The 268800-nt window shown below is 41.9% G+C and overlaps 6 protein-coding genes and 1 long non-coding RNA gene across 13 annotated transcripts; 2 read left to right on the top strand and 5 right to left on the bottom strand.

Annotated features, from left to right (window-relative positions):
• Positions 1–6814: 6814 nt before the first annotated feature.
• On the bottom strand, positions 6815–23934 carry ulk1a (unc-51 like autophagy activating kinase 1a). Its single transcript, XM_010895060.3, has 26 exons — positions 23370–23934; positions 23147–23239; positions 22990–23031; positions 21433–21465; positions 20573–20609; positions 19232–19405; positions 18821–18894; positions 18618–18719; positions 15456–15514; positions 14612–14694; positions 14452–14502; positions 14073–14158; positions 13796–13928; positions 13606–13666; positions 12341–12466; positions 12006–12157; positions 11825–11895; positions 11539–11705; positions 11316–11431; positions 10714–10839; positions 10474–10613; positions 10117–10301; positions 9770–9888; positions 9519–9676; positions 7786–7921; positions 6815–7680 (listed from the first exon to the last, which is right to left on the bottom strand). Exons 1-26 carry the CDS (start codon positions 23457–23459, stop codon positions 7622–7624), a joined length of 2673 nt encoding a protein of 890 aa, XP_010893362.2. The 5' UTR covers positions 23460–23934; the 3' UTR covers positions 6815–7621.
• A 480-nt stretch (positions 23935–24414) lies between these two features.
• adgrd1 (adhesion G protein-coupled receptor D1) lies at positions 24415–54457 on the bottom strand. 2 transcript variants are annotated; one of them, XM_010895059.4, is made up of 26 exons: positions 53988–54457; positions 53863–53905; positions 53373–53489; positions 52589–52687; positions 51528–51650; positions 51105–51281; positions 48796–49050; positions 47311–47378; positions 46660–46827; positions 46381–46437; positions 45749–45878; positions 44815–44922; positions 42672–42747; positions 41369–41510; positions 31267–31340; positions 30548–30671; positions 28912–29015; positions 28648–28759; positions 28187–28340; positions 27200–27266; positions 26927–26993; positions 26724–26815; positions 26458–26584; positions 26317–26358; positions 26106–26198; positions 24415–26022 (listed from the first exon to the last, which is right to left on the bottom strand). In XM_010895059.4, exons 1-26 carry the CDS (start codon positions 54036–54038, stop codon positions 25927–25929), a joined length of 2766 nt encoding a protein of 921 aa, XP_010893361.2. In that variant the 5' UTR covers positions 54039–54457; the 3' UTR covers positions 24415–25926. The 2 variants fall into 2 exon arrangements, with proteins under 2 accessions (XP_010893361.2, XP_019907718.2); XM_020052159.3 differs by lacking the exon at positions 52589–52687.
• A 1228-nt stretch (positions 54458–55685) lies between these two features.
• Positions 55686–66607, top strand: stx2b (syntaxin 2b). Of its 6 annotated transcripts, none has more exons than XM_010895056.3 (11): positions 55686–56022; positions 56156–56221; positions 56308–56407; positions 56913–56987; positions 57506–57579; positions 57721–57829; positions 60305–60378; positions 60542–60679; positions 60791–60901; positions 63023–63119; positions 64892–64977. In XM_010895056.3, exons 1-10 carry the CDS (start codon positions 55993–55995, stop codon positions 63116–63118), a joined length of 873 nt encoding a protein of 290 aa, XP_010893358.1. In that variant the 5' UTR covers positions 55686–55992; the 3' UTR covers position 63119; positions 64892–64977. The 6 variants fall into 6 exon arrangements, with proteins under 6 accessions (XP_010893358.1, XP_010893357.1, XP_019907775.1 ...); XM_010895055.4 differs by lacking the exon at positions 64892–64977 and adding an exon at positions 64805–64886; XM_020052216.3 differs by lacking the exon at positions 64892–64977 and adding an exon at positions 61675–61726 and having other exon boundaries at positions 63023–63073.
• An 8422-nt stretch (positions 66608–75029) lies between these two features.
• On the top strand, positions 75030–186988 carry rimbp2 (RIMS binding protein 2). The gene is made up of 24 exons (XM_034296399.1): positions 75030–75059; positions 75174–75326; positions 91726–91869; positions 141100–141189; positions 144640–144762; positions 146124–146228; positions 147408–147458; positions 150922–151126; positions 154497–154648; positions 155136–155215; positions 155851–155960; positions 156333–157376; positions 162467–162618; positions 162900–163058; positions 163225–163545; positions 163878–164018; positions 164253–164411; positions 168858–168978; positions 170883–171070; positions 171412–171580; positions 178738–178841; positions 179690–179761; positions 179911–180054; positions 184010–186988. Exons 1-24 carry the CDS (start codon positions 75057–75059, stop codon positions 184199–184201), a joined length of 4182 nt encoding a protein of 1393 aa, XP_034152290.1. The 5' UTR covers positions 75030–75056; the 3' UTR covers positions 184202–186988.
• Positions 186989–187682: 694 nt separating this feature from the next.
• Positions 187683–218785, bottom strand: piwil1 (piwi-like RNA-mediated gene silencing 1). Its single transcript, XM_010895053.4, has 21 exons — positions 218683–218785; positions 217527–217611; positions 207568–207667; positions 206966–207094; positions 204236–204450; positions 203821–203942; positions 198194–198274; positions 197895–198092; positions 197429–197537; positions 197178–197304; positions 196969–197086; positions 196775–196889; positions 196458–196645; positions 196268–196340; positions 195411–195611; positions 195195–195298; positions 193274–193344; positions 192196–192349; positions 191980–192105; positions 191744–191891; positions 187683–188496 (listed from the first exon to the last, which is right to left on the bottom strand). The coding sequence occupies exons 2-21, from the start codon at positions 217593–217595 to the stop codon at positions 188380–188382; spliced, it is 2565 nt and encodes an 854-aa protein (XP_010893355.2). The 5' UTR covers positions 217596–217611; positions 218683–218785; the 3' UTR covers positions 187683–188379.
• Positions 218786–243566: 24781 nt separating this feature from the next.
• Positions 243567–247812, bottom strand: fzd10 (frizzled class receptor 10). The gene has a single exon (XM_010895720.4). It carries the CDS (start codon positions 246776–246778, stop codon positions 245021–245023), a length of 1758 nt encoding a protein of 585 aa, XP_010894022.1. The 5' UTR covers positions 246779–247812; the 3' UTR covers positions 243567–245020.
• Positions 247813–249165: 1353 nt separating this feature from the next.
• Positions 249166–256661, bottom strand: LOC109616462. The gene is made up of 3 exons (XR_002197601.2): positions 256368–256661; positions 253596–255031; positions 249166–250136 (listed from the first exon to the last, which is right to left on the bottom strand). It is a non-coding gene; the product is annotated as an uncharacterized LOC109616462 (long non-coding RNA).
• Positions 256662–268800: the final 12139 nt, after the last annotated feature.

Raw genomic sequence — 268800 nt, forward strand, 5'->3', positions numbered from 1 at the left:
ACTGTACAATTGAGAATAAAAACATAATGCAATGATGTGGAAGTTTCAAATTTCTATATTTTATTCAGAATACAACATAGATGACATATCAAAGGTTTAAACTGAGAAAATGTATCACTTTAAGGGAAAAATAAGTTAATTAAAAATGTCATGGCATCAACACATCTCAAAAAGGTTGGGACAAGGCCATGTTTACCACTGTGTGGCATCCCCTCTTCTTTTTATAACAGACTGCAAATATCTGGGGACTGAGGAGACAAGTTGCTCAAGTTTTTGAATAGGAATGTTGTCCCATTCTTATCTAATACAGGCTTCTAGTTGCTCAACTGTCTTAGGTCTTCTTTGTCGCACCTTCCTCTTTATGATGCGCCAAATGTTTTCTATGGGTGAAAGATCTAAACTGAAGGCATTGTAATTGATGCAGTATGTGGTCTGGCATTGTCATGTTGGAAAATGCAAGGTCTTCCCTGAAAGAGACGACGTCTGGATGGGAGCATATGTTGTTCTAGAACTTAGATATAACTGTCAGCATTGATGGTGCCTTTCCAGATGTGTAGGCTGCCCATGCCAAACGCACTCATGTAACCCCATACCATCAGAGATGCAGGCTTCTGAACTGAGCGCTGATAACAACTTGGGTTGTCCTTGTCCTCTTTAGTCCGGATGACATTGCGTCTCAGTTTTCCAAAATGAACTTCACATTTTTATTTGTCTGACCATAGAACACTTAGCCACAGTCCATTTTAAAATATCCTTTGCCCAGAGAAAACACCTGCACTTCTGGATCCTGTTTAGATACAGCTTCTTTTTTGACCTATAGAGTTTTAGCTGGCAACGGCGAATGGCACGGTGGATTGTGTTCACCGACAATGTTTTCTGGAAGTATTCCTGAAAACATTGTGATTTCCATTACAGTATCATTCCTGTAAGTGATGCAGTGCCGTCTGAGGGCCCAAAGATCACGGGCATCCAGTATGGTTTTCCGGCTTTGACCCTTACGCACAGAGATTGTTCTAGATTCTCTGAATCTTTGGATGATATTATGCACTGTAGATGATGATACATTTTTCTCTGGGAAACTCCTTTCTGATATTGCTCCACTATTTTTTGCCGCAGCATTGGGGGAATTGGTGATCCTCTGCCCATCTTGACTTCTGAGAGACACTGCCAATGTTCCCAATTGACATAATAGGTTGCAAATTGGTCCTCCAGCTGTTCCTTATCTGTACATTTAACTTTTCCGACCTCTTATTGCTACCTGTCCCAACTTTTCTGGAATGTGTAGCTCTCATGAAATCCAAAATGAGCCAATATTTGGCATGACATTACAAAATGTCTCACTTTCAACATTCGATATGTTATCTATATTCTATTGTGAATTAAATATAAGTTCATGAGATTTGTAAATTATTCCACTCCTTTTTTACTCACAATTTGTACAATGTCCCAACTTTATTGGAATCAGGTTTGTATTCTATATGAGTATTCAATACGATTTGTGGACTGTTGAGAAAATAATAACACTTTGAAATCTTCCTGCTTGGGTACAGACATTGTCTCAGAGCCCCGGTGGTCCAGTACCTCCTACCTGACGGTAACAGAGCAGATGTTTTGGAAGTCCTTATGTAAGATTAGGGTCAGGATATCAGGACCTGAAACAAAACATTTTGAGAGCCATAGTGCAAGTGCACATATTGCATGATCACATTATTGCAGACTAATCTTTTAACAATGTACATGGAGGAATTTGTTCATGCTGTTCCCCATCTGCTAAATATGTTTTTTAAGGAGTCCATTCATTTAACATTCAGTATTATACAGTTCTGTGCATGTACTTTCTTTTGAATATCTATAGCTATGGCCATCCAATGGTCATTTAAATTGACAGGTATTATTACATTCTAAAAACACCACCAATTGTGTGCTACTCTAGGTACCTTGAACATCCATCCTTTTAGAAAATAGATTTTGTAGCTGTTGGCTAACGAAAGTTGCAGGGCACATCAACACAAAGTGATCCTCCACATGGGATTTAATGAGATCAAGATACTCGTCAATTATCTTATCACTGAACCAATTTCCATTGCTTATTGTATCAAAATCCTCAGCAGCCAGTGAAGATGGTTTTCTGTTAGTTGGCTTAGGAATGTCTTTATTTTGAGAGGAATCACATTCCTTGCATTTGTCAGTGCACATGTGAATTACTTCTTTCTGACCAAAGTGGAGAACTTCTACACTACTTGTAAGATCATATGCAAGAAGACAGAATGTGTCCTTAAGGAACAATTTCTTGAGTAATACAAAAGTATAGCCCACTGGCATCTTTGATGTCTTAGTGCAGTTTGCATGCCAAAGCTGGTCATGATATTTATACAGTTTCATAAATGGGTATTCATCTGAAAATGTGACTATACCGGAAAGAGTTCATGTGTGTTTGCTAAATATGGAAGGTGAAGTAAAGCTGCTAGGTAGGTGCATGCTCCCTGTGTCCATTTATATAAGCAACGTCTTTGGGGTATAAGTAACATAACAGTTGGGAGCCTTTGGATTTCTTAGATACATTACGTGCTCTGTTCTGTTGGACTGAAACAAGATATTCACCAATGCTTTCAGCAGAAATCTCCCTTGGTTCTACTATGAGTTGTTTTGTGTTTAGACTGTGAATGTAGAGCAGGTCATTAACCAAGAAGCTAGCAGCTAGAATTTCCTGAAGATCTTCAACTATATCTGTTACATAACTATAATGAAGTTGTTTTTGAACCATGGATTGTGAAAACATGGTTGAATCTACTGCTTCTAACTGGGAAATGGCCTTTTTGAAGTGACAAGATGGTTTCACTTGGTCAGCTCTAAGTAATCTCTTATGGCATTCTTGAAATGCTAATGTAGTTTTTAGAAAAATCTAAATGGGCAACGCTTTATCCACTGTATTGTTGGAGAACTATTCATACTGTGGAATCACATAAATATCTGATTCTGCATCTTGTTGGTGTACATCACTACAATTGGTTTGTGTCTGAGGGTCATTAGCTACTTCATAGAAATATATAACCCCTTCTGTACCTATGCTAACCCCTTCCCTATTCCTGCCAACAGAAATGTGTACGTCATCAGCCCCAATATTAAAAGTGTCAAAATCCAGCACTGACCAGAAATGCCCCCCTGTAGATTTTTTACCTGAATGACATATCACAGAGCTCAATCTGTACTTCTCCGTCTTGTTGCCAACTACTGGGATTTCAATTGTACGGGAGGGGAAAATTGAGTTTTCTATTAACTGTAACGTTGTCTGAAACACGGGGCACAAAAAACACTAGAATATCTGGTGTGGTGTTCCAAACGGTTTGTCTAAACAATACACCATAACACTGACTGCATTTCTTGGGTTAGTTGTCTGAAGAGAATATCAAGCGATGATGATTTAGTCAAAGTTGAAAATGCGATTTGAAGTAATGCTCATTGTGTGAGATGCTGTTTTTTCACATTTCACATCTATCAGTGTGCAAAGCACTGACTGTTGTTTTGATACCCGGCTGTTGTAACGAGGGGAGAAATTGATATACAAAATCTAGCGGGTCATTATGCTGACCTAATTTCAATGATGGAATGGTGTGGCTTATCTATATAAAAACTTGCTTTAATACACAATGCTTAAATTTGTGTACAGGCCTCTAAACTGCAGACAACAAGAGAGCAGCAAAGTTCTCTTTAATATCTGAACATTCTGTAATGGATTGTGAGTCTAGATTTTTAAAAGTAGTTTTTACTATGCTGAGATGTAACAAAGACTGCAAGGTTGAGTTGAACCAACAGTTTGAAGCTCTGTTTTCAAATCTATATATAGTTATTTTAGGAGAATTTAACAATTTGGCCAAATTTTACTCCTTACACAATGCATTCTGATCATTGGTCATCCATATCGTCAATTCTATGTTTTTTATCATCAAGGAATAGAACTTTTGTGTTTTTGAACTTTACCTCACTAATTGCTATACCTTTCTTATTCTGTCTTGGTTTTGACTTGTATGATTCGGAAAACCTCTGTAAATCTCCTGTCATAAGGTTAGACCAAATTGGTATTACAGGGAGAAAGTTTTTGAACAGTGTGTCCAACAGCCCTTTCTTAAAATAAAAAGGTTCTGATCTGTGCATGGGACACTACTACTAATGTCTTTGATGCTTTTTTCTCACATTTGAATAAAACAATCAATAAAAGGTGATTTTAGGTCTTTTAGAACTTCCTGATCACCCAGTTGCTCTGATAATCTGCACTTTAATTCATCCATTGAGTTGCATGGTTCACTTTTACAATGGCTGTTAAATTTTTCCTGCTTGTCTATGCACCCTTACAAGGCTCTGCATTACCAATGTACTATTAGTTCTGCTCCCCAGGACAATGCAAACATCAGATACCAAAGCACAGATTTCCTTAAGATGTGGGGAATTCAACAACAAGCTGAACATGTACATCCCAACTCTATACCTATCATCTTCATCAGAAAACTGTTTTTTTACATAGTTCACTAGCCTGTCGCATACTTACTCTATCCACTGTCCTGAACATTTCCTACAATACATTCACTGTGGTGTATGGAATCGTTTTTTTTTGTAGGGCAATATATGTTTCATATCCATTGAATTACATTGTGGAAAAAGAGGGTGTGGAAATATTGTGTTGCAAGATGTAGCACACCATTCCCCATGATTAGACAGGTTTGTCTTACTCTACAGATTCTCCTGAACAATTTCTACATTGCTTTCTCTGTGGAATATTCAATAGTTTATGAGCTATGAGGAAATATGTATTCCATATTCAGTCATTGGCATTGTCTGGATTTTGCCCTTGGAACATGTTTTAATACCCACTTTTTATCGAAATTACTCTTAAATATGATAATATTTTAATTGTTGTCAATGTTTTGAGAGGTACATTTTCTTAAACAATTAATAAACTCAATTTATCTCAGTTTTGAAGTAATACGTTAGTCTCTTTTATTTTGAAAGATTCCAGATTTTCGTGACCCGGAAGTGTTTCTTTAATGTTGCTCACAAGACGCTGATCCCTGGGACCCAGGTTGATTGACAAGAATGGAAACCAATAAACCGATGTAAATTATATTCTTTATCAAAAGATTTTAGATCTTCCAGCAGTCATGCCCATTCTAATGAGACCCTGGTAGTCTGAAAAATGTATACATTGGATTAATTTGAGAGTAGAATATTTAAAAAAAACTTATAAAAAAATTACATTAAGCCACAATAGCCAATAGTGGGTGCTGTTATTCTTTATTTTCATTATATGAGCACACCAATTGACCAATCACATCAATTAGAATGGTAATTAAAGCTGCAAGTAGAATTGAGCGGGTTTCAGGATGGAGCTACTACAAGCCAGATTGCACATTTTTGTCAATAGGGCACATATCCAACTCAAATTTGCAAACAATATGGCGTGCATGGTTTTAGTATGTCCATCTGGACAAATGACAAAATTATAAACGCAACACTTTTGTTTTTGCCCCCATTATCATGAGCTGAACTAGACGGCATGATTATTGCACAGGTGTGCCTTAGACTGGCCACAATAAAAGGCCACTCTAAAATGTTCTGATGTCATGCCTAAGTAAAAAAGACTCGTGAACGAATGACCCGTTCAGTTTTATCGTTCTATTGAACGAAAAATGTAGACACTACTGGCTCAAATTAAGGAAATGACTCGAAAGATTCAAACTTTTTCTGAACGACTCAACAAGTTCCCGAGTCAGTAGAAAGAGTCGAACTTCCCATCACTAGTGCTATTTAGCTACTTTTTGCATGCTCTCAGTCTTGCTACTAAAGCTACGTAATGCAGTCGTTTTCATTCAGTATACTGGTTAAATGGAATATTATTGTTTATGACAAAACATATAAAATACTTTTTTCGTTGTGTTACATTTATTTATTTAAAATTGTACTAAAACTATATGAACACTTTGTATTGTTTATGAATATGTGTGTATATGCAAACAAAATATATTTCAATGCTGGCGATCCTGTTGAACGTTGCAGTGACCCTCTACATATATGAAGTCGTTCTTATATTGTGTCTGTCATAACAGATAAAAAAAAAACGTTCAAAATCATCTCCCCATTCAACTGAGAACCATTCCATGAAACGGTTGCACAACAGGCTATGACGCTTTTTTACATTCTTTATTCTGTATTCCTTAAACCAACCGTGAAATATTTTTGTTTTATATATAATTATTTTTTTACTGATCAGTATGTTAACTATCTACTCCTACTAATGCCTCATCAAAATATACCCCGCCTATAATGTAGAACTGCATTTGGTTAACATGTCTGTGGAGCAGCCAGAATGTGTTAAGCTAAAGGACAACAGAAACATTGCACAAAAGGTATAGATTTTATTTTTATCACTCTTCTCACACAATGTTCTCATTAGAAACAGATTTTGGCAGCTTGGTTTTGGTGAACAACATAAAAATAATTACTCAGTATATTTACAAAAACATAAAATATGAAAAAGGTGTTTGGTTTTACTTTCACAAAGCTAATACCATTGTCTATTAATTTAAAAACAAAGCATAGCCAAAGGCAGTCATAAAAAAACAACATAAAAACCAATCACACAACACACAGCAAAACCCCCAGGATTATACAAAATCTTAAACTTTCAATACTGAACTAAAGTTCAGCCTATTTCAGTCATTTCTCAGACTCATCCACATGCCTATAGCATATTGACAATTCACGATAGCGTGCTGATCATTCACCAATATTAGTGCAAAAGGGGACCAATACATGCAGATCAATAATGGTGGTTGATGAATAAAACTGGTGGGAAAATAGTACCTTTTTGAAGAGCTGACACTTACATCCCAGTTACAATCAAGATCATTGAAATGCAGCTATGACATTCCAAAAAGATCATGAATTATTCCATCACAAATGTATTTGTGCTATACTGTTTGTTTTTTTAAACTGTACATTGCCAAATGCAGATAAAAAAAAAAACACACACAATTATAAAAAAGGAAATCTGCTACAAACAGGCAATACTTGGTCTTTACTTTTTCTTTCTCAACTTTCCAACTCTTAAATGATGCATATTACGCCTCTAGCTTCAATATTACACCAGCTAGCACTAAATATAGTTTAGAATTCTCTCCTTACTGAGCATCCCCTGTTTTACATTAAATGTTTTTCTCAAACATATATTTCTCTCACACAACTACTTCAAGTAAAATCAATCACCCAATCCAAAGAGGCCTGATAAATCCAGTAGATTAACAGTAACATACTACTGGCCTGGCAGAAACCTGGCATGAAACAACCACAACACAAGCTGCTCTCAGAGTAGAATCAGACAGAACTGTTCTACCTCCCCCTACTGATTGTACTAAACATGTTGGGTGCAAGGCTGTACTTTAGGTTGAAAGCAGCTATGTCAGTGATGTTGTCACTGAGCCTGTTCAGTTCAAAGTGCTTTTGTGTATCAACAGTCAGAGGAGCTCCTTTTTCATCAGAGGAACATCAGCAGGATATCAGAGGTCTGGAGGTGCTCTAAGCAAACTCAGAGGCTCAGACAATATGTCGCTATTGTCAAAAAGCCATACGATTAGTCACACTGTGTAGTTTGCAAAGAAGATAGGAGGCGTCTCTCAATGTACGTTTTGCCTGGGACCAAAACAAAGGGAGAAACAGAGAGAGAGAGAAATACGTTAATAATGTGAAGTACGATATAACTTCCAAGACTTGTTTGTCTAGTTATAAGCAACTTACATTTACTGATGTTGTCAAGGTCTGCCTGGTCTGTGATGGTAAGGGAAAGGCCCTCCATGAGCAGCAGAGCTTTATGGTATCTCTGGATGGGTGGGGGGCCATTGTGGAACATTTCATCTAGGGCTGCTGATTGTACCTGGATACCAGCAACACACACACACTCACATATTAACACTGTTCCTGGCCTTGAAAAGTAGTAAATTGTCTTACTTGGTCTTTTTAAAGTTCTTATTAAGTTCTGTTAACATAGTGAAGAGGTGATGCAAAACGTATGTGTGGTTTGTTAATGCACTTTAGCCCTGGTCGCACGTAGAGAGGAACCACGATTTCAGTCAGAATGTTCCATGTGTTGGGACTGCTCTTCTCCCGGTCCCAACACAGTTGTTCATGTGGTAGACAGCTAGCTAGTACCAAGCAAGGTAATTTAGCTACCTACATAGTAGAGATTGTTTGATAAACGTCCCCCCAGGTACCATGGCAAAGTGCAAATTCAATCAGACGTTTTTGGACACCAGCAACTTTGCTATATAGTAGTTGATATCTGTTGAAGGGTAAGAAATGGAAGCCCACTGTGTTTTTTGCCCATCAAACATGGCACTATGGGAATTCATTCTGTGGAATCCCATAGGAAATGAGGGAACAGAAACGCTGCGAAAAGCCTCCAACAAACGCCCGGCATGTCTCAGTTCTGTTTGGTTGTGTACAGCCAGTAACATTACTGTTAGCAGCAGGCTTACTGATCCAACAACGGTGGGAACTTCAGTCAAACTGGTGTCCTTATGTATTTATTGCATGGGGTGTTGTTGTGAATTGTTCTTAAATAGAATTCAAAGTGGCGTTAAAAAAAGTCTTAAAAAGACTTCTGTTTAACTTGCTGAAACCAGTAGATGCCCTGTATAACCAGGTCATAAGTACTGCACAAAATGTAAAAAGGTAAGATTTAATTTACTGTTTTTATACTGCGTAATCCTTTAGACCACTAGAGAAAAGCTATAAAGGACAAACAGGGAGTTTAAGTGTTGTTCCATCTAGTGACTGTAGAAGAGAACACATTTTGGGAAACGTGCCTTCATATACTCAGCTTGGAACACCTTTCAAAATCGTTTTAAAAATCAATATCTTGTCTCGCATTTTAAAATCATTAATGATGGACTTGGAATCTGATTCCCTTACTTGTCAATGTTTTTAATTATGTTCTGTCAACATATGCAGAATAATGGTGTAATTGACTTATGGTTGTATTGATTTTACTTGTATTTGTTGTATTGTATTCTGAAACGTTACGACTTATGGCTGCCTATTCTTGGCCAGGACGCTCTTGGAAAATTGATTTTTAATCTCAATGAGCCTATCCTGGTTTAATAAAGGTTGAATAAAAATAATAAAAAATTAACATGGTTATAGCGTGTCTGTAGATGAGGTCTTACCAAGGTCATACTGTGTCTGTAGATGAGGTCTTACCAAGGTCATACTGTGTCTGTAGTTGAGGTCGTACCAAGGTCATACTGTGACTGCAGATGGGGTATTACCATGTTCATAGTATGACTGTAGATGAGGTCTTACCATGTTCATAGTATGACTGTAGATGAGGTCTTACCATGTTCATAGTATGACTGTAGATGAGGTCTTACCATGTTCATAGTATGACTGTAGATGAGGTCTTACCATGTTCATAGTATGACTGTAGATGTGGTTTTACCATGTTCATAGTATGACTGTAGATGAGGTCTTACCATGTTCATAGTATGACTGTAGATTAGTTTCTCTGCAGTGATGTTGTTAATCTGGTCCATCAGCCTCTGCTTGTTGAGGAGGAAGCTCTGCAGGCGGGCATTGAAGGAGCGGCAGGAAGTCACACTGCTTTTATACAGCTCATTTAGCTTCCTCACCACTAAATACAGGAGAGATCAATTAAATCAAACACAAATTAAAGACAATATAACATGAGTATTGACATGACTTTTTGCAATCAGAAGTGACTCACCTTGCTTGACTGTAGTGGAGGGAAAGAGTCTACCTTCTCTGATGTCGTCCATAGCGGTGTGTAATGCAGATGAAATAAATTCAGCAGCTTTCATGTACAGCACCAACTGCTCTGCATAGCTGTGATAGATTGAAAAGACCAAACTTCTCACTTAAAAATAAAAATCTCAATTAAGTTGAGCACTGATTATGTGAGGGCCCCGGGTGAATTTGCTAACACAAAAGGGGTCCCTGGACTTCAACCGTTTGAGAAGGTCCTAAGCGCTGTATACGTTAAAGGCCTAAGCGGCAACAAAGCTGAAGGAATGGATACCAGGCTGAGGATCATCTCCTCATGCATCTCCTCACCTCCACTCCCGGCTTAGAAGGCTGATCTGATCAGCCACCAGGCTCTGCTGCAGAAAGGACACATCAGGAGAGTCCCCTGTGGTCTCACTCTCAAGTCCTGTGTCTTTTGAACTGGCGATCTCCATTACACAGTGGACAAAGGCCAGAGTGAAGCGCAGGTTACTCAGCCCATCAGTATGCCACTGCTGCGACAGGAAAACGGAAAGCCTCGCAGTTAAAGCATTGTTGGCTCATCATCAGCCTGCTTTCTGTCAATGTGCAAACTGTAGTGTATCTGACATCTACTAACAATATCTCAGTGAGGAATCCATTCATGTACAGAGACCTAGTAACAGGAACGGGTGTCTATGTATTTACCCCCATTAGTGTCTCCTCTGGAAGTTCCGGAGGGTGAAACGCTATGGCTCTGTCTGGGCTGGCTGCCTTGGGGTAGTTGGGGTCATCTTTATAGGTTCCTCTTCCGAATGACCATAGGTGGCTAGCATAGGTTGGGGAACCTAATGCCATAATATCATTATATCACACCACTGATTTACTATGAGAACCAAATGAGAAAGCATTCTAATAGTCCTAAGGTAGTCTAAGAACCCATTGTACCTGAGAAGGTCCTAGTGGTGTTTGGTGGGGACCCAGTGTTTCCTCTGAATGGAGATCCCACAGTGAAGACTACCGATGTGGGACTGCCCGAGGCCCCTGCAACTCTCATGACACCAGTAGGGGGGGCTGTAGGAACACATATGGGGAAATGGCTTAACTAACTGAACAACAGAACAAGAAGCTTCAGGTCTAACATCTTTTATAAGATCTTTGGCTGAAGTGGCCATGGACGTTGACCATGAACCTCCCACAGTCTCTAGCCTTTGGGGACACTAAGCAACATTTTATTTGCTTTGCGGCCGGGGGTCCTTATGCCTAGAACCGGCCCTGACCTCCCATGCAAATCTATGGTCAGGTCATACATCTGCTGACAAGCAGTCAGGAACATTTTCTTTATTTGTCAAGCCTCACAGAGTTTTTTTAGATAAGGCTTTTCCTGGAAAGTTTAAGACCTTATCTAATTTATAAAAAGAGTTGACAGTATTACAATTACCAAGTCTAGCCCCTTGGCAAATATCAGCCATACACAAATCAAAACAAAGAATGTATTTTTTCTAAACTCTGAATCCAATTCCCTAGGCTTGCCCACAGTGCCCTGGTACCTGTAACGTCCATTGGCCTTTCAGAGCACAGGCTCTCGTTACTTCCTCCATCGAGCAACTGAGCTCCAAAAGCAGACTTCAGCAGCATGTCTGACAGACGGCCTGTGCTCAGAGACCTGGAGGAAGAAAGAACGCGGATACCTTTAGAGGAGCCTCAAGATAGAGCCTGATTCACCATTTCCGAGCATGGTCATCAGACAGCCAGTACAGAGCAGGTCCCCACCTTTTGAACAGTCCCTTCCTCTTCCCCGTAGCCCTGCTGATGTGGTTGGGCTGAGGCCCTGGCAGGAGGCCCAGGCTCTTCAGGTCTGGCACTGTCCTTCGGCGTGTGGGCATGGTAGGCAAGTCCTCAAAGCTGTCGGGCTGGGGGAATTCATATGGAGGCGTGGCCTAAGCAGGAACCAGGAATGTAACAGAATGAGAATAAAGATAATATTAACTCGTCATCACATTACTCACAAACAGCCTGCAGGAGAGACTGCTCCATGTAAAATGCTCCCGGGGCTAACCTGAGGGCTCTGTTGTCCTGTCCAGGTGCTGAATGGACTAGTCTGCCTTGGAGTCTCTGGGAAAGTGCCCACTAGGAAAGGGCATGTGTTACAGTTAGAGTTCAAAGCACGCTGGACTTGAATTCAGAAGGTCTAAAGTGTGTTGCTTCAGTAATGGAGCCCTAAGGGGATTCATCTGTACCTTGAGGAGACGGCTGGTAGGGTCTGGCTCCCCCAGCTGACAGCCTGCGGTGACTGAGGGCTGCTCCACCCAGGCCTGATGGGAGAAGGGGACTGCCTCCAGTCTTACTCCCCAGGGAATCTCCACCACTATCAACACAGCACAGAGTGGCCCTGAAACAGACACGCAGCATGTCAACGATGCCTAGAATACACCCCCACCCCGGGCGTGCCCAGGAGACAGGGGCGTGCCCAGGAGACAGGGGCGTGCCCAGGAGACAGGGGCGTGCCCAGGAGACAGGGGGATCGAGGGAACCTGACATGTACGGACACAGAGACTGACGGTGAGAGATGTACCTGGTGGAACCATGCAGGCCAGCAGGTTGGAGGTTCTGCTCTATGCGCTGGTAGTTGTGGATCTGTGTTGGGACAGGAATGGGCACAGACTGGCTGTAATTACTCCCACTAATATCTGCAGGCCTGCTGCACAGACGACAAGAGAGAGGAAAGGGATGAGGACACCTTAGTGACTCGGTTAGGGTTTCAACACAATGGTAGATATAGGGGAAACCAACAATGATCACAAAGGATTGTCATTTGACACCTATGGGACGAACAGCAGGGTGGCTTAGAGCCTCTGAAGAGTTAACATATGCGTGGGGGGACATGCTTTCTTTTTAAAAGTACCCCTTTTAGTAACACCCTGCAATACCCTTGCTGGCGATAGCAGAGTTTGGTTGTTTTTATCTCATCATTTGTTCTGAAAAACATTTGTTGTTTTTCCTAAAAGAACATAGCAAGCTCTCTAGTCTATTCAGCAAAAAACAATCTCAGTGTGAAACTATAAATGTATTTATACAGTTTGCTGGAGTTTAACAAGTCCTGTTTAAAATACTAAGTGAATATATTCAGGACTATCAGCTAAAATAGAACATCATGTTGTGCTCAGAGAGAAAGCAAATGGCTAGTTGGCAAGTGGTTCTTAAAACAGCGACCTGTTACATTATTATGTGTGATTAACTACAAAACTAAGTAACCTTTTGGCTGGACTCTAGTGAGGCTACAACGTTGTTTGGTTTACTGTTTGAACTTTCATTGAAGATATATTGGGTTATCAAGCCTATAGATCAGGAGCTTTAGCCACAACAGCACCACGATTCACAACAAATAACGTGTTGCTTCCCACAGTTTCAGGACATGCAAACCTGCACACCGTGTTCGCGATTTGAACCAGATGCCAGACATTTTGTGACGTAAAAAGGACGGCCCCTTTAAGTATACCGTGTAGATTGGTCTTTACACTAAATGCTCTGAACCTTCTAAATGGCCCATTTTAATCCCCATCTGCCTTCTTCACACAGCCCTGTTCTTACCTAACTGGATTAAGGGGACAGAGGGGTGTAGAGGGGGGCGGTGTCTTGCTTGGACTGAGACCCTCAGCGCCCAGCAGACAGTTCCTGTATCATCAAGACAAGTTGGTACCACTGACATGACAGTCAGTGGTACCAACCATCTACCTGCTGTCATAAGGGCCTCTGTCACAGCCTTCTCCGTTGTGCAGGTTTCCCCTGTGGGACTATACATTTCCTTGTATTGAACATTAACAAGTCACATCAACTCACCTACTATAGACCAGGCTGCCCTGGCCAGGTGACCCGTCTCTCATCTCGCATGTATTCTCACCTGGAGGAAACACAGCAGGCGCCACGGACATAGCAGTTACATTTCCATTACTAGCCCAGAGCAAGAAGACACACCAATGGCAATGCAAGGTTTAGAATGAGAGGAAGATGCTGAGATGGCGTGTCTTACTGGGGAACTGGGCAGGCACTATGACAAAGTCGTCCATCTCAGAGGAGGTGTTCCTGCTGTGGTGGAGGTCTGGGTCCTTGGATGGGGAGGGCGGGGCCTTGGGATGGGGTCTCTGTAGGTCTGCATCGGAATGCTAAAGGAGAAAAGAGTGGAACATATATAATATGATATCAGACTATCTGTGACTGGTATCAGTAGCACATTATTTCAGAAGGCACTGGGCTCAGTACTTGGATAGGTGCTGTACAGGAATCATGTTGGCACGGTCTTCACTCACTTGAGGGGAGGAGGCCAGGTGGAAGGTGGAGGAGTTGCTAGAGGAGCTGGCAGAGCAGGGGTTCGAGGGAACGGGTACAGGAGGGGCTGTGAAGACGGACACGGTCAGTGTGGTGTTAATTATACAAGTTGGGGGTCATGACATGGCTTGGGTATGCTCTATTTAGGTACCAGATAACTTGAGATGTTAGAACTCATTCATAATTCACAAACTCCAGCTCTTATCCACTGATTAATTTGTGCGTAAGGCCTAGGGGACATGAAATGCTTTCATAAGTTTGGGTTGTGGGGGGGGGGGGGGGGGGGGGGGGTGATGTGTCAAATAATTTGTGTCCCAGGTTGAATCATTTGAAGAACCCTTGGTCTATAGAGATACTCACATTTCTTTATGGAAGAACTTGTCTCCAGAAAAGGGTGATGAAAAAACTCATCTGTGAGGGTGAACAATTAAAAATTAATAAAGATAAGTATGACATTGCAAGTACAGTAAGAATGAAGCCAAGTCAGACCTCCAACAGCGAGAAAGTGAGTGAGACTAACCAAAGTCCATGCGCTTCTTATGGTTCCTCTGCAGCAGGCCCAAGAGCAGGTGTTTTAGGTGGGCAGATGTCTCCCGTGGGATGCTGGGAAAGACACAGGATACATATTTAGCATTGAAATGTATTTATTTTCCTAAAAATATGAAAACACAAGCTGTGTGCTGAACAACAGTACAGAGTATTCTCACATGTTGGGCTGTTTTGCGTTTGTGTCTACTGACTGTGGAACGTGACCGAAAATGAGTTGATAACTAAGTTGTGTTGTAATGTGGCGTGTGGTTGTTTTGCTAGCGCTTACTGCAGTAAACCTCTGTCAGCTATAATACTCAGCGTGGCCATGTGCCTGTTTTTATGTGTGACTCACTTAAGGCCTTGTGGCATACTGAGCCATGGTGTGTGTATGGGTATGTGTGTGAGAGTTACATGGGTTATGTGGAAAGTGATAGCGGTGTAGGGCAATAGCAGTTAGCTAACAGCAGTTATAAATAGTGAAAAGCAAATAACAAACCTTGTAACCCACACTTGCCAATGCTTAACACAGGCTTTATCAGAGAGAGGTCTGCTAATCTGTCTTTTCTCTAAGCTCACAAATCAGAAAATGTCTGGCTCAGATGTTTGGGTACAACTAAGGGTTTCTCAATGGGGTTAGTTTTACAACTGGGGTTCCTTTTAAGTTTAGGCAATAGGGGGTTAGGTATAGGGTTAGGTAAAGATCATACATGAAGGTTAGTTTATTCTGGTTAAAGTTAGGTTTAGGTTGAAATTAGGGTTAGGATTAGCATTAGTATGAGCAGGAGAGAGTATGACTGTTCTCAGGGCAAATGCCTGCACGGCTCACTACTAACCTGGGCTTAAGGTCCTTATTCCTTTCATAGAAAAGACGCAGCTCTTGGGGGCTACTGGCCTGCATGACAAACACACACACAAGACACACATCCTGTCTGTTAATACAGCTAAAACACACCGCTATTCACTTGTCAAAACAGGATGTCACCCGATCCACATTTATTAAGTGTGTGTTATTTTTTTTTTTTTTTTTTTTTCTAAATATTCATGCATTACAGAAATATGGATTGCATTTTCTTAACATTTAAAACTGTACTGATCTTCATTGGAGATTTGGTTACCCAACAAATCAAAGTGTGGCTTTTCTTTATCCTAAATTCCTTTAATAATACTCAAATCACTAGTCTTAATGCAATCTGATCAGTATGCATGCTTTTATTTTCATCATTAGAAGTTAAAAGTGGATGTCAACAAACAAAATTATTCACAATTATTCAATTTCCTTATAGGTAAAATATGTATATTAGACAATAAATTGTCTAAGATATTTCAGATGTATTTCTCCAAACACTGGGACAATGATATAACACAATATGCCTCTAAAGTAACCTCTTTCCTCAGGCTTCAGTTGTTGGCATACAGAGTAATGTAACAGTGTTGGCCAATATGAAACTTGTGGTGGCATGGCTCAAATCTGAAGCAGGAAACGGGGAGTCAACATTAGCTTCTACAGGTACAGTGACTTACAGTATCTATAAGTCTACGATAGCTACGATAACATCAACCATATTTTTTAATGTTATGTCTAATCCTAAACTTAAGACCAAGAAGCAATTTAACTTCAGTAATTTTAACTGCACAGCCAATTTTGACTTTGTCTGCAACACTGAATGAGTTGGTTTGTCCAAACTTTTGAAGCGTACTGTATGTGCACTGCTAAAGAAAAATTACGCAACACCTAAATCACACATCGGATCTCGATGAACAAAATACAGTAGTACTGGCAAAACACCAGCCTCAGCAGTGAAGAGGTACCTCCGGGATGCTGGCCTTGGCAGAGTTGCAAAGAAAAAGCCATATCTCAGACTGGCCAATGAAAAGAAAAGATTAAGATGGGCAAAAGTTTGCTAAATAACTTTGCCACCTGGATAAGAACCGGTGCCATGGTCAGAGGAACCCAACAAGATTCACATCTGCAGTGGGTTCTCTGTAGAATGAAGGAAGAACATGCGGAAAGGACCTTCTCGATCAGCTCTGATCTTTGCTGTTACAGGGCGTTAAGGTAAATGGCATCATTAACTTTACCAAGTTCAATAAGAAAATGAGCCCAAAACGTTGATGCCTTGGCCAGAAGTTTGAAACTTTTTGATCTCTTTCAGAAAGATAAAGACCCCAAGGAATGGCCATCAGTCTCCACTGAAAACAGCTGGTTTACATTGAAGTGGGCGATCCCCAAGAAAAGACCAAATGATCTCTTGGATCTGGAAACACTTTCTGAGGAGGAGTGGCATGAGATCTGTTCCAAAATGTACTCTAATCTCATTCGGAGATGAAGGGAAAATGCCAATGCTGTTATTCTTACTATAGGCACAGGGAAGGGTGCACATACTACAGACAACCAGTGGGACAAAGATTCTGACACAATGTCTTTGGTACATTTATAATTCATAATTTGAGAAGTATAATTTCTGCTGTTCCTCTTAAATAATGTTGAAAACATTATGCAATAAACAATATTGCGTAATGGATCAGAGAGCATACAGTACTTTTTATGTTTTTTTTCTGTAGAAACATGCTTTTATTTTATGGCTGCACATATCTTTAGGACCTGCCAACTGAAACCAAGTGACATGAATAGGCAAAGTAAACACAGCTATCTCATGTCATGGTCACCCCACCATGGACTCTGATTCTGAATTCACTGGCATGGTTCCCTCTGGATAATTGCTATTCGAAGAATCTGATGCAGGAATAGTCCTATACTCAGTACAAAGGATGGTCGAGGTTCACACCTTAGAACTGTAATGCACCCCAACCTACAACAGGACTGACTTCCCAATAAACATGCAGATCATTTAGCTGTTCGTGGAACCATAAACCTGAGACAAACTATTTGCAATCCTCCAGCTGGCTTGACAAACTCTCTGAAAGCACGATTCAACACAGCATTCATCAATCCAACATTCGGGCACCCTAGTGGCTTCCAGGAGAATCACAAAGTCCCCTGCCAGCCCTGGCTGTTGTGAAACCATGTTTACCCTGGTCTCTGAGACATGGTTGACTGCCCACAAGTTATTGCCTGGTAGCCTGGCTGTTGGTAAACAACACTCTTTTCTAACAGGTGGACACACAGTTCCTGTAATCTGTGAACTCGGGGCAACAACCTTGACCCCCAGATGGAACAAACCAAACGGGGAGCAGATGTGAAGGCACTGCTGTGTGGACACATGCTGGTCATCTCAAGCTGGAGATATGTCACATGCTAATAGCTGTTTTTCATGCGATATGTTGTCAGTTCTTTCATAATAACAATGAGGGAAATCAGCCTGTCAGGATCAGATTTGCAGAGCTTTGAAGGCCTTTTATGTGTTATGCAAGAGAAATGAGGATGTTTGATAGAACATAGATAGAATGATAAAATGTATTTTCTATAATCCTATAATAAAACCATAAAAAAAGGTTTCCTAACCTAATACATTGGGAGAGTGTGTTCATGAAACCCTATTTGGATGGGATTAGTTTTACTGGCAGAAGTCATAGACTATCCCATCCATTTAGTCCATTCCAAATCTTCTACTTTTTACTTAGCAGGAAGCTTATTATGGCCCTATGGCAAAACATGGGACCCAATTGATGCTCAAAACAAAGAGCTTTGCACTTAGCCTTCAGATGAATTAGCTATTTTGTCATATATCAACCTTCCCAGTTGGCTAAATGATTCAAATGTGTTGTGCCTATACATTGCTAAATGTCTGTTAAATGGTACCCATTGATAGTATTTTTACTCAAATAAAGACCATTAATAGGCTCTCTCAAGACAAGCTGCCTAGAAACAGCCTTCAGGCATTTCATGATGGCCTGTTTTTAATGAGAGGAAAATGTAATACCGAGGGCCAGTTTGGTCAAACTAACACTGTCTGAATCGACCTCTGGGGAGAGGCATTGCTGGTGTAATACCCTCCGTTCTAAATGAACACGTCCCGTGTGAAGGATTCACTCACCTGAAATGGAGCGTTCCCAGTTAGACACTGGTACACTATGGTTCCTATGCTCCACAGGTCAGCCTTGGCATCATAGTTCTGGGACATGATCACCTCCGGGGCCTGAGAGCAGCGGGACAGCACGGTGGGTTAGAATCTTGTGTCCCATCTAACTACAGATTAGGCACGGGGGTATATGGATGTCGCTAATGGACGTTTCTCACCATATACATTGGGGAGCCACACAGAGTGGCCGCCATAGTGTTACAATGGAGGTGCCGTGCAAAGCCAAAATCCGCTGGAGAAAGATGGCAAAAATTGTCGATCAAAAACACAAATTCAAAACACTTATTTTCATACTCTAAAATCCACGGTGTTCTTTACTTCAGAAGAGATACTGTAACTAAACAGTGGACCCTTTGAAAGAGGATCAGTAAATAGTAGCGTGTCTTTATCCTGCATGTGCCGACATGATGGTCATCAATAAACAAACAATCTCCGACACCCGACACAGACATCTGTCCTGCTTCTCTTTCTCATGGCGAACTTGCATCAAAAGCACAACTACGTAAACATCAACAACACACCTATCTAAACATCAAAAACACACCTATGCAAACATCGAAAACACACACCTATCTTGATGCAGGTGTTGTTGGGGCTTGACTTGCGCCCCTCAGGATTACATAGCAGGATGTTCTGAGGTTTAAGGTCTCTGTGAAGGATGCCCTTTTCTCTGAGCACCTTCATGGCCCCGGCTAACTGCAGAAGGAACACCCGGATGGTGTCCTCCCTCAGAGTACCTTTAGCTGAAGTCAAAGGAGAAGTTATTCATGTGAAATGAAGCTGGTAGGAGCGGAGTCATGACCTCTGAAAGTAGTCATTTATAATGTGGCGAATGTCAGGTCTGTTTACGAATGTGTAAACCAAAGGTAGAACAACCGGACACCACTCGCACCACAACTCCCGGCGTCACTTCATGCTGTATTTTTAGCATCTGTGTTTTTCCACCAGTGGAGGAGAGGAGATAAGTCAGCGAAGGATAGATGAGGTCATGTTGGCGAGACATGAGGCTTGCCAGGCGTGTCTGGGATTTGGATGTGCCAATCTAACTGCATTGGTAAGCAGTCGCAGGACAGGCAGGCACATGCCTACTAAAAGCAAGACATGCCGGCACGACAGCAAAATCCAGCATTTTAAGAGTCAATGGCTAAAGTACACATGATAAATTTAGCCGTGTGTAATCTGTACGCCCTCGGCCCAGTCACCCTATTTCAGGTGAGAGAGTTCAATGGGAGGAGGGCAGTTTTTTCAGTTAACATTTCTCTGTGAGTGTATGAGAAGATTTGGTTGATTTTGTGGATTTGTGAGTGTGTCAGTAGGGAGGATACTAGTTTGGGCTACGAGGGAGCAAGAAAAACTGGGAGTTATTTTCAGTGCTCGATGTTTGTCTGTCACTTAATTATTAGTGGCCATATGTTTCTTTAGTGGCTGCAGGGACTGGAACATTCCTTCTGGTGTTAATCACCCAAAAACATGTTGTGTATTTTGGCCTTTATTTGGGCCAAGCTCTTTAAGAATTTGATGTAAGACGTAACCCACATTTTTTTTATTTTAGATTGTGCGGCCCAAAGATCATTAGATTCTTTCCAACTACATGTTCTTTCAAAATAAAAGGATTACAAGACTTCAATAAAACCTCTCACAGATGTAATTTACTAATATCCATTGCAATAACTAATCATAAATAACCTGACACCAAATGTTGCCAAAAGTAAGCAGCTCTTTGTGTGACCCTTTTTCACACTATCCTATTGTATTTGGTTCTCCATATGAAGGCAGACACCAGAAACACAATCACAAACAATGTGTTAGAATGCTTTAGATGTTAAAATGCTTTAATTCACTTTGAGGTTTAAACATGAGTTAATATAAGATACACATTTCTCAAACCTCTGAGCTGACGGTTTACTTACAGTGGAGATATTCTGCCAAGTCCCCTCCATTGCAGTACTGAGAGCAGACAGGAAAAACAAAACTAATTGTATAGTAACTGATATTGCCATGATCTAAGATAAAAGTGTTTGACCAAAGTCATCATAAAAGTTATACACTGATTGTTACATTTCGCTGTGGCAAGAAAGAAACAATTAGTGTAATAACCTAAAAAACAACAATGTTATAACAACATAAAACCAGTCTTTCTGTAATTACATGCCCCACAAACAGTACATACTAAATAGTCCATGAAACAGACCTGCGTATTTGGAACAATGAACACTAGCTATTGCTAATTTTTCATGGACTCGGATGTTTTGGGATAAAGGCACACAATTGAACATCATGAAATGTACTTTTTATCCCCACGATATTATTTTCCATCATGGCCACCAAACAACTCAATGTGGTCTTTTTTCCATCACCAACTTTTCTTGACCATATCTTTATGTAATACAATTGCAATATGGCCCAAAATATATTTTTTATGTAGAATACAAAACCATTTTAGCCAGGTGTGCCACGCATACAGTTTAAACGTTACATTGTTCACCGAATTGTTAGTAAAATGTATACAATAAGCAGTCTGAATTTTGAATTTCAATACATTATGATCAGTAATTGCCATATTTCATTTTCAAACGTAAATGTTACATAAATAAATAGTCATGGATGGGCAGTGATATACAACTTTAAGTTAGTAACACACACGTGCATGTCAATGGCACAATATTGGTGATGGGTGAAAAAATATAGATGGCACTCGCAAAACAGGATTTATGACAAGAAAGTTTAAAAGAATTACCACAACCAAATAAAAAAAAGTCAACAGTCTTACCTCCATGACCAGATACACACACCCAGCCATTTCCTGTCAGACAGAACATACACATAATTCATTAACACATTTGGATTTATACAATTACTAATGTTGACTGACATACATTATGCTCTTGTGTACGTTGAATATGCAACTATAGCCTATATGCAACAAACCTGTGGGATTGGCAATATATTCTTATCACTGATTTGTAGTTCTGTAAGTATCCACCAAAGGCAAATAGATGTCTGCCATTGCTATTTTAAATTAGATGTAAAGTGTAGCCCCAAGATGGATGTGCATGTGTAAAAGCTGTTTATAATGCAGGACATGTGTCCCATGCTACACAACAAAGACACAAACTCATCATTTAGCGTGGTTGGTTCCTGTCAGCCTTTTTTAAGTAATGCTAGGAGAATGACAGGGTGTCAGTACAAGCTCATTTCTGAGAAATGTATCATATGGGGAGGACAGGAAGGGGACTGAAGAACTGCATTCGGAATTCATTTGCATTTCTATGGTCTTAATAAAAACCAGTACGCTTTTATAATAACTGTAGATTTCTCAGTTACTTAAAACCAAATTGGTACCTTTAGATATACATTTCCACTTTAACGTAGACACTGAGCAGACATTCTTATCCAGAGTGTTGTTGTTTGCAAATTCCACACTAACAGTGGAAAAAAGATCATATGGGCATTAGTAGATTTTAGATATATTACATGACAACTAGACACAGTACAAAACCACTTCCTCTCAAGCCTCTTCTGTATCCTAGAGGACATCAGATCTTTACACATTAAGCTAATTTAGGTGCTGAGAACGGTCTGTTTGCAGGGAGATGTCTGCTGACTGAGCATCTTGACTGTTGTCTTAAGCCATTGTTGAGCTTGTAGGGCTACATAAACCCAGCCATCTGTTTAAGGCCAGCGAAACCAAACTGATCAGCACACCAGCTAGTGACTGTCTGGTGACAGGGTCATTTTACAGCCACAAAGGTCCCTGAAGGGATGACTGAACAAGAACAGCCAGAACACTACACAATCCCTGAGATGGGAACATTGAGAAACTCACACCTATACGCACATTTGATCTGTTTATAGATGACAGATGCCAAACTGAGAGTGAATAAAAGGTTATGGCAATGTATCAGATTAGATGTCTCATAAATAGTGGGACAGGACTGATCAATTCCACTGCCATAGTCCCACATTATGTTGGGTAATATAATGTATCGTGACTACCACTCGCTATAACCACATTCTAGCTCTAAAAGTCATATTTTGAATATGATATGTGATTAATTTGCCTTTGTCCCTAGGCCAACAGACCTGTCTATGCCTACTTGCCTAAACCCTCAAAAAACTACAAGATCCAGAGACTCGCGTCAACAAATGATGAGCCAATAAGATTCTATGTTTTGCACATGGAACGTCAACAGTTGTGCACGTGAAAACAGGCTCAAGCAGGCAAACTCTGACAGCTTATTGTGTAGGCACAGAACCGTGTGTGATGATACCAACAGATGCAATGATGCATCTGTTATGTTCAATTATGTTTAAAATCAACACATACCTGAAAGTCAAGTAATCCAACAATATTTTCATGCTTCAGTTCCTTTGGAGATGGAAAATATTGTTCATTTGCATATTGCCCAGATAGATTATGTAACACAACTTATGTTCAATGAGTTCAGTTTAATTGGCCAATCTTTCAATAGCCTTATTCTTACCTTTAGAATTTTGATCTCTTTCCCTAACAGTGACTGGGATTTTGCCAGGTTCTTCTTGTTTATACACTTCACAGCTACTTCCAAGTCATGCATCTTAAAATGGCAAAGGGAACAGGGGGAACATGAAATAACATTCACACATTCCACACGATCTTATCCATCTTAATAATACATATACGGCCAGTCATTCCCTTCTTAAATCAACATGTGGTTTACAAATTACCTCCTTATGTCTTCCTTTGAACACCACGGCAAAGGCCCCGTGTCCAATCAGGTCTTTCCTGCTGAACTCGAAGTTCCCAATTGTCTCCATAATGTTTAACAGTAATAATGCTACTACTAATACTTATAGATGTTGTAGGCCTATATCCAGGTGGAATCAGGATGTTGAGGTGACCATTGGCAAAATCTGGAAGTCGCCACAGTTCAACTCAAGAGAGCATGAAAGGTATTCAGATCCTTTAAGTTCCATGGGCTGTCTCTTCGCGATGAAACCCCAAAACAGTTCTTCAATCATGACTGCTTCATTTAATATTTAATATTCTATATTTTGAGTTGTAGTCACCATTATGACTATAAAAAGGTACGCTATAAAATGAAGCAAATATCTTTAAATAGAACAGGATGAAAACTGTTTAAAAAGAGAAGAGGGAATTACCCCTCGTTCGTTGGTTGTTTTTAGTACCAAAGTAGCCTATATGAATGCCCAAAACGTGTTTTCTTCACGCAGACATACTTCGGCTTTAACTAGACGCGGCTGGCTACTAGCTACAAATGTTGCGAGTGTTTTTCACCTATTACAAACAAAGATACCACTTTAGTTATTCATATCCCTGGGTGGGTGTGAGCATGCGCATTAGGAGTTGTAGTTGTGTCCAAATTGGCGTCACCGGCACACTATAACTTGTCAAATCATCATGGCCACCGGTTGCTCTAAGCAATATTCTACTACGTTGAAGTAATTGTCTCACTTGAAACAACGAACTAATTTTTTTTGTTCACTACCACCTAATTATTTTTAGACATACGAGTGGCCTCCAGATGGCTTTCCACTGTAACCTTCTAGACTAGGACACTAATTATAAATAGAGCTCCTTCTACAATCACTAGATACCACAGGTGTAAATAATATATATATATATATATATATATATATATATATATATATATATATATATATATATATATATATATATAAACTTACTGTAGCTACTGGGAACAGTTGATAGAGGAATTACGTGAAGTATATTTTTATGTTTGTCTTTTTATTCAAACGAAATAACACAGAAAACTAAAACAAAGAAGGTGCCATAAAAAAGACAGGCAGAAAATACTGTGCTCAAATACTGGAGAGAGAAAAGACTAAAGGAGTGTTTTTCAATGATTTCATACAGTAAATCCTATTGTTGGAGATTACGGGTTTGTACAGTGTAACAACAATCAAGACTTTAAACAGACATTTCTCTCCAATCTCACAGTGAAACTCAAGACAAATTGACGGACTGATTAAAAGTCCCACTTGTGTGAAATACATCTATATGATATTACAATCCTCAAAGATAAATCATGACAAAAATGCTCAGCATAATTTAAAAAGGTAAATTTAACACTGATAATAAAATTCACAGAACTGTGTCAAACACAATTAATAATTCTCTATTTAAAAAAAGCATGAATTACTGCAGCTTACATGAAGACACAAAGAGCACAAAAAAAATGTAATTGTACTCATCATTGTAAGAATCAACCAACAAAAGAACTAACCAAGAGAGGCAGAGTATTAAACATTGTGAGCATTTCTAGTCACTCAAAGTCTGGTGCGGTGTAAAGAAAATAATAATAAAATGACCAAATCCATAAATTAATACATTAAACTGTGGAGGGGTTTTCAGCTGATTACACTATTTACATGAATAAAATATTTGTCCCAAGTTAACAATCCCTTTTTTTCCGGTACATGTTTATTTAGTGCTAGATTCAACATCATGCACTTAAAAGAACACTGTTTTTATTCATTCAGTGGGCTAACACAATGTGTACAGTAATGTGCTATTCAGCCAGGATCCTCTGAGATAATCATGCATTAGAAACCTCACAAAGCCATCAGCAAGCTCCTATAGCCTCCATTATAACTGCCATAACCATAATTCACACTGAAAGTACCAAACCCTCAAGAGGTACAACTACATTTACCTAGCACGAAATACACCAAATGCAACTCATTGGATAGTCTCTGGAAGAATTGATAATTATTCACGATAAAGACTTTGGCAGAAAAATGTCAAGACATTATACCCAATAAGGTGAAAAATCAAAAGAAAAAATGTTGATGTTTTAAATTGTCATGGTCCAGGAACCTTTACGATGTCACCCAGTTCACTAATCCTGGATCCAACCCCTAGGTGGGTCTGTGTAGCTGTCTTTTATTAGGGAAGTCCTGAGGCACAGTCCCTTGAGTCTGTTTGTCTTCAGAGGGTGAGGGAGCCCCGTTGAGGTCGCAGTTATGCATCAAATCATGGTATAGTGGAGGAGTACGGCGGCAGGGTGGCCTACGCTCAGAGATGGCTGTCTGAATGGTCATTTCCTGTCAGTGTGTATAGCGCTCCATCAAGACGTACCCCATCCTGCAGCTAAACCCTTATCTGAGTCCGTGAGAGTGGATCCTACATCACATATACTAACAGTGGGCCACAACACAGTGCTAATGCCAGTGTCTGTCAATACGTTTACATTTTGTTAACCCCCTGGTTGGAATGGCGTCCTGCTACTGTCCTACAGTTTTAGACGGCTGAGAGGTCGATTCGATTGGCTGAGTTGGTGCTCTTGTCCCAAGTGTTCATCTTGGTGGGGCTCACACCTCCCCTGTTTCCATTCATCTGGAGCAGAGGGAGCAGAGGCAACAGGGTCAACGTCACATTCAGAGGTTCATTAAGCCTGCCTACTGTCCAGAAGTACTCACAATGTCAGAGTTGAAGGGTTTCACATTGATGTTGCGAATCGAGCTGCTTGTAAGAGACCACACCTTTGTTTTGTGCTTGAAGGCAGCTCTGACCTACAAGGTATCAGCACAGCCACGAGTAAGACTAACAACAAATGGAGTGATTAACATCACCTCCCCAGACATGTTAGAAAATAAACAGATTATATCATCACAGTGGGGTGTGGCTTACCTCAGAGTTGAGAAGGCAATGAAACAGGAAGATAAATAATCCCTTTATGAATGAAAGATACACATGATTGCAGTTATGTACTGTTGACAAGGACTAATAATAACAAAAAAGAGTATTGCATGATTACACAGTTACACTGACCTGTAATGAATTGAACACAGCAAACAGGTACTGGAACATGAGCGACTGATCGTTGATAGCCAAGACTCCAAAGATCCAGGAGATGCCCAGAATCGGAAGGAGTACAGCCACTGCCTTTGCCGTCAGCCTGTATACACAGCGAGACAGGGACATAGTCAATGTCAACTCTCTACTGCGTGTGTTATACATAATTGTGTTAATGTCAGACTGACTGATTCAGAGTTTAGATGATGGTTTCAGCCCTATGGCCAGACACGATGACTCACTTGACTGAGTTGGCATCTCCATGAACCTTGTAATTCTCTGAACTAATACGAGAGATGATCCTCGTCACGGATATAAGAATCACAATATTCACCTGACAGAGGGAAAACAATACTGTGTACATAAACATATCCCTTTCGTCAGAAAGCTCACGTTAAATAAGAAAGGAAGTGAACCCTACTGGTGATTGCTTCAGATCTCTTACCACAATGACAAACAACGCTGGGGCCACAAAGGCCCAGATAGCCCCGTTCTTCAAAGACAGCCAGCAACTGAGGGAGGGAGGAGAGAAAGAGAGGAACACGCTTGGTCGTCATCTCTCACATTATACTTCCCATCTCTCTCTGTTGGTGTAAATTACTTCAATACAAATGTCTGTTTCATGGCCCTCTATTTAGAGTTCAACCCTACCCAGTGGCACAGAGCTGCCAATAGGTTTCGGATGGCCAGTTTGGAGGGTGTCGCAAGTCTGACTTACTTCCCAACCTCTCCGTAGCTGTCCAAGGCTGACGTCATAGAAACCACACAGATCAGCAGAGGAGACCCTGGGTGAATGGATAACATGTCACCAGATATAAAGACTTTACACACAGCAACACATCCCCTACATTTCATTGTAAGCAACTGCTTTCTGATATTGACTTCAGTCTAATGTTGTCCAAACCAGGTTTGGCAAGAAGTATGAAGCATGTTAGAGAGAGCAGTAGCAGAGGACACAAGTGTGATTTTTGTGGTATTTTCTCATTCCCTATTTAAAACAACTTGGTTCTATTATTGGTCATGCTTCTCTGTTTGTTGTTTTAATGGCTTCCCAAGTCCACAGAGATTTCCAGACTTCCCCAGAACAGAACTGTTACACTAAATAAGGAAATTATGAATAACATTTCAGAAGCTTTTTCTAACTGATAATAACAGGAGCTGTACATTTTTTTAATTTTTCCTTTTTAATACTCAGATGACTGAAAGGCTTTAATTCCAGCTGCTGGATATTTCTACAGATCTTAATTTGCAGCTGGCCACAAACGGCAGCATTGCTTTGGCCAACAACATAGGAAATGATAGAAATTGGATCTTATTTCCCATAATCACTCCAGCATGTGGAAGGGTTCAAGTGTTGCCAGACAGCAAAAAAAAATCTCACTCACACACACACACACACACACACACACCCATGTACATGCACTTACACACACACACATTACTCTGGCCCACGGAGAAGTCCGCCCACTCTGGTCCTCAGAAACCATGGCGGTCTCGGGCCAAACTACATAATCAACATGTTCAATGTGGGAAATGTTGTCCATGATCAGTCTATTGATGTATAGCAGATTGCTGCATGTAGCCGCAGGTGTCAGTGGAAAAACAAATCCAATTTGATTCAAATGGGAACTAAATGTTGATTCACATGACATGTGATAGCCATGTGTGTGCCACAGAGCTCATTTAAAGCAACTGTGAGACATACCCCAGCCAATCCCATAGTAGTAGAAGTGTTTGCTGCCCTCTGAGCCGAACACCTTGATGACCATGCTATAAAGGTGCAGGCCCTCCACCAGCATCCAGGCAAAGACACTGAGGAAGAAGAAGTGCAGCAGTACAGCCATCACCCTACAGGGCAGCTGGGAAAGGAGAAGGTCAAAGGTGATTATGACGTCAGGCAAAGGGTGCCTCGCCCTCATGGGCTGCGGCTGTCATCCGCATTATCATCATAATCATAACACTCACCTGCCTCTGAAGCATTATTATTACACATTATTATCACACATTATTATTACACATTATTATAACACTTTATTATTACACATTTCTGTCACAAATTATTATTAGACATTATTATTACACATTATTATCACACATAACCAAGTGGCAAATCTCTTTGCGGTTCAGGCCAGTGTGTTACTCCGACAGTGATTATGGGGTACTCACTGTGCCGGGGTGAAAGTGGAAACTGATGAGCAACAGGATCTGTGCCACCAGGATGGCAAAGGACAGGTTGGCATGGATGTGGTAACGTTGGTTACGGATAGTGCTCACTGAACTACAAGGATAAAAAAAATATTTTACCAAATGTATGATGAATTATGAATATAGCTTTTCATCATAACGGGATAAATGCCACTCATAAAGGCACGTGTAGAACACGTGAGGTGCTTTAATGTGTTAATTTTTACAGGACTGAAAGATACTCACGACAGGATAGCGAATGTCACAAGTGTGATGGTGAGACAGAAGATGGAGATGGAGCAACCAATGTAACTAATGGTTGATAGCGCCACCTGGTGGGCCTTGGTAAGCTGTGCAAAAATAAGAATCTCATCACAATCTGGGAAGACATTCCAGATGGAAGTCAGATATTCAAAATCATGTTAAGGCTGATTTATTTCAGTGTTATACAGACTAAAAGCTATTGCACTGGATATGTTGCTAGGGAAATAATATAAAGTTGAAGTGAGTTAAAGAGCATTAAACGATAGTTTTCGTTATCTGTTTTGACAGATTAGACAGAAAGCAGGAAAAGACAGAGGAAGGGGTTTCTCCTGGAAGAGCAGTGGGCCAGATGCAGTAGCTCCGCCCACTGGACCATGGTGAACAAGATATGGGTTTTTCACAGGATATGTCAATCCGGCTACCTTGAGATAGACAGGCCAGAAATACTTCAACAATATATACATATCTATATTTTAAAAGCTTGAGTTCAATTGCCGCTCCCTGTAGTACAAAAGCTTCCATTCCCCCGTCACAAGAGGATTCATGGCTAATTTAAGGTTCATTCTTCAGCCGTATGTTACTTTCTTAGGCACTTACTACTGTAGCATCATCGTTCAATTGAGACGGCAAAACAAACAAAAAACGGAGGTGCAATAAAAAACAGAGTAAAAATGACAGCGACACGGTGTACGGACCTGTGTGTGAGTGTGTAAATGAATGTGCGTGTGCGGGGCACGGTGTGTTGATGTTTTATTTAGCAGGAGTTATTTCCAGACGTTGTGGTTTGATTCCCCATTAACTTCAGCATGTGCCTTGTCATTAGGGCAGAGGAGCAGTCACAGCCTTCCAGAATAGGAATGTGTGGGATGTTCCCATCCAGCTAAGGGAAGAGGCTGCTGAACCACTAATTAGAGTGACTGGAGAAAAGTATAGCATCACGGTGACCACTGCTGCAATACATTACCGAGTTACTGAGCTGAAAGAGGGCTTTCCTTTTCTATTTTAGGAATTTGGGATGGACCACGCTCAAAGGGAGAATATATATTCTTGTCTCTTGTTTAATTTCAATGTTGATTTTGTTTTAGGGGAACCCATGCACTAATAGTGATGTGTTCTAGACTGTGTTGGAATATATATTTGAAGTACAGAGCTGCAAAAGAAGGAGACTGTTGCCTTCATGGTGTGATATGTGGCCTACATGTAATGTATTACAAAGAGGGCAATGTCAGAGAATCCCTGATCCAAAACAGACTGTGGGAATAGATGGTTTTTGAGGCATGGACCAATCCCTCATGTTGAGACCCAAAGAAACGTGGTAGTCCACTGCAATGTCCTTCGTAACCACCAGTGAAACCAACATTGTTTCCCCAAAACCTTAAATGACCTACAGAGGAAGAACGCTGAAAACTCTAGCAGAGCTAGGACCCCCGGACGGGTAAAGTTGCAGTGTGGTGAGCCTCAGACCAACGGCCAAATACACTCACATAAATCACATAATGTGGTGCACTGCTGGTTGAACAAGAAAACAGAGGACCCGAACAGAGAGAGAGAGAGAGAGAGAGAGAGAGAGAGAGAGAGAACTTCCAGATGGCGTGAAGGAGAGGAGAGGGTGTTTTACCTCGGTGGGGACCACCTGCATTAGGATGGCAAAGTTGGTGAGATGGTTACACAGACACACAGAGTAGGACATGTTCCCTCCGGCCCTCACACAGCCCTCATTGGACCAAACGCCCTCCTTTGAACTGATGGAGGACGGACAGTTAGACAGGTAACACAGCCAGTCAGACCGGGAACAATATACAGGCAGAAAGGAAACATGCCTGTCAAAATAACATTCGCAAATCCAATGGCACACCATGCCTACATTCGATAACCGGGTTATTCTCTAGGTAACCTGGTGACGTGGGAGGCCCAAAGAGTTTGTTTTGCTGAATTAGGAGTCCAAATAAAACAGTCGTAATTTACAGTCTTGTAGAGGTTTTTTTTATAGAACGTTGGTGCACTCACTCAAAATAGACAGGGCCAAATATTGACACAGCATCGTTGATGTATTATTTGTGTATTTGCGTATATGCGTATTATTACGATTCATACAAGACTGTAAAATACAGCAACATTTTTCAGATTTGATAAAAGAATGAGGTCATACAGAGCACTTTGCATGTTTTTCTCATTTATAGCACGCATTATACTAAAGATCCCAATACACAGTACATGGACACAAAATATTCTACTTGGGATTTGAAATGTGCTCCTATCACATATGGCATTGTTACGTCACAATCTCCTTAACACATTTCTATGCCTGACTCAGTATGAATAGTATGTGGCACCAACCTGTAGTCGAGGAAGGCACAGTAGAGAAACACACTGTTGCTCTGGTTTAAGGCCTGACCCTGCTGATCCCTGTTCTGAAGAGAAAAACAAAGCATGCTGGTCATTTCACAGCTACAGGTCGGCTCCCCAAACGCGTATTGTGCGATGGGCATGTGGAACTTGTTGATATGCTTTGGCATCTTGTCCTCAACCTAAAGAAATCAAACAGAAACCCAATTCCAGGTCTTCCGTTTAAAATAGGTTGTTTTCAGGTATACAAATGGGACCAAGAATAAAAGTGAACCTAAATGAAAGAAAAGGTGAATAAAACAAAAAAGCGTACAATCTCAGTGAAAGACCCCCCACAAAACTTAACGCTTACTTATTCCCCAACCTCTCACCCTTGCCAAGATCTTGTCGAATTTGGTTATTTGGTCTTTTAGGATAAACAAACGTGTAAAATAAAGGTTACATGGAAAACAATTGACTCAATTGTATTAGTGAGTCTTAGTTTATTAGTGTTTGTTTACCACCATAACCCAGAGCAACCTTTTTGGAAAATACATGTTACTGTAATCATCTTGAGAGGGGCATGGAATCCTTTGGAAGCCTTGGAAACAACTTTCCATGACTCCAGTTGGCTTCCCCTTCATCCATAAGCTTAACAAGACCATTAGAGTTGGCTCGATACGCTAAAACAAATAGCCATCTCTTTTGAATTTGGAAGAATGAACAAACTATTTGCGTTCTGTTTGCTGAAATCAAACAACAGTGATCCTTCCACTGGGACAAAGAGACCAATAAACATCTAAACAAGACATAAGCTTAACAAGCTCATTCAAAATAAAAGCTCAGCTGTGAAGCAAAGGTGATTATTACATTGTGTGAGACTCCCTAGTGTCTTAAAGCCTTTTATTTCACTGTAACTCACTATTTCCATGTTATTCCTTAAATCAGTTTGGGAGTCCCCAGAGACAGTGAGCTAATGGTTGAAGTAGGAATGTGGTAATTAGGGCCTGGACATAATTTCAGGTTCAACCTAACACTCTGTCCAATCTTTCCTCAACACAAAACATAGGCTGGCGTGGTAAACGTGTAGCGCGGACACACCTCTCCTCGTTCCCTGGGCCTTAACGCAGGAACTGGATCAGAGTATGTTGAGATGGGCCATCTCCATTTCCTTCTGGAAAAAGTGAGTGAGAGGCAGTGTGAAGCTGCCGGCGAGTTGGTTTCCCGAGCCCTGCCATGGCTGCTTCACATGAACTCCCGCTCAGTGGTACGCTCACCTGTACGCTGTGTGTGCTAGGGGTATGTGCTAAGAGGACTGCTGTATAGGCTTTGAGGGCAGCACTGACGTGCCCGGCCAGCACGGGAAATGGCTGTCTTTGACGAGGTGTTTGGGACCCTCCGGGGTTAGTTTTTAGGGCCCTGTGAGGGTTCTGGTTGTGGTTCTGGTTGACTGTAAATAGAAGCAGATGGTAGGGCGATGTCCAGCTAAGATCCCTTCACAGCCCAGTAAGACAAAGAACATTGACACAATTTCATCAGTGGCATCCCTTTACTTTCTAACATTTGTTCTCTACTATTGCTGAAATTTTGATACCGCTAATATTTTACCAAGGTGACTGGGGAACACATTTTCCACGTTGAGTGAATACAGAAAGGGAAAATGTTACTAACTCTGACATGGAGCAGACACGAGTTGAGAAGCACACTGACAAAAACTGACAGTCACAGATGTGAGAAGTAGTATTATTCAGCCGCAAGTCTCTGTGGCAGAACACATTGGCTGTCGTCCAGTGGGCGTTTCTGAGCACATATCTGGGGAGAGACAATGATGCGCAGCAGAGTCTCTTCGCTGTGTTAGAATGCAGAGAGGGAGAGACAGGCATCAAGACAGCGAGAGAGAGAGATGCAATCTGGTGTGTGTGTGTGTGTGTGTGTTTGTGTATGTGTGTGTGCCGCTGCGCCCTCCTTATGTCTCCCTGGTGCCCCTTCGGCATCACCGTCTGCCAGGGACGAGGGCTCCGCTCCAGATATTTATTAACAACAGAAGGCAAAATGAGCCTCGGAAATCACTCCGAAAGCGTTCAGAGAGCAGATGAGAGAGAAGAAGACAGACAAAGAGACAGTCAGAGGGGACCTGGGTTTGGGTCTGGATGAAGACTCTGGGCTGCAGGTCCTATGTCCCAGGAGGAAGAGTACTCTCCGAAGGTAGCAGGGGATTTTTGGTATGCCATGACTACAGGCCAATCATGTGGTAGCTTGTTGCATAACAACATTTGGGGAGAAGAAGAGGGAGGTGTTGTGGGGTGGGGATGAATGGCATATGCTGGTGATTACGCCTCCACACACCCATCCCCACCCAACCCATCCCCACCCACCCATCAGATTAAAAACCTGTGCTACAGCAGTATATGGACAGTAGAGCAGATTAAAACCTGTGCTACAGCAGTATATGGGCAGTAGAGCACATTAAAAACCTGTGCTACAGCAATATATGAGCAGTAGAGCAGATTAGAACCTGTGCTACAGCAGTATATGGGCAGTAGAGCAGATTAAAACCTGTGCTACAGCAGTATATGGACAGTAGAGCAGATTAAAACCTGTGCTACAGCAGTATATGGGCAGTAGAGCAGATAAGAACCTGTGCTACAGCAGTATATGGACAGTAGAGCAGATTAAAACCTGTGCTACAGCAGTATATGGACAGTAGAGCAGATTAAAACCTGTGCTACAGCAGTATATGGGCAGTAGAGCAGATTAAAAACCTGTGCTACAGCAATATATGAGCAGTAGAGCAGATTAGAACCTGTGCTACAGCAGTATATGGGCAGTAGAGCAGATTAAAACCTGTGCTACAGCAGTATATGGACAGTAGAGCAGATTAAAACCTGTGCTACAGCAGTATATGGGCAGTAGAGCACATTAAAAACCTGTGCTACAGCAGTATATGGGCAGTAGAGCAGATTAAAACCTGTGCTACAGCAGTATATGGGCAGTAGAGCAGATTAAAACTTGTGCTACAGCAGTATATGGGCAGTAGAGCAGATTAAAACCTGTGCTACAGCAGTATATGGGCAGTAGAGCAGATAAGAACCTGTGCTACAGCAGTATATGGGCAGTAGAGCAGATTAAAACCTGTGCTACAGCAGTATATGGGCAGTAGAGCAGATAAGAACCTGTGCTACAGCAGTATATGGGCAGTAGAGCAGATTAAAACCTGTGCTACAGCAGTATATGGGCAGTAGAGCAGATTAAAACCTGTGCTACAGCAGTATATGGGCAGTAGAGCAGATAAGAACCTGTGCTACAGCAGTATATGGACAGTAGAGCAGATAAGAACCTGTGCTACAGCAGTATATGGACAGTAGAGCAGATAAGAACCTGTGCTACAGCAGTATATGGACAGTAGAGCAGATAAGAACCTGTGCTACAGCAGTATATGGGCAGTAGAGCAGATTAAAACCTGTGCTACAGCAGTATATGGGCAGTAGAGCAGATAAGAACCTGTGCTACAGCAGTATATGGGCAGTAGAGCAGATTAAAACCTGTGCTACAGCAGTATATGGGCAGTAGAGCAGATTAAAACCTGTGCTACAGCAGTATATGGGCAGTAGAGCAGATAAGAACCTGTGCTACAGCAGTATATGGACAGTAGAGCAGATAAGAACCTGTGCTACAGCAGTATATGGGCAGTAGAGCAGATTAAAACCTGTGCTACAGCAGTATATGGGCAGTAGAGCAGATAAGAACCTGTGCTACAGCAGTATATGGGCAGTAGAGACGGTGGTTAAGAGCACTTGACAGCCCTGGGCCAAAGCACATGCAGCTCTAGATTGGAAAATGATGTTATTGAAGAAAAACTGATTTCACAGCACTATGTAAAAGTATATATTAATGATTGTTCAACAATAATAATTGTGCTCAGATACCCAAGACCAATTCAAAACGTACAGTTGCGATCCACCAATTGAGAACCACTGTCTGACAACATCTTCCAGGATTTAAATAAAGACTGTGCTCACTCAAAATAGTAAATGGACTATAGATTGTTTTAAGTGTAAAACACAATAAAACGAACAAGTTGGCCATATCTTTATAATTTCCATATATTTTCCTGCAAAGCATTCTTATTGATGACATGGAAATAATTTAGAATTACTCTGAGGTGTGGAATCTTTACAAATGAAAACAAGTCTAGCACAAATGTGTGCCCCAGACAATAAAATAAAATTACCCCAGTAACACCATTCCAATGAAAACCGTTGCTGCCTTAGCGTTTGAGCGAACAGGACACTTCTGATACAACCTAAAGCCTGGGTCTGTACAACATGGACAAAGTGCAAACATATGCATCTCCACACGGCAACATTCACTGTAGTTAAAATAACCCACAGAAGGAAACACTTTACAGCTCAGTGCCTGGAACAGAGGTGTAGTGAAACACAATCCAGCCCAGCAGGCCAAACACAGCAAGTTGTTATCACAGAGGAACCTGAGTGATGCATCGCTGACCTAAGATTGGTTATGAATATGATACGTAGTACCTTCAAATGGTGAGTCTGAGCTAACCTCAGGACAGTTTGGTTTTAATTACAGGTAACGTTGCTATGAAGCTCCATAGAGTCAGGCACCAACTCATTTGGAGAGCACACGGAGCGACCATCTAGTGGCCCTGGACAGAATGAGGTCATGCTGTCAGGGGAAATGTTCTGCTTGCAGCTGTGGTCCGAGACAGACACAAAAACAACCACTGAAGTGTTAATGCACGTGTGAAGGGTATGTAGAAGAGGGACGCCCATTAAACACGGACGGTTACTACTTGGCTTTGGTAGAGGGGGATGCCGTGATCTGAAAGTCCAAAGAGATCACTGCAGTTAAATTGCAAGACGCTTATTTTCAAAAGGTATGGCACAGTGTTGCCTAACACAGCTTTTTTTTTTTTACAGATATATTCGTATATTTAACTAGTTACAGTACGCGAATAGGGACATAACCATACATTTTTCTTTTGCACCGGGTTGGAAAGTAAGTTCCATTTGAGTAACTTTGACAAAGGGGAACAAAGCAAGGGAGAGAAAATTTGGGGTGGGGGAGAGAGAGAATTCAGGGTCGGAGGAGAGAGAGACCCTTATAGCAAAGCTCCTGGCAAGAGGAGGACTGCGATCGCCAGGCCACCATCTGCGATTGATCAGCAAGCCACACCAAATGTGTAAGAGAGTCTGTATATGAGGGAGGGAAAGAGAGGGGAAGAGCGGTAGAGGAAGATGGAGAGTGAGAGTCTCACCCTCAGGATTTGAGTTGGGCGTGTACTGTGAGTTATAAAAAGACTGGCAATAAAGACAGCTTATTATTGTGGCAGAGACGACTGATACCAACTTTTGGCTTAAAAACACTGGGTATTAGAGTTCTTGTTCAGCATCCACTCTTATTTTAAAGCTCCTGACTGTGCTACATTTCCCCCAACTTCACTTTTCAAAAGCCAAGAATACCAGTGTGATTGATTGCAGGATAAAAAAAAAAACGGATCTATCAAATGAAGCACCTGAAAAGGGGCTTGATGCAGTGCAGCGTCAATGTGTCGCTCAGTTCTGGGAAAGCGAGACCCTGTACATTCTCCCTTTCATGGAGCAGCTGCCGGGCCACTCCAACTCACAACTTTATACGCCTGGAAATTAAAGTCCTGGTGTCAAAAAGCTTTTTTTATCCCTTCTGTTTTGACACTGAGCAACGCCGGCATTCCTCCCGAAATCCCTCCCTCCATATCTTAACCACATACCATCACTGTGACGCTTTGAGAGAGGGGATGGGCGGCATTTTTATTTTTTACGCATGTATTAATGTTTAACTGCGTACTCCCAGTGCCCGCCCCTCATCTCAGCCCACGTCCGACAGGGCTAATAAATCACAGCTGGAGCCAGGGCCAAATCAGCGCTAGCACAAAATGGCGCGAGGAAACGTACGGGGCCTACAGGATAACCGATAACAGCTTCACTCCATAGCGGAGCCGCTCCCCGGATCCCTGTGGGCTGGGGTGGCGTCACTTGGAACCGGACTGATACGGCGCGGCCGGTTAGCTTTGAAATGACACAGTGTCGCTGGATGTCTGGTGGAGGTCTGAGCTCACAGGTTATCAATCAAACATTCGAGGCCAGATATTAACGGAACATCCTTTCAGACCTCCCCTTTGAACGATGCTAATAGCCATAGGACAAGGTCATTACAGATCCTGTAGTTAATAAATCACACATAGTTTTAGTCACTCTCACCGACAGGGTTCGTGGGATTTTATTTTTCCTCCCATTAGACAGGTGTCCTCCACATGAGATAAAGGAGGCGAAGGCATCTATGGTTTGTGTTGGAGGTCTGACAGGAGGTGACTGCTGTGTTACAGTGATCCTAATACACATGACCTGTGGTTACCATGGCACCGTGACCAGAACAGTGAAATATGGAGGCGCTGACAGGACTATGCTGCTCCTGACTCTATTCCCTTTCTCAGACTTTAATGAAGTGGCTTGATGTCTGTATCTCCTCTCGCTGCCTAAAAGCCTTGGGAAAACAGAAGGGTCAATAACAAATCATTTAGATGCCCCTGTGCAGTGGAGCCCGCCACGGGAGACCATGTTGGGAGTGGAGTTGGACAGACAGTAAAGTGAGGAGTGAACAATTACGGGAAAGGTCTTCCACATAGTTTGGGATAAGTTTCCTTCTCTAAGTTTGGAGGGTACAATGTATTCAGTACATCTGTGCTGACCAACCAAGCAAAAAGCAGTAACTGCTCATTTGGTCAAAAATGAGTTAATGTCATTTTTTGGAATATTAAATACATGCTTTATCAAGTGGACAAGTGTCCTGCATTTATTGGATTGTTTTTTGGTGAAAATGGGGGTTGATATTAGCAGTAAGTCCCAAAGGTTACTGTGAAACCAAGGAAAAAGATTTCAGCGCGGCTTCTTCCTAACTTTGCGCCAGTTTGCTGTTCTTTTATCGTCGGATCATGTAATATGACAGACGCAATTACCTTACGTGTAACTAAAACTGGTTTCTAAAGTACACAAAACACAAACCCGATTCCAAAAAAGTTGGGACACTGTACAAATTGTGAGTAAAAAAGGAATGGAATAATTTGCAAATCTCATAAACTTATATTTAATTCACAATAGAATATAGATAACATATCGAATGTGAAACATTGAAAGTGAGACATTTTGTAATGTCATGCCAAATATTGGCTCATTTTGGATTTCATGAGAGCTAGACATTCCAAAAAAGTTGGGACAGGTAGCAATAAGAGGCTGGAAAAGTTAAATGTACGGATAAGGAACAGCTGGAGGACCAATTTGCAACTTATTATGTCAATTGGCAACATGATTGGGTATAAAAAGAGCCTCTCAGAGTAGCTGTGTCTCTCAGAAGTCAAGATGGGCAGAGGATCACTAATTCCCCCAATGCTGCGGCGAAAAATAGTGGAGCAATATCAGAAAGGAGTTTCTCAGAGAAAAATTGCAAAGAGTTTGAAGTTATCATCATCTACAGTGCATAATATCATCCAAAGATTCAGAGAATCTAGAACAATCTCTGTGCGTAAGGGTCAAGGCCGGAAAACCATACTGGATGCCCTTGATCTTCGGGCCCTCAGACGGCACTGCATCACATACAGGAATGATACTGTAATGGAAATCACAACATGGGCTCAGGAATACTTCCAGAAAACATTGTCGGTGAACACAATCCACTGTGCCATTCGCCGTTGCCGGCTAAAACTCTGTCGGTCAAAAAAGAAGCCGTATTTAAACAGGATCCAGAAGCGCAGGCGTTTTCTCAGGGCCAAGGATCATTTAAAATGGACTGTGGCAAAGTGGAAAAGTGTTCTGTGGTCAGATTAATCAAAATTTTAAGTTCATTTTGGAAAACTGGGATGCCATGTCACCCGGACCAAAGAGGACAAAGACAACCCAAGTTGTTATCAGCGCTCAATTCAGAAGCCTGCATCTCTGATGGTATGGGGTTGCATGAGTGCGTGTGGCATGGGCAGTCTACACATCTGGAAAGGCACCATCAATGCTGACAGTTATATCTAAGTTCTAGAATAACATATGCTCCCATCCAGACATCGTCTCTTTCAGGGAAGACCTTGCATTTTCCAACATGACAATGCCAGACTACATACTGCATCAATCACAATGTCATGGCTGCATAGAAGAAGAATCCGGGTACTGAAATGGCCAGCCTGCAGTCCAGATCTTTCACACATAGAAAACATTTGGCGCATCATAAAGAGGAAGGTGCGACATAGAAGACCTAAGACAGTTGAACAACTAGAAGCCTGTATTAGACAAGAATGGGACAACATTCCTATTCATAAACTTGAGCAACTTGTCTCCTCAGTCCCCAGACGTTTGCAGTCTGTTATAAAAAGAAGAGGGGATGCCACACAGTGGTAAACATGGCCTTGTCCCAACCTTTTTGAGATGTGTTGATGCAATGAAATTTAAAATTAAATAATTTTTCCCTTAAAGTGATACATTTTCTCAGTTTAAACATTGGATATGTCATCTATGTTGTATTCTGAATAAAATATAGAAATTTGAAACTTCCACATCATTGCATTCTGTTTTTATTCACAATTGTACAGTGTCCCAACTTTTTTTGAATCGGGTTTGTAGATGCAGTTACAATGCTAGTAAATACACTGTCATTTTAATAGTAGTTAATAATTAATTGCAGAAAAAATAATGATACTAAACTTACAAATACAAATGACAGTTGCTACAATTTATTTTGGTTTTGCCCCATCATTTGTAACATTTCACTACATTGAAGAAGACAATTACTGCCATTTAAGTGTCATTGCTTGATGTCACAAGAAATCCAAACGTCTCCAATAATGTACCTGAAATTCATTTGACTGGACCAGTGGATCCCAACTTTTATAATTTTCTGGACCACCACATTAATTTTTCTCTGCCCAAACAAACAGTAAAGAACTCCCTAGTGCTCATTTTAACATTAAGTCTATAGTCTCATGAGTATCAAGTATCAAGTACAACTTGTTGATAGGCCAAGTACCCCCAGTACCACCACATTGCCCCAGGTTGGGAATAAATGGTCTATAGATTAAAGCTACTACTGCCTTTTTATTTTGGTAGGGCATTGTTCTGTACTGTATTGTATTTGGTGTTGGTACTTTGTTATCAAAACCTATATCACATATAATTTGCTAATTAAAACTCATGAAAGTTAGCTGAAGTTGCCAGGTGAATGTGCATCCCCTGAAATGTGTGACTTCATAGTTGGAAGTGTATGAGCATTGTGAACAAATCTTGACGCAGATTCCTGGGCTTATCGCAATCTTCGACTCTCCCAAATATGTTGGGACTTGTTGTGATGACATAGGGCCATAGAAACAACTTGGGGATTTTTTTAAACTTCAAATCAAAATAAGTAAAAATACCTTCTTTCATCTCTACTTTATTTTGGGACCGTAAAAATGAACAGTAAAGAAGTCAGGAGTAATTGTAAATAGAAACACCTTGAAACAAGATGAAAGAACACTGGAACACATCTCCAGACACATCATAACAGTGGAGACACTCTCCCCTCTCCTGTGGTGTCTGCTAAAACAAACACAGTCATCATGTTATAGGAACCCAGCCAGATCATTGCAGCATAAACATTTATTTCCATGGGGAAAATTGAGGCAAACAAAGCCCATTGCCATGGTTTCACAAAGCTGCATGGTTTTCATTTGTGCTCTTATGGGAGATGGAAGAGGAAAAAAAACACCTTTGATGGCGATTCACTAGCAAGTTAATATTTTTAACTGAGAAGCTCACATGGCAGTGGAAGCACATTCTCTGCAAGTGAAGCGAACTGGGCTGCTTACATGCCTGTAACTCGGCTGCCGATGGAAAACGACTGCATCTTTTATTTTTGGATAGAGAATATTCCATAAAGTTCTTATTGGATGAAATCTGGAGTACAATTTTTTCTCATGTATGAATTTAGTGTATATGGAAAAGTGTTTTTTGAGTAAGGTGGATGAGATGACTCCATCAATCTTTTGCATTTGTGTTTGAGTGAATAAGGTACATTTGTCTGGGTGACAAACTCTTACCAGGATGTGTGTGAGAGCGATCTTGATGAGCGGAGCCCCAGACAGGTTGACAGACAGCGCAGGCAACGGCTCCACCTTTAGAGAGATAAGGAAACTGGCCATCTGGATGTTGTGGTCTTTGAAATCCGCGGCCTCGTGAATCCTAAGAGAGCGACATGAGGTAACTTTCACACCAAGTAGATCTCTTCAGGGGTGTAGTTGCGTCAATGAGATCTCAGAACAGTAGCATGAGTGTGGGACTTTGTCATGTCATCAATTACAGTGAAAAACAAAGCACCTTAACAGGAGATTTTCTAGGTCAACGGTGGTAGAAGCAATCCCCATCCTACTGACAGTACACTCTCCTACTCCGGAGACTGAAAAACAACCACTATAAACTAACCCCACCATTAAATAGGAAAACTAAGTTAGGCCTTCTGATATGGTGGCATACAGTACTGACACACATTGGCATTGATTAACAGAGAGCTGTCTGACTTGGTAAACATCATTGTGTATCACCATGCATTACAGAGAAACACATACGGAAGAGAGTGTATTGAAACACAATAGATTGCTGCAGAAGCTAAACCAATCAAAGCTCCGTATAAGTCTACATATTACATTTTTAACAGCTGCATTTTTGCAGAGCTACCGAACATGTTGATTTGAAGAACATATTTGACAGTCCAACTCCTTGAGCATAAAAGTTTTTTTTCGACAAGAAATTATGCAACTGAAGAAAGTCTGACGAACAGCATGTTTTATAGCAAGAACAAATGTTTAGGGTCAAATTCCTTTCATCAGTTTCAAAGTCATGCAAAAGATCCATTTTGCACTATCATAACATGATCCCCTGAGGGGAAAAGAAGTGTGGGATCATCTTCCTGTTTGAGGTTAATTGCAGGGTGTATCAGTCAGTGGAGGTTAAGTGGTGAGATGAAAGCCATCCTATTGGGAGACCGATAAGAACTGGATACAGGCATCATCCACTCCAGACGTCAGGAAACAGGACACGCAGGAAACGATCCTGGCCGAGGCTGAGAGCGCTAATTCTTAATTGCACAACGTGCCAATTAAAGTATTTTGTTTATTGTGTACTTTTTGGACTTTCAACAGATGATTGGACAACATCAAGCCTTTATAAATAAACACCCCGCGAATACATAGGGCAGGGCTTGAACTTACTTGAAACGGTGCCGTCTGCAGTACTGTGTTTGTTCAGGATAACTTTAGACCGCACATTCAACTGGCTGATAATTCTCAGAAAGCATTCCAGTTTGGTCCGACCAGTGCTGCCCACGAGTCCTCCCATCACTCTTACCTGGTTCTTAATGGGCTGATCCCTCTGTAGTAGTTGTGCATGTTGTGGTAGAAAAGGCCCACAATGGTGGTTTGGGCTGAGGTAAAGAGAAGGGGTGGGGGGGGGGGGGGCAGAGAAAGGGGAGAGACGGGTCAAAGGTGAAACACACTGTAGACTCATAGCAGGGCTGAGAATGTGATGAGGTGCTGCTAAAATGCCCCCGGGGGAGGTGGGGGGGAGTTAATTAACGTGGCCACGCTGCCTCAGGTTGGCACTCCCTGACTAATGGAAGTTCTGTATGCTCGCACGCGGGTGAGAGGCGGAGGGGGACCACGTACAACGTGTGTGTCGGGAAATGATGCAAGTCACTGAGGCAGTGCAGCAGGGGGCCTGTGGCGTGGAGCTGCACACTCCCCTCCAAGACCACCAGAACCTGTCCTGCCGACAACACGGCGAACAATTCCGATCTGAAACAACTCAGGAGGGTACCGTCCTGAGTTCTTCAAAATGAATTTTTTATTCTTTGAGAATAAAACTAATGAGTGGTCTAGACCCTTTGCCGTGTCACTGCAAATTAATTTCAGATGTATGCTGTGTTCTTTGAGCATCATTCAGATGACTCTAGAAAAACACACCAATTTATGGTCCTGCACTTTATGTCAAAGCAAAATCCAAGCCTGAAGTCTAAGTACAAATGAAAGAAGTTTGGAACCACCAAGACACCTCCTAGAGCAGGCCACCCTCCCAAACGAAGTAAACAGACAAGGTCCTTGGCCAGTGAGGTAATTGAGAACCCAATAGCCACTCGAACAGAGCTTCTCTGCATAGATGGTAGAACCTGCCAGAAGGACAACCAATCTCTGCAGCACTCCATCAATCATGTCATTATGGTAAAGTGGCAAGACGGTAACCACTGCTGAGTAAAAGGGATATGACATGCCACCTGAAGGACTAAGACCACGAGAACAAAGATTATCTGTTCTGATGAGACAAAAATCTAACTATTAGGCCTGAAAATAGTTTAAAAAAAGGTATCGCTCATCATCTGGAAAATACCATCCCTACAGTAAACCACGGTGGTGGCAGCATCATGCTTCAGAGATACTAGTCAGAAAGAGGAACTTGGAGTGGGAGAGAAGGATGAGAAAAATACAGAGAGCCTGGAAGACTGGTGCAAAGACTTGTCTTTCGGTATGACAACAGTTATGCTTTTTGAATGAAGTTTAGGTTGTTGGGGTCAGCTGACGGCCACATTCCATATAAAACAATCCCAGGGTAAAAAAACTTAATTAATCTGCATCTTTTTAAGAGTACCTAAAGTATGCGAAGTATATCAATCCATAAAGAAAGCCTAATGTGTAACACTTTCTCTGCACTTAATAGGCCTATTAAATCTCCACTTGATGTGTCAAGACGCACAACATTACATAAACTCAATGTAGGAGATTAAGTTACCAACTGTAACATTTATATTCTATTTCTTATTATGGTGTTTTAATAGACTATTAAAATGGTTTATTTAAAAGTAAGTGTAGCAACGTAACGTGTTTGGGGGCCAGGTGTCTCTGACCTGAACACAAAGTCAAACAAACAGTTTGAAAACTGCCATAATTACTGCCTAACCAACAGTTACAGTGCTCAGAGCGCCACAGCGACTGAGCAAACAAAAGAGTTCACAGTGAGTACAGGGTTTCTTCTGGATAGTCTCCCTCAAAAGTCTCTGAAGTAGTAAAAGAAATAAAGATGCATAAGAAGACATACAAGAGCTCTAGCTGTAGGTCTGATCCTGTACTTGAAAACATTGAAATGACAACCACATTTGCTCTGACATCCACTACATTGTGAAATACAATTACATAATAACAATAGCCAACCAGCTGGACTATTTTCTCTGGGCAGAAATGGTGTTCAGAACTAAGGAGCAGTATTCATTCCCTCAAACAAGGAAAGCTATGGGCTGAAGAGAGGTAAGAGCCGGACACAATGAAAAAGTCACACAATATGCAGTGTAAAAGTCCCACAATATGCAGTGTAAAAGTCACACAATATGCAGTGTAAAAGTCACACAATATGCAGTGTAAAAGTCACAAAATATGAACTTCTTCGACAAAGTAGTTCGGTATGTCATTCGATGGTATGTTGGGATGGGATGCGTGAAACTCACACTCCATGGTGAATGCCTCGCCAGGCACTGAGATGTAGTTCTTTCCTTGTGTTGGAAAGCGGTAGTGTGGAAGATTGTAGTTCTGCGGTATCTTCATTAGAGTGTAATCTGTTGAGAGGTTAAAAACAGAGGGTGAAAACTGTGAGTTGCTTAACCTACTCTAAAACAAGTCCTGTGGGGTTCTGACAGGGAGCCAAAGGCTCTGTAATCTGGTGCTGGTGAGGATTCATGGGCAGATGAGAGATTTGGCTGAAACCCTGGGAGAGAGACGATGCAAGCTTGTCTACTGGCACAGAAAATATTATACAAAGACAACCTTTTCCAGGAGGGAAACAGGGTCTGTAGAAAGGGCCATGGTTATCTAAGTCAGTTCCCCTGTCTTCTGAGGAGGGAAACAGGGTCTGTAGAAGGGGCCACGGCTATCTAAGTCAGTTCCCCTGTCTTCTGAGGAGGGAAACAGGGTCTGTAGAAAGGGCCACGGCTATCTAAGTCAGTTCCCCTGTCTTCTGAGGAGGGAAACAGGGTCTGTAGAAAGGGCCATGGCTATCTAAGTCAGTTCCCCTGTCTTCTGAGGAGGGAAACAGGGTCTGTAGAAAGGGACATGGCTATCTAAGTCAGTTCCCCTGTCTTCTGAGGAGGGAAACAGGGTCTGTAGAAAGGGCCATGGCTATCTAAGTCAGTTCCTGTGATGGCAATTCCATCGATCGACATTCTTAAAGGAATAAGAAACAGAGAGAAAATCTTTCCACAACAGTTCCCCTGTCTTCTGAGGAGGGAAACAGGGTCTGTAGAAAGGGCCATGGCTATCTAAGTCAGTTCCCCTGTCTTCTGAGGAGGGAAACGTGTAGCTAGTTAGCACACCATTGTATAGTGCTTGAGTTTCCTTAATAGTACATTTCAACCCTAACTGGGAGAGTTACACCATGGCACTGACCTGCAACATATGACTGTCCTCCCAGTGAGATGAGAGAGTGGGGGCTGGGGCTGGATTCCAAGTTGGACACCATCTGGTCCATGACTTTGTCCACTGTCTCAATCAGCCCACTGACCACAGGGGTAGACTCCTGCCCCAAAGGAGTCCAGCAACAACATTTATATACAAAGATTTACAAAATGACTGTCTTAGCTATACTTTCAGGGTTGGTGAGCTATCAGTGACACACATGTCGACCATAACTCTATATAGTTACATGTTTCAGGAATGTGATAAGCTGGCACTGTGTACATTGCATTGCATGAAATGTCATCTGATTTAATTTGGCTGGTGTTCTTCACATCCAGTTCTAATGTCTTCAAGAACAAAGAACATCTGGTTACGTTTGCTCATATGAAAACAAGTGCGCTTGTTTGGTGAATTCACTAAAACACTGAAACCACAAACTCATTCAAAAGGTCCCTATTTAAGCATTGCGGTTGTACATATAAAGAGTGTTGAATTACTAGAGCTGGAATAAATCTGATCATATTCCAAACTGAGTATCTAGCTACCGTTATTAGTTTACTGTGAACTCACATTGGCCATAATGACTTTCGCAGTGATTTCAGACATATTAGGATCTCATTTACCTGATCTTCCTGAGTCACCTCAGAAGACAGCACTTCCTCCACGCTTTTCAGAAAGGCCTGGGTGGAACACACAAGAAAAGTATTCATCAATGATCAAACCCCACGGAGCAAAATCAATTGAAAGAGGCCTTTTCGACGTATTCGCAATGTCTATTCAACCAGGCAAACGTCGCTTTAACTTCTTTGCAACATCTTTTGCTCGCAGTGTAATGTGTATGTACAGTATGAGTGTCTGTGTGTGTGTGTATTTACGACACATGTATCCTTGCGTTTCAGTACCTGAGTTAGGTTGTTGGCAGTGTCTTTGGGGATGGTCTTGTTCGGCATGCTGAATGGCAGATACTCCAGAAAGCCCAGCATAGGCATGGGCTTGGGCATGGGGTCCTGGGAACCGGGGATCACCTCTCTTGGCTTGCTGATGACAGAATAGGAGACAGCTGGGTCTCCCTGGAGGAACAAAGCACAAGGCATTAAAAAAAATGTTTTACTCTCTACTGAAATTCTCCCAGGACCAGAAAGCTTATTATCCTGATTGAGAACTCTTTCTGGATAGAAATCATCTGTAAAAGAGTACCGCTCATTTTCCAGCTTCATGCCCTACAGGGAACCATTTTGTGCTGTGTTGAACAGCTGTCTCTGCTTTCTCCACTCTACGTCCTAAACTGACATTTAATAAACAGAAAAGCTCCATTCACATGTGCTCTCAATATCCCTTATTCCGATTTCCCATTCCTACAGGAAAGCAATGTGCTGTTTGGTTGTGTTTATGGCAGTTTAACAATATAGCTTCTACCTCTTGTTCTGTGAGGCTGCCCTGTCTGTTTTAGTAGTAAAACCCTGAAAGCCATTTAAAATAAAAGATAATCCCATGGTTAGAGATCAAGATTAGCAAAATAAAATCTGTATAAATCTCAAAAGATGAAAACTCACTGGTGTTTGCGTCGTAGTGGAAACGTCTTCAGGAACATTTGCCGTGGTAGAGTAAGTCATAGCCTGACCTAGAGAAATATATGAAATCCATCAGAGGAGCAATTCTGTGTCATCTATAGAATCAAAATCTAGATGGCTTCTTTAGAGAAGAGATGGATTAGATCAAACTTCATACGTATGATTCCTTACTACAGGGGTGTCAAAAATAACAAGTTCATCCAAGCTGTCCCATGTGGGAACTGGGAATTTAAAACGGCGACAATGAAGTTTAACATTGACTGAACTAAACTATTATAGTTGCTTCGCTATGTCCAGTTAAATAACTGTGATTGAAATAAAAGCTAAATGGTCAGAAAGCGTCAGAAAGTATCAGAACGCACCAGAAAGCGTCAGAAAGAGTAATTTCAAAAGTGATTAGACAGGGGACTCTTTCTTGCAGGAAGGAACTGTAATCAATTCTGAAATGCGGCCCTCAGGGTAAAAAATGCTTTGAGACCCCTGTGCATGCCTGATAATGGTCAGACCTCCCCCAGCCAATGAATGATGAATCGGTGCTGTTTGATTGTACCGTTCTTTAGATAATCAACCATGTTACACATCATAGAGCCAGAGTATAAGCCAAAGACATGTTAGAAGGTAGTCATGGAATCATGCTGTCAGTAAATAACATATCAGCTAGGTGCACTCAGCAATACTAAATGACCATATATGGTTTTACATTGGAACAATCCATCCTAACAGTCAACTTTTTATTAGTGCCGTTCTCTACAGGTATAACATGTTCAAATGCTTTTAACCATAACAACCTCGATGTTATTGCCTGTTGTGTCCACACTCTAGAATGATGAGAGTTACAGTAGACATAAAAGAAACACCCAGTGAATATGGGCCTACACTTATGCATAGTGCACATTAGCACAATTAATAAATCACCAATTTTAGTGCTTTGGCACTTTTGGCCACAACCTCAAAATAAAAAGACTGTAGCACAGAGGACATTGTTCAATTTCTTTAGAGTTTGTAGACATGCAAAACCCCATCAGCTTATAAAAAACAGCAATATATCATGTATTGTTTTACTTCAGTCACTCTGTATATTATGAGTATAGTCCCTTAAACTAAAACCAAACTGCTATGCTAATATCCTCACTGAATAAGAAAGAGCCCAGGGGCCTTATGAAATACGTATACCGTAGAAATATGTGAGTGCTTTCCTTATAAGGTGAAAGATTGTGAAACCTCTCCATAGCAGACATGTATGCTGATTAAGATGGGGAAGGATTTGTACAATTTAATATCCAGTTGTCATCCGTGCTTTAGTGTGGTGGATTGAATGACTACGGTGGTGACCAAGACGGAAATTGCTTTATAAACCCTCTCTCTCCTAACAACATTCAAGGGGAAATTGTGAACATAGCAAACATTTCACATCTCAGGAAAAAAAAGGACAGGAAGAATTAAGGCGGCAGTCATCTCTACTGTTACCTATGGTATGCCTGTAGTACATGAGAATCTCCTCTGGTGACAGAGCCCTCTCCCAGATGACAAACTCATCAAAGGCTCCGGTCAGATAGTGTCCATAACGTCCGTTTCCTGTTCCAATGACCAGGTCATGATGAGAGTCGCCGTAGTCCTCGGACACACTCCCCGTGGGGTCGCTGGTGTTGAATGTCCCATTGATGTAGATGTTAAGACCATCCTTCCAGGTCCAGGTGAACAGAATATGGGTCCAAAATGGCCCTGAAGGGAAAGAAGGCGTACAAGAAGCTGTAATCATTGCTTCCCTCTCCGTCTTGGGAAAGTAAAGGCCTTCTTCATTGGGCTAAGCAAAGTGATGTTTACCTTCATCTGCCTAGAAATAAACATCTCTCGTGAAAATGTGTAATATCCTCTTCTTGCCATAAAGGACATGTGATTTGTGGGAAATTACGCGGATTAATAAATAGACCCATCTGGACCTTTTGCCATCTATAAAATGTGGAATTTGATACCTTCTCAAAAAAATTACTCTGACCAAAATTATGAATTCTTCTTTTCCACATTGGTATTATAGCCTTTGGTATACCATAGATATTTAAACTGTACATTTGTATTATAGCCTAAAGTATGCCATAGATATTTAACTGTACATTTGTATTATAGCCTAAAGTATGCCATAGATATTTAACTGTACATTTGTATTATAGCCTACAGTATGCCATTGATATTTAACTGTACATTGGTATTATAGCCTATAGTATGCCATAGATATTTAACTGTACATTGGTATTATAGCCTACAGTATGCCATAGATATTTAACTGTACATTGGTATTATAGCCTACAGTATGCCATAGATATTTAACTGTACATTGGTATTATAGCCTACAGTATGCCATAGATATTTAACTGTACATTGGTATTATAGCCTACAGTATGCCATAGATATTTAACTGTACATTGGTATTATAGCCTACAGTATGCCATAGATATTTAACTGTACATTGGTATTATAGCCTACAGTATGCCATAGATATTTAACTGTACATTGGTATTATAGCCTACAGTATGCCATAGATATTTAACTGTACATTGGTATTATAGCCTACAGTATGCCATTGATATTTAACTGTACATTGGTATTATAGCCTACAGTATGCCATAGATATTTAACTGTACTTTTCCACGTCCTCCCAATCGGCCCCTGTGTTCCAGCCATTCAATCACCACTATTATCTTGCCCTCCAAACTTTTCCTATACTGACTCCTCCAAAGACAAAATTACCTTTCCAGTATTTCCTGAGGTAAACGGACAATAAAAACAATTGCAAATCAAAATATATTCAAAGTGAACACATCTACCATGGGAGGCTGACTCAGAATGCCAAAACACAGTAATCTCAGAAGGACTGGCTTTAACTCAAACCATATGTAAGAACTTCCCCATTCACACTTTCAAACTCTCTTTCCTTTTGGCCTCTCCTCAGATAGAGATGTTTCTGTTTAACATAAGTCAGGAGGTGAACAGGTCTATTCGTTGTGTCTCCTGGTATTAGTTGAAATCTCATAAGAGTCATAGATCTAAATCTTTGCTATGAATCATGGGCTTTAAACACTGCACGTGGATGTGAATACAGTATCATCACGTCACATTATAACAACCAGGTTTTATCTTCTGTAACTAATAATCAAATAAATCAAATGAGTAAGTGTATGGAAAAAAAACTGTTAATTGTTTCTTATTCAAAGAACCTGCAGTGCGAGGGGAAACATGAAATAATGGACTAACATTTTAGGGATGGAGAAATAGTTTTGCCATAGTAGAATGTTATTTCAATTACTTAATTTAGGGCCTTTAAGTTTAAAATATTTGACTTATAAACTATGACTTTAACAAATACTATTTAGTATGCTGTTCACTAGTAACACAACAATATGGAATCAGGCTTCCAAGTAAAACATGACACATATATAGTTTGAGACAAATAAAACGTCAAATCCACCACTGAAACCATAAAAATATATTTCTTGGCTCTACATAACCTGTTCATGTGTACAGATCCATCTGCTTACAATCAGCATGAACATGTACATCATCATGTATTTTACTCACTTCACTCACTATTATCATAATTATTTTCAATACATTCCTGATGTAACCCAATAAGAACATGAATAGAAACACACAGGATACTCTAGAACCATAACAGCAATACAACAGCCACAATGCTTGATGGCTTTTATAACCACCATCGCCCATCATTACTCAGAAAGAAATTCATGAATGCATTTTTTATCTTCTGTATTTTGAAATACCTGGTACACTGATGTTAGCCCTCCACCTTTTGGAGTTTCCACGTGTGTAGAACTCTACATATCCAGCGTATGCATTGGTATAGACGGAAAAGCCATTGGAGATGACCTTCCCCCCAGACGCTATTGCAAAACGGGAATGGGACTCCTGATTCTTCCAAAAGAAGGAAAATGTAATCCCTGAAAAACATGTACAATGTACATTTATTACAGATAAAAAAAATCGGGGGAACACATTTTGAAAACAGAGAATGCTTCGTTGAAGACATAGATCTACATTTAACATAGAATTGATCCCCCCCCCCCCCCCCACACACACGTTTTTGTCACACCCTTATAGTCATGTGGGGATGATTGGTTAAATGATTACACAGACAGAAAGGGGTGCAGGATGTGGGCAAGGGGCAGGGAGGGAGGTGGACTCACCCTCTGGACCACACAGGGTCGGGTCACTAATGCAAGAGTTCTGGTAGTTCCCAAAGTGGAGGAACGTGCCTCCATTATCTCCATTCAGATAGATGCCCTGGTTGACCATCCCTTCAACTATGTCTGTGGGAGGATGAAAAGCCAACTGTGTTAGTCTGCCTGAGATGAGAAGGAGCTTGCTTGTCCTCTGAAGTTGGATTTTCACAGGCAAATGAATGAGCAAACATGTATCTTAGATTTCTAAACAGATCTACTGAACTGCCTCAAATACGGGGGACTTTCCACGGGATAATGATCTCCCATTCTGTCAATGGTAGTCGGCAATTACTGGAGTCTCTTTGTTGTTCTCCTGCTATGAATCATGTAAGACGACAAAAAGAAATCTGATCTTAGAAAGTAATGCTCCACTGCAGTGGTTATCAAACTGGGAGTCCCTTAATTGAAATTTTTTATCTTTTTTTTTTTTACAGATAAACTGATTTTACCCAAGGGATCAGTTGATCGAGTTGAGTGTATAAAGAATACAAATGTAATGAAAACTTATTAATATGGTATTGGTATCCATGGTACTCCAACAACCAAGTTTTCCACATTAAACTTCAGCCATGCACAGTTGAAGTAAAACTCTTAGTTTCTATTTTTCATTGCCCGATAGTTGGGGTCTGATTATAAGGAGGTCCTTAGTTCATTTGTTATTACCAAAGGGCTCCAGAAATGTGAGAACCACTGCTCTGTAACACTTCAGATTACAGATCCATAAACCTCCAGTCTCAAAGGTTAGTGTGATCAAGATTTACACATTGAAGTTTTGGCTCATACTCCAGTGAAGAAAACAGTGGCTCCCCGAAAACCCAGATTGTCTGACATACACAGGCATATTCAACATCTCCAGGTAGCATTTCGTGACGCACTCATGCGGACTGCTATTTTAACAGGTACATCATGTACGAAAACACTGAAAAAAGAAAATGCACTGATAGATAGCACTACAGTAACACTGACAGAGCAAGGTGACTGACTATAAACACAAATCAACTTTAGTGAGCCGTGATGTTCCTCACCTACTGTTGCAGAAATGTTAGTGTAGGCAGAGTCATTGGTATACACAGAGGAAGAATTATGGGAGGGAGGGAGCACAGTGTGCTTGTGGATTTGGAGAGCTATATGAAACACAGAAAACAAACAGACAAAGGAGAAACAGGTGATTCACATATATAACACAAGTAAAACCAAAACGACCGGAGGACACAGAACGGTGACGGACAGAGACACTAGGCATCGTGGGGGGTCGTGGTGCACAAGCAGGGATGAAATTGGGTGTGATGCGGGGCTCAGAACGTAGCGCTCAAGGTACAGTTTGTGTGGAAATATTTCAGATACTTTTCTACTGTTACACTAATCAATTATCCATACCTACATCACATTCAAAACTTGCTTTAGCTTATTTGGAGAATGGTTTGACAAACACCGGACAGTTCTTGGTTTTCATCTGGAAAGTCTCCATTAAAAGTAGGTTACCAGGAGGTTGGATTCCTTTATATACCATTTGGTTTATTAACAGTCAACTGTGCATGGGTGAGGCTACATTAGCACAGGTCTACGAGATGTAATCTCAAGATTCTTCATCTTGACTCCACACTGAATGTATTTTTGTGCAAATTTGACTATAATCAAATCTGAGCACTGCACCGCATTAAAGGACACAAGAAAGACAAAAGGTGAAGGGGGGTGCATTACAGCTGTAGACCATGCAGACAGACAATAGCTAGAAAAGGGTGGTGTTCTATCCCCCAGAAAACTGGGTGGTATTCTATCCCCAGTATTTATTTGAAGGTTTGCACATACTTATAGTACTTCCATTAACATGACCTGGTCTGTTTCCAATCTGGTCCCACAGTCCGTAGATCCCATCCACCACATCCAGTGGCCAATAGTGTGAGGCTGTGGCCAAAACCTGCCTGCCTGCACAAGAATAAGGAAACAAAGCTCCAGGTCGGACCTTTCTTTAATCATTCTCAATTATGCTATTTCAATGGCTTCTTTGCTTGGCAATATTCGGTGTGTCTTTAAAGATGAAAAACATTTCAGTTCTAAATAATACTGTTATATTCATTGATATTTGGATATTTAATTCAAGACACACAGTTTGCATTGCTTAATAAACTACTATTATTGTGGATTACACGTGTATTGAGGAACAAACAATAACTTAACATCCAAGTTGAGTTATAGGCTATATGGAATTAATTAGCAAAGCAAATTTCAGAAACAATATAAGAAATGATATAATTATATATAACTAAGCATTTAAGTAAAGGGAGATTATTTGATTTACCTGGATGCTCAGAAGGCATTGGCTTTACTCCTTCACCATGAACCTGCAATAAAATAAACAAGCTCAACGTCGCAACATTGCAGAAGCCTACATATAATCCATGAACAAATAATTGTTGAAATTACCTGAATAAAAGACACAAAGGTAGTCACGAAAATAATTTCGAATAGCTCCATGGCTTTGCGCTTGATTACAATTACAAGTAGAAAAGAGTAATACTAAAAATACTGGTTATTTTGTTTAGATCCCAAATGAACGCTCTATCCAGAAAGGGAAAATCATTATTCCAAGACTCCGAAAAGAAAACTGTCTTCTTCTCTGCGTATTACGTCCATGTCTCCAATAAAGAAAACTCTCCCAAAACTTCATTCCTTCACATTGTGTAAAACCGCAATAAAACTGAGCAGTTCCACCTGCAAATCATAATTTACTTAGTATCCTTTCAGAACTTTTCCAGATATTGATAATCCATGTCTGTCAATACAGGATATAGAATATACTGGAAGATTCCAGCAGGTTTGACTGTTTTGTTGCTTGATGTGGGATGTGATGTGCTCTTTCTAGTTGGTTGTACTGAGTGGAGGAATTCTACGGGTTGCGCGGTTGGACGTGGGAATACGAAACGTGATGTCATTCATGGAGCATCGGAACTCAAGCTGGGCCTCAATGTGTATAATATCACTGAACACAAAAATATACTCAATCTGTAAAATGAAACAAGTTGGTTGGTTCTTTTCACTTGTTAGAACAAAATGGAGCATTGATGATGATGGAGGGCAGAATGGATGATGCAATTGAGTGTTCTGCCAATAACAGATTTGTATTTTAGGCTTTTCATTTTGTCGGTCCATTTTAAGGGGATATAAAAGGCACATATTAAGGTGGACTGATGTAAGTAAATAATACGCCAGATAGATTTCCTTATAAAGATATACTCGGTATTTTAGGAAAATCCGTCAACTCAAGTACTTAAATGAGCGTCAGAATCTGGTCACAGATGAGAGAAGTTTTATTGCAAGTTGTCCTCTTACCCAGGAAATTTAAATTCCAATTAACGGGCTCTGCTTCACCACACTTTTTTTATTAACAAATAACAAATACAAAATCTGGTGGTTTAAATCCTGAATGCTGATATTCTGCCTGCAGTATAAGACCATGGGACCACATATGTATTTTTTATTGTTCTAATTGCGTTGATAGCGGGGGTTTGTGGCGTAATTGGCGTATCCAGGCACGCCATGGTGAATTGCGCTAAACCATTGATACCACACCACCTTGTGCCTTGCTTAAATAAACAGGCATATACACAACTGTAGTCTATTTAAAAAACACAATGTTCCCATAGGCATACATAGTTTGCCAAATTTCCACCAACATTTTCAAGTACTTCGGGTTCGATTTATTTTATCATTATTTGAATGCAACATTTTAAAATAATATATCAGTTCTATTTTAAAAGTACAAATGTAGGGGTTTTGGCCAACACCTGATTTAAAAGCAAGCCCGTTCGGTGCATCACAGATTACTCTTCCTTCACATTCTTCATTTGTAGGCCCACATGTTGGGATCCTTGATTTACCTGCTTCGAGGTAAATCATCAAGGACACTGGGAGAGAAGAGGTAGAAATCACTCACGCAGAGCCATCTATAAAGATGAATAATGCTTGTAACCACACGGAACACTGTATGTAAGTTAATAGCGCCGTTGTGTGGCCAATATCCTGAACAACAACTGAATAACTAATGAACTGTTTGGTGCGAGTCTCGCCTCCTACACCGCCTCTCGGCGAAGACAGGCGTATCCCATTACCCAACAAGCTCGCTAAGAGGTTGTGGAGTATGATGCCTTAACAAACGGGAAATGTTGGTAATTGGTTAACATTGACTTTTATAGATAATAATTATAAGGAGACAACGCGTTCTAAGGTAATGGTTGAAATAAAATAAAACTTACTAGCTATATATATTGAGGTTGATTGTCTGCAAACTTAGTTATGCGTAGCAAGCTAACAAGAAAAGCCAACTTATTCCTCTAGTACTCGAACAAGCTGAGATGGAGTTGAGAGGGGGTTGATTTGTATAGCTACAGTACAGTACAGAACATTAGTTGTAAAAAACGCATCGTACGTGATGAAGGACCGGTTGGGAGAATTAACCGCAGTAAGTATCCTGCGAAAATGTCGCATGTTAGACATACATTTAGATTTCTATGCTGTTTTATCTATTAATGGCTTAAAGAAACATAGCTGCGTCTCACAAGCATAAGTACTTTACTTTCTGTTTGACTTGACAGAGCAAGACACAAGATGAGGATGTCACAGTTGAAAAGGATGGATATATGGAAGTCTTTTTCCGAAGGGTAAGTATAGTGGTTCAGTTAGTACGGTTACGGTAAAATACTTCGTATAGTGAAATAATATTAAAAATACCGTGTGCCTGACACAGGTGGAAGATATTAGGGGACTCATTGATAAGATATCTTCTGGAGTGGAGGAGGTGAGGAAGAAGCATGGCATGATGTTGTCTGCACCCAATCCAGATGAGAGTAAGTTTGATTACCATAGTAAAAAACGAGTGTCATATCGGTTACATCTGGTGGCGATTGGAGATTTATGCTGTTGCTCCTCACATATTTTTTAATGAGCATTCATTTTATCAGTACTACAAAATATGAATTTTGATGTCTTTCATTAAAACCTTGCCATTATTAAATTACTTTTGAAGTAATTATAATGAGAATATAACAACAACTTACATTCTCTATTATCATAGTCCAGCCTAAGGAAACAACACTCATGACTCAATAGAGCTGCTTTCCTTGTCAATCGCTGTGCTTGTTCAGAGTTGATCCACTATGGAGGCTATAGGCATGAGAAGCTAATTAAGACATGACAAAGGCCATCAGTTGACTGTATAATGTATCACTGTAGCATCAATATTACCCGCAGACTGACATAGCATCAACCTTTTTCTAATACTACTGGGAATGGCGGAGGGTGTTTGGTGCCACAAATTCAATGATATTTTATTTGTCGGTTTTTCTCCTGAAGAGGCAAAGGACGAACTTGTCCAGTTGACCAGCGACATCAAAACCAATGCCAATTCAGTGCGAGTTAAGCTAAAATGTAAGTTTAAAACCCCATACAGTACTTTATTGCTTCATATTTTGTTGATGTCAGTATGTCATTGGTGTGACTGAATCTAATACCTCATCACAAATGCTCTTTGGTGTCAGTGGTAGCAGGGCTGGAAACTGCTGTGACCGAACATCTAGGTGCCCATATCATATGTATCGTGGTTTTTGATTCTACATACCAAATATATTGCTTTGCTCAACATATTCCTGCTGAAGTGTGACAAGAGAAAGCCATGTTTAAACAAGTTTAGTTTAGACATGTAAGTAATAGTGCTGAAAATGATTTGGCTTCATATATGAAAACAAGAATAAGAACAAACCAAGAAGGAAAAAATCCTGTAGTTTTGGTTCAATGTTGTCATAAAGATATTATAAAATATATGGTCATAAATAATATCCTGATATGTAAGTGTTTCAATCCCCCAACCCTCATTAGTATGTGGCAGATGTGGAAGGTCTATCATATGTATTATCATGGCCATTTCAATCACTTTTCTTCATTTTCAGCTATGGAGCAATCCCTACCCAAGGAAGATGTCTCTAACAGGGCCTCAGTTGATTTCCGCATTCAGAAAACCCAGGTCAGGACCCCTCCCAGGGACCGTGTGTTCACAGGGTCGTTTTCCATCTCACACTTTGAACAATTACAGCTTTTCAATTTTTATCCTGTGGTTGGAATTCTCAATCTTCCTTCTTGCCTTTTGCCTGCTCCACCTTTACAGTACACAGTGCTCTCCAGGAAGTTTGTGGAGGTCATGACTCAGTACAACGAGACTCAAGTGTCGTTTAGGGAGAGAAGCAAAGGAAGGATCCAGAGACAGCTGGAGATAAGTAAGTGACAAACTGTCCTGGGCCAGCAGCAGGGCAGACAGGAAGATGGAAAAAGTCAAGGACCACACCTAGGCACCATAATAACACATAGGCTACACTGTTTATCGTGATTAAAACAAATCCTACATTATCCTCATTATTGCATAACAGGATTTATACGCTAACCTGGCCCAGTATAAACACTGACTGTAATCAAGAAGCTTGATTTTTGCAAGTTAGCCATCTAAAGCCAGCAAGTTGGCAAACCAAATTCATAGCTAGAGACTGGAGCAGGAGACAATTTATTTAGCTGTCAAGCCTTAGTATTGAACTTGGTAACCGCTCTTTTACCGCCCATCAGGCGAAAGTTACAAATACTCTTTGAAAACAAACATACCAAGTGACGTGCTCAATTTAAATGTATAGAAAATTGCAGGTTCTTATAACTAGCTGTTCAGACTCCAGTCTTACCTGGAAAATATTGCTCCACTGGGTTTTCTCAAGAAACAAGACCCTACTTCTATATCAAAGATAATAAAACAAAAATACAATAGTGAATACTACATCATAAACTTGATGGTTTATTATTCAAACTAAGTTGGTAACCAGTTTATAATAGATATAATACCTCAGGTATTAGATTATATTACACTCCAGAATTATAGGCACCCTAGGTAAATATTAACAGAAAGGCTGTGAAAAAAGAACTTGAACTCAAAAAATTTATATGAATCTAATTTTTAATTTAGTGAAAGTTGTTAAAAGAAAAAAACTAAAAACATGAATGCCACAAGAAAAAAAATCTAATTGATGTATGTATTCTGATTAAGATTTGACATATTAAAGTTCATCTGAGTCTTTGGGAACTCATTCACAACATCCTGTTTCATTGGGGTATAAATATGAGGTGACACACAGACTAAAGTCCCTTAGTCATCAATCGACTTGGAAACGGCCAGAGAACAAACAAAATGAGAGAAAAGTTTGATGACCTTCACAAATTAAGCTTTTTGGCAACAAACACCAGAGGTGGGTTTGACGTAAAAAGCTCCATGGTCGTGCAGAAAACACTGTAATCCTAACATAGTAACAGGAGATGTTATGCCAAAACCTGTTTGTTTCTGCAAAAAGGCTAAAACTGGGTTGTTGTTGGGTCATCCAGTAGGGCAGCAATCCAAAGCATACCTCCAAATCCACATGAAAATGGTTCATTGACCATAGAATCAAGCCATTGCAATAGCATCACAGTCCCCTGACCTAAATCCCATTGAAAATATGTGGATGATCTTAAGAGAAGTGTCCACAAGTGAGGAACAAGGATTTTGAAGGATCTGGAGAGTTTCTGTATGGAGGAATGGTCTCAACCACAGTGACAACTGCTTTTCTTCTCTGAACAATTTTCACTCCATTAACGGTTGGATTCATCATATATTGGTCAAGGTGAAAAATAACAATTACATTTTATCCCAGATGTACCTAGGGTGGCAATAATTATGTAGGACACTATATATATACACATGTTTGTGTGTGTGTACATACATAAATAATGTCTTGGATTAGTACAGCTCTTGCCAAGGTATATTGGCAATAGCAACACCCCTTTGTGTCTTACTGCTGAAGTGTACTACAGTAATGTCCGCAAAAAAGAAAACAGTAAAGAATGCAGTACACCTAAAAATGTAGCCAATAAAAATGAATACTACTGTATAATACAGTCACATCTACAAATAACTGATGATAACATGAGCTGTAGCCCCTGCCTTCCCTTAGGATAGTCCTAATGAGGCCCTTTACCTCTGCACACTCTAAGAGGATTCTGACACAGGAGACATACACCTGGCCTACCTGTGTTAGTGTTGCCAAGGAAACTGGGGGCTCAGAAGCCTGCGTGACTCCTCTATATGTGCCTTTGGATTGGAGGAGCTGCTCACATGACCAGGGGTGGAAGGGGTACATTTATGTTGTTTTGCTGAAATGCCTTTTTTTATGGTTAGTCCAGTCCGGGTTTGTTAGTATTTCTGTCTGGATTTGTAATATGTTTATAAGTGTGTGCTTTAATGCCAAATGGGCACACATCGGCACATACATGAAGTAGTACAGCATTTCACGGGGACCCGTTTTGCCACGACAGCGGCACTTTTACAACCAATGGTCAACAATAATTATTGTACTTACCTATAGTCTAGTTTCAAAGATGTTTAAAACCAGCGTTAGAACAATTACTATGGAAATTGCTGCTTTACCGCCGCTGGTGGGAAACATCCTAGTTGAAACACTGATCACTGGTTGTTTGTAAGCCACCTTAGGTTTGATAATGTCAGGAAGTCTTGAGCTAAAGGTCTCTCTGAGGAATAGCCCTAGATCATAACACAGCCTGTGACTAAAGAGACTATACTCCCCATGGAATGGAGGCAAGAGAATATTTATTTTTCTTTCTGCTGATGTTTATTCAGCTTTCACCAGAACTTGTAAAAGTATTTTATTTCCTGGTTATAGCTGGGAGAGTGACAAGCGATGAGGAACTGGAGGACATGCTGGAGAGTGGCAACCCATCCATTTTCACGTCTGATGTAAGTACCTCCACAATCTCCAGCCTTTCTCTAATTCTGATTTCCCCCATCTATTCTGTTCTTTTCTCAGGACAATTGAGACTACCAGCACTATCAAGGACACTGATATAATGCTGTTTGTGGTTCTAACTAGATCATCATCATTCTGTGTAAATGCCCTCAGATCATCTCTGACTCTCAGATCACACGCCAGGCCTTGAATGAAATTGAGTCTCGGCACCAAGATATCATCCGCCTGGAGTCCAGTATCATGGAGCTCCATGCCGTGTTTATGGACATGGCCATGCTGGTAGAAAATCAGGTATTGTAGGGGCGTGAATAGCTATCCTGAATATGACTGGTTCTGTTTTTGTTTTTTTGTCATACTATATGGAATTCACTTGGACTTTTAATTCACTTGGACGTTTAAAAGGGGGATATGGTCAACAACATAGAGAAGAATGTCTCCAACGCTGTTGAATACATAGGTCGTGCCAAAGAGGAGACCAAAAAAGCTGTGAGATACCAGAGAAAATCACGAAGGGTAAGTGTCTCAAAATGAATGTCACAAGGCGTTTCTGCTAAGAACACTGGATAATGCTACTCAAGTTAGGCTCTTTTAACCAGTGCAACGATTCAGATAATGAAAAGCAATTAATCTCATCAGGTTCTCTAATTATTCACCATGAATCAACATTTTATAATTCGTTCACATTTGGCCCAAAATAAATTTCCATTTAAAAAGCAGTGCATTAAGTTAAAGACATACTATGTTTTGGTTGTAATGGTCAAAAACAAGTAGAAAGAATAATATTATTTTTGTATTATATATTCATACAATTTTAAATCCAGAGCAAATTACATTTACATTGATATTTTTGGCATTTAGGGGTCACTCTTATCCAGAGCAACATTTTACATTTAAGCTAGGTGGGAAAGCCAAGCATCAGTCTCAATGGCATGACATATCTAATCTGGTGTCTGAAGCATATTTACAATAATATACAGAGGATGTGTATAAACACTACATTATTTGACTCATATCTCCCTTATTGGTAGACTTAGAGTTTTAAGGAGCTGATGTTTAAGAAGGTATTGGGCTCAGAAGTGCCAAAATGCCATTTGGAGTAATTGTTGTAAAAATAAAGAAATGTGCAACATATGACACAATTTGTTACTGAATGATTTTCAACAAAATCCCCAAATAGTAACAATCTCTTTGAAGCATAGATATTTTTAGAACAAGAGCACAATTTCCTCCTTTTTCCTTCCACAACTTTGTGGGGTCCAATTCGTGACTGTGGCTTTGCCTTGCAGGCTTGGTAGAGTTGAAGAAGGTCCTCCAAAAGACATTCTGACAGGCCAATTTGTGGGGACTTCAGTGCACAGTCGGCATGCCGTGACTAGGGCAAGATCTCGAGTTGCAGTGAAGCAATGCATTGTCTTAAAAGGCTGCCTTCCTTAACGCACACTCCCTACACAACTACGACTATGGACTTTTTATTTTATTTTTGCATTTTGATTTTAGTTGCTGACAGTTCATCCAAATTATATTTTGGTACTCCTGAGTACATAGTTTCTTGCATTTTCTCGAGTTGAGTCATATTATGCTGCGATTATAATTTTCGTTTTAATAATACTTTTTAAATTGCTAGAAAGTATTTAGATCACTTCAATTTTTTCACATTTTGTTTTACGTCACAGCCTTAATCTAAAATGGATTTAATATAATTCCCTCGTCATTCTACACACAACATTCCATAATCGCAAAGTAAAAACTGTTTTTTAGAAAATTTAAAAACCAGAAATATCCCTATTACATAAGTATTCAGACCCTTTTCTGTGACACTCGAAATGGAGTTCAGGGACATCCTGTTTCCATTGATCATCATTGAGATATTTCTCCAGCTTGATAGGAGTCCATGTATTATACATTCAATTTATTTGACTTTATTTGGACAGTCCCACACCTGTCAATATAAGGTCCCACAGTTGATAGTGCTTGTCAGAGCAAAAACCAAGGCTATTTTCCGTAGTGCACCGAGACAGGATTGTGTCAAGGCACAGATCTGGGGAAGGGTACCATGTAATCTCTGCAGAATTGAGGGTCCACGAGGGGAGGAGTGCCTTGGTCAGTGAGGTGACCAAGTGCCCAACGGTCACTGACAGAGCTCTGCGTGGAGATGGGAGAACCTTCCAGAACGACAACCTCTGTAGCACTCCATGATTATTAGGCCTTGATGGTAGAGTGGTCCAATTGAAGCTACTCTTCGGTAAAAGGCACATGAACACCTACAGTTTGCAAAAATGCATCAAACGGACTCTCAGACCATGAGAAAGATTCTCTGGTCTGATGAAACCAAGAAAGCACTATTTGGCCTGATGACAAGCATCACATCTGGGGGAAACCAGGCATTGCTTATTCCTTTTCCATTACATTTACAAAACATTCTAAAACCTGTTTTTGCTTTGTGGAAAAAGTGAAAGGGTCTGAATACTTCCGAATGCACTGTATATTGTGAATATGCCTATGACACATCACATTTACTTTAAAGTTGAACTCAGATCAGTATAGTATGTTTTGGGTGACTCACTGTTAACTTGAGCTAATAACCTGTCTATTACTATTAACCTAATCTAACCTCTTTGTTTCTGTCTTCTGCAGAAACTCCTCCTCCTTACCTTTGCTGTGTTGATTGTGCTTGCTGTCATTGCACTTATTGTTGGCCTGTCTGTTGGACTAACCCAATCCCCTGTATGAGGTAAATACTGCTTTTCACTCGTAGAATTACTGGTGGTGGCTCAATGAATCTTTGAAGATCTTTAAGGAATCATTGCTAGTTATTGGTTCATATTTACATAACGTTTAGTTGAGGAGTTCCTGGAGAAACCCTGGACTGAAGACATTGCTTGGTAGAAATGTGGCTTTCACCAAACGATAAAGTAAATGTAATTTCTATGAATACATTCCATTGTAATGACATTACATTTTAAGGAGACTTTTTTCACAGAGATCCCGTTTATCTTGGTGATGTAAGGGTCCCTGTTGCTCCACCTGAATCCCTTTGTCAAACAGATCAACATACATTTTACAGATTTTCAATGTTTTTGCTTTCCCTTTAAGGTTGAAAACACTGTTTTGTAGCCTGAATGTAGCCTCAGTGAGGCTTAAAGAGGTGTTCACCAAGAGCCATTGCAAATCCAAAAGGTTGACTAATTACCACTTTCTTACTATACATCATCATTTAATATAGTAATGCTTTTTTTTTTTTACAACAATTAGATTTCAGAGCTAGATCATTTATTAGTCCCTTTCAAAATAGACACTTGCACTATGGATATGTTTATCTATTCTCTGTTCACCTTTTCTCATGGAACAAGTGTTAAACTTGGGAAATTGCACATGGGACAAAATATTATTGATCTAGCTATCTACTAACAGTTGGTTTTCATCTTTTTTTGTTTTGTAGATTAGAATATATTTTTTAAATTTAATGTAATGATAATGTAAACTTACTGGCCAGTCACAAAATAAACTGTCGTGGAAATCCATGTCTTGCTCCATAGTTAAGTTTAGAAATACATTTTGCAATTACGACCTGGCACAAAGGGATAAAGATTGCAGAGCAACACTATACCTTAGACGGCACTAAAGCAAAAAACTATACCCAAGAAAATAGTTTCTACAAATTAGATGCATACTGTGCTAACCGTATGACGTTATACATACTGTTCATTCAAATTAATAAGGTGCTTAACATATGAGGTGATACATCCTGTATATACAGTGGACATGGTGCTTAACAAATGAGATGATCCATACCATATACAGTGGATATAAAAAGTCTGCACACCCCTGTTAAAATACCAGGTTTTTAAAATATCAGTTTGTTTTTAAATTTAATTGTTCCCGTTATAGGTCACATTCAAGGTGGGAAAAGTTCTGACATGATTTATCTTTGTCTCATTCTTTACATCACAAAAACCTGGCATTTTAACAGGGGTGAGTAGACTTTTTATATCCACTGTATATAGATGAATAAAGTGTGAATATGTTAGTCATTTTCAAACATTATTATTCAATCAATATGATAACTAACCAAACATAAAAAACTAAAATTAATTATCTGAAAACCAAGTCTCCAGTAAGCCACTGCTCTAATCTTCTGATAATCTGCCTACAGTATATTACACACAAGGTTCAAAATGTAACCATTTTCCACCTTAAAAAGGTTATTGTTTGAACTTTTGCACAGAGGTTATTCTGAGACCCTTTCAGAGTGGTTTCTGGAGGAAATCTTTTGACTTGGAAAAGTTAGCTGGGGATTTTAGGCACCTATAATTCTAAGGCTAATGCTACAATAATATTGTACACCCCATGAAAATGGATGAAAAGGGATTGAGCTTTTCTGATATGATATTATTTTTCTTTTCTTTTCATGCACAGAAATTGTTCTGGATTGCCATTTGTATGGCACTGGTTCTCCTCATAGTAGTCATCACCTTAGTAATAAGTTTTGTCTGAACTTTGAAGGGGGCCCAGGTCAGAACAACAGAAAACTCAACAGCAGTTTCTCATGGAGCCAAGTACCAGTCATCCAACCCTGCACAACATTAAACTACTCCTACAATACCAAGATGGACACTTATCTTCTTAGAGCGCAGTAGAGCCATTGATCTCTATCATACAATTACACTATTAAACCACTTGACATCATCTAATGACCATGTAATAGGCCTACACAATCTGACAGAGCCCTGGGTACTTCCTCCCACCAGTTTCTTTTTATGTTCCTGCTACTAACCCGAATAAAGTGTCTAAGAGAACATGACTGACAGAAGGTACACGTCGACAATGACTGCCATGTGATAACTACACACACACACACACACACACACAGATTAATAGATGTGTCTTTACTACTCTTTAAGTCTGTGTAACTTTTTGCTTTGTGACTATATCTATAGTTCTTAAGTACTATTTTATACTCTCATTTAAATATTATATTGGAAACCATTTCACTTTTAGGAAGCAATGATTGTGACTTGTTTTTGCTGCACTCATCACTTTGAATGAACAGATTTTGTAATACACACTCTGACATCTTTTTAGTGTGTAATTTCAGAAACGTATGTCATTTTTGTATTAAGATCATCACTGCACAACAAAGTCGGAAATATTGTATATACCATATAAACAATGAATATGATGACTTATCAACATGATTTTTACCTTATCATTTCAGTTTAAGATAATATATATATATACATATATATATGTAGGTACTACTTGAGTAGATTGTATATATTAAAATATTATATCCTAAATATTAGAAATAAGTAATTCATTATTTGATTAAAACTCAACATTCTGATTCAAAATGTATATTGAATTTACTTGAAGTATAGTCGTCACAAACCACAGTCACCTGCTATAGCCCTCCCTTCCACGAACATACTGTTACGTTAAACTCGTTCTGTTATCTGGTGGTCAATGCATGTGTGAAAACAGCCTAGGCTACTCCTCTCTCTCCGTGTCCACCCTTGGATCTAACTAGAATCTAACCACATGACTCCTTTCTTTCCTGTATTTTATTTACTGTGACCAGGCAGCATCCTTAAGTACAATATAGCACTATGTAGAAATATATTATACTGCACTGTACTTTACTGTACTATATTGCACTTTTTCTACTGTTTTGTATTGCACTATACTCAACTCTGTTATACTGACTGAACTGTACAGTGATTACCAATTAACTGCAATACTGACCACCCTACTCTATTGTACTCTACAGTACTGTACTTTACTGAACTCAGTTTTTCTGGTCAATATTTCAGTCAGTTCTACTGTACTACGTACTGTACTGTTCAGTACTTTATCGGACCACACTACTGAAATCTACTGTTTGTTGTGGTAGTGTACAGAAGCTGTACTTTGCAACAAACAATACTGAGCTGTACTTTGATGTATTAACGTGTGACATGTACAGTATATGCCTTTGAATTGTTCAGATTTGGCCCAACCAAATTCTGTCTTTTTTGTGGGCGGCGTTCATTACAATAATATCCAGTGTCTGGAAGCTTGCATATTCATACCTTTGTCCTATTTAGGATACTTTACCATGAAGAGAATGACATTGATGCCAATAATTATTCATTTCTCTGTACTGTGGGTTAGTGTAAAGTGGATTTCTGTGATAAAATAGCCCAACTATATTTTCAATGTGTCATGTGATTCTTTCTGCAAGCATCTTTTAAATCTAATCTGAAGGAGGTTTTACCATCATTTTGCTATGTAACTTTACATCTGCAGTGTACTAAATCTGTTCGTGTGTCTTCTGTGGAGATTATAAAATGTAGTTGTAGTAGTATGTAGTGTAAATATGGTATGTTTAACTCCGCAATCATTGGTTTGTTTGGCATGCATTTTAAGTGAAAAAAAGATTTGGGTGTACACTTTATCCTTTATCAAATGTCTCAAAATATAAAGAAACCTTTAAAAAGAAATTACTCAGATATCAAGATTTGCATCTATACATTACTACCACATTACCTCATCATTACTGTGGAATGGTCCAGATACATGTTTTAGAGTTAGATTGCACTCTTGTCAACTAGATTTAAAGACATACATCAGCACACATATAGAATATACTGTACACTGTTATTTTTATACCATATGACAAAACCAATATTCATTTATCACCTGCCCTTGATTATGAAAGATGTAATATTATGGATCTTTTCCATTTGCTGACAGTAATTGTTTGTTGCTGATGAAAATGCAAATGGCTGAGAAAACAGAGAAAATAATGCAATGTTTACTTCTAGCCTAATGATCAGTCTCCACAAAGAGCTGACTTCTGTGTAATCAGGAAGTGGAGGCAGATCCCCAGACAGAATGTACTTCTCTGCCTTGAAATGGGTCATGGCAAACTTCAAAGAGGTTCATCTAAAGACAAGTCTCGGTAAAATTCTACAAAAGCCATGGTAAATAAATGGCATTTACATCAGATGTGCCTGCCCGCTCATTAAATTAAGAAGTTGCCAAAATAACTCTGGATGTTTGGAGACATTGGGCATAGGCGAATCCTGCTGTTCATTGTCCAGCTCTGTTTTTTTTTTATCATCTCAGTCAATCATTAATCGGTTTTATTCTCTAGATTCCTTTTGGTTTGAGAACATTCATTTAACTGTGTTCAGAAAACGAAACACTTAACAACACAACCTAGTTGCTACATGATTCAAGGCAAAAGATTGCAAGGCAATCCAATTGTGTCTGTTCATGTGAATTTGGAATAAACAGACGTTAAACTAATATAAATGTTACTAGCTATGAAAAGTTGGGACAGGTACGGAGACTTGAATTGAGGGACTTGGCTGCTGTTTGAAGTGTCACACCCTGATTGGTTTCACCTGTCTCACTCCCCCAGGTGTCTCTTATGTTCCTGTTACATCTAGTCTATTTATGCCTGTGTTTTCTGTTCGCCCGCTGCCAGATTATATTGTCTTTTCATGCGTTTCTGGCGTTTACTCCCGAGTTACCTGTTACCTGTTACCTGTTCTCTGCTCAGCCTCCCAGTTACCGAACCCCTACTGTTCCTGACCCCGAGCCTGCCTGCCCCCTGTGCTTCTGCCTTGTGGACCACCTCGTTACGACCTTTGCTAGCCAATTCCTCTGTACCTCTAGGATTCTGATTCATTGTCTGACCTCTGCCTGCCTGCCAACCACGAGACTGCCTATTCCTACACCAAACATCTGTACGTGTCATCTCCTCTCTGCCTCTGTGTCCACGCTTGGTTCCACACCCTGGCCCTGTCATAAAGAGAAGGAGAATATGTGTCCATGCCACTGAGATGGTGTTTCACGTATTTCTGTTGTGTGCCTTCATTGTTAATACAGTGTACAGGCCTAGTCTTCAATCCCTCTATGTTACAACAAAATATATTGTAACATGGTGTAGTAATGTGCATGGAGTTGAAGAGCTGCAACCTGACCCGTGAAAAAGTAAGAAGCTGAAAACACTGGGCGATTCACTGCATCAGTTCATTTGGTAAGAATTTGGAGAGCATTCTGGATGTGGATGAAGTCTCGTTATTGTTTGAAGAGGAGCCCCAATGGAGCAAGTAAAAGAACAAACTTCTATTGTGTTGATGTGAATTTTTTTGTCTCATCTGCATTAGGATGCTGCATCATTGATAGCTATGATACAGTAACACTCATTTTGAATCATGTTCATTTTATGGAAATAATACACGTTTTATGGATGCAACTAGAGCTACAAATGCAATAGTCACAGTGTTATACCCTGCTGAGAAGAATCAATGCCAATAAAAGGATTTCTGTCTGCAATTATCTTTTTTTGTGCATATCTTTGTATTCATACAAATTTTTAATCAACCCTTTCACCTGGAATTATAAAACACACAGGATAGGTAATAGACAATTCTGTAAATATAAGAAGTGAGGATTGGTTGTCCCAAATGTTATCCTGTATCACACAATTGGGCTGCTATCTACCCGCTGGCTTAGAATTGAGCGTGGAGATTGCCACCCCTTCTGGATTGGTGCTGTGATCATGTTCTCTGTCAGTCTGAAGTAATCACTTTATAGTCAAACTCCCATTTGTGCAGCACTGTCCATATCTGGAAGCAAAGGAAAGGTAATTTCAACTTTAGACCAATGACGTTCCTGCTCCAGATAGCAGATAGATGCTCAGTCATATTAATGTCTACAGCAATGGAGTTAACCTGGAGATTCATAACATACCTGATCTATATATAGAAGGAGCCTTTGACTCCTTTTGAGTTGCTGCTGGAAACCTGTAACCTTCACTGAAATAACCACTTAAAAAATCTTCTTGAATTTGAAAATATAAGTGTTTTAAAATATGCCTCACATCAACCAAACAATATTTGTATAACACTTCATAACACTTGGTAACAAATGTTTTTGTTTTTTATGGGTAGTAAGTGTTTTTTCCTAATTGCTTATGCCTCCAAAGTATTGAAATGTACCTATTTTCCAGATAGATTCAGTGCTGAGTCAACTTGGAGTAACTTCTAGATTTTTCTAGTAATATACATAGTAGTATAAATACAGGATTACAACAGCATCAAGACCTTGCTGGATGCCTTGAACTATAATGAGTACGGCTGGGAGGTCATAGGAAACTTCCAAATGGTGCCATTCCTGATGGGTCTCCAAGGCATTCCTGATGGGTCTCCAAGGCATTCCTGATGGGTCTCCAAGACGCATGTACCAAGTTTCCTGGTTATCTTTGCCTTTGGGACAGCATGTTTACAGTAAATCTTCAAAAAACTACTCACATCTAATATTTTATCGTCATTTATGTATTACTTTAGTATAAATACATGTTAATTTGGATTCATATGTTGTTTTTTGTGACTTTATGTGAAAAAAGAGACAAAATGTGCCTGTTTTCCGATTGGAAATAGGTACATTTCAAAATATCACTGTCCTGGTCACAAAAGCAAAGTTAGTGGGGAATAATAGCAATTTTCTATACGGTTTAGGCATAAGCAATTACCAAATAACCCTACCCAGGAACAAAAATGGTGTTACATTGTATAAACAATCAAACCCTTCTAAACAGATAGCATCAAGACTTCAAGTTGGCCAGAGTATCTCCCCTCTTGACACCTCTGATGTCAGAAACTACAGGCTGGGGTCCCTCCTGTTTTTCCTTTCCAAGACATTTGAGCATGCTGTCTCCACCCAACTCTCTTCTTACCTCTCTCAGAACAATCTCTAAAACTCTAACCAGTCAGGATTCGAAACGCACCACTCCACCAAGACTGCTCTCCTCGGGGTAACAGGAGCTCTCCACTAAGCTAACTCTGTTCTAATCCTCCTTGATCTATCCGCTGCCTTTGACCTTGTGAACCATATCATCCTACTCTCCACCCTGTCTGATTTGGGTATCTCCGTCTCTGCCCTCTGCCCTCTGCCCTCTGCCCTCTGCCCTCTGCTTGGATTGCTTCCTACCTGGCGGACTGCTCCTACCTGGGCATGTGGAATGGATCTGGGCCATGTAGCCTCTTACTACTAGTGTTCCGCAAGGCTCCCTACACCAAGTCTCTTGGCTTTTTCATATCCTCACATGGTCTTTCCTATCACTGCAATGCAGATGACTCTTGGATTTTGTTTCTCTTTCCCCCCTTCTGACACCCAGGGAAGAACATGCATCTCCGTGTGGCTGGCTGACATCTCTGCTTTGATGTCGCCCCACCATCTCAAATATAAAAAAAACTGAAAAAGAACGGAGCTGCCCCTCTATTGCCGGAAGGCCTGTCCACTCCAGGTCATATCCATCATGGTTGACAACTGCACAGTGTCCTCCTCCCGGAGAGTAAAGAACCGTGGCTTGACCCTTGACGACACACTGTCGTTCTCCGCTAGCATCAAGGCAGTGATTTGCATCTGCAGTTTCATGCTCTACAACATTCATAGAGTACGAATGTACCTCACTCAGGAATCAGCACAGGCATTTTTCCAGGCACCTGTCATCTCACATCTGAATTACTGCAACTCAATCTTGGTGGGGCTCCTGGCATTTACAACCAAACCCTTGCAACCAAACTCACTCAGAATGCAGTGGCCCGTCTGGTGTTCAACCCAAATTCTCCCATGTCAACTTCTTGACACTGTACACTGGCTTCCAGTTGGAGCACAAATCCTCTTCATCAAGGTTAAAGTTCTTGCCTACAGAGGAACAAGAGGAGCTTCTCCTCCGTACCAGGCAGTGCTCAAACCCTACATCCCTACCCGATCTGTTCATTTAGCCACCTCTTGCCTTGATCCACACAGTCAAAACTCTTCTCTGTCTGACAAAAAAACATCTGAAAACACACCTGTTCATAGAGTACTTAAAACAGTACCTCTTGTTTTTTATAATTTTTTTATGTTTGATGTTTATTATTTTTATGGTATTCTTTCCAACACTGACATTTGCCAGTAACTAATGAATTGATTAAAAAGCACTTACTAGTAAACTGTGTGATTGTTTAAAAATGAAAAATTAAGATACAGTATATACGCATGTATAGCCGATCCGGGCATAGATTAGCAACACAGCCGACATCTGACTGTGATTAAAACAACACAACATAAAATAGAAATACCCAAAATTATTATAGGGGTCAAGCATGGCCCCCCACCCACCACTGCCCCTTGTGCAGCCACAACCCCTGGTTACCTCTTTGTGACAGTTGTCAGATTCTAGAGCAGGGGTGTCAAACCGGTTCCACAGAGGGCCGAGTGTCTGCAGGTTTTTGGTTTTTCCTATAAATTGGTTCCTAGTTCATACCTACACAACCAGGTGAGGGTAGAAACTAACCAATCAGTGACCTAATTAACCAATCAAGTACAAGGAGAGAGCAAAAACCTGCAGACACTCGGCCCTCCGTGGAACCGGTTTGACACCTGTGTTCTAGAGGAAGCACTGCACCACTGCTTTGCCGTGTTCTCTACCCTGCAACTACTGGTGTGGAGCCTTGAGATCCTCTCAGTTGGAGGATGGAGAAGGGGGAGGAGAATGGCACACTTTTTCTGCTCAGTCTTGTTTTTTTTTCACACAAAAATTTGCACTACATTTCGCACTAAAATTCCAGTGCCTGTGTGTTTGTTTGTTATAATATGTATAGATTTATACATGTGCTATTTGCTAACAGAATACACATAGTCTACTTAACATTCTGACATTCATTTATATACAATGCACTAAATGGTGACCATATGACATTCAGGGATATTATGGGTAAGAGGACATCATTTATTTTTACAGACAGCCAAGGGCACATTCCCATTACTAAATGATATTAATGAATCCACCATCAGACTCACTGGCATTATGACAATGATTTATATTAGTAGTTGTTGGGTGAATTGGATTCCTGTCCTACCTGAGCATTGAAAATTTAACTAGACCACATCAAGTTGTCAGGGAATAAAGTATTAAAAAGTAGGAATTCGCTGAAGTAAAACATTTGAGTGTAACAGTCATGTTTTTGTGAGCCCCATTACTTTTTCCACCAGGGAGGTCAGTTCTATTGAATGAATAGTGTGTTTCACACAAGATTTTCTAAACTAGTGTCAGAAGTAGGAGGTCGGGCACAGGAACACACAGCTTCCTGCTTTTTCTGTTTGCTAAAGTATTTTAACTTAAGCCACTGCTTTCCTGCTGATGATGTCTTGGGCCCCCAAACAGATACAATGTTTAAGTTCTCCAACTGTGTTCAAGACTTTTGCCCTAAATGAACAAGAATGTTTTTTGGAAGGATATTCAGTGCATTAGTACCGAAAGAATGTGTACACATTTTTTATTTTTTGCAAAGAGATTTCATTATTGGGTGGGGACCAATTCACCTGCTTCTATGCCCTTGCTGAAAACTTGACTTCATTAATGTGAATGCCCATGGGATTCATTTTGATTTGAATGACTGGGAGCACTGTTGTGTTCCATCCATCCATCTTCTTCCGCTTATCCGGGGCCGGGTCGCGGGGGCAGCAGTCTAAGTAGGGATGCCCAGACCTCCCTCTCCCCAGACACTTTCTCTAGCTCTTCCGGGGGGACACCGAGGCGTTCCCAGGCCAGCCGGGAGAAATAGTCCCTCCAGCGTGTCCTAGGTCTTCCCCGGGGTCTCCTCCTGGTGGGACGGGACCGGAACACCTTCCCAGGAAGGCGTTCCGGAGGCATCCGAAACAGATGCCCAAGCCACCTCAGCTGACCCCTCTCGATGTGGAGGAGCAAAAAGCAAAATTGTTTACACTGTTGTGTTGTGTTTACCAATTATGACTACTTTTTAATTCAAGACTTACAGGAAATATTACTTGGTAGTACAAATGTACTGGCATTTACCACTTGGATGTCAGTGATAAAATATATTAAATCGGGAAATGTCGGTGTACTTCACTCTTGTTTGCTGGAACATTGCTCTCCGCAGTATGTAACAAAGGTAACTATTGTTAGCGTAAGTAAAATAAGCATGACTGCTAGAGCACATAAAATGAATTATTTTCCATTTCATAACTACGTAGAACAACAGCAAGCCAACCCCCAAAAAGGGAATGGTTTTGCAGGTGGTGACCACAGAGAGTCGCTCTCTCCATATCCTTCCTGACTCCATATCCTTCCTGATATCCTTCCTGACTTCTATAGTTTTGCATTTTGCTAGTGTCCATGTCACTACTGGTAACATGAGGTGGTACCTGCTGCCCATTCAGATTGCACAGGTAGTCCAGCTCCTCCAGGATGGCACATCCATATGTGCTGTTGCAAGAAGGTTTGCTGTGTCTCCCAATACAGTCTGAAGAGCATGGAGGAGATACCAGGTGACGGGCCGTAACACAAGGAGAGCTGGACAGGGCCGTAGAAGGGTGTTACGAACGCCTACCGCTGTGCTCACAGCCCGGCACCATGCAGCTCAATTGGCATTCACCAGAGAACACCATAATTGGCAGGTCCACCATTAGCGCCCTGTTCTCTTCACAGATGAGAGCCGGTTCACAGTGAGCACATGACTGATGTGAAAGAGTCTGGAGATTCCGTGGTGAACTTTATGCTGCCTGCAATATCAACATCCAGCTTAACCTATTGGGCGGTGGGTCAGTGATTCTCTGGGAAGGCATATCCTTGGAGGGTCGCACAGACCTCCACGTGCTAGCCAACAGCATCCTGACTGCTGTTGAAATCTTCAGACCCATCGTCAGACCTTACGCTGGTGCCGTGGGCCCTGGGTTCCTCCTGGTACAGGACAATGCCCAGCCTCATGTGACCAGATTGTGTGGGCAGTTCCTGGATGACGAAGGCATTGATGCCATTGACTGGCCGTCACATTCCTCAGACCTGAATCCAATTGAGAACCTCTGAGACATTATGTATCGGTGCATCCGACGCCACCAAGTAGCGCCACAGACTGTCCAGGTGCTCACTGATGCCCTGATCCAGGTCTGGGAAAAGATCCCCCAGGACACCATCTGCCGTCTCATCAGGAGCATGCCCAGATGTGGTTGGGAGTGCATACAGGCACATGTGGACCATACATACTACTGAGTCACATTATGAGTTGCCGTGATGAAATTCACGCAAGTTGGAACAGCCTGTGATTTCAATTGTTTACTCTGATTTTCAGTGAGTTTGAATCCAGCCCTCAGTCTGTTGGTGATTTTGGTTTCCATTCACCTTGGTTATGTGATTTTGTTCTCAAGGAATTACACAATGTACAGTAACAATTTTGATCTTAGATAGATTTCCTTCACCGAGAACCGATGTGTGATTTTTTTTTAACAGTGTATAATCAAATTCCCATCCCCCAAACAAGCGGATGGGCTGGTGAAACAATGTGTCAAACTGACATTCATTAGCCTGTAATAAACACAGTGGAGACAAGGTTATTATACGATAAGTCTTAATCGATAAAACAAGCAAAAAGCAAAAATGTTATGGAAAACACATTTCAGCAGTTATTATTAGTTTTATTTTTGAAGGCTTACTGTATGTGTGTGAGCTAGTGTTCTGTTTGCAGTCTTTTCTGTGCGCTAACAAATAATCCAACATCCAGCATTATGTAACGCCCCAGAAAACATATTAATAATCTCAGCATGCTGTTGTGACATCATCAGTGGCTTCTGACCACGGTCAGAGCTTTTAGGAAAACATGAGGACAGCACTGCTATGGTAGGTCTTTTTCGAAATTCAGTGAGAGATCCAAAATGAATATGCAATGTTAAATGTATAATATGGAGTGTAGTCTCTATGGTTGTAGTTGATGGTAGTGTGTGTGTCACACAGGAGACAATGGGTGGTCAAAAAGGGCAGAAAGGTGGTTGCTGTAAGGTGGAGAAACTGAAACCCTCCCAGTCCCCGAAGGGAGAGCTTTGGAGCCAGAGACAGTGGTCAGACACAACTAAGACCAAGTTCACTCTCATGAGGGACAAGGACAAGGTGAGTGGATCCTTTTCTAGCAACCAAGCACTGATTGAAGTGGTATAGTTCTCCAGGGAATGAGGCTTAACAGGGCCCATTACCGTGTTGGGAATATTACCCAGCCTACCAGTCAAAATAATGGGTTTTAAAATGGCTAAAAGAATATATTAACTGCGGCAGCATAATGGAGTAAAATACAAAAAAGTTTTTTCAATTATAAACCTCATCAAATAGTTTGTATTATATTGCTATTGCAATATTGGATTCCAGATTATATGTCATATACAAACTTTTTTGCTTCTTTAAAATTATGCCAATTTATTAAAACTAAATGCTGCCCTTTTCTGGTATACTGATGGAATTATATTTTTTGAATATTATATGCCGTTTCAATATAAAAATTGTTCTCTTTCACTGATAATCTTTCACTGGCAAAATCACTGCAAAACTTTTAAACCTATTAAACCGTGTTCCCCAAAACGAAGTCATCATGATTTATGAAGCTAAATATGTTAACTTGGTACAACAGTGGTTGTGAGGAATGAATAGCCTACACAAGATGTTTGAGTGATGGAAGTTGGAATATGCATAAACAGAAAGAATGTGTCATCCATAAGATCAAACATGTTATCCAGACAATGACATTGGTGGGAGTATAAATGGTAGAAAATCACAAAGACAGATAACAACCGAGCAAAATAATAGTTGTCCCTTTTACATGATTTTGTAGCCTTGTCTCTGCCAACTTGTGAAACAAATAAACATAGCCATACATGATCTAACCATCATTATAAATGTTCAGTGTGCTCTGTAAACCAACGAACGAGACATAATGTTATCTTGCATTAACAGCATAGTATTTTTTACGAAAGCATATCTAGTTATTAACAACATAGCTATCTTGGTATAACTACATAGTTCCTGAGCCCATGCCTTGATGTCCCCTTCTTGTTATAATAAGATAACTATTTCAGTGAGCTGTGGTTTCATCAAGAGTACAGTTGTTTGTCTTTAAAGGATATGTAGTTTATATTAGTAATAGACCTCACTCTGCACCGTAAGTCCTTCATTTATTATTATTGGTTATTTGTTTTTACAATTTCTTGCTGTTCAAAAAAACGTCTGCAATCACCATTAACGTTATTTTGATATATTTACATTTTAAAACAAGTTTGAAATCAAAATGTCTCGCCTTGGCCTTTCTAATGTTACTGCAGAGATATGACACCATCATTCTTACATATGTATCTGAAATGTATGAAACGGAACAAAAATTATAATTAATTTGCCAAAATATATAAACCTGTAATGTGCATTATGATAAGGTATGTGTTTGCCTTAATAGTCAGTGCTCCGCTCCTCCTTTTTGATTGGGCAGAAATTGACATCAATGGTGTGTGATGTCATAGTGCCAGAGGGTTAAACAGCAATGGAGACTCTCAGTTGGGTTTGCAGAAAGGATCCTGCTGGAGGGCGAGGGAGGGCACTAACCACTAAGGGAAAAGAGCTGCTGTGGTTGCTAGACAACCGAGCAGAGGAGAGCGTGTCTTTTTGGGGCTCTGTTCTTTCTCCTCCTCCCTTACAGAGTGCACTACCACAGACAACCAGATGGGGCAGCCCCAGCCCCACCATCTCCCAACAGGGAAAAACCTAGGACTGAACGAATAATCCCCTTTAAGACCCTTCTGCGCTTGATTTCCCGAACTGGGATTGGATGGGAAATTTTCTTGCCTGTGTTTGACGTAGCCGATTGGTCGTGCCTACTGTACAATGAGAGTGGGCCTCTAGGGATTCTCTTAAGCGTAATGACCCATGAGGAGGATGGGCAGAGTCCCGGAGTCAGCTTGCAAAAGAATTGTAATATGAAAAACAGAGCAGGTGGAAAAGAGCGGTGGGAGACGACAGTCGAACAGACCCTTATTTGACCTTGTCAGCTTCAATCATGGTTTCTAATCAGCTGTGGGGGGGTGGGCTGGCTGTCCGCTGTAAGAAGGTGGTAAAAAGGCAAATGGACGTACTCATTCTCTCTAGTTGGAGAGAGTGAATACGAAGAGAGAGAAAGAACAACTGTTATTTAAAGCAGAGACTGAAAGACATCCCGGAGAGAGAGCTACTTCAGTTCTGCCGTGCGCTGCACTGCTTCTGCACCTCTGCTGCCTGCATCTGTGTGGGTAAGTGGGTTTGTGTGGACGTGTGTGCGCGCGCGTGTTTGAGCGAGAGAGACAGAGAGAGACGGGGGGGCGCGTATAGATGCGTGCATTTTTATGTGTCTGCTCTGCTGCCCAGCCATGGTAGTGTGAGCTAAAAAATGCTCTCACGCTGTCTCTCTCTGCGCTGCATGGCTGTGCCGCTCTCTGCCGCCGCGGTGCGCGCTGATGTACCATTTTAAGCTGCAGTGGACACACAGCCCCAACCAACCAACTGCTTCCCTGTCACGGCCATCATCCTGGTTCCACCGCCAGCGAATGGTCTGATACAGTAGGATACTACTGGCTCTACCTTTACAGCAATAGGGACACAGAGACACAGGAATATTGTCTCCTCCTCCAAAACAGGGACATATGACACAGGACTACTTCCTCCACCTTTACAACAACAGGGGCATGGAGTGACAGGACTGCTGCCTCCACCTTTACAACAAGAGAGACAGGACTGCAGCTTGTGAGGTACTGGCAAACCCCCTTCTGTTCTTCTCTACAGGCTCCACTGTACTGGCTTTATGCTGCTGAAGCACAGTGCTGCTGGAGGAAAGAGGATCATAACGTGTCTCTGGTCTTAGCTCAGCTGCTCTGCAGTGCTCTGGATGGATCGCTCTGTGGAGTACGTGGTGCCGAGACCAGGAGAGAAATAGCAGAATGTTCCAGCAGGACCACACAATCTTATCAGTCAGAGGAGAATGTACAGTGCCATAGCTTTAGCGTGTCAGGAGAGGATCTGGAAGGAGGTCCTATACAAACCCTGTGCGCTGGACTTTAGGATGTTAGTATTTGAAAGGTGCGGTAGTGAAGACTTCAGGGATGGTAGTGTGTAAGGAGAGTGGTCAATTAGAAGCTCATCAATGTTGTTTGTCCTGGTAAATTTTGCTGCTAATATGCTAGGTAAGACGTATTGTGTTAGTGTACTGGGGAAGTTGAAGATTTAGTTACCTGTGTGTATTAGTAGGGGAAAGTAATCATTAGGGAACACAGTGTTAATGACTGGAGGATTTAAAGAGATGCATAGTGTTTGTGTTTGGATGATGTTAATGGAGAACATAGTGTGGGGAACATATTGTTACTGTATGATGTTCATTGGGAAGTGTTACTGTGTGGATGATGTTAATGGAGAACATAGTCGTAGTCCATGGATGAGGTAAATGGGAAATATGGTGTTAGTGTGTGGATGATGTTAATGGGGAACATAATATTAGTGTGTGGATGAGGTAAATAGGTAATGTAGTGTTAGTGTCCGGATGATGTAAATGGGGAACATAGTGTGTGGATGATGTAAATGGGGAACATAGTGTGTGGATGATGTAAATGGGGAACATTGTGTTAGTATGTGGATGATGTAAATCGTAAACATTGTGTTAGTGTGTGGATGATATATTGGGAACATAGTGTTATTTGACACATTCTATTAGTATGGAACATGGTGTTAGTGTCCAGATGATGTAAATCGGGAACATAGTGTTATTTGACACATTCTATTAGTATGGAACATGGTGTTAGTGTGTGGATGACATTCATGGGGATAATGTTAATGGAGGACATGGTTGCCTGTGGTTTTTGAAAATGGGAAACATAGTGCTAGTGTATGGATGATGTAAATCGGGAACCTACTGTATTGTTTGTGGATGACATTAATGGGGAACATGCTACAGTGTGTTGTTAATGGAGGATGTAGTGTCAGTGAGTAGATTTATTTTATATGGTAATTAGAGAACCTTTTATGGGTCTGATGTAATGGAATATTTATTGACTGAATGTTTTATTTGGAGTCATGTTGAATGATTAAGGGATAAGATCTCAAGCATTTCATTTGTACTGACTCATTAAATTACGTCAAAACAGGCTGCAAGTTGATCGTTAGAGGACAAAACTTTATTGGGATGGCATTGATCTTTCTTCTCAGCGAATCATTTAGTGCTGAGCATGCTTTCAGCATTGATCTTGGTGAAAGAAAATTGACGAAGAATTGTATGTTAGTGTGTCTGCATGTGAGAGTGTCTCTTTGCTTCTCTGTTGTGAGTGAATTATGTCGGCCTCCCAAGGTCGCTTCTCTGAAGAGGTCCCATAATTAGGGCTGTCACTCTCCAACAATCACCTGGGGCGTGAGAGAGTCCCCCCGCCCAGCCAGCCACACCTTGGCAAGGAGACGTGGTCATCTATTTTCCCAGTTACCATCTCTGAACTGATATTGAGCTGCTTTAATCCAAACTATGTAGAGTACTAACAGAAACAAAACAGGCAAAAATAACAACAATATTCTCCCACTGAGATAATGGGGGGGAATGGTTAGTCTGGGTACAATCCTATTGCAATATGCCATGTGTCCCTGTCTCCGTGATAAAACCACAGCGTTGCCAGAGGCACTGTGGTGCTTCCAATCGGAGCGAAATAAAATGGTTGACCGTGCCAGAGATATATCATGCAGCCTATTGCAGCCGAAGAAGCCGACAGCACCGGAGCACAGAGCAGCTCTCTAAGTGTACCGGCTCTGTCCTGCTTACTCCGCCACCATAGAGTCATTACTTTGGTGCGCAGGGGTTTTGTGCTCCTCCCGTGCTGTTGAAGGTGCTGTGGTGGGTGGTGTAAAGTACGGCGCCTTCGTAACAGCTGGGGCTGTGCTGAATGAGGTTGATGCCGAAGCATGGGACGGACTGGCCCCTCATTGGGAGAGCGTGGGTGAGGAGCGTGGGAGAGAAGCGTGGGAGAGGAGCGTGGGAGAGGAGCGTGGGTGAGGAGCGTGGCGCTAACTGCTCTCTTACTGATGACTGAGCAGAGGCTGTAGTAACAGCTGGAGCCTCATAATGCCACCGCTGTGCAGGGCTGGCCCGGCCCGGCCGCGGCATGTGACCGGGCCTTCCTGCCACTGTGGGAGGTATTAGTGATATGAACAGCAGGGTACATGTCCAGGATTACACAACTGCATCTTCTCTGTCTGGGAAAGCGGCTCTGTGAAGATGACTATTGCGGACAGAAGAGTGAAAGTGCATAATCATCATCATCATCATCATCTTCACCCCCATCATTGTTGCTGTTTGCCTGTCTGATGTGTAACCCTAGCATGCGATTTTTCTGTTCTCTTCCCCTGCTGCTGCAAAAAAGCAAATACAGGGCTTTTCCTACATATGGGAGCGTATTTATTTACAGTACCTACACACAAAGTCGGTTTATCTATGACTTGTAATTCCTCTCCACACTATACTAAGCTACCAGATACACGTTCGTGTGTGCGTGTCCATTTATCACAGTATACACACACATGCAATCACATGTGTACATATACAGTTTGCAGACATTTTTGTGTAACACTCTGCCCCAGAGCACATAGCATGTAGATGAGATTTTAGTGCACATGTTGTGCCAGCTGTCATTAGCTTAGCAGTTTAGCTGTGCGTCTTGTGGTAGCCACTAGCCGGCCGGCGCCAGACCTTAGGGAGGGACAGTGGTTGTGTGTTTGCGTGTGTGTGCATGTGTGAGCGTGCAGAGTGGACGAGATCCACATCACCACAGGGATCTGGCCCGAACCCGTTCATTATTGATTCATTTGGAGTTGATCTGGGGATGTCCAGTCAGAGGGCTACACAGAATGTGTTTTGGGACTGGTTGGGACAAATCTCGGACGGATTTCCTCAAAGGGGAATTACATCATCTTTCAACTACTTTAATGTACTTATTACTAATGTTAACAATAATACATGTGTGTCAAAAACAATACAATTATACAACATCTTCTAAACACAATCCAGAATGAGGAAATTAGAATTTCGCAGTGGAAGCTGAAATTATTGAGATACTGTATAGACTGTCAAAAGATCAATTGTAGAATATGCTCAACATACTGTTTAGAAAAACAAAATAGAAACTTTTCAAGACAATGGTTTGTGGAGTAACATGGTGTTCTTTGCAGAGCTGTACAAATGAAAAGCAGCTATAAAAAAGTGTGTTGCTACAACCGATTTAATGGAAAAAACATTCAAATTTCTGTCTGTTGCAGGCACTTTTATTGCACTTATACCATGCCAACAAACAATAATATTACTTCACAATAGAAATAACTTTTCCCAATTATTATTTACCTTGGACATGCAAATTCATGTTGTTTAACTGTTTCCTCATTGGATTACAGCAGTCGAACTACACTGTAAACACTCAGGTTTTGTACATGCTGAGTAGGCTACTTTCACAGTTTTACCAAAAGATTTACCAAAACACCAACATCAACAAACATCTACCAGTAGAAATAAAAAACATTCAGTGAAAATTTCATTTTGACATGCAAATTCATGCTTTCTCAACTTTCCATTAAATCTGGTGGACTCCACTGTTTAGTAATAACAGTACAGTATCTGAATTTGCATTTAAAGACTGATCAAAAAACACTTCTCATGTACCATATACAATAGACAGGCAAGCATGGTTAGCCAGGCAAATAATGCTTGCTCCAATGTTGTAGTAAACTTGCCATTTTAACCACAGTAGCCATATCTAAAAATTCTGTTTTACAGTAAACATTTCTAGCCACAGATCTAGTCACAGATCTCAACAGTGAATGCAGGTCAGTGTGCAGGTTCAAAAGGTTAATTCCCACAGCCACATGTTTGTTCAGCTCACTTGGTCCTGATGAACCTGTAGTGGTCCAAATGCAATTAGTGAATACATTATTGAATCCGTCGTGGAGACAGACACAGGAAATGTGGTAAGGGTTTTTATTTCCCAACTCAAAGCACGTCAAAAAACTGACTGGGCAAGGCCAAAGTAAAGTGAGGTGAAAAGCCTCCAAAACAGAATAGGCGGACAAAGCCGGAACGATACGATACACACACATAATATGGAAAATGTGCATGGCACACCAGTCAGCCCAAAACTTTTTTTATCCAAAGCTTGATATCTCAAATCCACGAAGGTCCATCGAGATTAGGCTATACTTTGTGTATTTTTCCACATGTTGCTATATTTGATGTTTTCATTGTGTGTTTGTATAACTCAAGGAAGATCTAAATGCATTTCCACATTAATCTGATTGCGATGAAATGGTTACTAAGCTACTATGGAGGGATGTAATTTACGATCACATGCATTGATGTTTTTTATTATTCAATAATGCTACGGCATTGATGGTTGTTGTTAGACTATGATTTTAAGCCATTCAGTTCAGTTCTATGATAGAACTTGGGTAAATGATTGCTGTTGATAGCTGTTATTAGCAAAATTATGTTGATTGGCACAAGCATAGACTTAATAAATCCATTAACACATGTGCTTGAATGTTTGTATATACAAAATGCGCTTGCTGTCTCAAACTGCAGTGTAGTCCAGTGGTTAGCTCATCTCTTACTGGGATTACAGCAATAAATCATTAAATCGTAGTCTCTACCAACCTAGCGCACCTGGATTTTGCAGTATTATTCCACTCTTCATTCCAGAAGAGTTAAAGCTCCCCTGCACAGCCTTCTTTAGGTCTGTCCAAATATTTTCTGTAGGATTGAGGTCTAGGCTCTGGCTGTGCCATTAAAGACATTGATTGTTCTTATTGCAAGTAATTCCTTGGTTGATTGTAGTGTCAGAAGGTTAAATTCTTTAAGTTAATTTTTCTGACTGAAGGCAACAGGGTTTGCACAGTTTTTCATTGGTCACTCTATCCTAGCCCCTAATCCCACTGAAAATAAGATGCCTCATAGCATGATGCTGCCACCACCATGATTCACAGTAGGTACTCTACTTTGGGTGATGAGCCATGTTTGATGCAGTGGTCTGGTCTAGTGGTGTGGTCTATTGATTTATTGGTTTAGTCTGATGGCATGGTGTGGGTTCTTTTGGCGTATTCTAGTTGTGTTGTCTGGTGGTGTGGGATGGTAATATGGTGGTCTGGTGATGTGGTCTGTTGGTGTTATATTGTGGTTTGGTCTGGTGGTCTTGTGGTTTTGTCTGGTGGGATGGTAATATGGTGGTCTGGTGATGTGGTCTGGTGGTGTGGTCTAGAGGTGTGGTCTGGTGATGTGGTCTGGTGGTGTGGTCTAGAGGTGTGGTCTGGTGATGTGGTCTGGTGGTGTTGTATTGTGGTTTGGTCTTGGGTTTTATGATTTTGTCTGGTGGGGTCATCTTGTGGTGTTGTATTGTGGTTTGGTCTGGTGGTCATGTGGTTTCATCTGGTGGTGTGGTATGGTCTTGTGGTGTTGTATTGTGGTTTGGTCTGGTGGTTTGTGGTATGGTCTTATGGTGTTCTGTTATGGTTTGGTCGGGTGGTCTTGTGGTGTTGTATCGTGGTTTGGTCTGGTTGTCTTGTGGTTTTGTCTGGTGGTGTGGTATTGTCTTGTGGTGTTGTATTGTGGTCTTGTGGTGTGGTCTCGTGGTTTGGTCTGGTGGTCTTTTGGTGTTGTATTGTGGTATGGTCTTGTGGTGTTGTATTGTGGTTTGGTCTGGTGGTTTTGTCTGGTGGTGTGGTATGGTCTTGTGGTGTTATATTGTGGTTTGGTCTAGTGGTCTTGTGGTATTGTCTTGTGGTGTTGTACTGTGGTTTGGTCTAGTGGTCTTGTGGTATTGTCTTGTGGTGTGGTCTGGTGGTCTTTTGGTGTGGTCTTGTGGTGTGGTCTGGTGGTCTTATGGTGTTGTATGGTGGTCTTGTGGTGTGGTCTGGTGTGGTCTACTGGCTGCTATTGGTGCTGCTGCTCAGTCAGTGTCATTTTGTTGTAGTCAGGTCATTGATTGTCTTAAAGAGAACATAGTGCCTGAATGCAATGGAAAAGAGAGGAGATTAGTCTAAGGAGCAGTGGGAACATCTAAGGTGTATGCTTTATAGCTGGCAGGGATCACTATGGTGAACATGAGTTCAGTTGAAGAGTGAAAGTGCAGGGAGCCCTAAAATGTGTAACTGCAACAGGAAGGGATCAAGAAGAGAAAATAATCTTTAACCTGAATCTTAATGTGCCACCCAACATTTGACTGAACTTGTTGGTAATAACACCATCTTCTGTGGTTTGTCAACATGCATGTGATCTTGTTTTGAAAATGTCTGGGCTCAGTTACATAGTCTGTTTTCCAGCAGACAGACAGACATTTGAATTTGGTTGGATTCATGAAGATTATCACTAGGTTGTAGAAGTCAGGTTATTCTGTCTGTCTGGCTCTCTGTCTGCTGGAACACAGACACTGTATGTCTGTCTGACCAGGGCTGAAGTCACAGTATAGAGGATGATGGGGACAGCTATAGTTTGGACAGCCTGTAGTGTCCCCTAGAGGTGGCACATCACATCACGCCAGGCCAGAGGAGGTGAATGATTATGTTGGTCTCTGGCGTCTGGCCAGAATCCAGCGGAGGCAGCAGCGATTAGAGCCAGGATTTGCATTGTAATGAAAAAGCTTATCTTTGCGTGCTCAATCTCTATTTCTCTCTGTCTCTTCTTGGCTCAACTTGCTTGATCTGACCACTCTGCTAGGGTGTAATGTTTTAGAGCAATGAAAGAAGTACAGTACATTCACATTACTTTTTATGTAAGGTTTACCCTGGCATGTTTTTATAAGCTTTTTCGATGCATACTTTATAATGTATCCTATAACTAGGGATGTGCATGACAAATGCTTCTTTCATCGAATAGTTGAATAGTCGCCCCCACCCACTCGTGCCAAATAAGAGGTACTAAATGGAGAAAAAAAAGGTAAATTGTAATGTTATGCACTAAATTCAAAGTGTTAGGCTATTTAAAAATGTAGTTAACAACCGCAATAACCTTTTAATATAAACAATATTATAGACATGATTCAGAAATGCTATAACAGCAGAACTTAGAAGAAAAAACGCGCATTGTCTCTCATGAATTAGCGCAGAGATATATATGAATTGCCTTACATAGCTAACGTCTTTGTATCAATGTTTTCTGGCTATAGCAACAAAGTACAAAATGTATAAGATCTAGACAGCAAATGTTTATATCCAGTCCCGTAAAAGTATATTAGGCTAATATATACTAACAGTTACGTTACAATCTGTATTAAATCCAACAATCCCGATACGTTCAAGTTACAGCGAATAAACAATATGCTTGGAAGGAAGCTTAACAGGAATATATATAGTTATATATATATATATATATATATATATATATATATATATATATATATATATATATATATATATATATATATATAATGAATGAACAAAAAACTAACTAAATTTGGCTAGCGCTTCCATAGATGCAAGATCTTAACAAAAATGTAAAGAATCATTAGGCAATGTCCATATTTCATATGACTATTTATTCTTGTTTCGAAAAATTAACATGCATACCTGTGCATCCTGGCAACATCTGTACCGACTGAAAGGGTTTTTCGGCTGCGGCCCTGATAGTCTACAGACCACGTAAGCCTTCTCGTTTACTCCTGGAGCACGTGGACTGTAGACTATCAGTGCCGCAGCCGAGAAAACCCATTCAGCCGGTACAGATGTTGCCAGGATACACATGTATGGTTTCGCTAACCGCCATCATTTCCTGTACCTGGCCGTTAGCCAGATTTGCTTAGTCTATAAAAATAACCCGTCATTACTGCCACCAAGTGTCAATGGGTAATACATTTTTTTATAACTTTCGAAAATTAGATTAATTAGGCGATAAATGCCATCCTTGTCGAAATGTCGACAATTCGACTATTTCTCACCCCTACCTATAACGTCATTGTTAGATGTTACTCAGCACCTGATGGAATTTCACAGTCCTTTTTTGGTTTTAATTAAATCTGAAGTAAGAAAGAATCTGTGAGATATTTTATGGAGGTTTGAGCTAGATATAGTCAGCTACTCTACTTACATTTGCAATTTTAGTAGTTCAGTAGATGCTCTTATCTCGTTTTAAGATTCATATTTTTGGCTTGTGGGTCATTCCAAGTCAAAAAGTACTTGTGTTTTTAGAAATAGATGAGAATAACATTCCTGAATTTTTTGTTGTTGAAAAATAATTTTATTTCTGAGATATTAAGCTAATCCACATTCCAATTTAATGGATTCATATTATTGACAATAAATGCAGTACTAATCATTTAGACTGTAATTCTTCTTAAAATTGAGTAAAATTAATCCAACAAATCTCCACAAAGCTGTCTACCTAATCCTCCATAACCCTTGCCAATTTCACCACAACAACTTAGTATACAGCATCAATTCTCTGACACTGTTATGATAATTCATAGTTAGGTGCCTGCTTATATTTGGCCTATGTCACATGTGTACAAGGTCGATTATGTACATTTTTGGAAATGTGTATTTTTGCAGATCACACGCTTCCTGAGGCACCCTTTGAGAATGGGGACACTGCCAGGCAAACAGGCTCAGGGATTTGATCTAGAAAACTTTCAGTTATTTTATTTACTACTTATATTATTATTTTGGTATATACTGTGTATGGTCAGAGGCATTGGGAAAAGAGGATATTCTGAAAGACCACTGGGCCGGATTTTAACCCATACTGAAGCGGTACATGTGCTTGGACCTTTGGCCAATAGGATATGAGCTCTGCGTATGTAATGAGTATGTGATAAACATGGATAACAGTTTTACATATTTACAGTTCCAATAAATGGAGTCGAGATGCAGGAAGATGAGTTGTGTACGCAGTATAGTTAGCACTGCGGAGGGGGTTTGAAGTGGTGAGCAGTCTTATTAGTCTCTGTGGGACAGATGGCTGAGGCACACATCACAGGGAAAGAAACTCTTCAGGTAGCGGCACCAGACGGTGATGGAGGAAGTAAGGATGGACTCAGTGATTGATACGTAAAGCCCCATTTCTTTTTTTATTCAGCAGTTGCAGAAAGTAATTCCACTGGGGTACCTTCGTAGCGATCACTGTGATGTTATCCTCCCTCCTGAAATTGCAGGAAAACCCTAGAAATATGAATGATTCAGTCAAGCTCAAATCTTTGCCCTCGATCTCAAGAAGGTGCTGATGGGGGGCATTTCCTCAAGTCCACCACCACATCCACTGTGTATCTAAGTTCCCGGGTCCTCATTTATGATGTGTGCATTTGTACAAATCTCTGGGTAAACCATGTGTGCACTATAGTTCCTTTTGCCTTCCCATCCCTTTGATAAAGGTTCACCTTCATCCCATCTGCCCCTAAAACTCTGTTCCAAAACTGTACTTGCTGATCTCTTTACCTTTTGGCAAATTCAGTTTTTGATGCTGATCAGGAGTTTGCATCTGTGTCAGAAAGTTTTCACAACTGGACCGCTTCACACATCCTTCACACATACAGACTTTCAGCTCCCTCCAAATATTTTCTATTGGGTTCAGGTCTGGAGACTGGATAGGCCACTCCAGGACCTTGATTTGCTTCTTACGGAGCCACTTCTTAGTTACCCTGGCTGTGTGTTTCGGGTCGTTGTCATGCTGGAAGACCCAGCCTCGACCCATCTTCAATGCTCTTACTGAGGGAAGGAGGTTGTTGGCCAAGATCTCGCGATACATGGTCAACTTGGCCTTGTGCTTAGGGTCATTGTCATGCTGGAAAGTCCAAGAGTGTCCCATCCGTGTCTTTAGACCTAACACACCCTCAAAACATCAGTGAGCCACCACCATGCTTCACAGTGGGGATGGTATTCTGTTCACTATAGGCCTTGTTGACCCCTCTCTAAACATATCGCTTATGGGTGTGACCACTCCAAATTACAGTGTGCCAGAAGCTGTGAGGCGTGTCAAGGTGTTGTCGGGCATATTGTAACTGGGTTTTTTTGTGGCATTGGCACAGTAAAGGCTTCTTTCTGGCAACTCGACCATGCAGCTAATTTTTTTTAAATGATCGTCGTATTGTCCTCCTTGAAACAACCACACTGTCTTTCTCCAGTGCAGTCTATATTTATCCTGAGGTTATCTGTAGGTTTTTCTTTGTATCCTGAATAATTCTCCTGGCAGTTTTGGCTGAAATCTTTCTTGGTCTACCTGACCTTGGCTTGCTATCAAGAGATCCCTGAATTTTCCACTTCATAATAAATGATTGAACAGTGCTGAACAGTCTTGCATTTGCAAGGCTTTGGATATATTTTTATATACTTTTCCATCTTAAGTTCTATTAGCTTGTTATGCAGGTCTTTTGACAGTTCTTTTCTGCTCCCCATGGCTCAGTATCTAGCCTGCTCAATGCATCCACGTGAGAGCTAACAAACTCTGACTATTTATACACAGACACTAATTGCAATTTCAAAAGCCACAGGTGTGGGAAACCATTTGGGTGATTTCTGTTATAATTATAATTTATAAAGTAGCCAAACAACTAAGTGATAATAAACTGCTTCATATGATCAATATCCTTACATAAAAGATAGTTTCCTTGCATGATCAGTCATATTTTCAAAATCAGTGCCAGAATTTAACCATTTCCATCAGGGTATGCAAACCTATGAGTAAAACTGTATGTGTTGAAACAGCCAGGAATAAGGTGGCAGTCTGTACCTTTGCCTCATATTCATCTTTTCATTGTATTTTCATATTTTTTGCGACAACAATAGCAATTTTGACGGTACTGTCCCAATACTTATGGAGGGCACTGTATGAACATGTCACCAACCAGATTTAATTTCCCATGAGTGTATCCACTGCATGCATATTTCATTAACAATGAAAAGACACAGACCTTTTGTAAAAGGGACACATTTTATCTTAAGGCTATGCAGAGATAAAAAACGGGGAATGAGCCACCCTGGGTTGAAACTGTACAGTACTGATACACTGTCCACAGACAGACAGCTGAGTGAGAGGGAGGACCAGTCCAGTCCCTGTGGGGTTTCAGTCAGACCTGTGCGGCTGTCTGACTGGGGTATGGGGCATGGGGCATGCGGTATGGGGCATTGGGCCGGGTATGAACAGCCTGGGTCCAGATGTCCGTTTGTATTATGGAGGTTAGCGAGCTGCCTCCTGCCAGGAGAAACAAACACTAATTGCCCATTGGCCTCGGGACGGCGATGTGCAGCTGAGGACGAGAAGATAAAAATATCCCTGCCTGTTCCCATGAGCAGCAGTCAGGCGGGCAGACAGGCAGACAGACAGACAGAAAGGTGGTCAGACAGTCAGATAGCACCAAGGCATTAGTGTGGACTGCCAGAGGACGGCTTTGTCATGGACAACTTCTGGCCATTTCCACAAATATCAGGGCAGGGGATGGAGTGACACTGACACTGGGCTGGCTGAACTGCCAGCAGCACTTTAGGGTGAGCTGCTCAATACAGACTGACCTACTGAACCATCCTTCTCTGAACACTGGGAGGAAATGTGCCATGCAAACAGCCAAACTGCTGGCGTCCCAACACCATGGTGTTTCTGTTCCCAGCTCTTTACTATGAAGCCACACAGTGTTCCAGCGGTGTAGGCAAGTCCCCCACTCTCATTAGAGATGGCCTTTCCCGAGCGGCCCGTCCTGGAGTCCAGTTACAATGCTTCAAGCCTATGACACGGTAGCCGCATCTGATTCCACCTCACTGAAGTCGTGAATAATTAACAGGGGCATTATTATTTTGAGCTAGCTCCACTGGCTTGGCAGTAACAATACGTTTAGCTACCGCTATCAACATCGCCTGCTAAGTGGTCCGACATGGAGAGAGGATGTTATTTTACTACTTTGGCAACTTATGCTTGTGTGGGTTTGTAAGTATTAGGTTGAATGCGTTTGTGGTGCTGTTTTACCTTGATATGACTTGCCTGGTGTTAGACTGAACGGATCTGTTTGTATCTGAACGTAACCAAGGGAAGCGCAGGGTGATAAGTCGCTCACAGTAGAGCTGCGTCATTGTGGCCAGGAGTTCAATTCTTGAACACAGACATCCCAACATCCTCACCTGATACACATCTAATTGCTGCAAACACTGGATTTGACAGTGTACTCTGTTATCACCCTTCATTCACTTTACTGTCTTTATTACTGTTTTGACCTTGTTTTTATGATCATATATTTCCTTTAGTTAATTTTATTGTTATTGTGGTGTTGTGAGGGAACCGGCAAATTAGCATTTTATTGAATGGTCCCTATTTGGCGTATCTCGTTCAAATTATAAATAAAACTTGAAATTGTGGTTGCGGCATACTAACAGTACCCAGGGGTTCTGCAGAGGTCGCCGAAAATCGTCTCAACACCATCTGGGTTGGATGCCTAGGATGTTGGAAAGGGTCGTCTTGTCTAGTTACGCTCTATTGACTCCTCGTGGTTCAATCGTGAGTCAATCGGTGTTGTTGCCCGGAGAAGGCACTTTGGCTCCAAGCCTGCAGGTACCAGAAGATAATTCCACATTAAGTGAGCATTGTTATGACATTCAGAAAGGTTTGACCAGCGATCAGAGCCGACATCTCAATGTTTGACAGTCTCAGTGTTTGACTACGTCACTGGGAGTTGCTGCAATGAGGAATTAAGATCTTAATCCCTAATTGAACAGCTAAAAATTTGTATAGAAAACCAGAAAATAATAGTTCACTTAGTGTTGCTTGCACTATTGATGTGTATTTGTGTTTTGATTTCCCCCATTTCATCTCTGCCACTGAGGCCTTGAGGTTTAGTGGACAATATCTGCATGATGTTTCAAGCATGTTACCGGCATGACTGAGTATTATTCATGGTCAGTAGGATATTGATTTCACCTCTGGTTGTTTTAGTACTTCTCTTCAGATAATGCCTTCACTGGCAACTTGTTTCTCATGTATCAACTATTTCTCCTTCGGTTAACCTTTGCTTTTTGTGTGTGCGTGCGTGCATGTGTGTGTGTGTGTGTGTGTGTGTGTTTGCCCGTTAGGCTCTCTAGCCATGTGTGTACTGTATTTGCATAATAGTCAGATGTCTTTAGAGCTGTGTGTTTGCTCAAGGCAGCAGATGTGCAGGTGGTCCAGTCTATACTCCATCCTGTGTGTGCTGTAACTGGAGACGTACTGGAGCTCATAATTAGCCTAGCATCAGCAGCAGGACAGGTTGTTTTTCCACTCAGACCACCTGCTAGTCCTGGCCTGGGTTTCTCTATAACCCACTGAACTGACATGGGGGACACTACCATGTGGGCTAGTAGGGCTGTCCTGTATGTCAGCAACAACATATTTGATAGGATCCTTAGCATGAGCAGTAGACGCCCGTTTTATGGACCGGACATGAACAATACCGGCGTTTTAAGAGATGTGCATGATGACTGACTAGGTGGAACCGTTTAGATGACCCTGACACACATTTTCAACAAATTATTATCTTTTCCTTGGCAGCTGAGAAATGAAGTGGTGCCCCTCCATTTTCCAGACGTCCAGCCCAACGGTCAGCGTGGGGATAGACTACATCTTCTAGAGGACAACAGCCTGAAACTCAAGCCTGGGTCTCTCAGCCAACACAGGCTACAGCACAAACTACTGGTGAGTCATTGACACCCTGTCTCCACCTGGAACAGTGGTGGGAGAGCTTTATTTTGAGTAGCAAGAGGCTAAATATTTTAATACTGTAATTTGACTGCTCATTTAGCTGTTTGGTGTGGGTAGAGGGTTTGGGATTTAGAGACGGTCTTCGAATGGTCTAACAAGTCTCTGAGATGTTGGGGCTGAAATATTCCTCACTGCCAAAGCTATAGTCAAAACGTCAAGGCTGTAGATCTGTTTGAAAGCCACAGTATACATATCTGGTCATTTAGATCACAGTACAATCTCCCATTGCCAACTACACCGTGCATGGCAGAGGGAGTACACAGAGCGTTTGGGAGGGGGGAAGGGTGGGCTGGGGAGGGAGGGAGGGGAGGGGGTGTTTCGTCTTCTTCAGTCCTCAGGCTGATCAGAGGCTGTCAGTTCACAGTGGAGACTGCTTGTAATTCCCCAGGCTTCCCCTGATATCCTCCTGTGGTTCAGTTTAAAAGTGCTGCATCGATTAGCTCTCAGGGTGCTGCTTGTTTTTATGAGAGCCGGTTAAGCCGTGTGTGTTAGACCTGGATTTCAATTACTTTATATGATTTTTCAAGTAATTAGGTCTTATTTGGATATGTATTTACAGTACATTTACTTAAATTACTTATTGTAAATATTTGAAAAACACTATTTTACAACACATTTTAGGTTATTTGGTTATGTACAGTAAATTCAAATAGTATGAATATGTACATACTGTAATATACACTCACCTAAAGGATTATTAGGAACACCATACTAATACTGTGTTTGACCCCCTTTCGCCTTCAGAACTGCCCTAATTCTATGTGGCATTGATTCAACAAGGTGCTGAAAGCATTCTTTAGATTGATAGGATAGCATCTTGCAGTTGATGTAGATTTGTGGGATGAACATCCAGGGCACGAAGCTCCCGTTCCACCACATCCCAAAGATGCTCTATTGGGTTGAGATCTGGTGACTGTGGGGGCCATTTCAGTACAGTGCACTCATTGTCATGTTCAAGAAACCAATTTGAAATTATTTGTGACATGGTGCATTATCCTGCTGGAAGTAGCCATCAGAGGATGGGTACATGGTGGTCATAAAAGGATGGACATGGTCAGAAACAATGCTCAGGTAGGCCGTGGCATTTAAACGATGCCCAATTGGCACTAAGGGGCCTAAAGTGTGCCAAGAAAACATCTCCCACACCATTACACCACCACCACCAGCCTGCACAGTGGTAACAAGGCATGATGGATCCATGTTCTCATTCTGTTTGCACCAAATTCTGACTCTACCATCTGAATGTCTCAACAGAAATTGAGACTCATTAGAAAAGGCAACATTCTTCCAGTCTTCAACTGTCCAATTTTGGTGAGCTCGTGCAAATTGTAGCCTCTTTTCCCTATTTGTAGTGGAGATGAGTGGTAGCCGGTGGGGTCTTCTGCTGTTGTAGCCTATCCGCCTCAAGGTTGTGCGTGTTGTGGCTTCACAAATGCTTTGCTGCATACCTCGGTTGTAACGAGTGGTTATTTCAGTCAAAGTTGCTCTTCTATCAACTTGAATCAGTCGGCTCATTCTCTTCTGACCTCTAGCATCAACAAGGCATTTTCGCCCACAGGACTGCTGCATACTGGATGTTTTTCCCTTTTCACACCATTCTTTGTAAACCCTAGAAATGGTTGTGTGTGAAAATCGCAGTAACTGAGCAGATTGTGAAATACTCAGACCGGCCCGTCTGGCACCAACAACCATGCCACGCTCAAAATTGCTTAAATCACCTTTCTTTCCCATTCTGACATTCAGTTTGGAGTTCAGGAGATTGTCTTGACCAGGACCACACCCCTAAATGCATTGAAGCAACTGCCATGTGATTGGTTGATTAGATAAATGCAATAATGAGAAATTGAACAGGTGTTCCTAATAATCCTTTAGGTGAGTGTACATTAATGTGTCATGAAAGAGGATTCATAAAATATATACATGATGAAAAGCTGCTTCCCTGCTGTGAAGAATTCTGGGACATGTAGGTATACATCATCAACTCTGCTGTGGAGGATGCTGGGAAATGTAGCTACACATCAGCTACTCTGCTCTGTGGTGTGTATGTGAAACTGTATACCTGAAGTTCATAGTAGTTGGTGTAAGATGGGGTGATGTTCCATATTCCCTGTATTTCTTGATAATTACATTTTGCTGTGCTCCAGGGGACAGTCAATGTCCTATATATTCCTATATGAATTCCTATATGCTCTGATCAGTGCTTGACTCGGGCTGGAACGGCCCGGAACGGCGTTCCGGTAATTCTAATTTTAGGCAAACAGTGCTCCGGTTCCTTTTTTGGCAAAATAGTCGTCTGATACTTCTGGGATAGTCTACTTTAGTGGAACAAGCCTTATTATTCAAATTTGATGAACATATACTAATATGCGATTTGTCTGTTCCTGCACTTATTTTATCCCAAGTCAAGCGCTGCTTCTGATTGGTGCTTTTGACTAACCTTCTGTTTTCCAGATTTGCTTTAAACGTTCCTTCGTCTTAATGCTAAGTTTTTGTTAGGAATTGTACAAAACAATTTAGGGATTTAATCTGAAATCATGTGAAACTCTTTAATTGCACACATGTGGCTTTATTCAACTAATTATGTGACTATAGAAAATTGTTGCATCACAACTCATTCTCATGTCATAGCAAAGGGGGGGGAATCCTTTTGCAATTAATGATTTTGTGTTTTGTATTTGTAAGTTATTTAACTTAATTTTTAGATTTTCACTTGGTCATACATTTTGTGTTGATTGGTGGCAAAAATGACTAAATGCATTTTGATTCCAATTATATCTTGAAATAGTCCAAAGGAGAATGGATTTTGGAACTGATCAAATTATTTGTATATAATTGACTTTACGGACATCATGCAGTAGTGTTTGTTAAAAGTATATATATATTATTAATAAAAAATAACTTATGTTTGAAATACACAAAAAACAAATGCGGATATAGTAGTTGCCTTCTAAATGCACAATAATTTTTACAGTGTGATTCCAGTGATTACAATGATACAGTGTGACCTTTGCCCTCTCTACTTGGAAGTTACTATGAAACTAATATGCCTGAAGTCTACTTAGATCTATCATGTCATTAATCTTTTGTTTTCACATCAGTCAGTCAACAGAGAAATTAGTCGATAGGAACAGGAAAGAGACAGGTGGGATGCCTTCCCCCTGAAGTGGAAATCAGCAGATTATATACTCGAAGATGATTATTGTGGCATCAGAAATACTGGATACTGGATGCTCCCGTGGTAGACAAGTAAAGTGTTAATGAAAAACGGACCGAGCGTGAGCTACCTCCAATGTAAGCTCCATTAGCCCCAAACACTTTTGATGGAGATACATTCAGCCAAACCACAGACATCATGTTAGCAAAGATTCGCTCTTCGTGTACATGGCTGTCTGTTCTGCTGACAGTTAAACATGTGACTGCCATAAAACATCCCTGTCAAGATCTCTAAGAAAAAACAACGCTTTCTCTTGGACGGCTGAGGTTTATAAACTCTCCATGCTATTAGTGGCTACCCTGCTGTAGTGAAACTGTCATTGCGAATCCCTTTCCTGCTGTGTGGCCCTGTTCAGCTGTATATTATGACTGCTATTCTCTGTATCTATGTCCCTGTGGTTACCTCATCCTCTCTGATTGGTCATCAGTCCCAGAGCATTCTAACCTATTGCCCAATACTGTTTTTTTTTTCTGAAGGCTATCTTACAGTCATAGCATCAATACTGCTTACAGTCATGTTAATCATCAGCCTCTGAATAACCGCCCATGATGTAGAAGCATTTGGGAAGGCGAATGAATGCAGCACTCCTGTGTGAAAGGCATTCTGTTGTGTGCGGTAGCAGCAAATCTGAAATTTCTTATTCAGAATAGGACAGAGAAGGCTGTGCTCAGACACAGGCTGAATGTGTGTCCCCGCTCTTCCTGTACCATAATGCTTTGCATAAATTCCCTCTGATCGCTGTTCATTGCTGCATCAGAACCCCCAGACCCAGACAGGGCTGCAGTTTCCTCCTCACTGCCGCTGACTGTGGTGAGGAGCAGGGCAGGCTTCAGGACTGGGGGGCCGCCCTCCCCGTGACCATGTTTACATGAGTAGTAATGACATTAGAGTGGTGTGCTGTCCACTCTACAGGCCGCCACTGCTGCCATCATTTAATTAGACTCGTTATTAATGCTCTGGAGCAGCCAGCCCAGGACTTGGGACTGTGCTACTGTTCGGTCTCTGAAGATGGACTTATCTTTCATTCCATAGCTCTCTCCGACTCTAGAATCTTTTTTACGCCTATCCCGAAACCTGACTGCTTTGTATTTAGAACTGCATATTTGTATTCGGATCTGCATTTCTTTTAGGTTAACGTCATTGCAGGAGGGGACGTCTGCCTTAAGTAAGGTTGGTGTCGTGCCGGATAAAGAACACAGCAGAGAGAGAGACAGAGTGAGTCCTCTCCAATCTCATTCAAGAGGCAGTTACATGTAGCCTGCTGTTGCTACGTCACTTTGCCAGAGGACAGCCAGTCGTGACCACGCACCTTCATCACCTGATACCGCACGTTACAGTATCACATCTACGAATGTGTTTTTTGAGTTCATGTAGACATCTTATGTAGTGGGTTGTGTTTGTTTTCTTTTGCGTATATAAAGTCACCAAATGTACGCGTGTAGCTAACGTTGGTGCTGGTGGTGAAGCAATGCCTGGTTTCTCAATCACAGTTTTGAGGTTATTCAAATTCATATCCTCTGGGGGCTCACTTTTCCATCTTTCAGAATGAATGTGCCCTTTTAATAATGGAGCTGGTTTTAACAAGATAGTTCAGTTTTCATTTCACTTTCATAAGCCTGTTAGCCAAGTGACAAATTCATACCATGGCAGGCGGGCTGTTCCAGGGCCACGCGTTAATAGAGACAAGCAGTGATGGTGTATGGAGCCCCCATGGTGGCTGGCTCGTTGTAGCCTACAGTTCCTACATTTAGGAGCAGAGAGAGCAACAGGGAGAAGCAGGGAGGGCAGCAGAAATGAGCCGAGAGAGAGATATATGGGCAGAGGTGAGCAGAGAGATAGAGGGGCAGAGGGGAGCAGAGAGAGATAGAGGGACAGAGGTGAGCAGAGAGAGATAGAGGGACAGAGGTGAGCAGAGAGAGATAGAGGGACAGAGGGGAGCAGAGAGAGATAGAGGGGCAGAGGGGAGCAGAGAGAGATAGAGGGGCAGAGGGGAGCAGAGAGAGATAGAGGGGCAGAGGGGAGCAGAGAGAGATAGAGGGGCAGAGGGGAGCAGAGAGAGATAGAGGGGCAGAGGGGAGCAGAGAGAGATAGAGGGGCAGAGGGGAGCAGAGAGAGATAGAGGGGCAGAGGGGAGCAGAGAGAGATAGAGGGGCAGAGGGGAGCCGAGAGAGATAGAGGGGCAGAGGGGAGCAGAGAGAGATAGAGGGGCAGAGGGGAGCCGAGAGAGATAGAGGGGCAGAGGGGAGCCGAGAGATAGAGGGGCAGAGGGGAGCCGAGAGTTAGAGGGGCAGAGGGGAGCCGAGAGTTAGAGGGGCAGAGGTGAGCAGAGAGTTAGAGGGGCAGAGGTGAGCAGAGAGTTAGAGGGGCAGAGGTGAGCAGAGAGAGATAGAGGGGCAGAGGTGAGCAGAGAGTTAGAGGGGCAGAGGTGAGCAGAGAGAGGCAGGGAGAGACAGAAAGAGCCTAGCGGTAACTGATATCATCCTGCTGAAACCCCCCCCTCTCCTCGGCCTCATCTATAATGCACATGTGCTCAATGCTGATAATGTGTGCTTTCGCAGCCATGTCAAGACAACCTGTCATGTCATTTGTGGCTGTCTTCTCCACATTTTCAGAGTGGTGGTAGATCATTGGTGTGGTTTGAACCAGCTGGGCCGGGGGAGGGGCCATGCTCCTGCTGGGACAGGACGGATGAAAAAGCTCCTGGATAATTTAACCCACATCTTTCAGCCTCTGTTCTGGCCTCTGCAGGGGTTATGTGTCCCTCATAAGGAGATTAAAATATGTAGCAGACCAGAATAGTTTTTTTGACCAGTCTCTAAGATTCATGGACTCAGCCTTTGCATAAATATTGATAATGGCGTTCCCAAGAAGATCTGACACTGTGTGTGTTTGTGCTTTTGTGTGTCTATGCATTTGCAGGGTGTTCTTCAGACAGAAATGAATAGAAGCCACAATATGCAATTCATAAAAAAATTACTGAGCAATGACTGTGCTACTAACCCATGTGCTTCTATAGCAACACAAGGAGGTTTCACTGTGGCCCCCAGGCTGGATGGGTGGCATTAAAAGTAGAGTGATGACGCTCACACACAGTCAGACAACACATACACACACAGTCAGGTCAACACATACACACAGGGTCACACCACACGTACACACACAGTCAGACAACACACACACACACACAGTCAGACAAGACATACACACAGGGTCAGACAACACATACACACACTGTCAGACAACACATACACACACTGTCAGACAACACATACACACTAAGTCAGACAATACATAAACATACAGTCAGACAACACATACACACATGATCACACAATACATACACACTAAGTCACACAACACATACAGACTAAGCCACACAACACAAACACACACAGCCAGACAACACATACACACAGTCAGACTATACATACACACACATTCACACAACACATTTTTTAGATTAGATTCAAATGTATTGTCATTGAACAGTACGAGTACAGTACAACAAAGTGCAGTTAGCATCTAACCAGAAATGCAAACAGAAGAAGAGGTCAGGAAATGTACAAGTATTAAGTATAATGTATGTTACAAGTGGAATGTATAGATGTGCAATGAGGGCAAATACAGTGCAAATGGTAATTCTAAATGTGCAGTGAAGGCAAATTGAAGGTGCCGGTGGTATGTGCAACTGAAATGCAGGTATAGAAGCAATGTGGTTCCCGAGGTAGACACGTACATGTAACTACTGAGAACATACTTTGCAAGGCAGTGTCAGAGTCCAATAGTACAAGGGAGTAGTGCATCAAGGTCCCTGAGAGGCAGTACTATGCGCTGGGCGGTTGGGTATGGTTAGTGATGGGTCACAGAGTTCAGCAGGGTTACAGTAGATGGAGAAAAGCTGTTCCTCAGCCTGCTGGTGCGGGAACAAAGAGACCTCTACCACCTGCCTGATGGTAGGAGGGCGAACAGTTTGTGGCATGGATGTGAGGGTCCCTGGAGATGCCATGCACCCTACACATATACACACTAAGTCACACAAAATATACACACAAAGTCACCCAACATATACACATGAAGTCGCACAACACATACACATGAAGTCGCACAACACATACACCTGAAGTCACACAACACATACACATGAAGTCACACAACACACACACAAAGTCACACAACATATACACACTAAGTCACACAAAATATACACACAAAGTCACACAACATATACACATGGAGTCACACAAGACATACACATGAAGTCACACAACACATACACATGAAGTCACACAACACATACACATGAAGTCACACAACACATACACGTGAGGTCCAACAACACGTAGAGTACACACCTCCCCATCTGCAGACACCTGCAATCAGGAATCAATATGTTTTTTGTATATAAAAAACAGAGCAAGTTCAGCAGAAATAAAATAAAAGTACTCCCACAAAATGGATAATCTATTTCTGGGCTTTGCTGTGGTCAATTGGCTGTTTATAGATACTTTTTTAGGACAATTATAATTGTGTTCCCCCCTCCAACTATCTGCTCTGCCAAAAATCATCCTGCTGTAGAAACTAGTTGTCTGCCCCTGTCACAGCGGACAGAACACCACGTCAAAGATTGCATTTCCAAATCTGTAACATCTAATTTAACGCCATCAGAAGGTGGGATGGCTTCAATCTAGCGTTCCTTAATTAGATTGCTGTCTGGGTGGAAAGAAAGGGCGAAGAGGGCTGCTAGTGTGTCTGCAAGGGAGAGCGAGGAGCTGACTCGTGAACCGCTCCCTCGTGAACCGCTTGTTCATTAGACTGTGATTCACACCGCTCTGGCTGGTGTTCATTTGGACTGTGATTCACACCGCTCTGGCTGGTTGTTCATTGGCCCTGTGATTCACACCCGCTCTGGCTGGTGCTCATGGACTGGTTGTTCATTGGACTGTGATTCACACCGCTCTGGCTGGTTGTTCATTAGACTGTGATTCACACAGCTCTGGCTGGTTGTTCATTGGACTGTGATTCACACCGCTCTGGCTGGTTGTTCATTGGACTGTGATTCACACCGTTTTGGCTGGTTGTTCATTGGACTGTGATTCACACCGCTCTGGCTGGTTGTTCATTGGACTGTGATTCACACCGCTCTGGCTGGTTGTTCATTGGACTGTGATTCACACCGCTCTGGCTGGTTGTTCATTGGACTGTGATTCACACCGCTCTGGCTGGTTGTTCATTAGACTGTGATTCACACCGCTCTGGCTGGTTGTTCATTGGACTGTGATTCACACCGCTCTGGCTGGTTGTTCATTGGACTGTGATTCACACCGCTCTGGCTGGTTGTTCATTGGACTGTGATTCACACCGCTCTGGCTCGTTGTTCATTAGACTGTGATTCACACCGCTCTGGCTGGTTGTTCATTGGACTGTGATTCACACCGCTCTGGCTGGTTGTTCATTGGACTGTGATTCACACCGCTCTGGCTGGTTGTTCATTGGACTGTGATTCACACCGCTCTGGCTGGTTGTTCATTGGACTGTGATTCACACCGCTCTGGCTGGTTGTTCATTGGACTGTGATTCACACCGCTCTGGCTCGTTGTTCATTAGACTGTGATTCACACCGCTCTGGCTGGTTGTTCATTGGACTGTGATTCACACTGCTCTGGCTGGTTGTTCATTGGACTGTGATTCACACCGCTCTGGCTGGTTGTTCATTGGACTGTGATTCACACCGCTCTGGCTGGTTGTTCATTGGACTGTGATTCACACCGCTCTGGCTGGTTGTTCATTAGACTGTGATTCACACCGCTCTGGCTGGTTGTTCATTGGACTGTGATTCACACTGCTCTGGCTGGTTGTTCATTGGACTGTGATTCACACCGCTCTGGCTGGTTGTTCATTGGACTGTGATTCACACTGCTCTGTTGTGTTTTTTATTTTAAAGAGAGCTTCCCTGGCCCTTGGACGCTTTAACTTTGAATATGTTTCAATCACCTGAGCCACTCAAAATACAAAATAAAGGGGGTGTCCTTGTGTGTATGTGTGTGCCTGTGTCTGTGGTTTTGAGCAGATCAGAGAGTCTAAATGTAAAATAAACATCTGAGTACCAATGGTGTATTTCCCAGGACAGTGTCTCTGTGGGCACTGAACAGACCTGACTACTAAGTCCGATAAATGGCATGCGTAGCTAGGACTTCCGTTTGTACTTTGGTTTTTTATTTTGGTCTCTGACGTCTGACAAAGGGATGTGGGATGAGTCACTGCATTGAATTGCTAGTTTTAGAGGCCTGACACTAGCTTTGAGCAACGACAGGGTTTAGAGGGAATGCAGCCGGCTTTAAATAGAGATGAGAAAAGGGCAGATATACAGGACCAGGAGGTCGAAACACCTTTTTTACCCATTGCTTTAAATGGAGAAGACCGGAATTTTGAATCCCCCTTTAAATCCAGCGTTTTCACTACAAAAGCAGCTTACAGTAAATAACATGACTAGCTTCCTGTTGTAGTGAACCGCTAAGACATCATAATATTAAATATATGGAGCTGTTTGTGGCTAGATACCCTTCACAGTAATGTTCCGCTCTAAAAGCTACTCTAAAGACTCTAGGACCAGTCTTGGTCTAGTTGTTCTAAAAATAACCTCCCCTTGGAAAGGGTTCAATCTTGCACTGCGGTCGTAGTTCTATTGTGAAACCATATTCATCTGCTGTGTCAAACACAGTCTCAGTGATAACACACATGTCTGCTGGTGGGGCGTCTGGCATTTTAGGATGTCTGGACAACCGGCATCGTGCAGTAATTGAATCAATGAGGTTGGCATGTCAGCCCAGCAGACTACATCTGACCTGGAGGATTAGGTTACTTACCTCCGTGTTGGTTCCAAGCTGACGTTAACGGGGATTCGCAGGGAAAAGGAGATGAGGGCAGAGATGAGGGATCTTGTGTGTGTGGTTGAAGGTAAGGAGATAAGGAAACCTAGGCGAGCGTTGAGCGTGTCGTGGATATGGAGAGGTAGCAGGGATTAGAAGGAGTTAGAAGGAGAATGGGGATTACCAGCTGTCAAATTTACATTTAGTTTTAATTAAATTAAACTTCAAAATCCCTCGGAGAGAAATCGTTGTCAATTTTACACTGGGAATATTTTTCATTCAAAATGGCGATCCAATCTGCACAATGTTCTGACCCATTATTTGATTCCTATGATCGTGTTATAAAATGATTGTGTCCACAGGGAAATATTTATTGGACACTCATGTAAGGGCAGTATGTTACAGGACCAAAGGGAACTCTTAATGTGGAGACGGGGACTGATTACCCTCTCTCTTACCAAGCTGTCTTCATTACAGTCATCTGAGCACATATATCAGTGGAAGGTCACATCCCTCATTCTCATTCAGTCGTGCATTGCTCAGTGCTGTCTAAGGATGCTTTGATCATTACGTTACGTAGAAATGCAGTACCTGTTCTGAGCTGTTACGTAGAAATGCAGTACCTGTTCTGAGCTGTTACGTAGAAATGCAGTACCTGTTCTGAGCTGTTACGTAGAAATGCAGTACCTGTTCTGAGCTGTTACGTAGAAATGCAGTACCTGTTCTGAGCTGTTACGTAGAAATGCAGTACCTGTTCTGAGCTGTTACGTAGAAATGCAGTACCTGTTCTGAGCTGTTACGTAGAAATGCAGTACCTTTTCTGAGCTGTTACGTAGAAATGCAGTACCTGTTCTGAGCTGTTACGTAGAAATGCAGTACCTGTTCTGAGCTGTTACGTAGAAATGCAGTACCTGTTCTGTGCTGTTACGTAGAAATGCAATACCTGTTTTGAGCTGTTACGTAGAAATGCAGTACCTGTTCTGTGCTGTTACGTAGAAATGCAGTACCTGTTCTGAGTTGTTACGTAGAAATGCAGTACCTGTTCTGAGCTGTTACGTAGAAATGCAGTACCTGTTTTGAGCTGTTACGTAGAAATGCAGTACCTGTTCTGAGCTGTTACGTAGAAATGCAGTACCTGTTCTGAGCTGTTACGTAGAAATGCAGTACCTGTTCTGAGCTGTTACGTAGAAATGCAGTACCTGTTCTGTGCTGTTACGTAGAAATGCAATACCTGTTTTGAGCTGTTACGTAGAAATGCAGTACCTGTTCTGTGCTGTTACGTAGAAATGCAGTACCTGTTCTGAGTTGTTACGTAGAAATGCAGTACCTGTTCTGAGCTGTTACGTAGAAATGCAGTACCTGTTTTGAGCTGTTACGTAGAAATGCAGTACCTGTTCTGTGCTGTTACGTAGAAATGCAGTACCTGTTCTGAGCTGTTACGTAGAAATGCGGTACCTGTTCTGAGCTGTTACGTAGATCTTGTATCCATTCAGGCTTGTTCTACTTCTAAAAGGTAATGTATCCATTCAGCTTGGTACCAGTTCTGAGCGGTTATGTATCCGTTCGGCCTGGTACTGTTTTGAGCGGTTATGTATCTGTTCAGCCTGTGAGCTGTTGATTATCTGTGAGCTGACATATTATTTGAACAGTGTTTGATAAGGCTTTCTTTTCTTCGTTTTGTTCTATAACATTGGGATGTTGGATGTTTCTTTGCCCCTATTTCTTATTTCACATTAGGATGTTGGGTGTTTCTACATTCGTTTTTTGGTCTTTTACTCTGGAGTGTTTTGTGTTTCTTTGCGCCGGTTGGTTGTTTTGCGTTGGGAGGTTGGTTGCATCCTTGCCCCTCTTTGGTCTTTTACGCCGGAACGTTCTGCATTTCTTAGCCCCTTTTTCATTTTTTCCAGTCGGGATATGGGGTGTTTCTTTGCTGCATTGCTGCTCTGAGCTCCCTCTCTTTCTTTATCTCTTCATCTCTCTCTCCCTCTGCACTGTTGATGACTCACGCCCCCCACACCCCTGCAGAACGCTCTCCTCCACTGCCCCAGAGAGGGGGGGTGGGGGTGAAGACATAGTGTTTTCAGCTGCTCTTCCAACATACGGTATGAACACTCACACACACACACACACACACACACGCCCCCCACACCCCTGCAGAACGCTCTCCTCCACTGCCCCAGAGAGGGGGGTGGGGGGGGTGAAGACATAGTGTTTTCTCCTGCTCTTCCAACATACGGTATGAACACTCACACACACACACGCACACCCACACACACACACATACACACACACACACACACTGTGGCTTCCTCCAGGGATAAAGGCAGCTGATGTCTTCTACAAACCCCAGAGGGCAGTTCTATTCATTCAGTTAGCAGATGCTGTTATCTGTATTGTAGCACCTTACAAATGCATTAACATTTATCAGGCATATTTATTGCTTATTATTAGGAAGCGTTAAGTATGTGAATGCAAATGAATGCGAATGGCTAATTCCCTGGGTTCAACAAGCATGGATCAGTTCAAATGACAGGCCTCCAGGACAGTAGGAGATTGACATGTGGGTACTGGTACTGAGGTTGTGTTGTTAACCAGTGTCCTCTGTGTTTTTATTAGTCCAGTCCCACCACCAGTAGGACATTGTGACATTCACCAGGACTTCTGTCCACTGCTGCCTGCCACACAGTTCTCACGTGCTCCAGTGTAGAGTTGATCGTCTGCCTTCAGGTCACTGCACTCCCTCCCTCTCTCTCTCTCTCTCTCTCTCTCTCTCTCTCTCTCTCTCTCTCTCTCTCTCTCTCTCTCTCTCTCTCTCTCTCTCTCTCTCTCTCTCTCTCTCTAGCAAAGTGGCTGAGCGTGCTTAATGGTCATGTATGTGCAACAGAAACCCCCACCAGGCCAGGCAGCCATTTCCCCCACTCTACCACGCTGCACAGTCCAATGCCACGGGCTTCAAGTTGCATTACGTAACACTGTATCTGCTTTAGCGCAGCCTGATTTCTAATGGCTTCAATTACTTCATTACCTCCCTTTTATCATGGTCCTAATAAAGCAGACACGTCTGGTGAAATCTGCCTAGTGTTCAGTGTCGCCCGTTCGGTTCTGGTGCCGGGCCGGGGCTTTTACGTCTTCCTGGTTGTTTGCGTTGCCCTCGGCTTCGCCCCCTCACCACCGTTCGTCTTTATGGTCCCGCCCCCTCATGCCAGTCAGGGTTTGACTGGCACTTCATTTTTATTTTTTTCTTCGAAGATAGGGCAATTTCTTTACTCGTTGTGTCACAACAAGGCCCTCTCATCCTGTGCATGTGCTCTCTGAAATAGCTCCCGTTCTGCGTCGGCCCCTGGAGGCTGGAGTGGTCTCTTCAGCTGCATGTGGATGAGCTCCGGCTGGCTGCTGGCTTTCACACAGGGATGTGAGCAGGACTGTTATGCAACTCTGTGTGTGCATCCAGCCTCCGGCCTGCAGGACCCCTTTCCTTCTCATATTCTCATTCTTTCTCCCCCCCTCTCTTTCGTCATGTCCTTGCACTCTTTCTCTGTCAGTATCTTTATCTCTCTGCAACACCCATGTTCGCTTTCTGTCCTCATCCCTCCCTCCCTCCCTCGCCTCAGTTCAGTTCTTTAGAGCTAGTGGATATATGTTGTTTGACAAGAGACAATAGTGACTGAACATAGGGAAGTGCATGGTGTTACTGCTGACATTCAGTGAACCTTTTGGATCATAAATCTGATAGAGCTCCTATTAGGAAAACGCATTTCACTGCCCATACTTATGGCACTAATTCTGGTGATTCAACCATAGAGCTGAATAAACAGCCTTCATTTGTCATGTGATGTTTCTCTTTTTTTTTTGCAGCCAATCCCAACCCAGCCCCATGCAGTAATGCCTGAACTCAAAAGGGGTCCCAGCACTCAACTGGAGTCCCTTTTAACTCCATTCATCCACATTCCAGAAATTAGCCCATCTTTCCCAGTACACTACCAAGATATACTTTCCACCTGCAATATATTTCTCTGTCTTGATGTGATGCTTTACTAAATATTTGAACTTTCCCAGTCGTTACATCTCTTCTGATTTTTACCTAAGAGAATAACCATATTTTCCACTGATTCACCACGATTTTTTAGATCAGCAGTCAGTATTATCTGTATGTTCATCTCAGTTGAGATACCATGACTAGAGCTCGACCGATATATTGGTTGACCGATTTCATCTGCCGTTATTAGCAGTTTACCGATAAATTTGTATTGCCGATTTATTCACAGATAAGAGACTGATATTTGTTTGCAATACTTTATTTGTTCTGAAGAGGCCACTGTTTCCCTGGATATAAGTTTGCGCTCTACAAAATGACATCACTCACAACCTGAATAGTGGGAGGGCTCTAACCATGACCCAAAAACCAATTCTGAACTTGATTTGTTTGCCGCAACTGGACAGTACCAGAAGAGATGGTTCACTGATTCTTCTTTTATTGATAAAATGTACCGGTCATTTTCATTGTGACAAAGTCTGTACAGTGCCGACACTTCAGATCCCTAGATATTGAGATTTTTTTTGATGCAAGACATTTTTATATTCGTTTTAATTAGAAGGAACAGATCAAAAGTTGTTTTCTATATAATTCCATAAACCCGATGCCATGGAAGTGGGACATCCAGAATTTGTGATCTAGGTCTTCTGGAGGACAGGACTGGAATTGATTAATGAAATAACCAACTGTATTGATTAATTTTAAAAGGTAGATGTTTTAAACAGTGTCAGGTCTACAATGCATAAACAGGGGTTGTTGTTTATGCATTGCTTAACGGTGGTGGAAAACGTCGCTAAATTCAAATGTTTCGTTGGCTTTTATCAAACCATGAACGTTGTTTGTTTGCAATTTTTTGTGTCTTAATTTTTTAAAATATTGTTTAGATTGTAATTACTTACCTGGGGGGTTGCTCTCACACTTGATTTACGTGACTTCCTGATCACGTCACGTGATGCTATTTCAGCTGTTGGATCCAACAGGATGTCTTCTGTGGTGGACTATATCCGGTACTAAACCTGCACAGTGGGACCAGAAAATGTTGATGATTGGAGGAATGCATGTCTCTGTCCTCTGAATCTTATAGTCTTTCTCCTCCCAGGGAGGAGTGGCCAGGTCCTACAGCAGCATCAGGAATGTCCAATGGGTTGGAGCCATCTCAGACATAATGGGCTTTACATCCACAGCTAATCCCATCATCATGACATTACCAGCCATTATGCGGTTAGCACATTAGAATATTTGTTGTTTATTGGGTATTGTAATCAGGAGTTAAAGTGGGATTTGGGAATTGGGGAGCCCTACTTTCTTCTTTCCAGTCATGACTAAAATGTGAAAGCTCAGCTCCCTCCCAAGGTCTCAGCTCCTTCTGACTCCTGCCCAATTTAACCCTGATTATAATGATATATCTTGAGATAAGGTTTAGAAGTACATGGTTTGGGTATCAGTGTATGTATACATATGGGTCGTTTTAACTAGCCTAACACTACACTGCAATCAGTTCCGGACGGTAGTGAGAGATATGACTGACTGTGAGTGAGTGGAAGAACACAGAGAGACCTTTTTCAGGACGTCTCTCAGTTCATTCTACTGACAGTCCATTATTGTGCAGACAATTCCTCTTTTGACATCTCACACTAGCTCAAAGCGCAGCACACGATCATTTAGGCTTTCTACTGGAGTAGGATTTAATAGCTTATCCACTATCATTACTTCCAGAGATGGGACGATTTGAAGTGAAAGGATTGGCTTCAGAGCGGAAGCATTGGGAAGACATTTCCATGCACACTCAGCCTCTCTGGTACAGATTGTCTGTTCTAGGGAAAGTCAGACAGCTCAGAGGATGGGGGTTGTGTTCTGGCCAAAGTCACGTCACATTGGGACCCAACTTCAGGAACTCTCCTAAAGGAGATCTTCTGTCTGTGCCTCTTAGTTAACCCGCAGCGAGTCACCTTGACATTCCAAGGATCAGATAATTACTCCCTAAAAAATTACACCTCTCGGGTAATCTGATGTAATCGCTGCCAACAAAACAATAAGATGGTAAAACAATCCATATGCTTCTCTCAAACCTCATGTTTTGTTTCCTGAAACCCTCAATTGACTACAACCTGCTTTCTTCCTGTCCTACCTCTTCCTTACCTTCATCCTCTCTCTTTCCCACAGTTTTTATAACTTAAAATTTTCTCTTTCAATTCTACATTTCTATTATTTTTAAGTGGATGTGACAATTGGGCTGTGAATGGAATCAGTAACTAAATGATTGGCAGGTAAGACTCTGGGCACTTTTTCTCTTGTTTATCTCCTCCCTGGAGTGCAGGAATCAAAGCTCCGTCTGCCTCTCAGATTTTTGGATAAGGACCAGTGAACATATTGACAATTGAGTCCTCCAGTCATCCACTGAGGCCTTTAGTTTATATGCTAATGCTGGACTATGACGCCTGTGTGACTGACTCTGGTTTTACTCAGCTATTGGACTTGCATGCAAAGTATTGCATCTTTTTGTAAATGTTTACTCAAGATCCTGTCTGTGCTAGATCATTTTATTTAGATCATGAAGCTTGTTAAAATAATAGTAAAGTTTACAGTAGTAAGGGTTAAATGTTTGAGGGTATGTCAGAAATATTGCCACTTTTACTGGTCTTGGTTCTCCATCGCTGCCTCCTGAAATTAGGATTTAGGACTACAGGCACTACTCAAATATTTAGACATATTTTGAGGTGTGGAAATAGCGTTGGTGTCCTGGTGTTGACAGGCTGAAGTTGTAAGACACTAGCACCGCCTTAATAGCAGCCCAAAATAGAACCCAAGGTGAGGTCTTCTGATCGCCTATGTTGCTTCCACGAAGGGAGGAAGCTAACGGACAAAACACACAGAGAGATAATTAGCTTCTGAATTTGCCTTCCTCAACCTCCCTGCAGTCACAAGGCTCTGTCATGTGTTTTCATTTCAGCGTCAGCATGGTGATCCACTGTGTGTGGTTTAGTGTGTTGGTTTTTTATATGTATGTTTCACCCCATTAGCTTAATTGGCCAAGATTCTTCACCCCTTCTCCCCTCAATTTTGCTCAGTTCATGATGATGTCCTTTTCTCATGGCAGCAACTCCCAGCGGGCTCGGGAGAGTCAGACATTAGAACATGCGTCCCCAAAAGCGCATCCTGTCAAGCTGCTCTGCTTCTTATCTCACTGCTCACCCAACCAGGTGGCCAGGCATAACCAAAGCACTTTGGGGTGAGTTCACCCCTGACTAATGACCACCAAAAATGTGACAAGGCAAGACAGCCCGGACTTTTCCTTCCACCAATCCAGACGGTACTTAGCAAATTGGCGCTACCATTTGTGGGAGTTAAACCCTGATTTAAGTCTGTGTCAGCTGACAGAGTTGCCCTGTCTGCAGTTTGGCTCAGGGGAAGCAGCGGGAACTCTCTGTCCTCTTATCAGGTAACGTCTGTCCGGTAATGGAGTGTCCTGTAGTCATTTGGCTGTGAGTAAGTGGAGGGAGAGTTCGGGAGCATCTCAGTCTAGCAAGGCCCAGATGGGCGGAGGGGGTGGTGGCGTCTGTTTCTTCTGCTCGTGTCCCAGCCCGTGCCAGGCTACAGAGGGTTGACCGCGTGGCATTTCATCCCCTCCTGTGCGCCACCTGGTTCCCATTACAGCCCTGGTCTCTCTGGCCAGACCCAGACCTCTCATCCAGTACCCATTAAATAATGATTCAGTCACATATTGGTTTACTAACCCTGTAAATTGTACAAGACAGCAATTCATGCTTTCATGTCGAGGACCGATGTTAACCTTTATTTATCATGTTAATAAATATAAATCATGCAAATAATATATAATTGACTTTGGTGAGCTATTTGTGGTTGTACACAATCGGATGATGTTGATACAATAATATTGGTCCCATGCCTTGATTGTTATTTGTTCCGCAAATGCTAAACAATTGGCATTTGGAAACCGTGTCAGGGAAACTTAAGCAAAGCATGGATTACTGTCGTACCTGCTTACAGGGCAGGGAAACCAATACATCATTTCGTAATTTAACAGGTTCCTGCCTGCTTCTAGCCATGACCATCTGGAACTATACTGTAGGTAGGGCCCAGTGTATTTCAGGTCAGGTCTTACTTCACATTTTCCCCTCTCCCTCCCTCTCACTCTCTGGTGTGTCAATTCTTGAAGGTTCAGTAATGGAACACACATTGTGAGGGACAAGGCAGGCTGCTGGTTGGGTTGAGGGTTGAGGCAGCAATGTGAATGTCTGGCCTGGCAGGGCCTTGCTGCCACTGAGACTCAGACTGGATGGAAGCAGCCAGGGGCCGCCGCCAACCCTCTGGCTATTCACTCAAGTCTGTAGTGGATTAGACACAATGGATGAGACAGTTTGCCCAAAGCTTGCAAAATGATAATCTGCAAAAATATACACTAGCTAGAATGGCGCTGTGTTTTTTTTTATTGATTCATGACAATATCTTTGTGAACACCAAAGATACTGACCCTGCTCCATTAACAGATAAGCATTTAAAGATTGAAGGCTTACCACACTGTAATTGTAAGTCCATTTCTAAGAAGCTGTAAACTAGTGGTGATAATTTGGTATATTCAAATAAGATTTTCTTCTGCACATCTCTGTTTCCAACCCTAGTTGAAGTGCAGACAGTCTGTAGATCCAACTGGCTCAGGATTAAAGCGAGACACGGCTTGCCTGTCTTCTCCACCTCCGCCACGCAGTCACATGACCTTCGATGTGTCTGGAAGAGCCCCAAGTCCCTCTCACTGTCTGTGTCTGTATGCATGTCATGGGCATGACAACATAGTGAGTGAATGAACGGGGAGACAGCAGTGAATGAGCTTTTTGCTATCAGTTAAGCATTTTCTCCTGAGCAGCAGGCTTTCCTATGAGGCTACAGCCAGTGCTTACTCTCCTGATGGGAATTTTAATACTACAGAATAATCTATCGGAGGTGGATCTGCTGCTACTGGAGCCGTAGCTAAAATCAAATGCCAGCGTATGAAAAAGTCTAATTTCGTTTAACATAGTTCTAGAGATTGGGGATTTTTTCCCCGCAAACTTAATGAAGTTGACGTTAATTAAAGATGCCTTATCTTCCTCTGTTTTAGCTATCAGTGCATTTACATTGCCAGAAACAGTGTGATAACGCTGGTTTAGAACAAATAGGACAGCATCTAATATTTTGTGTCATAATCAGCTTATCTGGCCAGGGCCGTCTGGATGGGAGTTATTGTGTTCATGACAGGGCTTGTAATGTTTTCTCTCCCTCTGAATCCCTCCACAAGCCTGTGATGAGAGCGACTCTGATGCAGAGACAGAGTGAGGGAGAGCAGGGTTCAAATCCTGCTTGATGATTTGCCCAAGGGTTCGGGGGATTATTCATCAAATGGGGTTGCCTGGAGCAAGGCTTTCTGGTGGCTTGGGTTTGTGTTCCCTCCGACGCATAAGGATTACATTAGATTTCCTGGTCCGCTGGGAGTTGCGGCAATAAGGGAGGTCCTTAATCACAAGTTGAATATCTTGAAATTCTCAAGTAAAGCATTTGGGAAAAGTTATACAACAAAAAACTTGACAAGCCGCAGTTTGGAACAGTCGGTTGACTGTGTCTGACAACTAAACAGCATACAAATTGTCAGTAAGTCTAACTGCAAGGACGAGAAACTGTGCTGCTCCTCCCTCTTTCAGGGTAAAGCAGTTGCAGGAGTGGAGAAATATTATTTCTTGTTAAAAAGTGTTTTATGCTATGCCTACTGTGCCATGAAATATGCATTCAAGCACATTGTTAGTCTTCCATGGTCTCTGCAACAATTGGTGGTGTTATACCATGGCAGGAAATGACTTTGAAGTAGACTAAGCTAGTTGTGTCTCGAAATGGGTCACCTTAGATTTTTGTAATTTTAATAGAAACATAACATTTAGTTACTAATCCTTGTGTGCAGGGGGCTTTTTTTATTTGTTCAAATTAGTTATACAATTATTGCTAAACTATTTGTGGTTTATTTTTTATTTTTAGTTAATATTCAATTTGTAAAGCATCTCCCAAAAACAACAATTTTAGCATCCCTCACAGAGATGGACATAGTGATTAGGAGACCATTGGCAGCAGGGTTATTATAGGTTTGTGTTTTTGTAGTACACCGCTCAAAAAAATAAGAGAACTCTTAAATCACACATCGGGTCTCGATTAACTAAATATATTAAAGATCCAATCTTTACTGTATATTGTGTAATTCGTTGGGAACAAAATGACGTAACAACGGTCAATGGAAGCCAAAATCACCAACCGATTGAGGGCTGGATTCAAACTTCACAGGCTGTTCCAACTTATCATGTGACTCAGTAGTGTGTATGGCCCCCACGTGCCTGTATGCACTCCCAACAATGCCTGGGCATGCCCCTGATTGGATGGCGGATGGTGTCCTGGGGGGTCCAGACCTGGATCAGGGCATCAGTGAGCTCCTGGACAGTATGTGGTGCCACTTGGCAGCATCGGTTGCACCGATACATTACGTCCCTGAGGTTCTCAATTGGATTCAGGTCTGGGGAACGTGAGGACCAGTCAATGGCATTAATGCCTTGGTCATCCAAGAACGGCCTACACACTCTGGCCACATGAGGCCAGGCATTGTCCTGCACCAGGAGGAACCCAGGGTCCACTCCACCAGTGTGAGGTCTGACTAAAAGGTCTGAGGATTTCACCTAACAGCAGTCAGGGTACCGTTGCCTAGCACGTGGAGGTCTGTGGGGCCCTCCAAGGATATGCCTCCCCAGACCATCACTGACCCACCGTCAAACCGGTCATGCTGGATGATGTTGCAGGCAGCATAACGTTCACCACGGCGTCTCCAGACTCTTTCATGTCTGTCACATGTGCTCAGTGTGAACCGGCTCTCTCCTGTAAAGAGAACGGGCGCGAATGCTGGTGCTGCCAATTCTGGTGTTCTCTGGTGAATGTCAATCCAGCTGCATGGTGCTGGGCTGTGAGGGCATGTCCAACTAGAAGACGCCAGGCCCTCATGCCACCCTCATGGAGTCTGTTTCTGACAGTTTGGTCTGAAACATGCACACCAGTAGCCTGCTGGATGTCATTTTGTAGGGCTCTGGCAGGGCTCCTCCTGTTTCTCCTTGCACCAAGGAGCCGATACCGGTCCTGCTGCTGGGTTGATGCCTTTCTACGGCCTTGTCCAGCTCTCCTTGTGTAATGGCCCATCTCCTGGTATCTCCACCATGGTCTTGAGATTGTACTGGGAGGCACAGCAAACGTACATGCAAAGGCACGTGTGGATGTACCATCCTGGAGGAGCTGGACTATCTGTGCAACCTGAATGGGCTGCAGGTAGTGACAAGGACACTAGAAAATACAAAACTAGTCAGGAAGGAAAAGGAGAGAGCAATTGTCTGTGGCCACCACCTTCAAAACCATTCCCTTTTTGGGGGTTGTCTTGCTGTTTCCTCTCCAGTACACCTGTTGTCACTTTCATTTGCACCAAAACAGGTGACATTGATTCACGATTGCTTATGCTTCCTCACTGGTCAGAATGATATCCCTGAAGTTTAATTGACTTGGTGTTATACTGTGATGATTACAGTCTTCTGATCATTCCTTGCTTGGTCTTGTTTTTTTATTCTCTGTCTTTAGCCATTCAGTCCCTACCAAAGGTGGTAATGCCCTGTTGCAGTCTTAGTTCTCTCTCAAACCACCCTCTCCTCTCTTGTCCTATCATCTCTACCATCTACTAAAATCCTTCTCATCTTTAACTCTCTTCCCTCTCCACAAACCATGTCCCCTTTCGGCTCAGCTGTCTCTCCCTACTATGTAGCTAAGTGACTGACTGCAAGTCACATCCCACTCTCATCCTATCACTCACTCATCCCACCACTTCCTCATCATATCACACCCTCATCCCATAACTCCCTCATCCCATTACTCCCTCATCCTTTCACTCCCTTTTCCGTTCCATATTGTCCTTTCTATCAGCTACATTTGATAACTTCAGCCTTTCAAACCTCTTCATTTAACCCCAGGAAAGTATTTGCCACCGTCTCCTCTAACCTCCTTGCCCTCTGATTACTTTGTCAACAACTTTGAACAGAAGGTTGATGACAGCCGCACCTCACTGACTCATCCTATTAAGTCCACTTGTCCCTCGCACACCAGTTGACCCCTCTGATGTCAAAAACGTCAGATTTCTATCTCTTCTGTCTTTCCTGTTCCACACTCCTAAGTGGGCAGAACTTGGCAAACTCTCCCGTTATCTCCTCAAAACAATCTCCTTTGTCACAGGAGCTCTTCACGCTGCCCAACCTAACTTTCTCTCCTCTGTTCTTATCTTCCTAGATATATCAGCTGTCTTTTACACTATAAACCACTGGATCTACGTCTCAGGTTCTACACACTCGTGGGTTATATTTTGCCTGGCAAGCCTCTCCTGAGAGATGACCTGGAGAAGATCTGAGTCTGCCCCACAAACTCTCCTCTTCTCTCTATACACCTAGTCAATTGGCTCTGTCATAAACCCACATGCTCTCTCATATCAGTGCTATGTGGTTGACACTCAACTGCTTTTCTCCTTTCCTCCTTCTGACACCCAGGTGGAAACATACATTTGTGCCTGCCTGGCAGATATCTCTGCTTGGATGTCAGCGCACCACCTCAAGCTGAACTTTGACAGAGCTGTTCTTCCTCTGCTGGAAGGCCTGTCTGCTCCACAATCTCTTCAGACAACCCCACAGAGTCCCCCTTTCCAGAGTCTAAAGAACCTTGGCTTGACTGTGAATAACACCCTGTCGTACTCTGTAAACATAAAGGCCGTAATTCGCTCTTACATGTTCACGCTCTACATGACTTTACCTTACACAGGAAGCCGTGCAGGTACTAACCCAGGCACTTGTCATCTCACGTCTACACTATTGCAACTCATTGATAGGGCTCCCTGCTTGTGCCTTCAAATCCCTGCCCATTTTCAGAAAATTTCAGACGCCCTGAGTTCAAATTAACCCATTATCAGTCACACGTTATTCATGTTGTTATTCCTTTCCATTGGATAAAGCGAAGTACAGAGAAATCCTAAAAATGTCGTGGGACACAGTTTATCTTCCACCAGGGCAATGACCACAAACATACAGCCAAAGCCACACTGGAGGAGGGGCTTAAAACCAAAAAGGTCCACTTCCTGTAGTGACCCAGTCAAAGCCCGGAACTGAATCTAATTGAGAACATTAAACCAAGATCCTATTTTGTGTCAGAACCCTACCAGGGGGTCACAGTTTTTGGTATATTAAAGTACTGTGATGGCAGAGAGAGATTCTGCTGCTCAAATTCGTAATTCTCTTGGCACACTGTATTCATGTAAATGTATCAATGCAAAGAAACAAAGAAAATATCCTTATTAACATTGCTTTTTAGCTAACTGGGTCATATTTGTAACTGGTGTGTGTTTTGGTTGTTTCCCAAATTAGGCTACTCTTACAGTGTTGCAATATTTTGCCGGCCGATGACAACGTTGATTCTGAAGTAAAATAAACATTACACAATAATGTTCACCTGAGCTGTTTGGTGCCATACGAGTTGAGCATGACAAGTAGCATATAAACTGTTTAAAACCCAAATGTTATAACGTTTGTGTGTGTGGTTGAAAACAGGTATGGGTTATTATTACAATAGTTCATTCATTGTGTGTTACACTGTAGTGTAGTTAGATTAATATGAGATTTGATGTTGAGTTTATGTTAAAATTGTAACTGTGAACACTGTGTCCTTCCTGCTCAGAGAGGGAGAACAGTGAGTCGATGCCTACCTACTTTCCCTTTAGCAGCTCATCTACCTGGCAGGCCGGACGCTGTCCGCTCGAATGCACTGCCCCGCTGGCACAACCACTGAGTCAGCCGTATCCTGGGCCTCGGCTGGGACGCCGTGGTGGAGAATGGATAGATTACTGCAGCGTAGTGTTGGCTAGCTTATTGGTTATGTGATTAAAGGTGTTTACTGAGCACGGAGGATTGATGAGCTTCTGTGGTAGGTGTATGGTTCCATGTTAACAGACTGGCCATTTGCGGAGGTTTGGTCTGAGAGTGAGTAAACCTCTGAGTGGGAAGAAGGCTGTAATCATGCCGGTCATCACATGCTGTCGGTGTCAGCCTTACTTGACAAAACAGGTTCATTTTCCAAAACACTCCAGTATTCTCTGTTGCCCATGCTACCCACCTCCACATAGTCACTAATTTCTCTCTTAAAGAGCTGTTTTGTCTTTTTTGCAGCATAAGGTGTGACAAATGGCTCTTTGGTGTATCTGCACTAGTTCCTGTCTGATGTATTCTGTGATGGCCTTGTCATTCATTGTTTTGTTTGTTTAATATACGGTAAAATTTGCATCTAAAAGCTCAGTGGTCATGTCCTGGGATTATCCTGGTTACAGTTCTCTCCCCAGAGGTAGCCACAGATGAATAGCATTCATTCCTCTCCCAACCTACTTGGCCTCCAATTCCACCCAGCCAGCCAGTCAGTGAGACAGCCAGTCAGTGAGCCAGTCAGTCAGTGAGACAAGCAGTCAGTGAGCCAGTCAGTCGATGAGACAGCCAGTCAGTGAGCCAGCCAGTCAGTGAGCCAGCCAGTCAGTGAGCCAGTCAGTCAGTGAGACATGCAGTCGGTGAGCCAGTCAGTTGATGAGACAGCCAGTCAGTGAGCCAGCCAGTCAGTGAGCCAGTCAGTCAGTGAGACAAGCAGTCGGTGAGCCAGTCAGTCGATGAGACAGCCAGTCAGTGAGCCAGCCAGTTAGTGAGACAGCCTGCCGGTGATACTGCCATTCAGGGAGCCAGCCAGTTAGTGAGCTAGCCAGCCTGTGATAGTGCCATTCAGTGAGCCAGCCAGTCAGTGATCCAGTCGGTCAGTGATCCAGCCAATCAGTGATCCAGCCACTGAGCCTCTTAACCAGTCAGCCAGCCACCATGTAGTTACAAGTCCTATACTGTCTCACTCCAGGACTTATATTCCAACATATTTTCACATACTTAACAGAAGACACATACTTCCATTGAACCCTTCTGAACCTCTAAATGTAGCACTTCCAGAGCAGGAAACCTCTAACTGCAACTGCAGAGCTGATGAGCTTAAAGTATAAAGCTTGGATTTTTCCTAAAGAGTCACTCACTCTCAGAGGAAGACAGGTGAAGTGGAGACAGTGGTGAGGGGTGGTGAAGGGTGGAGACAGTGGTGAAGGGGAGACAGTGGTGAGGGGTGGAGACAGTGGTGAAGGGTGGAGACAGTGGTGAAGGGGAGACAGGGGTGAGGGGTGGAGACTGGTGAGGGGTGGAGACAGTGGTGAAGGGGAGACAGTGGTGAGGGGTGGAGACAGTGGTGGAGGGTGGAGACAGTGGTGGAGGGTGGAGACAGTGGTGAAGGGGAGACAGTGGTGAAGGGGAGACAGTGGTGAAGGGTGGAGACAGTGGTGAAGGGGAGACAGTGGTGAAGGGGAGACAGTGGTGAGGGGTGGAGACGGAGAAGTGAAGGGGAGACAGTGGTGGGGGGTGGAGACAGTGGTGAAGGGTGGAGACGGAGAAGTGAAGGGGAGACAGTGGTGGAGGGTGGAGACAGTGGTGAAGGGGAGACAGTGGTGAGGGTTGGAGACAGTGGTGGAGGGTGGAGATAGTGTTGAAGGGGAGACAGTGGTGAGGGGTGGAGACAGTGGTGGAGGGTGGAGACGGAGAAGTGAAGGGGAGACAGTGGTGAGGGGTGGAGACAGAGGTGGAGAGGAGACAGAGAAGTGAAGGGTGGAGACAGAGGTGGAGAGGAGACAGAGAAGTGAAGGGGAGACAGTGGTGAGGGGTGGAGACAGAGGTGGAGAGGAGACAGAGAAGTGAAGGGGAGACAGTGGTGAAGGGTGGAGACAGGTGAAGGGGAGACAGGGGTGAAGGGTGGAGGCAGAAGTGAAGGGTGGAGACTGCTATTGACTGGTTTGGATTGGTAAAACTCAAATGCGCATGGTGTTGGCAGTGGACCTCAGCTCCAAACAATTACAAAGACTTCTATTTCGCTATTTTCTATTTTTTTGGGGTGTGAAATGGTGCTGTTCGGGGTGTCTTTAAAAAAATAATTCTATGCAAACCTCAGTGATCCTCAGTGCGCTGAATTGAAAGTTTGGTTTGGAATTGAATGTATTAGACTGCCCAGTGGGCCACATAGGATCAGATATGAATAATGTGTCACTCAGATTATGTCCAGTCCATTAGGGTGTTTGCTAGAGTCATGGTCATAGGTAGGCAGGACATGAGGCACAGAGCGAGTAAAAGGAGTAAATAAATTAACAAAAGGAGCGGCAAACCGCAAACTGAGTGTGAACACAACACAAACAATGATCTACCAGACTAAAGCAAACAAGGGAAACTTAAATAGGGTCCCCAATAAGAGGCAACATTGGGGACCATCAATTACAGCAGCGGGGAGATGTCTTGAGGCATCTCCCCGGGCAGGCCCTGGCTGTGACCCCCAGACGCATATAAATGCCTAGAGGCCCTCAGCCAGGACCTGACAGCCAGTTCACTGAGCCAAAATATAATTTAAGGGAAATTAGTTGTTTTTGGGCCTGCTCCGAGGTTTTGGGACTCACAAGATGATCAAAAACAGTTTTGGATCAGAATGTCTACGACCAAGAGAGGATCACAGCAATTCCAGACAAGTAACAGAGAAAAACAATGAAGTAGGCCCTCTGCAGTTTGAGACATTGGGGATTGGGGAGATTTTAAATATTATTTAGACTTTTAAAACCAAAAATAAAACAAAACTTAAAGAATATAAAATATTTACCCAAATGTTCAGGAGCCCGTTACCTAGGCTGCCTCATAATGCCATGGTAATTATAGAACTAACAGAGAAGGAATCAAATGCTCAGGGCATTTCTTGGGCACTTTCTGAGTTTCCGTAAGGGAATGGCGAGGTGCTGAGGGAATAAGCTTAGGGGTAAAATGTCTGAATGGTGGTGGTTGTTGCCAGGGATGTTTTTTAGGGTGAGAGTTCTGTCCTGGTTCAGCCACAGATTCTCATCAAGGAACGACCAAAGTTACTGGTGGATTTATTTGGGCTGGCCAGCACTGTACTGGTACAGAACCGTGTACTCCTCGCTTTGCATGAGGAGGACTCGGGGTTGCTGGACACTTCATCCAGTGTTACTGTTTTCTGGCTAGAAGCTGTGAAGAGACTTCTGTTCTGGCAGTGGTGGGCTAAGTATAAACTGCTTGGGCCAGGCATGGGCAAAATGCGTCCCCCACCCCCATTGTGCGGCCCTCAGATGAATTTAGAAAACAGTAAAAGGATATATACACACAAAAAAAGTTTAATAAAAAAATAAAGTTAGTATTGGATCCAAAATCTATGCTGGAAATGTGATGTTTGAGCCATAAAACACTTGATTATACCTATTACAGGTGCCAAAATATCAAAGTAGTGAAAATAGACAAAAAACCCATACCGTTCAAAGGGTTAACCCGTTAAATAACACGGAGCGATCGCACTGAATTCTGGAGAGATGAGCAGAGTGGGAAAACGGCACGTTGATCAATATTTCAAAATTGCCCAAATATACGTTAACTAGCATCAGACCTAGTGTACTTTCAATGCATATGTTAATAATTACATACAATACATGGACATGTGTGTCTGTTCCAAGTTAATCTGAGACCCCCTGATGACCAATATATAAATTATGTGGCCCCCATCACCATCCAAATTGCCCATCCCTGGCTTAGGCTGACCTGAGGAACGCATGGGTTCTTGGACATATTTGCACTTGTTCTTGCTGGATGTGGATGAGGTTGGTCTCTTACCCTATTCTACCATGCCGAGAAAAAGAGACGTGGAAAAAACCTCTATGGGCTGGTTACACGGTAGAGATTAGACCTAGTCCTGGACAAAAAAAACAAGCTCAGGCTCTGATCCAGTATTCTTTCTGCGTAGTCTCTCTCTACTCGATCTTTCAGAACTCTCCTGGCGAAGAAAGGATAAAATGGTACACCTTTCTAGTGTTTAGTAGGACCCGCTTTCACCTTCAGAACAACCTGAATTCTTTGCTGTATGGATGCAACATGATTCGGTTGACGTTATCAGATCACGCTGTCACTGCTGAATCTTCTGTCACACCTCAGTTCTCTAAACTTCCCGTTCCGCCTCATCCCAAAGGTGCCCTATTGGATTGTGATCTGGGGGTCGTGCAGACCTTTGGCGCTAACTTCCTCTGTCATGTTTTTGGAACCAGCTGATGATGTGTGTTTTCTGAAATGGCTCTTTGTCCTGCTGGAAGTATCTATTAGAAAACAGGTAGACTGGCCATTATGGGATGCATGTGGTCGGCAACAATGATCATGTACGCTGTGTCTTTCAGATGATGCTCAGTTCGTATTTAAGGGGCCTAAAGTGGCCCACCACCAGCCTGTACCATGGACACAAGGCAGGTTGGTTTCATGTGGTTTATGCCAAATTCTGACCCTACCTTCTGCATGTTGCAGCAGAAATCAGATCAGGCGATGTTTTTCCTGGCTTGATTTTGGTCCAACAACTACTGAACCTCTTGCCCATGTCTCTATATCCAGTTGCAGCCACATGATCCACTTTTTGGCTATATGCGCTTACCAGTAGGTATAATGACCTTTAACCCTTCAGCATCACAGCTACCGTAGGTGAACCTCTGTAGGGAGAGGGATTGATCTTGTCTTTACACGTTGTTGTTTTCAGTCAGCAAAATGCAGCTTTGTCATTTAAAGAGGCAACACGCCGGCTGTAAAGCTGTAGTCTACAGCTGTAGATGTCTGATTGTGTGTGTTGCTCCTTCAGGAAAGGTCAAATGTGAGCTGCGCGTGACTGTTTGCCTCACTACATTTTCACCACTACTGCTGAATGCTCGCATACGTATTTGATTTCAGTGACATAATTAGATGCTAGGTCAACCTGGTTAATTCTCGCTTCAAACCTAAACCTAAGCATATTTCATCCCCAACTGTGACACTGCACTTCCAGTGACAAGGTCAAGGAAACCGAATGGAACTGACCCCTAGTTTCCCTCCTGGCCTCCTGTCCATACAGGCTGGGGAAACTGTGCTCCCTACCTTAGGGTGTCCATGAGGTTTGGGACCAGGCTTTTCTCTGAGAGGATCTTGGCACAATCTGTACATAAGCCACCTGAAACCAAAACAAACCGCTGATCTACAGTGGAAGATTATTCAAGGAGCTGTTGCTAAAAAGTGACATGTTGAACCTTGATCCATCAGTGGTTCAGGGGAGTGGGTGTCTGGTTGGTTGCCGGCCCATGGCAGTGTGGTGGACCAGGAAGCATCAGATGAAAGGGATGGGGTGTGTGGACCCTACTACTGTGAGTAAACCGGGGCAGTTGACACTGGAGAACACCTGCTTCTATCTGGTGAACCGCCATTTGCAGAGGGGGTTTGGAACTTTGTAGGTCTGTTTAAGTAATGTAACATTTGTGCCGTCAAAGTAAGACATGAGCCAATAGAGGTACTCGAAATGTCTGTCCTTCTAACATACACAGGTGCTCTTTCAGTCCTTTTTTCTTTCTCTCTTGCTTTCTTTCATACACACACTCTACTCCAGGCTGCATAAGTAGCTTGTGTGTGAGTGTGTATGAGTGTGTGTGCGTGCGTGTGTTTGCATCTGAGAGGAGTGTTGTCAGTGTGCTCTATGGAGCAGAGGGCACGATGAGGGGAAATTGCTACAGGACTCCCAGGGGAGCAGAGAGGGGCTGAGGATGTCTGAGAGTTGCCCTGTGAGTCCAGTGATTCAGTAGGTACACACACGCACACACAACATATTTCACACATAACACACAGCACAAAACCCCCGCAAAAAAATCACACTCAACACACAACACGTTACACACATAACACACCACACCACATAGACAACACGCGTTAAATAACTGATTTCTAAAGTTTAGCACTGGCGGTACTGGGTTGTATGTACTGTATATCTGGGCAGGGACCGATGAGACATGGAGTCAGTGCTGCTGTGTGGGTCCTGAGTGCAGCTACCTGGGCTGTGATGTCAGGTAACATGGGACGTTCTCTGTGAGGCGGTTTAGAGCCCAGCGCTGCGCAGTCACACCCGTTCACTATGCGTGGCTTGGCTAGTGCTCCTCTTCACAGCCAACTGTGTTTCGTTCTCACTGTGGAGCTAGCATGCAGAGCTTGCCGAACCCTCCTCTACCAGCTGGAGTGGGTAGGCGTAGCTACAGAGTACAACAGGGAGAGTGTGTCTCCTAGGCATTTCTCTTTTGTGTGTTTGTGTGTGTGTGTACTTTGGCTGTGGCATTTGTCATTTAGAGAGGCTGTAAAGCTGGTTGTAAAGCTGTACTCTCCAGCTGTAGATGATGTCTGATTGTGAGCGTTGCTCCTTTAGTAAAGGTCAAATGTGAGCTGTGTATGACTGCCTCAGTACATTTACACCTCTACCGCTGAATGGTAGCATATGTATTTGATGATGGGATTAAAATTCAGTGGCATAATTAGATACAAGGTTAACCTGGTTAATTCTGGCTTCAAAGTTGAATGTAATTTCATATTTATGATGTAGCTTACTTTGATGCTACATCCCAGTGTGTATTCTATTTCATTCAATTCAATTTAGGCCAAATGAGTGATGTTTAATGAATCAGATTCTCTAAGCATCTTTCATCTCCAAATGTAGAACTGCACTTCCAGTGACAAGGCTGAGAAAACAGAATGGAACTGCTACCATCCCCATACATTCAGCTACAGCTGGTTCATTGTGAGCTGAGATAGTAGGGGAAACATGCCACTCCACCTTTACCACTTCCACAGACCCCTGGCCTGTACATTCAACAGATAACATGTAGTCTCTCTGTCTCTTCTCTCTCCACATGACTGCCCTCCAAGTGGCTGGTCACTGTTGTTATTCTGTATATTAAACCAGTTGTCTCAACTATATTTTGTTTATATGGAGATCCCAGTGCCTCCCCTCCCTACCCAGTAGGTCTGTGAATGACAATATGGCCCTTCACTTCATCCTCCAAACCCATGAAAACCCCAATATCTGTGATGATGTTGTTTGTAGACCTCAGCTCTTTATTTGAAACCATCATTCCCGGCTGAGGGTGTCCAGCTCCGTCTGTCCGTGGATCGCTGCCTTCTCGAACAACAGGATGCAACACGTGATGCTGGGAAAACATCTTTGGAAGTCTTTATCCCTCAGTACCAAACAGACCCCTACCCTATTTAGGACTATGTCAAATGGATGTTGTGAAGAACGTGGACAGAATCACAGAAGTCTGTTTTTGTGGACTGTGGGCCAACCTCGTCAATGACATGAATGAATCCATGTATAGTTGCTGGTGGCCTGGTGCAGTTGAAGAACCCAGAAAGTGATGGTTGATTTCAAGACATGCCCCCACCTCCCCCTGAAGATTAAAAACTAAGCTGTTTGTTCAGTTGAATCATTCCACTACCTGTCAGATGGGAGGGCATCATGACGGCGTCAGATGGGAGGGCAACATGACGGCGTCAGATGGGAGGGCAACATGGCGGCGTCAGATGGGAGGGCAACATGACGGCGTCAGATGGGAGGGCAACATGACGGCGTCAGATGGGAGGGCAACATGACGGCGTCAGATGGGAGGGCAACATGACGGCGTCAGATGGGAGGGCAACATGACGGCGTCAGATGGGAGGGCAAGATGACGGCGTCAGATGGGAGGGCAACATGACGGCGTCAGATGGGAGGGCAACATGACGGCGTCAGATGGGAGGGCAACATGACGGCGTCAGATGGGAGGGCAACATGACGCCGTCAGATGGGAGGGCAACATGACGGCGTCAGATGGGAGGGCAACATGACGGCGTCAGATGGGAGGGCAACATGACGGCGTCAGATGGGAGGGCAACATGACGGCGTCAGATGGGAGGGCAACATGACGGCGTCAGATGGGAGGGCAACATGACGGCGTCAGATGGGAGGGCAACATGACGGCGTCAGATGGGAGGGCAACATGACGGCGTCAGATGGGAGGGCAACATGACGGCGTCAGATGGGAGGGCAACATGACGGCATCAGATGGGAGGGCAACATGACGGCATCAGATGGGAGGGCAACATGACGGCATCAGATGGGAAGGCAACATGACGGCATCAGATGGGAAGGCAACATGACGGCATCAGATGGGAGGGCAACATGACGGCGTCAGATGGGAGGGCAACATGGCGGCGTCAGATGGGAGGGCAACATGGCAGCATCAGATGGGAAGGCAACATGATGCCGTCAGATGGGAAGGCAACATGATGCCGTCAGATGGGAGGGCAACATGACGGCGTCAGATGGGAGGGCAACATGACAGCATCAGATGGGAGGGCAACATGACGGCATCAGATGGGAGGGCAACATGACAGCATCAGATGGGAGGGCAACATGACGGCAACAGATGGGAGGGCAACATGACGTCATTACACCAAGAAGGCAGACCAGCAGGTGTACTACAGACATCTGAAAATAACCTCAACATTTCCGTCTGTACGAATCAATCACAGGTTCCATCCTCTCCTCCTCCAATCACTGTGTCCATTCTAACCTCCTCCAGTCATAGGGTCCATCCTCACCCCCTCCATCGCTGTCTGGTTTGGGTCTACTCCCGACCTTTGCAAGGGCAAACCGTCCACTCTGCAGTGAGGGTCATTAGCTGCCCTCTACCCTCCATCTAGGTCCTGCACACCTTCAGGGGAAGGAAGCGTTCCGGAAAATTCTCACTACACCGCCCACATGGGTCACCCTCTTTTCCACCCTTTTAAATTCTAGCTTTCTTTGATGTGTGTGATTACCTCACTCGAATCAGTTTAGTCTATCATCACGCGGGCAGGATTGTATTTGGTCATGTCATTATGAGTTATCAATTTGTGTTTGTGCTCGCTGCGCCATTTTTCTCTTACTGTGTTCAGCTGAATGTTGCAGACCAGGCGATATAAGCCATTCCGGTAAATGCATCAATCGAAAGGGGAGCGTCAGGGGAACACACTAGTTTCTCCATTTTGTGTCAGACACACAGAGCCTCTGAGATAGCCGAATCAATCCGGAGACGTCAGTGGCAGTTGTGTTGTCACATAGACAATTGCCATGACAAGGCAATGGAAAAGCTACCTCATCAGGTGCACTTTAATATTCCTTACAAATGACCAGTTGGAGCAAAAAAATAATAGACCTTGTTCATATTCAGTCGTCTCTGGATAAAGTTGGTTGTTTTTGTTTTGCTGCTGGTCACAGGCTGATCTACAATGGTAAGGGAAAGCACTGTATGCTGCGGGAAAATGGATAATGATGGTTGAACAATTTAAAATTCCCATACAATAAAATAAAAATGCTTATTTTTTCACATCTTATGAATAGGAAATAGGCATTTATTTCAGGAAAGGTGCGTGGGTCCTTCCACTCCATATCATAAAACAAAATGATTCATGCAAAATCAAATGGATATGTTAACTTTTCACTCACAGAATTTTGTTCCTTGGTCCCCTATGTATTTAACCTCCTGTATGCAGAGGGCAGGTGGACAGTTCCTGTCAACCATGACCTAAACACTCTCAAAGATTTCAGTTTGTTTTTCAATTGAATTTTTCACATTATAGGTCACATTAAAAGTGGAAAAAGTTCTGACATAATTTATCTTTGTCTCATTCTTTTACATCACAAAAACCTGGCATTTTAACAGGGTTGTGTAGACATTTTATATCCACTGTACACTAGCAGACAGTTTGGAGATCACAACCTAACCTACACACACTAGCAGACTGTTTGGAGATCACAACCTAACCTACACACCCTAGCAGACTGTTTGGAGATCACAACCTAACCTACACACCCTAGCAGACTGTTTGGAGATCACAACCTAACCTACACACCCTAGCAGACTGTTTAGAGATCACAACCTAACCTACACACCCTAGCAGACTGTTTAGAGATCATAACCTAACCTACACACCCTAGCAGACTGTTTAGAGATCACAACCTAACCTACACACCCTAGAAGACAGTTTGGAGATCACATGATTACGACATACAGTTTATAAATGTGGGTGAACACAGAGGGAATACATTCACCATGCTATTTATCCTCTTTTGTTATGCATGTATTTATATTAATTCCATTGTGGGCCAAACGATAGATCCAGCTTAGTGTGGTTGGTCTCCTTCATCTGTCTTCATTTAATGTGCAGTTAACGCCCATGCACTTTATCCTATAGAGCCCATTACTCACACTGGCAGCCATTTGAATATTTTATTGAAGGGAATTTTAATTGAACATTGGCTTGTGTGTTCAAAGCAAATGGGGCCAAATAGCCTGGGAGCAGTGCTTGTGTCTGTGTGTATGTTTGTGTGTGTGTGTGTATGTGTGAGTACTGTGTCTGTGTTGGTGTGTCTATGTTTTTTCTTTTCTGTTTGTGGCTGTGTCTGTTTGAGGGTGTCTGGTGTGTGTTTGTTGTGTGTGCATTTGGGTGTCTATGTTTGTCTGTGCTGTTTGTGTCTATCTATGGTTGTTGTGTTTTTGTGTATCTGTGTGCTAGCGTGTGTGTTGAATATTCATAGGAGTGCTCAGCCCATCGTCAATCAATCAATCAATCAATCAAATTTATTTATAAAGCCCTTTTTACAACAGCAGTTGTCACAAAATGCTTTTACAGAAACACCCGGCCTTAAACCCCAAGGAGCAAACAAAAGTAGTGTTGAATTTCAATGGCTATGAAAAACTACCTAAGAAGGCCGAATTTTTGGAAGATAGGACCCAGGCTCAGAGGGGTGACCAGTCCTCTTCTGGCTGTGCCGGGTGAGATATTAAGAGTCCAGGCATCCACCCACATTGCCAGGCATCAACCAAAGGTACACCCACCAACCGCAACCACCCTGAATTAGGGCAGAGAATTGCCTGCAGAGTACAGCCCAATTGCGCAAGTGCGCAACAGAGAGACAACAACAAGCCAGTGACTGTGATGGCAATTTCTAAAGTTCAAACAGTTCTATGAAAATAGTAGGTAAGACAGGAGAAATCAACTGACAATAAACGGTTTAATATACTTGCAAGGAGGGAGTACACAGGTTACAAAGTAACAGTGAATAGTCTCTAAATCATTGGGAAGTACATTCAATACTCTGCATGGTCGTACCATAAAACAACATATGTTCCTTATCCATCCTGCCCCCTGTTGTGTATCTTCCTCTATCCTGTCCTAAAACCCATTGATCTGCATCTACCCCCGTCCTGCTAAAGCTTTATGTTTACCTCAACACCTCATACTTCCTTTCCCACAGCACAACAAACATTCCTTTTCTCATCTAAACAGTGGGGGCTCAGTCGTTTAATCAGTAAAAATACATTGTTAAAGAAATTTCCCTGACATGACTCTTCCCCCGAAAGGCATTGGAGGGAGGGCGTACCAGTGGCGACGAGAGCCCACCTGGCAAGACAGCAAGGGTGGACACTATCAAGCCTACTGGTCACCTTCACGCACCCGGGCCAGGCTACACCTAATTATAAACCGTCCTGTAGAGATGGGTTTTTAGTAGACACATTTCTAACCTTAATTGGCAGATAGTTCCACAGTAGTGGAGCTCTACAGTAGCCCTGCCTCCAGCTGTTTGTTTAGAAATTCTAGGTACCATTAAAAGGCCTGCATCTTGCCATCGTAGGTTACGTGTAGGTATGTATGGCTGGATCATTTCAGCAAGGTAAGTAGCAAGTCCATGTAATGATTTTAACTGTAAAACCTCAAAATCTGCCCTAACCCTAACAGGCAGCCAGTGTAGGGACGCTAGGACAGGAGTAATGTGTTCAATTTTTTTTGTTCTTGTTAAGATTCGACCAAGCAGCCATCGAGGTTCACAGTGAGATCTGATAACAACGCTCTCTGTTTCTTGGGTCCTAAAACGAGCATTTCTGTTTTTCTTGAGTTTAAGAGCAGGAAGTTCTCTGTCATCCACTTCCTAATATCTGAAACGCATGTTTCCAAAGTAGCTAATTTGGGGGCTTCTCCATGCTTCATTGTAATATATGTGTGTCATCAGCATAACAGTGAAAATGTACATTGTGATTTCGGATTACTTCGCCCACAGGCAGCATATATAGTGAGAACAATAATGGGCCCAGAACCAAGCCTTGAGGAACACCAAAGCACACCTTTGACTTGTCAGAGGATATGCCATCCACACTAACAAACTGATATCTTTCAGATAAATAAGATTCCAGTCTCTCTAAGAGAAGGGAGTGATCAATAGTGTCAAAAGCAGCACTAAGCTCATTGTCCAGTGCTCAGCCCGTTGTCCAGTGCTCAGCCCGTTGTCCAGTGGTCTGGCCATTGTACAGGGTTCATCCCATTGTCCAGTGCTCAGCAGCCCATTGTCCTGTGCTCAGCCCAATTTTGGTTGATTAAACAACTAACATTTAGGTACAAATACAGTAAAAGTATGTATTTTTATAATATAGGGAAGTGTTACTTCTAATTCATATGCATATGCAAAATGTGGCTGTACTCACGCTTGTTTCAGATCCAGGGAGTGTACTGTAGTGGAACGTAGGGACACAGTTAAAGGCTCTTTCTAAACACTAATCTTAGAATATCCAACTGCAATTCCTCTGCACTCTTACCCTCAAACCCCAGCATTCTTGGCAAGCCTATTCCTCATTAACACTACAAAATAATCAGTTTATAGGAGATAATCTACTGAAGACCAGAAGGGAAGGATATTGACATAGGCTAATGCTGTTCAGAATACAGTTAGTCTTTTGAATACAGTTAGTCTCATCACGCCTTCCCTGAAAACTTTTTATTTAAAATACGGTCTGATTAGAGCAAAGGCATCCGTTGTTAAGATTTCTGTTGGGTGTTAGATTTCCAAAAACATTCCCCCACCTGCCCGTTGAAGGCTTGGTAGTTGCTGTGTCCCCCTATTCATTATGTAATTTATAAATTGTTCATGTTTAAGTAGAACTGGAGCTACACACTGGTTTAGAAAACCCATTACTCAGCATTACAGGTCATGTTATATATCCTCTAAAGCTAGTGTGAAGTCTGGTTATATCAATGACAATTTCCCTTGCCAAATTTTACGTCTGTTCTAATTAACAGAAGTGTGGGGTTTACCTAAACACTGCCATAAATCAATGTATTTTGATGGGAATATTAATAATTGATTTCCTTGCTATCCTCACTTAATGTCACATCTAAAACTATATCTAAAATGGTCCACAGGACGTTATGTCATGGTCCCCTTTACGTTTTGTCCAGTTCCTCATTGGTCCCTGGACTTCCATGGGGGAACTTGGCCTCTTCACAAGGGTGTACTTGAGAAGACTAATGAGACCATAAGCTGACTGATAAAATGTGGAGCTACTTCAGGGGTACCTCAATGCAGGCAAAATTCTGGTCAAATTTTTTAGCTTTTTATTTAATTCTGTGATATACACTCACCTAAAGGATTATTAGGAACACCATACTAATACTCTGTTTGACCCCCTTTCACCTTCAGAATTGCTTTAATTCTACGTGGCATTGATTTAACAAGGTGCTGAAAGCATTCTTTAGAAATGTTGGCCCATATTGATAGGATAGAATCTTGCAGTTGATGGAGATTTGTGGGATGCACATCCAGGGCACGAAGCTCCCGTTCCACCACATCCCAAAGATGCTCTATTGGGTTGAGATCTGGTGACTGTGAACATTGTCATGTTCAAGAAACCAATTTGAAATTATTTGAGCTTTGTGACATGGTGCATTATCCTGCTGGAAGTAGCCATCAGAGGATGGGTACATGGTGGTCATAAAGGGATGGACATGGTCAGAAACAATGCTCAGGTAGGCCGTGGCATTTAAACGATGCCCAATTGGCACTAAGGGCCTAAAGTGTGCCAAGAAAACATCCCCCACACCATTACACCACCACCACCAGCCTACACAGTGGTAACAAGGCATGATGGATCCATGTTCTCATTCTGTTTACACCAAATTCTGACTCTACCATCTGAATGTCTCAACAGAAATCGAGACTCATCAGACCAGGCAACGTTCTTCCAGTCTTCAACTGTCCAATTTTGGTGAGCTTGTGCAAATTGTAGCCTCTTTTTCCTATTTATAGTGGAGATGAGTGATACCCGGTGGGGTCTTCTGCTGTTGTAGCCCATCTGCCTCAAGGATGCGCGTGTTGTGGCTTCACAAATGCTTTGCTGCATACCTCGGTTGTAACGAGTGGTTATTTCAGTCAAAGTTGCTCTTCTATCAGCTTGAATTAGTCGGCCCATTCTCCTCTGACCTCTAGCATCAACAAGGCATTTTTGCCCACAGGACTGCCGCATACTGGATGTTTTTCCCTTTTCACACCATTCTTTGTAAACCCTAGAAATGGTTGTGTGTGAAAATCCCAGTAACTGAGCAGATTGTGAAATACTCAGACCGGCCTGTCTGGCACCAACTACCATGCCACGCTCAAAATTGCCTAAATCACCTTTCTTTCCCATTCTGACATTCAGTTTGGAGTTCAGGAGATTGTCTTGACCAGGACCACACCCCTAAATGCATTGAAGCAACTGCCATGTGATTGGTTGATTAGATAATTGCACTCATGAGAAATTGAACAGGTGTTCCTAATAATCCTTTAGGTGAGTGTACTTTGTACGTTCTGGGAAATACATTTTACATATATCATTCGGAAATGTTTTTATATTGTATATTATCATTTGTTTGAGATTTTTCACATAAATTTTAGTAGGGAGTGTAGAGAATTTACTTGAATCAGAATCTCTGAAGAAGGAGAGACTATGGTCAGAATGAAGATTTAACACAAAGATTAACCGTCCTTCAGCATGCACTGGGACGGTTTGCAGCTGAGTGTGAAGCGGTGGGGATGAAAATCAGTACCTCCAAATCCGAGGCCATGGTCCTCAGTCGGAAAAGGGTGGCTTGCCCACTTCAGGTTGGTGGAGAGTGCCTGCCTCAAGTGGAGGAGTTTAAGTATCTAGGGGTCTTGTTCACAAGTGAGGGAAGGATGGAACGGGAGATTGACAGACGGATCGGTGCAGCTTCTGCAGTAATGCGGTTGATGTATCAGTCTGTCGTTGTGAAGAAAGAGCTGAGCCGCAAGGCGAAGCTCTCGATTTACCGGTCAATCTACATTCCTACTCTCACCTATGGTCATGAGCTTTGGGTCATGACTGAAAGGACAAGATCCCGGATACAGGCAGCCGAAATGAGCTTTCTCCGCAGGGTGGCTGGGCGATCCCTTAGAGATAGGGTGAGAAGCTCGGTCACCCGGGAGGAGCTCAGAGTAGAGCCGCTGCTCCTCCACATCGAGAGGGGTCAGCTGAGGTGGCTTGGGCATCTGTTTCTGATGCCTCCGGAACGCCTTCCTGGGAAGGTGTTCCGGTCCCGTCCCACCAGGAGGAGACCCCGGGGAAGACCTAGGACACGCTGGAGGGACTATGTCTCCCGGCTGGCCTGGAAACGCCTCGGTGTCAAAATCAATCAATCAATCAAAATCAATCAATCAATCAATCAATCAAAATTTATTTATAAAGCGCTTTTTACAACAGCAGTTGTCACAAAGTGCTTTACAGAGACACCTGGCGTGTCCCCCCGGAAGAGCTGGAGGAAGTGAAGTCTGGGCATCCCTGCTTAGACTGCTGCCCCCGCGACCCGGCCCCGGATAAGCGGAAGATGATGGCTGGATGGATGGATTTATTAATATAAAATGATAAGTCAAAATACATGAATTACACTGCAGCAGGCCTGTAAATAGTTGTTTTTACCTTTAAGTCTCCACATCTATTCGCCCAGATCTACGCTTCTCTACCGGTTTTATTTCTCAAGCCCCAGGGGAGGTTACTTTACACTCTCATGAGTAAAACCCATCCTTATTGGCTCTTCGTTGGCATGTTGACATGTTGGACGAATCTAGTTGGTTTCTTCACTGTCCAATGACGAAGGACATGCTCTAAACTCTGCCCCCTTGGGGTCCTTTTCGGTCACAGATCAACAGATTCTTGCATACAGATGTGAAATCTTTTCAAAGTTACATGAATTAACATTATATTGTCCTAACCTAGTCTAGGACATCAGGGGGTTGGAGACAGAAGGTTTCTTCCTGCTGTATAGGAGGTGGTTTCTTTTGTATGTTAATTGTTGGGTTTTAATCCTATCTCTCTTGAAAAGACAGGTGAAGAGTCAGAGTGAGTGTGAGTGAGTGTGAGACAAAAGTCTGTCTTGACCTATTCTTCCCAGAGACAAGGTGTGAGAATTACAACAGCATGATGGAGTTTTAAACCTTGATAGTTAATGTATTCAATCATATTTTCCTAACCTGACTGCAGCATAAATAAAACAGAAACATCGAAAAAACATGGTTATTAAATCAGCATTATTTAAACTTTATTTATCTCAATAGGAGATAAATAATTCCTATGGAATTGTTTTAGCTGTGTTGGAAAAGGCCGAGGTGGTGGTGGGTTGGCTTGTTTCAGTGGAGAAGCACTGTTTTTAAACGGAAATTGAACTTGTGTGTCACGTCCTGGCTATGCCCATAGCCATCTCTGCACTGGGCTGGAGCCATAGTCAGGACAGGACAGAAGGTGGTGCCTCTAGCCACCTCTAATCCTTTTGGTCTCCCCAATTGGAGTCAGGTGTAGATCGTTGCCTCCAATTGGGGACCCTATTTATGTTCTCTGTGTGGCCACACCCGGTGAGGTTCATTTTGGTTTGGATGCCCTACATCATTTTGGTTTGTTTCTGTTTCATTAAAACCATGGATTACTTCCACCCTTTTGTCTCTGCGCCTGTGTCCTACCACAACCGTGACATTGTGAAATGATGCTGACAGCATATCAAAGTGTCATTTCCACCTCTAAAAATGAGTGCAATAATAACATCATTATTTATTAAAATGATGTTTCTTTACACTATTCAGTGCTTTTATTCTCAATTGGACAGGAATTGAGAATTAAAATCTGCTTTTAGTTGTCACTTTTCAAAATAATAATGTTACTATTTTCGATGTCATCACTATTACTGTACAATGTGGGAAATAGTAATAATAAAGAAATACCCTTGAGTGCCTAGGTGTGTCCAAACAAGTCACAAACAAAATGATATTGCAGATTGCTTTTTACCACAAGTTACCATACAACTGACCTATGTTACATTTAGCCCCACTCTACAGTATGCAGTCAGGGTGAATTGCAAAGTGAATTGCTAACAACGCTGGGTTTAAAATAGTGCAGTTCACCTTGACAGTTATTTTTGTATATAGGATATTTATAAAGTAGGAACAGAAATCAAGGGCCCCACTCCACTCTACACAAACACATTCCATTAAAACTTCAGTTGTCCCAAGATTGCATTATGAATTGTTCATACCTCAATTCTAACCTCGTTCAATACCACAGTAAGCTCTATTCAGCTTGAGACTCCTGTTTATCACACAAATATAGATTCATAATACTTGGCATACTGGTGACGTCAGACACAGTTGGGTAGGAGACAAACAATTTGATGCTGAGATTAGGATTTCAGGGCCTGCTCTAACAAAATAACTGTTAGAATATAGTAAATCTCAGAGGCCTCTTTAATATCATGCACTTTTCCATATAGCTCAGGAGCCAGCTTACTGCTATTTATGTTGGTGCTGAGCAGGCATTCGATTAGGTTGAATTTACATTCTCATTTACTGTCCCACAGACGTTTGACAAGTTCATTACATGTCTAGCATATATAAAACTACTATATATTCCTGTTCAGGAATTGTCCACAGGGGTTAATGAGGAACCATTCTGTTGTGTTTTTGTTTGTTTTGTCTTTTGGTGGCAGTCATGATCAGTATGCTTTTTTCTTTTTCATCTTTAACCAGCTTTTTTTGTCAGAGAGTAGCAGGGCTTGCGCCCTAAATATATTGACATTTGGAGCTATTTATTGTCCCTTCTATCCTGACCAGGACAGGGTCCTGCTAAGTAGAACAGCCCCATGATGTTGCCACCACTATCCTTGACAGTAAGTACTTAGGGCGATGAGCCATGTTGGCTTTGCGCAAATATGTATGTATTTCACTTAAAATCTGTTTTTAAGTTACAAAATGTTATTAAAGGTGAGAGGAGCTCAGTCATGATTTATTGCTATGAGATTGGAGATGCGTGTCCTGGCCTCCTGTCTTCCTGCACCAGTACTGATGACCTGTCAACCATGTTTTCGCTTGAAACACAGACTAGATGTCTTTTAATCCAGTAGGCCTGCATTACAAATACAATCAAATGGGCGAAGGCACTGTATATCAAGTACAAATGGTCCATTATTAAAAACTGAAAAATCCCCCCAAAAAACATCTTCCCCTTTGTAAACCACTGCTACTAGTTATGTTGGACAGTCTTCATGCATTAGAGCACCCATTCATGCTGCCCTCCATCTCACGTGTCCAGACAGAGATGACCTGTGTTGTGGACATGAAACAAATGCAGCATCCTCTGAATTTGTTATGCCTGTCAGAATAGACCGATTCTGTTGTCAAGCCCACAAAAATATTCAAAAGTTATTGTAAAAAAATGATCTATTGAGTAATTGGATAACAGCTTTTCTGCACCCCTCATAATAATCGCTGGTCGACCTGTAGTATAGTATATATGCATTTGTGTTTATGTTCCTCTGCAGATGGCAATCTCCGCGTTTGATGTATTCTACACGCTGAAAGACGTGGTAGACATACACTGTACTTGCTGTGGCAAGTAATATGTGTCCTGTGGCCCTGGTTATGTTGGCACTGATGTAGACCCTACAGATGCCATGGTTGTTCACAGAAGGAGGTCAACGGTGTGTCACACAAGCCCTCTGCTCCCATGTGCTGCTACTGCACCCCAGGAATGTTTCTCAGAAAGTAGCAGAACTGTCAGTGTGCCTTCTGGCTGGCCTCTAAACAAAGGGTCTGGGTGGGGGCGGGGGGGTTGGTGGTGGAGGGGGGGGGGGGGGGGTAGAAAGCAGCCAGTGCTGAGAGAGTAAACCACTCTGACTGCTCTGGAAGGCCTTTTAAAGAAGGGCTTTTTCTCCCTTTGTGCTTACCTTACCTTGACATTTTCAAACTGTATTTCATCAGGATGGATAACAGGAGCTTTTGCGGGTCGTATTCAAAACGGTGTCTCTCTAAATATCTATTTCTCACTCACACCCTCTCTTTCTGTCACACACACGCACACCGTCTCCCTCCTGTCCTCTGTCTTTCACACCGTCTCCCTCCTGTCCCCTGTCTTTCACACCGTCTCCCTCCTGTCCCGTCTTTCACACTGTCTCCCTCCTGTCCCCTGTCTTTCACACTGTCCCCCTCCTGTCCCCTGTCTTTCACACCGTCTCTCTCCTGTCCCGTCTTTCACACTGTCCCCCTCCTGTCCCCTGTCTTTCACACTGTCCCCCTCCTGTCCCCTGTCTTTCACACTGTCTCCCTCCTGTCCCCTGTCTTTCACACGGTCTCCCTCCTGTCCCCTCTCTTTCACACTGTCCCCCTCCTGTCCCCTGTCTTTCACACTGTCTCCCTCCTGCCCCCTGTCTTTCACACTGTCCCCCTCCTGTCCCCTCTCTTTCACACCATCCCCCTCATGTCCCCTCTCTTTCACACCATCCCCCTCCTGTCCCTTGTCTTTCACACCATCCCCCTCCTGTCCCCTGTCTTTCACACTATCTCCCTCCTGCTGTCACACTCTCTGCCTATTTCTCTCCTTCCCTCTATATCTTTCCATCTATTCCTCGTCCTCTGTCATCATCCATCATTCATTATTCATTATTTCATAATGTACCATTGCACTAGAGGGAATAACATCAGCAGCTGTATGCTGAAACCTGCTTAGCGTTGCTTGCAGCTAGTGTAAGACACTATTACCTCTTATCTACTGAATTACTCTTTTGTTTACATTTCTTCTTACATATTATTTTGTAATCTTATTTTCTTGTATTGTATTACTTACTGTTGAGGAAGTTTTTGGAAACCTAGCATTTCATTAACCCGATAACGCTGTTTTTAATGTGTAATGATGAATAAACTTTAACATTAATTTGGATCAATTCCTCCTGCGTGTGTAACATCTATTAGGTAATAGTAGTAATTTTTTAGGGGGTGGGGGGTGGAATAAGCTGTCAATTGTAGATATGTTTTCTTTTTTTGCTTTAACATAAATGACGTGATGTCCCCATCCATCCTGGCTATTACTGGAGGAGAAGAGCTGAGCAGCACAGCTAATAGCATCTGTGTGGTGGTGGTGGGGGTTTCCCTATCAGAACCGCAGGAGGGCCTTGATGGATCTACAGTAGCTAATTACTCCTCTAGTTGACCCTTTCAGCCCCAGCGTCCAGCACTGTCATATTATATGGGCCCTCTGCCGGCTCTAAAGAGACTATTATCAAGAGGTCAGTATGTGTTAGGACTATGGAATATTCTCTTCTCATTATGCTACATGTTTGTAGTTGAGTCAGTCGCAGAGGATGTGCGCTGTCTTTGTTATCAAGATAATTCTCATAGTAAGAATTATTCCGTATGTTGTCACGTACAACTGACCACACGTCTGATTTCAACTGACGACAGCAGTCACGTGAGCGAACATTTGGAACTCAGAACTGTAGAGGAGCTTTCTGTGGGAGAACTTTTGTTGACCTGTTTTCATAGTCCTCCTTGTTCCTTGTTTTTCTGTAGAAAACTTTTTTAATGGTTCTATTGTAGTTAATCTGTCCTGTAAAGGTAATGAACAGGTATTGGTCCTCAACAGGAAACACTCCCCAATCCCATTCTATTTAACCATGGGTATGATTTCAGCAAGCAACCTGAAGCATTTGGTTGTGAAGGTTGCTTCTTCATGTATGCATATATGAGTAATGGTTCGCTCGTTATTATATAGCCTTGTCTAATTTTATTTTAATTGCAAGACAATTTTAGTGTGTGGCATTTGTTAATCATATTCGATAATAATTGAATGTATCATTTTGTCATTGCCAGGTGATTCATGCCAGCCTGTCTAGATAATATTTACTGAATAATGTACAGCTCTGGAACAAATTAAGAGAACAGCTAGACCATTATTCACTGCTCACTGCCCCAAGGCCCTCCACTGACTTTGTCTGCCCCAAGGCCCTCCTCTGACTTTGTCTGCCCCAAGGCCCTCCACTGACTTTGTCTGCCCCAAGGCCCTCAACTGACTTTGTCTGCCCCAAGGCCCTCCTCTGACTTTGTCTGCCCCAAGGCCCTCCTCTGACTTTGTCTGCCCCAAGGCCCTCCTCTGACTTTGTCTGCCCCAAGGCCCTCCACTGACTTTGTCTGCCCCAAGGCCCCCCACTGACTTTGTCTGCCCCAACGCCCTCCACTGACTTTGTCAGCCCCAAGGCCCTCCACTGACTTTGTCTGCCCCAAGGCCCTCCACTGACTTTGTCTGCCCCAAGGCCCCCCACTGACTTTGTCTGCCCCAACGCCCTCCACTGACTTTGTCAGCCCCAAGGCCCTCCACAGACTTTGTCAGCCCCAAGGCCCTCCACTGACTTTGTCTGCCCCAAGTCCCCCCACTGACTTTGTGCTCGTCCTCAACACTCCATTAAGGCTGTCTGCTCTATGTGTTTCTGTCATGTTCCCTCCTCAGAGCACATCAGCCCTCCACTGCTCCCTGTTTTGTCCCATCCTGTCCATCCCCACTGCCAACCTCTTCAGTCCCCAGGAATTACCCAGAGCAGAATCGATTTGGCAGGCAGACAGACAGACAGACAGACAGACAGGCAGGCAGACAGGCAGACAGGCAGGCCGACAGGCAGGCCGGCTAGCCCTCACAGAAACTGGAGCACTCCTCTCCTCACAGGCTGATCTGAGAGAGAAACACAGCCAGGCAGACACAGAAAAAGGACCAGAGGCAAGCAGTTAGAAAACACTATGTGAGGAGAGAGGGGGCAGGCATTAGTGTCGGTCTGTTTGTCCTTTACTGTAGACTGTAGAAGCAGAGCTAGGGGTCATTTTAGTGCACTACTCAGACAATGCTAGCCTCACTTGTCCTTCTGAGAAATGTTTGTTTTATCGTTGCTAATCACACTGCTAGCTCAACCAGAAAGTTCTGGTCAGCACCTATTTATCGGCCAACAACCACAGTTGTTAGTCAAGTACCTGGTTAGTCAGGTACTTGACTAACCAGAAGGAGTTCTTTGACAGTGCTGAGCCAATTTGCCCCTCCACATGCGAGGTCCCCAAAAACACAAAAGGCTGAGAAAATAAAATAACACACATTTTCAGACAAAAGAAAACCCTTAATGTTGTACTGGATATTAGACTTTGGTGACAGTGTGAAGTCACAGGGCCATCTGGAACTTCCACTAGTTCCTGGGGAAAGGGTATATTTTACTGCTGCCCTGACCACTGATGTGGAATAAAGCATGGAAAAGCCCATGAGGACAGTCCCCTTAGCCTTACCAATTCCACCACAGTATTTATCTCTGGCTCATACAATCTACAAACACTGTAAATACAACCCCTGCCATCACATTCTGCATTTACAGTATATAGGAACACCGCAGTCACATTATATATCGAAATATAACCACTAATCATATTTCAATACAATCTCATATGCTCTTTTGTACTGCCTCATTCATTCCTTGTTCTCTTCCGATGTTGTAATTAATCACTTGCAGTTTACATTTCTGCCTGCTGATGCGTGAATTGTTCTCTATATGTGAGCTGATAAAGAGTGAACATTCATCTGAATGAAAACAAAGGGATAGAACACTGTGTTCTCAGAAAGGTCAGTGGTGCCTGGTTGGCGGCAAAGGTGGAAAGACAGACAGAGAGAGTCTATTCCTCTGCATTGTTCTAATTAACCACCCAGAACAGATCCAGACACAACCGCAGAAACCAGGAAGGTCAATTGTAATCTCTATCTGGTCCAACACATACACCGTAAAAGCAAAACGTAGGAAATATAAACCAAAGAAATGGATGATTTCCACATTAAAATGCAGGTGTCTGGTTTTACTTAAATAATTCAACACCTTTATTTGTGTGTTCGAAAGCCTTGACATTTAAGAAAATAACCTCCAGGAAATGTACTGCAAAATCTGAACGTTTATTTGATGACAGCTCAAATACATCTGTCCAGACATGAAAGAGAAATTTGATCCGATGTTTTTAAATACTTTAAATTCCCTCAAAATCTTGCCGCTTGGCCTGTTTTTAGAGGACTGGTGGCAATACATTTTTTATTTTGAGATATTTTTACACAATATTGTACATATTTCAATGAAGATAAGTACATGATATACTATATATATATATATATATATATATATATATATATATATATATATATATATATATATACAGCTTTGGAAAATATGAGGAACAGAAGCATTCAATTTGCAGTGGTCTCTTAATTTTAACCCTTCTGTTCCTCACTCAAAACCTTCCTTTTCAACTTTTTTGGAAAAGGTACAGTGGTCTTTTAATTTTTTACAAAGCTGTATATATATATATATATATATATATATATATATATATATATATATATATATATATATATGAGGTTTCTTGTTGTGCCAAGTTCACATTTAAAGATGAGATCAATTTCTGCCAATACTCCTTTCACTGACAGCCTCTATTTGGGTACTTTGCTCAACCATACCTGCCACTGCTGGTACATTTTACTTTGATGTGTATAGTTGTTTGCCCTTAATGTATTAGGGTGCAAAGTCTATTTTATTTAAAAACCACAACTCTTGTTGGAAATGCTCAAAAAGACATTCCAACTTACTTAAATATATATGGCAGTTCTGCCTAGTTCAGAAGTTACTGTTGGCGCATCGAGATCTATCCAATCCTGTATTGTTATGCAGATTGGTTTTAACTTTGATCGGCGAGTTCAGGTATGCTGGAAGCCGTCACTAGAGATATATTATGGAGTAAAGTGGTATACTGCATTCATGGAGTAGAAGCTGCTGTGTGCATAGAAATAATATCCTTTAATCTAAAACATATGGCCTGGATAATTTTATTTTTATTTTGTATGGATGTGGGATCTCACGTGAGCAATATACAGTATCCGTTATTGGTTCAGGGGTACATCTGGGTTTGTTTTCCATTGGTCTCTGTTGGTATCACTTCATCCGCCTGGACCCATATCCTTCCAACCTAGTTCAGCGCTCGGTCCAATGAATCGATGTATGACAAGAGACGAGAATGCAAGCATGTGCTTTTACTGGATAGATCCGAATGGACTCGAGTGACCAGATGCTGTTTGAAACAGCAGTGTTTTTTCTATGTGTGCGTGTGTGTGTCTTTACAGATGTCCTCTATACATGGGCATGTCTGACCTTCATAAGTAAAACATCAGAAGATGGCAACACATGAAGTGTCGGTAGCCATTAAATGACACACTGGACTTACAGTAAGTCTATGATGCATGGGCGGTAAAGTCTCCTTAGTTTCTGGCACAACGCTGCTGCCTTTGCCCGCTGCTGTAGTAAAGTGAGATTCACATCACAACGGAGTGAAGCTTTCCAGTTGACACTCCAAATTGCATCTGCGGCACGCCTCACGGCTCTGCAATATAGGGATGCTTTTGAATCCCCCCCAACACACTTGGTGACAGGGAAGGCGGGGAGGAATGTCAAGGGTTTGTTGAGGGGGTTTAAACGTGCACATTGTATTTGCATTCAGTGTCACTGGATTTACTTTGTTATTACTTAGTTGAATGTGCAATTTTTCCCAGCTGTTTCTCTTCCCATCAACTACATCTAAGAAACTGCGGTACAATTTGGTGCGTGTGTTTATGTGTTTATGTGTGCTATCATGTGTATGTTTAGTTGTTTGATGCAGGCCTCTTCATATCTGCGTCAGGCTTTGCAGGACAGATGAGCAATCATGACCCATGGAGGAATAATGCAGAAGATATGGCTGCAACACATCTGCTGTTAATTGCCAAACCAGCCCTGGTCCACTGTACTCTACTGGCATAGTCAGGAGCTCCACTCATCTGTGGTCTAAACGCTGTTCTCCCTGGTCTCTCCCTTCAGGACGATGAGCTTCAAGATGTTCTCCAGGAGAAAAAGCACTTGAGTCTCCACTTGTTCAACGGTAGCCAGAAAGCCGTCCAATATGAGCAGGTAGGTACAGTACCGTAGTGTGCTGCTATAGTGATTCCATAGGGAGGTCCTTCTCTGATCAGACATCCACTCCTTTTTAATTCTCCACTGGTGAGTCCTGTGAACCGGGTTACATTATCAGGTGTTTGTCAGTAAACGTGGTGGTCTTGGGCCCCTCTTCTTTTGTCTTCACAAGTGTTTTTCTGCAAGGCCTCATGGAAGTAATTTTCTATTCGACATACAGGGCCTTCAGGAAGTATTTACACCGCTTCACTTCCTTCACATTTGTTGCATTATAGAAGTAATTTAATGTAATCTTTTTGTGCCATAGATCTACAAAAAACACAGCACAATAAAAAAGCAACAACACATTTTAGAAATGTGTGCCAGTTTATAAAGAAAATACAGTACAGTTATATCTCATGAACATATGTAGTCAGACTATTTATTTGGTACTTTGTAGAAGTGCATTTGGCAGTGATCACAGCTTTGGGTCTTGGATATGCCTCTACCAGATTTGCTAACCTGGATTCTGGCATTTTCTCCCATTCTTCCTTTTAGATCCTCTCAAGTTCTGTGAGATTAGATGGAGAACTGAACAGTTTGTTCCTGAGAAATATTCAATGTTTTATGCCTTGACACAAATCTATCTTTGAGGTCTACGCATATTTCCTTGGACTTCTTTGCTTGGTTTTTGCTCTGCATAGACTGTGAATTCTGGGACCCTATATAAACAGTTTTGCGCCTTTTTAAATCATGTCTCATCAGTTGAATTGGTCACAGGTGTATTCCAATCAAATTCTAGAGTTATCTCAATGATGATTGAAGGAAACAGGATTCATCTAAGCTGAATATGGGACGTCAATGCAAATGGTCGAGATATTTCAGTTTTTCTACGTTTCTAAAAACCTGTTTTCTCTATGTCATTATGAAGTGCTTTATGTAGATTGGTACATTATAAGTCTACAGAATAACATGTTGAGAATGTTCATACATCCTATAGAAAATTTTGTGATTTGAATGTGTTTATGAAGGTCTTGATTGTCATTACACAAAAATAGTATATTTAAAATAACACACATGCTCTTGGAAAACAGTAGTTATTATAGGGGAATATTATATTTTGAAATTAGCTCTTTGAGGTTGTTTGGCAATTGTAAGTATTTTCCAGATCCTACATAGAAATCCAAATGTTATACTGGCAATTTTACCGTGGGAAAATTTATGAAGATTAATTTTTGGTACCCAGGAAATGAATAATAACTTGTCCTTTTAAATGTGCTCTAGATAAATACAATTTGAAAATCGAAATTGAAATTCTAACAACAAACATATTAAATATACTAACTTGGCAGAAATATTTCAACTGAAATTGAATAAATCTTTGGTCAAAATTACTCAGTTGGCCTTACTGGTGTTAAGCGCAGTGCTGATGATGGAGCTGCTAGTTTCTCCTGCCTCATTTGTATCGGGGTTACAGCCCTGAGTCTTCTGCCTCATTTGTATCGGGGTTACAGCCCTGAGTCTCCGCTTCTGTTAGAACATCATCACCTTCCAGCTGGCCCCTCACACCTCACAGGCCTTTCCTACTGCCCCACAGATAACACTAAGACTGGGGAGGTCAACAGAACACGCTAGGGAATGAACGTCCTCAGTATCAACACAAATGCAGTTTTCTGGAGGATTTGATTGGCAAATGTGAAGGGACAGGATGTGAAGGGACAGGATATGACCGGGGGGATGCTGTTTTTTTTGTTTTTTTATCAGAACACTGGACTTTCAAACAAGCCATCCATCTGTCAGATTTAAAACTGGATAGATATAAGAGTATGGTACATGGGCAGGTATTTGCCCGGACATCTCTTAACACATCACCTGCACATTTGGGTTCAGTCAAGCAGAGAGGAAGAGGATAACAGCTTGTCATCTGCACAGCGCATATGGAATCATTTCCAATCAAAGTTGGCCTTGTTCAAAGGATTTTACTAAGTAAAGTTTTTTGTCATCAGTACTGCCAGGCGGTGCTTCAAATTGAGACTTGGGCTCTGGCGGTGTGAACTCACAAAAACCTGGCCTAGAAAGCCGATGGCCTCACCGAAGAAGAAAGACTACACCTTCAAATCTGGTAGCTGTGGTTGCTTGTGTCCACAGCGTTGTACGGGATGTATGGGGGAGGGTGTACAGTGCTGGGAGATTGGTTGTTTATTAGCCAGTTGAGCCACAGATTTTCTAAGGTATGAAGGCCACATCTGAAGGGGCCTGTGTATCAGAAGATGAAGTCCCTGACTAACAAAGTAGTAGTCATAATAATATAATAATTCATTTGAATAAAATGAAACGTGTAATAAAGTTTGCCTATCTGTTGCGCTCGTTCATCCCAACCGGCCAGCCTTCTTCTCTGCCCATTTAGACCTCTGGTGATAATGATCTCCTCCCGCAGAGCAGAGCTTTGACTGTTCTCACACTCCATTTGTTTTATGTAGATGAATAAGACCTGTGGCCAAATCTAAAACTCTTAATTGTTGCACGCTGACCCCTTAGGTTACATGTTAAACGTTCCTAAAAGAGACCCCCCGTGGCTACAGAAGTCTAAAGATAATGTCTCAGAACATGAAGCAGGAACCGATTTCGCTTAATGTATATAGAGTCAGATAAAAATACTTTTGCAGTTAGGAAGCAACTAAAAATAAATTATGTCACTGGCACCCCAAAAATTCACCAGCAACAGCCCTTGTTCAATGGAGAGAGACATGTTAATTACCAGGTAAACCACACAGTCAGTCAGTTTAGACAGGAGGCCAAAGCACTGTGCACATGTGTTGAGCCTTACTGCATAACTCTGGCACAGCAAAAGAAAAGAGGACAATTGTAGTTTAAACACGCTCTTGGTCTCACTGTGGTTCCCTCTGTGTTTTGTTTTATTCTGTTCTGTTGTGTTGTGTTTTACTCTGTTCTGCTGTGATCTGTTTTACTCTGTGTTGTGTTTTACTGTGTTCTGCTGTGTTGTGTTTTACTTTGTGTTGTGTTTAACTGTGCTCTGTTATGTTGTTTTTTACTCTGTGTTATGTTTTACTGTGTTCTGCTGTGTTATGTTTTACTCTGTGTTGTTTTACTTTGTTCTGCTGTTTTGTGTTTTACTGTTTGTTGTGTTTTACTGTATGTTGTGTTTTTCTCTGTGTTGTGTTTTACTCTGTGCTGTGCTTTACTCTGCATTGTGTTTTTCTTTGTGTTGTGTTTTTCTTTGTGTTGTGTTTTACTGTGTGTTGTGTTTTTCTTTGTGTTTTGTTTTTCTCTGTGTTGTGTTTTACTCTGTGTTTTGTTTTACTCTGTGTGGTGTTTTACTCTGTGTTGTGTTTTTCTCTGTGTTGTGTTTTTCTCTGCATAGTGTTTATTTCTGTGTTGTGTTTTTTTCTGTGTTGTGTTTTTCTCTGCGTTGTGTTTTACTCTGTGTTGTGTTTTTTCTGTGTGCAGGTGAAGTCAGAGTATGAGCAGCTCAAAGAGACCCTTGGTGCTGTGACTCAGGAGAGAGATTTAGCCCTGCGGGAGAAAACCCAGCTCCAAGTCAAACTGGAGAACCTAGAGCAGGTGCTAAAGGTGAGAGACTGGCTACAGATGACTTTGGCTTGTGTCAACTGGATGACTATTGAGTTTGAGTACCCCTAGCCCAGGTTCTTTTACAGAGCCTGACCCACTGACCCTTTGCCAGCCTCTGCTATCACCTCCCTTAATGTCCTCTCTCTGACCTTATTCCAGCCTCTAAAACCACCTCCTCATGTCCTCTCTCTGACCTATTGACCCTCGACCTCTCTATGTTCCTCTCTCTGATCCTCCACCTCCACTATCTTCCTGTCAACTCTCTAATATCCCTGACCTGTGTGTTGCCTTCCAGCGCCAATGTGGGAGGAACCTTTTCCAGGAGCTGTGAAAGACTAGGAGGCTTGGAGCAGTCTGTCCTCCCCCTCCTACAACCCACCCCCCTACAACTCCCCCTCCCCCCTCCCCAACCCCCTCCCCTGCTAGATTGATCAGGTATCACTGTCATGTCCATACGTATGGGGAGCAGCCTACTGTAGCCCCATAGTGAATGCTTTTCTCCACCTCAGTGACCCTGCTAGCTCTCCTCTGGGCTGCTTTCCTGTGACACAGAAAGTCACCTGGCTAGGAGCAGTCCGGCACACAGTGGAATGTGGTTGTGCATGACAAGGCGGCCTCTGGGAATGTGGGAAGGGCCAATACCAGGGCAGTGTGAGTTACAGGGTTGGGGACCACGAATAGTGAAGTTGTCACACACAGGCTTGATGGAATAACCTAGAGACGGACATATGTTGAACGGACGCATGAAATGTCCTTTCTACACCGTAACAACTCGGCAAGTCTGTTTCCTTTTTCATACTTAGATGAACTCAGTGAGATTGTGGATGGCACTCTGACAATGGTTGAGGAAGGCTTTGCATTTCAGCCTTTGTTTTGAATGGCTTCTTTTGTTGTTCTGGATGACCGTGGATGAGTGAGCACGACACAGAGTTTGCTCACCCTTTTTATCTTACTAAAAAAATCCTGCATTGATCCTAAGAACACAGCACTGCTGAGGACAGCTCTTCTGTAGTGACCCTTCAAACGTAGGTATTCGGTTACCAGAAGGGGGAAGCAAACTTCAAACGGGTTGATTGGTGATTACTTGATGCACAGCCAAGCTTCTCCAGTCCTCGTCCTTAAGTCCGGTTCAAACACACATTCTAGTATGGATTTAGAAAAGTTCAGATCCAGCCTTTGGAGGCACCATATGTACATTGACATTAATCGCCTACGTTTGGACATCATATCTGCCTAAACTGAGGCATGACGTCCTCCGTATCCTATATAAGCTGGCTGTTGGTTGTGGACAGAGGACTGGAGACTTGGTGGTGCCCTGATGTCACTGGGATGTTAGCTACTAACAGCAGTCCTCTCCACAGCATATGCGTGAGGCTGCAGAACGGAGGCAGCAGCTAGAGTTGGAGCATGAGCAGGCCTTGGCTGTACTCAATGCAAAGCAGCAGGAGATTGACCTTCTGCAGAAGGTAAGACGCACTGCGTAACCATGCCAGCAGCCCTGCACGGGAAGGGGTCAGAGTTTAAAGAGCTTTATGTCGAGCACTTCCACAGTTACAGCGTGTCCTCTTAATTCCCTCCCTCAGCTGTCTGTCTCTGAGAGCAGGAGAGGGAGTTAGTGTAATATTGAATATAGACAGGGAGAGAAGGAGAGGGTTTTAGCCGAATGAGCGGTGGGGCGGATTTGAACCAACTCCACCGTGGTCCTCCGGAGGCAGCGACCTAGACCACTTGACAGCCGTCGCATACGCAAACTTCAACGTTCCATCGTAATAGAAATGTTCTGGGGGCTAAAAGGATGATTTGATGTTTGGCCTGCCTCTGAAGACAGGAGCCGACGTCAAACATTCCAGGAGGGTGAGAGTGTGATAGACAGTGTTACGAACACCTCATCCTCTCCCCCATCTCCCTGTTTCTCTTTTACCACTGGTGTTACATATGTTCTACCTTTAAAGGTTTACACCCCGTTGTTCTCATAGATGGTCTTTATACCGACTCAAATACAGCACCTTCCCAGTTGTTGAGTGTTTCTGAGTGTTTTCCCACCAGTTTAGTGGTACTGTTGTAAAGGTTTAACTCAGACTCCTATGTTTAAAGGTGTGGTACTGTATGCCTGGTGATTATAACTCAGACTCCTATGTTTAAAGGTGTGGTACGCTATGCCTGGTGATTATAACTCAGACTCCTATGTTTAAAGGTGTGGTACTATATGCCTGGTGATTATAACTCAGACTCCTAAGTTTAAAGGTGTGGTACTCTATGCCTGGTGATTATAACTCAGACTCCTATGTTTAAAGGTGTGGTACTCTATGCCTGGTGATTATAACTCAGACTCCTATGTTTAAAGGTGTGGTACTGTATGCCTGGTGATTATAACTCAGACTCCTATGTTTAAAGGTGTGGTACTCTATGCCTGGTGATTCTAACTCAGACTCCTATGTTTAAAGGTGTGGTACTGTATGCCTGGTGATTATAACTCAGACTCCTATGTTTAAAGGTGTGGTACTCTATGCCTGGTGATTATAACTCAGACTCCTATGTTTAAAGGTGTGGTACTCTATGCCTGGTGATTATAACTCAGACTCCTATGTTTAAAGGTGTGGTACTCTATGCCTGGTGATTATAACTCAGACTCCTATGTTTCACAGGCTCAGGTTGAGGCTAAGAAGGAGCATGAGGGTGCCGTCCATCTGTTAGAGGTGAGTGTCAGCCTGGCCACTGGGGGTGAATGGAGTGTCAGCCTGGCCACTGGGGGTGAATGGAGCGTCAGCCTGGCCACTGGGGGTGAATGGAGGCTGGCTGGCTTGCGACTGTGTGTGTGTGTTTGTGTGTGTCTATGGATCAGTCTGCCAGTCAGATGTGTGAGCCCAGGGTCATGTACTGCTCCTCTTGTGAATGTTGCATGCATGAAGACCATGACATGATGTGACTATTTTATGATTTTGAAAGTCCATTTAAACTGTATAACTAGCAGTGGAAACAGGAATATGACAGTGCTTTTGATGTGGCTTATTTTCTATAGAATTATTGTGAATCCAAACATTATTCACATACATAATTATCAATCATGACATTTAATATTTGTGGTTGTTTACAGTATTATTGTTCATAACTAATATTTTTTTATGAGTGCTACAGAAATGTGTGTGTTTTGATTTCAAAGTATAAGTGTTCCTATGTGTAATTGTGCTATTTTCTTTCCTCCATTTTTTTGACTGTGTTACTGGTGTGTGTTTAATGCATATACAGAACCACTTGGACAGCATGCAGGTATTTCAGAATGGTTTTTATTCACTTAATATTTTCATCTCTGCCTGGCTTTTTGGAAGTAAATCATGTTGGAATGGCATTTAAGAATTGGAAGTGGCAATGCTTTAGAGAATAAACTGATTTACTCACTCACATTTTAATCATCAACAGGACATTTTCATAAACGATTTTGATAGGACAAATGTATGTCCTATCAAATATATTTCTACGTTTTAGATATGTAATAAACAACTGAACAATGTCACATAGTGGACATAATGATCAGTCGGTAATTCATTAATTGCTGAAATCTGGTTGATGTAACTAGCTGCTTTTTTTTAATCTATTTTTTTAATCTATGCAAACAGAAACACGTTTCATTTCTTGAATGTGCAATTTCAAAGGCAAGGCTGTCCAATCCACACAACGATGACTCAAACTCACCTCCTCCATTCAGGCTGTCATTAAAGCATGTGCAAGCATCCACACTCCGCTGGGCACTGGGCCTGTTCAGCCTATAGGAACAGAACAGGACAGAAGGGCCCGGCTGGGAGATAGGACAGGACATCAGAAAAGCACTCATCGTCACTCATCATTTACATTTTAGTTATAGCCTCATTCTAGTTATGGCTTCATTGTAATGTCTGAGAGATTCTGTTCGGATGCTGGCATAAAAATTTATATTATGAGGTAGTTCTAACATTCTGGACATAGACCTGAGAAAGACTAATTTGATGCCATCATCTGGCTCTGACATTAGTTTATTGTGGTTGGTGTTGCATGCAGCATGTTATTACTGGGCTGCTATAGTAGTGGTCACACAGTGAACTTCAAAGTATTTGGACAGTGAGAACTGTTTTGTTATATTGGCTCTGTATTCCAGCACTTTGGATTTTAAATAATACAATGAATTTGGGGTTAATGTACAGACTCTCAGCTTACATTTTAGGAGATATTAATCCAGATGGTTTGAGGGGACAGGACAGATGGTTTCTACACAATTTGCCATTTTAGGGAACACAGAGGATAGGGACAGATTAACATTGTGTACAATTAAGTTACCCTGTCTAGTAGTTGGTTGCATATTCTTTGCATGCAATGAATGCCTGAAGTCTGCAACCCATACACATCAACAGACGTTGGTTATCTTTCCTGGTGATGCTCTGCCACTCCAGTGCTGTAGCCAGTTCCTGCTTCTTTCAAGGCCTTTTTGCCTGCAGTCTATAACCCCTAATACAGAGTTAATTTTTTTACGCCACAGTTTCCTATTTCCAACACTTTGGTACATGTATATTTTTATCTAATCTGTCCACAATAACCTTTTCCAGAAATCTGTATAGTAGGTTCGTTTTAGGCCATCCTGTTTGGCATCTTGCAGTCCAGCCTCTGTAGTTCCGCTGGTGGTTTTCTGTAGAAGTCTTCTGTAGAAGTCTTCTGTGGATGGTAGTGGCTGACACATCCTCACCTAATTCCCGGAGAGTGGTCCTGATTTTTCTGATAGTTCTTTGTTGGACTTTTCTTCTTTCATCCACTGTGAAGGTCTTCCTTGGTTTATCAGGCTTTTCCATTGCTGAGCTTACCAGGGCTTTCATTTTTCTCAATGTACCAAACATTTATGTAACTTTAGCACATCTAATGTTTTGGCTATGTATCTGATCCATTTCTTCAGATTGTTCTGCCTTATGATGGGCATCTTGACATGCAGTGACACTTCTTTGGTCTTCATGTTGGCAGACACCAGCAACAGACTCCAAATGCCATTTTAATTTGGAATTTAGAATCAAGACTAGACATTGACAGATGTCTTGTTCATGAATTAACAATGCAAACAAACACACCCGCCTAATAAGAAACAGCTGCGAAGCCAATTAAAATGAAGAGACCATATACAAAACGTGCTGTAGTTTGTAAATGATTAATTCGATATGGTTGGAAATACTCTCACATTAAAGCTGACAGTCTGCACTTTAACCAATCCAAACTGGTGGAATACAGAGCCAAAAAATGTGTTACTATCCAAATACTTTGGAGTACTGTCCATTCAGGGGAAGGCTTTGAGAGGGTAATAGGCAACCACCCATGATCAGGGACTGCAAAGGTGCCTCCTTCCTCTAGTAGCATGTTCACACGCTGGCAAGCTATCACTTGTCTGCATGTTAGTCACTCACAGCTGAATAAAACGGCACAGCTTAAGTGCGGCAAATGACATTGAGGCTTTACCAACACACCCAGGGGAGTCTGATGAAGGGCCTGATTGTGATGAGTAGTTGTCTGTCCACATTTGATGGTTAACACTCAACACTTACCCTGGCCTGAGGGAATGTCTTGAGCTGGGCACCCCTGGGTTTCTTCTGAGCCTGCCACTGCACTGCGGTCTCCAGTCAACAGACCGGTGTGGGGGAGAGACAGCATTTCAATGTAGAGAGCCACGGATTTGACTGCATGGGTCTATGATGTTTTGAATTGCTGTTGCCCCTATTGTGTCGGCTTCCGTAACTCACAATGATTCTTGCCTTTATTTTACTATCTCTGTGCAATGAAGTTGAGGAGCATTCCCCGCGCTTTGAACACAGTGCAGTTTTTGGTATGCATACTTCCTCTTAGCAAGAGGCTGCTCTATAGAATTATATGCATTAACTGTAGTGTTGCATGTGATCTGCACTCTGACTAGTTTAGGTTTTATGACTGGACTGTATTTTGCTTGATAGGAACTTTAAGGCGTAAACTGCCTTTTCTCTGTACGTTTTTAAAGTCCAATATCTCATCCTACCTTGTTGTGTGTTGGCATTTTTAAAATAATACAGTGGCAGGTTTCAGATGTTCTCTTTCTCTCACTGTCCTTCCTTCTGTTACTTTCTTCTTCGTCTCTGTCCACTTCCGTCTTCCTCTCTCCCCTCCTCTCTCATTCGCCAGGCCAAAGTCAGAGAGCTGGAGGAGAAATGTCGGACACAGAGTGAGCAGTTCAACCTCCTGTCCAAAGAGCTGGACAAGTTCCGGTTGCAGGCTGGAACGTTTGATATCCTTGGTACTGATCCCTTAACTGTGTGTGAATCCCCCGGATCGCCCAACAAATCCCTGTCCCGGCTCCTCAACGGGCTGGCTGCTCCCACAGGGAAAGGTTAGAGGAATCCCTGAGGAACTGTTTAGCCTGTTTTCCTATGTATGTCATAGACCACAGCCATGGGCACAGGACCATGAACAGACCGTTCAGAAGGCAGGTGCTCAAAAAGAATAAAGGCCAATCCCCATCTGAATAAAATCATAACTATGACTACCATAACAAATAGCTGGAAATACATTTTGAAGCAACTGTGAAGCTAGTGTGTGCATTGTTATCCAACCAGAATAAATATTAAAAGATCAATATGTAGATCTTTTTAGTGAATAATTTAGTTCCTGTGTGGAAGTTAGGTGAATTACAGCTACAACAGTGGCATTTAAACCAACCCTCTCCAATCCAGCAAGGTATAGTGAGGGAAAGAAGTATTTGATCCGCTGCTGATTTTGTACCACTGACAAAGAAATGGTCAGTCTATCATTTTAATGGTAGGTTTATTTGAACAGTGAGAGACAGAATAAAAACAAAAAAATCCAGAAAAACGCATGTACATTTTTTTACATGCGTTTCAGAAGGGCCTGTACATGTGCTTTCTTGAGCAGGGGGACCTGCGGGTGCTGCAAGATTTTAGTCCTTCACGGCGTAGTGTTACCAATTGTTTTCTTGATGACTATGGTCCCAGCTGCCGAATAATCGCACCAACTGTTATCACCTTCTCACCAAGCTGCTTGGCGATGGTCTTGTAGCCTATTCCAGCCTTGTGTAGGTCTACAATCTTGTCCCTGACATCCTTGGACAGCTCTTTGGTCTTGGCCATGGTGGAGAGTTTGGAATCTGATTGATTGATTGCTTCTGTGGGCAGCTTTTATACAGGTAACAAACTGAGATTAGGAGCACCCCCTGTAAGAGTGTGCTCCTAATCTCAGCTTGTTACCTGTATAAAGACACCTGGGAGCCAACAATCTTTCTGATTGAGAGGGGATCAAATACTTATTTCACTAATTAAAATGCAAATAAATGTATAACATTTTTGACATGCATTTTTCTGGATTCTTTTGTTGTTATTCTGTCTCTCACTGTTCAAATAAACCTACCATTAAAATTATAGACATAGATAAAATTATAGATCACAAAGTGCTTTTACAAAACATCCAGTCTGTAACCCCAAAGTGCGGGCAACAACAGGTGCACAGTTGCTAGGAAAAACTCCCCAGAAGGGCAGAAACTTAGGAAGAAACCGACAGAGGAACCAGGCCCTGAAGTGTTGCCAGTCCGGTTCTGGTACAGGTAGACCACGGGGGGGTCAAGGGTTCTGGTACAGGTAGACCACGGGGGTCAAGGGTTCTGGTACAGGTAGACCACAGGGGTCAAGGGTTCTGGTACAGGTAGACCACGGGGGGTCAAGGGTTTTGGTACAGGTAGACCACGGGTGGTCAAGGATTCTGGTACAGGGAGACCACGGGGGAAGACAAGGGCTCTGGTACAGAGAGTACAAGGGCTCTGGGACAGGGTGGACAAAGGCTCTGGTACAGGGAGGACAAGGGCTCTGGTACAGGGAGGACAAGGGCTCTGGTACAGGGAGGACAAGGGCTCTGGTACAGGGAGGACAAGGGCTCTGGGACAAGGTGGACAAAGGCTCTGGTACAGGGAGGACAAGGGCTCTGGTACAGGGAGGACAAGGGCTCTGGTACAGGGAGGACAAGGGCTCTGGTACAGGGAGGACAAGGGCTCTGGTACAGGGAGGACAAGGGCTCTGGTACAGGGAGGACAAGGGCTCTGGTACAGGGAGGACAAGGGCTCTGGTACAGGGAGGACAAGGGCTCTGGTACAGGGAGGACAAGGGCTCTGGTACAGGGAGGACAAGGGCACTGGCACAGGTAGACCCCAGTCTGCACAGACACAGACATCAATGTTAATGTTACTTCAACTGTGTGTGGGAGTCTGGAACTGTTATACCAATCAGCGGAAAGGTCTGTGGACACACCACACCTGTATCTGTTGACCCGCTGATTATCTGAACATGCAAAAGTATTGATATTGCCTGAAAACATAATGTACTCCTATAATCACCCTGCTCATCCAGCGGAGGACTGGACACCCCTCAATGTCCTGTTCCTCTCTAGGTTTCTGTAGAAATGTGCAGCTTTTCTTGAGAATTACTAAATAATCATGTGATTTTGACCCTGATCATACAACCCTATTTCCAAAAACGTTTGAACGCTGTGTAAAATGTAAATAACCACAGAATGCAGTGATGTGCAAATCATTTACCCTATATTCAATAGAAAACAGTACAAAGAGAACATATCACATGTTGAAAATGAGACATTTGATTGTTCCTTGAAAAATATATGCCCACTTTGACTTTAATGCCAGCAACACGTTTCAAAAGAGTTGGGACAGATGCCACAAAAGAATGGAACAGCTGTGTAATGCTAAAAAAACCTACCTGGTGGAATATCACACAACTTATTAGGTCAATAATTAGTAACATTAGTAACATGATTGGGTATTAAAAGATTCCAGAGAGGATGTGTCTGTCAGAATGATGAGGAGGGGTTCAACACTCTCTGAAAGACTTCACAGGCAAATAGTGCAACAATTAAAGAATAACAGGAATCATGGATGCCGCGTCCTCTGGGCTAAAGAGGAGAGGGACCATCCAGCTTGTTATCAGCACACAGTTCAAAAGCCAGCATCCATGAGGGTATGGGAGTGCATTAGTGCACAATGGCATGGGTGACTTGCATATCTGTGAAGGCACCATTAATGCTGAACAATATATACTGGTTTTGGAGCAACATATCCTGCCATCCAGACAACATCTTTTTCAGGGAAGGCCTTGCTTATTTTAGCAAGACAATGCCACACCACATTCTGCACGTATCACAACAGCATGGCTCTGTAGTAAAAGAGTCCGGGTGCTAAACTGGCTTGCCTGCAGTTCAGACCTGTCACCCATTGAAAAAATGTTTTGCCTTATCAAATGACAAATACAGCAAAAGAGGTCCAAACTTTGGAGAAGCTGCAATCCTATATCAAGCAAGAATGGGACAACATTCCACTTTCAAAGCTACATCAATTGGTCTCCTCTGAGTTCCCCAACACTTCAAAAGTATTGTTAAAAGAAGAGGAGATGCAACCCAGTGGTAAACATGCCCCTGTCACAACTTTTTTGACCCGTGTTGCTGGCATCAAATTTGAAATGGGCATGTATTTTTCCAGAAACAGTAACATTTCTCAGTTTCAACATTTGATATGAGATCTTTGTATTATTTTCAATTATATATAGGGACAAATGTATTACAAATCATTGCATTCTGTTATATATAACTATTTTCAAACAGGGTTTTAACTAAGAGATAAAAACTATGATTTTAGCGTGCACAGTCATTTTCAGGTCAGAGCTGTTCCGTTGTTTTGCCCCCAGGCAATGAAAGTCCGATGAGCAGATCCGTGATCTCCGAGTTGATCCGACCGCTCCACATCAGTGGGGACAGGCCAGAGCTCCTGTCTGTAAAGCCAACATTCGTCACCCGCAGCGGCACAGCAGGCAGCTCCCCGCAGGCCCTCCTCAGCGAGGTGACTCCTCCCATCATTCTAACTCCAACTAACCACTCATTCAGTGTCATATCATGGCAATTCTCTGACATGAAACATCCTGTTCTTTGAAATAGGTTAATGCGTTGCTCTGATTTTATATGTGTGATAGGGATGGATCTACACAGCTTGCATGCCCTTTTGAAAGACCCCCCTGATGATAGCAAAGAATTTGAGTAATGGTCTATAATTACAGCATTTGTTACATTTTGGAAAAATTGCTTCCTGTGGAGGAGCAGTATTGAGAAAACACGGGGGGGGGGGGGGGGGGCAATCCATTTCCTTTTATTATTTTCTGTTGGGAGGATTGGCAGTTCAAACAAGAGTCAATTGAAGAACATAGACTCTGCTATCGTGAAAGACCAAAATATTGCTTGTGGAAAACTACCTAAGAAGAGAACATAATACTGTGTGTACAGAAGTAAATTATTTTTGGTTTTTACTTAAGGGTTGTTATTTTTCTGACCAGATGGACAAAGAACTAAGCTCGACGACTAGGACCAAAAAGAGGTTTACAGGCAAGGTCCGTTTGTGCATTGCCCGATACAGGTGAGTACAGGGAACTGCTTTGAGATGCCTTACACACACACTGTCATATTAAAATGCCTCCCTGCAAAACCCATTTCAGCAGTGTTTTCCATCCACAGTGCTCCACTGAGGTTTGATCCCACCTCTTAATAATGATGCAGTGCTCTGCTCTCACCAAAGAAAATTAACTGTCAGCAGAAATAATTGGAATCCCCCAGAACTGAGGCAAATACATGAATGAAACCCAGTGCTGTCCACCCACGCTCTCTCTCTATCTCTTTTTCTCTCGCTTTCTCATTTACCCTGTCAGAAAAGTGTATATTTTAGATTAGGATCTTTTTTATGTAGCACTCAGCAATTCCCATTTCACAGAGTTACATAAGTCATCTGCAGTGTTTGTGACCAAGAAATCAACTTTGCTTGAATGCTCAGGTACTATTTAGTCAAGTGACTTTCTCAGCTGAGTATTGTCAAGTTCTGAAACCAGCTAATTGTCCATACAATAATCAGAATAATAAGCTTAAGAGATTTTAAACCTGGGTTTTGATCTTTTAAACCTGGGTTTTGAGCCTCTAGCTTAAGGCAATTGGACACATTTTTACCTGCATCTGGTCTAGAGGAGCCTGTGCTTGACTCAAGTATTCTTCTCCTCCAAGTTATAACCCCTGTAATGGGCCCAATGAACATCCTGAAGCAGAGCTCCCTCTGGTGGCGGGGAAGTACCTCTACGTGTATGGGACCATGGATGATGATGGCTTTTATGAAGGTCTGAAAACTCACTGTACTTTAACTTTTGTTAAAAAAAAAAAATCAACATGGTTTAATTACAAGTAAGTTACGTATTCAGAGCAATGTTATATTGAAAGACATGAGAAGTGTTTTTAATGTGTGGGCATACACTGAGTTCTATTAAACCATGGAACATTCTGGTAGTGTGTGAATCTACTTAGCGAATAAAAACTATTCTGACTGTGATTAGGTAGTTGTGGATCAATTAACCCTAATGTGGATTTTACAACTGCCATACCTTCACATACTGTGTTATACTGTGCTGGATGTGTTGTTGTTAATGCAACAGCATACTGCTCTTCACAAAAAGTGTTTTAAATACACTTCTCTCTCTTTGTCTCTTTGACAGGAGAGCTGTTGGATGGACAGCAGGGCCTTGTCCCTTCCAACTTTGTTGACTTTGTTCAGGATGATGAGATGCCCTCTGCTAAGCACAGGGACGGGGCCAAAGAGTCAGGCTACCTCAGTAGTAACCACAGTAGTCTGGGCTCCACAGGACTGGCCAATATGGGCCTCAGTACCATCAGCAGCCTGCTGTCCGAAAGCAAGCTGGACCTGGGGACGAGCCTGGAGAGAAATATGGAGAGAAACCTGGGGACGAGCCTCGGTTCCACTCTAGGTTCCACTCACGGTTCCACTCTGGGCAGTCACATTGGTTCCGCCCACAGCTCCAGTCACGGTTCCACAGGCCTGGGCTCCAGTCTGAGCAGCACTCTGAGCAGCCTGGGCAGCAGCAGCCTTGGAATGGACTTCCTGGGCTCCATGGGCTCCTGCAGCAACGGGACAGGGACCCTGGATGTCAGCATCGACGAGATTGGCGAAAACATCGTGCCTTACCCCCGCCGCATCAATCTGATCAAACAGCTGGCCAAGAGTGTGATCGTGGGCTGGGATCCTCCGGTGGTGCCGCCCGGCTGGGGCTCTGTCAGCGGCTACAACGTCCTGGTGGACAAGGAGGTGCGGATGAGCGTGCCCTTCGGCTGCAGGACCAAGTCACTCGTGGAGAAGCTCAACCTGGCCACCAGCACCCACCGCATCTCGGTGCAGAGCGTCACGGAGCGCGGCCTGTCCGACGAGATGCGCTGCACTCTGCTGGTGGGGAAGGACGTGGTGGTGGCTCCTTACTACCTGAGGGTGGACGGCATCACGCAGACCTCCGCCGAGCTCTCCTGGCAGCCCAGCAACAGCAACTACAGCCACGCCCTCTTCCTGAACGATGCCGAGTATGACGTGGTGAAGGCGGGGGGCTACCAGTACCAGTTGTTCCACCTCAAGCCCATGACTGTTTACAAGGTGAAGGTCATGGCGAAGACACACCAGATGCCTTGGCAGCTGCCCCCAGAGCATCGGGACAAAAGGGAGATCTCTGTGGAGTTCTGCACCCAGCCTGCAGGTCAGCCCTCTCGATGTTCAAGTTCAGTGCAGTTTAAAGGGCTTCGTTGGCATGGGATTTTTTTTTCTTTTCACTTTGCCAAAGTGAGTGGAGCACGAAAGAAGCTATAATAAATGACAAATGTGATAGTTCATCCTTTTATTAAAACCCACAGTCAGTCGTCAGATGGTTTTGAGCGCGTATTAATTTAAGAATTGGTTGGGGTGTGTGTAATGTATAGTAGTGTTGGTCTTTCCACGGCACAAAAGTAGCAAGTTGCTGCTGCTTCTTCTCCTACTTGTATATCCAGCCCACATTTGCACAGCGAATACTGCCACGGCTCTCAAAAAAAAATCTGGAAAAAGCATCTGGCAATTTAGGATAAACACAGCAATCTATTTACTTTAGGTCAGACAAGCTTTGAGACTGTTATATTTACATCTGACAGGCTCATTTTCATATTTCCCAGTCACTGTTTTGATTGCCCTCAAGGATTTTTGGGTACTGGCTGTGATAAGAAACGCACACGCTAAAGACGGAGGGCAAGTTGAATGAATTGACATCTAGGGAGCGTTTGCTGCAGAAGGCTGCATATCATCAGAGGAAAAGGGAAAAAACAGAGTTGGTTGGAACGGGTAGCTAGATGTGTGTATCTGTGGTCCTGGTCTCCATGAGACCTCCGTCTGCTCTACATGACGAAAGGAAAGGAGCAACAGCTGACTTTCTATACCACCGCTGTTAAACCAACTGTCTCCTCCTGCTGGATGGTCACTTTGGAAAAAAACACTGTTCAACATATTACAAGGAAGGGACAAGGAGGGACAGCTGAAGGAGGTGTAAGGGAGGGTACTGGATGGGAGGGACAGCTGAAGGAGGTGTAAGGGAGGGTACTGGACAGGAGGGACAGCTGAAGGAGGTGTAAGGGAGGGTACTGGACAGGAGGGACAGCTGAAGGGGGTGTAAGGGAGGGTACTGGAAATGAGGGACAGCTTAAGGAGGTATAAGGGAGTGTACTGGACAGGAGGGACAACTGAAGGGGGTGTAAGGGAGGGTACTGGACAGGAGGGACAGCTGAAGGAGGTGTAAGGGAGGGTACTGGACAGGAGGGACAGCTGAAGGAGGTGTAAGGGAGGGTACTGGACAGGAGGGACAACTGAAGGGGGTGTAAGGGAGGGTACTGGACAGGAGGGACAGCTGAAGGAGGTGTAAGGGAGGGTACTGGACAGGAGGGACAGCTGAAGGAGGTGTAAGGGAGGGTACTGGACAGGAGGGGCAGCTGAAGGAAGTGTAAGGGAGGGTACTGGATGGGAGGGACAGCTGAAGGAGGTGTAAGGGAAGGTACTGGATGGGAGGGACAGCTGAAGGAGGTGTAAGGGAGGGTACTGGACAGGAGGGACAGCTGAAGGGGGTGTAAGGGAGGGTACTGGAAATGAGGGACAGCTTAAGGAGGTATAAGGGAGTGTACTGGACAGGAGGGACAACTGAAGGGGGTGTAAGGGAGGGTACTGGACAGGAGGGACAGCTGAAGGAGGTGTAAGGGAGGGTACTGGACAGGAGGGACAGCTGAAGGAGGTGTAAGGGAGGGTACTGGACAGGAGGGACAGCTGAAGGAGGTGTAAGGGAGGGTACTGGACAGGAGGGGCAGCTGAAGGAGGTGTAAGGGAGGGTACTGGATGGGAGGGACAGCTGAAGGAGGTGTAAGGGAGGGTACTGGATGGGAGGGACAGCTGAAGGAGGTGTAAGGGTGGGTACTGGACAGGAGGGACAGCTGAAGGAGGTGTAAGGGAGGGTACTGGACAGGAGGGACAGCTGAAGGAGGTGTAAGGGAGGGTACTGGACAGGAGGGACAGCTGAAGGAGGTGTAAGGGAGGGTACTGGACAGGAGGGACAGCTGAAGGAGGTGTAAGGGAGGGTACTGGACAGGAGGGACAGCTGAAGGAGGTGTAAGGGAGGGTACTGGACAGGAGGGGCAGCTGAAGGAGGTGTAAGGGAGGGTACTGGATGGGAGGGACAGCTGAAGGAGGTGTAAGGGAGGGTACTGGATGGGAGGGACAGCTGAAGGAGGTGTAAGGGTGGGTACTGGACAGGAGGGACAGCTGAAGGAGGTGTAAGGGAGGGTACTGGACAGGAGGGACAGCTGAAGGAGGTGTAAGGGAGGGTACTGGACAGGAGGGACAGCTGAAGGAGGTGTAAGGGAGGGTACTGGACAGGAGGGAATACTGAAGGAGGTGTAAGGGAGGGTACTGGACAGGAGGGACAACTGAAGGGGGTGTAAGGGAGGGTACTGGAAATGAGGGACAGCTGAAGGAGGTGTAAGGGAGGGTACTGTATGGGAGGGACAGCTGAAGGAGGTGTAAGGGAGGGTACTGGACAGGAGGGGCAGCTGAAGGAGGTGTAAGGGAGGGTGCTGGACAGGAGGGGCAGCTGAAGGAGGTGTAAGGGAGGGTACTGGACAGGTGGGACAGCTGAAGTGGGAACCACAGCAGCAGGGATAGGGGTTTATTACAGTGGACCTTAACCTCACAACACGATGGTGGTACTTGATTAGATAGAGATAAGATTTGTGAGGTTCTCAATTACCATGAATTGATCTTGTTCCTTTGGATAAAGCCATCAATTACATGATGCACTTCGTACCCTCCACCATGTCATGAGCTATTCCAGTCCTCTCTCTATTGTTGTTTTGGACGTGAACGTCCCTTCCTAGTCTTTATGTTCAGTCATTTTCAGTGTAACACTAGAGCTTGGAACATGTTAGAATCCCTGAGGTAATAAAGTCTGTGGTCCACTCTGTGGCTGGGTGGAAGCTTATCATACAGTCTGTCGCTGAACACATTGAAGTGAGAGAGGCAACCGGGGAAGTCTGTCAGCCTTTACAAATAACTGAATGGATGTTGGAACCTCGATGTACAACAAGGGTTCATAAAGGGCTGGCATAGACACATGGGCCTTGTCTCTTGTGTTCCTCTGAATGAATAGACTGATTTCCCTGGGATTATTTCAATGCACATTTCAGATCTCGTTGACACTCATGCTTTATAGAAGCCATATTTTAATGACTAATACATCTGAATTGTTCGGAATGTGTACTGCTGAGTCCACTTTATAAAGATCTATTAATATCTCTGCTGACACTCGTCTAGTGGACAAATGTGATTAAGATGCATTGAAGCACATTGTCAGACGGTGGCTTGCTGCTCTACCCTACTTAATCAAGTATATTTTATAAAGCCCTTTTTACATCAGAAGGGGTCACAATGTGCTTATACAGATAAGCTCTGTTCTAGTCTACTCTATTCTACTTTACTGTGTACTGATTTGGTCTCCTCCTTTTTCTCTAGCAGTAAGTTCATGTAGTGTTACAAAGCCATGATACCCAGCACCTCAGATTGTTTTGAAATAGTTCCTGTAATAAGAAACACATACTGTATGTATAGCATTTCTGCTACATTCCTTTGATTTGAACTGATTTGATCTATGAGAAACAAAGCCAGTTTATTGCACTTCAATTGGCTATTTTCGTTTATTGAATTCACGTAATATTTAATACATGTAGTACCCAGAATCTGACTTAAACTTCACCTCTTTCTACAATGAATGAAACATGAGGATACCAAATCAATGCTCAAATAACACCTATGCACCCCACAAACACTTCTCTATTTTTGTGGTATGAAGCTGCAGTTTTGATTGTTTATTCAACCTTTACAATTTTTTTCCCCAACCTGAGGATGCTCATTTTGGGTACATGACGTGTGTCTTCTCTATTTCGCTAAGACCACTACCTTGCTGGGTGACTTGGATCCTTCAATTTCACCTTTACTACATTCAGCTTCTGCAATTCAAATGTAGAACTCATCATAGAAGTAAACTAGACAATCGGATCCAAATTCACCACTGATGCTCTTCAATGTGTTTCCCAAGGACGAACTCAAACCTACTGGCTTAATCTGCGTTAGGGGAAATTATTTTTGCACCTTCTAAGCTTTTGAGAAGTGAAATAAAGATGGAGCTGCGGGTTACTGGATAAATTGTTTTGATCACATATCTTGACAAATTTTTTGAAACCCTTAATTCTGTTGTGGCCAAGTTGTGGTTACAGGCTTGCCTTATCGCAACAACTCCACGCCAGGTGAAGCACATCCAATTCATTCTACTTCCTTTTGAACTTCTTGCTCAACCAGAAAGTTTTTGCTGGTACAAATGTGCTGGAGGGGACCACATTACCTGGCCAGCAAACATGATGGTGGTGCATGACCTACCATTAGACCCATCTACTAAAACACCAGGCAGCCCTGTCCGACATCCATTCATCCACCTGGGTGGAGCTGATGTCATTTTGCTTTGCCCTCTGCTGGATCCCTGGGCACTATCTGTATGCCACAAACAGGACTTGACCACCTGGCCACCATGATGCAGCTGTAGCGCAGTGACTTAGATGACTGTGCTGCTCTACTCAATCAAGTTTCTTTTATAAAGCTCTTACATCAGCAGGAGTTACAGATATGGGTTAGGATTAGTGTTAGGGCTAAGGGACAGGGAATAAAGATCTGTGTTTTATGCTGGTTTAATATACATTTGGTGACCACAAAGATAGTAAAACCTGCCATTCCCGAATTTTTGCCAGTCCCCTGAAGAAAAAAGCCTTTTTCTACCTTAGGGGTTTGTGTTATAATTGGACTTAGTTTTAGGTTTTGGGGTTAGGGTTAGCTTAGGTTTTGGTTATTGTGGTTAGGGTTAAGGTTAGGATTAGGTTTGGGGTTAGGGGATACGGAGACATATAGGGAAAAACAACTGTCTGTGTGTGTGTGTGTGTCTGTGTTCATGAGTCAGTCTGCGAGGCAATGGCAGCTCAGCCCAGATGGGTCCTGTTGGTTAGCACGCAGGCAGCAAAGGTAGACAGACTGTGAAAACAAACCTGACTATCTCTGGCTTCTATCAGGTATATTCTGGACGGAAATCCTGACAGCATGATCAGGTTCCATACAATGTCTGCATACAGACATACATGTACATCCATTTATGTTGGTAAATGTTGTTGTTGTTGTTGTTTTATAAATGGTACTTGTGTTTGGATCCTTACAGCCCTGTGTGTCTGCTATTCTCCCTAGGCCCCCCCTTACCTCCCCAGGAAGTGCAGGTCCAGTTAGGACAGAACCCCGGGGTGCTGCAGGTGCGATGGAAGCCCCCCCTACTCACCCCCACGGGAACCTCCAACGGAGCCAACGTGATTGGCTATGCCGTGTGCACAAAGGGGCAAAAGGTGCATTAGCGTGCTGGATTATGCAGAAGCTCATGTTTAATGCAGTGGAAGGGAGTGAACGTTTGTAGGGGCTAACCCTCAGTGCCGTGACGGGAATGTAACCCTTTACCACCACCTGGTGGTGAGTGGGGATGTACTAACAGGACAGTCAGTCTTATGTAACACTGTGATTCGCCAACAGATGTTTGGCCCATTTTGATAATATCCGTACGTAATATATTGTGTCTGTTACGTAACCCATGAGAATTGAAGAGGTGTGTCTGTTGTCCGTGTCTGTCCAGATCGCGGAGGTGATGTATCCTACAGCCGACTATGTGACAGTGGAGGTGAACAGGATCCAGTGTCTGGAGGCCAGGGAGGTCATCGTCAGGACACTATCAGCACAAGGAGAGTCTCAGGACTCCCCCGTGGCCACCATACCGCACAACATCCTGGGGCCTGTCCATCACTCACCCCACCACCGACCCCCAGTGCATCCCCATTCCATGCCGCAACACCATCCGCCCCCCCCCACAGACGCACCCGCCCTACCCACAAATGTACCCTCCGTCCCACCCCCAACCTCAGGTCCCCCTGCCTCCACCCCAGCCTCATGTTCTTCCCCAGGTCCTGCTCCACCCGGCACCTCACCCCCAGCCCCAACACCAGCCCTACCCAATGTCCAAAGCCACGTTGGGAAACGACAGAGAGTCGGAAACCAAAGAGCACGAGGCGGGCCCGCGCCCTGGGCCCCACTGGGAGCGCTCACCGTCGCCCCTCCCTCCTCCCATGTGTGGACACACTCTGGGGCCGCCCCACTTCCAGGGGCGCCGTTCACCCTCTCCTCAGAGGATACTGCCCCAGCCTCAGGGAGCCCCCATCCCAAACACCATCGCCAAGGCCATGGCCAGGGAGGCTGCGCAGAGAGTGTTTGCCGAGAGCAACCGGGTGAGCCACCGCCGAGGCGGCACAAATGCTACACTTCATACGTGCCCGTTGATTTTAGTTTAGACGAAGAAGAAAGAAGGCAACTGAAAAGACAAGATAGCTGTGTGCGGATGAGGTTGGATTCCCAACAGGGCTTAATAAGAAACACCCATAACAGATGTACCAGGCATGATGACACAGTAGCGAGTGCACGGCCTCGTACCCTCTGAACCCTGAAGGGCGCCGTTGAAACAAATGTGCCGATAGGGAACTCCTGTCCTACCGTGTCCGTGTGACACTTAATCGGCAACCACAAAAAGACCTGTTTTCTTCTCTGTGTTCTCCTGACTCAGATTGAGAAAAGGAACATCTTCAGCGAGCGGAGCGTGAACTCTGATGAAGAAGAGGATGGTTATGACTCTCCCCACATCAGGAGGAGAGGGGCCTCTGTGGACGAGTTCCTTAGAGGCTCCGAACTGGGGAGACACGCGCGGGTAATACAGAATGACAACATGCTATCGCATTGTCTGTACTGATGAATAGTTCAAATCTAGTCGATCTCCATTCTGTTCTATAGGCTACAACTCTATACCGTTATATTTTACACTTTCTCAGTAGCAAGCGGCATATTAGGACTTAAAGTGGAACCAGTGAATATCACTTGTGTTTAGGCACTTTGAACTGTGGCTCCGTGTTAAAGTTATGGTGTGCCCCCCCCCACCCCCCAGCACCACTACAGCCACAGCCACAGTGAGGAGTACCAGACGGAGAGCAGCCGTGGCTCGGACCTGTCCGACATAATGGAGGAGGATGAGGAGGACCTGTACTCTGAGATGCAGTTGGAGGAGGGCCGTCGACGCAGCATCAACTCTCACAACACCCTCAAGGTACATTACGGGGTTTGGGGGGGGGGGGGGGGTGGGGGGGCGCTGAGGGCCGAGGGAGAGTCATCCCATCTCCAGTGGTCTCTGCTGTCTACATGCAGGCCCGGTGTGGCTTTGCCTGCAAAGCGTTCCAGCCTGGTATGAGCTGAACAGCAAAACTGCACACCAGCTTCATTGTCAAGGCTTTACCAACCCATCTGAATGGCTGTACTGTACAAAACAAGCATGTACTGTATGAAGAGAGGTCAACACACCATCTGGTTTCAAATGAGCTGGTTTTGAGGGTTTGTCCCAATACGCATTGCATTCTATACCGTTTAAGTGTCCATATATTGTAAACACTGTTTAATTAGTACTGTCTATAAATACTGTGTTAAAACTATGTTGTTAAGTAATTTCAGTGGCCAAACGTTGGCGTTCTAAAATATACTGTACCAATGGCTACAAGGCTCATGGATTTGGGAGTACATATGGGAGTCTCATTTAAGTGAGTGGATGCTCCTTAAATGGAATCATTCACTTTGGGTTGTGCCCGTCTCATGTTCTACTGTTTGTCTTTTGTTTTCTTGATGTTAATGACTGTTACCTTTGTGGATGTGTGGACCTGTCTCCATTGAGTGTGTTAATGGGGGACGTGGATGTCTCACCAGTAGTTCATTTTGTACAATTTTAAGTTCTACTGAATGATACTTTTAGTATAAAGTTATATTTACGGTTTTGTTGATCGTAAGCAGGAGCCTACATATGTATCTGTATTCATTGAGACTGCTGATCACATCACTTCCAAAGGATCTTGTTGACAGCAGTGCTGTGATGTGAGAATATTTCCTTGACCTCTACTTAGTGATGATGATTCCTCACAGTGTATGAATCCAACCCCCTGAACTTTACAGTACTCCAAACACCTGTCCTGTCAGCTGGATTGATCTTTTATCAATAGGCTGCATATGTTCCCACACATCATCATGTCATCAGTCAATGGGTGTCATCTCTGTGCAACAAATGCATGTCGTCTGTGTGTTAATGTCTATGTGTCATGTTCTGGAGATGGACTAGAGTGGTGTTTTCAGTAGTGTATGCAAACAGGGTGAAATGACAGAAGCAAGCACAGCAGAAATGCAAACGATAGTCATTATTGATTGGAAATCTGAATCGGTCATCCACTCATGAGAACGGGCCTCTGGTCTGAACATGTTCCAAAAGTCTGAGATGGTTCCTCTTCATGAATGTATATTTCTAATTGCCTTGCCCAGGCTGTGCTTGGTGCAGTATGGTTTACTATCACTGGTCATTCACTTATGTTTTGGGATTTTGTCACCTTTTTATTCACAAGGGTTTAACATAAGGCAGATTTTACTCATTTGTTCTGGCTGCCTAAATCCTCTTTTAGACCCATCCTCAGTATGTTTGTCCATCCCTCCTTTCAGTTCCTCCCACAGATTCCTGTTCAGAGCATGCCATTTTCCTCAGCTCACGGAATGACTCTGCATGCCTATACATCTGGCCATTCTGCCACAAGTAACTAATTCTGTTCTTATTTTGTCTTTTTTTTTCCCATTTAATTTTCTATTCACACACTGTGTTGTTTCCTGCCTGTTCTAACACCTTCAAAAACTGATTGAACCTCCTAAATTTAAACCAAACGTAATTGAAATGCCAAACCGATGATGCGCCCCGCACTCCGCCCTGCGCGGCTGTCCCTTGGCGGTGCCACAGGCGTACTACAGGCGCCAGGACCTGGCGGAGGAGAGGGGCAGCTGGGACCTGCACAGGGAGGTGGTGAGACAGACGTCTTTGCGTAGTAAACGCCTCCACAGCATCCCCGAGGTGGCTGAGGATGAGCCAGAGGGAGGTGAAGGGATGAGTCATCACAGTCAGCGCCTCCGCTTTGACGACGGCGCCCCGCCCGGGACGTCACGCGTCAACCGCCGGGGCCCCCACGTCTACCGGCACGACCGCCTCTCCCCCAGCAAAAACCGCCGTTGCCTGCTGCAGCGCCAGCACTCCTCGCCGCGCTACGGCTACACCTCAGAGGATCGCAGCCTGCACCGACCCAGCCGTCAGACCACCAAGAGCCCCGACAGCGGCCTGGACTGTGGCAGCGAAGAGGAGGGCTCGTGGGGTTACCGGGGTTACACACACGGCCCCGTCCGCTACATCCACTGCGAGGGGCCGGTGGAGCGACAGGCCCTGGCCGCGGGCAGAAAGAGGCAGCTGATGCGCCAGTGTAGCATGGATGAGGATTACTGTGACAGCCCAAGGACAGGCCGCGTGTCTGACCTGAGGAACAGGGAGGCGCTCTACGGGCCAGGCCGGGAGCGGGAGGCAGGGCACAGCCCGAGACATTACCCCAGAGACGGAGCCTTGAGCGGGGGCAGGCCCGACGAGCTGGACAGGGCCCCTCACAGGGACCTTAGGGCCAGCTATGTGAACAGGCTGAACCGGGTCTCGGACCAGCCGCTGGTGTGTGTGACTCAGACTATGCTGTACATTCCATCAGCAAGCAGTAAAACCATACCTTCTTTCTTGGTGTTGTTTTTCTCTCTATGGGTCTCCCCCTTTCTATTGAGTTATTTTTGTTATTAGTACACGTTCATGGTGATTCTTTGTAGTTTTTTTCATGTGAGTAGTTTGATTGTTCTTAGAATGTCTAGTGAGTTTTTCAGTGATGCTTTTTTGATTACCTAAAGGCCATTTCAGAAGGTTTTTGTTTCTGATGTCTCTGAGGATAAATATTACTCTCAAAAGACAATGGCAGCTCAACCATAACAGTTTCAGCAAATATTTTCATAACCAACCCAAGATAGACCATAAGTTGTTGTTTCTAATGGGAGGCTAGAAGAGAAGTGGTCAGAACCCGGGAAGGAGGTGGGATAGAGCCAAGCCAACAGGGTCCTGTAGAAAGGTTTCAGCATCGTGTAGCACTGTTCTGTTAGGGAATGCCTGCTCTGGGAAGTGCACCTATGCATTAACAAAATTAGGCGTAATTTGCACTCTTTCTTAACAGCATTTTTTTTCACTTAGTTCACTCTGTTCACAGTGTGTTCTGCTTCTGGTAACAGACTACTGTATTGAGATCAGGTGGTTCATTGATAAAAAAAACAAAAACAAAAAAAAAACAGAAGAATTTAAGCCTAGTTCCATCTCACTGTATACACTCCCATTGCCCGGTCACTGATGGGGAGCGGAAACAACCAGATGCTTCAGATTGATACATCCAATCATCTGGCTCCTTGTTCGGTCTGTGGTTTCACTGTGATGTGCATGGGGATGCACTATCCTGCTCCCCTGCTCTCCACCAATGGGTTTAATATTAATCTCTGACAGGCATCTGGCCCATGATTCCCAACTCTAACTTTGCCAGTATTGCTCCACCTTCCACAGGGGGTCTCTATTCTAGCTAGCATGTCCTGTTTGTCATTGCTCATAAAATGTGCAGTCCTCTGATGAATGAAGTATTTCCTAGTGTGATTCCATTGAGGGTAGTCTCTGAAAATCTTTTAGCTAATCCATCTGCATCATGGTGGAATCCTCTCTTTCCCCTATGCATGTTCTGCCTTAACCTTTCCAACAGTGTCCATCTCTCCTCATGTAGTACAAGCAGCAGTGGTTTTCTATTTGCTCGATCCCGCTCCATCTTTGTTCCATTTTGTCTGGATAACTGAATGAGAAGCCTTTGAGTCTAAGTCTCTCTCTCTCTCTCTCTTTCTCTCTCTCTCTCTCTCTCTCTCTCTCTCTCTCTCTCTCTTCGGTTTGGGCACACAGCTGAAGCCCTTATGGTTGTTCTCAGCTAACCATGCCTTTATCCATTCTAATCTCTTTCCTCAACTCGACCACTCACTCCCTCTTCACACCAAGGAGCTGACATTCGCAGAACAAAAAAACCAAATGGTCTTTAGTTAAACATCTAATCCAGTTGTCTGGGGTTGATTTCCTTTTTTTGTTGACAGCTTGTTGGTTTGTTGTCTTTATTTTATGAGTTATTTTTATTTATTTTTGTTTTGCCTCCTTAAGGGCAAATGGGAGTGACATAATTTGCTCTTATGGTTTTGCAATTCTTTTCAATGGCTGATTTGTTTTGTGAGATGCTGTGTAAAAGGCAGTTTGAATGGCTGGTTTGTTTTTGAGAGGTAGTGTAAAAGGCTGTTTGAATGAGTGGTTTCTTCTGTGAGATATAGTGTAAAAGGCAGTTTGAATGGCTGGTTTGTTTTGTGAGATGCTGTGTAAAAGGCAGTTTGAATGGCTGGTTTGTTTTGTGAGATGCTGTGTAAAAGACAGATTGAATGGCTGTTTTGTTTTGTGAGATGCTGTGTAAAAGGCAGATTGAATGGCTGTTTTGTTTTGTGAGATGCTGTGTTTAAAAGGCAGATTGAATGGCTGGTTTGTTTTGTGATAGGTAGTGTAAAAGGCAGTTGGTTTTATTCTATTCTGTTTTTTCTCCATCTAAAGATTATAGGGAACTCCCCCTCCCATGGACACTGCCATGGCGATCGGCTGGACCATTCAGGTAGAAGGCCGGTCCAGGGTGGCAACCCCCCACATCGACGACCCATGATGGTCCCTTCCATTGGTTAGTGTGGTCACCACATCACGGGAAACCCTGTCCTCCTCTACAGGGACTCTGGTGTTGTGTATTTATTTATCCCTTGTGTTGCCTTGCCAATGTGAGCTGAGCTGAACATCTCTCCCATAGACACATGACCGGTACACATGTAGCCGCCTCCAGTGGCGCACTCCTACACCCTCAGTTCTAACCCATCTTCATATCCTCTTTATGCCGCCTCTGACTCGGCTGTTCAATAAGACGAGGCAGTTAGAGGGACTGCGGCTGTTTAGTGGTTGCCTCTGACCGGAACGTGAAGACGTGTGCAGTTACAGGTCTAGAGTACGGTGGATGTACTGTAATGCACAGAGGGCCCGTCTCCCTCAACACCTCCCTGTGTCTCGCTCAGTGTGAAGCATTGCTGTTTTACAACTCCAGAGTATAACCATGCCTCGCTAACTCCCATGACCCCTGACCTCCCCCTATCCCCGCTCCCCAGCGAGAATATCCAGCCAGGCCAGGTGCCTCACAGTGTGGTGGTGGTGGTGGTGGTGGTGGGGGGGGGGGGGGGTTCGTGACAGTAACGCTGTGATCTGATTGGTGTCTTCTGTAGAGATCACCATGATGGAGAGTAACAGTGAGGGGAGTGAGGGGAACCTCTCACCTGGCAAGGAGGATGTTTACTATCATGGCAGTGTAGCTCGGCGCAGGATGTGGAGTCTTCATGGTATGTGGCCCGGCTTCTCTCAACAAAAACATGTCACCCTTGAAATTGACAGTAAAAGAGGCGAAACTAGAGCTGAATGGTAGTCTAAAAACTGGAGTGTGGATTTGACACGAGACCAACACAAAAGGTGGCCCAGACCTCCCCTCGACACCCCTCTCCCTTGCCTCCCTTCACCTGCCCTTTGTGTTGCTCCTTCCTCTCCTCCTCCTTGGCCCTCCTCCCAGGGCGTTTGCAGCCGTTGATTTTGCATGACTGACGGTTTACATTACAGTGAGAAGGAAGTCATTGGATGAGTAAGTGCACTTGTGTCCTGTCATTATCACTTCATTGCACAGTGATGAATCTGCTGTCATCTAAACCAAACACGAGTATTTTGTCATTCAAACATAACTCAATGTAAATGTTCTCTGAATTGCACTGTTTAAACATTAAGAGCTCCAAGAAATCAATGGATGAATTAATATCTGGTGGATTCCTTTCCTTTTCACTGTCCCTGATACTGTATGGCCTTGATGAATCAGGTTCCTGCTATGGCATTTGATGTTCTAATTTATTTCAGGAATGCCCACTTGCATATTGAGCTAAATACGTATTTCTGATGTAAGCATGGTTTTACTCCGCTTCTACTGATATTAGCCATACGTTGATATTTTATAAAGTGGAGCGCATGCATTCCTGTTGAGCTCTGTGAGGCAGTGAACTGTAAAACAGCAATGAAGTGGACCACCGTGTGTTTCCCTCCACTCTGTCATGTGCATGGTCATTAGTTCCCCCCGCATCCCATGGCTTGACTTGTGCTGATGTCCTTCTTTCCACTCTTTTACTCTATCTAGGAGTGGTATAAAGGTCCAGTGATTGTTGTTGTCATGTAGAGCCTGCCAGCATTGAGAAGTGTGAAAAAACAACCAATTTGTGTTATGGAATCTGTCAGTTCTCGAAAAACACCTTTGTGCTTATATAATGTCCTACATTGACATGTGTAGATTTTGCTGTGTAATAACATGGTCTTCTGGAAATGTGTTGAGCACTTTGAGGATAATCAACTTGGTGATGGAAAGGGTACTGCTGAAGGCCCCCTTTAATATCCTGTCAGCTCTGTCAAAGGGACATCTTGTCTTCCGCTCTGGACCCCGGCCTGTCTTTGTGCTGGGGACTGGCAGTAGCAGGGCTGGCAGTCGAAGCAGTGCCATCTCTTGTCTTTCAGACGGTTACGGTGGGCAAGGTCGTGGGCACGGCCGAGGTCGCCGGTCCCCGGAGTATTATGACGAGTCGGAGCCAGAGGACATGGCTCGTATATTTGTGGCCCTGTTTGACTACGACCCTGTGTCCATGTCCCCCAACCCTGACGCCGCTGATGAGGAGCTGCCCTTCAAAGAGGGCCAGATCATCAAGGTGGGAGCCTAAGCCCACCAGTGCGCTTTACTGATTCAGACAGGTTTACTCAGGACCCAGGTTTACTCAGGACCCAGGTTTACTCAGGACCCAGGTTTACTCAGGACCCAGGTTGAGTCTGGACCCAGGTTGAGTCTGGACCCAGGTTTAGTCTGGACCCAGGTTTAGTCTGGACCCAGGTTTAGTCAGGACCCAGGTTGAGTCAGGACCCAGGTTTAGTCTGGACCCAGGTTTAGTGAGCTAGATAGTACCGCAGTTGTGCACGTGAAGTTGCTATTAAAACAACTGTAAGTGTTACCTGTCGTCTCCCATCGCTAACCTTCTTCTCTGCACTGGTCCAGGTGTTTGGGGATAAGGACACGGATGGGTTCTACAGGGCAGAGATCCGTGAGCGACTGGGCCTGATCCCCTGTAACATGGTGTCTGAGATCCAGACTGAGGACGATGGGATGATGGAGCAGCTTCTCAAACAGGGCTTCCTCCCACTCAACACTCCTGTAGAGAAATTAGGTAGGCAAGCACCTGGACAAACGCCTTTCCCCTGCATCTGTTCTCTCTTATCTCCTTTCTTCTGCTTTCTCTACTCGCACTGACGCCTGTTGACAATCTTTTCCTTCCTTTTCCTTTTCATATCTGCATTGCTGTGAAGTGAACTGTGACCGCTTCAAAGATGGTCGCTCAATAAACCGCAGGTCCCGAAAATCCAAACGAGGTCTGTGTTTTCTTTCGATTCACTGCAATCTTCCTTCATTTTGTCTTTGTTCCGAGTGTTGAATATCAGCACAACACACAGCACTAACAATCATCAATGCCACACTAGTCATAGACCAGGTCCACAACTGAGAGCCACACAATTCTAGATCCATGACTAGATGGAAGTCTCTGCCAGCCCAGGAAACTCAGGCTAGATAAAAAAAGAAAAAACTGGTAAAACACCTAGTATCCTAGAACTGTGAAGAAACACAGAAACAATTTGGTATTTTGTGTTTTATTGTATTTTACTTTGTATTCTGTGTTTTTGTTTGGGTTTTGATTTATGTTTCAACCTTCAAGTCTCCAGTCAAGTCCCAAGTAATAATGGGCAAGTCTCAAGTAAGTTCAACCACTCAGATCAAGTCAAGTCCCTAATTAAGGCAATGGTTTAGAAAAATTTATTATCAAATCTTTTTTTGTTGAATTCTTGAATTAGCTTAAAGGAACCTAATATTATTCAGGTTGTATTTATATTCAATGGTCAATTGTCTTTATGTATATAGATAAAAAATGATATATGTTTAAATAGTAACATGAAGCCTGCATAAGGATGTTAAAAACGAAACAAAACTGTAGGACATTTCTTGAATTGAATTTAGGTTTCCATCTCCCCATTTCATCAACGTTGTACTAATACATTCAAACATATTTCACATGACCTCACGTTAGCTAGCCAGGCACAGCACAGCTTTAATTCTTACCTGTCTTTGTGAGATTTTAGGTGTTTCACAAAGTTAGACGTTGTGGCTATCGCATCAGTCATTTTAGTTTCGCAAGTTTTGTATACTGCTGTAATTTTCATCCGCTTGTTGTGGGTGGATGCTTGTTGAGAACATGGAGCACTAGGTCCATGAGCATGTGGCATAGTGATGGGAAGTTTGACTTTACTGATTCAGATGATTTTAATCGTTCAGTACAAAGAACATATCTTTTGACTCATTTCGTTCATTTGAGTCAGCCTCCCAGCCCTCGCGGAAATTTAGCACACTCTCAAATCACTGTCAAGTCAGACTACATTGTTATAAAAATGGGAATTTGAAGGAACCGTAGTCCCACTGTTAATGCTGACTAAGAGTAAATGCTATACCATATTATTCTTTACAGCCATAATCAACAAAACCATGTTCATTATGTGTATTATTAGAAGATTATAAAAAACTTCTGACTGCAGGCAAGGGAGCATTAATTGTGGTACCAAAAACATCCAAAACGCTAAAACTCATTGTCCAGAGTAAAAATCAACAGTCAAAATCAAGGTCCAATGTAGATTGAAAGAAATAATTAGAAAATAGTGATATAAATTCAGTTTAAACGTAAGGATATTTATCCTATCATTACACATTTTAAAATGTACTTATACTGCTATTTTAATCTAATGGATGATAATTGATCAAACACCTTTTTTGCATTCATTCTATATACTAAATCTGATAATGTACAGTGGGTATAGAAAAGAATCACCCCCCTTTAAAATAATCACATTTTGTTGCTTTGCAGCCTGAAATTACCATGTTCAGTATGAGATCCTTGGAGATCAGAAAGATTGAAAGACTTATTTCCTCATTAGTCGTTCGCCTTTTATCGTCCTTCAGGCAATCCAAAGTGCCGAAAGGTCCATGGATCATCATTCATTTCATTAATCGTTCCTTCCGGTGAATGAGATTCGAAGATCCGAAAGAGCCATGGATCATTGTTCATTTCGTTCATCGTTCCTTCTGGTGAATGAAATTCGAAGATCCGAAAGAGCCATGGATCATCATTCATTTCGTTCATTCCGGTGAACGAGATTATAAGATCCATGAATCATCGTACATTTCATTCATCCTTCCTTCCGGTGAATGAGACTCTAAGATCCGAATCAGTAAATGACTCACCTACTGAGATTAATTATATATGTGACTTCAGTGGCGTTTTTATATGGAAAAAAAAGGGTGGGGCACAAACCATTTCAAAATATAGGATACATACAGTACAGGCCAAAAGTTTGGACACACCTTCTCATTCAATGCGTTTCCTTTATTTTCATGACTATTTACATTGTAGATTATCACTGAAGGCATCAAAACTATGAATGAACACATGTGGAATTATGTACTAATCAAAAAAGTGTGAAATAACTGAAAACATGTCTTATATTCTAGTTTCTTCAAAGTAGCCACCATTTGCTCTAATTACTGCTTTGCAAACTCTTGGCATTCTCTTGATGAGCTTCAAGAGGTAGTCACCTGAAATGGTTTTCCAACAGTCTTGAAGGAGTTCCCAGAGATGCTTAGCACTTGTTGGCCCTTTTGCCTTCACTCTGCGGTCCAGCTCACCCCAAACCATCTCGATTGGGTTCAGGTCCGGTGACTGTGGAGGCCAGGTCATCTGGCGCAGCACTCCATCACACTCCTTCTTGGTCAAATAGCCCTTACACAGCCTGGAGGTGTGTTTGGGGTCAATTTCCTGTTGAAAAATAAATGATGGTCCAACTAAACACAAACCGGATGGGATGGCATGTTGCTTCAGGATGCTGTGGTAGCCATGCTGGTTCAGTATGCCTTCAATTTTGAATAAATCCCCAACAGTGTCACCAGCAAAGCACCCCCACACCATCACACCTCCTCCTCCATGCTTCACGGTGGGAACCAGGCATGTAGAATCCATCCGTTCACCTTTTCTGCGTCGCACAAAGACACGGCGGTTGGAACCAAAGATCTCAAATTTGGACTCATCAGACCAAAGCACAGATTTCCTCTGGTCTAATGTCCATTCCTTGTGTTTCTTGGCCCGAACAAATGTCTTCTGCTTGTTGCCTCTCCTTAGCAGTGGTTTCCTAGCAGCTACTTGACCATGAAGGCCTGATTTGCGCGGTCTCCTCTTAACAGTTGTTCTATAGATGTGTCTGCTGTTAGAAATCTGTGTGGCATTCAGCTGGTCTCTAATCTGAGCTGCTGTTAACCTGCGATTTATGAGGCTGGTGACTCGGATGAACTTATCCTCAGCAGCAGAGGTGACTCTTGGTCTTCCTTTCCTGGGGCAGTCATCATGTGAGCCAGTTTTGTTGTAGCGCTTGATGGTTTTTGCGACTGCACTTGGGGATACATTCAAAGTTTTCGCAATTTTACGGACTGACTGACCTTCATTTGTTAAAGTAACGATGGCCACTCGTTTCTCTTTTTCTCGTTTCGCTGAATGGTTCTTGCCATAATATGAATTCTAACAGTTGTCCAATAGGGCTGTCGGCCGTGTATCAACCTGACTTCTGCACAACACAACTGATGGTCCCAACACCATTAATAAGGCAAAAGATTCCACAAATTAACCCGGACAAGGCACACCTGTGAAAACCATTTCAGGTGACTACCTCATGAAGCTCATTGAGAGAACACCAAGGGTTTGCAGCTCTATCAAAAAAGCAAAGGGTGGCTACTTGAAGGAATCTAAAATAAGACATGTTTCAGTTATTTCAAATTTTTTTGTTAAGTACATAATTCCACATGTGTTCATTAATAGTTTTGATGCCTTCAGTGAGAATCTACAATGTAAATAGTCATGAAAATAAAGGAAACACATTGAATGAGAAGGTGTGTCCAAACTTTTGGCCTGTACTGTACCAGTAAAGCTAAAAAAACTCCCTCTTGCTACTGATGTGTGTATTTAACACATCAACAAACAGCGTGGCTCCACAAAACACTTTTAAAGACAGAGCGGCTTGCTTCTACCAGGTGTTGTAGTACACATACTGGAGAGAGAGAGAGACCTTCTTGTGTAATTGCTCTCCTTCTCTCTCACACACATGTAAAATTACCACTGTCACATTTACAACACTAAATTAGGAATGCAACCAAACTCAGAACCAATGTGCCTACAGGGCCATACGCAAACAGCAATTAGCTCAACACCACTGAAGGCCACAACGAAGTGGAAAGACAACTTTTTAGGGATACAGATCCATTCTATGACAACAACCTTAATAGATAAGCATGGACACACTGACACTTGTCACAATCTATATCAATCGATCCAGCACAAAAATATGACCAATGCACGGACTAGCACCACTAAGGCAGGATGATAAAATATGCTTTCACTCTTCCTCTGGGCAAAATGTTCAATGACTTTGGAAAAGAAGTCATGTAGCTGCTGTATCTGCTGGCTTTCGAAAGACAACATGGCCAATGCGTTGAGTGGCGGCTGTCCCATGGTATTGCTAGTGAAGGTTTTTACCCTCTTCAAGGTGGAAAGTTTCTCTCTGACTAGGATGACCTCATAGGTGTTGTAATGATAATTTTCAGCAGTGACGGTCTCAGCAAAAGCCTCCTCTAGGTTGTTCTCATGGATGGATCTTAACAGAGACAGGGCCGTCTGACCAGTTTGAAGCTCAGTGTGGCGGTACAGAGTAGTCAGCTCAGACATAAACTTTTCCTCATTTCCTAAAGGCTATAGTTTCACCGCACAGTCAAGCTCAGATGTAGGGAATGACAGGACAAATTGTGGGAAGAGCGAGCTGTCAACCAGCTTGGCAGTGATCAGGTGGCCACTTTGTGAAAACCTCTGCTCCACCTGGGAGATGACTGTGTCGCATGCCTCCTTCATCAATGGCGCTGTGTTGTTTACTCGTCGGCCTGGCTCGTCTATTCCATCGTGAACGGTGGCAGCCCATTCATCAGTTTGCTTCCGCATATTCTGGACATTCTAATCCCAGATGCATCAATGCTCTGTTTTTGCAGAGTGTTGTATAAAACATCAACTTCTAGCATAAGGAAGAAAAACATTTCCAGCAGCTGCAGAAATTCTCTGCCCGAGTTTCTTTGACAAGCCGTATGCCTCACTTATGGTGGCCTCATCCAATCCTGGTTGTATGCATATGTCCTGCATACACAGGAGCAGCGCAGCACGGTTTTCCCAAACGGCATTGACAGTTCTACTTTTAAAGATCCATCGTACAGCGGGTGGCCTTGGAATGCATCTCTGTGTTGCCTCAGCAAGTGCCACAACACGTTTTGGTGTGCCAGAGAAAAAGGTGGCAAAAGCAGTTAAATCTGCAAAAACACTGTCAGGATGCTCATCCTTGCTGAAAACAAAGTTGCTGTAAGGTCAGGTTCAGCTGGTGAGCATAGCAGTGAACAAACTGGGCATGTGGGTATGTCTCTTTCATTAGCGTCTGTACCCCTCAGACCTTTCCACTCATTACAGCCACACCATCATAAGTCTGAGCGATCAGCTTTTCTACCAGCTTCAGTGGTTCCAGCACACCCTTGATGCTTTTAGAGAGGCCAAGTCCAGTTTTATCTTTGACTTCCACAAACTCCAAAAACCTCTCTGTCACTGTATTGTCAGGCAACATGTATCGCAACACACAACAATCATTTGTGATTTACAGGAGACATCAGTTGTCTCATCTGCCAGTATGGCAACAAATGATGTCTCGTCCACTTGCTTGGCTTTCTCCTCCCTGTACACTTCATACATACAGTCTAACAGTTCATTTTGTATAGTGCTAGATGTCCCTTTGAAGATGGGCTGAGCGTCATAGTGCCTCTGAAGTCTCAAATCACCCTCACACAGTCTCGAAAATGCATCTGAATATTCCAGGATTCAGGGAGTCCACCGACTCGTCGTGCCCCTGCAGTGCGGTTTCACATTTACCACACAGTTTAATACATGTTATGATCCGACTGAGAACGTACCTGTTTTCCTCCACCTGTTTGTTATGCTGCTCAATGGAGCGCCTGTATGCACTGTCAACTTGGGCTGCGACATTTACCCTTCCAAGTTTACCCAATTTCACAGCATTGTCCAGATGACTCTCATGTTTTGCAATCCTCTCAGAAAGTTGTTTCAAATCTTTGTAACCCGTCCTCGACCAAGTACCATCTCCACCAAATAGCAGACATGGAAAACAGAAGAGGGCCTTCTTTTATAAGCTAACCATTAGCCACTTTTTCTACAAAAAAATCTCCACGTTAAACCTGCGGTTACTTTTACCAGCAGTTTGAGTGATGACAATATCCCGTGGCTGATGGGCACCAAGTTGCTTTACTTCAAGTTTCTCCTCCAAATTAAGGGTTTAAAACCGGTGCTCGAGTATGAAATCCACTTTATTCATTTTCTCAAGTTATCTGCCGTTTGTGAAGCTAACAAGCTAGCTAAGACAATGTACCCTTTTCGCTCTTTTTGCCAACTAATGTTGGCACAAGACAGGCAGACAGCCAATCAGGTGTGAAATACGAAATGACGCAGTAGTGGGGCTACTGGCTGTCAGCCCCACTTGGCATCAAATTTGTGTGATCTACATTGATCACACTAACATTTTGAGCATGCATATTCATATTTTCACACGTACAATGTCAATTACATTGTGAGAGAGGGGCTAACCCTACATTCACGCTTTGCCTATGGCCTACTACTGTGAACTCGAATCGGCAGAACACAGTCTGAAGCAACCAGGCAGGGACCAATGAACATTAAATAAAATCCTAACACAAATGATATGCACTTTAGGAAGATGCTATATTCATAGATAATGAATAATAGGAAGTAATCTTCCAGAAATAAAAATAATTTTGTTGCAGTTCTTTCTATTGACAACAGGTGGGGCTGTGCCCCACCTGCCCCTAATGACCAGTCGCCTCTGTGTGACATGCGTCATACTGAAGTCCATATCTCTGGTATTTCCTGTCAGAATTGTTATCCTCTTCTTGAGTAAATCAAATTGTTTATTATGGCTTTTACCTGTATGTATAATTGAAACACAATAATGAATTCATGCTTTCTCATGGTAATAGACCGCAATTCATGCCATATCATCCAGCAATTACTTACTTTTATAAGTGGGGGAAATTACAACTGAAAATAGTATCATATGATAATCAGTTAGTGTGTAATAATCATTGTAATTGATTGATTATTATCTGTGTGTCTCTGTCCAGAGAGGAACAGGCGAAGTGGGCGTCAGCCCCCATCATCCACTCGTAGAATGGTGGCACTGTATGACTACGACCCCAGGGAAAGCTCTCCAAATGTGGATGTGGAGGTACTGCTGAGACCTCTTCCATTACCTCACTAGATCGTCAGGATGCATGTGATTCAACACGTCTGCCCCAGCCCTTTTCTTTGTAAACATGATATCATCAGAAATAGTCAGTTACCCGTTGATACTACTGTATGCTGTGTAGTTCAGTGTTTCCTGTATGCGTAGCTGCGTGGTTTTTCCTTTGGGAGTTTTCTTACAGCTCATAAACCAACTGTACGCTGTACGTTTTACTGTGCCTATGTTTCTTTTAGAGAACCCTCCTGGTTGAGGAGAATTACTGCTAAGTCAGGTGTAGAACTAGATAAACCCTTTTAATACTAACAACTTGCTTGCCTTGTTGACTTTGCATCTATACACCAGCTAGTTATTCCCCACACCTGCTCCCCACCTTAATGATGACCTGGTCTATATTAGTAGCTTAACATGTTCCTGTTGTACCTATGGCCCTTCCCTCGGTTTCACTCACTCTCACCTTTCTATTGGCACGGCCACAGACACAGTGTGGGAGAGACAGGCTCAATGAGGAGGTGAGTGAGAGGAGCGGTCGCCCTCTGTGTGTTTTCTCCCAGACTGTTGTTGAGTGTTCAGGAGGTGGGCTTCATGGTGGAGGGGTCTACAGTATAGCCCTCTCGTGAACACAGCCTCTCACCCACTGCCTGCACTGACATCTTTCCTTGGTTTGGTCTTTGTGTTGACCCCTTTGGTCTATGTGTTTTGGAGAGGTCTGTAGGAGCGGCCTGTAGATTGTAGTATGGTATGCCTATTGTGTGTAAATCCTGTCTCATAACATTCAACACTCGCTGCATTTTATTGTAGGTTAAGCATTTCAAACGTCTTTGTTTCGACAGGCTGAACTGACGTTCTGTGCTGGCGACGTCATAACAGTTTTTGGTGAAATTGATGAAGATGGCTTTCATTATGTAAGTATGTAAATAAAGGCCTGTGGACATGAGTGACAGTGAAAATTAAGTTGATAGTAAAAGCAGATAATAAATAGCTAATTGTTTTCTCTTTTGTATAGTTCTCTGTATGGTGAAATCCTTTGTTCTGTGTGCCCATGAACCCCCAGGGAGAGCTCAATGGACACAAAGGTCTCATTCCCTCAAACTTTCTCGAAGAAGTGCCTGATGATGTTGAGGTTTTTCTCACTGACACCCCATCTCGAGATTCTCGATACCCCCAGGACGCTGCAGCGCGGATAAAGACCAAAAGGGTACATGCTCTTTCGCAGTACTAGCCCTCTATCATCCATTTACTTTTCCCGTTCCCTTTATCTCTTTTCCGTCTGTGCTTGTGAGTGTTTCATTCCTGAACTTATGATGGAAATTTGGAGCATTATGCTGTAAACATTGTTGACGTCTCAGAAATATAAAGGAAACTATTCATTCTTGACAGAGGTACTTTTATTTTTAATGTTGACTGCTGTGAAGGGAGAAAATATATGCATTGTAAAACGTGGACATATTCATAAAGCATTATCAAACGGAATGGACAGAAGAAAAGAAAAACAGAAGTCTAACTTGTTATGTAATGTCTTAAAAAATAAAGCAGTGAACATGCAATGTTTTTGCACATGCATATATAGCATTGTAATAAATGCTTTATGAATATTACCTGTGTTTGATTTAAAATAGTTTCTATTCTAGGAAATAGTTTTGATGTACTGGAGGATGAAATATGTAGACTGTAGCAACGCATGTTCTCTCTTTAAAGTGCATGAATTTCCCTTCAACCATTTTATAATGAAAAATAAGTCTAGTACAGTATAACTTTTGTATTTGCTCCTGAAAGCCTTGTTTTTGTATATTGCTTACTTGTAATATAGCACACAAGACATAAAAAGCTTATGTTGCTCTTTGAGATAATAATTTCAAAAGTAATCATACTACTAGCTATGTTTAACATTTAATTGCAAGTTAATGGTTGAATATCAACAGGTTTCATCTGAAGTTCCTTGGTTGGTTTTATGATTTGCCATTCTCATAGTGCAGACTATTGAAATACCATCACTGCATTTTTTTTCTTTTCCTCACCCGCTTGGCAAAACAGAAGAAGAGTGTTCATTTCACACCTTAAAGGCTCTGTTTCCGTCACGTAAGTGAGCAACTGAGGATACCACGGTTACGCTCCTCACGTCTAATGCAGATGACATGGGTTCCCTTAGTTTCTGGTATGCAACACACACACACACACTTTTTATGACTTTTATTTTTTGCCCGTTTATATTTCTGTATATTTATTTTTAATGGATGTATATATTTCTTACATTTTCAAAAAAAACTATGAAACTGAAAACATTTGTTGATAGAATACTGTGGAACAAACCAGGATGACACATTTGACCAGATTGTATTATTTGACTTGAGTTTGATGTAAAAGCATTCAGGTTGTTGTGTTAACTTAAGGACGACCACCCTAGCCAATGCATTAGACAAGAAGCATGGTATCTTCAGTTGTTTCTCTGGGTGTTGTACAATGTCCGTCTCTCAAGACAAGTCTCCTGCTGTAACTCATGGTAAGCTAAAAGGCCATTGTTGCACGCCTACGTTGCTTCCCTGTAGTGGTGGTTTTAGGGTTTAAACAGTCTGTAGGTGGCGTTCTATTAGATAGAACCTCCTTTCAACATGAAGTAGTGCACCCTGACACAAATGTTTGTTCAGGTTTGTAATTGGCTTTACCATTAGCTAAATACCCTATCTACAGTAAGGTCACAACTAAGGATTTGTCTCCATATCAGTGATTGGATATTTTTTTCTGGACATCCTTGCGCATTTCGCATCATCATATAGGTGGAGACATGATGACATAGCACACACGACTGCAAATATATGAAAATGTGTAGGGACACATTTTGGCTCGACAGTGCCAAACAGTGGCCAAAAATCCCAGAATGCTAAATTCAGCAGCTGGTAAGCAGAGTACATAGATATTATTCACATGCCAAACCCGGAGGCTCTTGAGTAGGTTTATTTTCTGTCTCCTACTGTGTAACAATGCGCAGGAATGTCGACCAATAAATATCCAATCACTGATATGGACAAAAGTCCATAGCTGTGACAGAAGCTACAGATACCTAAGATAGTTTGTTCCACAATGCGCTTGTAGTTCATGCAGGGTGCACTTTTACGCTTACACATACATGATGTGAAATGGTTAAACGAGCTACTAACATTTTAACCTCATAGAAAGTCTCATAGGATGTAGCATCAATTTGATTCTCTATATGAATGAAAAATGAACATGACAAATATTAGAATATAATTTAGAACATTAGAATAAAGTTCCAGCGATCAAATTTGTAAATACAACTTTTTTAAAGCTGGGTGCCATCTACATAGAAGACATTGATGAAAACTGATTAATTGTATCAAAAACTGTAAATTTAAACATTTACCCCCTCTACATTACAAAACCTATATTCAATGTGCAGAATAATATTACCCGTGTATAGATCTGGATGTGTTACTGTAGCTATATACTACAGGATTAGAGACTAGAGGCTCATGTTAAACTATCATTTCATGATAGTTCCTTGCCCTGAAAAAAGCCAAGAGAAATGGCAATCCATCGTTCAGATGAGGTTCTGTGCATGTGTTTGTCTCCCTTTTCCCTTCATTTTTCATGCATATCTACTTTACGTTTATCTCTTAACTGATGATTTGATTGACATGTTGTAGATCATATCCAGCCTCATATTTATTAACGTCAGAAATAACTGCAGCTATGTGAAGTCTACCACTCATTTCTCCCCATACTCTATACACTTCGGCATGTTGTAGGCTACAACAAATGTGTCTGTTGTCAACAGTAGTCTATTAAAAACAAACAGGCAGTCTATTTAGGCAGCATTTAAAAAACATGCAAGACAGTGTAAATTTAAATGTAACAGTCTATTCAGCAAAATGATGTAGATGCAGAAATTAAAAAAGAATAGTAGATCAGTCTCTACAAATGTGTTGTTGAACAGCTATGCAACATTTTCCTGTTTTAATTTTGACAACACAACACTGTAATAGCAATAGCAATTAACATTTATGTATATAAATCAGGCAAAATTTTCAAAAGCACCATCTATTAACTGAACCCCTACATGTGTCAGATTTCAAAAGCAGATTACAACACTTTTGGGGGGAAAAAATAGATAAATACCAAAATATGCCACTTTAGCTTAGCAACAAACTGTCAGAATATTGACTAGAATGTTTTGACAGAGGATAAATGTTATGGCATGAGGGTGTGGGATTTTTGTATTCATAAAACATAGATTAAATGTCCCGCTAGTGGTACTGTGGTCTAAATTATTCCGCAGAACAATGTTGACTTTGATAAATGTTTCTAGGATGCATAACCAGACGTAACAGCAGTGATCACCCAAGGTCACAATAGCTAAGCCTAAAACGCCTGGTTGTTTGCCATAGTTGCACTTGTTTTGCTCCAATGCAATGTGCATAGACTGTGCTCTACTCCTTTTACTACAATATATTCTACATTTGAACAGAGAATGCTGTAGCCTACATCCAAATAAAGTTAGCGGAAGTTTGTATTGGCTGTTTAATGAAATCTGAACCATGGATGCACTTTCACTTGGCCCATAGACTAACTTCAGGCTGTGGAACCATCTAATGTGACATCAACTCTTAAATTACTGAAATTCTCCTTTAATGGGGTCTTAAAAATACATATTTCCAAGTGCAATTTAAAGGAAGCCTTTTAGCTCATGATTACAATTAAGGAATATTTAGATATTAGATGTTTCACTGTAACCCAGTTGTCATGAATGAATGCCCTTGATATTTAAAAAGAAAAAAACGCTGTAATATGTTGTCCCATTATGTTAATACAATATTGTATCTCTTTTTTTGTTTGTGAAAGGCATGGCCTTTGCTATTGATAGCCATTTTGGAGAATCTCAGCATAAAATGTGTTGTTAAAAAGAGCTATAGTATGTGGACATATCCTCCGGTATTGAAATCAGCTTGATGAAAGAGTGCACAGTCATCCGAGCTCTGACAAGTTGAACGGGGCTGTGCTATGAGAGAGATAGACTGATGAAGCCAAAGGTGTGGTGGCCTGGGGACAAAGGACTGAGTGGAGGGGAGTAGTGACGGAGGTGCGAGAGGGCTGGCTTTTTAACCCCCCTGAACTGTCCCTTACGGGTCTCCCATTAGGTTCCATTGGAAAAATCGGGTCCGCCCAGAAGAACCACCTCCCCCACAGTGCACCAACACATCCCCGGCTCTGGCCCTTGTACCATAGGGCCTGGCAGTCCCATCAGGGGCCCCTGCGACATGTCCTCCAAAAAGAAGGGTCTGCTCTTCAAAGGGAAGAATCTTTTGAAAAGACTTGGCGCTGTTCAATAAACCCTTCATATACTTGAAGTATACCACCAACCACATCATACTCAATCTCCAACACTTTCATTACTGTAAGATCAGTCCTGTAAGAAAAAAGTCAAAACAGAATATTTAAAAGAATTTGACAGCTAGTCAGTTGCAGTGCTCAATGTCGACTGTTGTATACTATAAACCATATTTTCTTATTTTAATTGCAATAGATCTATTTTGAATATGGTCCAGGGACCCATAGTTGCCAACCTCTTGGGTCATTTCGTGATATCCTATCTGAAGCGCAGTCATAACACAATGAATAAGATCTCATCCTGAATACTTTCCCTTCATGAGTACATACAGTCTGTGTTTTATCACACTGTAGGCTCAGAACAGCCAGTCAATATCACACTTAATATCTTCTACTGGCGGCACAAGGCAAGGAAAAGAGAAGTTTATGGGCTAGGTAGCTGATATAATTTTAACTGTATGGGAGGTTTGCATGATTTACCTAAAGCACATCTTAAATGAGAATTCCCACCAAACCATTTAAAGCACTTTCTGATGGCCTTTTCTATCAGAACATGTTAGCAAGGCACATGTGAATGCTTTTTCTATGCATTTTCATGATGAGTCTACATTTTAAAAGCAAGATTTGCTAAATAAATTGCAGTTGAAAAATGCTTAGATGTTTCTCTTCTCAATGCAACTGAATATTCAATACAAATGTAGTGATCACATTCAATCTCAGTTCAACTGGAGCCCAGATTTACCATTTGACTACTTACACCTTATCACCTGAAATCAGGATCTGTGCAGTGGTAAAATATGCAAAATCTCCAGGAAGACTGAAGTGAAATGTTTTTTGGGGGAAATCAGAAAATGTGATAAGCATGAACTCTGGACAAACACGTTAGATAGGACAGGGTTTCAAGATTTACGATCGTGTGATTTATTTTTCTGCTGAATGGTAATGAAATGCCTAGTTGAAACCAACCTCCATGTATTTGCCTTATAAATGCACAATGGTTTGTATTTTGTCCAATCAGTGGAGTGTTTCTGTCCTGTTTGCATTCATTTAATTGCATTACTTCTGAAAATGAAATGTATTTGCAAAACATGTTCATCTAGCAAGACTAGTGATGTGCAGTTTATTATATCTAGGAAGTGTCAAGTTTTTGGGGGGAAGGACCTGCAGATTAAAATGAAATTCAAATCAAAATCATTTCAAAAAAACTTGTATGTTTGTGTTGGTGGGGGGATAAATGTGTATTTAAATTCCTAAGTACATTGCGTTTCATTTAAACTATTTTGGCACAAAGGACTATAATGGAAAAAAAAAGGCACTTTATTTTGTTCCTCATTTTATATGTGCAATGTGTTCACTCTGCATTTACTACAATCCCATTTTGACAAAAGTTTGTGTAAAAAGAAATATGGAAATGAAGGAAATGCAATTGAAAGCTGGTTCAATCAAAACTGTTACCATAACAAGTTTATATCAGCATTCAGGGCAACATCAAAGCATTGTGTGAATGCTACACAAACCCCTTTCTCCAGCTAAACACTACAGCATGCCCACAGATGTTATACAGTATTATTCTCAGCAAGGAACCGAAGTAGCACTAATTGTACTGTTGTGGTAGTGTCCTAGAAACTATGGGCTTGGCCAGATCGCAATTTCCTTATTGGCTTTGATATTCAGATCAATAATCCAATTGTAGATTACGGTTTTCTACAACAGTATAAATGGGCGTACTAAACCAGGGTTTCCCAACTCCAGTCCCCAATTACCACCAAAGGTACATCTATTGTAGCACCTGACAGTCACCTCATTCAACTGATAGAGGGTTTGAAGATTATTTTAATACAGAATGCTTTAAACAATTGCAATGGAAAGGAGTTATTAGGCAAATCCATTTTTTTTTAACAAAACCTTTGGTTGAGTACCACTTGTATTAGGAGACTGTTTTGACTTATCCTGGTGACCAGGTTTTACTGAATTACCTTAATCAGAAATACAACCTATATCTAGTTATTTTTGTTACATAGATATTGTAATTTCAACAAGGCACAAGTCTACCTCCACAACCCCTATAAGTTCCAACTAATTTGACTACAGGTTCACATAAGCCAACATTATTTCTTGATGAAACTGAGCTGTTTGCCCTGCTGAGTTTTAAGTTGCAAAGGGCGTAAGTACTGTATTTGTGTCAGCACTCAACTAGCACAGAGTAGTGAATGTATGATTAATTGAAAGCCAATAATGTATGTTACAAAAATTATTAATCTGAATGCAGATGGCCAGCATTCTTAGTTTATAAGTGAAATGAAACCTTTATCCATCTCCTTACGCTATTGTGTTAATCATTGTTCCACTAACTTTACCTGCTTTTTCTGAATCATCACTTACGAGATTTGAACTGAGACTGCCAAAAAAGAATGTACGAAAAGCATTCTGTATAACTTTCTGTACAATTCTCAGCCAAATAGGCATTTCAATCTACAGTAAAAAAGTGTTTTCCATGTTGTCAGTCATTGCTTCTATACACTATTATTTGAGTGACTGCTCTTTTTGTACTTTGTCCATTTGTAAATTGTTTTTAAATGTTTATACTTGATTTTCAGACTGCCTTTTTTGTACATAAAAATTTATAAACAGTGCAAAGCTTTCCCCATGGTGTCTTCAAAACCATAATGTTTTAAGTCTCCAATTGTGTGCTAGCTTTATGAAAAGAAATAGCCTATATTGGTGGTTACAAAATATTGTGTGGGTGTGCATGTGCAAAGGTTTTATCAAATAAATTTGATATTTTGTAATGCCTGTTGTGGCGTTTTATTCATACACCTTCCATTTATTTCTCAGCCCTCTGCCGGAAGTTGAAAAATGGCAAGATGGTTCAGGTTTCCACATGACAATGACCCAAAGTACACAGCCAAAGCAACCATACAGTGGCTTATGGACAAGGTGAATGTCCCAGAGCGGCCTAGTCAGAGCCCCAAACTTAATCACCCCGAATGTGGAATAACTTCTGTGCAGTCCATACGCGACTCACCATGCAACTTGACTGACCCTGAAAAATTCAGCAAGAAGAATGGGCAAATCACATTCTAGGGGTGCCAAGTCAGAGACCATAATCCTAATTCAAGCAAACGGTGATTACACAAAGTATAGGGGGTGTTCACTTCCAAAGTATTTTACTTTGATATTGTGGGTTACTGTGTGTAAATAAAGCCTGTAAGGCAACAAAATGCAAACATTTTGAAAGGGGGTGGTGACTTTCTATACCCATTGTAGGTGGCAAAACACAGGGACTTACAAAACACTGTGGCAAAAGAAAGTTGGTTTACATGTTACTTTAGAGGGCCTTCAAAATTAAACATGATTGCATTTAAGATTTCGATGTAGTGCTTGCTCAAAATTGCTGCATCCAAATAACTAGTGTTGGTTACTGAAAAAAACCCTCTATAGGCCTAAATAACAAGAAGATGGGTTTAAGCATCACAATTTAACAAAAGTAACAAACACATTTAATGCACGCTGTTTGTTTGAACAATTCTACAGTACAACTGCATTTTTATTAAACAAGTCTAACTTTGCACCAAAATGTAAACAAAATATATAATTCCCTGTCAATAAAAGTATTTGAATTGTGAGTTAACAAAAGGAGAACAGTCAAGGTAACAGCAAGGTAGCAAACTTCAAAACTTATTCTGCAACTTAATCATTGTTAGACCATGCCACACTTAAATTTGTCACATAACATTGCAACAAGCATCTACAAAAGTATATAATCCAAAACGCATAAAACAGGAATGAAACAAATTGGCGACATTTTACAAAATAAAACTATTCTGGTTTCACACTTCAAGTATACAAGTATACAAATAACTTAACCTCAAAGTAAAATCAATTTGTTTCTAAAACAAAATTAAAACTACCAACTTAAATTACAAAATTAAAACTGTTTCAAGGAAACTGTTGTCCAATGTTCTTTAATGTAGCTCCAGTCCTCATACTGCAGCATTTCTCAAATCCCTCTTCAGGGACCTCCAGACATTCCATATTGTGTCCTATAGCCCTGAAGTAGCACACCTAACTCACTAATCAAGGGACTAATTATTAACAGACAAGTCAAAGCAGGTGTGCAGCACTAGAACAGTTCAAATACATGGATCAGTTAGTTTCCAAGGAGAAGTTTGAGAAGCTTTTACAGGTAGTAAAGGAAGTCATCAAGGTTTGTGTTGGGCTCTCTGTGGATGCTCTGGCCCACCAGGAAGGCCAGTTTGTGGGCATACTGACAGGGTGCAGGCACACGAATGATCCCCTGGAGATAAACACAAAAACAACAACCATGTATATCTATGCAATATACTACTTGCCATCAAGTCTGAAAGAAACAATACCCAACAAATGTAAAACATTTTCAAGCACTTTTGGAAGTGGACAAGCTCACATTGTGTACCAATCTAGCCTGTCTTAGTTCAGTGTAAATACAATCAAGTCAACACAGGAAATTTCATAGGACAACATCCGTAGTCCCACTGATTATATGGCTCCATTGTGCAAAAAGAGTTCGATTTCTCAAAGTGGTTTGCAAAGCAATAATGACTATGAATCAAGAGCAGAAAGCTAGAATAATTAACTATTAATTTTCAACCTGATACATTTGCAGTTTATAAACATTTAGGCAAAAACCTGTGCTTCTGGAAATCACTTATTGCCAACAACAAAAAGCTACTGTAAAAACTGTTAGAGTAAATGTTACCTTGATATTGGAAATGTTACCTCAACGTAAGTGAAGTTATAAAAACAATGCAGAAAAAAGTAGATGAGGCAACAACAATAAGATCATGATTATGTTAGAAAGCATGCCCTTTTCTGATAATGTATGTGTATATTTCAGCGCTTTTGTTTAAAGAACAAAATGTAGAGGAATGGTTCTTTGCTTTGTGCCATTTTCATTCCGTTCTTTTACGAAACTGCACAAAGGAAAACTGATGCTAATTAACATTGGGCCCCATACATCCTGATAGGTGTAAGAGTTCTCTGTTCAATATAAATTAGCTGTTTATCACAGACATTTGTAGAAGCACAAATATTTGGAAATTTATGTGAGGAAAGATTGAAGGAAGGTCAGAACATCTAGAAAATACATTTACTATTTTCTGGAAGTGGACAAGCTCACATTGTGTACCTGCAATTGTTCATCAACAATTGAGGATTGTTGACATGCTGTACACTGCTTGTTTACCTGGCTAACTGCCAAACCTTTTCGAATTTACATACGAATTAAGTGGTTAAATTATTTTTTACAAGTTTACCAACATATTTTTTACCCAACCTTTCTACACGGGATGCTATTTGGACATGGCAAACTGAGTTACTCACCCCAGATCAGCTGAAGCTAAGTACAATAATGCCTTCTCATTGTCTTTGCTGTAATTTCAACTTGATCTTCAGGTAGATAGTTAGAGGCTCGGCTTCAGACGCAAATGTCAGACAAGAATTATGCGGATGAAACAGTCAAGAGGTTACGAAGCAGAACATAGTATAAGCGTGTAACTTAGCTAGAAAGATGTGTCGGCATCGAGTAATTGTCTCTGGCCCCCTCCCAGCTAGGGGTAGTGACGAGCGCTACAGCAGACTTGCGCAACTCAATCGCTGGCTGAAAACGGAACTCTGCCCGTCGCAAGAGGTAGAGTTTGTAGATAACGTGCCCACTTTTTGGACTCTCCCAGAACTAGGGCCAAGCCTGACCTGCTAAAGAGCAATGGACTCTATCCTAGATGGAGTGATGCTCTTCTTTTGTCTAGGAACATAGGCAGGAGTCTCATTCCTATAGCCTCACCATGTTAGCCAGCCTGCTAGTATAGTGGAGTCTGTCGTTAGCATAGCCAGTGCAGTTAGCATAGTTCTGCCTACTGAGATTGTGATTGTAACAATAGCAACCTTATTATTAAGATAAAGCCTTCCTTCACCTCTGACATTAACAAAAATGACTATTGTCTCCCATCTTAAAATGGGACTCCTTAATGTTAGATTCCCCTGCTTCAAAGGCAATCACTGATTATAAAATGGATGTTATTGGCCTGTGTGAAAGATGGCTAAAGACTGATGAATTTACTGCCCTAAATCAGGCCTCTCCTGATTTAGGGAGATGTCGCTGGTTTAATTCCAGTGCCAAGGGAGCAGTCCACAACAAGGCATGTCTCGTTATACCGTGGCAAGTTGCGGTGCCGTACGGCATGGACAAAAACATAAAAGAAAAATAAGAATGGCCACCAGGAGGCATCTATGAGAACGTCGACACCCTCCAGAAACAGCTATTATTTAAGCCTGCATCCGTACTTACATGGCCAGAATAAAAATGAGGAACATTGTCTACTATAATCCTATTCATGGATTGCTAGGTTGCTGTATTTGACTCCATGTTGCTGGGTTACTTTACTTGATTAACTGTTATTTCTGAGAATGTATATTTAATTATAGGTCTATACACAATCTCCTCGTTTTTGTTAATTGTAATTATATTAAATTGAAATACAATTATTTGACTGGAAAGAAGACTGCATCTATTTCTATCAATAAAAACAAAACAAAATGTATTACTTTTCACACCAGATTTGTTTGATAAAGTACAATATGCCACCGTAGACCCAAACGAAAATATAATTCAAGTGTTCAACAAAGTGTAAAATTGGCAATAGGCTACACTTTCAACCCATCAATATTTTCCGAGGTAAATAACGATTACTGTTAATTACTCCACATTAACCCAAGGAGAGAGATATGTGAGACAAAGCGCCTTTTAAAATTCTTGTACTGTCACATGCCTAATCAATTATCAGGAATAGGGTGTAAAAAAATTATAGTCTCCAAATAGTTCAGTTTGTGAGTTTAGAATTCTGACAACGGAACAATATAAGAATATATTAATATAATAATATAAAATATGGACAAAGTTCAATATAATATATAAAAAGCAATATAAAAATCCCCCATAATGTAGCCTAACCTTTGCAACAGTATTATTTAGAAGAAAATGCGTTTGTCGCTTATTTGTCTTATCAAGTTGGCCAATATGGCTGTTAAACTTCCAGAGTTCCGGACATATGTTTTAAATAGCCATACTGTATAATACCCTACACTTAAACAGCAATAAAACAAACTATGATCCAACAACTGTTGTTTTATATTTCAATTAGTCAGGAGCTCTCGGAGCACCCACTAGCTCTCGTTTCCTGTGTGTCATTAACACCATCCTAGCTGCATTAATGTCAGCTCGTAAAACACTAGAAGGCTGACCAAATAACAGACGCCGCACTCTCAGCCATTTTACTTGAGTTCATGCCAGAGAGTAGAATGAATACGGAAAGCCACCTAAAGAACTAAAGCCTTAACAGGATTTTAGAACAGGTGCCCACAAAATGGCAGTTCCGAAGCAAATCCTAATATTAATATATCGCTTATAGCGTTTAAATAGCCATTATTTTGCATAACTTACAATATAATTTCAATACCAAACATTTGTGACAGCCCTAGAGAAAATGGGGTCTGAGAAACCATCCTACCTGCCAGTTGTAGTACATGTGACACAGTTTGTAGGTCAGTCGCTGCATGTGGTCAGGCTTCAGTCCACTGCTGTCGTACACCACGTTGTAATGGGTGGGAGAGACACTGCCCATGCGGACAGCCTGGCTAACGATAAAAAAGTCATACCTGAAAGGGAAAGGAAAAAGTTAACTAGAAGGCATTCAAGGCAAAGCAGGTACGACATCAGGACATTCATTTGTCAATGAATACATACCATTCAGGGCGGGTGACCTCAGTGTCGATACATGTTCCTGGGGGAGGGTTGGTAAGCTTGCCATCGATGCGGGCAAAGAACCTTGAACTGATGCGCTTTTTCACAACCACCACAGTGAGTTTGGGCCTAGGAAGGAGTGACAATAAACAATACTAAAGACTGGTGACAAAATGTTTTCAATTAGGTTTTCTGGAAAAGGTTGCAGTTCTCTCATACTCATATTTTTGCTCCATGGACTTGATGCAGCCCATGATCTGTGGCACTTCGTAGTTGACCACACTCTGCAGCATTCCATCTCCCACCCCATCTCGGTACACAATGATACGTGACGGCAGGCATTTGTTGTGTTTCAACCACGCTTTCAGGGCCCCTGGAAAATATAGCACATATAGGATACTTAAGATCAAGGAGTGGCCAAAATAATCCAGATTACAGAGTGCAGATTTGTTTAATAAACAGAAGGCCATGGTCAAACTACTAGGTCTGAATTAGTTCTATTCATGTACACTCACCAGCCAACTCATTAGGGACACCCGCTCATTAAGGCAAACAGCCAAATAGCTGCAACTCAATATATAAAGCATGCAGACATGGACATGAGGTTCAGTCAATGTTTGACCAAACATTAAAAATTCAACAGGAGTATGACTGCTGGTACCAGACATGGTGAACCCAACATCTCAGAAACAGTACATTTTCACCAACTAATCTGTAGTGTTCTAGGAATGGTGTCATAAACAAAAGCCTCCAGTGAGCTGCATTTGTGAAAACACCACATTAATTAGTTCCAAGAATGGACAGACTTCAAACAAAGAGGTCACAAATACTCAACACACTACAACACTGGTATGCCAAAGAGCACTTCTAAACGAACAACATATAAAACCTAAAAGTGGATGGGGAAAAAGGTCATCCAGGAAATTGGTGAACCAAATAATTTGAGGGAACCAAATATTTACAGGTCTGTCATTAAATGAGCTAATCTGTACCACAGAAAATTTGAATCTTTGTAAACAAGTATAACTGCATAAAGGAAATTCAATCACAGCCCCACAATCTGTCCTGGCCTAGAACTTTCCTTTTAGTTATAAATGCAGACTTTTCATTTAATCTTCCATTTGGAAGTGGAATATGTATGCGGATACTATAAGAAGAATCACTTTCATACTTTCACTTTTTGTCATAAACTTCCAAGTTTGGAAGTGCAGTTTTGATGACATGGGACACAGGCCACAAACATAACCCAGTACACACTTTTCCTGGACCTATATTCATTACATTTGACTGAACTTGCCTTGCAGTGCCCCCTTGAGTCCATCCATGATTTCCTGTCCACGGCTCTGCAGCACACACTTTGAAAACCATCTGGAAACAGAGGATTGTTCAATTATTCAACCCTTAAGACCCCCCAAAGAATTTGAGACTGTTAATGTAGATTACTAAAAATTCTCACATCAAGCAAACAGACGTAGCACAAAAACCAAATACAAATAACAATTACAAGGGTGCTTTGTTTTAAAGAGCACATACTAACAAAAAAATCCTGCATTATGCAGACAACATCATTCACAATCAACAAAACAAAGGATTTGGCAATATAGGTTCCCCTCTAGTGGGCTCTAACTCCACCTCTCAAAAACAGGGCAGCTATTTTTATCTAATACATACAACGAGAATTTCACAGCATCTAAAAGGGAACAGTCTGCGAACAGTCGCAGACAACAAGAAAAACATCCAAGGCCGGCTGAAGTTTGCAAAAACAAACATCAAGTCTCCCAAAAGCACATGGGAAAATGTGTTATGGTCTGATGAAACCAAGGTTGAACTTTTTGGCCATAATTCCAAAAGGTATGTTTGGCACAAAAACAACACTGCACATCACCCAATGAACACCATACCCACAGTGAAGCATGGTGGCGGCAGCATCATGCTTTGGGGCTGTTTTTCTTCAGCTGGAACCAGGGCCTTAGTCAGGGTGGAGGGAATTATGAACAGTTCCAAATACGAGGCAATTTTTGCACAAAACCTTCAGGCATCCGTTAGAAAGCTGAAGTTCAGCTTTCAGCACGACCCAAAGCACACATTCAAATCCACAAAAGCATGGCTTCACCAGAGGAATCTACGTTTTGGAATGACCCAGCCAGAGCCCAGACCTGAATCCAATCAAATATATGTGGGGTGATCTGAAGAGGGCTTTGCACAGCAGATGTCCTCGCAATCTTACAGATTTGGAGTGCTTTTGCAAACAAGAGTGGGCAAATATTGCCACATCAACATGTGTCATGCTAATAGACTCCTACCCAAAAAGGCAGTGCTGTAATAAAATCAAAAGGTGCTTCAACAAAGTATTAGTTTAAGGGGGTGCACACTTAGGCAACCAGGTTATTGTGAGTTTTTTTTTGTAAGTTACACCCCCTCAAAGATGTTTGTTTTTCAATTTAATTTTTCACGTTATAGGTCACATGAAAGGAGGAAAAAGTTCTGACATGATTTATCTTGGTCTCATTCTTTTACATCACAAGAACCAGGCATTTTAACAAGGGTGTGTAGATTTTCTATATCCAATGTAAATCGCACACACATCCTATTGTCTCTTAATTTTCTCCGGTTATTTTACTGAGGATTAATATTCAACAAATGTATTAGGTTAAATACACTGAACAAAATTATAAATGCAACACTTTTGTTTTTGCCCCCATTTATCATGAACTGAACTCAATGTACACAAGCTACGCATTTGTGTTGAACTCAACTTGATAGAAAAAGACAAGGCTATTTTTAGTAATTTAAAAAAAAAATAACTAAAATGCTCTGGCTGGATGGGGATACTGCAGAGGAGAATGTTGATGCTAATAGGGACGATTCGTATGCTAATGATGCCAAATGGCGTTCGGCTCTAGCGGTTATAGGGGGTAAAAAAGACCTGGCAGTTATAGTGTTAAACTGGCATCAAATAAGCATTTGAGGTTTACACTACAAAATCTAGCAGCTAGAATTTTCTTTTTCTGTAAAGAGGGTATAGAGACTAAATTCATACAGGTGCTTCTGGAACTTTCATAAGAGATGCTTACTCTCTTAAGGTCATAGAAAACACTGACCCACAATGACTATGTTCAATTGCTAGATTCTCATTTACTGCCACCACAGATGGTTAGCTTCAACAAACACTGATGGGAAAGCATCCATTGATGTCCCCTAGCTATCAGAACACATACCTGGACATGCCATGGTTGAGACTGGCCACCAGAGCTCCAATGGACCGCTTTCCAGCTGCTGTGTCATGGTAGCAGTCAATGCCTACAATCATCAGCTGCTTTAGCTGGAACACAGGCAGGGGATGGGGATTACACCTTACAAGTGTAACAGCTCAGCACAGCCACATTCATCTATTAAATTATTTGGCAGGCATTTCACATGTGCGTGCGCCTTACTGGGATGTCCACACTCCACAGCTCTCCTCCCATCTTGCAGTTCATCTGCAAAGCAATCTTTGTGGCTACAGTCATGAGGGCCTGCTGTCTAGAGAGTGTACGGGCCACCACACACTGGCTGGGTGTGGGACAATCCACACATAGGTACTTCTTTACACTGTCGTACTTGTCCTTACGGTTGCTTGGGAGGACCACCACCACCTGGGGAGATCAGAACATACATTCCTGAGACACAGCTGCAACAAATTTCACATGTAAAACAACATTTAGTATTGGTTTTAATATTAATACATGTTTGGTAAAATATTCCTGTCTTTTCCACACACCCCCAATGATACCACTTTCCTATCATTGATAAACAATACGGTGCTTGAATGGTGTAAATCTGTATGCATTGGCTCAGAAATGTAATTTACAGATTGCAAAAATGTAGGGGCCTCTCAATCATATGCGTTCATGATAAAGCTTGAAAACCTCAGATAATCAGAAGCTCTTAACTACAAAAACCTACAGAAGAAATTCAGATTACATCCATGTTATAGAATTGTAACCAGCAACCTTTTAGCTACTGGTCAAACAGTGCCCTAACTGCTAGGTAAGTGATTTCAAGCCTAGAGACAATGACTACTGATGGATTTCATTATAGCCATCTAATCAGGGACTGATTTATAGCACAGCCAGGCAAAGAACACCACATGGGCATGAAAAAAAGTATAATAAAAGTATATCGATATTTCCAGATTCCCAGAAAAAAAATTCCAATAACTTTTTCTAGATTGTGACCAGATGCATTTTTATGACACAAACATTAAGTAGATGATCTATGGTGAGATTCCCCTTCAAAGAAAGTGACTGACCATCTGGGTTGCTGGATTAACATTCTGCTGCAGGGCCTTGAGCAGAGACTCCTGGCGATCCTCATACTGCAGCCTAGACACATGCAATGTGTTAACATTGAGATACCAAGTCATTTCCATGTTGAAACCGCTTTTACTGTTCCATACCACTGGATGGCGCAGTTCTATTTAGTTTTCTGTGCGCACTCACATGCGGGCCTTCTGCATAGGAATTCCCAGGGGCTTAGACACCCTGTTGAGGGTCTGCAGCAGAGCCTGGGCCACATCAACATTTCTAGGGGTGAACAGCATAATCCAGTTTTCCAGCGGCCGGCAGCTAATCAGGGGGATGCCTCTCATCTCCTTGGACCAGTCTGCTTGCCAGGGGTTGTACTCGTACTGTAAATGCCACAGAGCCAATGAACTGACCATGTTTCACTAAATCATTAAATATTTTACCTGTTTCAAGTATCATGTTTCAACACACCCAAAAAAACAAAAAATAAAAGTTTACGTTGGATTAGATACCGTTGTGGGTCCCTGCAAAATCCTCTCTGCAGGGAGGACTCGACCTTTAAGGGACAGGAGTTTGTTGTCGAAGTTGAGCCCCCAGGTAGTCAGCTCCGCCTGGGCATTAGCGTTCCTGCAAAATGAAGAAATGATCAGTACTGTTCTTAATCAAAACTATGGAATAGAAAAACTAAAACCTGAGCATGAAGTACCGGTGAATGTTCCCGACAAAGCGGTTGAGCCGCCCCTCCCTCTGCTCTGGGGTAAGTCGGGTGTGGGTGGACAGATCCTTCATGATGTTGAAATCAGCACGCATCTTATCAGTCAAGCCTTTTGGGGAAAAAACATGGTAAAAAAGTAGTGGTTTAGTTACATAGTACTAGGCACAAGTGATTTGAAGCTGGAGTGGTGGCAATGGCACCTGTGAGGTAGCAGAACTCTGGGACAAGCAAGGCAGGTCCTGGGGGAGGTCTTCCAGAAGGACCCGCCTTCTTAACATTGCTGACGAGAAGAACTTGGTGGTCGTCTGATATGTCCAGGCTGTATTGCTAAACGAACATTAAAACACATTTAGTTCAGTTAAGGTTGCATTAGGTCAGCCTAAACATGTGCCAGGGAGCGGAGTCCAAAACGCTGAGTTTGAAAAACACGGCATTAGACATCAAAACTTACCGTTTTGTAGTAATCCTTAAAAGAGATCTCAGAGTCGCCTCTCTTGAATGTGTTGTTGGGAGTGTAGTCCCATGCAATGTCATCAATCCTGTAGGTTTTGTTGTTGTACCTGAGGGTCATAAAGCATTTAAAATGTGGACACTTTTGGTTCATGTAATTTTTACCCTTTCCCATAAAGTAATTATCCTCACTTAAATTTGACAGAACCAGTACATACGCAGATCTTGAATTGTTTAAAATTAGACACGTGGTTCAGTACTAAAGGCACTTTTACCCACAAACTCAAATCTGGACCTCAAAGCCAGTACCACTAAATGTTTGCCATTGCAACCCTCTAATCAAGAACTAATTCAGACCAGGGGAACCCAGGTGGTTGAAATTAACGATGAGCTAGAATATGAAACAAGCAGGCTCCAGACCACATAGGGTTAAAGTGAAATCCCTGCACTATAGACATGTCTCTTACTTGGTGAGGACAATGAGTCCCACCAGTTCCTTGGTGCATGCTGCTGTGAAGCCTTGTTCTCCAGTCCGATGCCGGAGTTCCAACATGAAGCTGAGCACAGTCTCACTTCGCAGGACCTTGTGGCTCACATCTGTGCAAAGCATGATACTGGACTCATACTGGAGGATGGTGGTGGTGAACCCAGGCCAGATGGTGAGCCTGAGGAACACAGCACATAATGAAAAAGACAAAATACATTACGGCTTGATACCAGCTCTCCGGTCTTCATACTCCACTGCTGATGCAATGGAATGACTGACCTGTGCTGGGGGATATTCAGTGGGTCTGTTGGATTGTAGTAGTGGCGTCCAATCTGCTGCATGTTCAGCATCCTTAACACTCTGAAAATGAAATGAACAAAAACAGGAAAAGATTTAAGTCAGTCAGTGCTGTTTTTTGTATTGACATATTGTTATTGGTTCTAAATGTTCTTATTTTCTCAATATGCATAACAGCATGCTGAGGACTAGAATTAAACCACAGAAAAGGGGATGAATCTAGATAAAAATGTGTACAGGAGAATTAAGGGATTAGTACAGAAATTGCAAAAACAATATTACTAACTAAACCACTAAGACGGTTTGCAATGAATATGCCCTAAGCACCACTGGTGCAACTGTTTCAATGGACCACCCACTAATGAATGTTGGACGCAAGTAGTTCTCATGCAAAGAGGAACTGTGAAGCCGGTAAAATCTTGCCCTCAACATGAGCAAAGAAAAACATTCTTGACTTCCGGAAGTAGAAAAAAGAAATAAGCCAACCTATAAGAGCTTCTAGTCACAGCAGTATGACATGGCGAAGGACTTGTCATGGATCATTAAATCCACGAGTGCTGTCAATTAGATGCAAATCCATAAGGTGATAACATTTGCGCTTCACCCTCATCAAGAGCCTGACAGACGGCATCACAGACGAGAAGCCTCGGACTGCAGTGTGCAGTTCGAGGCCTGGCTCAATGTGGGTGGAGTTAAATGCGTTTAACCTGACCCCTTCTGTCTCCATCAAGGTCACTCAAGCTGAGGTTCAAAAAGGTATCAACGTCAACGAAAGCAAATCTTAATCGAACCTCTTACATAGATACAAATATAAAACTTGTAGCTTAAGCTTTCATGAAGTTTACTCAATTTAATAAACTGATAAAACCCACTGGAGCAAAATAATTTTGAAGAACATGCAGGAGATGGAGTGCAGTGATATAGTAACCACAACTAATAAATAATGATGGAAACGTGCCAATCTTATCAGAAAGGAACGAAGTGGGTAGCTACATTGTAGCTAAGGATTAAAATGTTTAGTTTTATATTCTATCCAGTTGATAGAATATATTTTTTGTTTATTTTTGGCTGCATGCTGATACGGCTTTTTCAATCAAATTTAGTTGAATTCAAAGCAAGACAATTTACTATTTTATTTTATACATTCTATAGTCAAAATCTTGTTTAAAAACGCTGAGCATCTGATTTTCTTGCCAGCCGATAGTGTCGGAAATGCTTTACTATTTCGTTGTTAATAATATAGTGGTACTTGTTTTGGTGTATACATTTTGGCTAAAAAGACTGATAGACAGATCTGTAGACTATTTGAAATAATGATTACTTTGTATCCTCATCCTTTCATGTCGTTAAAAAAACAAGTTAGACTTCATTAAAATACCGTATTGTAATACTCGACATACATAATCAAAATAACTTGAATTATGACAAAAAAGGAATGGAGCAAAGCTGGAGTGGCAATTACACTGGCCAACAATGAAAATGTTTTGGGCTCACAATTTGCGTATTCTTATGTATTTCCACCTGCTGAATTCAAAAATCACCATAAAAATGACCGATTAGCTCTTGCTTTGGAGATACAGTGATGTAATTTTTTAGAGTTTTCACACCTCTCAACTGACATAACAGAACGTTCCCCAGATGTTTTGTAGGTTATAAACATAATAATTGTTTTGAAGTGTAACATTTGTTATATCAAAATGCCATGAAAATGTGTAAATTTAATGAATAAATTCTGTTACATATGTGGTGAAATAACATTTGACGCCTCTTGTGAAGACTGCCTATCAGCATTATTTTGGTATGAAGGTAGGGGACCAGGATAAATCATGGGCTCCACATATATGTTGCAACTCTTGTTCAGTTATATTACGAAAATGTTTTTTATTTTTCAGCCAATCTATGGCATTTGCTGTGCCTATGGTTTGGCGGGAGCCTACAAACCATATAGATGACTGCTACTTCTGCTTGACTCCACCTATAAAGGCAGGATTGTCAATGAAGAAAAGAGGAACAGTTCAATACCCAAATCTTCCATCTACTATTCGACCTATTCCACATTCAGATAGTTTACCAGTTCCTACTCCACCTCAACATTATGAGCTTGAAGTAGAAAATGAAGACAGTGTGGAAGAAGAACCCAACAAGCCTTCCACATCCCATGACCCAGATTTTGGGGTAAAATATGATACACTGCACCGACTGAGTCAAGCAGAATTGAGTGATCTCATTCGAGACCTTGACTTGTCAAAGGAGAAGGCAGAACTTCTAGGGTCAAGACTACAGCAATGGAATCTTCTCGAACGTGATGTCAGGGTCTCACATTACAGAGAACGTCAGAGGTATCTGATTCCTTTTTTGAAGAAGAAAAACAATCTGGTTGTTTGCTGCGACGTTAATGGCTTGATGAAATGTTTGAATTTGAACCATGATCAAACTGAATGGAGGATATTCAGACTCCTCCAAGCTTAGTTTGAAAGCTGTATTACTTCACAATGGCAACAGTCTTCGTTCTATTCCTGTTGGTCATGCAGTTCACTTGGAGACTTATGCAAACATGACAGCCCTCCTCGAATCAATCAAATATGCTGAACACAAGTGGAAAATCTGTGGCGAACTCAAAATCATTGCTGTACTCTTAGGAATGCAACTAGGGTACACCAAGTACTGTTGCTTTTATGTATGTGGGACAGTAGGGATAGGAAAGCAAATTACATTCAAGCTGACTGGCCTGCAAGAAATCTTGACTCTAGCGAGAAAAATGTCATTGCCGAGCCTCTCATGGACCCAAAAGATGTTCTTCTTCTACCCCTTCATATAAAGCTTGGTCTGATGAAAAATGTTGTCAAAGGTATGAACCAGGAAGGACAGGCCTTTAAGTACATAAGAGACACATTTCCTAGATTGAGTGATGCAGGGGTTAAGGAAGGTATTTTTGTTGGGCCACAAATTTGAAAACTTGTAAAGGATCCTGCATTTGACCGAGTTTTGGAGGGGAAAGAAAAGGAAGCTTGGGAAGCCTTAAAGGGAATTATACATGGATTCTTAGGCAACAAAAGAGATAACTACACTCAGTTGGTGACAGTACTTCTGGAAAAATACCATCAACAAGGATGCAATATGTCCCTTAAAATCCATTTTCTACACTTCCACCTAGACTTTTTCCCTCCTAGTTGTGGAGCTGTCAGTGATGAACACAGAAAGATTCCATCAGGATATTTCTGTAATGGAACAAAGATATCAGGGCCATTGGAATGAAACTATGCTTGCGGATTACTGCTGGTCTGTATGTAGGAATGCTCCGGAACTTACTTACAAGAGACAAGCCAAAAGAAAACGATCTCATGAAGCCACCACATGATTCTCTTGACACCAAACCACCTGCCAGGTATTCATCCATCAATGTAGAACTCTTAGAATATAACAGACATTATAGAAATTTAAAATGCACTTTCAATGAAATCGTTTTCTCTTAATACGTTAAAATAAAATATTTCCACCTATTGTATATCACAGAAATTAGAGCTAATAAAGATTTTTTTGTCATATTTGTTTTTCTCACCCCAAAATTAGTAAGATTTGACTAATGAAGTTAAGGAAACATTCCAAAAATTTTTTTTAGTTGGCCAGTGTTATTTTTCCTGTGAGCCAATAGTTATTTTGAGCATACTGATGGGAAAGACGTGGAGCAGTGGAACGGTGGAGCAGAGCGTAACCTTCGGCTCTACAGGTTGCATCCTCTGGCAGGGATCACTTAATGTAATATATCTTACGGTCTTCAAAAATGACCTACGTTCGTATTCAACATGTGCCATGCACAAACTTGTGTGTTTGCATTCAGTGTGCGACTGTCAAAACCAAAAAATGGTGGGCGGGGTCAAATGTGGGCAGAGTTGATCCACACCCCAAACTGCACACTGCAGTCAGGGATACTTGTCTCAGACTGGTACGGGGCCACTACACATGGCCTCAGCAGGTGGGGAAGACAGCACAACTTACACATGCTCCCACCCACCCAGGACATCTATCCAAAACTATGAATCTGATGAACACCTGAAAGAAACAGGATCTGAGAGATATTATAAGCCAATTGATTGCGGAACCCTTGACCTAGCTTGACCACCATGTATGTACACCCCTCACATTTTGGTAAATATTTGAGTATATCTTTTCATGTGACAAAACTGAAGAAATGACACTTTGCTACAATGTAAATTAGTTGGTGTACAGCTTGTATATCAGTTTAAATTTGCTGTCCCCTCAAAATAACTCAGCACACAGCCAATGTCTAAACCGCTGGCAACAAAGGTGAGTACACCCCTAAGTTAAAATGTCCAAATTGGGCCCAATTAGCCATTTCCCCTCTCCAGTGTCATGTGACTTGTTCGTGTTACAAGGGTCTCAGGTGTGAATGGGGGAGCCGGTGTGTTAAATTTGGTGTCATCGCTCTCACAATCCCTCATACTGGTCACTGGAAGTTCAACATGGCACCTCATGGCAAAGAAAAAAAAAAAAATTGTTGCTCTACATTATGACGGCCTAGGCTATAAGAAAATTGCCAAGACCCTGAAACTGAGCTGCAGCACGGTGGCCAAGACCATACAGCAGTTTGACCGGACAGGTTCCACTCAGAACAGGCCTTGCCTTGGTCGACCAAAGAAGTTCGAGTGCACGTGCTCAGCATCATATCCAAAGGTTGTCTTTGGGAAATAGATGTATGAGTGCTGCCAGCATTGCTGCAAAGGTTGAAGGGGTGGGGGGTCAGCCTGTCAGTGCTCAGACCATACGTCGCACACTGCATCAAATTGGTCTGCATGGCTGTTGTCCCAGAAGGAAACCTCTTCTAAAGATGATCCACAAGAAAGCCCGCAAACAGTTTGTTGAAGACAAGCAGACTAAGGACATGGATTACTGGAACAATGTCCTGTGGTCTGATGAGACCGAGAAACTTATTTGGTTCAGATGGTGTCAAGAGTGTTTGGCGGCAACCAGCTCAGGGGTACAAAGACAAGTGTGTCTTGCCTACTGTCAAGCATGGTGGTGGGAGTGTCATGGTCAGGGGCTGCATGAGTGCTGCCGGCACTGGGGAGCTACAGTTCATTGAGAACCATGAATACCAACATGTACTGTGACATACTGAAGCAGAGCATGATCCCATCCCTTCGGAGACTGGGCCGCAGGGCAGTATTCCAACATGATAACAACCACAAACACACCTCCAAGATGACCACTGCCTTGCTTAAGAAGCTGAGGGTAAAGGTGATTTCACTTAGGGGCGTACTCACTATTGTTCCCAGCGGTTAAAAAAAAATGTATGGCTGTGTGTTGTGTTCTTTTGAGGTGACAGCAAATGTACACTGTTATACAAGCTGTACACACACTATGTTATATTGCAGCAAAGTGTCATTTCTTCAGTGTTGTCACATGATCAGATATAATAAAATGTTTACAAAAATGTGAGGGGTGTACTCACTTGTGAGACACTGTACACTCAACTGTAAACAAATATGCACTAACCATAATTATGCACAAGTATTCTTTTTTTTTTTTTATGTTTGTACATGCATGGTGGTAAAGTCAAAGTTTCGAATGAAATGCTCTGTTGTTCTGACCGTCTGAAGATAATGTTGTAGAACTGCAGGCACACCGGAGAAGTGGGTGGGAGCTCATTGGTCAGAGTCACAGTAATCTGGACTTTCTCCCCCATTCTGGTCTCACTGTACAGCACAGTCTCCTACAAAGAAAAACAATTATTCAAAATACAATAAATGACATACCTGGTAACATTTATTGATGTAAAAGTCTACAGAGCAGCTAGGTGCCAATCAGCCTTTAACATTGTTCAGTGTTTCCCAACCAGTGGTACTTGGTCTATCCACATGGTTTATGTGAAAAGGTCTATAGGAGTAACCAAAAAAAGGATGGGACCAAGTGTTTTAGACAACCTGTAAAACCTATTACACATGCAAGTAATAGTAAATGTCACCACATAAGCCAGAAGAGGAAGTGTCCTCCATTGAACTGTACCGAATTGTGCAGTCTGTGAGGCAGAAAGAGGATGGCTCCATCAAAGGTGCGAGCTTTGCCTAGCGTCTCCTCGTGCTGAAACAGGAGGGCAGAACGCAGGCGGCGTGACTCCATGACCGGCTTGAAGTCCACGTGGTACTGGTACAGCACCCACTGAGGGCGGGACAGAATCTTGAAAAAGTTGGCTTTCAGATCAATAGGGGAGCCAGAGATACCTGGGGGGGAAATGGTATGTTGTTGTCACTGATTTTATCATCTTTACTAATGGAGTTTGCTCTTCAAGATGTAGTCCAAACACAGCTCTTTTTCAATACCAAACCAACATGCAGAGTCCTTCTACACATACCCAGTAAAAGCAATGCTAGTGGAACATAACGTGATGTGGATTTTGCGAATGAACACATTTACATAATATGGGTTATGAACATATGGGTTAATGGGATCTAAGCAGTGAGTAAATCCTATATGAATAAACATTTGCATATTTACAAATATGTATTTCAGCCCCGGACTCAAATTAAATACACATTTCTAGAGACCCTACAGAACGTAGCAAAACAGCAACAACAAAACCCACAAGATTCTAAAAAATGTTTTATTGCAAATGTCATCCACAGCTAGAAAAAAATAATAATAATGATTGTGCCTTCCTGGTCCAATTGCCTGCTCACCATCAATGGAAGTGGTATTAGTTTTTACAGATTCTCTTGCCAACTGGCCTTTTTGCATAACAATGGCTGCTTCTAATAATCCCTCAATACAAGTGTCCTCAAACATAATTGCAGGTTATTGTGATTTGCTTAAACCAGAAAATTTAGATTGTCTGTTTATACCAGTGAAAAGCAGAAATGCTCATATTTGCACTGTGTGAATATATAAGTGATATAATATCACATGTTAATACCAATTTTAATGGACATATACATACACATACATGTAAGTAAATATGCCAGCAGTGAAATGTCTCTTTAATCCCACAAAAGTCCTCTTACATTTGGGAACATACAGCCTTAATCAAACAATGACAGTTAGACTTTCTCCCTCGCAGATAGCAAAAACATACTAGCCAAAGCAGGATAAATAAAACTAGGGAATTATAGAACAACCATCAAACTTTTTCAGCAATGTCAAAATCACACTCATAGGTCTGCAGCCAATCTGCTAACTTATGCCTCTGTCCCAACCTGGCCACAACACACATGACAAATAAATGGGAACTTTCTTGACTGACAGCAGTACCCATTTTACTAATGCAATTGCATGTGATCTACAATAACAGAAACTATGTTTAAATGCAGATAAAATTAAGTTCAGTAAAGTGTAGCTATTTAAGTGACTCACATTTCTTGCTAACGAGCAAACTTAATGACACCTGTACTAGCTAGCTTTCACTGTAATTAGGATCTTCACTAGACACTAGTTTAATAGTGTTGACATTCCTACCTTCTTTATCCATAGTAATATAGTAGTAATATCCATAGCAATATTTCTTTATCCATAGTACCAAAACAACACTGTAAAAAAAATAATTGGGGTGCCGAAAAAACATAGTTAAAAAACAGATTTATGTTGTAAAACTACATAGCATAAAATTACATTATTCATTTGTAGAAATACGGATATTTACTGTACTTCAAATAAAGTATATTGATGCAATTTCACAGCAAGGATACATTTTCTCCCCCAAATTCTCCCTTTTGGTGCTGTCATCAATAGCTTGTTCTTCAAGTTTTATGCACTTATACATCAACTATTTGTATTTTGATGACTCATGCCTTACCAACTTCTACAAGACTCAATGTTGGCAGAAATATGCAAGAGTCAGAGCTTCCAAAGAATGTCATACAAAGCAGCAAATCACACCAAATAGAATTGTCTTCTATTCTATGGTTGGGACACAACCATAATCCCCAAAAAATATTCCATAGGGTAACACAAAGCTCTTTCACATTCATATCAATTACAACAAACAAACATTAACAAAATGAACTGCCACAAAGCATGCTGGGATATCAATAATAAAACAGAAATACTCAGTTTTTATACAGGTTTTTTTTTGTAACTGCGAATCAGTCTGTGGAAAAAACGATAATTCTTATGTTTCCCAGTTATTTAACAGGACAAATGTTAAATGAAGGTTTGAATGTGTAATTTAAAACATATTTTTACTGTAATTCTGAAATACAGAGAATTACATGTACAATTTAAAGTAAATTACCGTAAAATACAATTTCTTTTTTACAGTGTAAGGAGTCAATTTTAGTGAATAAACTATATCAAAAGGCAATTTTTCCATTTAGGTCTACAAGATGTGACAGGGCTTAACATTAACACTCAGGCCCCCGAAAATTAATTTCTGCCCAATGTCATCAAAACCAGTTCCAACTTCACATTTCATGGCTAACTGAGGTATGACATAATTTGACTTATAAATTATGCAAAAACACTATATCCAGCCCAAAAATGTAAGATTTTGGAACACTATTATTGTGTTGATTGCAAAAGTCAAAGACTGCAACTTGGTGAGTCTTTATCCCATGTTTCTCCATTACTGACCCATTTATTTACATGCTTGGTTTTTGCCAAAGTTTAAACTGCTGGCAAAGATTAGCCAAATTCAAGCTAACAAGTGACAGAAATATATTCCTTTGAATAAGTCTGCAGTGTGTTTAGGGCAGTTTGTAAAACTAAGCAGTCAACAATGTCAACGTGCTCTGGATTTCTACAAACCAGTCTTGGAGTCCTTCACGTGTTCCATGGCCTGCCTGGTGTTGATTCCTTCATCATGAAAGTCACGTCGTCTTCCACCTCTTTCTCCAATTTTCACTTGTTGAAATCCTGCAGATATCTGAATGACAGCTATAAAATATAAAATAAAAAAGGTGAGCTTGGTCATAATTCTATTGTTGTTCACTGCCAGCAGCATGACACTGGTTGCCACTGCTGTCTTGACTCGGAAGATACACAAGTCTGTCTGTCCTAGTCAGCCCTTAGATGGCATACTAGATGCTGCTGTACTTGCAGCACCAGCAAAAGGCACTGTGAAAGCATCCCCCTATCAACGGAGCATTCTTTCAGTTAGCACGTTTAAACAGGTATACAGACTCAGGTCACTAAAGAGCCCATGGTACTTATAGGAGTTATGAGGTAACTGCAGCGTCCAAGATGCATTTCCAATCAGGCACTCATCATAATCATCCCCAGCTTCTAATCATCTATTTTACCAAAAACATTAAATAGTTGCTATATACTTATGCAAATTTAGTCAGGTAAATAGTTTTTTCCAGTTCCTAACATATTACATTAACCAGATGCTGGATGAGGCAAAGCACCTTCTGAGGACACAACACCTGGCACACTTCTAGTTCTTCCTCGGCCAACAAGCTCAACCTCAGAGGGCGAAACTTCTCGAGGTGCCTCCTGGGAAGGGGTCTGCAGAAAAGATCATTATCAGAGACATAATAGCTATTATTGCTTATACAGTTCTTTTTAAAACAACTGTTTTATGAATTAACTCAAGCCATAATAAGGACAAAAATACCAGTATAAGTGCACTGGAGCAGTGGTTTTCAAACAATTTTTTTCACCAACCCACACTTTCAAAATGACAAACCATCGCGACCCAAATGACATGTTTTCAAATATACCGTTTTCCTATCATTATTAATTATTTGTAGGAGTATTAACAGAACACATTGTCATCAGCTTTCTCAATATTGACCGTCACAGACCTGTGTATTATAAAAACATGATATTATAAAAACAAAATAATTATGAAAACATGTTTGCCGACCCAATTTTAATCACCCACGACCCACAGACTTTGAAAAACACTGCACCAGAGAACAAACGGAATATTGAATTGCCAATATATTGGTGGTGATAAGGCCAAACACTGGTGTTCTACCAGCCCAGATTATTTTGTTTCCACTGACACGGGCCAGTCGGACACTAAGCCATGGCTGAGTAGCCCGGCTCTCACTTGGGGCCAAGCCCCGGACTTTAGGACTTAGTGCAGGGTTTGCTGATTGGTGCGTTACTTGGTGTGAAAACGCGGCATGTTGTTCTATACGACTGGCAAATACAAATAAAATAAAGCAATAGTACAGGGCAGCAAAGACTCAGAATGGAAAGAGTTCGAATGACCAAACATGGTACGATACCACTGACTCAATAGAAAAACGGAGCGCTGAGACCGAGACGTAGCTTGCAGAAACTATAACAACCCTAAATTACCTCAGAATTCTCCCAAATCCTTCTATTAAAGGAAGATAGTTTTGACAAAATACTTATTCAACTAAATAAATACATTGGATTACAGTTTCAGTGTTACGAGTTTAGGTGGAGGAGGAGTCGGTTGGAAGAAATAAACTGAGAATGGCATTATTGTTTATTTTATTTTACTACCAGAAAGAATATTGCCTTTTATTATTTGAAACCAGAAAACTAAATTGCGTTGATAGATAACTCCTCCCTCCCCACCCAAGGCCCTCCTTAAGTCCTTGGTACCAAATGTATAGTGGAAACAAAAGTCTGGAACCAACATTAGCATAAATCACTGGTGTGACCCTGGTGCCGGTGTTAAAAAACCAGCGGAAACATGGCAATAGTGAACCCCCTATTGTTGAAACTGCTGCACCACAATCATACAGCCACTAGGGGTTCTTTACTCTAGGTGTGAAAATCATCAGCAAGCAAGAAGCTAGCTCAATTTGTACACCCCTGCACTAAGTTAACATTGCTGTATTGAGAAATTGATTTGTTTCCAGTGTTCTAGGGCTGAACGATTTGGATAAAAATTTTGATCGCAATTCCTTTGACAAATACTGCAATTAGGGATATGATTTGCTATTTTCTAACATGGGTGTAAACAGCGTAGATAATCTCACTTAGAAAAGTTTAGTGTTTTCTATTTTACACTTCTTAATAATTTGAAGATGTAACCTGTGTTGGCGTTTGCTATGTTTGTGCCGTTGTCATAGTTGGATAGGCAGAATTTCTCAAACCTAAAAGGTATATTTTCTCCCATATTGGATGCACCGACATTGAAGCAAATACATTTAACAACCAGAATATGTGGGACAATATCTTGGTGCCACTCGTCATCTTGAAGCAGATGTCTATGCTAGCAGTTCCAATGTTAACTCAAATGTTGAAAAACCAAGAATTTAAACAAAATATTAGTGCAGGTATAAGTAATCCACAAAAACACCTACAGCACCCACAAGAAATACATAAAAATGTACAAAGCGTGCCCATTGCTTCATGTGAAGCGCTTCACAAATTTTTTTGGAGCAGAAAATCACATATCTATAATATTCAATAACGCTACCCACTGCTGCTAGTTCACACGTATGTATATTACCGCCATACTTTCCATATCTAAATGTCCAATAATACTACTCAGTTTGCTGCTAGTTTACTGCTGCTATGTATATTGTTGCATTATTTTATTATTTTCTGTCTTGCTATTTTATTGCGTATATACGCTTAACTCTCCCTATGTAGTTGTCGGGTGCCATGTCACAAGAATTTCATTGTGCAGGATGACGCTGTGTTGTTTGGTGCATTTGATAAATAAGCCTCGAAACGTAAGTTGCCGATTTGGATATTGCAATTTTGATTATAATTTGATTAATCATGCAGCCCTACAGTGTACTAATTACATGCTTGGCGTGCAGGAAAGAAAGCTGGCAGCTAGCTATGTGCAATGATATAGCAAATATTGGCTAGAATAATAAACCAACATCTTTCGATGTTATTTTATCCAGCTGGCTTAGTTAGTGCTACTAGGATCAGAGCTAGCCAAATAGCCAGGTTGCTGATTATTTATAGCCAGGTTACTGAAGCCCACCATTAATGCAACAAGGAATGCGGTTGACAATCTGAAAAGATGACTGACGTAATATGAAAAAGGGTTTTATAAAATGGTGTTGCCGCCAAAAATCACAATAGTTGACCAAAAAGCTGCACATATGTTCAAATTTGTACTTACTCAGTCATACATTTAAATTAAAAGGTTATAAGAGGAAGTTTTACCTTTTACCTTTCAGTCCAATGGCTGCAAAGAAACCACTATTGAAGGACACCAATAAAAGATTTGTTTGTGCCAAGTAGGGATGTGGTGATTAACCTCTTTCACTATTAACCACGATTTAAAACATAACGGTTTTGTAACCATAAAGGTTCAGCTACACCGAGTGTTTCTGTTCTCACTCTCAAAATAGGGACATTATGGTACATTATTTGTCTATGAACAATGGTTGCACAGTGAGGAAAATAAAACTAAAATTGCCAGCGCAACCTGCAGATGGAATGAAAATGAAGATACACCAGCTTAAAATGCTTAAAATGCTGTACACTGTCACAAGAGCAACATTGTGTTAGAGGGATACCTAAATTAGCAAAACAATTGCAGAGGGACCAACCATTGGTGCTCTGTATCCACCGAAAAACATTATGTCATCATTGTGGGAGCATTTTGGATACTAAAGAATTATCATGGGGTTGTTCAAGACAACGGAAATCCTATATGCAAAACTTGCAGAAGAAAAGGTACAGTGAAATGCACCTCAAATTTGATGCAACATCCCTTGAGATCAGCATCCATCTTTACATGCCCAAGTAAAGGTAGCCTAATACAAGTAACAAGTGAGTTAAAAATAGCTTCTTTAGTGGCTTGTTACTTAACACTAGAACCGCCAGGCATTTTTTACCCCCTATAACCGCCAGAGCCAAACTCTGTTTGGTGTCATTAGCATACGAATCGTCCCCATTATCATGGCCATTCTCCTCCACAGCATCACCAGCCAGAACATCAGTTCATCCACTAGGTCATCATCTATCTATGGTAAATAGAAGTTAAAAAAATTATAATTTACAGAATTTGCTTTACATGGTTAATTAATTTGAAAAATACAAGAATGTGTTTGTATTCAAGGTCTCATCAAACAAAAAACAAAACAAAAAGAATACATAGAAAAGGACAAGGTCCGGAATTAATAGGCTGTGAACAGCGTATATTTGCAAGTCTCTCCCGGGGGTTGTAGTGGGGCTATCAAGTTGATTTTAACGCCAATGCATAGCTCTAGTCTCCTAGATTTTTGGCATATCATTTTCCTCTATAGGTAACATGAATAAGTTATCAAAAAACCGAGAGGAGTTATTAGAAAAGAGGTCCGAAATGAGTAGGCTGTATGTGCGATTTAGTTTCTTTTTCGGTACATAAATAATGTAGATTAACATTTTCGATTTACATTTGATGAATTAACCTACACAATAAGCTGAATATCCTATTGAAAAATGGTAACGTGTGATAAGTAACCTATATCATGGGATTATGTTTTAATAATAGCATAATTAAGTTCTCATTCATCTGGGAGTATCGCAAATTCATCCACAGACGTCATGCATTCAGTGAGGGGTGATTAGCGCCTGGGTACCATTTGGATACCAACGCTAAGTGTTGCGGGCTGTTGGCGGATTAAGTTGAAAAACAGGGAAAAAAACAGTTGATGTGTCTCTATATAGTTCTGTTCAGTTTAGAATTCCAACAAAATGAACTACGTAATATACGCTAATTTAGGAAAATTCATGGAAGGAGGAGGGTGTAGCTTTCAAAATGGCAGCTTTATTGCCGGACCACGTAAGTGGCATTATTGCAATGGTTTCTGGCAGGGAAAAGTTCATCTTCAGTCTCGCTAGCAATTGCTCAAGTCTTATGATTATTCCTAAGAAGTTAGTAAATACCAGTAAGCCTATTACTGGCTAATAAGCTGTTCAAACGGCCAGTGGCAAAAGCTAACAATTCATAGACGCCATTTGTGGTGGAGGTAAACTTAAGAAACTTTAGTCAGTTGAACATAATGCTCAATAATTTTTTTTAAACAGCAACGGTTAAAAACAAAAGCTATCAAAGAAATGTTGTACAATTAAACCTATAATTAAAGAATGCTCATATGATTTTATACATCCCTAGTGTTGCAAAATAATGCATACTCGTGATACCGTGATTATTACTCAGACTATAATCATACCATCAAAATCTAAAAACTTTATAAACGTTGCCTAGTGCCAAGAAACACGATAAATAGAAATTAGACCCTTGGAGTCCAAATTTGAGATTTTTGGTTCCAACTCATGTCTGTGAGACAGTGTGGGTGAACAGATGTTCTCCGCATGTGTGGTGCCCACCGTGAAGCATGGAGGAGGTATGGTGTGGAGATTCTTTGCTGGTGACACTGTCAGCAATTTATTTACAGTTCAAGGCACACTCAACAAGCATGGCTACCACAGCATTCTGCAGCGATACGCGACCCCACCTGTTTTGCACGTAATGGGACTGTTATTGTTTTGTTTTTAACAGTCCCATGACCCAAAATACACATCCTGAACATGTAAGGAGGATTTGACCAAAAAGGGTTGATTGGGTTCTGCATCAAATGACCTGGCTTCCACAATCACTTGACCACAACCCATTTGAGATGGTTTGGCATGAGCTGAACCGCTGAGTAAAAGAAACGCAGCCACCAAGTGCTCAGCATATTTGAGAACTCCTTCAAGGCTGTTGGAATTAGTTCCAGGTGACTACTGGTTGAAAATGCCAAGTGCGCAGAGCTGTCCATAAGGCAAAGGTACTGTAAGAGTAACAAATTAAAAGTAATATTTTATTGTTTTTTTACAATAGGCAAAAAACATTTAGGCCACATTATTTCATATTAAAGCATTATAAACAATAAAGTGAAATTAAGCCTTTATTACAGATTTTGTCTTTGCTTTATTATTTCTTAAATACAGTTTAATAAAAAAAATGCTGTTAGACAACCCAGTAACAGGTGCAGGAGAGCCAGGACCATGTGCGTGAAGAGCTATTCAAGGACATTAATAAACCTTCACAATATTACTTAATAGCTGATTCAAGTTTAACATTTTCCAGCAGGAGCGCTCTAATTTCAGAATCCTAATTCCGATGGTTTTACGCTTAATATTGTTATAGACATTTCTTGAACTGATGTATTCTTATTGATTAATCTATGGAGTCCCCATGTTTAGATAAGAAAAGGATTGTTGGTTGGGCTGTGGTAAAGGAAGTATGAGGTGGCGAGGTTAACGTAAATCTTCAGCAGTATGTGGGTAGATGCAGACCAAGTGATTTTAGGACAGGATAGAGGAAAATACACAACAGTAAACATTATGGCAGGAAGGATAAGGTGGGGGGACAGCCATCCCTTTGGGTAAAACCTATGTGGCACAAGACAGATGGGCAGCATCTTACCACACCCCTTTTTCCCCTATAATTACTGATGATTGTCATGTATTAAGTTACGAGACTCCTCAGATGATTATCCTGTAAGTGTTTGACGCGTCTCTCTATTTGCAAATAAACTATTCATTGTGCCAAGAGAATTGTCTCCGTACTTAATCCTTTAAATGTTTGATCAATGGAATTGCTATCACAATCTCTGCTGTCCAATCACATATTTTACAACTGGTTAGTGCATTATCGGCGGGAACTTCTATTCAGCCCCTAAATATGACGGAGCGAAATCCCCATTTTCCTGAGGCAATTTTAGAGCACGGTCAGGTCTTACTTTTGCATATTTAATGTGCAAACGAGGTAAATAATTTGAGGTAAGGAAAATATACAATTGCTCATTACAATGTTTTACTACGTGTCACTAGATAGATTCAATAGTTTTTTGTTATGTCCATATTTGGTGCTGAATGACTACCAGTTTGACGTTAGCTAAATTATCTAGTTGGCCTGCTCTAGTAGTAGCTACCCACTTACACTGACTCTGAATGAATATGTGGCCATTTCTCTATATATAACGATGTAAATAAACAAAAATAATTTGTGCACACCATTGGGTCGATTACAAAGCCAAGTTTGTTACTAGTTTGAGCAAGTAAATACACTAAACATAGCCAATTAAATACTGTAGCCACAAGCTAAATACAGAGCCAGAATGGGAGATAATTCACTCGGTTTCAGTGCTGGCTTGCTAGTAAATCATCCTTCTAACGTTCTGCATATATAATTTATGAGGTGTGTATCATGTGATTTTGTAAATGTGATGTAAATATTGTTGTAGAAAAAGCATGTCGGATTATACATAACTAGCTGCCATCAATGTAAAATATAACTACAAAACAGGTGCTGTCATCAGTATGAAGTGGTTTTCCATCCAGGCCATTATACACTCACCTAAAGGATTATTAGGAACACCATACTAATACTGTGTTTGACCCCCTTTCGCCTTTGCATTCTTTAGAAATGTTGGCCCATATTGACAGAATAGCATCTAGCAGTTGATGGAGATTTGTGGGATGCACATCCAGGGCACGAAGCTCCCGTTGCACCACATCCCAAATATGCGCTATTGGGTTGAGATCTGGTGACTGTGAACATTGTCATGTTCAAGAAACCAATTTGAAATGATTCGAGCTTTGTGACATGGTGCATTATCCTGCTGGAAGTAGCCATCAGAGGATGGGTACATGGTGGTCGTAAAGGGATGGACATGGTCAGAAACAATGCTCAGGTAGGCCGTGGCATTTAAACGATGCCCAATTGGCACTAAGGGGCCTAAAGTGTGCCAAGAAAACATCCCCCACACCATTACACCACCACCACCAGCCTGCACAGTAGTAACAAGGCATGATGGATCCATGTTCTCATTCTGTTTACACCAAATTCTGACCCTACCATCTGAATGTCTCAACAGAAATCGAGACTCATCAGACCAGGCAACATTCTTCCAGTCTTCAACTGTCCAATTTTGGTGAGCTTGTGCAAATTGTAGCCTCTTTTTCCTATTTGTAGTGGAGATGAGTGGTACCCGGTGGGGTCTTCTGCTGTTGCAGCCCATCCGCCTCAAGGTTGTGCGTGTTGTGGCTTCACAAATGCTTTGCTGCATACCTCGGTTGTAACGAGTGGTTATTTCAGTCAAAGTTGCTTTTCTATCAGCTTGAATCAGTCGGCCCATTCTCCTCTGACCTCTAGTATCAACAAGTGTTCCTAATAATCCTTTAGGTGAGTGTATTTCTACTACAGTATGGCACTGGTACTGTACTTAGTTTATAATAATGTCATTGTTTTTGTCCACTACTATCACTTTTCCTGATGCTTGTATCCTTAGACACAGAAAATGTGAAAGGGTTTTCAGTAAGTCCTTTGTTTTATGGTATGTGTTATGGATTTATGAAACTAAATTGTATTGTTATATTTTGTATATGCAGGTAAAGATGGATGGAGATGAAGGTGTTGTGGCTTGCTTATTAGTGTATGCAGAGGAAGAGGTCACCGACATCCAACTGATGGCTGCCCACCCGTCTTCCTCCACTCCCTAGGTCTGCCAGCTACCCAGCATCTCTCCCTGGCCTCCCATTGCCCCTCCAAAATCAACTGCACCCTCGCCTCGTCTTCCTCAACTCCTTCTGGTCTTTTCTTTTAGCTCCCCATTGGCCCTGCTTCCTACTGCCGGCCTACGGCCATCGGCACTGTCACAACTACTTCATACGCAGTTAGTTTTAAGAACAGCAGCTCTTGCTTGTTCCTCACACTTGTATGTTCTCCTTTACTTATCACATACACCCTGCATGGCAACCTGTCAGCATATTGGATTCATAGGAAAGTTGGGAAATAAAATACATTTCCTTGAATATAACTATATATGATACATTATTTAAAAGCAGTCACAAATGTATTCCACAAACATTATTTTAATAATATTTTAACTTGTTTATATCTTTCCTAATTATGGTAGATTAAAGGTTATTTGTAAGAGATTTTGGTAAAGGTAAGTTGTAATATAATATTTAGATAAGAAGGTACTGGGCAGCAAACATTCCATAGAATTAAAAAAACAAAAAAACACTGGCCACTTAAATGGCTGAAACTTGTTAACAGTAACAGGTATTTCGATTCAGATTTCAGATGTTCAAACCTTACAAAACAAGGAAGATTCAATATAATCTAAGTTTTTATCTATCTTCATTAGAAGGTTGTTTAAATTGCAGTTGTTTGGGAAAAGAATAATTGATTTTGTCTGAAATATATATTTCGTAGGTATTATTTCTTAACAGATTACCAGTTCATTGATTGGGTTCCTATAGTGTTTCATATGATTTGAAAGGGCTGTTTCTAAGTTTTCTTTAGATGTGTCATGTTTTCAAATAGGGTGTTGCCACACCAAATTATACTCATTAGTAAAACAGTGCATCTTGATCAATAAAGAAATGGAACATGCAGCTCAGGCTGGAAAGGATTTGTCATGGTCATATTTACCGCAACTGTATTTCCCTAAGCATGCTGTTAGTTCTAAGTTTCGTTGAGATTGTTATTCCCAACAGCAGTTTAACGGGCAAAGTCTATCTTGCAATAATGTTTGCAATTCTCTCATTCTTATAGAAATATGTTCTACCATGGAATTCCATTAGGCTGAGACATATATGTAACTGTTGGTTGATCATGAAAGGGGAGAGTGAAAAACATTCTGCACTGCTTGTAGGTCTCCTCTCACTTTTTACAATCTGAACCTAATGCAAGACAATAAATTAAGTGTGACTACCATATTCTGTAGGTTTTAAAACATGAAGGACATTTGGCCTATGGCAAGGGAATAGAACATTTAGAATGTTGCCAATCTTGTCGATCACTGCAAGCTTATGTGCTGGTGGCCCTGGGATGTGCAAGTCGAGGTCAAATATAGTAACGCACAGTTTTTTTTACATTGTATTGTTTTCGCCATCAACGATTACTCTCTAAGCCTACTTATAGACAATTATCATCATTACTACCTGGTAAACAACCGGAAATGGAATTCCATTTGGCCCATACACTAATTTGATGGTCAATCACGAGGGAGGGTAAAAAAAACATCTTGTTATATTTTGCACTACTTTATGCTCCTCACTCTTTCTACAGTAGACAGTTCTCTTGCATTAGGTTCATATTCTAACCACCATCTAATTAATCACTGTTTAGGAAATCGCCATGTTGTCACCATCAACAATGGGTGTCAATCGTCAATAAATTATGGCATTGTGTATCACCCAACCTAGCTTCATCCCATAAAATAGCCATTCATTTAAGCTAATAATTTTGACAAATAAATTGGACACTGGGCCTTTGGTCCAAGAGGTAATTTGAACCAGTTGAATTTCTGACATCTTAAATACATCTAGAATTTAACTTACAATGGAGAATTCCAGCAGTAAATATCACAGGCCTAGGATGAACTCCAGGCACTAGTTAGTAGACATAAGCTAGTTGCTTATGCAGACTCACCACTCCAGGTGGCCCAGTCTCCTGACCACGAGCTCGGCCCCTTGATCGTGCTCTTGCACGTCCCGTCATTTTCAGCTTCAAAAATCTGAAAAGAAGGCAGTTATGGTAATTAGTGTCCTAATGAAATAGAAATTAGGTTGCAGACTTGTATGCTAGCTATACAAAGTTGGGCACATCAATGTACTCTCTCAAAGCAGGTTTTATTTAGGTACAAATTAACTTACAAAATTAACTTACACTAATTCTTACCAGCAATGAGGGCCTGAAACTTAAGTCTTATGATTTGCATTTATTATATGTGAGACAAAGAGTTTGGAGGTTACAGACCAGTCATAACGCAGACAATAGTGTCTGTGGGACTTAAACCAGTTTACAGTACATTAGTAATATGATATATTCCCTAGCAATTGAAGTTTGAACTGCAAGACAAAGGAGATTTTCGTGTATATGTCTTGCGCTGGGATTGAATCGTTCTATGCTCCAGGCCCCGCGCAATGTCCCCCCTTTTTGTGTGATGTAAATCACTACTTGCATACACTTCACTGCCTCCCGGAGTACCAATATCGAAATGCACCCGCATTTGGCGGGTGTCAATTTTTGTCAGTCAGTAATGTATCGAGACAACCTAAACTGTCGGCAGTTGATACCATTAGCTGATCCTTTGAAACAAATAATTTAAAACACAAAACGGTAGTTAGGCAACCCCGTATAAATTGATTTAAATGTACAACGCACAAGCTGTCGAGGTGCCCCCTACGTATTCACCCTCACAGAGGAATTGCCAAAAACGTTGCATGGCAGGCACGTGTTACCTCAAACCCAAGCTAGTTAAGCCAGGTAGCTAGCGAAATGCACATGACAAGTAATAGCTCCCTAGCCATTTTAAATAACTCAATGCACAAATAACACTTATTTTCTATGTTAACGAACATGACTTCTGCCCATGGCATGGTGTCTAAAAACGCATTGATAACTTAGTTTACAGCTGGACCTAGCCAACCTTAACTTAAACGCGTAATGTTACAAACTCCACTTCTGACATCATATCATGTAGCTAGCAAAATTAAAAGTTTCCATGTCCCATACAATAATTTCCTAAAGTAAAATCTAGAGACATCCTTGGAAATGAATCAAAAGTTCGATATGCTATACTTACAAACTCAACCTAATCAAAGAACTGCGATTAGATTTTTTTTCTTGCTTGAACTGAGTATTTGTAGGTCTTCTCACTTTAAGTATTGTTACGCCAGTTCAGCATTTTAGAATAAAATAAACAACAGTTAAACTGCAAATACTTAATTTACATACTTAGTTAGGGGCTATATTTCACAGACTGGATCGAATGTGATTATTTCCAAGGTAAAATGGACACAGAAATTCGATTTGAAAAGCGAATGAGATCTATTTTTGGAAAGGTAATCAGCGGAGTAATCTTTGTGACCATGAACGCGTTCATTAAACCTCTTGCAAACACCTACAACCGACTGCAACCTTACAAGTATCCGCCAGATGGTGGTAAAGACGTAAAAGAAGCTAGCCACAATATGAGTTGGCCACAGTAGTGTATTCCTAGACCTAGTAGTTTCACCTTGTTTCGCTTTCAAAATAGAGGTCCCGAGTTAAAGTAATGGATAAAAAAAAAAGACATTACATATTTCAACTGTGTAAGGCTTCACTAAACCGAAGGATTCAATCATGAAAAAGACATACTGGAACCAAAAACTCAGCAAATTCCTTATCTGTTTAGAGAAGCCAGATATGTTGGGGGAATCCTGTTTTGGTTGAGCCATTTTTCTGGAATACCCCCAAGGAGCTTGATTGTTATTTTTAAAAAGAGGTCAGGCATTTATTTAAAATATTATCCTATATTGGTTCAAATATGCTTCTGTTTTTCAATTCCATCTGGAAAAAATTGTGTTTCAATAAATACTGATTTAATCCTGATTTCTGCAATTTGTAATTTGTAGGTATTTTAATTTAGGTTAAACACTCTACAGAGCAATAAAAAAATCCAAGTTTTTCCAAGATTTTTAAATATCTGTACTTGGAGCTAATACATTGACATTTGTGTCACTGAGTAAGCTGATAAATCTTTTCATAGGTGCTCAATCTTCATCTTAGGCCATACAGTTCAGTATGGTATGTATGTTGTATTCTTATTCTGTATCTGTCGAAATTTGCCAGGTTCTTCCAGGACATGCCAAAAAAATTTTAACACCTGAGGTGTCTTTCCAGTTGTGTATGCATAAATAAATGCAAACTAGCTTTTTTGTATCAAACATAACTTGCAAAATTTGTTGAAAGACTACTTTTTTACATGCACTTAGGTTTCAGATCATGTATTGAGCACTCACTCATTGTAACTGAAGGCCAGACAATTCTTTTAAGAGGGCAAAACATGAGTTGCAATTTCATCGCTGACCCTCTGCCTACCTTCTCCCATTTTTCATCTTTTAGAAAATAAGATTGCACCTTAAAGGGCTTTTTGAGAAAGATGTCCACAAGACTTCTGAGATCTAAGAGTGATTATACATTCAGACCTGAGGGACCAGTCTGTGAAAAATCACCCTAGTCACTGTTTACCTGCCTGAGAAACAGAGAGAAAGGAGAGAGAAAGAGTGAGCATCTGAGTCATCATCATGAATGCTTATGTCCTGCAATTGCATAGTGCATGTTTATGTTATTAACTCTGTAGTGTGTTTCTGCCAATACACTACAATTAATGTGTAAATGTTTATGACTGGCAAATTAAATGCAAATGAGAGGTAAATGAAGTGGGATGTCATAAATCTTCTCCCTGAAGCAACATTCCCTTCTCTTGCAGACGACAATTAGGCTGCTAATTTGTGTTTATTTACTTTGAGTAACAAAGAGGATTATTACTGTAATTAGTTTATACTGTGATCCCTGCAACAACAAAAATAGTTGTTGGGTCTTCGCCAGAACTTCAAAAAGTTGGTCCCCTGGACATCTGTAGAACATATTTTAGCATACATAGCATTTTTAACATATTTTGTTGGTATCGCATCCATGTTTTGTTGGTATCACATCCATGTTTTGTTGGTATCACATCCATATTTTGTAGGTATCACATCTATGTTTTGTTGGTATCACATCCATGTTTTGTTGGTATCACATCCATATTTTGTAGATATCACATCCATGTTTTGTAGGTATCACATCTATGCTGGTATCACACCTGTGACCTAGGAGGAATCCTATATTTATAGGAGTATTAAACTGGGTAATAAAGATTTTCCTCAAATTCTGTTTTAATATTCGGTGTAGCTGGGCTATAAACCTGCCATAAGACAGACAATAATACTTCAATGAGAAGCTGGAATGTATTCAAATAAGTAGCTCTGAATCATAAAACAACGGTGTGGCTTCTGAAAATATTTGTATCTATCATAGCCCCTTTCAAGCCAATGGACACATGCTGTAAAGGCATTCTTTTAAAGGAAAAAGTTTCCTTCGAATACTACCCCTTTGCTTAAAAACAAAGGCCAAAGTCAAAAAAATGAATAAAAATGAAAGGGAAGAGAAGAAAAGTGAGACAGAGAGCATGCTGCAAACAGAGCAGTGGAAGGCTGAGAAAGCTACCCCTTGCCAGGGACGTTGATGAATATGCTTCAGGATTCAAGCTGGACTAGCAGCCCCCAGTAGTATGGATCCCACGTTCATGGTAATTAACGACTGGGAGACATCCAGTCCCAAAGCAAATGAGTAGGCTTCCTCCTCCAAGAAAAACACAGTACATGATTTAGAGTGCACATTTTATTTTGGCTTAAAATGAATCATTGTTATCGTCATTTTGGATATTTCTGACTCAAAATTATGTGTATTTGTGACCTAAACATGATGGTCAGCACGACTTTTACACAACTCACTGTCCTATTTCAACAGAAAGCTGGAATAGCAGTAGAGCTTAGAGTCTTACACTTGACTAAAATTTGAGAATAAGTGAATATTCTGCATAATTACTGAGATACTGTGACATGATGTCAGTAAGCTGTTTAGGAAGATTAGATTAGGAGTGCATCATTTTTTTTATTCTTATGGGAAACAAAAACTCAAAATTCCATGTTCCGTATCTACAGCCCTTAAGCCAATGCTAACCCAACCTTAATGTTAAAACCTAGCCTTCATGCCTAACCCTTAACAGTAATGCCTAAATGAGAAATTAACCCAAATTCTAAGACATCACTAGAAATATATTTTTTACATATTTTCAATGTCCTTCGCTCAGTGGGTCATGTCATGGAGATTGTGAAGGATAAGCAAAAGACAATTGTTTACCTGACCTCAAAGCCTGACCCATGCACCTCTGGTATTCTAAACACATGGATAAATCGAATAATACCATAAAGTACTTTCTACATTAAATGTACCAAAAGGCACTATAACTAGCATTACCTAAATGTCTTAAATCCTTCCTTATTTCACTTCTAGCGGAGTCAACATGTACAAGAGTGCTGAAAAAAGTATTGTTTCCCGTAAACACCCCATGAAAGGGGTTTTTGCTAGATTGAAAGGTTTTTACATTTAATATCCACTGAAATTTTATATTATCTCCATAAAATGCAGCCTTGACCAAAAATAACCTAAAGAGCAAAAAGATCAAATTCCCATGATAATGACTGATGGACATTCCAGATTGTCAACATATTGACCCAGGGAAAGACATGGGAAGGGACATCATACCATTGCAACCTATTAAACAGGCATGGGAGGACAACCATGACCTCCCATATCCCTCAAACCCCACGTGGAATACAAAGAAGTAACTAACCAAACGACAAATGGTACTTACACCAACATCATACCACCAGAAATAACCCATCTATAATGCCAAAACAAACACAGCTAAAACTGAAACTGTCATTCTTTATAAGACACAGTCCAAAAACTCTCCAATACAGGCTTAGGGCCTGCAATGGCAGAATGTAACAGTTCAGCCGTTACATCTCGAAGATTCAATTACTGACTGTATCTATGATTCTCTAACTTCATTGATTTCTTTCTTGTTTGATTTCTTTGTACAATGAACTCCACAAAATCACAAATGTTCACACCATCATCATGTCTGCTTCATTAAACCTCTGAGAAAAATGTCTAATATCCCCTGGTTTTAAATGTATCCACCAAGTCCCTTAGCTCCATCTACTTTTTCCACAATATCCTCTGCCTGTCTTTGGGATACCTGGTGAACAACAATCAGATTCTGATAGGGCAGTCCATGGACTAAGTCCAGTTACTACACTTAGTAACTACATGGATCTTCTGAATCTTCATCAACCCACTTCTCCATGCAACACACCTACACCAATCAGCCATAACATTATGACTACCTGCCTAATATTGTGTATGTCTCCCTTTCGCCGCCAAAATAGCCCTGACCCATCGAGGCATGGAAGCTGTGCTGTGGTATCTGGTGCGAAGACGTTAGTAACAGATCCTTAAAGTCCTGTAAGTTACGAGGTGGGACCTCCATGGATCTGACCCGTTTGTCCAGCACATCCTACAGATGTTCGGTTGGATTGAGATCTGGGGAAATGAGGCAAAGTCAACACCTCAAAGTCATTCCTGAACCATTTTTGCTTCGTGGCAGAGCACATTATCCTGCTAAAAGAGGCCAATGCCATCAGGGAATACTGTTGCCATGAAAGGGTGCACGTGGTCTGCAACAATTCTTAGGTTGGTGGTGCGTGTCAAAGTGACATCCACATGAATGGCAGTTCCCAAGGTTTCCCAGCAGAACATTGCCCAAAGCATCACACTGCCTCCGCCAGCTTGCCTTCATCCCATAGTGCATCCTGGTGCCATGTGTTCTCCAGATAAGCGATGCACACACACCTGGCCCTCTACGTGATGTAAAAGGAAACCTGATTCATCAGACCAGGCCACCTTATTCCACTGCTCCGTGGTCCAGTTCTGATGCTCACGTGCCTATTATTGGTGCTTTCGACAGTGAACAGGGGTCAGCATGGGCACCCTGACTGGTCTGCGGCAACGCAGCCCCATACGCAACAAACTGCGATGCACTGGGGGTTCTGACACCTTTCTATCAGTACCAGCATTAAACTTTTCAACAATTTGAGCTACAGTAGCTTGTCTGTTGGATTGGACCAAACGGTCCAGCCTTCGCTCCCCACATGCATCAATGAGCCTTGGCCACCCATGACCCTGTCGCCGGTTCACTGCTTTTCCTTCCTTGGACCACTTTTGATAGGTACTGACCACTGCAGACCGGGACACCCCACAGGGGCTGCAGTTTTGAAGATGCTCTGACCCAGTCATCCAGCCATCACAATTTGGCGCTTGTCAAAGTGGCGGAGACCCACTGACAGGTGCCATGATAATGAGAATATCAATGTAATTCACTTCACCTGTCAGTGGTCATTATGTTATGGCTGATCGGTGTATAACATGGCTATAAGTTTAGAATTTGACCACACAGACACAGATGGGGCACACAAGCTCTAACAGCGTACATAACATATCCCGGCTTTACACAGGTAGGGAGTCTCCCAAATAAACATTTTATTCACAAACTGCACTACAATCATGAATGCTAACCCATAAAGCTACTATCTATGAATCATGGACTGTCTTTATTTTAGAGTTTAATGAAAGATTTTGGAGTTTAATGAAAGAGTTTAATGTAAGTAAATTAATAATGATAAAGATCTCTGCTTTTGTGCAAATCAATGGAAAACCAGGGTAACACTCTCTGCAGAATTAATAAGCAATCAGCACACACTTACACATAATAATCATAACCATCCTTTCAAAATGGTCCTGGAAGTGAAGTGAAAAATAGAAAAGAAATAGTGCTTAACAGGTGTTATTCACAAACTTCTGCCATGGCCTTTTTTAAAAGTCTCTTTTGTATTCTCTTCTCTTGTTGAAATAAAAAGTCTGTATTTTCAACACTTTCCATGAATTGGATAAGTTGCAGTCTTTTCTTGGCAAATGGTGTTTCCTCTTGCTTTGACAAAAATCAGCCTAGAGGATTAACTTACTTCATTACTAAACAACTTGTTAAGGAGATTTTATATATTGGTAGACCCTCAGTTAAATGAAGGGAATAGTTGTTGTATAATCAGATATCTGTCATCTGTCATTGGGGAGGTGAAATGTTGACATCTTCCAGCCTGTCTTGCTGAAAAGTGCCTGAATGATTTCACATTTCAAACAACAGGAGCTAAATGCTGTGGTAAATGTTCTGCTTCTGGCTTGGCTCCACATTCATAAACATAAGGAGGCCGTAGAAGGAGGGGGCTCATGCTGACCAGCGTTGTGTCCTACAGAGGCTGTGCTCCTCGCAGCGAGTCTCAGAGAGGATGCCATGTGATCTTCGAAAAGTCAACAAAGGGCTGGGCCACAGCTGGGCTTCAGGGGAACAGAGAGCAGATGCGTAGCAACACCCTCCTGCTGGGCTCTGGGAAAGGGTTGGTGGATTCACATGGCCAGGCTGTCTTGGTGTATAGCATATGATTATTACTAATTTCTTATGGAGATGTCTCAACTTGCTAGATTCTCACTTTTGAACACTGTACGTTCTTTATCAACAAGGTTATTTTTTTTGTTGTAATATTGTAATATTGTTTTTGTTGAAGTTATCATTATATTTGGAAGAAATCCTATTTTTGTCATTTCAAATATCCATCTCTAACTGAGAATTTCCTCCTACACCAAAACACACACAAATGATCAAATCTTCCCTCCTCGGGAGTCAACCAAGCCATCACAATGGGAGTGCCACTGATTTCATTTCCACAAAAGATTAAGTTGCCATCCGCACAACGGAAACTGTCTGGGGGTTTGAAGTTGAGATTTCAGTTGTTATGCCTCTCTTTGTCCAAAGTATGGGCTTGAACAAAGGTGCACTGAAGCATCTTGCAGCAAGAATCTAATAAGCAAGGGGGGTTGGGAAAGAAAGGCAGGGGGAAGTGAGCATCAAAGGCGGACAGGCACAGCATGACAGGCATGGGTCTGAACTCCCAACCTAAGACACACAGCATGCTCTTCAGCAATCCCCCCTTTAGATGATTCCTGGGCAGTAATTAAAATCATCATTCCCACTGCCTCAGTATCTCATTAGCTACAGGACCCTATGCTTTCATCCCCATTTGTCCCAAAACATCACAACTGCTGCACATTAACAAAGGGAAGTTGTACCAAACTACTAAAACAAACTGCTGGTTGTGACATCTCTCAGCCAATTAAAGACCAATCAATATCAAAAATAGACACACTAGCCACAGCTCTTCCCACTCCTGTTGTGAAAAACAAAAACAAATGATGATGAGATCCCTGTAGGACTAACCTTTTCTTAAACATCTTACTTCAATACATCCATCATCCCTGTTTAAAAAGGTTGGGCGGTGTCACTTCGTGATGGTGTTGATTATTAAGGAAAACATATAGGGAGCCCAGCTCTGGCAATCACAGTTGCCTACATGATTGATAAGCATTTCTGTTGCATGTAAGCATTTTTCAACTCAACAAGACTCAACAAGATTACATTTTTCTTTAGAGACCAAGTTAACAGTGCCCAGTCTGGCAAAGTATAGCCTCTTAGTTACATACATTGCTACTGTTTACAGATTAGGTGATGTTTGCTAAAGCTACTAGGACAAATTGATGCATTTGAATCTCATAGGCCAGTATCAAGGTAAAAATTAGAATAGGCAAGTATCAATGGCAGTGGTCAGATTCCGCACTTTGGCTGCAAAACCCATGCCATGTTTAATTCAGTAAGATGCGTGATTAACTCATGTAGCACACTGGGTGTGTGAAGTGTATTGGAAGCCATTTCACTGTACTGAGAGAAACAACACGAGTTGTTTCATATTCTTATTTTATACCCCACTACTGAGGTGCAGGTCACCATGTTGCTAGGTGTGTTTTGAGATAGGTTTTAGTTATTTTAACCTTTAGTCAATCGGTTCCACTCCATTTGAGATGAGTGAGGAGGCATACTAAAACCTTAATCCACTGCATGTTATTAACCTGCTTGACACCACTGCCAGTGCTTTCAAAAGACAACAAGAGGATAAATGCATCCAGGTTAAATAGATCCAGAAGAAAACAGATTAAAATCAACATAATTATCTGGCATCTTTTGTCATGGCACTGAATGTTTCACACCCACTATGCTACCATCCTGCCTGCCTTTCTACATCTACCTATATTTGAACACTTTAGCGGCACAGCAATAAAAATACCACTTCAACAGTCTTAGATCTACATTTTCTGCCTTACTCGGGCACATTGAGACAAGGTCCTCACCATATGTATCCAACAGTAACATTCAAACCAAAGCTATCTCTTACTGTCATTAACACTTGCATACACTATGTCCACATTCTAACATGCTAAAAAGCTGCACACAGGGGACGAATCACACTGTGTTAATTTTCTGCCAAAAAACTGAAAGAAATGTAGCTCTTCTCACAATGCCCTTCTACAGACAGCTCACAAACATTTGTGAGAAATACGTGTCTGTGCCTGTGTGTCTGTGCAGGGCCAATAGCAATCCTATAATCCTATCTCTGGCCAGTACTCCCAGTCCACATTCACTTAACCCTCAGAGCAGCAGTGCATTGTTTTATGTGTGTGTTTGTTTGGAGAGGCCTGCTGCCTTGATGCCACTCCTAAAACCAACCATAGCCCCCATTTCCTCTTCAATGTCATTATGAGCCAGACTAAATTAAAACTGAACCACAAGCTGGTTCCCAGCCAAATTCTGTTAACTGACTCTCTCTCTCTCTCTCTCAGTTTCTTTGAGAGGCCTTTGATGTTAGCAGGGGGGCTTTTGCACTTGCAGTGATGGTAACGAATGATACTTTAAGCGATTCTTTTTTATCCGGCTAGCTTAATGAAAGATTAATGGGTTTGATATTTTCTCTTGTTTATGTTTTATTTAAAAAGTAAGCCATGGTCCTTGGAACCTGTTAAAAGCTCCTTGGCAGCTTCTGTAATGATTTTATGGATCACTGGAGCCTATGTATTCTCTTTGGCTCTCGATGTGAACAAAATACAATCATAGGAGCTAATTGTCTTCTTAGCCAAACGTCTTTACAATGGGGATGTTGACCTTGAGAGCAATGCCACTTTATTTTAGTCATAACTTGACATTTGAATGGAAACTACTTTGGCAGTTACAGATAAGTTAATATCAACTGCCATAAGCTTGCGTCAAGCAAATGTGATGAGGAGAAACTGTGAAGTTGGTGTTTTCTGTATAATATAGTATTTATACATTATTTAGTCTAGTCAAGACACCACCCATTTTCCATAAGCTTTCTTATGTCTCCTGGAGCCATGGTTACAACTTGCATTAACATGTGGTTGTCGTTATCTGATGAAGATTACTTTATTATTTATTTTTAACCGCCCGTCTTGAACAAAGACTGTAGTGGTCAGTTTGATCTTATGAAAGAGCACCTCAAGATTAGAAGTTTTCTTTTAAGGCCACATTGTTCATTAACACACTCAAACATGCAGTGGTCCAAAAACACAGATGGTTACAGGTGTGCTGTGGTCAGCGACAGCAGGACTTCTCGGGCAGAACATGATCAGCATCATTATCAGGTGTACTTTGGATAGCAGGATTTGTTAGACCAGGTAGTACTGAGGCATGGTCCTAGGGTTTAAGTCCTTCTAAGACCCAACAGTGCAACAATAAAATGACCAGGACAAATTGGTAAAATACACCAGATAGAACCAACTGACCATAACCCCCAGGCATATAATATTACAGCATAGACATTGACATCCAAAGATACCCCAGGACAGAGCCAACCAGGAAGGAAATAGCACCACCGACTTTGGCAAGTAACACCAGATCAGCAAAGGAACACCAAAAAAACATCAACCATCCCGAGCCTGTGTTGAGTATAGCACAAAGGGTTATCTTTATATGCCCCTTGTGGAAAGTCCCATAAGGAGCAACACCAGACAGAAAGATCATCATCATCAGTGACTAAACCCACTCTCATCAAGTATGACAAAAAGTGTGACTAACATGAAGACGCTTAGAGACAGAATGGGTGAATGAGTATGCCAATGACTCACCATAATAGCAATGGAGAGAGAGTGGAGAGAGGCTATCCCAGTAGAGAGGGCATCCCAGGAGAGAGGGTATCCTAGTAGAGAGGGTATCCCAGTGGAGATAAGGTATCCCAGTAGATAGGGTATCCCAGTGGAGATAAGATATCCCAGTAGAGAGGGTATCCCAGTGGAGATAAGGTATCCCAGTAGAGAGGGTATCCCAGTGGAGATAAGGTATCCCAGTAGAGAGGGTATCCCAGTGGAGATAATGTATCCCAGTAGCTAGGGTATCCCAGTGGAGATAAGGTATCCCAGTAGAGAGGGTATTCCAGCGGAGATAAGGTATCCCAGTGGAGAGGGTATCCCAGTAGAGAGGGTATTCCAGTGGAGATAAGGTATCCCAGTAGAGAGGATATCCCAGGAGAGAGAGGGTATCCCAGGAGAGAGAGGGTATCCCAGGAGAAAGAGGGTATCCCAGTGGAAAGAGGGTATCCCAGTAGAGAGAGAGTATTCCAGGAGAGAGAGGGTATCCCGGTGGAGAGAATCAGAATGGAATCAGATTTAATATGGGCATAAACAGTACCAAAGCAGGAAAGAGACATGTTGGGGGAGTTATAATTCGGTAACAGAGAATCATATTGATACTGGTTGCAGGACTGATACACTGGCAGAATTTATACCAAACCTTTTTGGGTCTGACAAACTGTGTTTGTGTAATTTCCCCCTTGTGCATTTTGATCTAGACTGTTACAATATTTTCACAGGCAGACCACTGCATTATATTACTGTAAAATGGTTGGCTAGCAAGGTGTGCCCTCATCAGCTGTCTTTCAGTCCGTATTATAATACCATCTGATTGGTCAGTTGTGAAGGCCCTCATCAGCTAATATAATTATGCTGATTAATTTCGGCCTTCCCACTAAAGTGCTGTATTTTTAGAACATGATCTTAAGAGCCATAAACTTAAAAATGCATTCTGCAATTTTGAGGCCGATGGTTGTAAAGGCTATTGAGTCAAAAAGAGTCCCTCTGGAAATGATTCGTGATTAAAATCAAGCACTTTTGTGGCCAACAAATGTATGATAAACATATATAAAACATATATAAACAACATATCACAGGTCCAGCCCAGAATGGCAGGTTTCAAAAATATGTTGTTGATCTAAAAACCTCCAGACTGCAAGACTTTGTAACCACTTTCCATCTGCATATTGCTGTGGGTTTTGTCAAGATAGAAACAGGATGTGATTGCCCCTCATTACATCCCTTTTATCTTCTCTTGCAATGCACCAGTCAGGGCAAAGCCTTGTGGTTTTGTGGATGCACCATAATCAGTTGGAATAACCGGATGATTGACAGGAATGAAAGCCAGTCTGACTGATAAGCAAAGTCTTTTTTACAGTATACCCAAAAGATACCTTTTCAAGGTTTTAGAAAATGTTGTAAGGTTAGGGGAAAAGTATATACTTTAAGGTATAATCCACCCAAAGAAACACATATCATGAAACTTCCCACTAAGCTTTCACAGCATTGGTAGGCATATCGAAATGTGTTGGGAATATGTAGTTTGGGTAGCATTTGCACATTGGCAATATTTAGTCAAGACATCAGAAGAGAAGTGCATCCAACACATAATATAGAACTATGGACCTTAGAATGTAGGGTTTCTCATTATCTCATGTTCTCATTTTCAATACATTATATAAGGTGGCCCCAGATGGCCAAATAGCCTGTGAATGGTATGGACATTATTGTGCAGAACACATCCATCTGTCTATATCGTCACAACAGAGTATACATCTACATTTCATCAAAGTACACAGTATTCTACCAGATTAATATCCCCTCTTCTTCCACTGGGGGAAATATACAGCTCTGTAACAAATTAAGAGACCACTGCACCTGTTTCTTTCCTTTCCAAAAAAGTCGAAAAGAAAGGTTTTGAGTGAGGAACAGAAGGGTTAAAATTAAGAGACCGCTGCAAATTGAATGCGTCTGTTCCTCACTCAAAACCTTCCTTTTCGACTTTTTTGAAAAGGAAAGAAAAAGGTGCAGTGGTCTCTTAATTTGTTCCAGAGCTGTTTATAGAAGGGACAATGGCTATTGGTGGACAAGCAAGTTCCTGCCTAACAGGGTGTTCCTGGTCTCCTATCAACAGATACAGTGGACATCGACAGATACAATGGACATCGACAGGTACAGTGGACATCGACAGGTACAGTGGACATTGACAGGTACAGTGGACATCGACAGGTACAGTGGACATCGACAGGTACAGTGGACATCGACAGATACAATGGACATCGACAGGTACAGTGGACATTGACAGGTACAGTGGACATCGACAGGTACAGTGGACATCGACAGGTACAGTGGACATCGACAGATACAATGGACATCGACAGGTACAGTGGACATCGACAGGTTCAGTGGACATCGACAGGTACAGAGGATTTCGACAGGTTTTGCAGGTTTTCCTACTTACAAAGCATGTAGAGGTCTGTAATTTTTATCATAGGTAACCATAGGTTTTACCATAGGTAAAACAAAAATCCAGAAAATCACATTGTATGATATTTAAATAATTAATTTGCATTTTATTGCATGACATAAGTATTTGATCACCTACCAACCAGTAAGAATTCCGGCTCTCACAGACCTGTTTTTCTTTAAGAAGCCCTCCTGTTCTCCACTCATTACCTGTATTAACAGCACCTGTTTGAACTAATAACCTCTCCACAATGGCCAAGACCAGAGAGCTGTGTAAGGACATCAGGGATAAAATTGTAGACCTACACAAGGCTGGGATGGGCTACAGGACAATAGGCAAGCAGCTTGGTGAGAAGGCAACAACTGTTGGCGCAATTATTAGAAAATGGAAGTTCAAGATGACGGTCAATCTCCCTCGGTCTGGGGCTCCATGCAAGATCTCACCTTGTGGGCCAACAATGATCATGAGAAAGGTGAGGGATCAGCCCAGAACTACACGGCAGGACCTGGTCAATGACCTGAAGAGAGCTGGGACCACATTCTCAAAGGAAAACATTAGTAACACACTACGCCGTCATGGATTAAAATCCTGCAGCGCATGCAAGGTCGCCCTGCTCAAGCCAGCGCATGTCCAGGCCTGAAGTCTGAAGTTTGCCAATGACCATCTGGATGATCCAGAGGAGGAATGGGAGAAGGTCATGTGGTCTGATGAGACAAAAATAGAGCTTTTTGATCTAAACTCCACTCGCCGTGTTTGGAGGAAGAAGAAGGATGAGTACAACCCCAAGAACACCATCCCAATCGTGAAGCATGGAGGTGGAAACATCATTCTTTGGGGATGCTTTTCTGCAAAGGGGACAGGACGACTGCACCGTATTGAGGGGAGGATGGATGGGGCCATGTATCGCGTGATCTAGGCCAACAACTTCCTTCCCTCAGTATGAGCATTGAAGATGGGTCGTGGCTGGGTCTTCCAGCATGACAACGACCCGAAACACACAGCCAGGGCAACTAAGGAGTGGCTCCGTAAGAAGCATCTCAAGGTCCTGAAGTGGCCTAGCCAGTCTCCAGACCTGAGCCCAATAGAAAATCTTTGAAGGGAGCTGAAAGTCCATATTTCCCAGCGACAGCCCCGAAACCTGAAGGATCTGGAGAAGGTCTGTATGGAAGAGTGGGCCAAAATCCCTGCTGCAGTGTGTGCAAACCTGGTCAAGAACTGCAGGAAACGTATGATCTCTGTAATTGCAAACAAAGGTTTCTGTACCAAATATTAAGTTCTGCTTTTTCTGATGTATTAAATACTTATGTCATGCAATAAAATGCTAATTAATTACTTAAAAATCATACAATGTGATTTTCTGGATTTTTGTTTTAGATTCCATCACTTACAGATTAAGTGTACCTATGATAAAAATTACAGACTTTTACATGCTTTGTAAGTGGGAAAACCTGCAAAATCAGCAGTGCATCAAATACTTGTTCTTCCCACTATATGTTGCTTGAGGTGACCCAACTGTTTGTACTTCTCCAAAATAGAATAGAGTGGGTCACAGTCTGCAGTGAAATAGACCATGTGCCCCTCTGCCTGTTGACATACGCCTACACCGTCCTGCTGTTGATCCGTGCTGGTTGAACAGTGACGATCAGAGCTGCGGAGCTCCAGGTCATTTTAACACTTTGCGCCAAAGACAACCTTCCCCTTACAGAGTCCCTACTACACATCTCTCCCCACCCCCTGAGTGACACGTCTGTCATTGCCACGGGTTGGACTCTGCCCAATGGATGACTGTGGTGAGACGATGTGCAACCCAATACATTCAATGAATAATATATGTATTCCCAAAGCAATTATTCCCACTCCAGCTATTGCCGGCCTTTTAGAACAAATACTGTTTTGAATACTGTCTTTATTTTTTGGAAATTGGAACTGGAGAAGCCCTACTTCGATGTCAGTAAGCTAATGAGGACCATGATCTTCTTATCACTAATGTGCTGCCAGTGGGCCAAAAGACGTTGGAGGCACTGCAAATAATTACTTTGTTAGGGCTGGTCACGCAAATGCAGTACAGCATATAATTATGTCCTATATTATTGTCACCTGACGATAAATATTTACCCTCAATTTGTCATTGGCTCGGCCTGCTTTACTCTCTGTGTCTTTTAGATCTTCTCCAGATGTCAGTAAGCCAGCAGAAAGAAGAAAAGTGTTGGTTCACATCAGCAGTCGGCACCATTGTTTCCTGTTGGCTGGCGCTATAACTCTTTCAAGCCCAGAATGTAGGAGTGCAGGATGCACATGTGGTATGCACTGGCTGGCAGTGAGAGAGGGAGCGAGGGAGGGAGAGGGAAAGGGAGAGAGAGAGAGGGAGCGAGGGAGAGGGAAAGGGAGAGAGAGAGAGGGAGTGAAGGAGAGGGAGAGAGAGAGAGGGAGCCAGAGAGGTGAACTTGTCGGACCGGTGCGGACCGGGCCCTCGGCCGTCTCCCACGGCCAGGGGAGTTGGTGGAGTGAAGACAGTGCCGGCTTGGTGTGTGTGGAGGAGGGCCCAGCGTCTTTGTTCTCTGACAGTGACTGACTCCTGTCATTGGGTGGGGAGGGGGCTCCTGGGGCCCAGGGCCAAGATACCTCCCTCTCAGATTTATGTCTGACTGGTATAATTACAGTGCCTCGCAGCAGCCACAGCAGTCAGGTAAAGCTGTAAGTTCAGCCAGAATGAGGCACAGACAGGCCCCATCTGCTGCTCTTGACGGCTCCTCCTCATCTAAAATAGCCCCTCTGCAATTTCCCCCTCAGCCTAATCTTCTTGACATTTGCTCTTGGAACATATTTGTATAAGAAGAAACCGCAGAGGCTTGTCGCATATCGTTACTCAGTTGTTTTCCATTTAAACCAAGAGGAAACATATGAGGAATGTGTCGTTGGTAGGTGAATTAAATGAATTAGTTTTTTTGCTGTTACACGCCTTTCAGTGAAATGGATACACAAAGTATTTATTTATTATAAATGTTTTCTGCCATAAGAACATTTTAATATTAATTATAAGCATACAATGCAAAAGTGTTGTTGATGTTCAATAAGATGTTTAAACAGGATTTAATCAGCACATTTATATTATTCACTCCTTAATTAGTACAGGGAATGTGACTCTCTGCTGGATATCTTGGCATCCTATCTTGACTCATGCAACCACTGTTCTGGTGTGGACACCCACCTAGAAATCTCACCCACTCCCTCTCCTAAAATGTATGTGTTACTAGGTGCTTCAGAGAATTGGTTTTGTGTTACTGGGTTGTTTTGGTAGAAGATTCTATAGGAACTCTATGACCTGTGTGTCTTTTCCTGGGCCCTGTTAAGCGAGCAGGAGAGAAAGACGGAAAAGGAAGAAAGAGAGGAAGAAAGGGTGAATGTGCCCACATGACTGTGACAAAGTGCTCCAGGCTTTATTTCTTCACCATGACAACCCTGTGGAGGGTAAGGGCCACAATAAGGAAACTGGAGGCTGTCTTAACCTTAATGACATCCCTGTTGTTATCGGGTCAAATCCTTGAATATCAATGAACTGACTCGGTGCCCCTTGTGAAAGTCCTCAAAAGTGTCCGGCTCTCAAGAGAGCCTCTCCCTGTCCTCTCTGACCTGTTGATCTGCGCCATCCCCTTAGTTGATTCAACTCTGAGGCCTATATTCTTAATGAGATCTCATCCATCTCTGCTTCCCTCATTTCAATCCCAACCTTTATGTGAACAATTGAGAGGAGCTTTATATATTTTCTCCGCACACCATGCCACCCTTTGAAGAGCTAAATCAGAGCCCAAATTAAGAGAGTATACTATACTCTGGATACTGTAGTATTACTACATTCAGATAATATATTACTGTGTTTTTTTGCATTTCATATTTTAAAGTTTACAATATAGTATTGTTTATGTGTTTTAATGTGTAGTATTTATTGTATTCTACAGTATAGTGTAGCATTTATAGTATATTTTATTTACATTACACTATTATTTACTCTGGAGTTGATTTATAATATTTGTTGGAGAGGGATTTCTCCTTCGGGAGCCCTATCTTATAGCACAAACATTAAAAGAGAATATTGTCCACAACCTGTAAGTAGGAGTGTGAACTAATCAAATAAATTACAGACTTTTGCAATTTTGTATGAGGAAGAGCTATCTCGATCCTGATTGGATAGTTAAGAGCTTCCGCTCTTTTCGATCCATGTCAAGAACATGAGCAAAGGCAAGGCAGCTGGGCGTTAAAGACATGAGCAGAGTCAAGGCCGCTGGGTGTTAAAGACATGAGCAGAGGCAAGGCAGTCAGGCGTTAAAGACATGAGCAGAGGCAAGGCAGCCGGGCGTTAAAAACATGAGCAGAGGCAAGGCATCTGTGTTTTAAAGACATAAGAAGAGGCAAGGCAGCCAGGCGTTAAAGACATGAGCAGAGGCAAAGCGGGCGGGGGTTAAAGACATGAGTAGAGGAGGCAAAGCGGGCGGGGGTTAAAGACATGAGTAGAGGAGGCAAAGCGGGCGGGGGTTAAAGACATGAGTAGAGGAGGCAAAGCGGGCGGGGGTTAAAGACATGAGTAGAGGAGGCAAAGCGGGCGGGGGTTAAAGACATGAGTAGAGGAGGCAAAGCGGGCGGGGGTTAAAGACATGAGTAGAGGAGGCAAAGCGGGCAGGGGTTAAAGACATGAGTAGAGGAGGCAAAGCGGGCGGGGGTTAAAGACATGAGTAGAGGAGGCAAAGTGGCTGTGGGTCAAAGAAGGAGGGAGTGGCTAGATTTGGCATGTGTTTGATATTTTGTGTAACCTGTAGGGGACACAATACTTCATCTGTACTAGTTTTTTCAGTCATTAGTGAAGTTATGGGTGTAGTATAGGCAACTGAATATTAGAATATCAATACAGTGTGTACTGTAGGTTTATACAGTATACCAGTAAAATATATAGTATGCACTACATGATTGAGGAATGCTACAGTGTGTCGTAGAGCATTCTATTGTTCTTCAGCATTCTATGTAAGTACAGTTTACAACAATACAACATAGTAATTATTCAATAGTGAACTAAAGTATTTGTTCATCCGAGAGACTTATTTCAATGTTGCTTTGTGTCAAGCCTTGTTTGAAAAGGTGTTGCCCATGTACTGACAATGATCTAATGCGGAGTAAGAGCTACGTTCAACACTTCACATGGTAGCCATTGTTGCTTTTATTCGCTAATGAGCTAACACAAACATGCAAATGGCAATGTGCTGTAAACAAGTAGACATTTAGATGACAGTTGCGTGTGCCGCATACTTTCAGTGGGTTCTGAAATGTGGTGGGCATGCTTGTGGGCCTCTCACTTATGGCAGCTGTCGTCCAGACAGACTTTAAGTGAGCCTGGATTTTCCACTCAAGGTCGATAAGTGGGTCCTGACCCGTCTTTTCTGTAGCCGATACATTCCTCCCCTTACGCTTATAACCACTATCAGAAACAGGCCATTTAGGCCAACCCCCGTGTCCGGGAAGTTGAGATCACCCTTCCCAAGCTTTAGCTTGATTATTCAAAGGAACACATGTACTATCTGGTATCAGATATGAAAGAAACAAAACAATACAGCCATTTATCAACTCCTCGGCTGTTGTTCTGTTTGGCCTAAATTGCTTCCAGCCCTGTCATTGCTTGGAGTAAACTGAAGAAAATGGGACATTGCTGTCGACCACTGAGGGGTAACACATGTTATGTGTTGTACATGCCAGTTCAAATTAACTACTTTCCCCAGAAAAAAGCAAACTCTCCAGGGAGGTAGATTCTGATTGCACCACTTTAATATAATCCTGGTGGACAGAAACACATACGTACCAATGTGTTTCTTGTAGGGCAAAATGAGAACAGACCAAATAGGCTATAGGCATTGAGTAAAATGATAGCTATGTCCGACGAGCTACAGTATGTCCGACAGAGATGAACACAGAATTTGGCACACTCATGGCTCAAAAATACAAAGATATTATATACAGCACAATGACTAAAACAAACAGGCTTATTACTTCCTGTTTGCTCTTCGTGCTGTTCTCTGGATGTCTTGCTGTTCAATTATAAAAGCAAATAGTTTGCTTAAAACATCTTATATACTGTACGTAATGATGTTTTGAAACTGATACAGAACCTAGTTTTGTAAAATGTTGTAGAATGTATATTTTTCAGGTAGTAAGGCTGAGATGTTTTCCCCAAGTTTACGTGACAGCTGATTGTGTAGTTACCTTTCATATGCTCCCCCTCTGAGCCATCTTTCTTTGTTAAGTTTGTTGAGAGCGTCTTTTGAACCACAGGCATTCTCTCGCAGCAGTGTTCCTAAGCCCTGCTGGTTCCACCATCATCCATCGCACTCTTTTCGTTCCGTATATCGTTCTCTCACAAATGTACACACACATACAAAACACAAACATACTGACAGTATCCTGGTTGCTCTCTCCATCAATCCTGTCACTCCTTGCCATCACACACAGACACACAATTCCTTGAAAGTGCGCATTGGGAAAGATTTGTTAAGGAAGTAATCACAATAGGCCTCATATCAGTCAACGGCAACTAAAGACAAAGAGTAGATCCATAAAAACACTCCCTTTACGTTCACTGTGACTGTAGGCTGTGTATTTGTGCCATTTTGTGTATTTCTTTATGTGTTAGAGAGAATGCATTTATAGAGCAGGAATCCATCCCCTTCACTGGTCCACAATGGAATTTTGGGGTGCTGCAATTCTGATGGGTTTTATTATCTGAGGAAATGTGCTGGTAGGATTAGGAAGGTGGGAGATTACAGCGTCACAATCTGGTACTGCTAAATCACCATGGCAAAAACCCTGCTTCTGCTGACACCAGACTACTCACCCCCTCACCCACTCTCCATGCACAGGCTCTAGTCACTCGCCTTTGGAGATCTCTCAGCCTATGAGCGCAAAGAGTATTATACGACTCCCCCCCTTTGATGCTCCATTTCGGTTTAATGTTTAATATGCCTGTACCTTTGTGATCATATAAAACATATGTGGTGCCATGCCCCATTGGCAGTCCTGTTGGGCCCGGACTGCAAATGGGAATTGATCTTCCCATTCAGGCTGCTGGGCCGTGATATGCCTCGGTAACTGTGAATTATATGACAGTTAAGTCCCTGCTCTGAAGTCTGTTATGACAGGAATCCAAATATGATGGAATTTAAAAATGACATAAAGCAGAGTGCCAGTGTGAAAAACAAGAGGGAAATACACGGAGACATGTAAAAGGTCCGTATTTTTGTGGTGGATTAACGTGAGGATCATTTGCAGTTTTGACACAGATCTGATGTTACTTTTTTCTGCTATTGTTTTTCTTGCTCAGGTGCATGCCCATCCAATTAAAAATAACTAACAGACACAGAGAAAAGAATCAGAAACTGTAGGTGTCCCCTTTCTCTAATCTTCAGCCATAGTAGAAGGGCACTGCCGGGAAGCTGCTGAAAGAAACCTTGCACTTTGCAGTGGCTGCATTCATCAGAGGTCTGTCAGTTAAGCTACCAAGCAATGTCTACTTCAAAGAATAATTTGCATCTACAAAAAAAACTAAAAACATGCTCAGCTCTTTTATCCACCAAAGCTACAATCAAACACTTGTTTGATCACGAGATGGCCTGTAAGGAACGTCATTATGTATTTACAAAAAGGTGCCCCTTACAGGTGAGGCTCCCATTGTTAAAAGATTCTGATGTACTCACTCTCACCTTCAGCAGTAAAGGGAAATCCTCTCCTTCAGCCCAAATGCAAACAGAGATGTGTGGGTGTGTGTATACTATTGATGTGGAGAATGATAAATATCTTTACCTGAATAACAGCCCTTTTAGATATGTCTACACGTTTACTGAGACTATACCTGTCCAGTCGAATTATTTAAATTGCATGCTGCGGGCTTCCAATGCTTCCAGGAGAGATACAAATTTGCTTTCAAAACAGGCCACAAATTCTTTGACAATTTGCTATTCACCCTGTTGTATAGTACATTATGATGAGCATGTAAACGTTTAAAATGAGGGAAAATAAAAACTTTTCTCAAAGGTACATTTTCAACGGCAGATCAACTCCCCGGATTTTGACCATATCAACCAAATGTAACATTACATGATCCCTTTGGCAACAGTTCCTTTTCTTTCTCACCCAAGCCAATTGAAGGGGCATCTCCAAGGTTTTGCCCCTGAAAGATAAAACATTTGTTTTAGTACATCAGGCATCAGCAGCTTAAATGTTTGGAGAATCCCCTAGCTAGAGCCAAATTCCTTTGTGTGTATGTATATGTGTCTGTATAATGGTTCTCAGACGGAGAGAGAGAGAGGTTCGCTCCTAACAGACAGGCCTGGACTGGTAAACAGGTGCTGCTTGGGCAGCTGAGGATGGGGACATGGGGTGTCTTCAGAAAGCCTGATCAAAGGGAAGCTGCCTCAGTCGCCAGTCAACCTGATTTATGTCACTGTGTCAAAGCACTTTGACTGCTAGTAGAAGCCAGCCTATGCACAGGTAGAGAGACAGACGTTGGCTTCTATCACACGCTTACATGAAACGGGACAAAAGTTAAATGAGCAACAGGAAAAGGCTATGTGAATTGGGTCATTGTTTTATCTCTGCTTCCTTCCCCCTTCCCAGAATGTCAGAGAATCTGAGACTTGGAGCCTATTCACACAGTGAGTTACCGTCAGAGATGGTGGTATCCCTTCCACCACGGACACCCAAATAACTGCAGTTTAAACACACAGCAGTCGTCTGATATGTGCTGTAGTAATAAAAGCAGTGAAAGACTTTCATCAGACTTTTAGCTCAGATGCACAAAACACCTTAACTTAATATGCTACATTGGTTATAAGCCTCCCTATTCCCTTTAATTTGATAGGTTTACCTAGCTGGCCCACTTTGCTAGCTAACAGTTAAGGGTGTTTTATGGTCTGATGAGTGTAGTCAGCCTTATTCCAGGTTGCATGCACCTAGCACTGTATGATTAGTGGGGTTTCTAGCAAACACTTCTTTGGCAACAGCATCTTACCAGTAGCCGGAATATTGCATGATCGAATCCTACAGCCAGCAAAGTGAAACATCTGTTGTCATGTCCATAACAATGCAGAAGCCTGGGTTCTCCTTGTGGCATCTGCCCGCCTCTCCAATTTGGAGGGCTTGGGTCAAATGCAAAAGCCAAATCTTGGTTTGGTATACCTTTTCCCTTCCCTTCCAATATTTGGTAAAACAAATGGCCAGGATTTATGCAAATAATCACAATATTGTTCTGACAGGTAGGCACAGGCTACTTTGTAGGTATTCAATCTTGTTCCCAGAACCTTTGCACAGTTTACATTAGCCTGGGGGCAAAGTACTATTAAGTACATACTATATAAAAAAATGTCCAGGCCATATTATGTATGGTTCGGCATTTCTTAAATTAATAAACAGTTATGCTTTATGTACTATAGTAATAAACAGTTATGCTATATGTACTATAGTAATAGAGTTGTGCTATAGGTACTATAGTAATGAACAGTTATGCTATCGGTACTATAGTAATAAACAGTTATGCTATAGGTACTATAGTAATAAAGAGTTGTGCTATTGTTACTATAGTAATAAAGAGTAATGCTATAGGTACTATAGTAATAAACAGTTTTGCTGTAGGTACTATAGTAATAAACATTTATGCTATAGGTACTATAGTAATAAACAGTTCTGCTATAGGTACTATAGTAATAAAGAATTGTGCTATAGTTACTATAGTAATAAAGAGTTATGCTATAGGTACTATAGTAATAAACAGTTTTGCTATAGGTACTATAGTAATAAACAGTTATGCTATAGGTACTATAGTAATAAACATTTATGCTACAGGTAGTCTGCTGTTCTATTATTTAATAGCAGGAAACCTGAATTTAACCTGGTCATATTAGCAACCCGTTATAGTTGTTGCATCTTCAGTTCTCCCCTCCTTTTTATTTTTCTGTTCGCATTAACTGAGAATTAATGATTGTAACTCTTGTACATATCCCTACCAGTGTGCACACAGGCATTTAAAAGGGGGAATACATAAAACTTCAATAAAATTGTCAGGTAAACATCTGATATACTTCATTGATACTGCATATAGGTCCACTAAACTACTTTGATTCATATTAACGTGTCGTTTCAAAAGCCTTAACACTCTTTTCAAAAACATGAACACGTTCTACAAAAGTCTGCGGTAAATTAAGAGCTGTAGCAATGTAACGAGTGTTGTGTTAGCAATGGAGTTGTTGAGAGAGGAAGAGAGTTCGAAGATGAGAAGGGTGAGTGAATGAGAGTGAATCTGGGACTGTTGGGGATGAATGTGGCCTTTCTCAGTGGGGCGAGGGTCAGCCTTTGAGATACAGTGATCTGAAGACCTTCAGCTTCAGTCACATGCCGGCTGCCAGATTCCCTACAGGGACAAACAAAACATGCTGTCCACCACACCATTGCTCCGGACAACAACTGGGCTATGAGGGGCCATGTGACACATACACACACACCCACAAGCGTCTGATTCGATCACCAGATGCAGTTAAAAAAGCCTAAAACATGTACACTGCCAGGAGACAGCAATGGCTGTGATGTGGAATAGCTGGTCTAATCATCTTTGATATAAAGGCTAGAAAACAAGAACTCTACCCAAGAGAAACACGGTCTTCCATTTCCCCATATCATACCTCAGAAGCATGTAGTTTATTCCAAAACATTTTGGGCTGACACTACTGTGTCCTTGCTTGCAAACTTCAACATGTTTCCCTTTGAAAACCAAGGAGCAACTGAAGCATACTTGAATCATAAGCTCCAGTAGTGGGGGTAGTAACTGTCATTTATATTTACAGCCTTCCCAGACACCTTGGGGGCTGTTATCCAGGTGGCCTTTGTTGAAGCCCTTAAAAACACTCACCTTTTTTGCAACAGAGTATCAATAGACACTGCTTGACTTTGATTCAGCCACAGAAAGCTGTGAGTCATGTACATTTCACTGTTAAAACAGGTTGGGCTGATGTTGGAACTTGAATGCCCTCAGGGGAGAGCACATATTTACACTCGACCTGCATAAGCCACCAAACCTTAAAGTAGTATAAAGCTGCATAATGTTCCTTTTAGATTCTTCCTAATCACAAAAATGTATCTACTCAACCAAATGGTTTATCCTGGTAAGATGTAATGGAATTGGGGAATTTCATTGCTTTTAGGTTAATAGGTTATAAAGTACCCTCACATTACAATTACATTTTACACAGTTGCACAGCAACACCTCTAATTTAACGAATAACAAACCCGAATGTTAGTTAAGTTCATATTAGAGTTGCTTTCATGGAAGACTAGTGATTTGAATCGTTTACCATGTGAGATCCTTAAACCACCCCCAAAAATGTGCATGCAAACAGACAGTAGTTTCAGTCAATAGCTTCCCATACTATTGTCTCAGTCAACATAGCCTGAAATCCAAGGCAGATGTGTCTTTAGAAATATGACTATGCCTGTGTGATAAGAGGGTAGATGACAGATATTGTGTATTTTGTTTCCTCCTTTCAAAGCCAGACCCTTCAAACAGCCTAATCCTGTACTGAATGACTGTAGGATTATTGCATAACCTCCATCCGTAAAACACATACACATGAAAACACACGTGACTGAATCGTGGATCGACAAAAAAAAAGAAGCTACAACTAAATCATTATCTTTGTATTATTTTAACTGCATAGGTGTTTATCTTTAGGCTAACAGGAGTCTTAGTCGAACTGTCATTCAAGAAAACACATTAACGCACTGGATTGATCATTCCATCGAAGCCTGACTTGAGTCAATTCCTAGTGTGAAATGTTATTTGTGAGGATCATATCAGACACTTATTAACACATTTGCGCTCTGAACCTCATGACAAGGAAAAAGTAGCAAAAATTAAAGACTGTAGGTAAAAATGCCGGATGTTAGAAATAAGATTAAAAAAACTGGAGTCAAAAATAGAAACTTAAAAGAAATATTTCCTTATTGTTTGTGTAAGGACCATGAAAGAGAAAATATATTCTAAAGATGTGGATATGAAAGGCTTTCTCTAAAAAACTGTTGACTTAAGAGATTTCTTTATTCAAATTCTTTTTGATGTTTTCCAACTTTTATCTATTAGTCATGTGTAAAAAATTACCATGGAGGGAAGGCTCTAGATTACCCATGATGCTCTCCTTTGTCAACAATTAAAATTTATGTACAGATGCATTTTTTTAAATTCTGCTTGTACTTCACTGAGCTCACTCCATTGTATTAGAGCATTATACTACAACACAGGGTTGTGAAGTTAGACAGCTAACATTGATAAATTCTTAGTTAATCTTAGGAGAACCAGTTTTTAGCCAGTTATATGACGACAAATCCTTCAGAACGACCCTGCTCTGGGTAAGGTTAAGTTATGGCCTACTGCACTCCCCCGGAATGAAATGACTGAGCCACAAGTTGAAGACCAGTTAAATCAGATTGCCTTCCTCTTGCTAAAATAGCGGGCATCATTATCCCTTAAATTTAAGGAAGAAGAGCAAAATCATTATTTTATTAATCAAATGTTTATCACAAAATAGTAATATAGAAAAGCCTATCACATGACATGTTTAGTTATTACAGTGTTGCATATGAAAGTTCATGCACAGTAAAACCTTATATGACTTGATTTTATCGTATGGGAAAAAGGTGCTTGTGCACCGATAAGCGAACCAAAAAACATCAAAAAGGGGTAAAAGTAGATCCCTTTACACCATATCTGGCTTACTTTGCAAACTAACTTTTCTTTCATGTTGATTTTGGCAAAACTGGATTGATGTTTAAGTATTTTGTCAATTATGTTTGCAATTCAACTAGCCATGTGTGCCAGGTCTCGAAGCTATATTTTAAGCTATATTTTAGATAAGCATGGGTACTTCTAGCTTGGTACAGTGGACACCCCTTACATATCCACAGAAGTCTGGGTGTTAATAAGGCTAACTTCAAACACCAATGTATTTATGCAATCAAACGCATAATTGATTATTGACCATCATTGATCTCTAAAAAGAAAGCGGTAACAAGCAAACGTTCAGACTACAATGGATGATTGAAAAATCAATAGTAAGAGCTATTGTCAAACATCCAATGTATATACAAATTGAGAAATGTGTCTTTTTTGTAAAACCCCAGGTGAACTAATTCAAAAGAAAGATAAAACCCACACAATTATAATACACAATTCCAGTTATAGGATATTTAAAACTGGAATGTTTTATTATTTTTATAAAATAAAAACTTTAAGAAATATGTACAAATGTTCGTTTTTGCTATAAAACAGCAAAGAAAAAAACAAATGGAAAACAGTCTGTACAAATATTAAGTTTTGCAAAGTGTAGTGCTTGTTGATTTATTTGTGGCTTGAATTTGCTTCACAATAGGCAGTCCATGCCCTCCTGAGCCCTTCTCAATAGCTGCTCCTCACTCCAGTCCAAACGTATGGCGCAGCCTTGATTTCCATTAAAAAGCCACACAACGCCACACTGCAGGGTCTCGGTCTCCCAAACCATTCCCTCCCTTTGTCAGTGGAGTCTTTACATTGTCTTTAATCTGTTTCCACAGAAAGTGTCTTTTTTGCCAATAAGGAAAACATCTATTGCACATTATTCAAGCAACCCCATGACACCTCCAAATGGTTTATTCCACTTTCTTTCTCTTAGAAACAAAAAGAGTTTTCCCCCAACATACTCTGAAATTGATAAGTAGCTCCAGGAATCCTGGATCTTTCAAAAAAAGGCAGTTCTCGCAGTTTGAGAAAATCAAAAGTACTTCAAATAAATATGAACATTGTGGTTCCTTGTGGAACTGGAATTCTACAGTCTGTTTTAGGTAAGGGCTTCGAAGAGGTTTTGACTTCACAGTCTACGACAGCGTCAGCTCAGACACATGTGGGAGGGGGCCTGCTGGGCTCATACTTTGTGTTGTGCCCTTTGAGCGCAGGGTGAGGCTTGATATAAGGTCCACTGCTGGTGAACACACTAGCGGCCTTCCTCCTCGTCCTCTTCTTCATCTTTCTGCTGAACACATTCTGCCAGGATTGCAGGGTCTTCGACGTCCAGATCCACATGCCACTCGTGATGCCGACCACGAGCAGCATTAAGATCTTCACCATGAAGATCTCCACAGCAGGGATGGAGCCCTTCATGCCGCACTCCTCAGACTGTGCGTTGTTGCCATCGCTGTTCACACACTTCTGCTCCGCCGCCAGAACCTTCCAGTGGTCCATGTTGAGCCTCTCGTAGAAGTAACAGGCGATCACGCAGGTCGCAGGCACAGTGTAGAGGACCGAAAACACCCCGATGCGAACCATCAGCTTCTCCAGTTTGTCCGTGTTCTCCCCCTCAGTCTTCATGATCTTGCGGATGTGGAACAGGGCCACGAAGCCCGACAGCAGGAAGGAGGTGCCAATGATGAGGTAGCAGGAGAGTGGGATGAGCACGAAGCCTGTGAGGGCTTTGACGTCCATGCTGCCCACGTAGCACACCCCAGTCAGCTCGTCCCCGGCCACCTTCCTCATCACCAGGATCATGATGGTTTTGACGGCCGGGATGGCCCAGGCCGCCAGGTGGAAGTAGCTGCTGTTGGCCTCGATGGCCTCGTGGCCCCACTTCTTCCCTGCGGCCAGGAACCAGGTGAGCGTGAGGATGACCCACCAGAGGGAGCTGGCCATACCGAAGTAGTAGAGGATTAAGAAAACAATGGTGCAGCCCGTGCTTTCCAGACCCTCTTGGATGATGTACTGGACCCCGCTGTCCCGGTCACAGGCGATGCTGTCCGCCCCCACGAACAGACGGATCAGGTAGCCCACAGAGTAGACGCAGTAGGACATGGAAAGGAAGATAATGGGTCTCTCTGGGTATTTGAAGCGTTGGGGGTCGATGAGGAAGGTGAGGACAGTGAATGAGCTGGAGACAAAACAGAGAATTGACCAGACAGCCATCCAAACCAGAGAGAACCGCTTATCTCCCTGACTCCAATATACATCCACGGTAGGGTAGCACTTGGGGGCGCAGGATTCACTCTTCTGTACGTAGTGAAACTTCCCTGGGTTGCTGCAGGTCTCCTTACTCTCCTTGTCCTTTAGGCGCAGGTCCTGGCCACTGATGGGCCGGTGAATCCGGAAGTCGGGGGGCTGGGTGTGGGAGCTTTTGGAGGACTCCTCGGAGCCGTTGTTGGGAGCCTCCATGCAGAGGTTGTTGGGGTCATTTTTGGTGGGCAGTCTGGAACAATCCAGGGAGTCTGGCCACTGGAAGGTGAACTTCTCCATAATAGGGGAGCACTTTTGCCTAGCCTGCTCGCACATCACTCTGCAGGCAGGGATGGGGGTGGATACCTGCTCCGTGCACATGGGTGCATACAGTGAGCAGAGAAAAAACTTTAAGTGAGTGTGGCATCCATATTCTATGAGAGGGGCAAACTCATGTAGCTTAATGGCTGCCTCATTCTGGTCCTCATGGCCCATTAGATTGGGCATCCTTGTCATGTTGTAGCCAATGTCTTTACACAGGGGAATGACAATCTGTTGACATCTCCCTTCACCCATCCGGTCTGAATCTAAGGAACTAATGGCTAAGCATCCTCCGCTCACCCAAACCAATAGCACATTGATAAGGCTCCGTTTGGCAGCAGAATGCATAGTCTCTTCTCTTTGGTTGTTAAAGTGGCAAACTACTGACAACACAAATGTCACTTAGGACAAAACAAAAGTTGCATTTCCTACCGGAAAAACTAAAAAGCTATCCGCAGATACGTTGTTGAATGAACGTGCCAAAACGCGGATGAAAATGCACAATAGTCTATGAATACATCATCCTTAGACACTTTTCGTGTTTCTTTATATTTTAGCTCCTGGGACAATTCCAAATAAGTGTCAATATTTTCCTCTCAAAATATTGGTCGCTTACCACAACGTCCATGTTTAGAGGTGGATCCGTTTTTTCCTGAATAATCCAACATAGTAGAAGAAACCGGGATGCGGTAAGTGGTGTGTTGTCTATCGCAAAAGTATTCGTTTCTGCCCGCTTCGGTTTTTTCTTTGATTGGATATTAAAAAAATCTATCCAAACCGATCCAGACAAACGTTCAGGCGCTTCCACAGATTCAACCACGTTTGAACGAAATCATAATGCCTGTCTCGCAGCACGAGTGGAACCAGCCGGTGGTAACTTAAACCAACTCAACTACAGTAAACTGTTCTTTCTCTAGCACGGCGTTTGGGTAAGTGTCCACCACACATCCAAGCAAACGAGTTAGGCAAATGACTTAGTAATACTAAAAACAAAGCAGAGATCTATTCCTAACTGCACTCCAGAGACAGACCAGAGTGGTTAATGGCACTGCTCGTTTGAGCTAGTCGCCACCACCGTCCTGGGCTAACCTACCAAAAAAAAATCCGCCTTCAAAGACAGCTACTTAGCATAAGAAAGATGAGACTGACACGGTGATTATTTTCAAATCGCGCGGAACACCCCGTCTAACCATCACAGCGTTTTAGAGATCGTAGAATCGTTGCAAACTACACATTGGTCATTTGTTCTATTTCCTAATAACTTTAGATCCCAAAGTGTCTGAATTTAGCATGTTCCAACACGGGTTGTATGGAGACACCAAACGCAGCCAAAGATAATCCAACTGGCTGTCTTGACTCTTCAATCGAAATGATCTTTTCTTAGCCCCAACTGACAATTTTCACGGTCTATGCATTGTGGGAAATAGATAGGTTAAAATAGGTTAAGAGAAAATAGTTTTTCATTCCATCTCACATCTTCTATAGTATTTTGTTTGTATATCCAACCATAAAGTTATTGACATCATACAGGTTTTTCTCATTTTATTCCAAAATAATAGCGTATATATATATATATATTTTTTTTTTTCAAAAATAGGCTAGCTTACATGAATTTGTGTAAAATGTACACACATTTCTTCTCATTATATAAGGGAATTATAGTATGCCGCACTTAGAATGACCTGCATCATAGCATATTAAAATGGGCTATTAATGACTCAGATCTCTATTTATAATTTTACCAAACAGCCACCATATTATCACATAAGTCTTTGGAATCTCCACTGCCTTTGATGTCAGCATGTCTATCGAAAGAGGCAGACACATTTAATGCTTTAATATAAGTTATGTCTGGCCCAGCTGCTCACCCTAGTCTACTTTTAAGTGAACACACCTGTTTCCAGTCCCTAACCAAATAGGAACTTGTTCACAATTTACCATTACAAATTTACAACATACTTGTTCGTGTTGCTATAAAATACCATTTTCATACAGTTGGATCTTTCCCCATATAATCATAATCAAAATTCATCCTACAGCTTTTACATCATGATTAATTCTCAATCGATCTCCTTTCCTCAGGAGTAAACTATAAGAACATATGTCTGATTTCACAAAATAATACTAATTATACTGTTTAAATAAAAAGATTTGTCTTTGGCTACAAGGGTATTCTATGAACTATAATGCTCTATTGTAACAGGACAGGTTCCAACAAAAGATAAATGCCTGAAGGAGAAGCACTGAGACAAACAGACAATTCATTCTGGTTTGAGTTGATTCGTCATCTGTGTTTGATGGAGGCCCTGAGGAGTCTATTGGTTTATCACTGGGAGCTGTTATACCATAGTGCAGGCCTGACCCCCACAATCATCCTATGGTAGTGTCATAGTGCCAGTAAGTAGTGTTAAGTGTTAGTAGTGTATTTATTTCATTTTCAGACAGCTAGTGATGGGAAGAGACTGTCCAGTGAGGCTAATGCTTGTGAAGTTATCCCAAAAGACATTTAATTGGCTTCAGTTCAGTGTTGATATGTATGAAGTCCGTGTAGGTTACCGATTGCACTCTGTGATACTAGTAACGTGAAGGGAGGGGATAGTAATGAGCATGGATGGAACAATATTATCTCAGCAACTTTTCCTGAACCCACTGCAATAGCTACATGCAGTCCCTTATGGCATGTTACTGAACAGAGAAACTGGTTGTATTTACCTTTGAAGACATAGTATTTTTTTCCCCTTTTTGCCTGGTTTACAACTGCAGTGATATGTAGTCCTGCATCAGGGGGGTATGGCAGGACTATGGGAGGGGGATGTGGAGGGCCTCCTGGCCATATCTGGGACACGAGATCCCTCACAGCTTAAATCACATTACCTTGTAAAAGTCTTTGGTTGTGAGATTTATACCCAAGTCTAGCCATGGTTTTCACCAAGGGTAAAATCAGGATCAAAAGTAAACAGGGAAGCTTTTAGTACACTTTTACAAGAGTTTTTATCAGTTACAAGTTCTTTTAGAAATATTTCAGAAATGTGTACGGGCAAGTTGAGAAACATGGCACCAGCGTGTCTAAAAGTTTTAGCACTGCATATTTCAGTGGTGCCATTTCAGCTGTTGGTGCTCTATGTGTGGACATGGCAGGAACATAAATACAGGTTATTATGAACACATAGTACTGTCCTTCTCATCTCCCACATACCTGCAAGTTAGCAGTTTCTTGTCGTCAAACTATGCTTATAATATTTTCCTGTGTTTCAAATTCTCTTTTTATCACATGTAAATATATAATTACATTTTGTTTCTATCGAAATCAAAATGACTTCTACACGGATTATATCTAACATGCTAGATCATGCTAGATTTCCTATTCACATTGACTTTTGTAACTCATGCGTAGTAGCTAAAAAGTTGACACTTTAATTTGAACCGAAAGCCCTGCATTCCCAAGGCCCTAGCAATGGTGTTCTCCGTGTACTGATCATCTGATGTTCAGGCAACACAGTCTGACATATTTCTAAAGCAGACATCCCCCCTTATTATCCATCTGCGTTTTCTTTATGAAACATACAAGATAGCATTGTCACATAGCTTAATAAGAATACACAGTCTACTGGTTTGTTGTAATTCCGGCGGCTTTGTTCTTGCTCACTCCTTTCTTCTTGGTCTCTCCTTCTCTTTCATGATTGTTTTGCTGGTCATGATGATATCTCTTTGAAAATGAGAAGAAAAGGGAAGGAATCAGTGTTCAATCTTTAGCATCTGTAGCCAGCTACTACCTTCTCTTTTATGTGTGTTTTATTTTTGTCTTCCTCCCTTCTCCTTATTGTAGTCCCTCTCGTCCCAGTATGCACACACACAAACACACAGAACTTATCAACTATCAACTTTATCTCATCTTTACAACCGCACAACAAAGACAGCAGTGCAGTGCAGTTCCATCTCTGAGAAATCAGCAACTGTGAGATAATTCTGTAACTAATAAAGTGAAAGGGGCCCTTTGATGGCCGGAGCTGAAAAGATACTTAATTTTTTGTGTGTGGGATTTGAGATGTGTGATTCTATGGAGCGAGCTGGCTCCCCTGCTGCTAGGCTCTGGCTAGAAGCTGGCCCCCCTCTGGCTAATGTTATGGAGAATCGGTGGAATTTTATGGCTGTCTTTTCCCTCAGCCCCCTCTTTTCTTTTGTTCCCCTTTGAAGAATGACTTTAGACATTTTATTTACATATTTAACCATGGATGAAAGAAACACAGGGTGAAAAACGAAAGCTCCTTCAGTTCTTGTGGGAATTTGGATAAGTTTAAATGAACCAAAATTCTATTAGCTTTTATAAATTAATTTAAGTTAGTTTTTTCTCAAATTGGGAGATGCACAGACAGTCCGCCAGAATAATAGGGATACCATTGAAAAGGACACCAATCTTGTTCTGATATCAAATTTCAACAACTGTCTGGTATGACAGCAATTCAACCAAACCTTGTAAAGCTAAATATCTGATTTAATTACTTGTGGTTAAGGTGTAGCCCAGTCTGTTACAACATGTGAGGTATGCCATGGAAGAGAGAGGGGGACGTTTTAGACATGTTTTGTATTGTTGGCGAAGCTGAAAGGGCATTTTGATTAAACGTACGGGTGGGGTAAGGGTATAATCTTCTTAACCAAGGCCTCCTCTCTTCATTCATGGCCCACAATAAGAAGAAACAACACTCTGTTGGAGGTTAGACTATTTATTTAGATGCCCTGCTCATTGTTCAGAGGTCTTGTTGTCCATTGCAATTCCATGCATTTATTTAACATTATAGAGCTTAGTTCGTTCTCCTAAACATTTTTAAGTATGTATATGTAGTAAATTAGTTATTACAGGGGATATTTTTTCAATGAGACTCGGGTTTGTCATTTAATGGCCCTATTTTTTCCTGTCAGTCATAAGTTATTATGAGCCTATTTGATAACATGATTATTTAAAAAAGGTGATCAAATGCTGCTTCTTTCCAGCCCAAAGTGTGTTACATTAAAGAGATGAATAAATAAATGAGAATAGAAATTAATGAAGAGTAATATAGATTGTAGAGAAATGAATGAGAAAGCCTTGCTACGTCTACTAAGAATGAATATTCAAACTTCCATAAATGTATGGAGAAATCATAAAAAAGTAAATAAAAAAATAAAATCAATCCCATTTGAAATGCAAGAGCTTAAATAAGAGCATCAGTTTTGGTAAAGGGTCAGATGTTTTGAGGAAATGCGCATGAATCTGGCAATTAATTATTTAAGAGCCCTGCAAAACATCAAAGCTCCATGTATTCTTTGCACATATGGTTTTAATAGTTCAATCAAAATAACTTATTAATGAGAGCTAATTTGTCCTACTCTCTATCTATGCTTCAAGAAAATCTACTTTTGTATATGCTACACAGTCTCACACATCATGGATTTTGTGCGTTCTGTGTGTTTTAGTGACAGCTGATGGTGTGAAAATGGTTAGACAACAAAAACAGTTAAGGTTAGGTAACACTCCCACATTGTTAAGGTTAGGGCTAAGGTTTTACAACAAAAACAGTTAAGGTTAGGTAACACTCCCACATCGTTAAGGTTAGGGCTAAGGTTTTACAACAAAAACAGTTAAGGTTAGGTAACACTCCCACATCGTTAAGGTTAGGGGTAAGGTTTTACAACAAAAACAGTTAAGGTTAGGTAACACTCCCACATCGTTAAGGTTAGGGCTAAGGTTTACAACAAAAACAGTTAAGGTTAGGTAACATTCCCACATCGTTAAGGTTAGGGCTAAGGTTTACAACAAAAACAGTTAAGGTTAGGTAACACTCCCACATCGTTAAGGTTAGGGCTAAGGTTTTACAACAAAAACAGTTAAGGTTAGGTAACACTCCCACATCGTTAAGGTTAGGGCTAAGGTTTTACAACAAAAACAGTTAAGGTTAGGTAACACTCCCACATCTTTAAGGTTAGGGCTAAGGTTTTACAACAAAAACAGTTAAGGTTATGTAACACTCCCACATCGTTAAGGTTAGGGGTAAGGTTTTACAACAAAAACAGTTAAGGTTAGGTAACACTCCCACATCGTTAAGGTTAGGGCTAAGGTTTTACAACAAAAACAGTTAAGGTTAAGTAACACTCCCACATCGTTAAGGTTAGGGGTAAGGTTTTACAACAAAAACAGTTAAGGTTAGATAACACTCCCACATCGTTAAGGTTAGGGGTAAGGTTTTACAACAAAAACAGTTAAGGTTAGATAACACTCCCACATCGTTAAGGTTAGGGCTAAGGTTTTACAACAAAAACAGTTAAGGTTAGATAACACTCCCACATCGTTAAGGTTAGGGCTAAGGTTTTACAACAAAAACAGTTAAGGTTAGGTAACACTCCCACATCGTTAAGGTTAGGGGTAAGGTTTTACAACAAAAACAGTTAAGGTTAGGTAACACTCCCACATCGTTAAGGTTAGGGCTAAGGTTTACAACAAAAACAGTTAAGGTTAGGTAACATTCCCACATCGTTAAGGTTAGGGCTAAGGTTTACAACAAAAACAGTTAAGGTTAGGTAACACTCCCACATCGTTAAGGTTAGGGCTAAGGTTTTACAACAAAAACAGTTAGGGTTAGTTAACTCCCGAATAGTTGTAGTTCAAGGTAAGTTTAGACATAATTTTTTTTCACTCTGGTGATTCAAACTCACAAGCACTGACTTACAAACCACCTAATGCATTTTTGCACAAATCAGGTCTACATAAAACACTCAAAAGTGCACAAATTCCATGAAATTCTTTTTACTCTGATTTGTGTGAATTAGACCCTGTTGGTATATCTGAGTCACAAGCAGACATCCTTATAATAGTTAGTTGTGCAGTGATGTTGTGGCTACTGCAAGTCTTAAAGCCATTTTGGAAAACCAACACACTGGTGGTATGTATCTGCTGTGTTGGTGGATAATTAAAGGGAGTTAATAAGGGCAACTCACTGCTGGTGTTTATAGTGTGGATTAGTTGAGAGATGATGACAGATACTTTCAAACAAATGGGGCAAGTCTCACTGGCCCTCTAACAGTTTTGCAATAAACACAGTGGTATAATGAATTATGTCTGTTGTGCATCAGATCCAATAACTCTTGGAACTTCTTAGAAAAGGGAAATGTTAGTATAGTAGTTTGTTCTTACATCATCCTCCTTTCAAGTGGTCGTCATTTGACACGCATATGAGGAGAAGAAGGCGTCCCCTCTGAGTCTGTTCACTAGCTCCAGGCAGAGCACTGAAGCAAAACAGTTACAGTTAACTTCTTGCAAAACACATTTTTGCTGGGAAAGTCATTTTGGATCCGATGGGAATCTGTGTTTGCTGGACTTGTTTTTGCATTTTAATAAAACGTTTCTCAGAACATGGTGTGACTTACTGACATTACAGTTTGGATGCAGCGACGAATGAAGGAGGAAAAAACTGTTAGAAAGAGAGTAAACAACTTAAGGCTTCCATTGGTGAAGAGAATTGATGGAAGTATTACCCAGGGTCCTCGTGGGGGCACTTGAGTGTGAATCGCTAATCAGGAAGGCCTTCTCTTTTCTAATCCCTCTTTGAGTGGCCGGCCTGGAATGAGTACATCTGGGGAGACTCCCCACTGCTTCTGGCTCTGGAGGTTCTATTCAGAGCCACAGCCCTCCTGTACCATTCCCACAGTCCGCTTACACTGTGCAGCACAGCCACGCACACTCACGAGCACGTGCACACACACAACACACACACACACACACACACACACAGGCATGTACAGACACACACACACACATTTCCTGCTTCAACCAAATTAGATTAGACCCTTTCCTTTTCTCCCTAGCAAAGCACTGTCCTTTTCTCTGCCCAGAGACCTTCTCCTACCCTTTTGTCTCTGTTCCAAAATAGAGAAACAAGTTCCCAAACAAACCCCCCCTATGAAAGTTCTGGTATAGAAACAGGCGAGCGAAAGGCAGCCATCTTTGAATGGCCTTATTTGATTTCATAATATCAATACCCCATTTGTTCAACTACCCTAATGAGGATGTTTTGTGGCTTGGTTGGCAGAGCAGTGAGAACAAGGCCAGCTGCGCTGCATGTCAACCTGTTAGTTCACAGGGAAGGGAGCCCCCTTCGTTCACTATTTCTGAGTGTCTCTTCATTCTATTCCCTAATATTGTCTTACGTTTTCTTCTCTTTGCTCATAAATCATTCAGTGAATACATTTCAACTCATTCATTATATCCTGTCCATGTTAACTGCGCTGTTTGTGATTGGTGGATGTGTACCTTCATACACCGCTGTCCTGTGATGTGTTCTCTTCTTCATTCATCAGCTGGGGAAACTCACAATATCAAAATCTATGTTGGAGTTTCAGAGACCCTCTCAATAAAGGAAAAGATATATGAAGACTCTGTTCCTGTTGAGTGTGCAGCCAAAGCCATCCCAAAAGCAGCAAATTGAGATCAAAGCTAAATTAAAGCTGACTCGTTCAAAGACAGATAAAAATGTGTGAGCCTGCAGCCATGTTTTCACTATTGATTTCCTTCTCTGCCTGCTCTCCCTGGAACAGGGTTGGCTCTGTGCAGGGCTGGGAGGCTGCCTGGTGCTGAGAGAGAGAGAGAGTAAATGATTATTGATAAAGTCTCAACAACGATAATGATGATGACTAGATAGTTATCATGCTGAGAGTCATTGAGATGACTGTTCTATTTTATATGTATGCCATTGCCATAGTTTCCCTACAGCTTGCTGTGATGGTGCATCAGTGGCCATGTTATGTTTGATATGTGTGTATGGTCAATGCCAGCATCCAGGTGTTCGTTGATATCCAGAAAATTATAATTTGCCTATCTATTTAGTAAAAAGCAATATTATGAATATGGCTAATATGAGGTGTCAATCAAACACATTGGGATAAAGCTTTCTTTAACTGTTGTAAGTTCAAGATTTAGTAAATGAAGGGAGACGCTTTTCTTCTTCATGTGGTCTTTCCATTTGAGCCATTGTGCTTTATGTCAGGGAACCACATGTGGAGCCTCTGTTTCTGGAGTGTGTTTAGATTTGTGAAGTTCACTTTTCCCAGACATTTTCCTTGGCTGTTGGTATTTGTTCTAACTTTGCCTTGTTTCAAAGAAACTGTCTTGAGTGAAATCCTCCCTACAGTGTGCTGTAGCAGATAACATTTCAGAAAGATGTCAGTTTTAATTAAAAAGAGAACTTGAAATGGATGTTCCAGCAACAATGCAACACCAAACAAAAATGCCTTTGTTATGTGGGAGGGTACAGAAGATTCATGATAATTATGGGTAATTTGGTGCGTTTCTTGTTTGCCTGTGAGGTGTGAATAGAGGGACAACTGGCAGCGCAGGTGAAGGAATTTGGGCTTTGTTTGAAGTGTGGGGGATGAGTGTTTGACAAGGCTTGCAGTAAAACTTGAACAGTTATGAAGACAAGCCAGAATAATCAGTGTCTGGACTCTAATCATTATCAGCAAAGGACACCTCTGATTCAATTTCTGTCAGAATCCTCCTTTTTAAGCTCTCCCATTCCACAGCACACTGAGTATGTCTGGCCGTCTGAGGCAGCGGTGGATGTCTTGTGTTTAGAAAGTAATACCAATACTCAACAGAGCTTAAAGAACTGTTCTTTTGGGTAGAATTGTGGGAAGCATATTAACTGTTAGGCTAATTATGGCCAGTAACCAATCTAGCAAACACAGTGTGCATGCATGATTACACAACAGTATGGACTTAAACACTAATACTCTCACACACACAGACACACACACACACACACACACACACAAAAGTATTTCCCTCTAACCAATTCTCTTGTTAGATTAGGCATAGCACCTGGGCAAGCTAAAAGGAACATGAATCAAGAAGAGGAAAATGGCTTTTAATCTGTTGCAGATATTGTTTCATAGCTTTGAGCAGTCTTACCTCATCTATGAAGCTTCCTCCCTACACAGAAGGATAACTGTATCTTTAGCCATTCCTCAGGCTCAAATGTCAAAACAGCTCTAAATAACCCTTCATTCTCCTTCCAGAACGCTGTTTGTGCGTGATGGAGCTTGTGGTTCATATTTTGAGGGGAGAAAATTCCCTGCAACGATGCAGTACCTCAAAACGTAAAGGCATTAAACAGTTTCCGAAAGCTGAGCTGTACTAAAGTCATTGTCATTGTCATACTTGAAACCAAATCAAAAGTGTTACTATGTTACTTGAGGAGACATGGTAAGATATTATGTTATGAAAAGGGTGTGAGATATCTGGTAGGGACATATTTTAACCTTGCTCTTGGCAATAGTTCCAGAAGTGGAATGTCAAATGAATGTTATTGTTTTTTGTTCAAAATCATGTGCTACAAGCGGTGTTACAGTAGTTCCGAAGAAATTATTATTTTATGTGTTGTCATTTGTTGTTCAGAGGGTAAGCAGCGACATTTGACATAGTATCAAAAACAGTTTGATTGAGAGCTGTTTGAAATGCATGTTTTTAAGTATAGGCTTCTTTGGAGAATGGCAGTTTTCCCCTCTGATTAAACAGCAAAGGAAACAATATGCACTCATCTTTCTCCACCTGCTCTTTTATATTCTCCTTCCTTTATGTTTGCTACAAACATGATTATTTCTGCCTCTCCTCACAAATGTGAGACTTTGGATTTAGTGCATACTCTATACATACACAAACATCTGAATAAGGTAAAGAAAACCAGGTAGGTACATCAAATGTTAAAATATAATTTGTGTAGAACTCCGAGTCTGTATATATATATATAGTAAGAACTGACATGAAATCAGTGTTATACAATTTTTCTAGAGTTGAATAACTACAGTTTTGCTAAAACTCTAAATGTATTCTCATAACATTGAATAATGTGAGCCCTATTCTAATCTTTCCACCTATTTCTCTTTGGCCTCAAAAAAGGTTTCACTTGTTTGAGGTTTTAGGTGAAGATAGACCATTACTCCTGATGTGATGAAAAGCATTGAACCATGTAATTTTCATGAAATAGGAAATGATACATAGTAAGTATAGTAATCAAATCATGTTCTAGCATAATTAAGCCAACAGGATTGAGTTTGACAATGAATAACAATAATACAATCACATCAATAGACTAAAATGAGAGAGAAGACTGAGTTTAGAAGACCAAAATGATGCTGCTGGTTTTTAATAGTTTAACGTTGTGTAATGGAGCATTATAAGTGGTTGTGGATCCTACTTTTTCAGTTTCTTTAGTCAATGGATCAAATTATCCAGAACTTCCATCATGAAGAATACACCAATAAGCTATTCTACAGCTTGGTAACGCCATCTGCTCTAAAATGTGTAGATAAAAATCTTTAAGAGAGTACAGCAGAAACTGTGCGTACAGAATAAAAACATGCTTTTAAAAGTACATTAAATGGGTAATCTACTCCCAGAAACACAAAACAAGAACTCCTAGCAATTTGGTGTAAGTCTACCTCAAGTCACTGGGTAAAATATTTCCCACTACTATATTACAATGTCACCCACATACAATATTACAATGATTTAACCATCGGTGAAGTCAGGAAATCGGGTCATAACTATATATTCCATCCACTGGAGACGTAGGATAATATATTAAAATCAGTTAACTGCACTAGATGCCAAATCAGCCAGTAATTCAAGGCCATCCAACCCTGTTCCTGGAGATCTATATCCTGTAAGTCTTTCCACCAACCTTAGGTTTTGAATTCATGTGGTCTGTATAAAAGGGCACTTCATTTAATATAACAGGCTTTAAAACTTCATTTTGGTAAGTGCCTTCTATTTCAAAACGTAAAAATATCAATAGGCACTCATTTCATGGAATGACTCAATTAACCTGGGAGCTACTAGCTCATATGCAATTCTGAGCTTGGAAATTCTTGCTAATTGACTAACAGGAAACTCTAAGAAAAATGACTAACAAGAAACTGTATGAAAAATCGGAAATATCACGTGGCATTAGGACATGTAAGATACAGTTCATGTTCTAGAAATAGAGGGATCTTAGCTGGGACAATAAAACATAATTTAATTCACAGTTAGCAAACATATTGAGATGATGAATATTGATCCATTTGAGACATACTGTGTCCCTGACCCCCCACTGACTCTTCTTTCTTTATCTGGTTTGATGCCAAACTGTAATTTCATTCGGGTGTGCATGTGCCTCACAAGAAGGAATGCACACTTTTGGATGATTGCATCCAATTATTATTCAGTTTCATCTCCGCTACAGATGCTGAGTAGATCTATGCTTTCCATCTCCTGAGAGTGAGCGAGAGACCAAAGTTCTTTCGTCCCCTTTGAACAGTGTGTCAAGTGTTGTTGACTGTCCAGGAATGAATAGCTTGAGCAGACTGCTAGCTGTCTAAACGAGGTGACGGCAGGGGGCCCGTTGCAGTTCAAACAGACCAACAGGAGTGTGGCGTGAAAGACAACACAAGTAGCATTTCCTCTGCTAGATAACACAGCCATGTTGGTGGTTCCCCTCTGACCAGTGACACTGTGGTCTCCTATCCTGCTCTCCACACTGCTGAGGACAGGTACGTCAATGCTCCTGTCCACACTGCTAAAGGATCTGTCCCTCTATCCTCCTGTCCACACTGCTGAGGGCCAGTCCCTCTATGCTCCTGTCCACACTGCTAAAGGATCTGTCCCTCTATGCTCCTGTCCACACTGCTAAAGGATCTGTCCCTCTATGCTCCTGTCCACACTGCTAAAGGATCTGTCCCTCTATGCTCCTGTCCACACTGCTAAAGGATCTGTCCCTCTATGTTCCTGTCCACACTGCTAAAGGATCTGTCCCTCTATGCTCCTGTCCACACTGCTAAAGGATCTGTTCCTCTATGCTCCTGTCCACACTGCTAAAGGATCTGTCCCTCTATGCTCCTGTCCACACTGCTGAGGGCCGGTCCCTCTATGCTCCTGTCCACACTGCTGAGGACTGGTCCCTCTATGCTCCTGCCCACATTGTTGAGGATCTGTCCCTCTATGCTCCTGTCCACACTGCAAAGGACCGGGCTTGTTTTCACCACCACCTTCTGTTCTGTGTTCTGTGTCTGGGCAAACAACCCAGATCCCCCTCGGCAAACCAACACCCTCCTTCCCCTCTTCCCTATCTCTCACCTTCTCTGTCAATGGTTTTGACTGGGCGAAAGGTGTCTTGGGGTCAGGAGGTTTCCATTAGCACCTTTTGGTGGGGGGGTTTCATGCTGAACTGCCTGCCACTGATCTACTGAGTGAAGCTGTTAAACGGCCCTGGTGACAGCGTCAAAGCAGACAGACTGAATAACACAGAGGGGAAGTCTTCATGGAACAAAGACCACAGACTAATTGCTATGTTTGTAGTTTGCTTTCATAACGTTGATGTTTGGCTTGTGACATGAGGTTTAGGAGACTGGCTTCACGCTGCTGTCAAGGTGTGCAGGATGTCCACCTTCAAGGTTTTACAAGTTACTTTTGGCTCTCTGTTATCAAAAACAAGTTGTCAACATAGTGCACGTCCATTGTTTAAATTCTTCACTCATACAGCACACTACTCTAAGTTGGCCTTTTGGTAATGGCTGGTTTACCATACCTTGTTATGGTGTCCAATGAGCTTGTGCTCTGAGTAGTGGTTTAACTTGCAATGATTTGAGCACTGCCAGACAGATAATCTGTCTTCATTGGCACCCATTAAGTCAAACCCTTGAAACGATTAATTGAATTCTCGTTGAATATCCAGGAACATACTTCAATTGATGGGGCCAAGAATTAAAGCCGTCCTGTTTATTTGAACAGATTATATTTCTTTTGTTCCCTGGTCTATCCCGTGGGAGGAAGCTGAGTCCCTGTTGCAGATGCTGTTTGTCAGAAGTAAGAACGGTTCTGGAGAGAGCCAACACAACAGAAGAGACTCAAACAAACGGAAATAGAACAATGGCTCTCCCAAGCCTGCGTCTTATTTCATAGGGAACTATGTTCAGTTTGTGGCAATTTTCCATCAACATAAAAGACATGGCACTCTCCCATATGGCCACACACTTCACACGTTTTGTTGTGATATTTCTTGCTTTTTTTCTTTGAACTGTGTTGGGAAAACTCTCAGGCATTGTCAGATGTTTCCTCTATTTGGAGGACATTGTGATGTAGTTCAAGATGACGTTACCATCTGAAATACATACATTTGTCTCCTGAACTACTGTATGGTCATTGTCATTTCCAATCACAACATCTAGGGAGTGTGAGTAAACACATGCTTTTGGAACTCTCATTCAAAAGTCATTATCAAACCAACACTATAATGTTAGTGTTCTTCAACAACTTCAAGATTTAAATTATCACAAAGTGTCATTGCTTGTTTATTTTTTGGGGTTCCCAATAGCTTTTGCTTCTCTTCCTAGGGTCCACACCAAAATAAAAAAAAGGACAAAAAACATAATACTGAATACAGACCCGAAAAGTCTAACATGCATGTATAATATAATAAAATACAAATAAAATAGTGTGTAGATTGTGTCTGTGTGCAATGGCCATACTACAAAACAGCCATTCTGAATTGTCATTAAAGGATTGCTTCCTTTGAAATCAGCTGCATTTCTTCCACTGGCAGCATCCAAACCCAAGAATCGACAGGGTTTGATGCTCACTTAAAATATCAGGATGTATTGAACACACAAGTAGAAAAGAATGATGAATGTTTTCCTCAGTTTTTCATGAAATAATGAGTAATTTCTACAAACAGAGATGACAAAAAAGAAAACAAAATAATAACTAAATCTTGATGATCAACACATTTCAAGCCAAAACATAACAACATGGATGGTATTGGCTAAATAGCACAATATCACATTTATGAAAGACAAACTTGGTCTATCAGAGTTGTTTTTTTATCTACCGTACCTTCTGCAGTTATTGGCACCTTTGATTAATATGAGCAAAAGAGTCAATGAAAAAACGCAACTGCGGTTTATCATCTTGGTGAACTTGATTTCCATTAGGTTTGTTTCATATGATGTTCTCACAATAGGCCACTGATAGAAGCTCTGCATATGGTTCCTCCATCTTGGGGTGTCACATTTCAGGACTGTATAGGCCTCAGGTGAGGCTTTCTTGCCCCATTGTTGGCTTAGAACAAGGTGTGGCCCAGGTGAAATGAATTCTCAGTGGTTCTGATTTGTCTGCTTGGTGCCAATCTAAATGCTGGTTGATTCGTCTTGGAGGACTATGTTGAAAACATATGCATTTTCTCAGTGTCTTCTAAGGCTTTCAGAGAAGAACTCAGTGTGAACAGGCCCATAGTCTTGTTAATAGTACTTAATGCGTTTGAAGTGAGTTGTGGCAGTCAGTCTTATTTGTTTTCAGATCCCCTACCATTTGCCTTTTTGAAGTACTCCAAACGAAAAGGTACAGTACAAGAAACTTTTTTTTGGCATGTACCTTGTTAACTAGCCACCTAACTAGCTAGCGGCGCTAATGGTTCTATTGTTGTGGAAAAGCTTCTTGTAATGAGGTGGTCGCTGATTACTTGGCCGGTTTGTGACAACAAGCGTTTTTACAACGATAGGGACTTAGTGGACTTAGGGGGGCTGTTCCTTTTCTTTTACTTCTGAGAGGGTTGTGTGTTTGCTCCTGGTTTATTCGTCCATGTTGCAGATTTTAGTTTATACAGTTGTGGCACGAATGCAACTTCTCCTGCATCAGCACCGCACCAACGTCCCAAAGAGAGAATACTGGAAGGTGCTAGAACAGCAGTCCTCAAACCTGTCCACAGGGAACGGCAGACATTTAGCATTTTTGTTAGAGCCCTGAACTAGCTTGTCTTATTCACCTATTATGGGGAGGGATAATTAGTTCACACATTAAATTAGGTGTGCTTAAACATGGAATGGGATCTGGATCCAAAGGAGAGGTTTGAGAAATCCTGTACTTGAACATTCAGGTGTAACTGTAGCCCCAGCATTCGGGTGTTACTATAGCCCCAGCATTCTGGTGTTACTGTAGCCCCAGCATTCCGGTGTTACTATAGCCCCAGCATTCTGGTGTTACTGTAGCCCCAGCATTCTGCTGTTACTATAGCCCCAGCATTCCGGTGTTACTATAGCCCCAGCATTCCGGTGTTACTGTAGCCCCAGCACAGTCAGCTCCTCCCTCTACAGCTGCCCCTCATCAGGACCTCAGAATCTCAGGGGAGGAGATGAAAATGCTTTAAAATGTGATGTGCTGTGTTAATGTTTTCAGTACAAGGGAAGCAATTAAGTACATGTTATTTTTTGCAATAAAGTTCTGTATGCAATAGACAATAGACAATAAAATTACTAATTATTATATATGATCCAAAAAAGTATTATATATGAAATAAAAAGTATAGCAGCACTAACAAAGATTCCCAAAACAAACGGACACATAACCACATCAAACCCAGGTACATTTGTGAAACAGCAGTGCTCAATTTCTTTAAAGGGCACAAGGCATTCAAGTCCTAGCTCATTTTGCAGATTTTTTCCACTTCTGAGTTATAAGGTAAATTAAGTGAGTTTTACCTAGTTCAGGAGTTACCTTTGATTAATTGTCACAGTGTCACAAACCTGAAAAGAAAACATTTGCCAGTGCTTCCCTGAAGCAGGGACAATAAGCAGTCCACAGTGTCTCTGTCTGGATCAAAAAAGAATGGAGACTAAGTGAGACTAAGTGCTTCTATGGTCTCTGTCCCGGTGCTTCTATGGTCTCTGTCCCGGTGCTTCTATGGTCTCTGTCCCGGTGCTTCTATGGTCTCTGACCCAGTGCTTCTATGGTCTCTGTCCCAGTGCTTCTATGGTCTCTGTCCCGGTGCTTCTATGGTCTCTGTCCCAGTGCTTCTATGGTCTCTGTCCCGGTGCTTCTATGGTCTCTGTCCCGGTGCTTCTATGGTCTCTGTCCCGGTGCTTCTATGGTCTCTGTCCCGGTGCTTCTATGGTCTCTGTCCCGGTGCTTCTATGGTCTCTGTCCCGGTGCTTCTATGGTCTCTGTCCCGGTGCTTCTATGGTCTCTGTCCCAGTGCTTCTATGGTCTCTGTCCCGGTGCTTCTATGGTCTCTGTCCCAGTGCTTCTATGGCCTCAGACCGTACCCAAGGTCATTATAGCCTACCATTCGGCTGAAAGGGCAACAGCCATTTGGAGGCCTGTTTCTGCCATAACACCTGCCCCGACCAAAGGAAGCATGCCAGAGAAAAGGAAATTCCCTCTATGTTAACATGTTTTCCAACTCATAGTTCTTTTAATTTTGGGATTAGAAATGAATCCTCTACTCAGATTTCAAGGTTTGATGGTTGCTTTTAGGTCAAGTGTGTACATAACACTGGCGTAAGAGGACCTACCTAGCAGCTGCTTTCTACTTCCGGCACTTTCCTGAGCACATCTACAGAGCCACCACCTCAACAACAGCTCAAGCCTCAGAGCGTCTGCTGAGTATCCTACCTGTCCCGCTCCTCCTCTACCTCTGGAAATGTTTTCCTGTGAAGAGATCAGCTCCATGTGTGCAGAACAGAGGGAACACGAAGCACAGACGCCTGTTGTGGTGGGTGGGAAGGCCCCAGCATAGCTTCTCACCACCACTCAGGAGTGCTAAAAAGAGGAGGAAAATCTGAAGGCTGCAGTGTGACCGCGGTTCCTCTGTAATTACAACACGGTTTGAAAAAACAAATACCAAGCCCTAGCAACCCCAGCCAGGGGATGGACATGGAGAAAACAAGAGAAGTTGAGAGGAGGGGGAAAGAAACAAAGGCTAGAGGAGTTAAAAAGCACCACAGAGAGCGAGTGACCCTGCCGTGACCTCGGCTCCTCAACAATCGTCTCCTGCCAGCAGTGGCCAGGGTTAGGGGGTGAAAGAGAGGAACCAGGCAGGATCCCCTCCGATTTATGACTGACTACAAGGCCTCTGAAAGAAACCCAATCACCCAGGATTCCTGCGCAGCATGGCTCTCGCTGGAGAGAATAGATAGCCGAAGAGTGTGGGACTAAGGCTTTGGGCGGCAATGCTAACAGCTCAGACACGGTGTCTCTGGGACTGAGGGCCACTTTTCTGATGGGAGGGGTGGTGGGCACTGACTAACTCCATTATCTCCAGCTCTCTGTGTTGTAGCATGATATCATTACACTATCCCAGGCCTCAGCCATAGCCGCTTTTACAAAGTCCCAAACCTCTCTACTGCTCTCTTTTTGTCCGACATATTTAAAAATCTAGCTTTACATGCACCGAGCTAATTACTCTCTCTATCTAATTAGTAGAAATTAAATGGTTATTAAATTTCAACCTGCTATTAATGTAGAGTGGGAATGAGAGAGGGAGGGTGAGAGGGGGCCATGAAAAGAAAGGGAGAAGGCAGCTGTCTATTTAAAGCGGGGTAAGCCGTGCTTGGAGCTACCCCGCTGATACATTAGCATATCTGTATTATCCTGCTTCTTCGCCGCCACCACTACGCTGCAAGGTGGCATATCTGAAGAAGAAGCCCTTTGAATACGCTCGCAAGCTGAGGAAACTCGTATTTTTTCACCCGTTTGAAATTCCAGAGACAACTTGATGTTAGAGAAGCCTACGAAAAGAAAAGAGGAGAGAATAGAAGTGTGAGTCAGAGAGAAATAAAAAAAAAAGTTTCATATTTTTTGAGGAGGACAGAGTTTTACAAGCTATTTGAAGCTGGATGCTTAATAATTCACTTGATACTACAAGCTAGCAGAAAGCCCAGTATAGGAACACAGTCATGTATGATCTGGTCCACAGCCTGCCCTACACTTTAAAGCTGTCATAAACCACCATAGTTTAAAACTTTATAGCATGTGACCGTATGCTTTTAAGAATCCTAATAGACTGGAGTACATACATCAGAGCATATACCTTTCATAATTTTTACCAATCTCAATCTCAAGTAGTGGACTATCCACCCTATTTAGCATATTACATGCCCTTCCCCTCCCACACACAGACTCACACACAAACAAAAACACAGTTCTCATTCTTGGTTGTTATTATTTAGCTCAAAATTTGTTGGAAGCAGAGAGAGAGAGAGAGCAAGCAATTTAATGAAACATCAATTTAATGTTACATACATTTTATGTAACATCATCATTGCACGCTAAAAATTTATGTTTTAAATAAAACATGAATGAATCTGGATAAGTATAGATATTTTACAATGAACGTGAGCAATTAAAGGCTTTCTCTTGGCTAGTTAGCTAGTTGGCTGTTAATTGAGCTAGTTTTAACTCTGCCAGGTCTTATCTAACCAGCTGGCTAGCTAATGCTGGGAAGCTATAGTTCTGACTTTGGGGAGATTCCTGTCAGACTCAAGCATATATCATGAGTGAAAAACATTGGATACTTGTAATTACAAGCTTTTGTTTATAATTTCCCCCCCACTTTTTTTTCAAGTAATTAGGGTCTGGTTTCTCATATGCAGATTAAGCTTAGTCCTGCACTAAAATATCCTGCTCAATGGAAATCTCTGTTAAGCTCGATTTTGTTGGTCAGACCCCTGACCGATTCTCCTATATTACTGAATTGCAAATGTTACATTAAAAGTACTTTCAGTTTGATATTTTATTTTAAAACACTTAATATCGCAATTTTAATTTTATTAATCATGCAGCACTAAGCCACAGAGAGATCAGCAATCACTTTGAAGGAGCTACAGAGTTCAGTGGCCGTAAGTATAGTAATGGTGCATGAGTCAACCATATCAAGGGCTTTGCGTAACATCGGCCTGTATGGTGGCCAGAAAGAAGCCATTACTCAAAAAGCGCCACCTGAAAGCAAAAAGCTGCAATGCAAAAGGTAATGTGGTCAGATCAGAGTTTGGACTTAAACTCTGTGCTATATGTGATGCAAACCTAACACAGCTGATGCCTCAAGACAAAACATACATACAGTGAAGTATGGTGGTGGCAGTATCTTGCTGTGAGGATGCTTCTCATCAACAGGGACTCAGAATAGATTAAACAGGATGCAGGGAAATACTGCAAGAAAACCTGCTTCAGTGCTGCTACAAAAACTAATGCTTGGAAGGAAATTGACCTTAAGCAGGACAGTGATGATATGCAGATGGCCAAAGCTGCAGGTGAGTGACTCAGTTCAGTAATATGAGGTCAGAGGCCTCTTCTGCAGTACTTCTGCAAGTTAACGTATATAACAAAACAATAACATGATGGAAAACAATGCTAATGTGGATTTAGCATTAGCAACAAATTTGATACAAAACTCTAGTCTTCACATCGTACTGTAACTCTTTGTATTGTATTGTACTGTACTTCTTTGCTCCTCAGTTTTAGGAGTTTTTATTTGGATGATTTAAATCTGACATAAACGCTCTTCCACAGTGTCAGGTCACTAATCCTTGTTTAAAACCATACCAACGCACACTTTTTAACTTCTTAAACCTATTTCCCTATACAACAGTTTAATAACTACCTGTTTTATTTCAAAATAAATTTGTAGATCCTGGTCTTATGTGTCAGGTCTATTTTTCCCTCCAGATTAGCCTTGAAGTTAGTCTCCCATCAGCCACAAAGCACGCTTCTATTGACTGGTTCCAGGGAGAGTATTGATGGTTCCATAATTTGGGCACAGGAACAGAAAAAAGGCTGACTCCCGCTGGGCTCAGCACGACAGCCGAGTCAGCAGGGAGGCTTGCATTTATTAGCCTGGGAGAGGAGCTCCTGCAGAATTAAAGCACATTCGCCCGTCCATTGATCTCTGTCACAAAAACAATAGTGCCTCCCTTTCTGGCAGCTAGCTAGGCATCGCTCTGTACCGCATGGCTAAGAGGTAATTCGACGACCAATGAAAACTGAAATCCGAGTACCCTTGGGCTCCAAGTAAAGTCAGGAGTAGGAATAGGATAAAGACACCTAAGACGTTGTATGATCAATCCACCTGTCCAATTGTGTTTAGCAGTGAATGGTGAATAAATGGTGAATGGCGGTGAATACAGACACTTTGTGTGCATACTAAGAGCAGAAAACAGTCTGGGTTTTAGTTGTGTTGTGACATGTTGTTTTAGAGTTTCCATAAAAACAATGTTGTTTGAATGATTGAATAGACTAGTTCCGATGTGGGTTGAGAGTTGAGGCACATCTGTAGACGATAAAATGTAATTGGTTGTATACTGACCCTTCCCTTGGCCTTCCCATAGCCACTCCCATATGCTCCTAATCCTCTGATTTGGGACAACTTCTCCTCCTAACATATTCAACAGGTTACTTCCTCCCATGTTTCGTTGTCTGGGGGCTTGTTAACATTGCACTACGTTTTGGAGACACACTAAAAAACACTTGAGACGCTAGATTATTTTGTTGTGTAAACTTGCTAATACCGATAGCTTGAGACACCATCTTCTGAGGTAGTGTGCGTTACATTTCCAGTAGTGCCCCCCCGGAGATTTGCAAGTGTGTAGACAATTCGGTCGAAACTATCAACTTACTGTGCAGTGTGGACACATAGTGCTTGATTTTCTCGCCATTGACTGCCACAATCTTGCATGGTACGTCTCAAACATGCCGGTGGAAATTCAAACGCTGTGTAAATGATTATGCAAATCAAGACAAGTCTATCTAGCGATTTATTTAATGATTGAGAGTGGGTGCTGTACACACAGGTTAATACTACACTATGGTTCCAGTGTCCAGGCAGCTCCGAGCCCTGAAGGTCAATTCACAGCTTATGCATATAGATCTATGGAGTTAAAGGAAGTCCACCTTATGTAGTGTATATCTACTTAGGGAATAAGAGAGTTTGGTAAGCCACTCTTGTTTGGTAAGTGGGTTGAATCTAGGATTTCACTCGTGACAAATGCAGAAGGATCTTATAATGTTCTTCCACTGAACACTAAGGTGGGATGGTTGGAAAATAAACATCTCTATGCGAAGTACTAACAAGGAAATACATTTTACTGGAACTGGCAGACTGTTTATTTAAATGTAAAAAAAATCAAAGCTATGCGTCAATGCAATTGATTCAAACTTAGCTAATCTTCAATCTAGACTGAAGACTTCAAAAGTATATTGTCAACTACCCATGGAGACACATTTTTATATTTAAATGTTCTTAAAAATATCAACATTGAAAGAAAAAAATTATGGATCTCATGTTAACTTTATTGTTGTTTTATCAGCACAACCCGTAACCCAAGTAAAATGTTCTTTGTTTTTTTCTAATTTACTTTTTTTCCCTCCCAGTTTTTGCCGGACCGCGTAAGTGGAGCCGGCTAAGAAAACCGAACGTCTCTTACTGAGTGAGTAAGTGACAGACTAACCCTTAGATAGCGTAGTGGTTAGAGACGCGGTATCTGGAACAACAGGTCCCGCGTTTGCCTCCCTTAAAAGTCTAAAAGCATTATGCCTGAGG

Source organism: Esox lucius, chromosome 13 (assembly GCF_011004845.1).
Source record: "Esox lucius isolate fEsoLuc1 chromosome 13, fEsoLuc1.pri, whole genome shotgun sequence".
NCBI classification, from domain to species: Eukaryota; Metazoa; Chordata; class Actinopteri; order Esociformes; family Esocidae; genus Esox; species Esox lucius.

Excerpts from the sequence above, each read along its gene's own strand:
- ulk1a (XM_010895060.3), bottom strand. The coding sequence starts at position 23,459 with ATGGAGACAATTGGGAACTTCGAGTTCAGCAGGAAAGACCTGATTGGA. Across the intron at positions 20,610-21,432 it reads GTGTGTATCTGGTCATGGAG|TACTGCAATGGAGGGGACTT; the intron begins GTAAGACTGTTG and ends GTCTGCTCTCAG. Across the intron at positions 14,159-14,451 it reads AAGTTCTTCCATAAAGAAAT|CCCCTCCTGTACCCGTTCCC; the intron begins GTGAGTATCTCT and ends CCGTCTTCACAG.
- adgrd1 (XM_010895059.4), bottom strand. The coding sequence starts at position 54,038 with ATGGAGCTATTCGAAATTATTTTCGTGACTACCTTTGTGTCTTTTATT. Across the intron at positions 51,651-52,588 it reads TAACATTTCTGCAACAGTAG|ACATAGTTGAAGGGATGGTC; the intron begins GTGAGGAACATC and ends ATCCTCCCACAG. Across the intron at positions 30,672-31,266 it reads TGTGCCTTCCTCGACTACAG|TTCAAAGGAGGGCGTTTGGT; the intron begins GTTGGTGCCACA and ends GTCCTCCATCAG.
- stx2b (XM_010895056.3), top strand. The coding sequence starts at position 55,993 with ATGAAGGACCGGTTGGGAGAATTAACCGCA. Across the intron at positions 56,023-56,155 it reads GGTTGGGAGAATTAACCGCA|AGCAAGACACAAGATGAGGA; the intron begins GTAAGTATCCTG and ends TTGACTTGACAG. Across the intron at positions 57,580-57,720 it reads TCCGCATTCAGAAAACCCAG|TACACAGTGCTCTCCAGGAA; the intron begins GTCAGGACCCCT and ends CCACCTTTACAG.
- rimbp2 (XM_034296399.1), top strand. Across the intron at positions 163,059-163,224 it reads CGCACAACATCCTGGGGCCT|GTCCTGCTCCACCCGGCACC; the intron begins GTCCATCACTCA and ends GTTCTTCCCCAG. Across the intron at positions 168,979-170,882 it reads CATGATGGTCCCTTCCATTG|ACGGTTACGGTGGGCAAGGT; the intron begins GTTAGTGTGGTC and ends CTTGTCTTTCAG.
- piwil1 (XM_010895053.4), bottom strand. The coding sequence starts at position 217,595 with ATGACGGGACGTGCAAGAGCACGATCAAGGGGCCGAGCTCGTGGTCAG. Across the intron at positions 207,095-207,567 it reads AGGTGTTGTGTCCTCAGAAG|CTGTCATTCAGATATCTGCA; the intron begins GTGCTTTGCCTC and ends TATATTTTATAG. Across the intron at positions 197,538-197,894 it reads GGACTCATTGTCCTCACCAA|GTACAACAACAAAACCTACA; the intron begins GTAAGAGACATG and ends TATGACCCTCAG.
- fzd10 (XM_010895720.4), bottom strand. The coding sequence starts at position 246,778 with ATGCATTCTGCTGCCAAACGGAGCCTTATCAATGTGCTATTGGTTTGG.